General features: G+C 40.9%; 9 protein-coding genes and 2 long non-coding RNA genes across 18 annotated transcripts in view; 6 read left to right on the forward strand and 5 right to left on the reverse strand.

Annotated features, from left to right (window-relative positions):
• The window catches only part of slc2a4rg (SLC2A4 regulator), a 44389-nt gene extending 24745 nt beyond the window's left edge, over window positions 1-19644 (reverse strand). The window contains exons 1-2 of one of the 2 annotated variants that reach the window (XM_074681281.1): window positions 19163-19644; window positions 17641-17876 (exon numbers count right to left, since the gene is read on the reverse strand). In XM_074681281.1, the coding sequence (XP_074537382.1) occupies window positions 17641-17876; window positions 19163-19432 (506 nt within the window). In that variant the 5' untranslated portion in view covers window positions 19433-19644. The remainder of the gene's footprint in view (window positions 1-17640; window positions 17877-19162) is intronic. The other variant, XM_074681280.1, reaches the window with a different exon arrangement.
• A 2209-nt stretch (window positions 19645-21853) lies between these two features.
• LOC141799639 (uncharacterized) lies at window positions 21854-77457 on the reverse strand. Of its 3 annotated transcripts, none has more exons than XM_074681937.1 (10): window positions 77327-77457; window positions 76207-76571; window positions 35045-35247; window positions 33339-33393; window positions 33150-33237; window positions 32599-33044; window positions 30401-30565; window positions 29607-29768; window positions 27529-27663; window positions 21854-24465 (listed from the first exon to the last, which is right to left on the reverse strand). In XM_074681937.1, exons 3-10 carry the CDS (start codon window positions 35194-35196, stop codon window positions 23956-23958), a joined length of 1713 nt encoding a protein of 570 aa, XP_074538038.1. In that variant the 5' UTR covers window positions 35197-35247; window positions 76207-76571; window positions 77327-77457; the 3' UTR covers window positions 21854-23955. The 3 variants fall into 3 exon arrangements, with proteins under 3 accessions (XP_074538038.1, XP_074538037.1, XP_074538036.1); XM_074681936.1 differs by having other exon boundaries at window positions 33150-33240; window positions 76207-76350; window positions 77327-77456; XM_074681935.1 differs by having other exon boundaries at window positions 33150-33240; window positions 77327-77456.
• Window positions 77458-81510: 4053 nt separating this feature from the next.
• nkain4 (sodium/potassium transporting ATPase interacting 4) lies at window positions 81511-146996 on the forward strand. Of its 2 annotated transcripts, XM_074682097.1 has the most exons (7): window positions 81511-82044; window positions 103134-103271; window positions 104537-104617; window positions 113425-113625; window positions 126765-126825; window positions 140698-140782; window positions 143996-146996. In XM_074682097.1, the coding sequence occupies exons 1-7, from the start codon at window positions 81991-81993 to the stop codon at window positions 144003-144005; spliced, it is 630 nt and encodes a 209-aa protein (XP_074538198.1). In that variant the 5' UTR covers window positions 81511-81990; the 3' UTR covers window positions 144006-146996. The 2 variants fall into 2 exon arrangements, with proteins under 2 accessions (XP_074538198.1, XP_074538199.1); XM_074682098.1 differs by lacking the exon at window positions 140698-140782 and having other exon boundaries at window positions 81514-82044.
• Window positions 146997-147198: 202 nt separating this feature from the next.
• On the reverse strand, window positions 147199-151577 carry birc7 (baculoviral IAP repeat containing 7). Its single transcript, XM_074682243.1, has 6 exons — window positions 151133-151577; window positions 149743-149842; window positions 149593-149663; window positions 148836-148882; window positions 147636-147641; window positions 147199-147393 (listed from the first exon to the last, which is right to left on the reverse strand). Exons 1-6 carry the CDS (start codon window positions 151575-151577, stop codon window positions 147199-147201), a joined length of 864 nt encoding a protein of 287 aa, XP_074538344.1.
• A 1785-nt stretch (window positions 151578-153362) lies between these two features.
• On the forward strand, window positions 153363-162677 carry LOC141799434 (YTH domain-containing family protein 1-like). Its single transcript, XM_074681678.1, has 6 exons — window positions 153363-153882; window positions 154731-154755; window positions 156067-156146; window positions 158138-159784; window positions 159910-159954; window positions 160211-162677. Exons 1-6 carry the CDS (start codon window positions 153856-153858, stop codon window positions 160235-160237), a joined length of 1851 nt encoding a protein of 616 aa, XP_074537779.1. The 5' UTR covers window positions 153363-153855; the 3' UTR covers window positions 160238-162677.
• Window positions 162678-169897: 7220 nt separating this feature from the next.
• Window positions 169898-173014, forward strand: LOC141798700 (uncharacterized). Its single transcript, XR_012599185.1, has 3 exons — window positions 169898-169983; window positions 171919-171950; window positions 172916-173014. It is a non-coding gene; the product is annotated as an uncharacterized LOC141798700 (long non-coding RNA).
• Window positions 173015-206689: 33675 nt separating this feature from the next.
• LOC141799991 (uncharacterized) lies at window positions 206690-258192 on the forward strand. 3 transcript variants are annotated; one of them, XR_012599280.1, is made up of 3 exons: window positions 206690-206935; window positions 230107-230204; window positions 258070-258192. It is a non-coding gene; the product is annotated as an uncharacterized LOC141799991 (long non-coding RNA). The 3 variants fall into 3 exon arrangements; XR_012599278.1 differs by lacking the exon at window positions 258070-258192 and adding an exon at window positions 239402-239546; XR_012599279.1 differs by lacking the exon at window positions 258070-258192 and adding an exon at window positions 239402-239546 and having other exon boundaries at window positions 230110-230204.
• Window positions 234820-236573, forward strand: bhlhe23 (basic helix-loop-helix family, member e23). Its single transcript, XM_074681807.1, has one exon. The coding sequence runs from the start codon at window positions 235204-235206 to the stop codon at window positions 235885-235887; it is 684 nt and encodes a 227-aa protein (XP_074537908.1). The 5' UTR covers window positions 234820-235203; the 3' UTR covers window positions 235888-236573.
• Window positions 258193-267913: 9721 nt separating the features above from the next.
• On the reverse strand, window positions 267914-281232 carry slc17a9b (solute carrier family 17 member 9b). The gene is made up of 13 exons (XM_074682081.1): window positions 280419-281232; window positions 277780-277977; window positions 277286-277425; window positions 275703-275802; window positions 275244-275374; window positions 275046-275139; window positions 273670-273766; window positions 272638-272725; window positions 272519-272553; window positions 272269-272384; window positions 269891-269946; window positions 269699-269728; window positions 267914-269351 (listed from the first exon to the last, which is right to left on the reverse strand). Exons 1-13 carry the CDS (start codon window positions 280550-280552, stop codon window positions 269173-269175), a joined length of 1398 nt encoding a protein of 465 aa, XP_074538182.1. The 5' UTR covers window positions 280553-281232; the 3' UTR covers window positions 267914-269172.
• A 2666-nt stretch (window positions 281233-283898) lies between these two features.
• The window catches only part of LOC141798976 (glucose-induced degradation protein 8-B homolog), a 4802-nt gene continuing 342 nt past the window's right edge, over window positions 283899-288358 (reverse strand). Inside the window, exons 1-5 of one of the 2 annotated variants that reach the window (XM_074680985.1) lie at window positions 286563-286658; window positions 286060-286189; window positions 285671-285867; window positions 285188-285385; window positions 283900-284999 (exon numbers count right to left, since the gene is read on the reverse strand). In XM_074680985.1, coding sequence (XP_074537086.1) covers window positions 284826-284999; window positions 285188-285385; window positions 285671-285867; window positions 286060-286177 — 687 coding nt within the window. In that variant the 5' untranslated portion in view covers window positions 286178-286189; window positions 286563-286658 and the 3' untranslated portion in view covers window positions 283900-284825. Of the gene's footprint in view, window positions 285000-285187; window positions 285386-285670; window positions 285868-286059; window positions 286190-286562; window positions 286659-288358 lie in introns of those variants that run through there. The other variant, XM_074680986.1, reaches the window with a different exon arrangement.
• Window positions 288355-288358, forward strand: part of dnah12 (dynein, axonemal, heavy chain 12) — a 25599-nt gene continuing 25595 nt past the window's right edge. The window contains exon 1 of the mRNA XM_074680987.1: window positions 288355-288358. This exon is cut by the window's right edge and continues 113 nt beyond it. The gene's annotated coding sequence lies outside the window, so the exon portion shown is untranslated.

Genomic DNA, 288358 nt, shown 5'->3' on the forward strand with positions numbered 1-288358 from the left:
AATTAACAAAGTTGTTTTTTTCTGAAACAGATGCCATATGAATTGGTTACACTGGTCGCTAAATTCAGATTAGGATTGACACTTGATCAGAGGAGCACATTTGTCAAATGTTGGACAGCACTCACGAAAATACCAAAGTTGGGTTCTGCTGATGCTTAATTGGACGCAGACAGTAAGTAGTTGTATCTAAAATTGCCTGGTAGCATAATCGACAACGACAAGTATAATGAGTCAAACAGCTGTTTGTTACAGTTGCTGGGTTGTTTGCATTCTTGATGCAAATCAACAGTTTTCTCTGTGATCCCGGCTCACTTTGTTTTGATCCTCATCAGAGTGTGATAGCTGTGCTCACATGAGTCCAAACCATCCCAGCTAGGAGAGAAAACGCCTTTCAAAACGATCTTGGCATCTTAAATCCTCCACACCTCTGCATGTGAATCCCACCTGTTTGGTACAAGAAAGACTCAGTTGAGCAGAACACAACTCTTACACACAACTCTTTCTGTTTGTAGAGAAACAAACTATGAACATGCTGCAGTAATCCCACAAGTCGACATAGATACAGGGAGGGGATTGTTTCATTCTCAAGAAAAAGGCACTCTTAGTTCTGGACAACACACAAGCAGTCTATCTTGTTTACCAGGAAAAAAAAAAAATCAGGGTGCTTGGAAGAAACCAATTTTGAAAGGTCAGGAGGAAGCCACTGTGGAAGGGGCAGGGCAGGAGCAGCAGATTTCATTGTTTTTAGAGGAGCTGACCACAAAGCTTATCAATTCTGAATCAGGGTGACTAGGGGTAGAGTTCAGTGTGGTGGGTTTTCTCTGCTGGTTTACAAAGCCAACAACACTCTGTGACCTCTCTTTAAGGCCCAATGGAGACTGCTTTAAATAGCATCTATTGACTCGATCATGTGATTTCCATGATCCCTAAAACAGGCATCAGGGTGTATTTATTTGGCTCTGTATGTACTGTATGCATATGCTGCCTTCTCTATATCCAGCAGCTGCGTGAGCCTCAGATTAGCCTAGTGACTGGTGTGTGACCTTGGCAGTTGAAGAGCCAAAAAGCTGCCACACAAACACATGGAAACATATTTAATTTCCAAACACCGCTCTGGTTGATAGGAAACACATTAAGTGCACACTAACATTGTTGTTTTATTCCCCTTTTTTGTCGCAGATGCTTTCACATCAAAAAAAAACAAGACTTGTGTTTCCAGTTATAAAATAGACTTTTCCCAAGGCAAAGCTTTTCATTTATTCATTTCAAAAACATATGTCTGAACCGCTCATCCTCACACACACTCAGGAGGGAAGAAGGGGGGGAGATTGCGAGGGAGGCTGACAGAGAAACTGATGATGGTAGCCACAAAACCACAGGAGCATTGTTAACCGCTCTGTCACGTGTTCTGATATGCATCTATCTCTCCTTTCACCCTTCAAGCTTGTTTAAGGCTCAAGCGATCCTGATTGGCTCTGAAGGGATTTTGAACTGAGCACTGTTTATGTAGATAAGCCTATGTGTGCTATCTTAAAGCACGAGCCACTGTAGATGAAAATGTGGATGTATACTTTGAAAAATGTGAATAATCCGTGCAAAAATATAAAGAAAAGAAAGTAGCAGGGCTGGTAGGAGGAAGTTAAACTGGTATATCCTGTAGAATGAGATGACAACAACTGACCAGGCTTGTTGCTGATTGTGTTCCTAATGTGCAGCTGCCCCGACCCTATACAATCTATAAATAGAACAGCAACGCTCTCCATCCTGCAATCCCTCAGTCCCTCATCATCCCGCCTCAACTCGACTCGACTCGACTGAATTACGTAATCCCAGCCATCTCACTCTCCCTCTTTGTGTCTCACTCCCGTGCTCGCTCTGTGGAGATACAGTCATGATTGGCAGTAAACTGTTTATTCCTCCAACCCAAGGCAAGCTCATGTCCTCTTGTTTACAGCTGTCACCCTCCTGCTCCTGTTCGCATTATTTTCTCTTGTTTTGAAACAAGCTATATGGATGTAAATACACATAAAAAACATGTATCTGTATAAATATGTGGCAAACTATCTTCTTAATTCAGCCATGATAGAGCAGTCCGCACACATGTTGCCCCTTACGTAAGTCCCCAGGCTCTGAACCCCCCGGAGAGGGAGAGGCTGTTAGGCAGGAGCCGTGTCTCTTTAATGTGGGCTGTGAATGTAATGGCTATTCAGCGCCGGGACAAAAAGCCCTCTCTTTCTGTCTCTTGATCCTCGAATGCAATCTGTAGCCTTAGGCCAAAAGCACAAACAATGGAATGCTCTGTCCGGGCAAAATAATAGAGGATAGACACAGAGCAAAAGGCATGATTCCCTCTGTAGTGTCTGACGACACGATGTAATGAAGATCGGGATCATACACACAGCTCGGAGGAGTGCTTTTGATGTGTGGCAAACCTGTGTGAACATCCTCCCTCAAGATCAGAGCTGTGTGAGCAACACACGATCCTCGGAGAGAAAATGTTGACACAGCACTAGCAATTAACCGGCTGACGACAGAGTGGATCTTGACGCACCACATGCCATGCCAACATCTTGTGGAAAGAGCACGATTGAGATATTGTGGCTCATTATTTCTGGTGTGAGCTTCACACAAGTTAAGGTGACGTCAAAACACAGCTTGATCAAAGCAGACAGGTGTGTCCACACTTCATAGGTTAAATTCTTACACTGTTTTCAGTCTCAATCTATTCAGGTCTTAATAAAAAGATTCCCTCTGTAGCAGGAGCACACATGACAATGTTAAAAATATGTTATAGTTCATCTGCAGAGTGCAGTAACTGCTCAGTGTATACCTGTAAAATATGTAATTACACAGCAGATCTGATGTTTCAGTCTCTGAGGAAACCACTGCTATCCATTAACTGAACCATACTTTATTGCCCCAGTGTCGCTTCAGGCCACACAACAAGATTAACTCGTAGCTATAGCAACTTCCCTCACAACTTCTGTCAGTCCCCTCCAATAACAATGTTGTTGCTAGGGGAAAGCTGGGTAGTCTCTCCTGTGCAGTGGCCTTTTTTTACCCTCTTCTGCAAGAAGGAGCACACAAGATAAACTCTTCTCCCTTAACACACTGCCTCCTTATCAAACCGCTTGTCGTTTTTCATTTGAGTCATGAGTTGAAGTATTGTGTGCCACCAGAGACAGCCCAAAGTTGTTGTTTTTTTCCCACTCCCTCTCTGAAAAACACTCTTATTCCCGTCCGACATCCGTTTAAACTGTATTTTCATAGATCTAAATAATCCAAACCACTCCGGGCTAGACTGAACTTTTGCTTCTCCAGGATCATAAAAGACAAGTCTTCTCCTGAGCCTCAAGAACAATTGGGCTGCCTCGCTGTTTGTTCTGTTGATGTAAAGGGAAACCAGAACAAATCAACTAAGAGGAGTTCAATCTGTGTGTAACCAAGTGGATCTGTTTCCCTCCAACTTGAACAAGAGATGAGACAAGAGGCTGGGGACCGAGTCACAAACCAGCTTTGGTTTGAAATTTGAAATGAAAAACACGCAGAGAAACACATTCTGGAGCCCGAGTAAACAAAACAGAAGCATGCCCTGAAACTTGTGACAAAAAATGAAAATGGCGGGAAGCCCTGAAGAGCGGTCAGTCTTCTTTTTTTTTTTACAGCGTTCATGCTCTTAGTTTGTTCCTCATTCTTCACTTCCCACTCCCTTTCTCTCCTCCTGCTCTCCAGATTTACCCTTCTGCCATCACAAGCCAGAGCAGGCCGCTGCCTGGTTTCCTGTGTTTTGCAAAAGCAAACTAGTGCTCTTTCAAAGCCACTCTGCTCTCCTTACTCCCATAAAGCCAAATATCTGCAGGGCAGCTAGAGGCAGACAAAGACCTCAACCAGTAAAATAAACTGATCAGTATCTTTTTCTAGAAAGAGAAAGTGAGGGAACTGGATCTGATAACAAGAAAGAGCTTAAAGTAAAAAAATATTAGTTAACTGTTATTGGCTGCAGATTTTTAGAGTGTGTGATACGACCAGTAAGCCAATGCGTCGTATACTTATGCCTGAGTGGCATGATGAAAGCTACAAACAAAACTGATTTATCCATTATCGATTTATCTGGATGCTTTGGCTCCTCTTAAAAAAATATCTGTTTAATCTTCATTGTGTTTTTGTTTTGAAAAAATGAAGAGCATTTGGCCAATGTGCTGAGACAGAACTGCACAGCTGGGTGTCGTCTGCATAAAAATGTGTCAGAGGGGGAGACAGTAGAAGGAATATGAAGCAGGCCCAAGAATGGTTCCTTGAGGAATGCCATGGTTAAGAAGAGTTTTAAAACAATTTGAACAAAAATATTTCCTAAAAACTGTTAACTTTGTTATGTGGTTATGTAATACTCAATATACAGAGTTCAACAAATTTATTAGATCACTACCCAGTGTAAGGTGTTTACCACTACTGCCCTAAATTAACAGTACATATTTGACCACAAAATCACTTTATATGTTTCTGTAATGATTAATCCATTAGGATGTGCAAGCTCTTCAATCAAAATGACATATTTGATGCTAAAATAAAACGATTGCTGTTATTCATGAAATCTCAAACTTACTGTTTTATAAAAAAAAGGAATACTATTACTATCACTATATATTTCCCTCTTTTCATCACCTCTCAACTTCGGCAGCTATTTGCATATTTTCTACACTCAGCTTACATGTTGAAGTTATTGTTGTATTTATTTCTCATTTCAAAACCAACAGTTATGTTAACTTAATCCTGGTGTATATATATTGTATTACGATCTTACTTGTTTTTATTTGGAGTACTTATGTTTATGTATGTATTTTATTGTTCAATTGGTAACACCATCATTTCCCTGTTTGGGATCAATAAAGTTACTCTATTCTATTCTATTCTATTCCATTCTATTAATTTAAGTTCTCTGGTTCAAATTTGGATACAAAAGCATTAAATCTGTTTTTAACTCCTCATTCCCATTCAAAACGGTGAAGTGAAGGAAAATCTCAGAAGACCCATTTTTACAACAGGTGGTCTAATAGTTTTGTTAAAGGGGCTGTGGGGACTATCAGGTAAAGCTAATGTTTTACCAGGATAAAGACTCTGTTTCCCAAGGGCACTTGCACCTGCTGTGATGAGGACGCATCTCCTGCCAAGGTGTGTGTCTGCTTTGAAGCAAATGAATGGAGAGCAGATCTTTTTAACTTGTGCAAGACAACTTTTGGTTCATGTAGTATTATTGTTCCAAATGTGACAACATGCATTTTTTTAAAACTTTGTTTGTCCCGTAGTTTAGTACCAGACCATATTTAGCATAACTCACAGCATGTCCTACCAGTGATCATCTACCAAGCAGAGCTAACGTAACCTCACTCTTCATTTTATTGACAGGCTCTCAAGTTTGAACAGACCACTGCAGAATAACTGCTGACTGTGGGCTGAAATGAACATTTTCTCAAACATCTTAACCCGTGTTTTAGCCTTTAGCCCCTGCTGTGTCACTCTCCAGTTTAGCTTTCTTCTGCTCTTCTGTCACTTTTCTGTCAGACAGTTCAGCTACAGTGTCTATCATAACTATAAAATAAAAACAAGAAATTCTTTTCAGTGGACAAAAAGAAAAGATCCTTCTCCTTACTGCTAAACTTTGTCAGCAGAGAACTGGTTCACCTGAAATGCGCTTGTTTCTTTAAACTTATTTTACATTTTCAACATGTAATCAGTCTGAAGAGTTTCAAACTTGTAGTGTATGTGTAGCATAGTCAAAATACACACAGATACAGCACTAAAGTTATATAACAGCTCCTTTTTGCGTGTTTCACATTCTCCTGGTGGTGGTGAGTCTGCCCTCATGATTTTTGATTTCATAATGTGGCCTCCGTCCCTCAGTATCTGAACAGTGTACCACCCCATCCATGCCCCCTGCTCCCCCCTCCACTGGCCACGTCAGGCTCTATTCTGACTATACTACAGCAAAAATGTTTTAAAGCACAGGTCTCCCTGAGGATCCCTCTGGCTCTGTGCCTGTAAAAGCAGTTCACCGTACTTCTTTCTATCTGATCAGCATCCTACAGGGGGAGGCTGCGACACTCTTGGGGATAAGAAGGCCGAGGACGGGAAAATGGCTCCTCTATCACCTTGCAATGCCAGCAGCGAGATACTTAGCAAGATGAATGGAAGCAATTAATGCACATCATGGAGACACTAGAGAGATCATGATGATAAAATTGACTGTCTACCCAAAGACAGCTGTTGATGACAGAGATCTGCTCATCCATGACGCATCTGAGAGGATGTTAAGCTCTGACTCTGTCCAAGACTATTTAGGATTTACTAACATGTTGAAATATGGTGGCTGTGTTTGATAAAAAAAGGGATGAAAATATTTGCCAGTTGGATGCAACTGGTGGGTCTCCCTGTGTGAGTTGAGCGTTTTCGAACAGGGGCCAAACCCGGGCAGTGGTCAGATGAGGGCAGACTCTTTCTCCTGAACAGACAAACAGACAGATGGGAGCGCATGCCAGACACAGCTAGCAGCCCTGGCTTAGGGAAAGTCGTGCCTTGTGAGACTCGAGTGTTTTTCTGTTGAACAGTCAGGCTTTTCCACGGCCAACACTCTTTACTTGCAGAGACGAGGACACACACAATCACTGAGACACACAGATGGGTTTACTTTGTGTTGCAAAATCTAAAAAACTGCTGACTTGTGAAGGTTATAAATGCAACAGACATACATGAATAAATGTCAGATATTCAATTTAACAGTTTCATCTTCATGCCTTGTCAGTAAATTAAATCTGCTAATGTGGGCCATGTGATTTGATCAAAAGCCTTAAAACTAGAAGAAGTTGATTTCCAACACTGCTGTTCTTAAAGTTCTTAACACGTTATGCAATAACTTTCTGGATAGCTTAGCTACCTCATTAGCCACATTAATCTTTGATCTTTGAAAACCTTCCCATCAGCAGATGAAAGTATCTTGTCACAGCAGTTTCAGTCGAGGTTTTTAAAAGCAGTGTTCCTCTGACAGGAGCATTGTGTTAACATGTGCAGCTCCAGAGGCTAAAAACACATCCAGTGTCAGATATGCAAACACAACCGCCACCCCTCATTCATACACACGCCTTCACAGGAACAAAGCACGAATCCTTAAGTCCCCTTTAGTTTACATTCTTTAAGAAATCTGGCCCAGTGTAAAGCAGCAGTTATGGCTCTCCCATTAAAGGAGAGCTGAAGTGAAACCAGAGACAGACACAGCTGCTCAACAGGCCTATAAATGTATGTAACACTGCATGGTTCTGCTAAAGTCACAGAGGTACAGCGATCCCTGGCTAACCTCCTCCTTTCTTCTCCCTGACTTAATCTGACAGTTTTAGAGGACAATATTGTTGTCACTCATTTAAAGCCTCTTTACTACAACCAACATCTTGCTCCGGATTGAGTGTCAGGTATTTTAATGATGGACTTTCACTGAAACATTTAACAAGTACACAGTTAAATGCAACTTGTTGTTTCAATGGGCTGCCTCAAAATTTTATGCTAGGTCAAAAACAACATTTAGTTGTTCTAACACCAACAGAAGTTATCTTGATTAAATAAGACATTTAGTGCCAACCCTTGTCTTAGTTTTGTTGATTTAGACTTGTCAGGTAACTATGGAGGCATCGATATGAAAATTTTGGCTGATACTGATATCCAATATTAACATTGCAACAACCGATATTTACCAATATCAATACTGGTAAAAAATTAAAAAAGCAATCTGAGATAATGTGTCAAACTAGTTCAGAGAGAAAGAGCGGCGCAATCGTGAGAAAAGACGACCATGGAGAGGATCAAAGGATTTATCGTCTGAGATGAACGCAATCAAAAAGTTATTTTATCTGTTTTTCGGATCAAAAGCAGGAAGAGAGACATAATAGATGATGATCCACACTTCTTAGGTAGTTTTGGTGTTTGCATAGTCATAAAAACAATATTATTTGGGTCTTGAAAGATCAGTCAAGATGCTATATCGGCCCCCTTTTACACATCGACCGATACCAATATTGATACCGATATATCGTGCATCTCTAATGTTAACCTCTCATTTTTGTTTAAATATAAATTATATGTGTTAGTTACTTTGACTTCTTCAGGTTGTTGTTGGGAATTATAAATCGATTTCAAAGACAAATGGTCTGTATCATGGGGTTCAAAAGTCAGGTTTGTGCCATGAGGCACAGACACCTGTTTTTTAATATGGAAAGTAGGCAATACACCACACTACTTGTCTCAGACAGTCTGAAATCAGCTGTAAAGCTTTACATTGTAATAGAGTTTCACATCCATACTATGCCCTCCTTACTAACAGTGGCAAAAACTTTAAACCCCAAAGGAATGCCCGGTATTAACTTGAAGGTTGAAGCTTCACAAAACAATTTGAGGCTCTCATTTCCCCCCTCACTCAGGTTGACAATAGCTTTTAGATCACAATTCACAAAAGCATTCTGGGTAATAACTTTTAAATCCCACACCCACCTGAATTCCTTCACTGTTTTATTTGGACATAGATTTTTAAGTTGAAATGTATTTTGGAGTTGAGATGATGCCAACTGCTAACCCTATTATTATTTAGAGTTATCACAGCAGCTTCAGCAATCTTTTTTTCATATTGACACAGAATAATATGCTAGAACAGGGGTAGGCAACCTAAGGCATGGGTGTTATAGCTGGCACATGAGGGCAGAGGGGAAAAAAATAAAGTTAATAAAAATTAAAACTATTGTGTTGTATTTTATTTAACACTTCACAAAAAATGAGCACAATACAAATGTTCTTTGATAAGAAATTTAATAAATAAAGTTAAATAATGTGTATGCGAATGTGTCTTGCAAGTGTGTCACTGCAAATCTCTTGGGGGGCCAGTTTGTTAACTCACAATTGCAACCATTCAGCAAAGTTATCGAGGCAAACAAACAAAGTTCTAGTCGTTCTTTCCAACATAGCTAGACAAGGGTGTATGGATTTATTGTCAGAGATGGAGATCAAGCGACACACACCCTTTGCTGTGAAAGTGCGGTATCTTTGGGCATCGAGTGTGCAGCGTCTTTTTGAGACCAAACACGAAAACAGTGTTAGCAGAGTATGAAAAACAGAGGAACACATTCAAAACTTTTTGTACTGCTAAAAAACAGGCAACAGAAGGAAGTTACACCATTTCTCACTGCATAGCGAAGCATGACAAACCGTTCAAGGAGACTTTCCAATCGACTGTTGATGATAATGAGAAAAAAAAAAAAAGCAGTAAGTATTGGCACTTTGGGCATGAGTGTATTTTAAAGTGGCTTGAGTCATGGAAAAGGTTGCCCTCCCCTTGGGCTAGAATAACAAATAGGCAAAATCACATTTTAGTGTATGGTATATATCAGGTAGGAAAATGCCATCTCCTGATATATTCACAGAGTTAAGACTAGAAGGAGGTGAAAGGAATGTGAAATGCTCTCTCTGTCTCTCTTCTCTTTCTTCTTCTTTCCCTGTTGTCCCACATTTTCCTCATGCTATAATTATAGTGAACAAAACACAAAATAAACAAGAGGTAGTATAAATATATTATGACCATAGTGTTGATTCTTGGTCAAACTGGATCCAGGCCGTTTGGATGAGAAAGAGGAAAAGCGAATGCTTTCAGTGAAGGGACTGGAGATTAGCCTTGCCCTCAGCATAAATTACAGCAGCAGAAACCTCACGAAATATGTCTGGATCGACGGGACAGCACCAGAGCGTATTGTATATCAACCAAACAACAAGGGGAAAAAAAATGTGCCCGCTTCCTTCTTTGGATGAAAACAAATGTGGGTGGATGTGCAGCTGATCAGACAAGAGCAAGAATAACTCCATTGTGGAATTATCACGGTATCCACATGGCCTGGAACAGCTTTGGAGAGTTTCTGGGGCAGTGGTCGGTGCCCTGGTCTCCAGCAGCCTCTCGGACACTCGGTGCTTTGTGCAGCGGCTTGTTGGTGCTGGAAGCAGCCACCACTAACTTTAAGCAGGGATACTTTCTCACTTCCCCCAAGGCCGGAAATCTCCACGTTATCTTGGCAGCTGTCAAAAGGGAGTCCAGGGGTGTGTTTTTGCTCCTGTTGAAAGAGACTAAAAAGCTGAAAAAACTCTCTGAGCCTACACACACCTTTAAATACCTGCTCATGACTACATTTAAACTTACTCCACAATCTATAAAGGCTCAGTGAATACTTTGCGTTGGTATAAAACATGAGGATCTGTGAGCTTTAGCTTGTTAAAAGAGAAAAGCTGTGTTAAAAATCTTGCTTACAGGGTGCCGGCTTGGCCTACTACCCCACTCTCTGCCCACTGTGTTTTTTCTCTGCAGGTAAAGGTAAGGAAGCAGTTGAATTCAGCCACAGACTTACACTTTAGTGCATGACGTAATAGCCAGGAGGTAACTGGAGAAACGCATCATTAGCCACAAATATGCTCACTTGCAGAGCTACTTGGCCAGCTGCCTTGCCACCAGCACCGTTTGTCTGAGGTCATGAGGATAAGGCAGTATCCCCACCCACGCAGCTCTATAGTTAACTAAGGACACACATGTTAACACACACACACACACACACACACACATACACAGTGAAGGGGGTTTCTGAGAGTCTGTGCTGAACTGGGCCCACTGGTTTGATGAGCCTGGGTGTGTCCTGCTATCTTAAATTTGTTTATTGAAGCTAGATCTTTGAAATTAACTTTAAATGACATTGCTAGCTGCTGTTAGCAATTCAATCCATGCAGTGCTCCTGGCTTTTTTTTTTTATTATTCAGGCTTTGGATCACTCAATCCCTCCCAGGCACGGGCATTTTGAAAGGTCAATGCTCACATTACTTAACTGTGTGAACATAAAATCAATTGGAATGCCAGAAATTTAGAGCAACGGAGCGGGGCTGTCGATAGAAACTGTAGATTCACGAATAGCGTGAGGCTCCTTTTGAGGCGCTAAGATTTCTTTGGTTTATAATGATGCAAAATGAGAAAAAACGAAACTATTTTTAGCTTTTTAGAAATAAAAACTGAGGATTACTGATTGCTTGTTTTATTCGGGAAAAAAAGCAGTGTGGGATTTATTACTGGTGTTATTTCTGTAAGTATACCTTCTAGCAGCGAAGGAAACTGAAATAAGACTGCCAACAAAATAAAAGTGCTGAAATTTTCCACTACATGCTGAGCGCTAATTAAAAGTCAAAAACAATCAAACAGATGTAAACCATTCAGCTCTGCTCTGTTCGAAGCGTTAGGCTTTTCTCAGACTCATCTCTGTTTGCAGTCTGGACTGAATTTCACTGCTTGTCATCAGCGGCCTGGGATGACTTATGAAAGGGTTGCGCAAGACTGTATGTGAGTGTGTGTTGTTTGTGTGTGTATGTGAGGATATTTATAAGTAATTGAGATCAGGAGGAAGCAAAAAGCCATGAAACTACAGGCTTACAGAACATTCTGAAAACAGTTAGTTTAGACTTAAAGTGGCTTATTCTCAGCCGCCAAGGATCGGGTTTCATGGGAGTATTAGGGAGAACATTCAGTTTTTCTTCCTCGGCTGTTGTGTTGATAAATCTATCAAAGAGAGAGCTTCTGAAACTGGAGAGATTAGTTTTATTGTTGTAATCTACAGTTTAATGCATAATAACACAATCAGATTGTGTGAGTTGGTCCGAGTAAAGCTTTGAACCTGTTAAACTATGAAGATTAGAGGAAATTTCAAAGTTTCAAGAGCGTGCTAAAAGAAACGTGACTTTCAAAATAAATGTAAATGGAAAATAGGCCTGAACAATTAATCAATTTGAAATCAACATTGCAATGTAAAATGATTGTGGCTGGCAGAGCCATACCCATTGTTCACTTTATTCTGTATGGTTTGTTACTTTTTCTGACAAGTGAAGGTCACTAAGATTTCAGTGTTCCTTTTTCTTTTTCAATTAGAAAGTGCAGAAAAGACTTGTCTAAATGTTTACAGAATCCTTTGTCATGTCGGTCATACTATTAATTGACCTATAGCTTAGCTTAGCCTATAGGTTGTGTTAAGTATACAATGCAGGAGAAAAAAAACAAAAAAACTGCATGCTTAATAGCAATTGCAATATTGGTCTAAAAAAATTAGCAATTAGATTATTTTCCGAAATTATTCAGCACTAATAGAAAAGAATGATAATGTAACAGTATGTTCCAAGCAAGGTTATAATAACTAAAACGAAACTAAAAACGAAAACTGAAATTTAAAATACATTGCAGTTAACTCAAACTAATAAAAACTAGAAAAGAAAACAAAAACGATAAGTAAACTATAACTGTATCTTGTGTTCATAAAACTAACTCAAACTAACTAAAATTATAGACAAAATTCCCTTAGTTATAGTTTCTGACAATACTAATAGCCTTTAGAATTTAAATCAATCCGACACATTTTCCCAACCAATTTTAAGACAGTTTTCGGCAGTTATCAGTGCCGTACGGCACCATCATTGTGACGTTCTGGGACGTGCGTGTTTACTGCACTGACTGGCTGTGTTGCGACAAAACGTAGGAGAGCAATGAATCAGAGCATCTGTAATAGTTTAATTGCATGTGAATCTGACTTTATTGTTACAGAGTCCAAGTTTCTAATTATTAAAGCTCATATTTTATTGTTTTACATAATTCATGTTTATACTTGTGTATTTAAGTTTATATTATTTTTTGTGTTTAAGGCAGTAGCCAACAGTTCAGTATCAGCATTGACTGAGCAGTGAGCACTATGATGGACCTGAAAATAAACAGTATTACAAAATATTTACTGTGACTTTTTTGAATGCTACACCTGACAAATAAGGTATGAAAAAACTAAAACTAAGCCGAAACTAAAATAAAACTAAACTAAAACTAAGCCTTGTTGCAAAAATTAAAACTAAATAAAAACTAGAATGCCTGCTCTAAAACTAATTTAAACTAAACTGTAATGGAAAAAAAATGTCAAAACTAACTAAAACTAAACTATAATGACAAATCCAAAACTATTTTAACCTTGGTTCCAAGGAAGTGTGGAGGTAAAAAAAAACACTTGACATATAATCTAGATCTGACATTATTCAGCATAGGAGTGCGGGATAATCTGTCCCAGCAAAGAGAGGCTCTGCATTGTTCAGAGGGCTTCATCTCATCTGGATCTGAATAGGACTTAGCCGGTCATCCCTCAAACAAAAGGTCAGAGGGCAAAGGGCCAAGAGAAACGGAAACTAGGATGCATGGAAGAAATAAAAGGCATTAAAACACGGGGGGTTGGGGTGTTTTACAAAGCGAAAAAGTTTGAACAAATCAGGCAGAACAGTTTACATCTCATACTGTAAACTCTGACTTAACTCTTCACCTTTAAGAGAACTTCACACCACTGACTCGAAACAGAAGGTGAATACTATTAAATGAAGTTACCCGAAGATGAAGAGGCATGGGAGGGATCTGATGAAAGCTGAGAAAGGTGGACAGAGGGGAACGCCTCAGAGCAGCTGTTGGCACACATGAAGAGTGGGGCAGAGACAGAAGGACTGGCTGAGGGGAGAGGAAAGACCGTTGACTGAGGCATCTCTCAAAGCTACTGAGGCAGAACAAGAGGCCTTATGTAAGTGCCTATTGGTGTGGGTGAGCAAGCGATAAAGCATTTTACTGCAGCCATGCCAGAGCCGTGCAACAAGTTTGTCTCCCTGTTCAGAAGTGTTTCTTTCTCTCTGTGTCCTGAGGCATCCCGCCTGAGGACAGTCTACAGCAGACACACACAGTTAGGTTTTTAAAAAGGTTTTTAAGTTCTCTCAAAATCTTGGAGAGATTTAAAACTTTACTTTTGCAACAGACTGTTTGCTGAAAACATTCCTCATTCCTCCTACTCTCCTCCTCACTTATGCAATTGATTTTGCTCTTGTCTTCACTCCATAACAGGAGATGATTAATGACTCATTAGGGCATTGTACACAGAGAAACACACAGCAAATATTTCACCCATTAGGCAGAGCGTCATCCAGAGGCCCTCATTAGCGTTAAAGACGGAGTGATTCAGAGCCAGCCGCGGCGCTGCACCCTTAAAGAGCAGATAAGATAGCTTCTTTTTTTTTTTTTTAATTCTCAACAAAAACCCTCAAAGTCAGGATGCAGCGAAGCCTCACAGTAAGAAAATAAGCAGTCGGTCACATTCTTCTGTGGAAATTGTCTATGCAGCACATAACCAGATCCTGAAGCTGAACAAGCGGACATGCCAGATGCCTGCTCGTGTCCTGATATGACTCGCTCCTCTCCCATGACTCCATTCATTGAGGGTGACCTTTCACCCCTGCCTGTGTCAGTGCTGCAGCTTTAACCTCTTGTGGTCTGGAAGCAGGAAGGGGGCAACGGACGGAATTTTGCAACTGGTGATAATCCCGACGTGCTAAGCGCATTTTACAGACGAACAAAAGTCTGTGTTGAAATGTACGTAACACCTGAAGAGAGGTTGGTTCCTCCACACAGCACGCAGTGTCAGCAGTTGAGATGTGGGTTAGACAGCCCAGACATGACTAGGGTGGGGGGTGGGTAGCTGTTCCTATGACTCTGACCTTCAGCAACCAGCTGTAATGTCTCCTTTGGGAGAAGTGGACTGGAGGTGGGGTGGTTGGAGGGGGATAAAGAGCTGGAGAACTCTGCTTCTGTCTGCCTGCATGGCTGGTTTTAAGCTTCTTGGTGTGTCTTAAACTTGATTTATACAAACGCAGCAGATTCACATAGCTCCGTACTTACGCATAAGTCTTCATGCATTGTCTCAAAAATTTTGCTGAGTCAAAAAAATGCAGGCCACAAGGGTTATTGGTCGGCTGAGTGGGTATCATATTTCTGAATTTACAGCATTTCCGGTATCAGCTCTGCTCTGATTTAGCGTCTCATCTCGTCCAGAGTCTTCCAGTACAAAGGCCTCACAACAACGCTATGGTGTAGCTACGGCGTAGACTTAACCAGGCTTTATCAGATTGAGCCAAAGACTGGTCAGTAATTATGTTAACCTCCCCCACTCAGTGCAGCTGGGTGCTCTGGTGTCTTGTTTATGCGGACTCAGAGTTTTCTATTCATGTAAATCTACAGTGGTGATAGTGTACCTGACCAAGGACAGATAAGAAAGAAAAGCCTTTCACATCAACACAAAATGCCCCCTCTCTTTATTTTCTATGACCTTCTATTTGATCATTCAAGCTGCTCTTTGTCCTGTTATCTGTGGGATGGATCCAATACGGCTGAGTATTGACATGTAGAAAAAGCTCTGAGAAACTAAACCAGAGGCAACACATGAAAACAAGAGGAGAACATGTTCACACTGAGGCAAAATCAACAAGACGAGTGGGAGCATTAACTTGTACAGTGAAGGTTTGAATGTGTTTGAGTTGAATATTAACTTGTGTGAGCTAGTGAATGTATCGGTTCCTCCTCTTTCTTCCTGCAAAATCTATGCCCAGGCTTGTCTGAAGCATTGTGACCTACTTTGCAGCTTTTTACAAACTGACAAGACAAGGTGTGAAAGCATGAAACAGAGTGTGTGAGAAACAATACAGAGCCGATATGGAGGTTTAAGACAAACTCACAAAACACTTTTAAAAGTAAAGGTCTCCTTTATGTATGAAATCCCACAACACAATGGTAGTTTTACCTCAGTTCGTTGGGAACAGATGAAAATAAATGGTTTGTTGACACAATCCGAAGTATGTCACAGCGAGCGGCAAAAGCACAACGGGTCACACCCTCATACGCTGAGCTGCACAAACATACTTGGATGTCTAGTGTAACCTTGCTATTGTTACCTTTACTCTGAGAAAAACAGCTGCCTCACAGTAAAGTAGGAAAGTGTTTGATCCAGATTTAAGCTGGTTTAAGTAGTAACCACTTGTCCGTTTTCTAAAATGCTCCAAGAAGATTTGTGTTGATGCTTGCATGATCTTAACAAAGTTTGTGCAACGGATGAATTCTTCAAACATATTAACATGATTCAGATTAAGATCTGAGCAAGAGCTTTAAAAATCTGGGTGTTTAATGGTCAGAGAGGAGTGGAAAGCCTCTCTTCACCATCTGCAAAACAAATGCCAATTTAAGCGAAGTAAAGACAGGGATTAATCTGTAAGGTCAATGGAACAAAAGAGAGGCCCGGCTAATAGGCGCACGCTGTTATATAATGTTATGCAACTCATTCAGAGCATGCAGCGTCAAATCAGAGTGAGTTACAAATAAAAAAAGAGATGTTTCAAATGCGATTGAAGACCTGGACAAAGAGGTGAGAGCAGTCACACACTTTGTCTACACACTTCAACAAGCACTCAGAAAGACGCAGGCACAAAAACATCATTCAGGTTTTAAAAGCATGCTCAGTCTTGCACAATCCCTGGAGACACACCCTCACATCATACATGACCAGCAGCACGTGAAGTTCACGTGATGATGAACGAGGAAAAGAAGGGGAAAAGGTGGCTTTTTAAACTCCCCCCTTGACCTCTGCACACAACTGTCAGACACAGCAGTCTACACCCGCTCTCAGATGACGATTAGTTTATGATCAATGTTTAAAAATGAATATCCCAGCATTGCTGACATTTTTTGAACAGTGGCTGAAAAAACACACAGCACAAGTCCTTGCAGGATTAATGAGGAGCTGCTCAGTGTAAGAATGTACTGTACTATAAAGCCAGCAGGCATGTTAATGTGTAAACGCCGTCTCATAGACAGACAATGTCTTCACACAGGCAGTAACCAATCAGCTGTGTTGTAATAATAAAAAAAAAACTTAGGCACCACCTACAGCCTCTCCCAGTCGTCTTTACTGTTACATAATCACTTATCAGTGCACTGCGCTTGTCCCTGGATGCATTTTCTGCTCCTTCTGTGGGAAACGGTCTGTTTGCACAAGCAGGATTGCCAAAGGACAATCAAAGAATGTCATGGGATAAATGTGAATGTATTTGTGTTTGACAATAATGTGTTTTAATGTCAGCAAACACTCACTGAAGACCACATTTTATAAGAGAAAGCTGCTGTCTGACACACAGAGAGTCACATCATGCACTGAGCAGAGTGCACAGCTTTTAACAGTCAGGCTGCTTCGAAGTGTATTCAACTGTTATACAAATAAACAACGAAAAAAGTCAGAAACACCGCCTCATTCCCTCTCTGTTCATCCATCCATCAAGCAATTGGGTAATCCTGGCCCTCATCTCTGGCTCTCTTAGAGCAGATTTCAAAACTGTTCTGGATGGAACACCAAACATGTGGTCAGTTGACCAGTACGCCCCCACACCATTCATGCCCAAACCGCTGTACAGCTGTAGCCAGAGGGTAAATTCCTCCTATAGTCAAGACTTTGTTTGGAGTAGAGTATGAAAACGCCTATGATGATTGTTTCATGAACACAAATTAGCTATAGTAAAGGCATACACAAAAATAAGTTAGGCTATGTGCTGCGGAATCAAACTGAGCTATTTTATATCCACCTAATTTAATGTTTGGATCTTTTTAAATGTATGTATAAGATGTTTTTTTTTATCTTTTACTGAACATTTGCAAAAAAAAGAGTAAAATGAAGAGACAGTAGGTGACTCTTAAGCTCTTCGTACCTGTTTCTGGGTACAGGGATGTGGTTGGAGGAGAGCGGCTGCCTCTCTGTCAGAGGAACACTCCGCCCTTGTGCAGCCCTGACATTGCTGGCCAGCTCTGCTTGTTTCCCTGGGTTCCTGATGTCCAAGTGCATGAAGCCGCCTGGCAGCTGCCCGTTTGTGCCTGGGCAGTGAGTAGGACTGGCCCTCTTCAGGATACTAGTGGAACCAGTGTCTCTTTGGTCCCCCAGGCTGGTCTAGAGAATAAAGAAGTGATACATCAAGACCAGTGTATACTTTAGATGCAAAAAATAGCATGCATATAGAGATTGATGTGTTTGTTTATGCTGAAAGGGACACTCCTGCATGGCCTCTGGTTGCATGACACTGATATCATAATCCCAATGTCTTGTCATTATAGGAACTAGGTACTTCTGTTAATCCTAGGTAAGAATACCTGTTTTTCTTCTGCTGCTTTTATAATTTATTTTACCCCAAAGGTCCTAAAAGGTTAAAAAAAAAAAAAAAACAGGTGCTGGGGGCACACCCCCCTATAATTTAAGACACCTCAGAAGTTGGTGTGACATGCAGGAGTAGTGCTTGGTGAAGACATTCCTAAATACATTTCTAAATACCTGACTGATTTATGTTGTATCTCATTATCTTTAATATACTTGAATATAAAAATGAGTATTAAAAATTATTATTTGCCAATTATCTTAAAAACACAAATAAATAAAGCTGAGGCTCAAACTCAACTATGTTATCATAAACAGACCAACTTTACTTATTTGAATAAATGTGATCTGATCCATTCAAAGTACAGGAGTGTCAACAAGTCATCCATGCATATTTTATACAGCAGGGTCAATTATTAACCATAAGACATAATTAAATTCCTGACCCTGAAAAGATAAACAGGTAGCGGTCAGAGCAGATGAAATTTCAATGCAAAACCATAAGAAATCCAAGGTGCTCTACCATGAAATATTAAGCAAGAAAAATACAAAAAATGTACTGCATGTGGACCGACAAGTTAGGTTTTTATAAAGTATGTGAAAAGCCGGGTCGTATCGTACAGCCCAGGAAGCCCTCCCTAAAGCTCCACCCTGAAGTAATGGGGGAGGGGGTCTGTCGAGTAGTTTGAAGTCCCTGCCCCCCTTTTTGGTAAACTTTGCACACAAAACGAGCCGCCATTTAAAACGGTTTTGATACGACGTAATACTGGCGAACAAGCGTTGACAGCATGGTTAAATAACCGACACAAATAAAGTGTGAGAGGAGTTAAACGGCGGAAACGCTGCTCGACACACAGGCAACATAACTGTTACAGTAGTTGTGTTTACAGTTGCTTGATACAGCCGTTGAATTTAACAGCTACCGTTAGTAATAGCAAGAAAAAGAAGTGTTAGCAGTCTAACGTTTAATATGGCAGTGTAATAACAGGTTAGCGTCATATTTGAATGTAATATTGAGTGCATAGATGTCTCTACCGGCTAATGACGTCGTGCGTTCACACTGAACAGGGTCCAACAACACTTACTTTTTCCACCTCGAACAATATTCGTCCGCCGGGAGTATGTCCGTTCACTTTTGAGGAGCTTCTCTCGCTTTTAACCTCCGTCACTGAGCCGCCATCCATTACAAATTTGCAGAGGACGGCCCCGTTTGTGTACGCCGGCATGGGACCGTTTCTCTCCACCGTGGGGACCCGGCTGTCGCGAAGCACAGAGCGTCCTGCCCGGCAGTTAAAATCTGCACCGCCGACCCTCGTCCCGACCGACGACTTCTCAACTATATATCTTGAATCCATGTTCAGACAGGGCGAGGGAAGACTAAAGAAAGAAAACCAGCTTTCTATAGATTTTAGTGCAAATTGCTGGACTTGGATACATTTATCAGGATTGTCGAGAGTTGATAAGTGTCTGACTGTGTTATATCTAGTCTACATGTAGAGTTTTCCACCACCGCCGCCACCACCACCACTACCACTACCACCACCCAGGATATCCAAAAAGCCGCCCGGTCAGAAGGATAAAAGATTGTTTTGCCTCTTTCCTCCAAAAGAATGCCACGCCCCCTCCACTTCATTCCTATTGGTCCGCTGCGTACATAAACATTACACTTTGGCACGCGTCCATGCTGTAACGGCCTCTGATTGGCTAAATTTGCTGTGTCAATCACTTTTTTTGTACTCCTAGTGATGTGGGTGGAAGAGGGGGTGGGGGCGTGTCTTACAGTTTACCGGCCGGTGTCTGTCGACGTAGATGAGCCGGCGAGGCAAGCGAGGCAGGGTGAAGAAAAACAGCTTGCAGGCCTCAGCCACAAACTGCGCATTTATATTTTTGGCTGATCAAACGGTGCACGATCGCTCTTTAAGGGTGGGTTTTGATCAAGGAAATTATTTTTTGTGATTCTAATCCCCCCCTCAAGATCATGAATCCCTCTGTACTATGTGTTTATGCGTTACTTATTCACATTCAGAAGATCCTTTTAAGCAGACTGCGCTGAGCACAATTGCATAATCTCCTGTAAAAATAAGGAAATCATAGAAAAAAAAAGACTGCCACAAAAACTTAGGGCTGATAAAGCAAAGTTTGGTTCTGAAAGACGACCTCAAAGATGTTTTGATGAAAATATCAAATACTATTAGGGTAATATTTGTTAGTTCATTGAATTGGTTATGTTACAGGGAGGTCACACCAGAGGCTCCTTGCTTTTGTAGTGCATTAAAACTGTATATCACTGCATAATTATGCGCCTGATTGAACAACACCAAATCCACTAATAGTCTTATACATCCAGTACATTTTCTGTACCATTTTGCAAAATTTCTTCAAATTTAGCATTGAATTGCTTGTGAGGAACATGATTTTTTAAAACAGCTATCATAAGTTGCTATTTAAAAGTAACACAGATTGTATTCTGTTTCCTTCAAATGTTGAGGACTCCATTGCCTCTTTACCCAACCTTTTCAAAATGCCTCCACAACCCAGAATGCCATCCTTGTTATATTTTACACACTCATTTTTATTGGAAGCTGCATATATTGCCTGATCCAGTTATTACTCCAAGGCTGCTGTGCTACCTAGTTTGTTACCCTGTGCAGAGCAATAAGATGACAGCCCAATGACAAACATGTTGTAATGTGCCACTTTATTAGAAAAGTAAAAACTCACTTTAATATTTTATGAAGGTTAATATAAAACATTACAATCTTTTGCATATCTGCACTGTCACACTATATGTTAAATATTTTTTTAACTAAACCCTGTGCTTTAGAACATACAACATTGGCTACAGCTGTCACAGCAGATTTGGCCCATAATTATATCTGATAAGACAATCAACAAACAGCATCTGTATCTGCATGGAAAGCATGGAACATTTTGCATCCACAAAGTACAATGTGTCTGTGATAACCATCTTTTTTTCAACAAATATACTGTATACTGTATGTTACATTGGAACAACATCAGAACAGCAACAGAGTATTTTACACATTTACATCATCATACTGTATTTGTTTGTGCAATGAACATCTGCCTCAATCAGTGTATGACAGTGTTCAACAAAATATATATCAGATCAGTGCTTTCTCTCAGGATAAACAAAATGTGACACGTAAAGTGACAGCCAGAGAAAAAGGATTACGTGTGATAGCGATTTTGCAGCCAGCATTGTCTACGGGAAGCCTCAGCAGAGCTTGTTAAGCGTCTCAGCTGTTCGCCATTTCTCATATCAGGCAGTTGTTGAGCCGTTGGTGCATTGTTGATATCAGACAGGGGCTGGCTTGACCCACTGCCTCTGCCCCTCCCCTAACCCCCTTCCTCCCCTCACCCCTCATATAACTCCCTGAGTCCCTCAGAACTGGACATCAAAGCCCCCTCCCCATGCACAGTGAAGGAGAGAGGTGAGGCAGAGAAGAGAAGGAGCGAAAGAGAGGTCTGTGTTGGTTATTGGAGGATGAACACAGCTGGGGGAGGGAGTATCTGCAAGAGCTGACCAAGTGGAAGCAAAGTGTGCTTCCCTCCCTAAACTGGAAACACACATGGCTCAATGTAGCGGTGTGTATGTGTGCCTGCAGGTGTGTATGTGTGTGTGCGTGTGTGTGCAAGCACGCAAACATATACTGGAGGGAGGAGTTTGTGTCCATTTGCAGTGATCTTCATCCAGCTTTCTACTAGCTGTTCCTTCCCCCCTCCACACCTCCATCCCTCCTTTTTCTTTACTCCCTAAAGAGCAGAGGATAAACAAAGCTCTGCCCTAAACCTCTGTTGGCTTCTCTCTCTAACTTTCTATTTTCCCCTTTCCTCCTCCAAGTTATAGCTTTAAAAAAAGGACTGAATGCTGCTCTTGCGTCACATAAAAAAGTACAGCAGAAAAGATTAACAAACAAGAGATCAGTTAAGTACCACAATATTCTGTTTTCACCTCCATATATCAAAGCATGCACTTTTTTGATCAAGCAGGAAAAAGTTGCACCAACAACATAAACATTGTTTTCATGGCAGTGGCATGAGCTATTCAACCAATGGTACTGTCAGTAGGTAAGAAAAATTAAACAGTGCATTAAAACACAGAGTGCATTTTGTTTTTACATACTCTCTGACACAGTAGCATTTATATATTTATGTTACTAACCTTTCTAAACCCGTCTTCTCCTTGCATGGTTGCCTCACAGTGAGATCTTATAAATCTCTCAACCCATGAGCAGTGTATCCCTTCCCCCCTCTTCTCTTTAGTATCTTTATCAAGCTTCTAATATTTTGTTTCCTTCCTTGGTTTTATCTTTTTGTAATGTTCCCCTAAGCCAGACGGAAAAGCCACTGTTTATAATGGAAGTGAACTGAGTGCAGAGGCTGGAGACAAAGATGGGGAACGGGTAAGGGGCAGACTTCCAAGGGACACTCACTGGCTTTTATGCCCAGCTCCTTATTTTTTCTGGAGTCTTAACCTTGTGCTTCTATTTCAACCACCAGAGTTACGTCTGCTGAGCTGCAGGGAGGTCTGGCTCTTACTTTAGACCCAGAGAGCGAATCCGAACTGTGCTGGGAAACGCCCTGTACAACATCTTAATGCACAATTGAGCAAGTCCTGCAGCTGTCCGGTGCAAAATAACAATGGTCATAAAATCAGATGTTTACAGCACCCAAAGGAAACCAAATATTAACTGTACAGGGTGCATACCCAGATACTCTTTCACTTCCTTAATTTCTAAAATATTCTTCTCTTATTTGAATAGTTTTATTATGCTTTCATATTGTTATACTCTTAAGTTCTCTTATTGTGAAATCTTAAACCCACATCTCTCTGGGGAAATTCTTACACAACCTTCATGCCCCTGACCTGGTCACTTTACCCTGAATGACTTTTCTGAATATAAGTGTGTTTGTGTGTCTGTGCGAGGGAGTGCTGGGGTGTGTCATCATGCCTCTGGCTACAGATGTTTGCCAAATATTAGCTAGGATTGTCGATTAATCTCATAATTTATGAGAAGTTACAGCATTGACTAGAACGAACATTTCAGTAGTTTTCATGAGAACTTTCGTTAATAACCGCTGATAAGTTGAGGGCACAATGATTGTAATTTGTGAAATGAGGACTACAGCCTTTAATCACTTCTGAGTTTAGACAAGCCTTGGTGTATGAGGCCCTGTTTGAACACAGTGGCACAATGCTGTCTGCCAGGCAACAGGCGGGTGCGCACTGAGAACCTGTTTCAGATGTTTGCTCAGGGAGAGTTAAGCACCGCAAATCTCTGTGACATCCATCTGCTTATATTACATAAGTCCCCAAAAGATGAAGCATATATGTGTGCAAGTGTGACTGTAAATGGGTGACAATAGCTTACTGTGTGCCTCATACTCTTAACATACCCAGGTTCCTTGCTACTTAGGTTTTTTTAGGAGTGTGTAAGCACAATGCATGCACATTTATTTTTTTATAATATATAATAAAGATTGTGAGTTACACCACATACTCTACAAAGAGTACAGTGTTCATATAAAAATAAAGATATTATGGAAAATGATGCACAAACAGGTGAGTATTGTCAGTGACACAGTAGGTTGAAGATGTATATTCCAGTTTTCTTCTTTTTTTATTTAAAACACATTTGGTCCATATTTGGGCTGGACTAGGCTTAGGCTGGTTCTGAAGTACAGACCAATCAAGGGAAGTCTGAACCTGGATTAAGACCCTGTTTGTACCATCACAAAGTGGATCCTCATGTTGTTTGTCTATTGAGGGTCTGGTATCTATGTACAACAGCCTGTTGGCAGGTGAACAGGAGGTCCCTTTCATGACTCTGTACCAGCAGGTCCTCTGAGCCAGCTACAGGCCGGTGACGTACATCTCCATCCCGTCATTGAAGGTGAAGATGGTGGTGGTGCTGGAGCTGTTGGCCCCTTGTTTCACGTCGCTGATGGTCTCATAGAAGTTTTCACCTGGGAGGCCTTTGGCAGGCAGGGCGGCGGGTCCTGAGCCCTGAGCTGCCGCTGGTGCTGCCTGCTGCTGCTGTTGCTGAGGTTGTGTCTGCTTCTTCCTCTTCAGTGTGGCGTTACCCCCAGCTGTGCTGTTATTGGTTCCTGCCTGCTCACGTTTCCGTTGGGGGTCGATGGTGGCATAAGCAGGGTCGGATTCATACATCACACATGTGGACCAGGACCTGTCCCCCACCGGTTCATAGCAGGGCTCCTCCTGGGAGCGCGCCTGTGCCTGGACTCCTCGGCCCCGGCCACGGGAACCTCCACCAAAGGAGCGGGGGAGGGTCTTTGCCATGTTGTTTTCCATGGGAGGTTTCTTCTTCTGGGATTTACAGACGATGGAGTAGGTGTCTGCAATCTGAGAGCACACACAGAGGAGAGTTTGGTGTCAGTTAATGACACTGAACTACTGTAAAACTCTACCCTACAGCGTATGTGTTACAGCCTTTTAAATGGAAGGTGTTTCTGCCTCATTCTTGGCCTTTTTTGGTTCTTCATGTGAAGTCTGAAAGCACAGCTCACACTTGAGATACACATGCTGCACTGCACTGGGATTCACCAGAGACTCTTATCACTTTACCCACCTGCCAACTGTGACACAGAAATATGCAGTGAGCATGTTGAGCCCATATTTGTGCATGAATATATCACCTTCTGCATGCCAAACATAAAGTTACATTATGTGAACACGAAATTAAACCTCTAATGCTGCAAATATGATGTGTGCAAACCAACGTGTGAGCATAAAATGCGTGGGTGCGCGCGCTGTACTTTGCAAATGTGTTGACAGAGCCGGCTCTGTGCTGTAACCTGACCTATTTCGACGGGGGTAGGATAAGACAGAGTAAACTGTGTTATCAGTCTGCTGAGGTCTAGGCTGAGTGACAGAGTTAGCTTTGCAGTGGATGGACCTGTTAAAATTTCACCACAACTGCTTTGGCAACAGAGCAGCAGGGTATGGTGTGAAAGATCTGGATGACAGCCAACACACTTCAGAAAAAAGCTGCTAAGTGGAGTTAACTGATGGACTTTGCTCACTTCTCATTTGCAAATGAGATGCATGGGACAGTGTTTTCTGTAAGTGCATACGTGTGTCTGCAAATCTAAAAAAATGTAAAGTATCTGCTTTTTTACTGTTTATGTTTTGATACCATAAATCACATCAGTGATGATATCATGGCTAACAGGCATGATTGAGGTCTTATGGGGAATTTGGACAAACCAGTGTTGTGACCTTTGGCATTTCTGTGACAAAATTCCTGAAGAGGAGTGCAAGACAAGAGCATTGTGGGACATGGTAATGTTTACCTTCCGTGTTCACACCCAGACCGGCAGCTCTGCTCCAGTGGCCCTGAGAAACACTGGCTGTGCAAACTCTATCTCTCTTCTGCACACACACTCACAGATTGGCCTTGTTTTTGTTCAGCTCCCAAAAAACTGAAACTTGAGAATACTTAAGAAACTTGAGAAAAGTGCACTTTTTGGTGCATCCAGGCCTATTTTTCATGCTAACTTCAAGGATTAATAAAAATAGCTGTCTTTAAAGTGGGTAACGTAAATCAAAGTAAAAAGAAAAACCTTTAAGTGCGTTTCTTTTTCAATCTCTGTCACACTTCAAGCGACATGCGCACCCCACCCCCCAACAAATCTCTTGTGTGACCTTTTTGGATAAACAAAGACCCCAGCGTATGCTACAAGTGTGCACACACAGTGCAGTTTTTGTGTGTGTGTGTGTGTGTGTGCATTTGTGCACACATACTCTGCAGCTCTGTGCAGCAGAGGAAGGAAGTCACAAGATGATGGGGATTTCAAAACTGGGCTGCAGCTGTTGAGGAAGCTTGTGCATTGTATGTTTTCTTTCTCCTCCCCTCTGCCTGTGCTCCTCACTTGTGTCTCCTCTGGTTCTGCTGTGGCTCTCTGCACAAACAGAGGCTTTGAGAAGTGACATTTAATTTCAACATCTACCGGTTATTCGCGCAACACACAACAGTATGCATGACCGACATCGGCATCTGTGCGTGATCAACTTTGTGAATAGCAAATATGGCCTATATTTCTCAGCAGTCTGCAAGCAGTCAGTATTCATCTGGTAAAGACATGCTTTGTGCAACGTGATTGGTTGAAGAAGGCAGCGCCTCCTTGTAGCCACAGAGGGAGTGGAGCAGAAGGAGAGAGTGCCAGAGCAGAGGAGGAGATTTAGGTGGGAGTGGAAACTCAACACCTCCTGACGGCTGCAACTGACAAACTCCAGAGGATACAAAGTATAGGGGCATGTCAGGGCAACAACATATTCTGGAATGGAAAAACACATCAGCTCAGGGAGAGAAGTTTGGAAAAAACAGGACAGAAAGTTTGAAGAAAGAACGAGAAATTTGACAGGGAGAGATTGCAGCAGGCGTTCAAGGCCAGTTGCACTGTGTGCCAGTTTGATTTGCAGAGGAGGAGTTTAAGTCATGAGCCAAACAGCAGAGACTTAACCCTTTAATCTCTGTATACAACATTCAAACTCTTGGCTCAACACTGGCTTAGACAAAGATCTTACCACTGGATTAAACCTTGTCAGAGCTTCTAGTTCACTCTTACAATGCCTAACAGAATAAATAAACCATCCATTCAGCTTGTCCTGGATCTGGATTATCCTCTGTTTCAGACTGGGAACAAAATGTTAATTCTCTAATTTAGTCAACACAAGCTGCATGAGGTTATTTTTCTCAGCTCAAATTCAGATGTACTCTTCAGTCATACATTCAAAACAGGGAAAAAGACATTTAAAAGGAGTTGACTGATTATAGGCAGTGGTCTTTTTTCAGGGGCACACCTCCATCTCAGATTAACTTCCTCAAGCCCCAAAGGCAGGATATAAGTTCCCTAACTGTTCAGTATGCACTGCATCCAGTGGAGAGCAACAGAGGGACTGAGGGGAAGAGGTGGGGGTGGAGCTGGTGCCTGTGGAAGCACATGTAGTGGGGTGTATGATATCACCGGTGAGCGTGGACTTTAACCCCTTTAACCAAGAGACAGTTAACCAAACATCTTCATGAATGCAAAGCGATACTTAATTATTCTGCAGCAGGTGATGCTGGAGACCGATGTCTGCTCATGTGAGCGTTGGAGACAGACGGAGGGATCGGGGGGGCAGGGGGATGTGGGTCAGGGTTCAGGCAGGGGGTTGGGGGTGCTGCGTCCGTGTAACGTAACCTCTGGCTGTAAGCAGAAACCTCGTATGACAGGCGGGTCACAGGGCAGCGGTGTTATGACGGTGCACCCAATCAAACGGGCGCCCCGATGAGTAAACACAGCAGTCACAAATCAGGGAGCTGTCCGTCTGTCTGCCCGGAGCCTCCCCCACTCCTCAAACCACCAGCACCACAAACACAAACACAAAGACACACAAAGACACTCCAATATATGTGAATACAACCTCCTTTGCAGTTGGAGGCGATGGGTGCCCCTGTCCATTCTCTCCTCGGAGCGGAGGTGGGTGCAGGGTGATGATGTCATCCTCCTCCGGAGGCTTCCAGATGTACTGCTCCCCATTGCCAATGAACACTGCCTCCTGACAAAACAAACAACACAGACGGTCAGACAACTATTGACCAACTGTTTCAGCGAAGAATCAAATCGTGAAACAAGAAGGGTCAAAAAAGTGATTTTACTTTAGTGAGAACAAAGTTCAGCAAAGACCAGAGCTTCAAACGATTCATTTTGACAAGGCCCCAGCCAGGGGAGAATTTTCACTGTTAAGAAACAGCACTAACCGCTGCAGCCTCTCAATGTAATCTGCTTTTTTCCATTTTTGGCCGGTACATCTTAAGATTCTTTTTTCCCTTCTCATTTTCCAAAATACCCACTCATGTTAAATGATCTGGACTAAACCTTTTCTTCAAATCAACAAACAAATCAGCCCGCGGTACAGTCACGGAGAGAAAAAAGGTGTTTGTAGGTGATTTTTTCAGCTGAGTTTTTTTAGACACAGCTGTGCTTTAAAAAAAAACAGCCTGCCCTGTCTTTGAATGTTTAGCAGAATTTAATCAGTTCCCCTTTCCTCTCTGACAGACTTTTCCACAAGTTTCCATCTATGCAAATGTTTCTGGTTAAAAATATCTACATGACAGACTGACAAACTACTCCAGTGACACACAGACAACACTGCCAAGCACAAAAAAAGCTTCAACTTGTGCAGAGATCTAATGAAAAACATAAAGTCTCTTTTTATAAGTCCATAGATGACAAAAACACTAAAGGGTAGAAACAGTTTGCTTCATGTTAGGCAAACAAACAAAAGACCTTAATATTTAGCACCCCTGGTGATCAAACCAATTAGAAACCATTTGAAAACCAATTAGAAAGACTGTAGTTGTGTGTGCACATACGGCCCAAGGATGATTAAACTTTTATATGGTCTCCCTGTGCAGGGGGAGTGAGTAATAGAAGCCGGGGCAGAGTAAATGGCTTCAATATGGGAACATTATTTATCCCCACTCTGGCTGCTGGCTACCTGTTAGCTCTTTCTACATAGACTTGCTGATAGATTGTATGGGAACAGAGACCCGCACATACACACACACACACACACACACATAAACACACACACACACACAAACAGACATACACACAGGCAGCTTGGCAGCCAGCCAAGCTCTTACATAATCCAATCCTTCCACTCTTTACCCTGGCCGCTCTAATACTGCGCGGCACAGCACAGCACAGAGGGGCGGAAAGAGCACACACACACACACACACACACACACACACACACACACACACACACACACACACACACACACACACACACACACACACAAGCACACCCACACACACACACACACACACACACACACACACACACACACACACACACACACACACACACACACACGCACCATCAAGGATTTAGCTGCAAAAGATTAAAAGTGCAGTTCAACAACTGGGCAGACGTCCACAGTCAAGACAAAACTGTTCAAACGGCTTAATCAGTCTGCTGAATCTCATACACAAAGGACAGTCACCTTTTTAAAACACTGCCAAACACACAAACACACTCACAACAGCGAAAGCTAATACAATGCATAAGAAATAGATATGTGTGCCAAGGGAAAGGCTGACCACCATCCGATCATTGTGTGTCTGTTTCCCTCACAGAACGCTCCTAAACTGTGGCCTTGACTGTTGGAAACACCTCCCAACTGGCACCATATCTGTTTTATGTAATTAGCACACTCTGACACAAGAGCATCTTAAGAACAAAAAACTTTATAGGTATAAAATTTGTAAATGCATCACTTTGAAGCTCCATTAAAAAAATAAAATAAAAGACTCTTATATTCTAAAAGATAACTATCTCTAATAACGAAAATCTCAAAAGTAGAGTTAAAAATCCTGAACTTTGAGAGTCTTTAGGCCAGTTTGTTTGTGGACAGTGCCCTCTGGTGGCAAACAGACAGACTTACACCTTCGCCAGGGTTAACCCAAAGCATATTGATCCGATGACTCTCATACCTTTGGGAAGGAGTGAAGGTGAAACGGCTCCAGAGGTTTCCGTGGAAACTCCTGACTGCGATGTAGCGGAGGAGGAGCCGCGGAGGGTGAATCACTCACACTCGATTGGCTGTCTGACTGGCTGTCGGCCCCGTTATTCTCCTTCCTGTTTGTCTTCTCAACCTTGAGGGATTGAGTCAGCCAAGAAAACATTACCAAGAGCTCTTTTAGTCACAGAAGAAGAAAAAAGTCTGCATGAACACATTTAGCTCCAGTCTTCATGCATGCCAGGATAGTATGTGACAGGCATTAAAAGTTATCTGCGTGAGCTAAAAGTAAGAAAGCTGTTTCATAACTTAGGGTATCTTTGTACAGTGCACCAAATAGCTGCATTTATGTTTGTTTCATGCATGTATGTGCAAGACAATCTGATGAATGCTAGCTGAATGCTAATGCTTATTACACTATCATTTTGTTAATGCAGCAGCTTTATGTTTTTAGCTAGTTTCCTCCCTTTCATCCCCTGAATTAAAAAAAATAATTCTATACTAACCAGTTTTTCTTCAGACGTCAGATGAAGGCCTATTTATCTTTTTATAAATGCCATCACATGATGTGAAAGATAAGCCATCCACCTCAGCCCATACAGAAATAAACCTGCACTCCTCTAGGTCCCATCATTACCTGTTTTTGCATCTGGCTCGACAACAAACCCAGGAAGTCTTTTGATACAAGTCTGACTCAGTGAAAAACAAGAACCATGAAAGAGCATCTCTGTGCTAAAATCTTTGATTACAACGTCTTTGTATTTTCACCTTTCTGAACTTGCGTATGGAGGCGTATTCAGCTGCAGTGGGATCGTGGCTGGCCAGGGAGTTGACAGATGACAGAGGAGACCTGTTGACTGCACTGGTGCCATTAGTTCTTCCTGTCAGTGGTCCGTTTATGGTGCCATTGCCTCGGCCGTTCCCTCTGCCCCCCTTAAGGAAGGAAAAATACAGAAACACATGCTTTTGTAGAATACGAGAAGAGTTGGTAACAAATTAATAAAAAAATCCCAAATTAACAATGAACTTAATGTAAAGTGCATCTGCTTGAGGCAAACAAAGTAAGAACTGTTGACAACTTCTTGCAGACAATTGCTGAACTTCCTTTTTTTTAATGTCTACCTCTGCTGGTTTAAACACCGTAATCAGAGTCTTTAAGGGCAAAATTGACCATTCATCAGATACGTCTGCAGTGCTACTCCATTGCGCTGCATCTTGATTGCGTTCGTCAACTTACACCAGCTGCGTGTTCAGTCTGACAAGCTGCGTGATTGACAGACAGCTGGAGTCACACACTGAGGAGTTCCCATGCTTCCCACTCTATTGATAAGTCTCTCTTCATTCATGTTGGACTGTAAAACCTCAAACCTGTTGACTCCTGATCTGGCTCTGCCCATTGTGTCCGTTTATCCTTGTAGTCAAGCTAAATACGAACTGATTATGACACGATCTGTTTTATTTTGAAAGTCACTGGGTGTTTTTAGGTAGTTTCCGGTCACAACTAGAGCCCAACTGATATGGGATTTTTGGGCCGATGCCGATACCGATACTGGGGCAAAAAAAGCCGATATCCAATATATCGGCCGATGTCCGATATATTGGCCGATGTCCGATATATCGGCTGATATGTATAATAAATTCATTGATATACACAGGACATATACTGTATATGAACACAAATTATTATAATACCCATATGATTCAAGACAGAGACAGAGACACTATTAAGACACTATTAAATTAAAACAAGGAACTTAAATCATAAAACTGTCAACATAAGAACTGTAGTGTTGACCAATAATAAATAAGAACAAGCTGTAAACACAGTAAGTGGAAAAAAAAGTCAAACTGTAAACACACAATGAGCAACTTACACAACGTTAAAACGCCATTCTATAGTCTTACAGTAGATAATGGTGGACGGAGGGGGCGGGCACTCGGGCAGTGTGCAGCCCAACACACAGACACACGGAACAGGAGGGACAGAATCTCCGCAGAACAAATTTTTTATGATCAGCTACATTTTGGCCGATGTTCATTAATCGGTGACAGGCATAATCGGCCAGATTAATCAGCCCGAACAATTAATCGGTCGGGCTAAGGTCACAACTTCCTGTCCTCTTTCCTACGCTAAGGACGCGGTCACACTGGCCATCCGAAACGTTCCGTGCTTGAGCACAATTGCCCCCCCGCAGCGCCGATTCCCAGCTGGAGAGTACGGCCAGCGGTCACACTACCCCTACGTGAACCAGACTTTAGTGGGTATCACAAGCATGCACGGCCCGCCTACGTCATCGTGAAGCGTCTGTTTACAAGAAGCGCGATCTCATCAGAGTCAGCACAATGAGACACAGAGAGTACTGCTACAACTTTAGAGACTTTTGGACTTATATTAAGTCGTTTTCGCCCGACACATGCCTCTAACACCCCGCTTCGTTTAAATTGATCATCGAGGGATGCGCTCGCGGTGATCATACGTCAAGGATCACACGCGCTGTCCGCGTGCTTGTGCTCATGCATGAAGTAAACTGTGCCGAAGCGTGCCAAAGCACGGAAGGGAATCGTGCTCGAGCACGGCACAGTTGCGGTCACACTGGCCTTTCCAAACGTGCTTTAGGGCTGAATCGTGCTTAGGCAAGGCACGGTTGGCCAGTGTGACCGCGTCCTTAATTTATGAGTCACAGCCCCATGTCTGTCAAAAATAAGTTGGCTGCGTGTTACCTGCAACACGACAGACCAGCCACACAGTTGTACTGCATCAGAACGGATCCAGTTTAAGTTGACACAGTGATTTGAATAAAACCTTTTTGATCCGTTTGCCGTAACGAAATGAAGACGCACTGCAGACGCATCCGGTGCATTTTAGCCGATACTCCCTCATTTTACAAAATTTCAAGCAGATAAACACAAATCATTGGGTAACAGATCGGTCCATCTGCTCACAGTCTCTGCTTGTGTAAACTTACATTCCCATGCCCGTTTCCACTGCGAGCTCCATTGGTCTGAGCTGGGGGGCTCTGTGCAGCTCTGACTGAAGCTGGGGTGCTGTTGGATGACGTGGATGGCGGTGCAGAGGGAACCTTTGGGCCCGTGTCCCCCTCCCTGACACCAACACTTTCATACAAGCCGTCATCCAGGCAGTGGGTGGGTGTGGGGTTGTTCCGTATCCCCACCTCTGTGTAGGTGTGGTCTCTAGCCTCCCCTCCTCCTCCTCCTCCGCCTCCCCCTCCCCCTCCTCCTCCGTTTCCCCCTCCATCACTCCCTACTTCCCCTCCTCCCCCCTGGTTTGACCCCTGGGGACTGGTGGGGATCTGGGGAAGCTGGCGCCCATGGGAGGGCCTCAGGTCTGTTTGGGAGCGCCGACTGTGGAGGAGCAGGAGGTCCATGCTGGCTGGACGGCTTTTGCTAACAGCTGCTCAGAGACGAAGGGGAAGACAGAAAAGTGGGACTTAATTGAGTGACAGCTTAGGGTTGTGTAACCTTAAAATCTCACAAACAAGCGTTGCTAAGCACTTACAATTCCCATTGCAGGGAAAGCGATTGATTTCATGTAGCCTGGTGTCAGATTTGCTCATGGAGTTCAGTTTCGGGTGTCGAAGGGTGCCCTGCTGTCAGACACATCAGTGCAGGTTAATATGAGGAGAAAACATGCAAACAGATGTATCTGATTCTGTATCTGAAAGAGTCATTTAGAAGCATGTCTCACCATATTTACAGAGGTCCCTTTTTCTCCTGCTGGGGGGTGCTTGCTCTTGCTTTTTCTGACACAACATCAAAGAGAGGAAGGTCAACATAAGCCGGTGGACAGAGAAAGAAACATACACACACTCGGAGCAGGGAGATGCTATCTGCGTCCAACTCTAGTCGGGGCATGAAAGTCCTTGGTTAGTAACAAAAGCCCAGTCAAACAGTGAGTGCAGCGTGACTCAGGTTTTCTTTCCTGCTAAAGCCAAGCTTGTCCTTCACTGAGAATCTTTGTTTTTCTACTTCTTTTCACAATAAATACCAAGTATTCTTATTCCCTTAATGCCAATTCCCTCTGCCATCTCACATTACCACCCTCTGGTGTTAATCTTGTGCAACAAATGCTTAAAGAGTGGTGTTATGCATCCCTGTGGATCCCTGGAGGTTGTAGCTATAGGAGACTGTTGATATGGGAAAGTGAGGAGATGAAATAAGAAGACAAAAGCTCCTGGGTGCAGGTGTGAATGTGAGAGCTCTTCTACCCCCATCTCTTTTTTTTCTCACTTTGAAGGATGAGGATCTGCATCTCATATAATGTGAGATCTTACTGCTGTGCTTCGATACACAAAGAAGTAGTGCGTTGCTTTTTCTGGCTTGCAAACTGGAGCAGGAATCCTCATCTTATTTTTACAAAGTGCTCGTAATATGACAGGGAAAAGTACAACAATCAGTCGTGTTACTGGAGAAGCTTATTGCCTCCTTCAGTGAGCTGGAACTCAGTGCTATTCTTACAAACATATGGCCATCACACCCCTAGGGGACTACGAGAAGGTGAAGAAAGCTCCCCTTGGAGTTGTCGTCATAACATGGAACAGGAGGGCTGAAGTGTAGAAATGTCAAGGAGGAATGAAGACGTAAGAAGAATAGCAACAATTATTCTGCAGGGGTTTTTTTTAGTTGATAAAGACCTTACAAGGTATCTACCGTAATCCTTAGAATAGAGGGGCAGCAGAGAAGGATTGATTTGTCTTCGAGTCAATAGGAGAAAATCAATAACAGTAAATTCTCTCCTTTCAGGGCCTTGTTGTATTTGTATGAGACAAAGTGATTTTGAGCAAGAGCACATGTTTCATCATTACATCTTCACAACGGTTTTATTTCCATGACATGAGCTGCTTTGACATTTCTCTACAACCCTCTCTGTGTATCCCATGGCAACAAAGCCACAGAGCAGCCTCTGATTGGTCCCTCAGGGTTAAAAAAAAAATTTAAAGGAAAGAAAGACAGAAAAGGCTGCTCCATTGCTCCTGCCTGGCTCAGAGTCTGATCCTCTTTAAAACCGCAGGGTGCTCCATTGCTTTTCCTGAGCGGGGAGGAATGGCGTGAGGCTGCTCTGACTCTGCCCCGTCCTCCTCAGCGCTCCGTAAACATCATTTCATCTGATGTGACACTCACAGCCATTAACATTCATTACTGCCACTCTGCTCGGAGCAAGGGATAAAAGAGACGGAGAGGATGGACGGAGGGACGGAGGGTGGGAGGAGAAGAGTTCAGAAGAAGTAGGGGCGGATAAAAGAAGGAGTGGATGATGAGAGTGATGTGGGAGGGCACAAAGGGCCTGCAGCAGAGATGATACAACTCTGTCTGTTTTATCTTTTTGGTTTTTTGTCCACCCCCTTCTTTTTTTTTTTTTTTTTTTTAATTAAAGTCATGTGACTATCCTCTTACCTTTGGCAGCCAACACAGACGAGGACGATCAGGATGGTGACCACGAAGGCGGATGCTGCTGCAATGGCTCCCAGGAGCAGCAGGTTTTGGTAAGGGGGGTTCTCCAGATCTGTCCCCTGACCGTCATCCATGACACCCGCTCGTTCACTCATTCTCTTCCACTTGGGCTCAAACTCTGCCACAGACTGTCTGCACAGGAAAACCTGCAAACGGAGAAAGAACGAAACATATGAGTGACATGAGAGATTAAACAAAGTGAAGAAACGCAGCAGAGAGGGAGACAGTGTGTGTTTGTGCGTGCACGCGTGTGTGTTTGCCGCCGGCTTTTTGTCGCTGTCTCTTTCTGACATATCAGTTTCTATTTTTGACTCATTAGAAGCCGAATAATGCACAGAAAATAGAACACCTTACAAGGAAGCAAGTGCGAGCGTGCCAAAAAAGGTTTCATCACACTCTTTCTTTCTGTTGTTTAAAAAAAGATCAAACAACAGCGGAACATTCGTTTGACTAGCCAGAGAGAGTCTTGTGTTAGTTTAACTGGAAAAACCAACTGAGCTCCCCAGAGTAGTGTCTCAGTGACGAAGAGACCAGACCAGCTGCTGTCACACTTCATTTCCTGGCAGAGCACGTTGGTTTTTCTCTCTGATCAACAGGGGCTCAAACACTCACAACAAGAGTTTCAAGTTTCTGAACAGCAGCACACACTGTGGTGATTTTTGTTCTACAAACAAGGTAACGCTTCTACCGTTCTCATGCCTCGAGTTCTGCTCCGTCTCTGAGACAGAGGGAGGTAAATCATCCTTGAATTATCGCCCACTCCACATGCACACGCAGACCATGACTTATCTCTCAGGAGATTGTTCCTGCACCGGTTGCTATTGTTTAAGTTAAAACTGCCCAAGGTCCCAAATGAGAATTCACACTTTTCACTTCACAGGTTGAATAATCAGATCATTTTACTTAGCTGTACAAACAACAAAGAGAAGACAAACTAAGGTTTTATGTGCAGCAGATGCCGTTTTCTTAAATGATTTAGCTACTAAGGGAAGGTTTAAATTCTTAAAACTGACGGCACGTAAGGTTTTAAAAGGGTGGAAAATTTCCAGTGAATTTGAGGAAAGTTTAGTGAAAATTTCAGAGGGAGTTTTAGCTCGGGAATATTGAAAATTTTCAAGGTTTTTCTGCCATCAGCTTAAATTAATTTTTTATAATTTCCCTTCTTTGTGTTTTTTTAATGTTATCAACTTGAATAAAGTTTTCAAAAAATAAATCTTGACTGAATAACATGATTGAATGCAAATTCAACTGTGTACCGTGAATCACATGTGCAAACAATTCCAAGATGATCACAAGCAATCACTATTTCACTCGCCTACATTTCTGCTCCACAATCCAGATTACGTTTCTGGATTTTGAGTCTAGAAATGTGATGGGAATTCCAGCTCTTTTTAGAGAGCCGGCTCTTTTTGCTCCTTAGCGGCTCTTCAACTATTTTTATTGCTTAAATTAATTTACTACCAATAATAGTGTAAAATTGTATGCAAAATTAATTATTGATGTCAAAAAATGCTTTTTTTTGTTTTTTAGATTTCTATACTTGTCTTTATATACTCACTCTACAGTGTGCTAAAAAAATTATCATACAATGCAAACCTGTAAGTATTTACAATTTAACTTCTAACTTTATTCTATTAAAGAATTTAAGTGAAACAACACAGGTTCAGTGGCTCGATAAGAGATTTTAATCCTGCAGACTTTACTCCTTTTCCTGCTGTCACTCATTTTCTTAACTTTGCCCTTACAGTGCATTTGTGTTGTCTCCATCTCTCTGGTCTCTTTTTTCTTCACCTGCTTGTTTTTTACTTTCGAAAACAAATTGAGCCGCCTTTGTGTTTAAAAAAATTCAACCAGCTGCTCTTAATGTCAGCCCTATCAGCTGATGCCACTGAGGCGTCCAATTGGCAAATAGCTAAACAGGCTTTCTTGCTTTAGCTTGTCTGTTGTTTTGCTGCTTCCCCTGCAAACCACTCTACAACCCACTTCCACCCCAGCACCTGCTTATGCTGTGTCATACTCATTGTCACTGATGCTCACTAAGTTCTGTGCTGTATCTACAGACTGGAATATATGGGCGTAGTCTCCATGACGTCACCCGCCTGTTCATGATGCAGAGTAATGAAGCAGACGGGGGCCATACTGGCTTTGAGCCTCCTTACTGACAGCTATATGGTGCCAGACTTGTCAGTCACATGAGCTGCCTCTCTGATTGGACAAACTTGTGATCTTATTATCTTCTAAAATGCTGAGTTAAAAAAAAAAAAAAATCATCCCCCTGACAGTGTGTACACAGTGTGTAGTGAAATAAGCTTTTTTTAACCAGTGTGTGAACACGGTTTAATGTCATAAAAGTCTGTTTCTTGGTGGCTTGGTGTGTTTGGGGTTTTTCTTTTTGCAGCCAGCCTCAAGTGGAATCTTAAAGAACTGCAACTTTTAGCACTTGTGCATTGGCTTAATTTTTTTTAAACCTGATGTTTCCCCCTGGGCTTTATCCAAAGGTCTTTGCTGCTGCTCTGCCTGCCTTGACTTTTTATGTATGCACATAAAAAACGGAGTAATGACGCTGATTTACCCCAAATCTGAATGGAAATTGAAATTCAAAGTCACTGACTTGTCTTAAAGCCAGAACACACAGAACAGTCAAAAGTAAACACAAATGTGGCACTGGGAGCTAAGCGGTTCATAGCCCCGCAATGAGCCTGTAGTTCCTATCATAACTTGCATTTTGGGCTTTTATTTATAAAATTCTAGTTCCTTATTAAAAAAAATCTGGTGTCTAGGGTGTTTTTTTTGCATATATTTTGTAGACACATTTTTAGTAGACCAGAGGTGTGAGTATGGGTGTGTGACTGTTTGTGTTCGGGATGTAATGATATGCTCAAGTCACGATTCGATGTGATTTCTGATACAGGGTAAACAATGTAATTTTCTCCAGAAGGGCTTACAGACAAAATATGACTGAAAAAGATTCTTTTGATTATTTCTACAACTGCAAAATACAAACCATACAATGACTGCAAAATTTAAAACACACACACTCACACACATACATACATTTAAATTTATAAAAACTACAAATATATTTTTTCTTATTTTTAACAAATCAAAGAGAATCCCCTTTTTAATTGGTAGTGAGGTAGTGTCACTTCTCTTAAAAGTGAAAGTGAAATTTTAGTTTCTCTTACATAAATTCAAAAATTTACTTTATAGACAAATCTATCATCAAAATAGCTGAATGAATAATACAAATAAACAAAATCTCTTCAAATAAACAATCTCAGGCTTGCATGTGTTCCTAAAATCTTCACACATTTGTATCAGTTGATAACTGTGATGTGATGAATCGTCACATCCCTGGTTTGTGTCACTCTAAAGGTCAGTCTTGTCTTGTGATTGACAGGTGACCTGTACAGGATGTAGCTCTGTGACAGCTGATATCAGCTCCAGCTTTCTTAAACACCATCTAAGATAAGCGGAGTAGTTAATGGATAACCTAATAAAGAATATTTTATTATTTTTAACCCTTCTGTGAAATGTAAGCCTTGTAACAAGTTTCTCAGACGGCTAACATAAGTAAAGTTGATGAGCTAACTTCAGCTCGATGGAGTTTGACCAGGCAGCCACTAGGTGTAAATATTTAATTAGAGACACACTCTGTGTGAGCTGTGTGCTGCAACCTCTTTCAACGTAGTGATGCAAAAATCTCGTCATACAGTATTCAAACACACACCTACGTTAAAATTAGACTGAGTCAGTGCAATAGAAAGCTGGTCAATCAGAGCCACTCTAAGAGTAAATATTTCCTCTGTTACGAACTTATCAGTGCAAGACATTTGGAATCTAGAACAGAAGTCAAGACTTTGCACATTGCTCAGGCACACAACGACACACTATGTTTGCCGTACATTCCTCCACAAACAGAGACAATGGCAGCAATGTGGTTAAAGTATTCGATTTGACAGAAAGCTGAACATCACGGATCCAAATGACAACGCAAGCAGCGAGCAGAAGGAGGTCACAGCGAGCTCTTGTGTATGTCGTGTGTGCGTGAGGGACGGAGATTGTGGAAAACACCACCACAGGATCTGGCTCTGGCTTTCTGTTTCTTGGAGATAAAACTGCGTCTTTTTTTTCTTCTCCATGTCCTCTTTTCTTGGTCCCTCTCTCTTCCTCCAGATCTCCCGTCCTCCTCCTCCTCCTCCTCCTCCTCTCTCCTCTTCTTCCTCTCTATTTTCCTCGCTGTCTGTCTGCCTGACCCTGCAGATATGTGAGGCGATGCACAGCGAATGAATTAACAGAGCTGAGGCCTCAGACAGCCCTTTATGGAATAGACAGACAGGCAGGCAGGGAGGCAGGCAGACGGGGAGAACAGAGGAGGGGAAAAAAGGGATGGAGCAGGAGAGAATGAATGAAGAGAGACAGGGAAAGGTATGAGGCGCAGGAGCAAATGAGTGGGATGAAAGGACAGACAGGTGGGTGGAAGATGCAAGAAACCTGAGGGGGAAAAGGAGAAAACAGAAAGGGTGCACACTTGTAATATGAAGGGGGGAATGAGGAGGAGAGGGTGTAATAAACAGTGGGGGAGGGAAAGCGAGAAGAGAGTGATGAGACGAGGAAGATGAAGACGGTGAGAGAAATAGCGGGGAAGCCTGGGAGAATGTGCGATGAGCGCAGGGAGGAGGGGAACAGAGACACAGAGAGGGAGAGGAGGAAGAGGAGGAGGCGATGAGAAGGAGGTCATCAGCGGTCTGTTTCTGTCTACATTTTGTCAGCCCCCCCTTCTGAAATATTCAGAGGAGAAACACATACGAGGAGGCGCGTTTGCGAGCGAGCACAATGAGCACATGTCTCACAGCGTACTTAACAGCGAAGTGCACAAGTGGCAAACGAGACTCAGGAGGAGGAGGAGAGGCAGTTTCTGTGCGACGCCCCTGCAGCACGCTCACCAACGATGCACAGTTAGGGCACGAAAAAAAACACGCTCCAGCATCTGTCTTCATTTCAGGAGTAAAACTGATGACAGTGATAATAATAGCTGCATAGTGAGAATGATAACAGTGGTGGTGATAGCCCTATTCATGCCTGCTGCTGCTGCTGCTGCTGGTGGTGATGATTATTCTTAAGATGTTGCGCGATGATGATGATGATGATGATGAAGGGTGCAGCTACTAATACCGATGGTAATGATGTTGATAATGAGGTCAAATTAGGAGCTGCGAAGATGTGTCGAGGGGCGGATGCAGGCAGCAGCAGCAGCAGAGCTGGCAGAGGAGCGAGCAGGATGCAGCGGTGCAGCGCAACCACAGGGTGGAAGGTTTCATCTGTGTCTCTGAGATCACACACACACACACACACTCACAGAGGAAACAAAACACACACATACACACAGAAGACTTGAGATTGTTGTGCTGCAAATCTAACTTCAATCTCTTTGCAAGAAGAAGTCAAATGCAACGCTCTGCATAACCTTTAGAAGCAGAAGTTCTGCAGCCTCTTTGTTATGCAATACCGAGCCAACAAAGGCTAATTGCACTTTCCACTTCAAGTTGTGCTTAAAATAGACTGTGGCGAAGAAAATCAGCTAAATTTTCATGTGCCCTAAAAACTGTTTTTCCAGCCACTAAGAGGTTTATGTGCTTAATTTCAAGCTCTTGGCTTAAACAGACCCCGATTCATATTAATTCTGCGTGCCTCAGACTGTTGAGGGGAGTATCTGTCATTCAAAAAATAAAAGAATAGCAGTAACAATCGCCTGGTGACAGGATTCATCAGAGCCTGATAACATAATGCTGCTTGTCTTGTGCAAATGAATGAATATTACAGCGTTTGTAACGTGTCATCTGTTTAATTAGATATTTAAATCAGATTAATTACCACAAGGCTTCTTTTGTGAACGCTGCTCCTCTTACTTTCCTCTTCTGGATCGTAGCTCAAAAAGTGGGGCATTTTTCTTCAGTTTAAAAATAAGCCTCTCCTCATTTTCAGTGATAATTTAGGGCTGACATTTACATTTACAGTTACAATCTGAATTACATCATGAGTCCTCATAAATTGGTAATATTGCCTTCAGTCGTCAGGAGATGTTGGTTCAGCTTTCTGTGTGTGTGTGTGTGTGTGTGTGTGTGTGTGTAGGGTAGATTTTATAGAGAGAGCAGAAAGACTCAATAGAACTGACTTCAATAACAATGGAGCCAAGAGCCGTACACAGCACAGACGAGGCAGCTCCAGGGAGGCTGAGTGTATATAAAGCATATTAAGGTTAACCTCAGCATTTCTCAGGTGATTCCCTACAGTCATCTAAAATGAAAGAAATTTGTCCAGCTCATATGTTCGGCTGCTGTTCTTGTTCTCATAAGACTTTGCTTTTACATCTCTCACTTCTGACTGACAAGCGGGATACAGTCAGACTTTAAGGATATTGAGTGGAAAGCTTTTACGAAAGAAACAGAGGTAGTCAGGCAAGTTAGTGACTGCTGACTGATTTATGACTTGATGTTAGCATAGGGCAAACTGTCACTACTGGAAACAGCTCGTTGGTGTCACAGAAACAACTGTTCTAGTATTGGCACTACGATTACAATACACAATAAAAATATCCCCAACGTATCATCTATGCAAAGCTTTATGAAGGGAAAGTAGGTCAGTACAGTTTTCTTCAAGTATCAAAGCAATAGTAAATATACCCACTCAAGAGAGCGCTTTCCGGTAACCCAGCAGAAAAGTCCACTTTTTATGAATCATGGAAAACAGACCTGTTTCACACACAACAATATATTTTGAAACATTTTTTCCAAATGAAATGTATTATTTTTAGAGTTCAAATTTAAATAAATCCAGACAATTTTTTTATCCCTTTTTTAGGAAAATCTTGGTGTCTGTTTAAAATAAGCTATGAAATTTGATGCATTTAAACAGCAGCTAGTACTTCCTCTTTCAGAGCCATACAGCTGATCTTCCTCAGAGACCATGAAACGGATCAGAGCGACTTTTTCTCTGAATCTGCGGTTATGTAGAATAGGTTATCAGCATATCACTGAATCAACACAGCTGATAATCACTGTCTACTGACATCAGTGCATGCCACACTATTTGCTGATAAGCTGATGTCACAGTCAGCAGTGCAAATACAAATCTCCGTCATACGCACTGCTACGTCCCTGGCTTATTTGGCTCAGGAAGTCAGATCATTTCTTTGGGTCATTCGTTTGGCTAAGTCTTCTGCCCTCATGTACAGAGACCACAGTCTTTGAGCGGGCAGCCAAGGTTCGACACCAACCTGTGGTCTTTTTACTGCATTTCATTTCCAAGTAGCAACATCCAACTGTAAAACATAAAACCTGCGCCAAAGTGTTGAAAACTGCAGCTCATCAGACACACCAGAAACCATACACAGCCTCTAAAGAGAATAGAAAATTCCCTGAAACATTATTTATAATGTCATTAAAAAATATCACAGTGGACTTGTTTGCAAAAAAGTTTGTTTGTAAATGTATATCACCAGGTAAATGTAGTTAAAATAAATTCCTGAAATTTCTTGTAAAATTCTGAAAATTCTTGTGCAAAGTTTCCAACTTAGAAAAGTCACAGAATTTTGCATACCTCAAAGTGAATGAGTTATTATAGCTCACAATGTCGAGGCATAAATCAGCTTTGGGACCTGCTCCCTATACATAGCCCCCTTCACATCACCCTTCAGTAGGAAAGTTTTCAGCCCCGTTTACACAACATTTCATCCAAAAACACTAAAATGCAAAGAAAAAAACCTGCTTTTACACAGAAACGCTGTAGTAAGCATGCCAGGCCTGTAGTTGGCGCTATAACTGTCTTGCCCAGAAGCGGCTTTAGGTAGATCTCTACTGATGTAGAGTTTTGCCAATCATCTGGTGTACTGGGGAATGCCAAGTGCAGAAGTGGGGCAACAGATGCACATTGTGATGAAAGACAGTTAGCAGATTCAGCAGATTCAGCAGTTGAAGCACAACACGGTAGTCCGTGACGATGATAACAACAGTAGTGCTGTATTGTTGTATGCGCTTGCATGAAGTGGAGCTTGATGCCACTGAAAATGCCAGTTTACTGTTAACACGGAAACGGTGGCAGCAGCGTTTCAGGCCATTTTCAAAAGTTTGCGTTTTTGGTCGGCTAAAAACGCCATTTCCATGTAATTGCGAGGCCGAAACGCAACAATACTTTTGCGTTTTACACAAAAACCATTGTCATATAAACGGCCCTTTTAACTGACTTTCCTTTTACTGTCTTACAGTTTGGTAGTACTAAAGAAAATCCTTCTGAATCTCTCTCTGTCTCTCTATAAAGGGAGTACTATGCTGCATGCCAACACCTCTTATATTTAGACATTTCTGCTGTCAGATAATGATCCGTTTGGCCTCTTTTTCTTCTTCACCTGAAACAGAAAACTCTCTCTCATTCAGCTTCACACTCCACTGGTCCTTATTTCTTCTCTCTTCTCCCACCCAAAGCTGTGTGCACTTATTACATAAAGATCTCGTTCCCAAAAATGTCCTTTGCCCTTCTGTTTCACACACAGATTAATAGAGCCAGCATCCATGCAATTTTCCTAATTGAAGAAAGAGACTCACATAACGCTGATACATTCACGTCATGCTCCTGAACGCTGTTTCCAGCCTTTGACATCACATCAGGACAAACCCAGCTGAGTAATTATTACCAAATGCAACAACAGAGAGAACCTCATGATGCTTATGTTTAGGAGTGTGTGAGAGGGAATAAAGCACTACTCCTGCTTGAATTAGATTAACTAAACACATGGTACTTCACAGGATTAATCCGGCACATACAGCAGGCTAACAATCCTCATCAAGCAGTGTGAAATCTTTCTAATGACATCACCTCTTCAGCACTAACCTGTTACTGCATATTAAACCTGCAAAAGCAGCCTGCACCCTACATGCCCCACCTCCAAATCAATCTATCACGCCATCTGAAGATCAGGCAGCAGTGCGGGCATAATCTGTGATTGACAGAAAAATGGCGAAGGGAGACGGGAAGGAAAGGGAGCAAACAGAGGACAACATGACTTCCAAAACACTGGCAAGTTCATCATGGGCCTCGGACTACAGCATATTACATCTGAGAGGAGACGAGAAATCACATCATGTCCACGGCAATCTGCAGCCCCGCGGGACACCGCTGTACTGTGCATAAAAACACGGAATGATGGGGAGACAGAGAGGGGGGAAAAACGCGAGGGAGGCAGGCGGAAAGACAGCGAGGCAGCAGTGGAGGGAGGGGTGTGGATTAACCCGCTGACTTTTTTTGCCATCAGCTCCAATGGCTATCTCTAAGCCTCACACACACATATATCCGGCAAGGACTTGGGGCTTGAAACCGCTCTTGGAAATTCAGACAGCAGTTTTAGAGCCTATTGCAAAGTGACCTGTTATAGTGATGAAAAAAAAAGATAAAACAGAAAAAGGAAATGACCTGCTGAGCTTTTTGTCCTGCACTTACACCCTAATCTCATAAGCAAAACAAATATGATTTGGAGTGCGCGTAAAGCTTCCAGCTACATCCATCCCTTAATGAGCAACAATATAAAAGAGGGTGTATTGCACTCTTTTTTAAGGTATCATACGATCCCTCTAGCGCCGCTGTTGCAGCCTTATAAGATTTAAAGTTTTAAAAAAAGAAAACAGATTTTTCTCACACTGGTGTTTTAGAAAACTTTTGTTTCAGCTGTTTATCTGAAAAACTTTGTTTTCAGCTACTGCCTCTTTAAGGCTTCCTGCTCCAGAAACCCGCTTCCTTCTGATTGGCCCGCCCTCTGCAGGTGTGTCAGGAGAAAAACTAAGATAGATGAGTTTTGAGATCTAATATTCTTTTGTTTTTGTTTTTTAGACAGATTCAGGGACTTTTACAAAATGTGAATTTGTAGCAATTTGAAAACCTGCACACGTTTAGTACGGACATCCAGTATTGTTACTTTATACCCATGTTTAAAATGTGGAAAGCATGATACCCCCTCTTTAAATGGCAACAGCACTTGTGGCCTCTCATTCTTTTTTATATGGACATTTTTCAAAGGATATTCCTCGGTGACAGGCCCAAATTTTTACACAGCATGACATACACATTTTTTTAACAAACACTGCAGGTTATTCTGTATCTACCCCACTGACACCATCCTGCTGCATTTTAAACTATGCTGTTTGGAGCGCTGACAGAGTAACAATATGCATAGATATCATCTCTCTGACCTATGTGATACAATTATTAGCAGGTCAGTGTTAAATTTCAGTATTAAAATCCAAAACTACTGCGACTGAAACAGGTTTCTTTGTCAAATTGACCCATCACGTCACTTCACAACTCCTCACAATGGTGCCGATGACATCAAGGTGAGTAATGTGAATGGAGGTTAATTTGACTAAGGTGAGGATGGCGGCAGCATAATAGAAGAAGAAAACAGTAGGATAATGTCTGATAGAAATAAAAGAAGAGAAAAGAAAGGCGAGCCACCTTTAAATCCAGAAAGAAATAGAAAAGATTTTTTTTTCAGCTCTTTATACCCAAAAAATAGAGTATGCATCACCTGCAATGGGTGGACTTCATGTATAATGGAGTTCTTTATAACAGTTAATGCACATTTATTCTTTAGGTTATAAGAAATAGTGATTGACCATTATGAGGCTGTTTTGCAACAAACTAGGTATTGGAGAATAACTGCAGAGTGTTATCATTAGTGTGGGACATGTGTTGTGCATCATATTGTATCATGCCTCAGTACTGTGGACTATATATAAACTATACTAACTATATTTAAACATAACACATCAAATCATTTTACCGGTTTTATCATTTTGTACAGAATGTGTCAGATTTTATCATATCATATCCTTCAGTTTTATTTAATATGATATTGTACCATATCATATCATATCATATCATATCATATCATATCATATCATATCATATCATATCATATCATATCATATCATATCATAATATTTCATATCATATCATATCATATCATAGCCCTGTACTGCTGCAATACCTAAATTTCCCCTCTGGGGATCAATAAAGGATTATCTTATCTTATCTTATCTTATCTTATATCATATCCTATATCATATCACATTATATAATATTATATCATATCATTCTATATCCTACAGTATCATAGCATATCATATAATATCATATCATATTATATATCATATCATATCATATCATATCATATTATATTATATATATCATATCCTACAGTTTTATATCATATCATATCATATCATATCATATCATATCATATCATATCATATCATATCATATCAGTTAGTGACATTTACCAAGGGGATGAAACTGGTGTAGCTGATATAGTCTTTGATCATTCACTAAAAGTTTTCATGTCCAGCACTGATGCTGTGTGTCAAGTGGGAACAATTTTGTTGAAAATATCTTTTTTTTCACTGTTTTTGTATTTTGTTCCTCATTTGATGGGAAACTGTTTAATTTGCGAAATGAATATGAATTATAATTTGAAACAAAGATCTGATGTTGTTTTCCTCTTAGTTTTTCCTTTTTGGGTTTGTGGGTCTCTTTTGTTCTACCTGTTGTTGTTTTTAACATGCTTGAGAAAGGTAATCAAAAATAAAATTATTTTAAAAATAATAAAAACAAGCTTGTTTCAACCTTCTTGACCTTTTGGAAGTTTTTTCCTGTGATTAGAGGAGTTTTATTTTTGAAGTTTATTTTGGGGCTTTTATTGAAGGATAGGTCAGAGGATGGAGAGTTAAGATAGGAGAGTGAGTCGGAGAGTACACGCTGTAAAAGACTGCAGGACTACAGCCTCAAAGTCAGACATATTCTTGGAGGTTTTAATGGCAATGCATAACCATTATGTCACATGTATATAAATAATTGACAGGCTGTATATGTGACTGCACATTGACCTGCTTTGTGATCACAGTGCTATTTTTAACCAAAGCAAAACCGCCTGTTGTTCTTCCACCATGAGGATAAGAGAGGTAAAATCACATTTCTGATCTTAAAATGTTAAACACACAAACGTTTGTAAAAACCCACTCTTTTCTCCTCTCAGCAGAGGACAGTTGGCAGCTCCGCTCTGGTTGCTGTTGGGTAAAAAAGAACTGTTTGTATTTATCTGTTCCACACCCGATCCTGTGCCTCTGATGTCCTCAAATGGCAACCCTTGTGTTGTGTTATTTTTAGAGTTACACAGGATTTTGACATTTCACTCGTTTGCCTCATCCTGTGTCGCATGGCGAAATCTTTCCACCATAAAAAAACAACAAAGAAAATCCCAAAGGTTGCTCGACAGATTTCTTTGTTGCTCTGGGCGTGTTTAACCGCCAAGTGCAGGATGTGCAAAAAATAAAAAAAATAAAACAGCAACTGCCCTGACTGGGGGCTAAAAGATCTCTGTGTGTGTACTTCCCCTGCAGTACAAAGCTGAATGGAAGCTGATTCTCGGTGTATGTGTGTGTATGTAAATTTAAACGTACAAGACGTTCCATGTGCAGAGAGGCTGCACGGGTCAAGCTAATAAAAATAGGAGGACTGGACTGGATACAGTTTGTTCTGTCTGTGCTGAGCGAGTGCACAGAGGACAGTTCCAGTGAGAGACTTCATAAGCTGCAAATACAGTGTAGTGCTGATCCTATACACTCAGCCAAGGCAAGACCCCATTTTCCTCTCACTTGACTCGACTTAATTAACCAGAATGAGTCAGAAGCAACATTCAGGATTTAAGATTTATCCTTATGGGATTGAGGATCTCTCTCCCTCTCCCTCTCCCTCTTCCTCCTCTTCCCTGCTGTCTCTCCCTCTATTTCTCTGTTTATGGTTGACTTCAGCGCTAACTTTCCGCTCATTACTTTAATGATGGTGCTACTGCGGAGCTTATGCTCACGAGTGCAGTTTGCTTTTCAACGCAGCAGTTTGGGAATAGCGAGAAACAGCGAGACTCGCACGCATGCACAAACTCACGCAAACAGCGACAGAGAATCAAATGGAATCAAAATCCCACGCATGCATTATGTATGTGTGTCGTCGCAAAATAAAAAAAATAACACAACAACCAGCAGCCTGTTTGAAAAACTTCCAGATTCAAGGATGTTGCACAGCCGTGTAAGTGGCATGACACCCGTGGAGCTCTGTGACCATGCGTGCACCCAATCACAGGCAATGAGTGTTAATGACAGAGAGGAGAGCAAATTGGAAGCTGCAAGAATACGCGATAAACATCTTTTTTTTTTTTTACCTCAGAAGTATCAGCCTAACTCCCAACATAACTGTAATACAGAGAAAGAGTCTGACAGACAGATATATCCAACCCCAGCTCTCTGCTTTTGCTTTAGATGCATTATTCATCTGTGTGCCAATTTGGAGGAACCCTCCCCAATCCCCCAGCAAGCACCAAAAAAAGAGGAGAAGCGCGCGCACAAGAGAGAAAGAGACACAGGCAGACAAGACAAAGTCACAGCTAAGAATGTCAGAAAAGGAGAAAGACGAAGAAAAGGAAGGAGGAGAGGGAGAGGAAAACACAAGAACAAAGGAAGAAGAGAGACAGAGGAGGAAAAATGGGAGCAGGATCAGCTCAATCTCTCAAGCTTGCAATGTGGTGAAACATCCAAACAGGATTTCAAATGATCCAGGGAGACTTCTCCCTATATGTGTTTTGATATTCCCAACTCTGCCTGGCTTGTCTGCGCACAGGAGATTAATGGCGACTTCCATGTTAAAGACTCTTAACCCCGCTGAAAACACAGAGGAAGTCTAAGACCTCAGGCCTGAACCTCAGCGCTGCTTCACGCCTGAAACTGAAACCGTGCACTTTTGCTACATCTCCCTGGCTGCAGTGTCAGTGCAAGTGCAAGAGTGCTGTCAAACATATGCAAACTCTTAGATAACTGCAAGAAGAGGGGGTGAACTTTGAATTTATTTCATTGCATGCGCTGTCGCTATTCCAACCACCCTATTCCGACCCCGCAAGGGTCTCAATAACATTAGTACAACACCAGCATCCCTGTGGCAGCTGTTGCTCGTGTCCATCCTGGGACAGCCTGCCCCAGATTTAACCCCTCACATTCAGCCCCCGTCTCCTCCTTGCCCCCTGCTTTTGCAGTTTCAGTTCCTCTTTTGGCACCAGGCTGTCACACATAGAGGCCAGAGACTCTTTAGCTTCATGGCCCAGCAGTAGATAAAGTGGTTACTCACAGACAGCAGCACCTCTTTACCATGATGGATGTGTACATGTGTGTGTGTTTGGGTGGGGAGGGAGGGAGGGGAGAGTGTGTGGGCTGGATCAGTCAGATTGCTGTTTAATCTGCAGCCGTCCCCTCATAACAGAGCTTTTAGACCAAACAGCTGGTTGCCACCCCCCCGCCTCCTGGCCTGAGTTACAACATCACACAGCAGGCTACCTTTCCCTCCAGTCCTCACATTAACCTCCCTTTGCTCTGCTGCTGGACTCTGGTTTCTTTCTGATTCATATCTGACATGTGACGCTGCGTTCATTATTTCACGCTGCCTTGCTGCTGTGGGACCATCCTTACTGTAGTGTTATGAAATAGCATTAATGAATGGTGCTGCTGCTGCTGCTGTGCAGGGCGTTGGCTCCCGCGCTTCTCTGCTGAAGGATCTGTCAAACTGCAGAGCTGCTCTGAGGATTCGCCTGTCAGATTTGGCCTTATTTGTCAGTTTGCTGTGATTCTGCTCCCTCAGCTTTGTCGTGTCACCGTACGGATTGCTTCAGAGGGCTCCCGGGAGCCGTGCACATGGAGAGTATATGCCAGGCCTCTGAGCTGATTTACATCAGGTCAGTCTTTTTTAGAGACGGTCTGAATTGCTAAAGCTTCCACCAATAGCACTAGTTATGAGGATTTAGGCAGCTATGATAATCTCAGGAGGCGCTGTCATCACAGTCAAAGCGTGCTGTAAAAATAGGTCTTACCCTCAAATATCATTGACTACTCAGTGCTGAGGATGCACTGCACATTTGCTGAAAATGTGTCTGCTTGCACCACAGAAGAAATGTCTAAGAGATGTTCTGGTACTAACTTCTCATCCTCAATATAGATTTATATCTAAGCTGCTGCAATGAATGATTCAGAGATCTCCTCTGAAAGGAGTGTGATTGAAAATATTCTACAGCAGTATTATAACATCTGGTCAGGAATATTCAAAAGTAACAGCACAGATCTGTTCATTATTTGCATTCTGATTCCCTGATACTACCTTTTAGGTAATGAAGACTAACACAGATTTGTATTCAAAACCATGGGCTTGAAATAAAGAGGGACAACACAACCACTTCCCAAAAGTGAAGCCAAAATGTTCAAAGCTCCTTCTCTCGACTGCACTGTACATAGAATCGACAGCGTGGCTCCAATCTCTACCACTGAACATTCGAAGCCTAAACACCAAGGGGCAACATCCAAAAAATGAAACCTATGCAGAAGTGCCAAAAGTTACGGTTCATCAAAATTCTGCTAAAAGCTAGCCACAAAAAGACCAGAAACCAAGTTCAAAACAAGCCAAAAAAATGAACTTTTACAGGATTACAAAAATCCTAATTAAAGACTTGGGTCTGAAACACTAATTTCAGTTTAGGCACTAATGTACAGGGGATGACTTTTTTTTTTTTTTTAATAAACTGTTCTTTTCTAACACCTCTATAAATCTGATGTTTAGTGGTAATTCATTATCTGAAAATGAGGGAGGGGAAGTGACATCATGATTGACAAATCTGTTTACAAATGCAGCTTCTGCAGCGTCCTTTATTAGATTAAAATAGGAGAGAAGGAACAGAGAGAGAAAAAAGTTAATAAATAAATGCTAACTAGTGCCGCACAATCAATCAAACTGCAGTCGCAATTTAATAACATGTAATTTTGTAACCGCACAGAAGGCTGCCACTTGTAGTTTAAATGGCTAAATGTGCACAGGTGTATTTAAAACCTCTCAGACGCTCATTAGCTGCTCTGCTCTTAGTGAGCAGCACCACTATTATGGTAAATGGGAACTTGTGAAAGAACATGAATGTCATTAAAATGTTCTTGTTTTTTTATACACGAGCACCCTGATGGACACAGGTTCTTCATGGTCCATATCAACAGCGCAAAGATTTTGACTGAAACTGAACATCTTATCAGTGAAAAATTAATCCCCTTTCCTTTAATAATCTGTTTTCTGTCTGGCATTTTCAGGAGTTTTTTTTACATCTTTTCCTGAAACTTATAGGAAGTTGAGATACATTTTATTCACCCACAGAAAAAAACAATATTGCACATAAAACATACTGCTCTTCAAAGATAACACTCCAGTCAATTTTTACTTTAGATGGTCAAGGTACATACATCAGTTCGTCTCAGGACACCTCGACCATACAGGAGAAATTCCCCCTTTTTTGGTGATATAAATGATATTTTGTTTGTTTTTGTGGAAGAAGTCTCTGGGTTTTTTTTTTTTGTATAACTTTGTTTGATTATGCTACTATTTCAAACTTTATTTAATTGTGTTATCGTTTTTGTGACTTTATATAATTGTTTTCCTTTCCTTTTCCTATTTTCCTTAACAGCCACTATAGGTTGCTAGGCGCCACCCTGTTGGCTATGGCTGCCTGTGAACTCAGCTGTTAGCAGCCTGTAGCATGTCAATGCTAACTGGTGTAAGGCCTGATGTCTTCCCACAAGGTGAGGAAAAGGAGGTGAGGACGACATGCTGGTTCTCAGGTGTAAGCTAAGAAGTGACGACATGGACCTGTCCTTCCATCCATCGTTATTGGGAACATAAGATCTGTCTCCAATAAGATGGACGAGCTAGCTGTGCTAACCCAACAACAGAGGGATTACTAGAGGGGAGTGTAGCATCATGCTATTTACAGACATGGCTAACGGAGCTAACACCAGACACCAACGCCACATTGGAAGAGCTTCACCTGCTGTGAGCAGACAGGATCCAGGAGACAGAGATCCAGGAGCATGACTGAAGAAGCTCAGTCCTGGACCCTGTGGAGGTGGAGGCTGGCTGAACTGGAGAATGACGGACAAGCTGTCATCATCTATTTTCTTATGGACCTTTTTGCACTTTCTCTACACTTTCTTACTTTTGTTTTCTTGATTGCTGCTGTGACTTCAATTTCGTTGTACTTGTTACAATGACCATAAAGTTCTATTCTATTCTAATTGTTTTTCTTATTTTTGTTTCAATGTGTGAAGCCCAGGAAACCACTTTTGTTAATCTAATGGAGAATTTGAACAAAAACAAAAAAACAGCTTTAAGATGAACACTATAAACACTGTCTTATGGCTATATCATATTACAGCTAGGTATTAGTCACATGAACCATTTAATTTTTTAGCATTAAACAGTTATTACAACAAAACCTTCTATTAAAGTGATAAATCTGCTTGTGTCTTGTGATAACCTGACTTCCTGAAAGGCATTAAAAATCATCCATATAAACTCCACTGAACTAACGAGCATTTTAAAAGTGGTATGCTTCTTTTTTTGAGGGTGGATTTAACCAACAAATCTTACATTTATTTCTCTTAAACAGTCACATATAAAATTGGGAGTTTTCTTGCTGTCAAAAAAAGCTCAGTCCTGGACCCTGTGGAGGTGGAGCCTGACTGGGCTGGAGAGTGGTGGACGGGATGTCGTCATCTATTTTCTTGAGGACCTTTTTGCACTTTGCACCTTTTTGACCTTATATACTTTCTTACTTTTGTTTTCTTAAATCCTGCTGTGACTCCTGAATTTCCCCCTCGGGGATAAATAAAATATTTTCTATTCAGTTGTATTCTATTCTTAATATATGGTCTGACACGTTTCACCTTACAACACTCAAGGTCTTGTTTGGTTTTGTAGATCATGGATCATTTCTGTTTAACAAACAGGTAAACTCCTCACAAGTGGTTAAACTGCAAGTAAACCAGAAAAAAAGGATTTCTTTGGTTTCATACTGCCGTTGTTAGTCAAGTAGAGTCAGAGGCAGGTATTGTCATCAGCAGACGGCTGATGTGTTCTGAGTTGATGGCAGAAGTGGAACATATAAGCAAGGTACAAGTGGCATGAATATGATTTTTTTATTTCACACATCTGTGTACTGGACACAGTCAGAGGGCCAGGCATCAGAAACAGCAGCAGAGTCTTCTGTACCACTTGTTCCCTTTTTCTATTTCAGTTAACTGGCTCTCAATGTGTTCGAGTTGGGCCATGATGGAGCTCTGGGCCTCCTCCCGCTCCTTTTGTTTCTCCTGCAGTTGCTGTTTGGTTTCCTCTACAGCCTGAACGAGTGACGACTTCTCCTCCTGCCACTGCGCTCCAAGTGTTTTGAGCTGCTCCTTGGCCTCCTTCAGAGCAGCTTTCATTTTTATGTTCTCCAGCTTCTGCCCCTTCAGCTCAGCTTGGAAGGAGGCTCTGGACTTCTCAGCTTCATTGAGAATGGCGCTTTTCTCCAGCTGCAGGCGTAGGCGCTCGTTCTTCAGGAGGTCCTCTGACTTTTCCAGGGCAGTAGTAAGCATTTGGGCCTCCTGTAAAGCTTCCTCCAGCTTACATTTCTCTAAAACAATATCATTTTGAGCTTTTTTAAGCTTCTCGTTCATGACCCTGAGCTGTGAGTCCCTCTCAAGGATGTCTTCTCTGTGTTCTTTGAGGCGATAGAGATGGTTAGCCAGAGCCTCTTCGTTGATCTCAAGGAGGACTTCTCCTTCAGTTGTGCTCTTGGTGAGCCTGGCCTCACAGTCTCCAAGCAAGGACCTGATCTGTCTCTCCATTGATCTCAGGTAGAAGTTGTACGACGGATCATACTCAGTGGAGGTGTCCTGCATGTTCTCAGTCCTCTGTGGGACGTTGGAGTTGTTTCTTCTTTGCCTCCTTTGTCGTCTTCTTCTTTTTGAAGCTTTCATTGTGAGACGCAGTTGTTTGTCTGAACCAACGACTGGAAATGAGGATTTCTGTTTGTGCATGTCACAGAATGTTTTCATTCGAATTCTGATCCATGGTAACTCAGGGTAAAATATTCAACTCCTGCCAGTCTAGTACTTAAAATGCTGGAGAATCCTACACATATTTATTTTGTTACAATGACACTCTAACTACCTGATGAGAATTAAGACAGTGTTTTCTTCCTGAGACTTCCCTTTAACGGGGTTACTCAACTTGTTCAACATAAGAGTCATGGAAATGTCTCTAACAATGAGAGTCAGCTTTAAAAAAGCACAAAATTAAAAAAAAAAAAACAGCATAAATATGGCTTCCTGGATTCAAAAAGGGTTTATGTTTGAGATGCTCTTTGGATCAGGATACACGGCCAAAAAAAATCCAAGGTACTCTTTTTTGAATAGTTTAATGCTCAGGAGTGTGTCTTAATGTGTCTTTATGACACACTTCTTAGCATTTCTGCATCAAGTTTCACCAGGTAGTCAAAAATTGATTTCAAAAAGTTTTTGACTCCTTAACACCAACAAGTGTGTTTTCAGGGTCAACACTACCGTGCCATTACAATTAAGACGGGACACAGGAATCTGTTTTGTGTGGACTGTTCTGGTCCCTGAAACATCTCCAGCAACATTTTGGGCAGTTTGTCCAAGTAGAGTTACCGTCTTACGCATGCTAACCCCATGTGTGCGCAAATCCCCAGTTGATCCGGTAGTGACAGGCAGCAGAACCAACTCCATAGGGAAGATGCTAAACAGCAAGTTGGCCCTCTCGATGGGATAATTGAGTCCGGGGCCCCCTGTGGCAAGATTTTGGCTTCACTTTTTAGTAACAGGAAAGATGGGAGCACATCATCCACGCTTAAACACGGTCTCTGAATCAAACACATAAGCATTCTAGCCATGGACAAAAAATCCCCTGTCACCAACTCTACATCTTCCCAAAAAACGGCAACATCCAGCATTTTCAAAAAGTACATTTTAAGTAAACAGCAATTGAATTCTACAGATACAGTCCTGCTGTAACACTGCATTAGATTGTTTAGCTTTGCACAATACACAGACTTAATTTATGTTAAACATGTTCTCTGTGCTGGAGGCCTTGTGCACATCTTTTTTATGGGTGAGAGTTAATATATTTTCCTGGCTCAGGATGGACTCATAAACACTGCAGATGCAAATTATTAACATCAACACACAATCACATCTCAACTCAGAAAGAAAGATGTCAGACTGATAGGGAAATCTGTCGTGCTGCGTCCTTGTTTGTAAATGTTTATACTTTTTCAGGTTTCTTTTTTTGCACAGTGAGCTTGTTAGGTTTTCATTTTGGAGCTCAGATCCAAAAATTCCCAAAATGTCACAAACTCGGTGCAACGTCAACTGCAGGATTACAGTGTTCACATAAATTGTAAACACAGAAGTCAGACAAGCATCAACGCGAACAGAAACACACACATACACACACACACACACACACACACACACACACATGTAGACCCACATGGCAGCACTCATTCCCAGGTCTCGGGTGGCAAGTGATGTTTTCACACTTGTGCAGAGAGATTGCTATTTCTGCGCGGAGCCAGATAACTCAATTATTCATCGCGGATGCTGGTGCACTCACTTTACCTCGATGAGGGAGGGCGGAGGGTGAGTGTGTCTTGCTTAGATTGTGCGTTCTCCGCGCGCGCGTCTATGCGGGCATCAGAGTGTGTGCATGTGTGCGAGAGGACCTCCAACGGCAGATGAACCGCTGACATGCAACACCACACAGTAAGAGAGGAAAAAGGCAAGAGCAGAAAAAAAGGCAAAGGAGCTGTCATAAACATGGCAATCAAAGAGATATGAAGCGGGAGGTGAGGATCAAAGAGCAGAAGCAGAGGAGGGAAGGAATTAGTTCCCTTATCTTCTCCCTAAGCCAACTGTGCACCCTCCAATCCTCTCTAGCTCAATAAACGGTTACAAAGAAAAAGACTTTTTGAATTAGCGGCAAAAGTGAAACTCAGCTAACCTTTCTGCACAAGAGGGGGTTTTAAGCACCTTGTACAGTCTTGCTCCTGTGGTCTGAAACCAAAGCAGAACATTCTGAGTCAGATATTAAAGCCTTGTACTTATTACTATTCCCACACATTATTTTATTCATTACCTTTTTGCAAGTCATTGCTTAAACAGGACAAAGGACAGGAGAGGGGTATTACTCCAGGTGGATCTGAACCAACTACATAGGGAGGGCATTGTGCTGTATGCGGGGTTTTTTTTTGTTTTTTTTTGAGTATCCACCCACTTGGCTGCAGCCCTTTAGACATTAGAGTGCACAGGCCAGGCTCGGTGTGTTCCTCCATGAGTCCATAAACAGCTGCTGAGTGCTGCCCCCAGAGCACATTTATCACCCCTGACACCATATGGAGTCCCAGGAAGTCTTGAATAAACACAGTGTGCACACAAAGCCCACAGACACAAAAAAACACACTGTGTGCATGTAAACGAAGACAAATACACATAGACACCTAGTTATGTGCACGTCAAATTTATTTGCATGTTGTATATCTGTGTGAAGCTATGTATGCTCTCTGAAATTCACTATGTTTATCATTGATTTAATTTAAGCTGATCATCACATAATTTGTATTTTTTTAACATCATTCTCTCCTTTTTAGTGTCTTTGTACACAAACATGACAAGATTAGATAACAGAAGTCTGTATAAGAGATGCAGGATATATACTGTACATCAATCCAATTACCAAATAAACTGATGTCTTTCTGCATTATGCAATCCATCACCATCCTACATTTATTCATTCATTCATTCATCCATAACATGAGCGACACAAGTTTTACCACAGACATGGACCTCTGAGGTTAGCCCAGTGAGTGTGCAGACTGGCTCGCTGGAGATTTGAACATTAAAAAGATTTTACAACATGAATAGGAGCAAAACATTCCGAGACGATCAAAGAGTATGTTGGCTGTATTTTGGCTGATAAGGAGGGATTTCAGTTAAAACCTGTATGTATGGCAGTAAATGTGTGTATCTTTGTTAAAGGTCCCATATTATGCTCTTTTTCTCCAGTTTAATATGGATCGTTGAGGTTTTCATGAGATGTTAGTAACAAGTTTTGGTCCAAAAAGTCAATAAATCAAGCACAGCAGCATTGTTTCCAGGCTCTCATCGCCCCTCTGTCCAGGACGGTCTGATTTAGTGGGCGTGACCTTTATATGTAAATGAGCCACTGCTGATACCGCGCCGGTCTTCTGTGTCACTGAGAGTGACGCCACAAGGTCCGAGTGCACAATGTTTAGAAAACAGCGGAGCTCATTTATTGTAACATCACAGGCTAAAACAACAGGCTACACTCACGCTCACATTTCCAGGGTCCCAGGTTTGTTGGTGGATGGTTGGTAATGAGCCTAGATTCAGGACCAGTCTATTCGCTAGCCCTCTGTTGTACTGTCCAAAGTTGGAAAAGCAGTCAGCCATGAAGTGACTAGCACACACATGCACAGTTACATTGAGTGTAGCTGGCACATTTCCTTGATAAATGGGCAGGGGGGGGGGGGTTTGTGGGTATCTGCTCCGGTGGACCAATCAGGTCAGACTTGCTCCTGATTGGTCAAAAAAGGCAATTGCTGATGTCGGCAAATCCCCAAAATCCAAACAGCTCATTTTAGATCAGGATTTTACATTCACAAGCGCTACTAAGTACAGGTTTTGTCATTAAATATCACATTTTGTGGGCTGGGAGGAAAGCCAAAGACCCACAAATTTCACTTAAAGACTTAATAAAGTGATTTTAGCATAACAGGGGACCTTTAAGGATGCTCCAATCTGATACACTGATCAGAATTGGTGCCCGGTCCAGCTATTTTTGGAGTTCTGGATAGCATCGCATTTTCGTTACGTGGTCAGGATCGATCCAGTTTTCACTTTTTCAGCACCTCCACGCTAAACGCTTGCTGTAAATCAAACCACATTGCAAACGTGTGGGACTACTTCTCTTTGGCAAGCAATGATAGTAAAACAGGGTCTTGCAAAATTTGTAAATTGAGTGTTCCTTGACCCCCAACAGAGATTGGGATTTATCAGAGAAAGGTATTGTATCAGATCGATATCGGATCAGTATTGGATCGGTATCAGCAAAACATATCATGAATAAATCAGATCAGAATTCAAAAAATCTTTATTGGGACATCCCTAATCTTTGCTAACTATCTTACTCTCATGTGGGCATAAACTACAAATTTTATCATACTATAATGCATCTGGATCAGTTTATAAGAAAATAGATAACAAAAAAAGACTTCTTTCTGGCACTGGACTGCAACACCTACGACCAAACCATTCCCTGACTTGAATTCAATTCTTGAATCAAGTTGCTTGAATCGTCTCACTGTCCATTTCTTTTTGTTCTCTTTGACACAGTATCTCAGCCATAAAAAAATTGTTTTCATGATTTTTTTCTGATTCTACAAATTTTTCTGGCTTGTTTCAGCTGGATGTCCATCTTTGATTTGAAACGAGCGAGAACCTGCACGTAAAGGACACACTTATAACTCTTTGTCCATGGCCGTCTATCTCTGCTTGTGCTGCTGCTCTTATTTCCCTGAGGACAACTCCGCAGAGCCAATTGGAGCAGTTACACATGTCGACACTTTCATGCAACCATTTACCACCACACACCCACCCAGTGGCTCTTTTCATTAGCTTTACAGTCTCTCAGACACACACACACACAGTACACAAACGATGTCACTTCACACAAAAGGACTCACACACTCACAGGAAAACTTAGCGGTCTCATTTTACACACATACACACACTCCCCTCTACTTTAATCTTTACGGCAGGCAGAATCTATGAGTGATTTATTTTCAACCATTCCCGGGGGTTTCTACAGGACTGAGCCCGTACTCAATCTGATCACAGTGTTCGCTCTCTATGTCAGCACTTTATGAATCCTCCCCTTCATCCCCGGTTTGTCTGTGTGTGCATGTGTGTTTGCAAGCAAGCTAATGAGGGATGTGGAGAGAGCGATAGGGAGGAGAGATGTGGTGAGGAGGGAGGTGGGGGGGCAGAAGAGGATGAACTGGCGCTGTGATGAGTGCATACTGTAAGTTAGCAGACTTTCTGAAGCACACGCCCCCGTGGTTTTGGGTGAGTCACTCTCTGCACTTGCAAGCTTGCATCCCATCTCACATGCTTCAATATGCAGCACAGTCTATCTGTGTGTGTGTGTGTGTGTGTGTGTGTGTATTGGTGTGTGTGATTTTTTTTTTTTTGTGCGAAGCCAGAAGAAAGCACAACATGAAACTCATTTGCCCGTTAAAAGCTAAGCTCCGGCACAACAAAGCCGAAAGCACGACACACCCCTAAACCGCTACGCTAGCATCCCCCATTCACATCCCAGTATAATTTCGATGACTGTGTCTAATTTGCACTGGATATTCCATTTCCATTTGAAAGGTGGTTAGTGCCCATTGAGCAGTGTTATCGTGGCTGTGCAGACACAGAGAGAGGCTTCCCCGCCTCTCCCAGCCTCAGACTAGAAGCCATCGATTTGATTCAGTCTTAAAAGCCGGGTCAGCCTCAACAATGGCGGCTTATGGAAAAACCATTACCTCAGGTGAATTGTGAAATGTTAACCTACATACATGTTTGCCATCACTGCCCGTCTCCTCTCATGTTACCCCGCACGGCACCGCAGATGGCGAGGAAGACAAGACAGGGAGAGAAGGAGAGGGAGAGATCTGTGGGCTGCTTCTCAATGGAGTGTGCAGGCTCCTCTCGGGGTGAGTCATGCTGCCTTTCTTTACACTTTTCGTCCGAGGCCACCTACCTTACACCTCCACTCCAGCACAGCTCCTGCCAAGTTACTACGCCTGCTCATCCATTACACTCCTCACAGCCTCTGACACTGAAGAAAAGTAGCAGATGACTAATTTGATGCGAGAGGAAAGCCTGCTGCAGCACGGAGAATGATGAGCGGTGTTAGGAGCCGAAAGCTATAACTCACACTGAGTGAAAAATTTACCTTATCAGGTTATTTTTTCCCCATAATATACACTAGTTTCCCTCTGAAGTGCTTTCACGTTCACACATTTACAGCACTGTCTAAATAATGTTTATCTGACTGTTTAATGTGGGCTTTGAGTGTGTTCATGTTCATGCCACATGGATGGGCACATATGGGAGCAGTTAAAGCTGAAGAGGAAAAACCTAAAACTAGGTTGTCTCGGGTGTGATTCCACCTGAGCTGATTATGGTGAAGACTAAGCTCACAGTGAGAGATGAGAGGGGGATGTGAAAGAAGCAAGAGGAGAGAGGAAGAGTGAAAATACTGATTGGAACTGGTTGACTTTACAACAAAAATCTTGTCAAAACCTTTTTTTTTTCCAAAGTTAAGCTTTTTGTATATTCAATTCTGCATCAGTGCCATAACAAAAAATCATAACTTACACTTCAATTGAATGTAAAGACATGTGTGAATCCTCTCCCAATCCCAAAGCCCCGTAACATGCTCATCAGATTGACTGGAGACTCTAAATTGACCAAAGATGAGAGTGTGAATAGTTGTCTGTCTCTACCCAGTAACAGCCAGGCTACCTGCTCAAGGTGCATCCGCCTCTTATCCAATGACAGCTGGGATAGGCTCCAAGAACAGAGAGTAGGAAACAAAACACACGTTGGAGCCGTCAACCAGCACAACAAGGACTGCAACCTCCATACACGTGGTGTCAGCTCAACGAACCAATGCATCAGTTTTCAGAGCTTTTCCTTTTTCTTTTTCACCATTTTCAACTGAGCTTTCCTTTGCACTGAATTTAACACCTACTGCCACAGCACTAGCTACATTACCTTGGCCAGAGTGTCATTACCGTAGCTCTGTCATCATTTGTTTAATCAGACAGCACTGGAAACAGAAGAATTTGCACTTTCCAGTTGGACATGGTTCACTTTGGTAACCACAAGTATGTGACGTAACCTTGCTTAGCAAAACAATGGAAATATTGTGAAAATGCTGAAGTGGTGTAACTCCTGGATTTTTTGCCCAAGTCAAAACTATTCTACTTTTTCACTGCTAATACTTCCATATTATGTGCAATAATCATTTACCAGATGTTAAAACTATATTTACCACTGGATAAAGGAGCTAAAGCACTCAAACAAAGGGCATTTTCAGACTTTTTACATTCAGAATAACAAAATATGTCCAGCCATTTCAGCCTCAGTAAGTAAAGGGATAAACAGTACCAGAGGTTAGCTGTTTCTCACCCAAGTATCATACAGTCCACTTGGATTTTTTTGTTGTTTTGGTATGAAAAGAATCAGAGATCATGCCTGGGGGGCTCATCTTCTCTTCTTTCAGGCAGGGTTTGAATTTTTTCGCAAGCTAAGATGGTTGAAAAGTTACAGTAATTTAAAAACACATGTTAAATGGGATCACCAGCGCTTTAAATCATTTTAAGGCCTGTTTTTCTATGACAACTCACTACATTATGAATTCGTAGGTAAGGCCAGGTTCATATAAGCTTTCAGCTTCCTCCTGTCCCTTCTCAAACGTGCAGGTATGTTAATTCTTTTCTTGGTTGTTACTTTCATTATTATTATCAGACATTGGATTATTGTAACACTGTTGTTCTTTAAGCAACAAACTGTGTACTAATTCATTTTTCCACTTTGCAAATGTTTGGGATAAATAAAAATCAAATCAAATCCATTATCAACCATATTGTACACTTAATATCCATGTCAGTGATAACAATAAATGTAAATAAAGCTAACTGCACTAAATTTTGCGAGTGTATGCCCAAATTCAGGGCTGCAACCACCAAATACTGTCTATTTTAATTATCTAGTTACATGAGGATTGACAAGAACAGGCATGGATCACTCTGCAGTGTGCAGGGCCAACAGAACGTGGATATTAGGAATTATACCAGATTTGTTGTTTTGTTTTCATAACTTCTAAATAACAAGAAAAAATTAAGATATCAAGGCTACCCATTAACCCTAAAAACAGCTTAACATCTAACCTAACAGCAGCTATAACCAGCAACACTTTAGAAAATGCTTCTAAAGATATTTTCAAGTTGTTCAAAAATGAATATGAAATTAAATAAATCAGTATAAAGGGCTGGTTGGGGTTAGTCTTCAGCAAAAAAAAGACATAAGGAAGCCTCATTCAGACAAAAAAATACCATCATATTAATATTATGGGCAATATTTGCTCAGCGAGACAGAGGCTCCTCATACCAGTAGAGTTTATACCTGGGGTTTGACCTATGGCCCTGCGTGTTTGATGCCACTAAGAGGCATGTGTGTGTGAGTGTGTGAGACAGGGTGTATTGGTTTAATATCGTGCAGAGGTCCTGCTAATTGGGTTACTCCGCAGCTTGGTTAATTGGGTTAGCAGTGATCCAATGACAGCTACCCCGCTGTCAGATCCTAGCTTGCTACTGATCAGACGGGTGAGTGAAGGGCACAAACACAGCAGGTGCTTTCATTAAACAAGCACAAGCACATGAAAACACAACCAGCTGCACTTCGACATACACCATGTAACGATCATGCTGGAAGTTATCGCATGGTTTAACTCTGACATAGACCTGGCTGATGTGTATGGCTCCTTTAAAAGAAAAAAAAACGTGTGTATAGTGAAGTGGACTTCAAATATCATCCAAAATGTCTCAATAAATGTGGATTTTTTTTCTGGGTGTGCTTGCATGAAAGAAAAGAAAAGTGTGTAAGAGAGAAAAAGACAGTGACCACTTGGGACCTCAGCTCTCTTTCATGTGGAGGTGAATACATAAATAATAAAATTAAATCATCAAAAACAGCCCAAAATAGTCCAAGCTCCTCCACAGATAAAACACACACAGAAAGTATCATATGTTTCACATTCTTCAAAGTTCTGTTAGTCACTGAGCATCAAACTGATAATGCAAATATAAATAAGTCAAGATGATGATGAAAAATATTTATTTTTGGACTGAGTAACACATTGACAAAATCTATCCCATTTACACATTGTTTTTCTATAAAAAGTGACAGAATACTTGTCGAGAGAGTGGATGTATTTCTTTATGCACCTGATGTGCTGCTGCTTCTGTGGCAACCCATTATCTGATGGTAGCTACAAGGTGCAATCTGCAAGGTGTCGAGGGAGCAATGCACTAAATAAAGACGTTTTCAAGGTTTTTCAGGCAAGAGCAAATCTCAACCCCAGTTGTGTCACTTCACTTCCTCGCTTAACACTATCTGCTGCCTCCTGAAATAGCTCAGCGTTTCTCTGAAGCCGCGACTTAATACCGAGATAGACAGATAAGGTGCGTGCAGCGAAAGAGACTGTGTCGATGCACAAACACCCCACAACATCCATGCTGCGACAAGCGCACAAACCCACCGTGAGATCAGGAGATTTGTTTTGTGTGATCCTGCTATGTGCTGTCTGGTAGGTAGTGGAACTTTCTGCTTCCTTCCTTACTGCCATCTTTCCATATAGGAGGATCACACACCTGGGAAAGTGGCTATGGTGCTCGAGTTTATGACCTTTTTATTACTTATCAAAACTTCATATTATTTATTAAAAAAAAAACAGCAATGCGCTGTTTTCTTCCAGAATTACATTGATGACTAGAAATTTGTCCTGTTGGCTAAAGTCGGCCTTGACCATTCACTGCACATCTGTCCCTTCCCTCGGGATGGGAGAAAAAAAATGAAAATTCATATACCTTGATATTGTTTTTGTTTGACAATATCAAAATTGTGATTCTTTGTCTTTTTTTTCTGGAAATTAGTTACCACTTTCTCCAGAAGGGGGTGAAATGTTTCTCTCTGACTCACACGATGTACATTTTGTGGGAAAATATGGCTCCTGTCTGTAGACATCATCATCATCATTTATCTTTTTCCCATAGTCTGGTGTTAAAGAAGCAAACTAAAAATCGCCAAAATAGTAAATATCGAAGAATCGTAATTAAAATCGAATCGCCACTCCGAAAATCATAATAGAGTCGAAATGCCAGAATAGCGTATCGTCCCAGCCCTACCCTTCTCTCAACTCCCCACAATTCCTGTCTCTCTTTACCTTTCCTGTCTAAAAGTAAAAGGCAAAATGCCCAAAAATTATAAAAAAAACCCTCTCCAACACTGAACAAAAGTCACTAAAGAGGAAATCACAGTCCCATAGTCCATCATTGCTGTAAACATAAGTGGCTCACTCAGTGAACTATTAAGTTATATCCTGTGTCTGTAAAAAATAAAGTTAAAGAGAGGTTATCATGCTTTTTTTAAGGTTTTTTTTTCTGTCCCTCTGTTATTCCAGTAGTAACTACACATGATTGGTCATAAAAAGGTTCAGATACAAATTTCCGTCTGTTTTAGAATCAGCTCAAACCTCATCACAAGAGCTTAAAAAGCTTCACAAAATGATAGAAAAAAACTAAACTAGAAAAGCACTCAGAGAGCGCAGACCTCCGCTAAGCATATTGTAATGGTCGGGTAACTCTTTAGTCCTACTTTAATGTTATACTCCCTTTCAGCAGACTGTCTGCTACAATTTGGTGTTAGTTGCAGGTTTGTACAATAATTTGTTACCTGACAGTGTTGAAAATTATGATGACCCAGGACATATTTCATATTCCAGATCTTAGTATACAGAATATTGCCAGGATCTGGATCATACTTTTACACCTGTCAGAAATTATCCTGACCTGGTCTTGAACTGTTTAGCAAAGCAATCCGACCATTTATCATGGAGTTATACACATATGGTGAAAATGTCCCTATCTCACAATGATAAAGAATCCTTTAAAAAAAAAAAGTCCTGGATCCAGACGGTGATCCGGATCACCTCCAAAATTTAATCACTTCTTCCTTATCCCACTTTGAACATTTCCTGAAAATTTCATCAAGATCCATTTGTTAGTTTTTCACTTATGTTGTTCACAGGCAAACAAACAGACAGACAAACTCTCCCAAAAACATAACCTCCTTGGCGAAGGTAACCAGTTCATTATTATCAGTATCAGAGTAGCTATCGGCCACATTGTTATTTTCAACTTCACAACAGCATCAGCCCTGATTATCACCACCAGTACATCTTGAAGAAGAGTCCAGTCACTTATGGAAAAGAAGACTCCAAATTCCTCCAATCGTTTAGTGCTGGAAACCATAATCCAAATGGTTCTCATTGTTTCCGTTGTTTGTTTTGATTCTTAAGCTGCGAACTATTCCTTAAAGGCAAAGGCAGCCTCTGGAGTGGAGTTCAGATGATGTGATCTCTCTTTCCACAAGCAACTCTTATTAAGAAGCACCACTAAAAGCCGGAGGATTCTCTTACTAAACCAATCAATATAGGATCTGCCTCGCCATGGTCCCCAGAGCCCAGGACTCCACCCTTCATTCTTCCTTTCCTCCAGCTCTCACTGTCCCTCCAGTCTCACTCATTCATGGCAGGCAGAAGGGTGGATGCTGCGGCGTGTAAACGTGCTTGCTTGCTCACTCGAGACAGGTCTGATATCAAATGCAGCGCTATCTCAAACCTCAGGAGGTGAAATAGGTGAAAACAGTCCTCGGAGGCACAGCCAAGGAGCAAACCGCCTGTTAATGAATAAATAAACATGACAGTCAGCATGAACGCCCCGCTGTCCTCACAGCTCTCTGAGCGCAGAGGCTGATCCTCCATCGCTAACACCTGTGTGACTGTCAGAGGAATCAATAAACAGCTACTGTTGCAAAGGTGAACCCGTCCACGGGGTGCACACAGCCGGCTGTCTGCGTCTCAAACAGGAAGAGACACTTATGGCACAGTGACACACCTCATCTGCATGGCGATGCTACAACTGTGTTGCCAATTAGCCAGAAAACATACAAATATACACATTCTGTTGATACTCAAACACAGATGGCTGAGGAAGGTGTAGAGACTCACAAATATACTTGCACAAACACACACACACTTGATTACATCCTGTTCAGATAATGTTCCTCAACCAGCCTGCTTCTTTTTCATCAATCCACCAGTTCACAATACTGTGTACTGTAAAAACACATTCATCCAGGAAAAAAACATACATAACTTGCAATGAAAGAGTCCCTTAGAGAACAGTAGAGTAGAGACACAAAGGAAGACTTTTTTAACCAAGATAAAAAAGTAAACTGCGATCCCCTTATCTTCTCGTGTTAGAAATTGAAACTTCTAACGTGTTTGTGCCTCATTGTTCTCTTACAACAGCAACAGGGATTACTCAATTGGAGTTTGTTAAAATTTCAATCTTGGGTAAAGCTGACCTGCCGATATAAGTCTAACTACTGCCAGGGAAAATAAGGATTGTCTATTGCTAATACATTTACTGTAATACTGACCAATAAAGCAGGAAATAAACTTACAGACACAGGGTAGCAAAGGGGTTAGAAATTTCCGGAAAATTTGCTGAAATTTTTCATGAGAATTTCAAATCTGGAATTTTGGAAATTTTCAGGGTTTTGTTGCTGTCAACACAAATAAATTTTCTAAAAATTTGATGGTTAAAATTATTTTAATTTTCACCAATCATGGTTTTTTTGTTGTTCTGTGAAAGAAACCAATGGTGACAGTCATAGGCCATGTCCACACGTTGCCGGGTATCTGGGAAACGGCATGTATTCTTATTCTTACACCTGTCATCCACACAAAACATCACTAAAAACAATGTTTTCTGAAAACTCTGGTTAAAGTGAAGATTTTGAGAAACTCCAGTTTTCATGGTTTTGTGTAGATGCTGGGGAACAGAGTTTTTGGTTGTCAAACTTCACAGCTGAATGACCGGGGCTCAGTCTGATTGGATTGTACATGTCTAATGTCTTAAAGACACTGCCAAATATGGGTTTGGCATGCCTCAGGCCGCACTTACTGACTGATTTGCCTGCTGGGTGTTGACAGAAATATTTTTAAAAACAATTGAGGTGGGGATCTTTTTTTTTTTAAATGCCTGGCTATTTGTGTAAAAGGCCTAAATATTTTGACATCTTTGAAACCGTTAAAGCTCTACAGTTCTAAAAACTGGTCAGTGTCTTTTATGGTTGTATCAGGAATATGTGCTTATGACAGATGTCTATGCCTACATTAATGACAGTTAGACTGAGTTAGGGAAAATCCTCCAAAAATTCATTTATATTGTCATTTGAAATTATTGCGTTTGACATATTTGCATTCCATATACAGGTATATGACCAGGTAAATGCATTTAATATAAATCCCAGAAAATTCACGTTAACCCCCATGGAAAGTTTCCAACTTTGAAAAATTCAAGAATTTTGCAACTATGTGACAGACATATGGCAGTTAAAAACACTTAATAAAAGCATTACAGATAACAGGTGTTGAATGCATATAGATTAATCTAAAAAAAAAAAAAAGTTTGATCTACTCCATGCATTAGGAGTTAGATCCTTTTGTAAGCTAATGGTATATTTTTATATTCATTTCAAATGACAGCTGGGTAAATACTTACTCATACAGTTACTCATCCACAAGTAAAAAGTGACCTTCTCTTTTTGTTTATGTTCCGCTCACAGGCTGGCTATAATTTTAGTTTCTGGACATGTTGGCATCAGAAAATCTATCATCACCTCATGCAGCAGGCTGTGTTTTCTGCCTGATCACATGAGCTTCATAATGACACGCTTCTGCTCTGGTTTGTTGAAAATCTCTGTATTTAGATGAAATGTGACATTAACTTTGTTAAGTAGCAATGTGAGGCAAAGTCTGAGCAAACACACGTTAAACCAGAAAGTCACCTGTTCTGCCGCTCAGCTCAAATCAGAGCATGATTTACCTCATTCCCCCCGCTCCTTAGAGTGAGAGCAGGCAATATTTTTAAGCTTAAGTATCTAAAGACCCAAAGCAGAAGTGGCACAGAGAGGAGCATCCCGTCTCCACTAATGAGACCCAGATGACGCGCTGTGTTTGCACAGATTAAACTGTTGGTATAAGTACTTCTCCACCTATGAAAAGTGACAAACTCCAACTTCAGGAATGAAAACAAAACTGGCTTTTTGTCTTTGTTCAGATTAGTAATGGAGTACCCTGCTGTAGCTGCAGCTGTGAGCCTTTTGTATTGTGGCACTGATGGAGAGTGGGACATTGAGGTCACTGTGTTTTCTATTCACAGAGCTGAAACAGGTCAGGATGCATTAAGCCGAATTTCACAAGGTCAATAAACAGCCAAAGATTGATTTGACGTTACTTAAAACAGTGGCTCTGTGCCGTTATCAGAGTGGTGACTGCCCAAGCAGAAAGGCAGGAAGCACCATGTGCAGGACAGTTCACCCCCACTTTGTCTGCTGTAACTTTCACTTTTTGGACATGGCATCAAAGCTATGCAGCTAAAGTGAATCTGAAGCAACTCCCCTTTGTGCTTTGCCTGATACACAGGGACAAACGTGTTATTTTCTAAACAATACATACCTACTGAGGGGCTTCACCTACGTTTCTCTCTGTTGTTCCACCAAAAACTCTCCTTACCATCTGGATGATAAAATATTGCATCTGTTGCACTTTGAAAATGAATTTTAACCTGCTTTCAAAGCTGTGGCTGTATTTCCTGTTTGAGAGGCACAAAGTGGGGCTTGCACAGACACATACTCATGCTCAGATGATCAAAGAGGAGAGGAACAGGTGACGGGGCAGTGATCAATGATAGTCAAGATGCCAAAAACATAAATACATAAATAAAAGAGGGTTTTATGCATCATCATCATCAGAAGGCTAAAAAATCAAAGTGCGACACCAAATGAGGTCAGCTTAAGGACTTCTACCGCCATAAAAGCTTTGGGTGTGTGTGCGTAAAGACTTTTCAAACCAGTTATTTGAACTAAAGCTCACAAGTTACCCACACATATTCAATACCCGTCCTTTTTCCTTTTTAATCCCTGTATGCTCACCATCCAGGATCAGTGACTCAGATGATCTCAGCCACTCACCTCTTATAACCTGCAGCACCTGCACAGGCTCTACTGAGAGCGATCAAAGAGAGAAAAGTCACAGTATAACTGCATTGACTGAAGTGTGGGTCGTTTACTTTCTCAGAACAGTGTTTTAAAAGTTGTGCACAGCTGGTTGCTTCAAAACCACTGCCGCGTAATGCTACACTAATAACAAGCCTCATACACACAGATCTCCTGTTGTGTTAAAAAAATATAGAAATAATGTTTCAAAAATAGGGACTGTACTATTTAGCCAACTTTATAAAACACATTGCTGATAACCTTGTCAGAAGATTAGAAAAGAGAAACACTAGAAGGTGGGGAGAATTGAACCTTTGACTGGAATCGATATTGCTTTACAGGGATGAAGACTCTGTTTCCCATGAGCACTATCATCCACTGTTGTAAGGACGTGACTTTTTCTAAGGTGTGCGTTTGTTTTGGGATCAAATAAATGGTGATCGAAGATTCTTCTTATCTTTGCAACAAGGTAAAGTAACATTATTGTTAGAAATGTGACAACAAAACCTCTGTATGTCTCAATTTGTATCATAGTTTAGAGTGACATCAAGCAGAGCAAAAATGACCTTACTGTAGTGTCGTCATAGGGACTTTCAGTCTGCTAACAATTAATGTTCTCTTGGGAAAGTTCAGCTGAACCACAGATACTAAGACACGTCATTTTGAAGTAACCGATTATGGGGCTGATGATCTCATTTCAAAACATGGTATATGAACAGGCAAATTCTCCAAAATCACTTGTCAAGTCCTCACAGAGCCTTAAAGGAACCTATGATAACAAAATAGCCATAGACTAGAGGTGTGATAATATATTCATATTTCAACGCTTAGTATCAATTTTTTTGTTAAAATAAAAATTCATATTTTAGGTGAGTTGGATGTACAATACGTCTTCCGCACCTCCACTGTGGTAGATGGCGCTGAAGAGCTACTCCCCTGTATGTTGCTCATAAACTGTATAATAAATATAAACTGAAAGTATATTCACAATATTTTATTCCTAAACTTGATGATGTTGGTTTTGATGTAGTAAAAATCAATGTTTTCTCTCTTTCCTTGGGTCAGTTAGTTTAAAACTATTTAAACTTTAATTTTTACAGTGTAGTAGACTGATAGAATAATAATCAAAGTCATATTTTGTGCAATATTAGATTTTTTACGAGTAACGCTTTTCACACCAAGTGACATTTATCACTTTCACCAACTGACCATGTTTTTCACTAAATAATTTCTTTGCAACATTAGTTTAATGTCACAGTAGTTTAAGTGTCACGCTTTATGTTTTCAGGTTAAGTGTATGTATGAAACACTGCATCTGACTTTCATTTTTTCAAACACAATAAAATAGAAAAGTTGTTTTGATTAGATAACTGTGTAGAATATCACAATATTGATGATATCATGATATTATTGTATCATGACCCAAGTATCGTGATGTTCTTGCCAATACTCACTCCTACCACAGACTGCATCAAACGAGAAAGTGACATCACCTGTTGGTTCCTGGTTCCCAAAGGTGGAAATCAGAATATTCAAAATGTTGAATCAAACTAACAGCTAATTTAGAACCTGCACAGAGCTGGAGTTGAGGCAACAGCCCTGCCACCTGATATACAGCTGCTACACTGCCTGTAGCCAAATAAGCCATACCCCTGCTTAAAAATGTGTAATTGTGCATGGCCTCTGGCCTTAATATAATCAAAATAGGCAAGACACAAAAAAATTAACCCCCAGGAAAGTTGTTACAAATAAGGAAATCAAGTACAGAGACCAACACAGCTGTAATTCAGCTGTAGAAACTGTCATCCTAACAGGGGCACCAACAGCCACCATCTAATGGGCCTAAAGTGATCACTCAGGGAACCGCTTATTTTGTACTCCTGCACTGGCTTGATTTTTCTGCACTAGAGGTTACCGCCTCGAACTATTAGGCTTTTTTACCTCACACCACATGGGATTGTTGTAGATTTTCATTTAATAATGCACAAAAAGCTGGCACAATTTCCAGGGCAGGAGCCTCTCTATTCAGGTTGTTGGCTGCTGAAAGGGAGCAGAAAATGGAGCACATTATCAACATGCAATAATGGACTGTTCAGAGCGCAAACAGAAGCATATAATTGCATGTCCGTGTGATTGTACTAGATTAGACATAATGGGCAGTTGATGGTATTGCTGTTGAAATCACTTCTTTTCTTTGCTTCTTTTATTTATGGTGCTTGTTCTTACATACAGTCGTGTTCAGGGACATTATGCTGTAATGCTGCACAGAGATGAATCAATACTTATGAATTACAGAGCTACCACTCTGATCGCAAGCTACTGCAGTGCTGTACCTAGGAAGAAATGTATTCAGTGTATACAGAGATGATGGACAATAAACTTTGGTTGCTTTTAACAATTAATAACATGGGATGCTGTTCAATTCTATGCCAAGTATATAAGTTAAAAGATATTCCAAAGAATAATTTACACACTGGTTGTGTAGTTTGAAAAGATGAAAGTCTAACAAGTCACTTTTTTCATTCCCGGTTACTATGGTGATCTTTATTTGTGTAAATATGGTATGAAGTGCAAACGTCACTTCTTACTTTTCTATTGGATGACCCTGAATCAAAAAGAGACCATTCAAGAATTTATCTCTACATGCATTCATCTACTCATGCTTATGATTCTTCTTTCATATATTCCCACTCTTTATTTCCATCTCTAGAGCCTATTTCTTGTTCCCGCCCTCTCTTCTCTCCGCCGTGCATTGCCCTATACACAGCATTAATAATTGAGAGTGTTTTATGCAGACAGTGAGTTTTGGTGCCCTGAGCTCTTTGGTCATGGATCCATGGCACTAATGCTGGGTGGCAGGCCAGTTTCAGGCCCCCTGCACTCCAAGTCCAGGCCGGGGCACATCTGTCTGGCTGACTGGCCAATTCATGGGCCCTGGATCCCTGAGCTATTATGCACACAGCTGACATGCACACACAACACACTCGTGTGGGTAGACATACCAGGAGGATTCATGCACCATTTGCTCTCCTATCTGTAAAGCTCACGTCACACTTTTGCACCTTTTAGCAACAACTAAAGGCCAGAGACAATGACTGACATCTTCAAAAGCCCAAATAACAGTTAGCTGCTCTTGTAACACTATAATTCTCACTTACACACTCACATTCTCTCCCAACACAATGCTTATGAAATAGAGTGGTAGTTTGTGTGAGAAGGAATTACAGTATTTAAAAGAAAACTATATGGTGGTGCAAATGATAAACTACTGTTGTGTGACTGGGAAAGGATTTGTGTTTTTAAAAAAGGATACCTGACATTTCTTTAAAAAAAAAAAACCTGCTCACCTACCAAGTTGCTTTTGCAGCAGTGTTCAGGATTGAAGGAGAATTTAAATCAAGCCTCAGAACATTTAAGGACGTCTTCAACATTCACACAGCTTTGTTAAAACAATAGCAAGGTCAACAGCAACTGGATTTTTCAGATTATCTTCTGCATTCAAGCTTTAAAAAGCAGTGAGTTGACTGATATTGCCATACTATTTACATTTCAATCTCAGTTCCTAGAAACACAGTAACATATATCCTCCTATTCATTCTACCTCTTTTTATCCAGGAAAATGTGCCCAATTTGTTCATCCAGTCTCTGTTTACTTGCCAAAACAGCCAGTGTAGCATCTGTAAATTTGCTAACTGGCAACAACCAACCGACTGTGTTCACAGAGAGAGCTAACATGTAAGTTTGTGCGACAACTGAGTGAATCATACTGACCTCAAAAGGTACAAGACACTACAGTCATTCTAATATTTACCACCAGTTTCCTATTATTTCTTCAGAAACATCAATGATGAGATTTTATATGTATTAACATTTAATTCATTTTTTACTGGTCTGGACGTGTGAGTGAGTGAGAGAAATAAGCTCTGTGTGCAGGACACTGTGATGGTGTATGATGTATTATTCTCAATGGTTCACTTTAATACATAAACTCAACAGCTTGGCAAATTCCACTTGCTCTACAAGGTTTAGATTACTCATTATTCCTAGTGCAAAGTTTAAGTTAAATTGAATAAACTTATGGTTTCCATGTGGATCCTTCCTGATTTGTCTTCTCTTTTTTTCTAATCAATACTGTGGTGAAGGAAGTTGGATTGAGTGCAGCCCTTCAGTCCAAAACAAATTTCCAAAAATACAAACATGGTAATGTATCTTGTATATTATGGAATATGCTAATAGAAATGTAAAAATATACTGATATGGCAATATATTGTGATACTCTGACCTGTAATAAAATTTATATAAAATATATATAAATGTATCTAAACTCTTGATATCGATATTTTTATTAAAATTCATACTTTAGGTGAGCTGGAAGGACGCTATGTCTTCCACATCTTCACTGTGGTAATCTCAAAGAATATTCCAACTATTTTATTCCCAAACTTGATGATGTGGGTTTTGATGTAGTAAACATAAATGATTTCTTTCTACTCTTGGGTCAGTTAGTTTAAAACTATTTAAAGTTTAATTTTTACAGTGTAGTAGACTAATTAAATAATAATCACAGTCATGTTGTGCACATTATTTGATTTTTTATGAGTACCATTGTTTAAACCAAGTGACATTAATCACCCCTAGTAAATACTTATATTTTGTCCTTTCATGTTGCAAAGTTTTATTTTGTACCGTCTTGTCTTGTATTGTGCTTTATTGTAAAACACCCTGCAGAATCACATTGTATCATTTCTCCTTAACATAACATATATTAACCTAATCATATTCTATAGTGCATAGTAAAAATTTTACTCCATTTCATCACATAGCAGCACACTACATCACATTCAATACCATCTTTATTTCCAGTTCATGTTCAGTGTTAGATTCATATCATACCCTAACACATACCCTGTACTGTATTATATCATAATGTATCGTAATGTATCAAACTGATGGTAACCTAACGTAACACAAGGTGAAGTTACAAAATATAATGTAATGTAACATGACATAACATTACGTAACCTGATGTAACACAATATTGTATTTTGTGTGTGTGTGTGTTAAGTGGTATAAAATGTATTTTCTTTCATCAAATTGATCATATTGTATGTTTTCCATGTTGTAAAGTTTTATATAGTATCATATCTTATTATATCATATAATATAGTACCCTCTCACTTTATATTGTATTACACTGATTTGCACTGCATAGCTTCACATCTTATCCATTATAAATCACCTGGGAACATGACACATCACAGCAAAACATATTGCAGTACAAAATTTTTTATATGCATCTATTATATATTGGTTTTGTGAGTGATATAATATATTAAGAGGTGTGTCTAAGTTCCATAACTTCACACAGCAACAAATACAAAAGGGGAAGAATATTAGGAATCCACACCTATAATACAAAGCTGTGCATATAACATTTCCAACAACACTACTGCTAGATGAGAGAGACCAATAGAGAGCAGATTCTGACATGCAGGTGTGCTAGTGAACCCGAGAGAGTGTTTATTTCCATGACATGAAGGTAGAGAGGGATGATGGAATTGGGGGGAGGATGAGTCGAGAGGGAGGGAGGAGGAGGAGGCGCTCTGGTCCTGTCGCCTTGGGTGCACCAGCAGCAGGAATTGTTCTGTGCCCTGTGGGCGCCATATGACTGTTCTGTCACCCTCCACAGAAGGCTGACTCTGCCTCAAAGTGCTCGGCCCCGCACATGCAGTTGGACATGCTTGATTTTTGATACATACACAGAGAGAATATTGGGCCATACACAGGCTGTAAAGGGAGACAGTGTTTTTGTGTCCGTTTGTAGAACAACCAAGAATAGAGGAGCTCCTGTACAAAGTATGCGTGGGCAGGCTGTGAACATAATTGCCCAGAATTCGAACCAGCTCCATCGTAAATTCGAAATATACGAGATCCAGGAGTCAAGCATCTCTCAACAACGCACACTTGTCCTGAGTGGTGGACGGTTTAATACTTGTGACTGTGCCAGGATATATACATCACACTCCTGCATGAAGTGAAAGTCAAAATAAGAGCCGTGAACTAAGTTGAAATGTCTCTCCCAATATGCGTCTGTGCATCAAGTATGATGTAATTCGGGGCATCACTTCTAAATAAGGCAAGAGAACGGGCCTCAGGGGTGACCCTCCTGCTTAAGTCAACACAATGAGTGTAATGAGGTGAGATACATACACACACACACACACACACACACACACACACACACACACACACTAGAGGTGGGAACCCTTGCTGCATAGTAAGTGGAATTCATTCATCTACATGCAGCGAGCCTGCTGGAGAAGTTCTACTCACACCCACACATTCAGCAGCACTGCGAGGATCCAACCGCAGCTTAACACAGGTGAGGCATCATTACACACCGATTTAGATACACTGGCAAATACCCACATATTGCGAAATCACACCAATATGATGTTGACACACTTCCAGTGAGCCAACAAGACAAAAGTTGTACATTTGGAGGAAAATAATTCATCCACAGTGTCAATAATGGAAATCAAAGGCAATGCCAACACATGTCGTTTTTTTCCCTCCATGACATGCCTGTGTCTTCTCTCCTGCACCTAACAGTCTCTGAGTTCATCAGATCTGACTCCATAATTAATCAACCCTGCTGTGTAAGTAGGACTGCTGCCTTCTCCTTATCATCACGTACTGTACAGCAACCCACGCCCTCTGGGCCATCAGCAGATTAATGATGAGTGCCTGTGATAGGAGAGCCCCTCACAAAGCCTTTATTAATTAGCATGGCACCGGCACTGTGGCCGCAGTGTGCAACACGTTCCTTCTAATCCAAACTTTAAAGGGGCACGATCAACCTCCCAATCACCCACTGCATGTAATACTCCGCATGATATTAAACCTTGATGCATGCATGCATTAAGTTACATATATGAGCAGGGTGGAGAAGGTGCATTTTCAAATTAGCATGGCAACTTTCATACATCGCTGACCAACCTGTTATGCAGCACTTTACTAGGAAGCCTATGAATGATTGATCAGACAGGTGGGATCGAGAATAATTCACCCGCTATGGAGAGGGGAGGGCATGCTGAACGGTCCAAACCTGTGCAGATGTCACTAAAGTGATAGCAGGAAGACAGAGACAGAGAGCGGATCGTTTGTACTCACAAGCCCCCAGGTGCGTTAGAGGAGCATCCCGGTCTCTCAGGGCCAGCTCTTCGGATGAGTTCTCCCGGGACAGCGCGCCTTGATCCTCACTATCATTCTTTGCAGAGCGCCAGCCTCCTCACAGCCTCACCTTACTCTTCTCATCTGACATCACATGGAAAAAAACAGCTGCATGCCAGATGAAATTCGCCTCTAATTGTTGTTTCAGGGTTGTGGCCGTCCGTCTGTCAGTATGTGGAACACAAGTGACAGCAGCGGATTGCTATTTGAGGAGATGCTGACGTGCAACCGGAGGGGCTCGCCTCCTGCCTTTCTCATCAGGCTCCATCAGCTCTCCGTTAGGCAGCAGCATGTGACTGAATCCACTGTCAAGTCAAACACAACGACAACGCAGTTTTCCGGTTAAAGTTTTCAAAACAAAAGTCACCTTGATTGACGGCTGTTGCACTGGCACCTACTTGCTTGGAGAATCTCTAATCTCTGATACAACAGTGACCAAATTTTACTAGGCTTTCAGCTATACAGTATATGTTAATTTTTTGTGATTAAAATTGATTCTGATACATTTTGGGTAAATAACTACTTAAAATACCTTCAGATATTTAAAGTGCAATCAACAACATCAGTGAGTTGTCTCAGCCACTATGATCCTGGCCAATGAATGGCAAAAGCTAATGCTAATACCACACGCCCGCTTGGTAAAACAGTCAACCAAATAGTAGATATTAAGTCATTTTGTTTGACGACGCCTTAAGAAAAATATCCTTAATAACTGGACCCACATTCAACATTTCCCGAGAAAAGAGCTAAAAGGAATACTCTATTCTTTTCTTTCGCTAATATCGACGTAAATGTTTAAATTGATACGTTAACGTACGCTAGCGTATGCTAGCCCTTAGCTTACAAGCAACGGTCGAAGCCAAGGCCTCCAGTCTGTTTTGATCTTGTACATAACGGAGATTTTTAACAATATACAGTAAATTACAATATTTTATGTTCTTAAACTCATTTTGTATTCTATTTACAGTAATGTGTCATAGAAATAGTACCTCCAGCGCACAAAAAGTAGCGTATTTGTATAATATAAAGAACAAGATAGAAGTTAACTGATATGCTGTACCTGTACTGCTTCACGTTTCCTTCATAAAATGCTGCTTAAAATCTTTGTTCAAACTGGGTGTTTTTCAGTCGACCACTTCAATTACGGATGTTTGTTGCAGTTTTAACAACAGGCGTCATTTCTGGCCTGACGATGTTCAACTAGTTTTGTGCTCTTATTTTGAAGGATATAGACAAGACTTCCGATGAATGCCCAGTTTATTGCTGACTTGACGCACTGAAGGCAATTCAATTACAACCGACCTCATAGAAGAGTGCCTCCAAGCGGCCAGAAGTAAAATAACATCAAAATGAGTCGAGGGACCATTACTTCTACACCAAAGCATAATCCCATGATAAATTATTGACATGCTCCTCATAATAGCCTCTGTATTTGTTCTCTATCAAGTCCAGAACTTTCTTCAGAGCAAAATGGTGAAGAAAAACGTGATGAGACTGTGACTCCTTGGGCACATGCATAATGTTAAAGTTTTATGAGCAGGGGCCTAAATAAAGAAAGCATTCATATGCTTGTCAGCCAGCCAGTGGTGGCTGCAATTCTCTGCTATGTAGGACAGTTTGTGTTGATAAATATCCTGTAGGCTCAACAAAATAAGCTATTTTTTTTCTGATTTAAGGTTTTGCTAGTTATAATGTGTTTTTACTTGGTGCAATATGCATTACCTGCTACATTGTGAAACATTATTATCCGTATCAACTCCCCAGATGACATAAGTTGTTTCAACCTGAATAATGAAATCTTTGAAAGGCTAGAGCAAAAGCATAGCCCATTATTTCACCACAATAAATCAGAGAATTCAAATTATTTCGGCTGCTGTGAGTGTAAGAAAGGATAAACTCCTCTTTGCTCTGTGTTTGAGAACCAAAAATGTGACAGGAGAAACAGAGAGGGGGAAAAAGCAGACAGAGGGGGAAAAAAGCAGGAGCGGGAACCAGCAGTGACAGCCTGAGATGCTTTCAAAGAGAGAAAAAGCCTTGTCCTTTTGAGGTCTCTTTGCCATTGTTGTCCACTATGAGCCAGACTCTCGGGTCTCCTCCACAAAGCAGGTCCCTTCAGAGCAGCGCACCACTGGCTGTCCTGTCACTTCACATTAGCATCCTGGTAGAGAACAGCAGCCCCCGAGGGCTTGGACACACTTGTCATGAAAGAAATGTTCAGGACACGCACACATGAATACACACACATGCACGGAGTGAGTCGATAAGGAGGTGTCTGTTAAAATGGGCAAAATGGGAACACAAGGAGAACTTCCATAAAGGCTCAGAACTGAATTATAACACTGACCCTGTTTCAGATGCAGCTCCCCTCTTTCTGTCTTACTCTCTCCCCTCCACCCACTCACACACACACACACACACACATACACACGCAGGAAGACATTTTTATGGCACACATTCAGGAAACATGTTCTCATAAGAAATGCAGTTGTGAATGAGTGAGCTTCATGCATGGGAGAAGAGCAGGACACTAATGTATTCTACTAGTAGCCCCTTGCACTTACCACCTTGATGTGTAACTATAAAAGATGACAGATGGAATGAACAACTTTGTTAATGCCACTCACTGCACACACCCACAAAAACTGGTTCCTACATTTAGCGACATGTTAGACCACTGCTGCTGGGTCATCTGTAACTAACTCAGGAGTACCCAAGCTTTTTGAGCTTTGTTTGAAGAATGTAAGCTAAGATTTTTCAAAGACCGCTGTAAAATGTGTGTGAACAATGACAAAAAACCTTCCTCATTTTATACTGTTGTCATAAAAAATATATAATTCTGAACACTGACAATAACTCAAGGTCTTCTTTCTAGCTTGTTTATCGAGCTTTTAACCACGTTACACAATCTAAAGTGAGAAGATATGTAATGATTTGGCGCTATACAAATAAAGATTGATTGATTGATTCATTGGTTCATTAATTAAAGTTTTCACTGAAGATATGCACGGTGTTTTGCTACTATGACGTTAATTAGTGCATTCAAAACTCTGTACCTTTGCCATTCTTACAGGTGTCAAGGTGGACTTAAAAAAGACTGTGCAACACAGTTTACCTATATATGCAGTGTGATGCAGTTAAAAGTACAGATTTATCAGGTAAGAGGATATAGTGGTTGGATTGTTGGGAAAATATAGCCAGTTGCATTGTAAACATGTCTAAACTGAAGTATTGCTTCACATAAAGAAGTCTGAGTCAAGAAAATAAAACAAGAGTAAAAGCATTGGAGTGTAATTATCTGTGTGTCATAAACAGAGTTAAACCCAGAGAGCAGACGCAAGTGATATTTGTGACGCACGAATTGCCTCAAACTGATCACGACGTCTGTGCTTTTTTTTTCAAGACGATGAGGGAAAATTTTCATATGTTAAGTAAGTGCAGAAGTCGTGCCTCCTAGCTCACCCCCTTAAATACCCCGAGGTTATTTTTGGCGGTAGGGGAGGCACTCCTCCTGGGCCCCAGGCTGGATGCATGCAGGTGGGCTGGGTAGTGTGGGATGGCAGAGAAGGAAAGCAAGAGGAGAAGAGAGGAACTTTAAAGGAGCAGAGCAGAGGAGGAGTGTGTGTGATGAAATGAGATGTGAAGTGTTCCCTCGCTCAGTCCGCAGACGCTTAAAAGATTCATCAAGCTGGTGGAGGAGAGAGGTGGGACCAGCCTCCATGCAGGAGGGGAGGAGGAAGAGGAGGAGGGGGTGACTGGGAGAGTTGCTTTTAAGATCTTTTCTATTATAAATCATACCAAGCAGTGGCTACCCAGAGGGCAAATGCAGATCCAAACAAAAGGCCTGTGGAGAAAGACAAAGCAGGGCTGGAGGGATTTGGGGAGAGAAGGGGGTCAAATAGTGGTTTGCCTATATAATGTGGACAAGAGTGGGAAATATAAAATGTTATCATTGATAGATAACTGATATTTGTTTTAGGTCATTGTTATAGGTGCCCATACAACCTAAAATGAAAGTCTGCATCAAGCAGATAAATGTCTTACAGCACAGTGGAACTGTTTGTGTGGTTGAGCTTGTATTAACTCACCTGGGATACTTTTTGTGCTTGCTTAAATGTCACTTTTTACAGCTAAGGGAGCAATAAACTCTTCCCAGACTAAAAGTGAAACAAGAAAGTTATACTGGGTTGTGTCATGCATGAGGACTACTGAAAACAAAGACAATAAAACAGAAAAAAAAAAAAAAAAAAAACATACTCTAGAGGAACTACTGACAAGTTTTTTTTTTCATAACCGAAAAAAAAAAACACAACAAGCTTTGCCAGACTGAGAGGTGCCAAACCCCTTTTCCTATCTTTACTGTGATCTCACATTTGTGTGTGTTACTTTCCACCACTGAGATGGGCCAGGGAGGGAAAGGCTATTGATTTGATTTTTTTTTTTTAACCATCAGACTTGTATATTTGTTCTATAAACAGGCTTTGTGAGTGCTTTTGTTTTGAATGTTCTGACTTTGAGTATGTTTGCACTTTTTTTTCCTGTGCCTGACAGTAGTTTAATTATCTCAATCTGGTTTGAATAATTGTCTTGCGTTTCTAAGTTTACAGGGAAAACCTTAAAACAACGTTAAAAAATAAGTAACATTAAGTAAGTTGAGCAACGTGTTTGCTAATTGTAATTTTATTCGATAAACATAACTGGGAAAAAGAAAACAAAGACAGAATGTACATATGGCAAACTCACAAACCTAGCCTTGATAGTTAAACAAGAAAACGGTTGACTTGATTTTTTTTTTTCTCTTAAGGATTTTCTTCCTTCCAGTATTAGCTTACACCTTTACGTTATTTGATTACATATCACACAAAAGTGGAATGTCCTTCAACAGAAGACCGTTTTAACTTGTGAGAAAACTTCTTTTTTGTGCAAAATTTATTTTAAAACATAAACTTCTGCTCCATTTCTGAATAGTGACCCCCTGGTGCAGTGTATTTCCCCTCTCATGCTTGACAAAATGTGCTTCGTCATTGTGTCACAAGATGGCGCCGGTTCTCCATCAGCAGCGTGGCGGCGTTTCAACCTGGTGCCCCTCGTCGACCCAGAAATCCCATAGGCTGATATTAGTTTTCAAACGTCGGTGTGGACTTTAACATCCATGAAATACCAGGTAAAAATTATCAAATACCAGCTTCGTCGTCATACGTGTCAATATTTATGCTTAAGAGACGACCACACTGTGAAAGTAGGATTGGATGAAGTAACTGTGGCAGGAAATTGGTCGTTACTGTTAACGTTTCTAATTAGCACGTGCGCTTTCATTGCCGCCACACCACGAGTTGCTTTTCAAACGCTAGTTCACGCCCTCAGTTAGCCACATCCCAGCCCTCTCAGTGCCCCACCACCAACACCACCACCTACCAGCTCACCCCACCCCCTCCTCCTCTTTACACACCGGCTATCAACCACCCAGCCAGCCAGCCAGCCAGTCAGTCAGTCACCTCAAGTGCTACCACCGGCCAACTGGAGCAGACTCACTCACACGGACCCAGAGCAGCCAAACAGACCCCGTCGCGTGTTTCGGACTCATCGTGGAGACACCGGAGCAGGAGAGGAGAATGGGACTCCAGTGTTTGGATCAGGACTGAGTCTGGTCGGCACGTTTACAGCTCCTCCAGCCCATTCTCAATACCTTTTCTCCCGGCGCAGAGTCACGTTTTCGCCGCTGACACAATGGGCTGCTGTAGCGGACGATGCACTCTCATCTTTATTTGCACTTTACAGCTGGTAAGTTGACCTGTACTTTCTACTTGTTGTGTTTAAAGTCCTAACTGCAAGAAATGAATCAGTGATTCCTTTTATGTTTTACTGGAATATACTTTGAACTGATTGTTTTACCAGGGCTGAGCAGATTTTGAGATAAAGGCTGGTAATCACATGGAAAAAAATGGTGGCAGGGTATATGTGTTTACCAAAAGTTGTGCAACTTACTAAAAGTAGACTTACAGATGCAGACTTGAAACAGGTTTCAGTCTCTTATTTTCACACACTTCTCAATTGTGTTAATGTTGGCTGGAAACACTTTTAACTCAAATTGTGACTAAGATAATATATGATTTGTTTTACTTATTAGGTCTATAGACTTTGTTGTGTTGACAACCGCTGTTCCTGTTAGGAAATTCATTTTGCAACAGGAAACATGGTACTGTTAAGGTTTGGAAGTCTGCACCTGCAGCCAGTGATCAAGTAGAGCTCAACTGATGGACACTGTTTTTATGCATAAGTAATGCAACAGATTTGTTTGAAATGGCACTAGTGCTTGTGAATTGAACTCCGATACAGCGTATTATCATCTGATATTTTTTAGTTCTGCTGTTTGCCCAAGACTCATTTTTCCTTTCATATTATTACCCTGTCACTGACACTCTGATGTCAAAAGTACAACTTCTGCTTATAAATGTCTTCCTCACCTGATCTAAAGAAATTATGAATAAGTGAGCCATCTTGAGACGTTTGCAAACCACAGCAACAGCCGCAAATGCTTGTAGCTTTTTAGAGCGTTTCAGCCTCTGATCAGTGAATTTGACATTTACAGATGGTATCCGCTCTGTCTTAGATGATGCAGACGGGACTTGCCTTTGCCACTATCCCTGAGTAGAGTTTACTTGACAGGGTGTGACGAGGTTATTTATTGCGGCATTAAAAAGTGAGCTTGCTCACACCGAATGCCCGAGAGTAAATGTCGCTTTTAACAGCTAAGGGAGCAATAAAGTCTTACCCGACCAAAAATGACACAGGAAAGTTATGATGGGTTGTATCATGCATGAGGGCAACAAAAACAAAGACAAATTGAACCCATTATAAAAATGAAGCATATGGCAGCGACCAGGAACTGTTTTAACTCTGTTTGAATCTAAGTTTAATACCTCTTGCTATTAAATTCTCACACTGCTTGGTTATTTATGCTGCCTGAGACTCATTTAAACTTCCATTAGAGCTACAGGTTGGTTAGATGTTGAAGTTTTTAATATGGCATGCTTTTACCGCTATTTTCTGACTTGATCACAAAATAAGTAAATGTGTTTGTGGGTTTCACCAGTGTATCTATCAGGATGTAGCTCTGGTAAGACGTTACATAGTAAAGAACATAACATTTGATAGAGTCTGTATGGCTTCAGTAAGTGTTGCGCCCTTGGTAAAACTGGGTCCTGCTCCCTAATAACACTCAAAGACACAAACACAAATGCTATGAACCCACAGGGACACACCTGTTTTCTCTTCCCAGTCTTCGGACCTTTTTTTGCCTCATTAGAGAGGAGGAGGAGGTCAACCATTTGTTAAGAGGTTTATAAAGCTGTCAGCAGGCTGCCTAAAAAGTCCCTGAAGACTCCTGGAAACCGCTTTATTTTCCCCTGGCTCTATTTCTGGAGGACCCGACACTTCCTGTCTGCAGCCGTACACACACCTGCACACTTCTGATGAGTTTAACCCGCAAAGAGGGGTTGCATTAAACTCTGGGAGACCTTCTCCAAAGGTCATCAGGTGGTAGACGTGTGTGTACATGAGTGCTTTTCACATGAATATACATGTGAGCAGAGCAGCACATGGGGCCTCGGCTCTCCCCTTGGATGAAACCTATGCATTGACAATGAGGCAGGTTATTCCCAGTCCATTACATTGTAAAACTAGCATTAAGAAAGCAACCTATCCTGCTCCTCAGATGTAAAAATAACCCCTGTGAACTGCCGTGCGTGCTAATTAGCCCTGTGGAGTGCTTTGATCAAACCTCTTCTGGCATCTCTGCTGTCCCCTTAATTGAATTGTGGTGCGCCTTTCCTCATCAACCGGCCAAGCGGAGGGACTCATCTTCCTGGGACAGAAGGCAGCAGATAATGAGGCTGTATTGATCTGAACGCCTTGGTTCCCTCTTCTCTCTGCAGACTAACCATTCCAGACAGTAGGGTTGGATCGTTGTCAGAACCCCGATCAGCCCCAGAGAATGGCGGACGTTGGCAGGAAGCCCTGTCAGTCTAATGATTTGTTTGTACTCTGAGACACAGACAAGCTCGTTTCGTGTCTCAACGGGTCGGTTGTTTGAGGTGTCGACCTGAAGTTGACCTCGACATGGAAGCGTTTGGATTGGTCCAATGTGGTCAGACATATTGTGAATGTCAGTGACTGGCCATGAGGAGGGAGATTGCTCTGAATAGAGTTGCTGGTTAATGTGCACCAGTGGACAGTGGGTGATTGATGAAAGAGGCCTCTTCGTTCGTCGTGGTGGTTTTTCAGGGAAAGGGCGGATGGGCAGACACGCACATAATCACAGTGAAGAAGGGTAATGAGCTCAGAACTGAACATTGACCCTGAAAATGCCGAGCTGCATGAACTGACGGACGCACCCTCACGAGACACGAACGCTATTTCACGCTCAGACACTCCCACAAACACAGCTGTGCACCCTGAACTATGAGTTAGAGGTTAGTAGGTCTTGTGTTGGGCGAAGATTACAGCCTTTGTATGAAAGTAGGATGGGCAGCAAGATGAGAGAAACGGAGGGAAGAGCTGGAAGGGTTTTTATTTGATCACACGCCAGGAGAAGAAAAATCTGTCCATGTAGTCAAAGTGAATAGCTCCATTTGTTCTCATGTTGAACAAAGTGCTTTTGTAGTAAAGTAATTCACTGAGGCGGCTGAGATCTGCAAGATTTACCTCATCTTCACCCTTAAAAGCTACAGTCAGACTACCCAGCATGACACGTGTGTGTGAGTGGTGTGTGTGTGTGTGTGTGATATCTTGCATCACACTGCCCACTTTTCCTCTACTCTTTTGATGACATAGCCGCAGAAATACTAACTCTGTAGTGCAGGCTTCACAGGAGAAGACCGGGTTCAACCAAAGTGCTTCCAAGAAAGTTTTAGCGAAGAAGCAGCGTGCCTCCTCCTGAGGAGCGTTATCTCTAAAGGCACGACATTATCCCTTGGCAGGCATCACGTCATCTCCCACACATTACAAAGGATTTAGGCTGCTGGGTTTTTTTTCCCACTGCTTACTCATTTGCTTTATGGAAGCACTAACGTTCAGATTTCCTCTTGAATATTTATGAACGTACAGATTGTGTATGTCTATCCAAACACAGCCTCTCTTACACCTCGCAGATGCACACGTGCTGCACAACCAAGGTCTTGGCCTGAAGCTGATGTTCATGCACCAAACAGCTGTAATTAAGAGTAATAACTGCAGCTGGGGCAAATTACATGGTAATAAACCATTCTTCAGTGTCAGGCCAGCAGACCTGGGTGTGAGAGTTGCTTTATAATCCTCTTCTGCTGGCTTCTCCTACGACATGTGATATATCAAATTCTGGTTAGTTCTGAAGCTGAGAATTTTTTAGCTGGAGATGCCACACACGTCTTTTTGTTTGCTGTTTTGAAGGATGTAGTTTGAGTGTGGAGTCCAGTGTGATCAATGATAATGAACTGTATTTCCTTGGCACTGCCAGGTTGATAGAGGGGATAGGCCAGTGGGAACAGTGTAGACGGTTACAGCTCTTTTGTCTTTGTGTTCTCCTTCCTGCTCTTTTTCCGCTTCCCTGGGCTGACTATTAAGTTCTCCAGAAGCCTCCCCTGACTCTGATTCATATCATCGTAAAGAGAGCACAATATTGGTTTCACTGTTAGCTTTGTTTCCACAAATTGCTCTTGTACATGATTGCACCCTGATCAGAATTACCCATGGAGATGCAAACTATACGTATTAAGTCCCATTTCCACCAAGCAGTTCGGTATTAAGCAGTACAGTTTGGTAGGGGATGGATCGGTGAAGCCTTATCCAGAAGAAAATGCGACACGATAAACAAAGAGCAACGATGGAAGACCTCAAGCAATTAGTCTTCTTTGTGACTGGCATGTGGCTCTTTCTTACAAAGCGCAATCCAGCTTTTTTTCAGAGAAGGCTGTGTGATGCAAGGAGAGATACAGCTGCTATCGCATGGTAAGTGACAATTCTTTCGACTGATCAACAGACTGCAGTGTTGTAGCTCCACCTTCTGGGATCAGATCGGTATTTCTGGCACCCTAATAGAAGGGTACCAAAAAGTGGGATGGTATAGGTCAGTAATTTGGGGACCTGTTCCAAGATTAGTCAATGAAAATGCCACAAAATGCACGCGGTACCAAAAACAAACCGAAGTGACCCACTTGGTGGAAACCCGGTATGCGGTCCTTGCAGCAAGTGTCATGAGTGCAACTGGACAGCTAGCTAACGGGGATGCACACTTTTCAAAAGGACACAGGGCTTGCTTTTCCTGTACTTTACTTAGGGTTGAATCCACCACTGTAAAACTGTAACATTACAGAGAATAAACCAAATCGGTATAAGACACTGACCAAGCTAAGTAACATTACCAATAAAAAAAATGAAATTAACTTGTGCTCTTACATGCTCTACTTACAGACGAAGGGTCTCCAAGGCTTAAACGTCAAGAAAAGACGCTCAAATCAGAGCAGAAATATGTGAGGGATAGCTCAACGTTCGTAGAAATAAGCAAAATCAAAACACAAGCTAACGGGCTAACAGATACGTCAGTGATCGTCTACAGAACACAGTGCGTTAAGAGTGCTCACTATGACGCAACTAAAAGAACAATAAATAAAGACAGAGGAGTCGCTCTGGCACACATTTCAAAACTGAACAGAAACTGCTTTTAAAGTCAGCACACAGGGCTTTAGACATTGAGCTCTGTACTCTACTCAAACATGCAAGCAATAAACATTAAGCCCTTGTCTCAGCCTTAACTAGTGTCTCCGATCCCAAGGCAACAAGGCTGATGAGGTGACTTAGTCAAACCAACGATGGTATCTGCTGCAGCAGGTTGATTCAGGAAACACGTTGGCCGTATGCACGCATGGTCTGATTTCTACCAATCAGCTTAATTAAGTATCTTAGAAAGAAGTCTTAGAAGTCTTGGATCGGATATCAGCTTTCAGCTAAAATAGCTGTTCCATGGACCCCCTGCCTTGGGGATACCATTGGCTTAGTCTGGGAGCCCCTGCTCTTGATAATAAAACTCTAAAAGTGATTCAGGAAACACAACTTTCATGTTGCTCTGTTCTCTTTCAAAATCAAACCTGTACTCCCTCCAGTGTGTTGACCTGTGTATCATCAGGCTGTGGTTTGGCTTTTAGATTTATATCATGACTGTGGTACAGAAAATTCTAGCAAAGACTTTGGCCAGAACTCAGGCAATAGGAGGTTCATACAATTTCAGAAATAAAGGTCTTGAACCAGCTTTGCATTCTCAGTCAGTGTTATTTCCTTTTACAGGTTCAGCTCAAGTTTTCATATTCAAGTACAAAAGCTGTGTGAGCAAGTGTGTAAACGCTGTGCTTGTGCCGTTAAATGGAGCCCTGGTGTCAATTGCTGATTGTGGTCTTGACCCCAGACTTTGTTGATTGCAATGCCCGGACACATCCTGCCTGGCTTTAGCTGCAAAATATGAGCCCCATCCAAAAAGAGTAGGTTAAACAACAGTGAAGTGTGTGGTAAAGTGTGCTGTAGGTCAGGAGACAAGGTGACTTCCTAATAAATTCTTACTCACACTCCAGACTTTTGGAGCTCCCTTCTGTGTGCTAACATCTCACCTGAGAGTGAAATGCAAACCTGAGGACTCTAAGGATGAGGAGCATGGCTTGAATGTGTAATCAGTGTTGAAGCTCCGCCTCCTCCTCGTGGGTATCCTTTGTTGAAACACAACAAGGCTTTGTGTCAATTCTTTTCCCCATTTTCTCCCGTGCTGTGAATATGTTTGAATTATTGATCAGCTCGTGATTTATTGGCCTGGCCAGGGTCGCAGGAGATTTCGGAGGGATGCAGATGGAAAGGTGTAGAAAAAAAAGCGAGAGGGGAGTGGGGGATGGGTGGGGCTGATTGTACGACCTCTCACTCTGGGCCAATTAAGTGCATGACCCCTGAGACCTGAGATCTCTATGTTTAGCTTCCACTCCATCCACCATCTCTCTTTCACTGTCTTTCCAGCTCAGTTTCTCACCCGTCTTTCTGGTGCTCTGTTACCATGGAAACCTTTACATACACAACAAGATGCAGAGAGGAGCCTGCAGGAATTAGAAACCAACCTGTCGAGGGAGACTTGGGAATGTATGATGCAAATCTGAGGGAGCGTGTGGAGGAGAGAGACGAGTGCCAGTGGAGGACCTCAGGGGGAAGATGAGGCTTGAAACACATCCTGCTCTCAGGACAACTGTCACGCTAAAGATAGCTCTACTCATATATATAGTCTTAAACCTTACCACAAAGGGACCCACCCAAAATGCTGCTGTGGGCTTTAAACCAGCTGCATCCAAACCGTGTTTTTTTCTTTTCTTGTTTTGTTGGAGTTGCTTGTTAAACACAGAGAAAGCAGCAGTGTTTTTATGCTAATTGGAGGGGGTGCTGACCTTCATCTTGTTTCCCAACCTTCCCTGGAGTTTGGAGTCATTGCCCTTGCTAGCTAGCTGCATGTTGGTTTATGATAATATGTGTCTTCTTGGAAAAACCATCCCCTCTTTGTCCCGGGTGGCCCGTTTTACAACTGTTCACCATTTTAATGTCTTCAATTTACCACATCATTAATTATACGGTCATAGAGGTAACTGTGGGCCGCCGGATGTGAGCGTGCAAGCATGTCCCCATCCACGTGGAGTGTGTATGAGCGTGTCTATGTGGGTTCCACATCACTGACACTGCAATATTAAGCTATAATGGAGATAAAAGTAGAACTATTTGCAAGCCCATTTCTCTCTTTCCATTCCAATGGCTCCAGCGGTGTCATTTGTTATAGTGTGGCATCGAATAAATTGCTTTGGGAGCGCCACAGCTGGGATGACTATCTTGACAGATCACACTCAGCTGAATGGCTGCAAAGCATAATCGTCTCACTCAGATCCCCCCCCCCCCCCCCCCCCCCTCTGTTTGGGGCATTCATCGCTTGTTTTACAAGCAGCTGATGACTTCACGGATGCTTTTGCTCTAATTGTGTTGTGTGATCAAACGGGACAGCAGGGATTCGCATGGCGTCACTTCCTCTGCTGGTGGATGAAAGATTAAGAGTGATGGTAGTATGATGAAAAGAGCAACACCACCGACTCAATTATGGGAGGTATAGCTGGAGGGTACAGACTGCTGACAGCTGTTTGCCGTTCCTGACCGCGTGGACTTGATGAGAATTTCCTCTGTCATAGCTAAATTGCCTACTTGTTAATTGGGGCGAAACCTGAACAGTTTTTGTTGGATCTGGGACATGGGGAGCCAGAAAGGGAGAGGGGATTGGCTGGTTTAAGCTGCTCTCATTTCGTCACTTTCCCCTCCATCTTTCCCATTGTTATTGGGTTTGGGTTTTATCCATTGATGTATTCTTGTCCTCTTTTTTTCCTCCCATTGGTTCCTCTGAGAAATCAAAGTATCTATGTCTGCTGCAGTCTGCTGTCTCATCCCTCATTTTCCATGAGACACCCACACAACAATCAGCAAAATTGGAGGCACAAGAAAAGGAGACAAAACCTTGCAAGTGACATTAATCCTTTGGTTTGAGGCAGGAATCGGAACAACCCGTGCTGCTGCATCCCTCCTCAAGTTGATACAGCAAAGTCTAAATCAGCTTCTAATAATCCAAACATCGCTGCCACCTTTGCAGATAAACCTAAAAGAAATGTTGGCTGGCGGCGAAGGGGAGGAAAAGAGATAAATGGAGGAAGGGGACAGGGAGAGATAAGCGTTTCACAAGAGATACCAGCCATGTGAGGAAGGATGTTTTCTGTCCCTGTGCAAGAATTGGGGTCATTTCTGAGTGCACCTTGTTTCGTTATCAAAACGGCTTGTTGATTTGTGGGTAAAATCAGTCAAATGCTTCCTTGTCAGGTTATTTCAGGAGAAGTATCAGTTCACATCTGAATATTTAGGTTTATTACAAAAAAATGTGTTTTTTGCTGAATATGGCCTATAAAGACATTTTACTGGCTCAAATTTCCCTTTTTTTATTTTTCCTAGATGTAAGCCATTTACCTTCTGATCTTCTTCCTTTGAACACACAGACAAGTCCTGCATGCCTACTGTTTAATCAAGACAAATTTGCATTTATTACCACATAAATACACACAAAAGTATGGAAAATTGGTACCGTTGAGTAAGGTACCATTACCATTGCCAGGTACTAGGCATCGGTAACACATTATTTTAAATTTTAAAATTTTAAAATCACTGCATTAAGTCTTTAAGTGAAATTTGTGGGTTTTTGTCTTTCCTCCCAGCCCACAAAATGTGATACTTAATGACAAAACCTGTACTTAGTAGCGCTTGTGAATGTAAAATCCTGACCTAAAACCAGCTGTTTGGATTTTGGGGACGTCAGCAATTCCTTTTTTTGACCAATCAGGCACAAGTCTGACCTAATTGGTCCACCGAAGGAGATACCCCTGAACCCCCCCCTGCCCACTCCCCTCCTTGCGGCTGCTCCAGCATCCATCACTGCCATCACTGCTCTGTTTATGGCTGTAAACAGCCTTATAGTTTCATGCACAAGCTTCTCAGCTTGGAAGACGACAAGACTAAGTGGCTAGAGTTCATTTATCAAGGAAAAGTGCCAGCTACACACAGTAAAACTGTGCATGTGTGTGCTAGTCACTTCACGGCCAACTGCTTTTCCAACTTTGGACAGTACAACAGAGGGCTAGCGAATAGACTGGTCCTGAATCCAGGCGCATTGCCAACCATCTGCCAACAAACCTTGGACCCTGGAAATATGAGTATTTTAAATGCTGTGTGCTGTGGAGCAGATGTAAGAGCTTTTCCTCAGTGTCCCCCCTGTCTCTGTGTTAGCTTCAGGATGCTAACTGTAGCTGCGGTTAGCCTGTTGTTTTAGCCTGTAATGTTACAGTAAATGAGCTTCACTGTTTTCTAAACATTGCGCACTCGGAGGTCGTGGCGCCGCTCTCAGTGACGCAGAAGAGCAGGGCGGTATCAGCAGTGGCTCATTTACATATGAAGGTCACGCCCACTAAATCAGACCGTTCTGAACAGAGGGGCTATGAGAGCCTAGAAACAATGCTGCTGTGCTTGATTTATTGGCTTTTTGGACTAAAACATGTTACTACCATATCATGAAGACATCAATGATTCGTATTAAACTGCTGAAAAGGAGCATAATATGGAACCTTTAAATGTGAAAGGTACCCATCCCTATACATCCCTGGGGTTTCCTGCTTTACATTGATTCATTAATAAGCACTCAAAGCTTTCACAGATGTATCATAGAGTGTTTAGGGGCATGTTGTAGTTTTTGATTTTTTGTGAGCTTTAATTTTTCTTTATTGAAAATGACAAGTTGACCGGAGGACATATTATCTTTTAAGCTTGACAATATGTCTAAATAGGACACATAGGAAAGAAGGGAGAGCTTCACTGAAGTCAGCTACTTGGATTAAACTTAACTGAAAGTGGTTTTAGTGCAAGACAATTTGTATGCTCGGATAATAACCCAGACTCAAAGTCAGCCAGAGTAACACTTCCAACAGAACAACAAAACAAACCAAAAAACTTCAGAGTTCAAGTAGTTTTCCAAAGTCCTCAGGGAGATTCAGTTCAAAGCGCTGGCTCTTTATCGTGTTCTTTCATTGGGATGGATTTATGTGTTGTGTGTTCCCAATAGCACTAAGAGATTAGCATGTTATTAGCACCAAGAGCGCTGGAGCTTTAACACATTTAATCTTAAATAAAGAGCTCTTTTTATACAACGGCTCTGAATGGTCACTTTCCAAAAAACAGAGCGACAAAGTGTGCTCCAGTCTTCAGTTTCACTACCTAAAACAAGTGGCACTCAGCAAGCTGCAAAGGGACTCACTGCTGTGTTTCGCTGGGCGGCCCATATTTCAAACAGGGAAGAAGAAAGTGGCTTATGGAGGCACCCTACCTCTTAATCCCCGTCCCAGCTCTGTGAGACCAGGCACCACCACGGGCTATCTATCTATCCAAACCTCCATGTACCACATGAAAGCCACACACATACCATCACACACAAACTGAGATTGGCACCATTAGTTACACAAGAGCCAGGCAGGCACCAGAGCATAATGACTTTACCCCGGCGAAAGGGGAAAAATTGGATTGGAGAAAGTTTTTGGGAAGTATTTTACTGCCTGCTGGGAGTCACAGAGTCCAGACAAGCCAGGGCAAAGCATGGCACATAAAAATAAAGAGTCTGACAACCACTGATTCATGGCTTGTGTCAGATACTGTCTTTCTTTTTATGTGGTTGGGAAGACAGCTGTTGTTTTGATTTCTCAGGATAATAACTAATTACTCAAACCAGTTTTGTGAGTTTAAATGTAGTCTTAAAAATGCTTTGTGATGACGGTTAATCCAGCTACACTTTGCATTCTTTACGGAGTGTTGTGATAACATGTTGTGAAAACTGATTTGGAGAAGGACATGTGAACAGAGATGGCTAAAAACAAGAAGGCAACGTCTCCTAAACCTTAGGAAGATTAGGTAAAGCTAGCCCCCCCCTCAAAATGTGGCTAATAGACTTCACAGACTAATAACAGGAATTATTAATACATCCAGCATGCAGAATATATTTTCATAGCTGGTCGAAAGAAAACAATTATGCTCATGCTGATGATTACCATCCCCAAAAGTTGGTATCCAATTGCACAAATCTTTAGGCGGCTAATCCTGCAAATAATTTGTTTGTGCCAGGTGATCAGCACTCTTACAAAGAACTCTCAGATCCGTTTTGGTCCAATCCAGCAACACTACCTGGGATCAGTGGTATTAAATCCTGAGTGACCTGATTACAAAGGTCTGAACTGGCCATCTGACCCAAAAGCTCAGGTCAAATCTAAAGGTGCTTTCATTGCAGGAACTTTCCCCAGGAACTAGAGACCCATTAGGGTCTTATGTGTTTTTAACTGTAAGAACTAGGGTGTAAATACAGTTCTGAGAATTTATCTACCTCTTGAAAGTGGTCCTGCCAGGGGGTACTACTTTCCAGATGTCCAGGTATTATGGAGGCAGTGACCACATGCTGTACGGAAATGTATCTATCCTTTTTGAACAATATTACCGTCACTGCTCACATACTTCCATCTGCTCTTTACGTTGGCATTGCAGTTAACCAATACATCCAATACATCCTCCTTATCTGTATGCAATTAAGTCAGCTCCCAGTGTAGGGATGTGTACCGAATTAGGTACTACCGTAGTTACCGACTGAATTATGTCAAAAGTATTGGGTACTGAGTCTCATAAAACCAAAAGGTACCATGTTTAGGTACTTCAATGCAATCTTAGTGACTGTGAGGGAGTGGAAAAGTAGGCAATTTTCCATGCAGGGCATAAAGACAACATTACAAGGTTATATATTGAAGAAAAAATATGGTAAATTGAAAAAAATATATTCTATTATGAAACAAATTGATATTTTTTAGCACATTTACACAAAAAAAGTACAGAAAATTGGTACCGTTGAGTACCGGCACTGATTGCCAGGTAACGGGCATCGGTATCATATTGTTTTAAATGTGAAAGGTACCCATTCCTATCCCGGTGATACAGTTTAAGTGACCCTGTGAACTGGCGACTTAAAATTGAATGTGTCAGTGGAGATTAAGTTAACAACAGCAGTTAAAACATGGAGGAAGTCCTCGGGAATGCATCCTAGTTTTGTCATGGGTTGATCTCTGATGTCTTCATGCTTTAGACAGCAGAGATCAACCAGTGTCTCGGTGATAAAGGCTGTTTGAGGCTTTATTAAACAACTGACCAACAATGACTCTGGAACCGCCTGTGTCCTTCTGAGTGTTGACATAGTGGAGTTACTTTTATTTTTAGGAGTTTTTATTCGGTAGTACCAGGAGAACTGCTGGTGGAAAGGCACCGTAAGTACCTTAGACTCAGAACCTTTTTGCATCCTCTCTTTTCTTTGAGAGAGCACAAGTTCAACCCACAATTTATTCCCTCCTCCCCTGTTTGTTATCTCATCTTAATTATGTTTACAGCCCTGAAGAGCAAATGATTCAAAGGAAAAGGGCGAAGAAGTTTAAGCAAATTAAGTAATCATGTGTAGCAGGGATGTTTTTTCAGATTTTCTTTTTTTTTATCCCGCTAACCATCTCCTGACCCCTCAGATGTGGGTTTCTTGCCCTTTGGGAGGATCTTTGCCGCCAAATTTAGAACCACTGATTTGCAGGGGATGAAAAACTCATAGAGCTGGAGTTTCTCTTTATTGGTTCCCGTATTCATGAGGGAAAGCCAAACAAGTGTTTCATGTCAACACTATATGAGGAGGCGGGCGATTAAATAGAGGCTTGCTGGCTTTTTATTCATACTGTGCCATGTTTTGCTATGGCAGTCAGTCTCAGTAGCACACAGCAGGCTGTGTGGTGTGTCTGCCAGTTGGAGTACAAACTAGACAATAATTTGGATACTGCACACAAACTGCTCATCTGATGCTTCTTGTTTTATTAGTCTCGACTTTATTGGCTGATGTGTGTTTGTAGAGTGTAAGTAGAAAATAACCCATTAATGAACCCGCTAAGTTAAAAAACAAGAAGAGATAACTTGTTCGGAGGAATCATTGTAATTCACTCTCCTTGATGTCGTCCTCTTTCCTGGCTGTGTGAGTCAGAGTGATATGCTTGAACATGGAGGAGACTGACTCATGCAGCCTGGAGTCATAAGAATGGGCACACACACACACACACACACACGTAAGCACACAGACAGACTGACAGACAGAGGGATTTTCAAAGCCGCAGATCCTGATCTGATGACACATTCAGTAACATGTTATCAGAGGGCATTTCACCGAGGACAAGAGTGAGTGAGAACCACTGATGTGATTTAAAGTATCTTCAGGCTAAGGAGGGAACCAGGAGGTCACCATCAGGTCCTCTCTTTCCTTTCTCACACCTTATCACACACTTGACAAACTACTTCTTACTCATAACTTTTGACCACATATTTCACTATTAATGATTAAAAGCCACCCTGTTACATGTTTTCTCTATCAAAGTCACCATTTTTCACATGTTTGAGCTACGCATGTGTGTTTGAGCATTTATGCTCGCTCTCATTAACCATCAAATGATGCAGATCACACAGTTTTTTTCCCTCTCAGACACGTTCACTTTGATCCTTTATCGCTCCTTCATATGAAGCTCACTAGCATGTTACAAACTGTGGCTTTGATTAAAAATGTTGTGGCACTTTGATATTCTGAATTTTGATGTCGAGAGAAAGAGGGACTTTGACCAGAGATGCTCTCTTTTTCTTGATACAGAATAGGAGTGTCCCAATACAGATTTTTTGACTCACAATCTGTTTTTTTCACGATATGGTTTGCTGATTCTGATCCAATACTGATCTAATACTGATACCTACATTTTCAGACCCTTAAAAATAATGCAACCAGTATTACCTACACATCCATTTTTTACTTTCTTTATAAAATGAACTGTATTGCACCAAACTTGCTCTTTACCAGGTCATAATAAAAAACCTAAATAATGATAAACAACACTAATCCTGAACAGTTCAAAATCAAAAGCCAAAATACAACTGAGTTTTACTAAAGAAATAAAAAATAGTCAATAGATTCAGAAGAAAACCTTCAAAAGCGCTGGTGCTAAACTTTGTACCCAAAAATACTGACGAAGAAAGTGCAGAGAACAGGGCGATAAACATTACTATTTTGACAAACTGTACAACTCTGTCTTACATTCTGTCAGAATTAACAGTATAATATAACTCTTTGTACATTGTGCTGCTGCCTATCTTGGCCAGGACACTCTTGAACAAGAGTGAGAATCTTAATGAGTTTTCTCTTCCTGGTTAAATAAAGGTTAAATAAATAATAAAAAATTAAATTCAATTTTACCTAAAAAATAAAAAAAAATCGTAGCTTAAGACAAAATTCTTCAAAAGTGCTGGTGCTAAACTTTGTACACAAAAATACTGGTGAATACTAATGAATACTGATGCAGAGTACAGGGAGATTTTAAGCCTTAAAGCGTGATGGTGCTGAAAACACGTGGAAACTAGATCGGTCCCGATCACATAACTAAATCTGATGCTATCTGATCCCTAAAAATAGACACATTGGATAGGAATACACTGATCTGATGCTGGGATCGGGTATCTGCACTGATCTAGCCCCTCAAAGCTGGATCGGGTATCGGTGGGAAAGGATTGGTCCAAACTTGACACTGAGGCTAAACTGTGATTTAGTCTACAGGGTATAAAATTTTACAAAGAAATAGTCATTTCTGTAAATTCTGAAGCATTTTTTTAATCAAGCTGCTGTTAAACATTTATAGTTTTGATAAATGTTGACTTCCCACAGTAGAGCATGCAGGATAACATTTAACACTGGTATCGGATCAGGATCGGTATTGGTCGATACCCAAAGCCCAGGTATTGGTGTTGGGACCAGAAAAGCGGAATCAGTGCATCCCTAATATTGGGGATGTACGGATCAGTGTATTGAATCGGGACATCCTTAATACAGATTCTGAGATTACAATGTTAGAGAAAACAAACTCAGTCGCTAGCCAATTTCAACACCAATAAGTGTTGTTTTTATAACTAACTTGTTTTTGTTTTTGTAACTTATTACTCAGCACAGCACTGGGGGCCAGTAGTTTTATTGGTTTTAGAATTACTCTGGTTAAAGCAAATAGTTTCCACTGTCGTGTTTTTTATTTCTCTGAATCTGACAGGATTTACACAAGCTAACATCACCTAAGGGAAGCAGGATTGAGGCATGCGATCCTTGTTAATAATCTGGTATCACACAGGTGAAGAAGGAGGTAATTGATGGTTTCAGTACAATAAAAGAAAAACAACCAGTGTGAGAAAAGGGAGCAGGAGGAATGGAGCGAGGTGAGAGAAGGGGCTTGTTGCATCCTGCTGCCGTACCCACCCCCTAATTGCTCAGTATTTATGGTGGGAGGAGTGGTATGTGTGGGCAACATATACACACCCGAAACCAAAATACACACTAAGAGATCCCGTCACTCTAGAGGGAGTCATTTGTGCTCGCAGGAGGTCGGTGGGAGGCTTTTACAGGCCGTTATGTAGCCGGACTCGCTATTCCTGGAAGAGCGTCGGTATCTTCTGATCAAATTCTGCCCCACTCTCCAGTAACCTGCTTCCTATGAATTGTGGGCTAATTGTGCTATACGGCTTTGTGTGTGTGTGTGTGTTTCTGGGTGGGAAGGGGCCTCTCTACCCTTGATTGATTGTTGTCATCTTGGCGGATTATTGAGTTAGCATGGAACGTGATAGGCTTACAACAGCATCTCAGTGGAGAGAGCCCGTACACGCACACACACTCCCTCATGCCTATACACTCTATACGCTGTTTAATCCAATGACCAGTGGAAATATCTCACTGAAAGGGTTCATGGCCACGTGTGATTAATGCATCTGAGGAGCTAAAGTGTGTGTGCTGAGAGATGCTGGGTCATGTTTATTAGCATCTACTTCTGCAGACGTGTGTCGATGAGCGGTGAGGTCAAAAAATATGGTTAAAACCTTTTTAAAGTATAAACATTAAAGTTTGCATTTTTTGTCCTAACATTGAGAGATGATTTTAATATTCATGACAGATTATTCCAGTTAACAGAAACACTGGAATCAAATTGTATTATGCTGATTAAGGGAAGAAAAGATGTAAATGGGCTTAAAAATGTCCTCATTCATTCAGGCTTTCCATAATTGCAGTAGATAAATGGTACCAAGTACAACCAGATAACATCCCAAGGCTATTTGCATTCATCCAGCCAAATAGAATAAAAGCTGTTTAACAGATTTTGCAGAGCCTTTCGGATCTTTTTTTTTCCTCCATCAGGATTACCAGAGGACATCCTCTCAGCTCAGCTCCACTATCTTCCACATGAAACGATGCTCTGTGCTCCGTTTCTGTCTGATATCAAGTGGAGGGAGCTACACTTTGTCAGATTGGGACATGACAAAGAGTCACAGGAGGTTAAATATGTAAGATGATGCTGTGTTTAGCTTATGCTAACTATGTGGACGTGCCCGACTTTTAAAAAGTTGGCCCTTTTCCTCCCTCCCTGGGGGCAGGCAAGCTTAGGTGTGATGCTACTTAATGTGGTCCTGTTTTATCTTTGCTATAAGAGAGAATTATTGACCTTATACTGTCAGTATCAAAAAGTAAAATGGTATTACTAAACAAGAGAAGACCTTTCACTTTTTTATTCTTCTTCTACTGTGTGTGTTTTGTTGTAGACCCAAAACACCAAGTAAATTTTCATGTCTGGTAAACTTGGGCCTACAAGCTGGATTCTTATCCTGACTTGCGCTTCGTTGTAAAGACATCTGCACCTATAACACTGGATAACTTTTGTAGTTCTTTGATGTTCGTTAAACATTCGTTGATCACGTGCTGTATGCATGGGGTGGGCAGGGTTATCACCACGTGACATGAATCATTAAGTTTCATTTTCGTTGGATTCATCGTCAGATCTGGTATGATGTCAGTGAGCAAGTTTTAGTGTTTTAAGAAGAGATTTGTGTTGCATAGATAAATGTGAATTACTTTCAGTTAATCATTAATTTTGTGTGCGTATGTTTCAGGTTTACAACCTTTTTGTGTAACTATTTGTCCGACAACGTTTGTTGTGTGTGTGTGGCCAATAAATGTGGAAAGACACAGTATCTCTAATGCCTTGCTTACTATAATTGTTCACAGGCTAAGGTTAAGGCTTAACTCATGCCTGTACTGATAGAGTAGGACATTAGGAAGAGAAAAAGGGTTGTGACAATGACATACCAGAAAGACAGAGGATTAAGATCAAACCTAGGCCGCCTGCCTTGGATACATGGGGCGCATGATTGAACCATTGAACCAACGCTCTGAAGTTGTTATTTTCCTCTTTTAGATAGGACAACCAAAAAGAGACAGCAAAAATGGGGAGCAGGAAAGGACAACATAGATTTTGTCATATATGGACATAGTCGCTGTGATGTCACCTGTCTCTTCCTGATACAAAGTAATAAAGACAATCATCAGCAGGGGCCATACTGGAAATGCTAACTCAAGAAGCAGGCTTTGAGCCTCCAAAGCAACAGCTATGGGTCACTAGACCTGCCAGTCACTGAGCTGCGCCTCTGATTAGACTAACTTGTGATCTTGATATCTTCTCGACTGCTGAGTTGGAACAAAATTTACCCCCTGTACAATGTGCTGATCGTAAAACTAGCGATTTGGGCCCAAGCTGTATTTTCACTAGGCTGTAAATGTGTTTTTAATGCCATAAAAGTCTTTTTTTTTTGGGTGTGTAGATGGTTTCCACTCTTTCTACAGCCAGCCTCAAGTGGACAGTCAATGAACTTCAACTTTTGGCACTTCTGCATAGGCTTCATTTTTTAAATTGGAGGTGCAAACAGCTTCTGTCTGACTGCCATGACAAAGACACAGTTTCCAGACAAAGTGTGCCAAATCCAGGCCAGTTGTGCCCCTGCTTTAAAGTTTTTCTTCAGAAAGTTAACCAAACATCATCTATTGTGTCCTCATTAGAGGTGTCCCAGTCCGATATTGATATTGGATATCGGTCCGATATTAGCAAAAAAACAAATATCGGTATCGTATCGGAATGCATCTATAATCTCCGATATAAGCAGTCCATTCCAGACCCCGCTCCTGCTGTTTTTATTTGATTTATTTAGGTTATTTTCTGGGTCTTCTAATTCATTCTTTGTTTTATTCAATTACTAGTATATTCTTATGCTTAATGTTAAAATTTCTGTCAGCCATTGGTTAATGATAAATGGGTCAGTTTTTCCTCATACCTACTGTTGCTGATTACTGTTATTTGTTTGAATAATATCACTTAATCAAGCCTTTTCTAACATGACAGACATACTACAGAATAAGTAATGAAAGTATGCATATTTAATGCTGATATCGTATTGGATTAATATCGGTATTGGCCAATACTCAATGCTGCAGTATCGGTATCGGAAGTGAAAATATAATATCGGGACATCCATAGTCCTCATAGCTGTCTTATCTGATAGAGCCATGATACACCCAAAAAGAAGCAAAATTATGAGAAGGGCTGGGTTAAACATACTATTCAGCTCAGTTTAGTGTTGGCAAGGGTCTCAGAAAATAACATCAGTCATTTCAGATTCAGATTTTCAGATCATGTGATTACTTCATTAAAACGCCAACCCCAGGGAAAAAATCTGGTAAAAACATTTTATTTTTGGTTTTACAGCATTGTTTTTATTGGTAGCACTCGCTATCTTCCTCTGTTGACTGCCTTCTCGCTCACGGCAGCTCTTGGCTCAGGGAGGAAGATACCTAGCCAAACTGTAACATCTACAGGCAGAGCGTTTGTTGTTACTCTGGGAATTTGAAAGACAAAAGAAGAAAAAGAAATCTTTGATCAGTTTATATCACAATGTGATGAAAGAAGAAAATAAAAATACCATGGTAAAAACAAATATTGTAGTTCTCTACTGTATCCATTTACAGCACTGTCCAAAGCTCAAAGTGCCAAATCTCCTTTCTCACAATCATCAGTCTTGAACATCTTTTGTATTCTGCAGTTGTTGAACTATCAAGAGGCTGATGAAAAACACCTCAAGTGTTGTCTGTTCAAAAAGGCTAGTCCTGCATGCCCTCAAATCTATTAAACTGCAGTCAATCTGCTGCTCATCTCTGCTGACGTGACTTTATTGAGCTCTTTAAGCATGACCAGGGGCGGGGCAGGAGATATTTATCTGTTTTGACTTCATTCATTTCCTTCAGCGTCTTGATCCATGGGATAGAAAGAGGTTATTAGAGGGAGGGGGCTCAGTCGCTCCATGTTAGAATATGTGGTGTGTGATATCCTCTGCATTTCCTGTCATCTCTCTGAGAATCTGTTTGGCTATCTCTCCCCCGATCTCTATATTGTTTCCCCGCTTCTGTTCATTCTTTTTCTAAAGATTGTATCTTCTTGTTTCGAAGCTTTTTGTTGATTTTGGTGCAATAATTCGGAGCACAGGTCACAGTTCACTCACCTGGGCTTCCGTCAGTCGTCTGTGGAGTTATTACCTTCCACTTCTATGCGAAGGAGTGTTCATTTTTAATTATCGCGCTGTGTTTGATCATTCCCTTCCCTGCCTGTCACAATGTCTCAATGGGTTGCCGGTAACATTTCCATTACGTTAGGGAGAGCAGCCATGGCTGTGTCTCCAGTGTGTGTGTGTGTGTGTGTGTGTGTGTGTGTGTGATACCTATTTTTTTTGCATGAATGTGCTCGATGGTGCGTTCCTATCATTGCCACAGAGGCGAGATTCCCTCCTCCTTTCCTCATCCATCTTCAAGCGCTTGGCTTGAAATGACATGTCGACACACAAGGAAACACACACACACACACACACACACACACACACACACACACACACACACACACACACACACACAATGCAATTGGATTTGCAATGGAATTCTAATTAAATGGTTCACACTTTCTCCCTGTGTTTCCCCCCTAATGGCATGCTAATTGAGTTGATGCAAATAGTAACTCGCACTCTATCAAGGGGTTAATATTGCTTTGCTTTCTTTGTCGCTGCATATAAAATATAGCATGCACATAGGAATACAAAGTACATCATAAATGAACTAGAAAAGCGCTCAGAGATCCCAGACCTCCGCCAAGCATATTGTGATTGTCACGCAACACTTTAGTCCTACTTTAATGTTATACTCCCTTTCAGCAGACTGTCTGCTACAATTTGGTGTTAGTTGGAGGTTTGTACAATAATTTGTTACCTGACAGTGTTAAAAATGATGATGACCAGGTACATATTTCATATTCCAGATCTCAGTATCCAGAATATTGCCAGGATCTGGATCATACTTTTGCATCTGTCAGAATTTATGGTGACCTTTTCTTGTATTGTTTTGCAAAGCAATCTGACCATTTATTGTGGAGTTATATACAAATATGGTGAAAACAGCCCTATCTCACACTGATAAAGAATCCTTTAAAAGAATCCTGGATCCAGACGGTGATCCGGATCACCTCCAAAATTTAATCACTTCTTCCTTAACCCATTTTGAACATTTCCTGAAAATTTTATCAAGATCTATGGGTTACTTTTTGAGTTATGTTGTTAACAGACAAACAGACAAACTCTCCCAAAAACATAACCTCCTTGGTGGAGGTAGTCAACCTGAAACATCTGCTTTAGAAGGAAAGGAAAGGAAAGGCAAGGAAAGGAAAGGAAAGGAAAGGAAAGGAAAGGAAAGGAAAGGAAAGGAGGAGCTACCTTTGGGAAAACGTTGAAATTCTTCATGTTATTGTAAAGGATTTAGCGCAGCTCCTGCATGTAGATTTGTGAGTTTTTGAGAGCATTCTTTAACAAGCACCTAAGCTCACTGCATTGGTATTGTTATTAAAGGAAGGCTCATGCCTCCCGTAAAGTTCCCAGAGCTTTTCTCCTTCCTGCGGGCCGTTGGCATGCTGGTTGGAAAGAGTGAGCTTGCCTTTACCTCTGCGGGGGTAAAATCGATAAAGCTGTCATTGTTTATTCTATAAAACTGCCAGTGTGTTCACCTCTGGGCGCTCCCACAGTTGGGGGCTAAACACTCAGGCTGTTCATGTTGGTCCAGGTCATTGTGAGATTGTTGGCCGGTTGCTGTGAGGTAAGTGGATGTTGTCCTCGATAAACCGCGACGAGTGCATGATGTCACTGCTGGGATGTATGAAAGCTGACTTTTTTCTGGCTTTCTGAGCTTTTTCAGCCTCACAGTTTTCAAATCATTTTAACCAAACATACATCTCTTTCCTCTCTTTTCCCTGTAGGTCTTGGCTTTAGAGAGGCAAGTCTTTGACTTCCTGGGATACCAATGGGCCCCGATCCTCGCCAACTTCTTCCACATCATCGTCGTCATCCTCGGCCTTTTCGGCACCATCCAGTACCGGCCACGCTACATTATTGTTGTGAGTAGAAAAAAAACACAACTAGTAGTTCACATGAGGCTCTGCACAGCTTGTCCCATAATCCAATTCCTCATGGTTTCTGTTAAGCAGTTTCACATCACTTTGCATTAGATGTCTGCAAAGTGAGCATGCGAGCGGACATGTTTTTGCCTTTCTCGTCTAATTGCAATGTGTGCCTCATTCTCTTGTGCATTGTGCGACACCCTTAAATCACTCTAATCCCAGGGTAATTTGGGCTAATTAAGCAGGGTGGGGGTGTGTTTTGGGGGGAGGACTAAGTAGCTCATCAGATTTATACTCGGCATGGAGTTTCTGGACAGAGAAGGTCATTCTCTGAAACATTATGCAAAGCTTGTGCTGATTTCAATGAACTCCTTCTGCCTCCTAAATGTGTTTTTTTATTTTTTTTTACATTTGAGTTTTCTTAATAAATCACAACACTTATCTCTGATATTAAAAGCCTGTTTTCAGCGTCAGTATTGGAGGAACAGATGGTGGAGTTGATGACAGGAAAAGATTGGGGAGGGGGTGTGTGAGATTGAGATAGAGAGAAAGAGAGTAAATAAAGAGAGACAGGGGGGATGTAGGAGGATAGACAGGAGCCTCACAGGATAAGATGAAGAAACAGAGGAAGCATAAATGAAGGGCGGAGAAGACAGGAAGGACATAGAGTGGAGCTTTTGTCTCACAGCGAGTGGAAAAAGGGAGATAGAGTGAAGGGGTTTCATGATCCAACATGTATGTTTTTCCCAGCCGCTGTTTTTTTTGCTTGCCGCCGACACCTCTGACATTTTCAACCCGCAGTTCATCATGAGTCAGAAGATTTCACAATGACACCTCTCTCTTTCCCCCCTGTCAATGAATGCCTCTCTGTGTCTGTCAACAGGCTGCTGTCTGGATGTGTAATTTTATAAACGGCTGAAGTCGTGAACTTAATTCAGCCTCAGCTGTTCGAAAGCTGCAGCTCCCTCAGGGCTCAGATAGACTTGCTGAACTGAGAAGCACCTTTCTGATTAAGAAAAACGACATCCTCCTTTCCAGTTTTTGTACATATGGTGCCTCGGTGTGTATACAGCATGTAGGTGTGTATTAATTATTGTGAATGATGGGATATGTGTGAGTGGGAGCGGACCCAATAGCGCGGTTTCCACTGACTCCCCCTGAGCTTCTTCGTTGGACCTGTCATGTCATTTTGTAAGCTCTCATATCCTGTTCTGTTCATCTGGTTGCCATGGTGCTAATCTGCCTGTGTCTTTGCCCTCCAGTACACGGTGTGGGCTGCTCTGTGGGTGGCCTGGAACGTCTTCATCATCTGCTTCTACCTGGACGTAGGAGGCCTGTCCAAGGTGAGGCTTTGAAAATGTGATGTGCTGGATTTCTCTGAACATTTTTGTGCGTCTGTCTCTGGTTTGGCTCAGTCTGCGCTGACGAATGCTCTTTTATTTCTGAGGTCATGGTTGTAGACGGAAAGGGGCGTGAAGTCTGATCGTCGTTTCTTTGTCAAAGACCTTAGACACCTACACTACAGGTGTGTTTGTAAGCTGACGCTGAGCAGTTAAAAGTCATAACCACTGAAAATACCTTTCTCTGATTGGCCGGTGAGAAGGATTGTAACCATTCTTTGTAAAAAGTAAAAAATGGGTACACATAAGGGACAAATCAAAACAGTTAGATAAAATTAAATGGGACTCTTTTTGTATCAGCAGAATCGGTAGCAGAAAAGAGATACTGGACATGAACACAGCATTGCAAGATTATATACTGTGAAATAAATATGTTAAACTGAAAAACTTTGGGATTTTATTATGGAACTAACTAATATTCATTACCACATGAACACAAACATAAGAACCAAAAACTGATACAGTTGAGTACTGATACTGATTGCCATGTGACGGACATCTGTTCTGTAATGCCTTCAATGTGAAAGGTACCCTAGTATATGTCCCACAAAAGAATATGCTGGTCTCAGCCTCACTTTGGTTGAGGTAGTGTCAAGACTACTTCTGAACTGAGTCATAAGAAGAGTCACCTCCTGCATATTGTGTACTACCATAAAAATAAGCCTTTTAAACTAAAATCATGTTTTTAAACAAGCTGTAAATAAAAAATTGCAGTAAAGATTGTTTTCCTTAATGGTTGTGTATTTGCTTTGTCAAATCATATTTCTTTCTTGAACCATATCTTATGTTTATTTTTATTTTTTTGAATGCCATCAATTCAGTAGTAGAGATCTTTATACACACCTGTGCTTCATGTAACTGATAACCCTTTACGACAGAAGAGCTGGTGCTAGTGCTAGCTCCAGGATAGCTCCTGACTTAGCACTGATTCTTTGTGTTTCTGCTAACAAAGTACCAGCTCCAGGTTTTAAAAACTACTGCATAGCAAGGACAAACTCTTTGCTGGGCCGGAACAAAGCACCAAGTACGTCAGGGGCCAGGGGTTGGGTTACTGAGTGGAAAACAGCCATTTTTAATAAAGAAAAGTTGCTATTATTTTTTGGCGTTTTCCATTCAAAACTTGAATTGGAGGTAAAATTTAAGCAGCAGTTCATATGTACGATGAGCTCCTCCACTGTTGCTTTGTCTGGCCTCCGTATGGTGTGAGCGTCCTTGGGTAAACGGCCACATATGCAGTGACGTACCCAAGTCTCACAGTGATGCAGTGAAGTGGCTCCAACTTGGCTCCTTGCCAATGAAAAACCAAACCAGAACTAAAGAAGAAAGAGGTCAGAATCAACTAAACACTAGCACTTAATGAGCACCTGGTTCTTTTGACGGAAACAGGGTAAGAGAGAAAAGACACATTGGACAACATTGTACCAGTTTGTTTCTCCTTAATTGGTGTTTTTGTTACTGATTTCACTCACTCTTTAATTTTAAAATGTAGCTGAAATACCCTTTCCCTCTTTAAAATAAAAGTCTGTTTGCTTCCTGAGCAGGATATAAAGTTATCCAGGCATAAAGCGGTAAAAGATAGCATCACCAATAACAATAACAGTTCAGTGAGGCGTCTCTTTAAAGTTGGAAGATTGACTGTCTCACTTACACATATAAAGAAACAACCTAACCTAAGCATTGTGATTTCTGTCGCTGTGGGAATTGAGTGGACTGTTTCACACCTGTTGTCTGGTGTTTTGTTTTTAGTTGATATTTATATTTTGTAAGGCTTTGTCTTAAAGCACACGTGTTAAAACAAACTGTAGGTTGTTCAGGAACAGGAACATTGAACCATTTCTGTGTAAGTGATTCAAATGTACAGTATTAACCTAAACTTCTCAAAAGGATTTGCTGTCAAGGAAGTTTCACCTCTCACTCAACAAAACATCCACCTCGGGTTAAACTGGCATGAAGCAAACTTTAAGAAACAGACGAGGCTCTGAACTCCTTTTTCTGTTTGTTTTAAGTGGCCATGGCACAAGCCTGTTAGTACACACTGAGCCGTCCTGAGACAGAAAATAAACAACCCAACGGAGAAAACTGAATTCTTTCCTCTGCCAGAAAAAAGCCTCAAGTCTGAGCTTGTTTGTTTTGTTTTTTTTCCCTGAAAAAAATCTGATTTATTTTTGACCTTGTGCCAGTGTTTTTTTTCCTTCTTTTTATTACTCCAGGAACTGTTGTTGTGAAATACAAAAGTACATCTCAGCATTTTTGAGTTTTATCAGCACTGAAGATTTACTAAAGCAATAATTAGATAAGATGAACTGCTGGGGGGTGTTTCAGCATATGTTGAGCCTGTTTGCCCGGTCTATGAGTCAAATGCAGCCCCTAAAGTGATCACTTTGTGTGAGTAATGAAGATTAGTCATCAAGTTTGACTCCTACATGAAACTGTAAGTCACTCTTTAAGTATAAGGGCTGTGCAATACATTCATACAGCTGCCACGCCTTCACCCAGATTTGGAGTTGAAGCCCTTCACAGGGAGAGATAATCATGGAAATCCTGCTTCCAAACCACATCATACACTTAAACATAGCTCCTAAATTTGTATGTCGCTTCAGTTTACACAACCTGCAAATTGAACCACGGTTCCTCCTCCTCTCATCTCCTCTTTTACTTAACTCTGTTCGCTGCCCTCTTTGATCTTTTATAATTTATTCTGAATAATTTGCAAGTTTCCTATCTTTCTTTTTCAACAGCCTTTCCTCTCTTATCCTGCCCTCTTTTATCTTTCTTTCTCCTCTCCTCTTTTCCCCTCCTCTCCTCTATTTTCTTTCTCCTCTCCTCATTTTGATAGCTATCTTGCCCAATTGCCCGCCTGACCATCAGGAATAATGAATTCATGTCGGCAACGCTCATCTCACACCAGTTCAGACTGCCAAAAATTAATTTCAGAAACACCTTCCCAAGCTCTGGCGACTTTGTCATTATGTGATAGACCATGGCTCCATCAAGTGTGTGTGTCTGTCACTGTGTGTGTGTGTCTGTGTGTGTGTTTCTCCATGTTTCCTGGAATAATGAGGCTTGTAGGGGCCAGCTGCTTGGGGCTGAGGCTGAGCATTAACCCGACAGATGGAGCCAGCCCGGACTCCCAGCTCTGCATATGGTGGCCAGGAGGAGAGCTGGCTAATGGAGCGCACGCACCACCCGCACCCACACCCTGTGTGTACATGCACGACCAAACATGGCACACTAAGAGGACCTCAATGTGTTTTATCATAAAACAGTCAGCTCATTCTATCTGACCTGTCTTTGGTGCTGTTGACAGGGCTGTTTGACTGTGTGTGTGACTGCACATGGATTCAGGAGTTCGTGGCGTGTGAATGGGTGACAGGACGCTCAAAGTGAGGGGGCAGGTTGGGAGTCATATGCCACATGCTCTGTCACCTCCTATTGATCTCTTATCCCCTCCCCCATGGTGAAAGACAGACTGACAGACAGCCCCCTGCTTCTCTACTCGCACCTCTGTTATAAACAGTCCAAAGTCTTTCACTGACATCACTGGGCCTGCAGACACAGACTCCTACGACATGACTGGATGCCACTGCCTGTTAAGAAAAAAGCTTCCTCCCCTCTTTGGGGGCTGTTTTTGGAAATGTTTCAAATTAATAATCAATAAGGCTCAGTTAGGCTTCAAATCCACCAAATCTGATGCATTTTCTTCCTTCACCTTCAATATCATAGTGCATAACCCTGAGAGCAACTAAGTATCAGTGGATTTTGGGGTCGGATTTTTTAATGCCTGTCTAATTTGTTGAAGTCATCAATAGTACATGTTTGAAAGCAGTTGCTTGATTTCAAAGAGTTGCTAGCATGGCTTTTGAGACCTGTTCTGACATTTTTGTCAAGCTTAGCTTAGACTACATCAATATAAAAAAGAAAGCTATCTAATTTTTATTAGCTTATAATAGGGGTGGGAGAAAAAATCGAAAATAGATTTACCAGGATTTTTTGTTGGACAATATCAAAATCAGGATTCTTTGTCAAAAAGCGTTTTTTTTTTTAATTCGAATTTTTCATTTTAGTCTTTGTTTATTAACTGGATTAGAAAAAAAATAACCACTCCCTCAAGCAGAGGTTGAAATGTTTCTCTATGACTCACGTGATGTAGGTTTTATGGGAAAATATGGTATGATGATATAATATAGTCTGTAGAGATCAGCATCTTCATCATTTAACCTTTTCACATGTTCTGGTGTTAAAAAAAAGCAAACTAGAAATCACAAGATAAATATTGAAGAATCACAGTTTAAATCAAATCAGCTCCCCAAAAATCATAAAATAATTGAATCCTTAGAATAGTGTATCATCCTGGTATATAACGAATATGCTGCTTCAGACTGCAGTTTAGATTCCTGTAAAATTCAATAGAGTACAAAACTACAAGAAATTATGAAATCTATGGGAATACATTTTGTCACACAACTCAGCTGTCACCTGGGTCAGCAGGTATTAGATCAGTTATACTTAAAGCTACTGTGAGTAACCTTTGATTTGCATTGACTTTGGCGCCCCCATTTGGGCATTTTTTTTGAAACATCACATCCAGCGTTTACTGTTTCTGAAGTCAACTATGTGACTAAGCTGGCCACACACTATACTACTTAAAGATATGGTATAAAAACCATGTGAGACCAAACACAAAGACAGTTTTGATTGACTTAAGAGCCTGAGCTAAAAAGATGCCCAGGACCCCAAACTGCATGCCTTCAGTATGCTTCAAATGTCACCCAATTTTGCACAAATTTTTAGTTTTGGCAAAAAACTGAGTGACTACAGTGCTTTTGTGTGTCTTGTACTTCTCCATTGCGCCTCCTAGATAAGAAAAACACAGCCTTTCCATTTACTTTAAGCTACATGCATGATTTTTTTGTGCTTAACTATCATGCCAACACCTATAAAAATGCCTCTTCTTGGAATGGTGAAATCCAAACAGAAAGTTCAAAAACTTAAGTTAAATGTTGGACTTTGACGACTCAAAGAGTATCTATTTGAACGAACCACTGCACATGGGGCGACTGCTACATGATGGGCTGACTAGCACAAAGACAATGGGCTTTTGCAACTTTAACTAGCATTTTAACTAGCACTAGCACAAATCCCACGCACTCTCATGTCTCGTGTCCATTTAGAAGATTTCAGACCTCACTGAAGATTGTGTGACTAAATGTGACCTCAGATGATTAACACATGGAGGGCTATCAGCAGGCTGTCCTGGTGTGTTCTGTTATGCAGAAAAACAGGAGAATATGGTTAAATGAACAAATAAGATGATGATCCCTTTTCTGCCATTAGTTGCCATACAGTGAGTTTTACAAGTATGCAACATTCAGTTGATGATGCTTCTCAGTCTTCTTTGCTTATTCAATTCTGGGGGAATATTACTAGAGGCAGTCCCACCTGGAATCCAGAATTCAAAATGTTTAATATTTAATATCCCAGGTCAGGGAGGCTCTGACTTGGTTGGGATCAGTAAAATAGTCATATTGACACCCATATTATTGTAAACAACAAGCCTGGCATCAGGTCACACATGAAGGTCAATGGTCGGTACACAGCTGCTGTTTAGGAGGAAAAAACAAATGAATTGTATCTGTTTTCTTGTTATGGAGATTTTTAAAACGGCATTAAACCTAAACTGCCTCATTGTAAAAGAAAAGCCTCCACAGGTTCACTATCTTTGTCTCTTTTCCACCCCCACACGCAGTGACTGTAAACTTTTATTGTTGTAATGATGGCAGGCCACTTAAACAGTCTGTCCAGCTCCTGAATCAATATTAGAGTCACAGAACATAAACTCTTGATAATACTTTGAATTCCTCAGGTGAACACGCTAACTATAGCTCTGTTCTTTGTTAGTCTAAAACTATAAATCTCCATGATTGTAATAATTTGACGGTAAGCCTTCCAGAAAGCCTCATGTCTCCAGTGAGTTCAGTAACAGGATTGTCTCTAAATATATATCGACTTTTGTTAAGGAAAATGGTTTCAGCAGTATCAGAGGACTAACCTTGAATCCATGATATTACAGGATTGATTTTGCTCTTTTGGGTGATTGAGAGTATAACAAAAACACTCCCAACAGTGAGTCGCCAGAAGCTTCTTCTATTGACTGCGTGACGTTACTGCAGTCATGAGTGCGGCTGTAGCGTGGATAGAGATGGTTTGCCGAGCTCCCAGGCTCAATCAATGGCATCTGTCAAGTCATTAGAGTGAGCAACCACACATATTGACCTTCAGGAGCCTTGTTTTGTGACGATGTCTACAAAAAAAGGAGATGATGGAGAAGATGGTAGCTTCTTTTTAAACTCTTCATGGATTCTGTTGCACTCTTCAGTAACTGCTTGTATCTCCTGTTGTTTTGTGTTGTTGATGTGTGCGTGTATGTCAGTGTAAGTGGGGGAGGATAGGAATCAGAGATGTTTTCCTGACAGCACTTGGCTCTGTTAATAATGCATGTCTTGTCACTGAGGGGCAGATGCGGGGTAGATTGCTGTATTGGGGTATTGATTGGTGTGAGCGTCTGTGCGTCTGTGTGTGTGGGCTCATACGGCTGTGAGCAAATTGAACATTGCCCGGCTGTAAAAGAGCTGTATGTTAAAAAATGCTGCTGGATCTGAAAGTGTTAAAACTAAATTTAAAAAGTGAACTCCTAAATAGAAAGTATGTTAGCTCTAGCTGGCAAGGATTCAAGTTCTCAAAGTTTGTATCCTCAGAGTTCAAAGACCGGTGAAGTACAGTGTGTAGAGGATATTTAGTGATTTGTAGCGGTCAGATTCTGGGTTGAAACATTCACTTACTTCACCCTCCAGTGGCACCTATGATGACCAAGGGGTCACATCTGGTTTAAAAAAATGAAGCCTATGCAGAGGTGTTAAAAGCCTAAGTTCACTCAGTGCCAGTGTGAGGCTGGCTGCAAAGACTGGAAACCACATACACACCAAGCCAAAAAAAAGAGACTTTTTCAGCATCAAAAAACATATATTTTCAGCTTAGTTCAAAAAACGACTTGGGTCTGAATCACTTGTTTCACAATCGGCACACACTGTACAGGAAGGAGATTTTTTTTCTAACTCTCTTCTAACTAAGATATTAAAATCATGTTTTTGAGTTATCCTAATTTTAAGATGGTTTACAAAGCATAAAAAGAAATAATTGTATATGGTATCACCATATATTTTTCTGCTAAAATAAATATTTTTCTTTTATGCCCTAAGAAGACACATTCTTTTCTATCTCTTCTAAGGTATTTCTGCTAAATGTTGCTAATACCACACACTGCACCTTTAAAGACAAAAACTTGATCAAACCAGCTTCTGAAGAAAATATTGCACATAACATCACTCTTATGAACCATCATGACATCTTACTGTGGATTAAATTTTACCTTAATTTTTTCTTTTCTAAGTTACTTTGAGGCTTTTATGCCTTATTCATAGAGGAGGAGACAGTGGATAGAGCGGGAAACAGGATAAGAGTTGGGAGTGACATGCCCGAAAGAGGCCACAGGCTGGATTCAGACCTGGGCCACAAGCGCGAGCGCAAACCTCATAGTGTGCAACCTAGACGGCTAGGCCATTTGCGCTCGTTATTTGTCCTCTTTTTAAGATATATATTTAAAGATGCATCAGTTATTTTTGGTGTGGAATTGAAAGAGTTGTGTGTCGATTGTAGGGATATTCGTTACCATTTTTTTCAGACCAATACCAGTACAAGTATTCCCTCTTGAGTACTCCCCAATATTGAGTACCGATACTAATAGTACTTTTGATATATTAAATTTTAATTAACAGTGAATGATAAGTGCTAACAAAGACAGTACAGTCACTCTGATATTACGTTCAGAATAAAGCACAAAAAAGTTTCTTTGAGTTTATGATTTGTTTTTAATAAATTAACAAAAGTGCAAAAAAAAAAACTAAAAACTGTCAGAATTTAGTAATTTTTTAAACTAGTGAGCAAAATAAAACAGTTTAACTGTTAACTCTCCCTGGTTCATTCATATTGGACTATTGGAGGAGGACTTACTGGATGTAATAGTACCAATACCTTGAAACAAGGCTGGTATTGGCCGGATACCTGGTTTCAGTACTTGACCATCCCTTGTCAATAGTTACTGTTCTTGTCAACACCGATGCCAGTCAGCTTGGCCCTTTTAATGAGAAACGACCAGTAAACAGCAGTTAAAACATGCACTTTCTGCCCCCCCGAAATGATCCTTTAAACACCTGATACCTTGGATAACCCCCAAAACGCCCTGTTAGCAGCTTTCGGAAGAATTATTTATGTACCAATAGCTCTGGATCTGCTGTTTGAAAAGTCTGTGAATTATTCAGAGGGAAAAGCTGATTCTCGTTTTCAGCTCTTTGAGCTCACGCAGTTTCCTTTACGTCAACTTGGTATGAGTTAATGCAAAGGTTTAAAGGGCAGTTTGTAAAAAAAAAACTGAGACTAGTTTTTTAATTTAATGTCTAGCATTACTCCAGGTATGACCACTTCTGTTCACCCACCAGTTTATCTAACTCCAGGTTTTAATGATCACAAGACTATTCATGAATTCTTACAAATGTGAACAACTATAATTAAATTTATGAAAGAGCTTCTTGCAAATTCCACTATTGTAAAGATCGTAAACATGGCTACCACATTCAGGTTGTTATAAAAACTCAAGTCAGAGCACAAAGGCAGCTAATGATTTCTTCTCCTTTCAGGATAGCGACCTGCTGACATTTAACATCTCAGCCCATCACTCTTGGTGGAGCGAACACGGGCCAGGCTGTGTGAGAAGAGAGATGCCACAGGCTCCAGGGGTCCGCACCACAGAGAGCCACTCCTACATCACGGTCATGGGTTGCCTCATGGACTACCAGTACATCGAGGTGGTGCATAGCAGCATGCAGATTCTTGTTGCTGTAAGTACAAGTTGCTACATTGACATATGATGTACTTAACATGAGCAGCATCCTCCCCCGCTCACTGTGGGAGTCTCAGACAGGAGATACAAACATGAAAACAAAAGGAAGGTGATGTTTTTGTTTCCTATTTAAACATGTTTCTTAATATAATCCCATGGCTGGCTTTTATTTTGTCTGACACAGCTCCTCTTCCTCTTTCCTGGTCGCTGAATGAAAAATTGATCCGTTGTTTTGTCTGGAGGAGACACGGTCCTTCCAGCTGCCAACAGGTTCCTCAAACACTGGAAGGACTGTTATTGTCCTCTTTATACAGCTCTGAATGAATAGTCACATCCTGCCAGCATGCACACACTCATGTTCGACTCACTAACCTCTCATTGGACGGGGGCCAGGACACTCCTTGAGCTGCCAGCACAGCCGGTACTTGGGTTCGGACATGCACATTACACAGCTAGTCACAGCAGCGTTACAAGCTTCAAGCATCATTTTGACTCTGTTGCACTGCAGGGAAAGAGCGACTTGTTTGACTCAGTCACTTCAGTACATGTGTTGTGAATTTCATATTAGCAGCAGCTCCATCTTCATCTTTCTGTGGTTTTAGAGTCATGTGGGTTTTCATATTTTTATACTAATCTTTGATTCATTTATTTTGAAAAAGTGCTGATATTTTAACCACCAGACAGATTAGAAAAAGTATCACAAGCTGTTTAGATGGTATCAGTCCTTATGTTGCCCATTAGTTCCTCACTTCTGTAGCTGACACCTCTACCACAGCCTTTGGATGTCACAGAGATGGTTTTCTAGAGCTAGACGTAACCAAATTTGAGGAGGAGAACCAGAGAGGTGCAAAAAGGTTTAAAAGAGTCAACAATACCTGCACAAAAATACTACGGCTGGGATGATATGCTATTCTCGCAATTCAATTCTTTTACGATTTTTGGGGTGCCAACTCGTTTTAAATTGTGGTTCTTTGGTATTTATAATTTTTGAAATTTTTAGTTTGCTTTTTAACACCAGACCATATGAGAAAAGTTAAATAATGATGATAATGTCTACAGACTATATCAGGGGCCATATTTTCCCATAAAATTCACATCACATGAGTCAGAGAGAAACATTTTACCCTCTGCTGGAGAAAAGTGGAAACATTTCCCAATCCAGTTTATAAACAAGGACTGAAAAGTCTGTGTACCTCCAGGAGAAATGCAGCCGCTGTCACATGGTAAGTGACGATTCTTTTGACCAATCAACGGTCTGCAGTGTTGTAGCTCCACCTGCCGAGAGCTGATTGGTTCAGTTTGGCACCGATACCGAAAATATGTCAGAAAAGGTGATTTTGCAAGTAGCCTACAGCGTCTCTGAATAGTCAAACTAACTTGGAAACGAGTTTGGGCGGATGCAAAAAAAAAAAAAAAAAAAGCATCAAATCAAACCTGTTCCAAAAAAAATAATGACAGACGAAAGTTTTGAGGTGAGTGTGCAAAAATGATTGACATAACATGGGATCCAATTTATTTTTCAGCGTACGTACATTTCGGATGAAAAAACAGACTCGGTGTGCAAAGACCTTAACACTGGGTTTATCTAGTTGAGGTCAATTGAATTGAGTCAGCACTTCCAACGTCGCGATTGACTTCGTAGGGCTTCACTGTCTCTTGAGAAACCAATGAGTGACATTGCTTTAAAACTTGAAGTCTTATTTTTGTACCAGGATGTGAAATTGTTTACTTCTGCCATAAAATGGGCACTATTAACTGAGTTTTTAAGCTTCCTGCAAATGTGTACTTGAGGAACTGCAGTTTTTCCATATCCCTTTGGCTTCATGTATCCACACCAGAGGTTGCCTTTTGCCTGAGAGGCTCTGAATCACAGATTCATCCCCTCACCCCCTAGGAGGAAGGTAATAAAATGGCTGACCTCACTTAATAGCCTCGACTCTTCCTGAACCTTATTAGCCTCTTCACTATGGGCAGTGAATTTGTGTAATACTCACCACAAATGGACTTTCACTCCTTCGACTGAGATGGAAACACTTTTTTTGTATTATTAACATGGTGTTGTCCACCCAAGCATTAAACAGCATCTTCTTGGAAACAGTCGGGAAATTGGTCTTGAAATCCCAGTGGCACGAGTTTCCTCATATCCTGGCTAAAAAGCAGATCACCGCGTAGGAAAATGCGGTCCTTTGGGAAGCCCACTGTTGGTTTTCTGTGGGCTATTTTCTCTCTGCTAGCAAGAAAAGAGGAAGTTGAAAGGATTAATCAAAGGGAAAGAAAGAAAGTGAGTCCCTTTGTCTTTGTTAAAGAGGTTTCAAGGTCGCCATGAGAGGCCATTAAATATTTAGTTTGGGCTTCAAGAAGCGTGTTTCATTAAAATGAAAAATGTGGATCCATTGGCCAGGCATCATTGTCATCTATCTTCCATTCATCATAAGCCGAAGCTTTGGGTTTCGTAATGTCGGCCCTTTGTTGTTGATTCTGCTGCTACAGGCAACATCCAGTCAAAAAAGTAACTTCAAGGTTTAACAGATGAGCATGACATGGCTCAACCTTTTCAAACCGGGGTCATGTATTATTCAGCGATCCATCACTGAAAGGGAATATGTTGCTCAAAGTCGGTCCTAATCCCATTCTTTTCTGCCTTAACTGAAACCCAACCAAGCCATCCCTCCAAAAATACATATTGCTTCTGAGTGGCTTTGGTTTTTGGCTGCTGTCATAAAAATAACTGATTCCTCCGTCAGTGGAGTCGGCAGAAAATCCACACATACTTTTTCCTCCTCTTTTCATCCTCCTATCATCATTCTGTCTTCTTTCTTTTTCCTCCTGCGCGCCGCCTTGGCTGTTAAATAAAACAGTGAAGTCTGAGAAAACATCTCCTGTGAGACGTAGGGTAGTTAGATAGAAAGGTACGAGAGAGAGGAAGAGAAGCAGAGCAATATGTGATATTCACTTTACATCTGTAGACATAAGTCTGACACGTTAACGGGAGCAGTGAGAGATGTCAAAGGGTTGTCAGAGCTTCCCATAAAACAGCTGAAGATAGTTCAGTTTCCCTCTCACGCACGCAGAGGCACAGGTATCGTATCATTTAATGGAGGTTATTGCTGCCACAGGCAAAGCTTTCTCCTGTTGTCTCTCTGTTCTCTGGAAACCTGCATTATGAGGGGATCATGTAGTTTGGTTATGGGAGGGGGAAAAAAAAACTCATATCATTCGTCCATCTCTCATTTCCTCCTTTTTTCACTCAAACTCGGCCCTTCAAAATCTCTCATCTGAAGTCCTCTTCCTGTGACCATTCTCCTGCCCACATCTCATCTTAGTTGACCTCAGAGTTAAAAAACTTTTAGATCTATGTCCTTCTCTTTCCTTCAGCCTCTCCTTTTTTCACTTTCTCCAACTCTGTCCTTCTCTACCTCTCGCCCTCTGTCTCTCTTGCGTTCATTCTTCTTATTATTATCCTTTCCATATCTCTCCTAGCCTACGAGAGTGGGCTGAAAAGTTTGTAGCCTGACTAGTGAAGAGTTATGCCATAGTGACAAAACTTGGCATGCATTAAAATCAACATTTTTTAGATAAACTGACGCTGATGTAGTGTTTGAGGACTTTGAAAAGACATTTTGTGAATATGGATCAAATCTGGCACCATGGTGTTATCAAATATCTGCAGGAGGAAGGGTTAACACCCAAGGACATTTACACATACATGCACATAAAGGGTAGGAGAAAAAATCAGTGTATCAGGATTTTTTGGGATTCTTTGTCAAAAAGTAGATTTTTTTTTATTATTCAAATTCTTCACTTAGGTTTTTATTTTTTTACTGGATTGAAAAAACTCACTCACGCGATGTGCATTCTATGGGAAAATATGGCTCCTGACGTAGTCTTCAGACATCATCATCATCACTTAACCTTTTCCCATGATTTGGTGTAAAAAAAAAGCAAACTAAAAATACTATACAAGAATCGCAATTTGAATCGAATCGGCACCCCAAAAATCATAATAGAATCAAAACTGCGAGGATAGCAAATCGTCCCAGCCCTAACCGACATGGTTGCTACATTATGAGATAATGCTTCAGCTTTATCAACTGTGAAAATGTGGGCAGCTGAATTAAAGAGGGGCAGGGAGAGTCTTGAAGACGACCCAAGGTCTGGACATCCTGCCACAGCAACAACCCAAGAAAACATCATTCATGTTGAAAAATAAACCATGCCGTAAGTGTCAGAAAATGTTGAATTTAATGGATGCCATGTTTTATCACTATGGCTGAACTCCTTCCTAGTCAGGCTACGAACTCTTCAGCCCTCCCTTGTATGTCCTGCTCCTCTCACTTTTCTCTTTCTTTTTAACTAGCTTCTCTTCCTCTTTTTCTCTTTTTCTCTCTTCTGTTTCTTACCATCTCATCCTCTATTACTTTCTTCTCTATTTCTCACTTCTGTCTTTCCTTTTAACCATCTTCCTCTTTCTCCTCTTAAACTTCTCTCTTTATCACCCACATTCTGTCTCTTTTTCACTCTTTCTTCATTCTTCTCTCCTCTTTCTTACCTTCTCACACTTTTTTCTTGCATTTTTGCTCTCTATTTCTACCTCCACTTTCTTTACCTTTGTCTCTTTCTCTCTATCCTTGTAGCTTTCGCCCATTTATTTCTTCCGTTTTCTCTTTATTTCTCTTATCTTCATTTTTTCTCTTGCTCCTTTTTCCTTACCTCTTTCCAGAGGTGCCAAAAGTATTCACACTCATTACTCAAGTAGATGTATAGATACTAGGGTTTAAAAAGACTTTTGTAGAAGTTGATGTATCAACTCAAGCTTTTTCAAGCTTTCTCAAGCTTACTTAATTAAAAGTGCTGGTTTCAAACTACTTAAGGTATAAAATTAAAAAGTAACTTAAAGGGGGGAAAATGCCATTAAGGTCAAAAGCTTAGGCTGTGACTCAGAGGCCTAAAGTTCAAATAGTTCATCTCCCCTCCTGAGTCTCTGCCACACTCTTTTGGAATGATATTGTGTCTATACATCTCATCTATCCGCAATTAAACTAACTTTTTCCGGATGACACAATTTCAGCAATTTTAGGATAAGTTTTTACTTTTTTTGGTGGGTGTCTTTTTGAATGATGACAAGCTGGAATGAAACAGGGATAGCAAGGCTGTTTTTGAAACCTGTGGAGTAGAAAGTACAGATATTTGTCTAAGAACGCAAACAATAGAAAAAAAAAGTCGACTGAAAAATAATTACTCAGGTAAAGTATAGATACCCCAAATTTTTACATAAGGAACTTGAGACTTCGGCCATTTTCCTCCTGCTTTTTCTCACTGTCTCTCCTTTTTCTTTTTTTTACTCATTCATATTTTCTTCTCACTAATTCTGTCTTTCTCCCACTTTCTCTTGAGCTCTTCCATTCTGTTCCTCTTTCTTTTTCTTTTCCCTGTATCTTTTCTTCAATTCGCTTACTTTCTTCCTCTCTGTCCTTCTCTTTCTCTGCCTCTTTGGATCACTCACTCACTGTCACTTTAGCTTCTTTCGTTCTTTTCTCTGGAGGTAAGATGGCTTATGCCTTCTTTCTGTACATCAGCATCAGACTGCGTCAAACTTCGTCCTCTTTACCGCCAGGGGCCCTGATGGTGTGTGGGACATGTAACAGCCCCTGCTTGGTGCTTTGGGTTGAGGGCAGACCTCCACAGCTGGAGGCTCACTGTAGGTTTTGAGGCTGTTTTTGGTTCCTCAGTTCAGCTGTATGAAAACATCATGGACTCACATATCCGCCCACCCTTTCCTTGATCTTGAAGGTCAGTGTGCTGGCTTTGATAAGTCCATTAGTCTGTGCTGTCCCCATGCTGAAAACCAGAACCAGTTATGTGTATGCTGCATGAGGAGCCAAACAGAGGGATGCTGCTTTGTAACCGCACTGTAAGTTTTAAAACATCTGCCTCAACAGATTATAAAGATCCCTGGATTAAAAGACTTATGCTGCCGTTGTGAGCAGTTATTAAGTCTGCTGGTCCCTGCCAAAGAAAAAAAAAAGAGCATAAGGAGGAGAAGAAAAAGCCCCGAGTCCAGAGGAGGGAATTAGTCTGCAGCAGGCCACTGACTGCTCTGTCAGGCTACCCACCGAACATCGGGAAAAAATGACCGCCCTGACAATTCACTTCAAAGGATGTCTCCGCCAAGAGCTTTAATTGTTAATATGTTTTCCAGAGAAATGGATTTTTCTCAGATTAATTTTACTCTAATGTTTGGTTAAAAACATCTGAGGGTGGGCATGAAGAGGAAGGGGATACCAAGTCAAACTGGAATATTAAGAGAGTAAACCTTCTTTATAAACATACTTTCTTGGGAAGTGTCCACTTTTTTTTTTCTCTACTTCCCATTTTCCACCATGTGTTTTGTTTGTTTCTTGTCAAGTGAGCTTTGATTCCCTTTCATAAATTCCAACCTTCTTGTAAACCTCTCTGTTTGTAAGAAACAAGCAGTTTTTTTAGTCTTCACATGGCTTTAATTTCTGTATGAGTGGTCTCCAGTGTGTGTGTGTGTGTCAGGTTTTTGGACATCAGCATGCTGTAATTTGACACGGAGGATGCAAATCAGCACCAAAGATACTGAACAGCTCCATGTAGAGCTGTGCAAGCTGTATAGATGTGTGTGTGTGCTCACATCTAAAGAGGGGGGTTTGGAAAAGCACAGGTGGATGCAGTCTCCGCGGTCCCTATCTCATCATGTTTTGTCATTAAACATGCAGATGCCCCACACACACACACAAACACACGTCTAATTTTGTGCAGAGAAGCCCATGCCATGTTGTCAGGCAGAGCGTCCCGTGTAATTAACCTACAAGACACCTGCAGGACCCCCACTCCTCCTCTCCCTCTCAGTTTCTGCTTTTCCTCTGCCTTTAGCCGACAGATTCCTTTCATTATTCTACACTTAGTAAATTTTCTCCTGACACTGAACCCCAATCAATGCTGCGGTAATTAGCTTGTAAATCGACTCAGTTATCCGTCACTGCACACATGTGTGAACCATGGTGGACAGGTAGTGTCATTAACATCACATGGATACAAGAAAATACAGAGATGTTGAATTACCTCTAACAGATATTGGATTATGAAGAAATCTCTAATTTCACGACTTGCAGCTAATTTTTTTTTTAAAACTCTTAAAGCCAGCCAAAAAATCCCTGAGCCAAAGTTTCTAATTGCTTGATTTATCCAAACAACCAACCAAAATTTTAAAAAAGAAGATAAAACGAGCACATTTAGTACATATTGGCTCAATGAAGGACAATTTCGGTCTGGTTGGGTCAGTCGCCACTTTGTCCAGATGGAAGAATTTGAAATATCTCTTCGTACTGCTGTTGGCTTTATTACAGACTAACATCTTGTCCAGGCTTCACTCAAATCTGGCATTTCCTCATGAGCAAAAAAGTTCTTGTAGCTCAAGATCTACTTCATTGATGGGCCTGTTTCATATACAGTTAATGGGCAGTAGTAATTAATGGGGATGTCCCAATCTGATACACTGATCAGTATCGGCACCCAATATGGCAGTTTTTTGGAGGATCAGATAGCATCAGATTTCATTACGTGATCAGGGCCGATACAGTTTTCATGTGTTTTCAGCACCATCACGCTTTACAGCTGCTGTAAATCTAACCATGTTGCAGACATGTCTGATGTGTGGGACCACTTCTCCTTGGAAAGCAATGATTGTAAAAAAGGATCTTGCTATATTTGTTAAGTGAGTTTTCCTAGAGGAGGGACCAACAGGGCTTACTTTAATACAACAAATATGATAGGATAGAATAGGAAATACTTTATTTATCCTTGAGGGGAAATTCAGGAGGAGTTACAGCAGCAAACAAGAAAACAAAAGTTAAAAAGTGTATAGAAAGTGCAAAAAGGTTCGTAACAAGATAGATGATGACAGCTTGTCCATTATTCTCCAGTTCAGCCAGCCTCCACCTCCACAGGGTCCAGGACTGAGCTTCTTTAGCAGTCTGTTCAGTCTCTGTCTCCTGTATCCTGTCTGCTCACAGCTGGTGAAGTTCTTCCAATGTGCCGTTGGTGTCTGGTGTTAGCTCTGTTAGCCATGTCTGTGCATAGCATGATGCTACTCTGCCCTCTGGTATTCCCTCTGTTGCTGGGTTAGCATGGCTAGCTCGTCCATCTTATTTGAGATAGATCTTAAGTTCCCAGTAACGATGGATGGAAAGACAGGTCCATGTCGTCACTTCTTTGCTCAGTACCAGCACGTTGTCCTCACCTCCTTCTCCTCACCTTGTGGGAAGACATCAGGCCTTGCACCAGTTAGCACTGGCATGCTAAAGGCTGCTAACAGCTGATTTCACGGAAGACATAACCAAAAATAACCAGTTTGGTGTCCATGACTAACAAATGAACCATACAAAGTAATGATCCACTCCAAATGCAAAAATGATGAAAAAGAGATGAAAAAATTACAAGAAACAGACAAGGAGGTGTAACAGACAGCCACAACGGGCTGGGGCCTAGCAGCAATATTAATTATTAATGATAAATGATTTGCCATATACATCTGAATCATCTGACTGAGTACTGGATTTATCAGAGAAAAGTATTGGATAGATATCGGATCGGTATCGGCAAAACATATCATGAAAAAACCTGTATCAGGACATCCCTAGCCATTAACTGGTGCTACAGTCTCTGGCTAGAGGCTAATGGCTATGCTACAACCTTAGGCACAGCATGTAGCCAGGATTCTGGTTTAACAATTACAAAAACATCAAAACTTCATTTCATTAACAAGTAAATCTGGTTTCTGACCAGAGAGATGTTTAGTCACCTTCAAATGCATGTAACAAATCTTCTAGTATCAGGATAACAATGAATGATTAGTTGATTTTATACTGAAGATTGAACAGAAACAAAATTAGACTTAATGGCCTCTGGGATGTAGGTGTTTTAACTCATTGTTCTTTAGATAATCATCCCAAAAACCATCTGAGGGTGATGCTAGCCTTTAATCATGAGAGGAAGTCATGTTTAATGGACTGCTGCTTGTGAGTGAGTGCGCTTTGTCAAAGGTGTTTGTGTGTCTTTTTGGACCGACACATTCAGTATTAACCTGACCTTCATTAGCCTATGCAAATTCAAGTAACCTTCTTTCCTAGCTCTGCAGCTGGCCTCCTTCACACACACACACACAAACACGCTGAGCCTTGAACTTCTGCACATGCTCATTATCTGAGAGAGGAAAAAAAAGTGCAGATAATGCTGAACTATCACAAATAGCCCCTTTTAGTTTCCTCTACATCAGAGTAAATAGTAAATGAAGGCCCAGTGGAGCACAGCGTTGCTTTTGATGTTTTTCCTGCATCCAGCTCTGGACTTTTTGTGCATGGCTTCCTTCCTTTCTGCTTCCTCCTGTCGGTTTTCTGGATTATTGTTTACTGCGCAACAGTCTGAAGAAGAAGACAACCAGCAGAAAGCGAGTAGGGCGGCACATACTAGGAGACTGGCAAAAAAAATGGTCATGTAGAAAAGAAAGTGAGAAAAGTGCAGAGTGCAAGAGAAAAAAATGACTGGCAGCCAAATGAGTTCGCTTAAGTGTGGCACGTCCTCACAGACAGTCTGAGATCAAGCCTCGGAGGACAGGCGGGGCTTTATGAGCTTAATTAATTTGACACTAGTCTCTGAAATGATCCCTGAACTCTTGAAGTGACAGGGGGAAGTCAGAAAAGAAAGCAGGGTGACTGGGTGTGTATAAGTGTGTGTGTGAGGATTAATGAACGTGATTTAAGAGCATTTAATATGCAAGGATGTATATAAGTAGGACTGCCACTTCTTATTGAGGACACTGACCTATATTGGCTCAGGGCAGCATGCCTGAAGCAAGAGGGCCAGCAAGTGCTCACTTCTTAACTCTTTGTTCAACACAGTGAATTTTCTGATGCCACAGAAAAGAAACTGAAGGACAAATCGGTATAAGATCAAACTGAGGCGCACACAGAAGAACTCACAGGTGGTGGGAGTGCTTTTTACCACCTCAGTGACTTCCTCCATCCTGAATTGATTCCCTGAGTGCATCATCTTTGCCTCTGCTGTGACATGTTTAACTCCTTCTCAGGTGAATATCAGACAAAACCTGCCCTTATACTTCAATATTGACACATGCACACACTGTAGTTGCAAGCAGCATGTGCCCCCTGCTGTTAACACCACCTTGTGTTTGACACTGGCTTTTTACATATGCTAATTCACCTCCATTTCATCGCCACCATAATGGACAGGGCGAGGCCGGCAATTAAATACTGGAGAGAGAAAATCTGAACCAGAACAAAGCAAAAAAAAAGGGTTTTGTGTCTCATCTAGCCCTCACAGACTCAGTTATATCCTTTTCTACTAGACACCTGGGTTTCCTTTATGAATACAACATTTGATCTACATCTGGAGGACCATATGTGAGCTGGAATATACATATTACACATAAAAATACAACAAAACCTAAATAAAAAAAACCTGCACACAGCAGGTTCTCTCTGTTGCTTTGGTTGCATGAGCCAAGAGTTCAGTTACAGGTTGAGTGTATATTGTAGAAATCGTGACCATCACACACTACGAGTTCCCCTTTGGGTTGTGTGTTTTTTTTATATCCAGTGTGTGAGGAGGGCAGCGGGGCCTGTCGCTGCTTTAATTGGCATGGCGAAGTGCCAGCTCATGGATGGATGGGTGGCTGGGTGGAGAGAGACACTGTCTCTCAGTGTCTGTGTGAGTTGATGACAGCCATCTGCCTCTTCCACGGTCTATTCTCAGTACTGGGTGTCACTTGTGTGTTCATTCTGTTAGTGGTGTGCTCTTCTCTGTGTGTATGAGACACTATATGTGCACTCCAGGAATCTTGTCAATTCGGGAAACATCACCGCCCAACAGTGCAGCCAGTACTTATGAGAAGAGGGGTGTGGAAACTTTTATAGTTGATGAGACTAACTTTTCAGCTTACAGTCAGCATCTTTGCTACTTCGGAACACCTGACATATAGAAGTCCAATATTACACCTTTTTTAACCCCTAACACCTGAGCCTCATAGTGTGTTCTTGGATTGTCAGAAGATGTCCTATAAGCAAGTCCCTTGTCCCATTTTTCTGAAATTCTCATAACTAAAATATGGGAGTTATTTACAATTTATCGCATGTTAATGAGAGTAAAACAGTTTGAAATGAAGAAAACACAAAAATGGACTAATGAGGTTTAGTGAACACTGCAATGAAACATAAATAAATACTACAGGATCAACTTAAAATGTAAGCAGCATAAAGCATATAAATAACATTTATCTTTGTCTCTTGTTTTGTAATTTAAAAAAAGGTTTCTAACAGCATTACCAGAACTTCTAGTATCCTTCAGGCCTCACTGTCTCCTAGCACACACAAACTACTTGAGGATGGCTGCTCCCCATCATTAAAAAAAACTGAAAGTATTGCAGAGAAATTTTCAACTGGCATACACAAGAAGTCAAATAAGACTTGGTACACTGTTCTAAAAAATCACCACATAATAAAGGTTTCTACATTCACAATAGGGGTGGGAGAAAAAATAAAATATAAAAAAATATGATCTATGGAAATTTTTTGTTTTACAGTATCAAAATCAGGATTCTTTGTCAAAAATTCATTTTTTTAATTAAAATTCTTCATTTCAGTCTTTGTTTATAAACAGGAAGGGATGGGTACCAAATTAAGTATTTTTATAGAAACTGACTGAATTCTATCAAAAGTACCGGGTACCGATTCACATAAAATCAATAGGTACCATGTTTAGGTACCTGAACACATCCTTGTGACTGTGAGGGAGTTGAAGAGTTGGTGATTTTTCATGCTGGACATAAACACAGCATTACAAGGTTATATATTGAAAAATAAATATGTTAAATTCATTTTTAAAAAGCTATATTTTATTTTATTTTTAATCAAATTGATATTTTGTTACTACATAAACACAAAAAAAGTACCAAAAATTGGTGCCATTGAGTACCGATACCGATTGCCTTGTACCAGCCATCAGTACCGTATCTTTTCAAATGTGAAAGATACCCATCCCTATAAACTGGATTGGAAAACGTTACTTTTCTTCTGCAGAGGGTGAAATGTTTCTCTTTGACTCGTGTGATGTGCATTTTATGGGAAAATATGGCTCCTGATATAGTCTGTGGACATTATCATCATTTAACTTTTTCACATAGTCTGGTGTTAAAGAAGGAAACTAAAAGTTGCAAAAACCGTAACTATTGAATAATCGCAATGTCAATCGAATCACCACCCCAAAAATCATAAAAGAATCGAATCGTGAGAATAGCATATCGTCCCAGCACTGATATACAATAACACCTTTTTTTTATTTAGGTTTTATAACCCTGGATCTTCTTTTAGGCATTTTTGGACAGACTCTGCTCCGTTTTTCTGTTTTCATTTTATCCACCTACACTGGATTTTGTGTGTATTTGTGGGCTACAATAAATGCTGTAGTGTAATTACCGTAATAACCACATATGAGCTGATAGAGCAACATTTCTGCTTTCACAAACCACTGGAATTTTTCAACTGTGTAAACCATTTAAGAATAATGATCATTCAAAGTGTGCAAATGTGTCTTATGAGTGGAATGTTGATTCTGACTAGTTTTACTTGTTTCATCCATGATTTTGTAAAAATATGTAAATGGATCATAACTGCTTTAACGACTGCTTTTTTTATCGACTGGTGAATGATTATATGTTTACCTTGTAGCAAATTGGAAAAACTGCTCATTTAAGATCTTCTTTAAAAAAAAAAAAAACAAACAAACATGCATTTTGATAGATTGGATAACAAAACAGAAAAACCTGCAGAAATTCACATTCCGAAAGCAAATATCCACATTTTGAGTTGTTGGGTTTGGTTTGTTGGAAGCAGATTTAGTTCATTTAAAAGCCAATCTTTCCACCTTTCCATGTTTTTTTCCAGTGTCTCAGCCACTAGCATCCAGATATCAAGCTGGTGGCTCTTTTCCAGATGTTCTCTGATCTGTCTCTCCATCAAAGCGAACACACAGCTGTTTATCAAACCCCACGCTGATGGCTCTGTGGAGTCTAACCTCTCCTGTTTGCTTGTGTGTTCACAGCTCCTGGGCTTCGTGTACGCCTGTTATGTTGTCAGCGCTATCACTGAAGAGGAGGACAGCTGTGAGTCATTTAACCTCACCCTTATACACAAACACAAAGAAAAAAAAAACACACTCAAACTATCAATGAAGCTCACTCTGAGCCTTTCACACAGATGGAAACTCTCCCAGGTTTGAGAAAACAGTGCTACGTCTTACTTCATCTCCCTCTTTTCATCTCCCACCCCTCACTTTCATTACCCCAGCTTTCCCTTGTCCCCCCTCTGCTCTCCTCCCCCTCACCAGCTGGGTCCCCTCACTCTCCCTCCTGAACCAAAGGAGCCATGTGGTCTCTCTCTACAGACCTCCTTCAGCCCATTCTTTCCTTTCTCTTAACACACACCCATTGCTTCGTCTCCCCTCCTCCTCTCATCTGTGTGTCCCTCCTCAGTGTTGTTGTAAACCTGTTGTTTGCCTCCTTTAATGTACTCTGGCTTTCACTCTCCTCTCTCAGTTTGTTGCTCCAGCTGTCTGTTTCTTGGCTGGAGAGAGTGTGTGTGTCTGTGTGTGTCCGTGTATTTGTTTTGAGCAGAAAACCTGAACCTTCCCCACTTTCTTCTATGCTATAAGACGCACTTTCCCACAAAGTTCATGTGCCTCCTTTTTCTGGAGTAGCTCCTTTGTGTTAAATCTCAGTCCATTAGCTACTGTTTAATAGCTACAGTTAAACCTTTGACACAGAGTCAGACGAGGGCAGGAGTTAGCCTTGAAAGTTAATCCTTTTAAAAGGCAGACAGAGAACGATTTGAGAGTGTGAGAAAACTTGAAGGGGGACTGTGAAATGAGTCATAAGAGAAGAGGGACAGACTTTTGATAAATGACTCAGCTGCTGTGACCTCATAAGCTGCAGTTCAGAGGTCGTGCTCGGGGTTGGCCAACCAAAGGGCAGGAAGCATTTGATCTAAGGGGTCAGTGGGAGTCATAAATATCTGATTGGCAGTGTCGTAACTCTCTAGCATGCACTGCAATGTTCACATGTGTGAGAATTTACCATGTTCTCAAGGTGGTCATTAAATCAGAGATTGCATAAAGGGTGGGAGACTCAAATACAGACATAATTTTTCACTGCTTTGTTCTTGATTTTGATTCGTAAAATCAGGGTTTTTTACTCATTGGCATTTCTAGATTGCTAAAATGTGAAGGAAGTCAATGTCTTTCAAAATGAGCTTGTTAAACAACCTATTTTGCTACTTTTAATGTCTAATAACAGCAGCTTTGACAACTTGTCAGCTTACATTACAAAAACTATGAGGATAACATTTTAGCTAAGAAGGAATTTTTGAGCTTACATGGTTTGAATTTGTCATATTTTTTAAATTGCAGTGTGTTGAATACCACCAGTGAATGTGCTGTGGTGCATAAGCTAACATGCTGTTTAGTAGCTGAAAGGTGCTATTATCTGTCAATTGTCTGTAGCTGGTGTCAGCATTTTCACTTTAACAGAAAGCCATAATTCAAGTTGTCACAAGTCTATTCAAACAACCTATTTGCTAATGTTGAATAACAGCTAGCATTAGCCTTCAGCTGCTAGCATAACATTAGCTAGGGGGCTAATATTGTATTAGCGGAAAGAAAATCACCCATCTAGTATGACTATTTGACAGCCAAGTTTTCAAAAATGATTCTTTTCTTTTCACGTCTAGCTGTGGTTCTAGCTAACAAGCGGCAAAATGCTAATCATTGCTTTTATCTGATTTCAGGCTACAAGTTAGGAAGTATGTTTTTAAATGTGGAATAAAGTCTCATTGTCAAATGTAAGACATAAAACTATGACTGTAAAGTTTAGCTAGCTTTCTTATAGTTTTTGATTAATGATGAGGAGATACAATAGATATTAAAAAAACAGAATGCACGAACATAACATAATTATAGCGTTTTAGGTTCCCAACATAAGAGCCACTTAGCAACATGCCTATCCCACTTTAGCATTGTAAATTCAAGCTCAATGAACAAGCTCCCTCTGTGAGGATAAATAAGATTAGAAAAATATTTGCTGCTAGCATAACATTAGCAGGGAGGCTAAAACTTTATTAGCAAGAAGAAAATTATCAGGTTCGTATGACAATTTGTAGGATTATGTCCTCTATACTTTAATGAGTGAGACAGATAAATGTTAATGAAAAATTCATCCACTTCCTTTCTGACTGTGGTTCAAGCTAACAAGCGGATAAATGCTAGCATTGGCTCTCGTCTGAAAATGTTGATCTTCTCTCTCAGGTTTTTGATGACTGTCAAACATTGATGACTCAAAGGGAACTGCAAGAGATATTATTGTCAGTTATTCTCAAACGAGGAGTATGACAATACTGCAGCATTTTTGTTTCCCACCCTGAGCTTTACATATGAACATAAATGGCCACTTAGCGAATATGGCCCATTCGGCTTTTATACAATTTGGCCTTGTAAATTCAAGCTTAATGAACAGGCTCTGTCTGTGAGGATTAGCTAAGATTAAAGGAAGTTTCTCAGGCATTCATACACGCTGTATGTGCTTGTTAAAATGCTAATTATGGAACCAAGGTGCAATCATTTCAGTCCCTTTTGTACTGAACCGAGACTCTAATTCGATATGAAAACACAGTAGTTAACAAAGCACTACATGCACTAATTCCATTTTGAACAGAACCCTCTTATAATTCAGGTGATGTGGTTTCCGTGGGTGTTCCTGCTATAGAAGCCAAAGCTGATCACATACCAGAGATTCACTGGCTGTGAGTGGTCACAATCGCCACCCATGTCATGTGACCACTCTGAGTTCTGGCAGCATCACTTAATAAGCAGTTTCCTCTCAGAAATCCCAAGAGAGATCCGTATTGAGAGCTTGATTAAAGAAAATTTGGTGTGAAAGCAGGACATGGTGTTATTTTTTATTGGTTTTAATTATGTTGTGGTTGTTTTCTGATCCATGCTGTGCAGGGGGAAAAAGCGCTGCTACATCCCTTCCAACGGCTTCCTCTTTGTTATTATAATCAGCCCTTTGCCTTCACACACACACATACACGTGTCTGTGGTCATGAAGACACAGGTGCATAGGAACACACACACACACACACACAAGTAGCAACACAAAAACCAGCCAAGGCTTTTTGCTGCTCTCATTTCCCGCTCCCATTTGATGTGTAGATTAAAGGCAGTTTCTGAATCAGGCTCCCTGGCTGCCTCAGCATCTCTCCTCCCACCCAGAACTTTTTCCTCTGCTCTCACAGCCTTTATTTCTGTTCCCATTTCTTCACATAGATGGAATAATCATGTATCAGAATCCAATTTCTGTGTGTTCAAGAAATCTTTCTGTCCCCTCTCCCAGCTCCGCTTTTAATGGGGTGTGCTTGTAAAAAGTTAGAGGTCTCTGGTCACTCATTGCATTGGGCTCATTAAGCGCCATGCAGGTCAATAATTTCCACAGCTGATTGCACCTCGCTAAGAGAAGAAAGATGAGATGAATCCTCAGGGGAGGCAGAAAGATGGGAAAAAAGGAAACTATGAGGGGAGCAAAAGGCTGTGTTTGGTGAGGAGGGAAAAAAGAAGATTGTGCAAAAAATTTAATAGCAAATAACACAAGACAAGATGGGTTTCTTTACAAATAAGGAGATAAGACAGAACACTCTTACTCGTGTGCTCAATCTTACATGAAGAAAAATGGAATGAAAGATGCAAGAAGCAAAGAAGACAAAATGGTCAGAATAACAAGCATCATATACTATCAGCTCAGGGTTGGACATGGCTCTCAGGCTTTGTGTGTGTGTGTGTGTGTGTGTGTGTGTGTGTGTGTGTGTGTGTGTGTGTGTGTGTGTGTGTGTGTGTGTGTGTGTGTGTGTGTGTGTGTGTGTGTGCATGTGTGTGTGTGTGTGTCTGAGATCTCCCTCCCTCATCCCTCTGTCACTCAAGTGTACCACTCTGTATATGTACATGCGCTCCTCTACCCATAAACCTCCTGTATTTGTGTTTCTGTGTAGTAGTGTGTGTGCGTTTGTGTACACTTGGATGTGTGTAAATTTGTTCCACAGTTATCGGTGGCGAGCAGACACACCGACAGAGTGAGTGGTGGGGAAAATCCTCTTTGTAAAGTAGGTCATGGAGTTAGAAGCCTAGTGCCGGGATAAGCTCGCTTTAGCATGTCTGCTAATTATGCTGCCGCCCCTCTGTGCTGAGTCACATCCCCAGAAAATCCTCCGCCGCAGACACAGGAACCAGAGGGCTGGATGGGTGTCTGGGTGGCACTGTGTCCCCAGGTTGTAAGAAAAGACAGGAGAAGGTCAAAAACTCACACCTGACATGTGTTCTCATGTTAAAGTGCTGTTTGAAATGATGTCAGACTAGTACAGTGTGAAGAAGTCTTTTTTGGGAGATGCAGCTGCATGAAGAGCACAGGTGTGAATAATGGAATGAATGGTGGCTGAAATCCATTTAGCTGCTTAGGGTCCCCTTGCGGTGCATGCTGGCTCACTGTCACACCGACTGCGTCTCAATTGAGCAGCTGCATTTTTCATTATGTGCTTTTAAAGACAGATTTGGAGAAGGCTGTCCTGCTTTATAGGCTGCGTTCAATAATTGACATGTTACCTCATATTTTTAGAGCCTACCGAATGATATGATGCATTATATCATGCTATACTGTACTAAACTGCAGCAATAGTTTTGATTCATTGTAACAAGAGGCTAAATTATTTATGATACAACACCACATGATGCATTTCTAAACTAGAAAAGCACTCAGAGAGCACAGACCTCCGCCAAGCATATTGTGATTGTCACACAACACTGTAGTCCTACTTTAATGTTATACTCCCTTTCAGCAGACTGTCTGCTACAATTTGGTGTTAGCTGCAGGTTTGTACAATAATTTGTTACCTGACAGTGTTGAAAATTATGATGACCCAGGACATATTTCATATTCCTGATCTTAGCATCCAGAATATTGCCAGGATCTGGATCGTACTTTTACATCTGTCAGAAACTTGTCTTGTATTGTTTTGCAAAGCAATCCGACCATTTATCATGTAGTTATATACACATATGGTGAAAACGGCCCTATCTCACAATGATAAAGAATACTTTAAAAAAAATCCTGGATCCAGACGGTGATCCGGATCACCTCCAACATTTAATCACTTCTTTCTTATCCAATTTTGAACATTTCCTGAAAATTTGATCAAGATCCAGTTGTTACTTTTTGAGTCATGTTGTTCTCAGACAAACAAACAGACCATCGCTCCCAAAAACAATACAACAAGATACATTATGACTCAATATGGTACGATACTATTATATACAATACAGACAGTACGGTACAAAATTATAAAACAAGACTCACCATAATGTAATACCCTAACTTATAATACAGTGCAGTGCATTACTGTTATACGACATGACAGCAAGATAAGATGGTTAAAACATAATGTGAAACCATGCGAAATGGCACGTTATGTTATGTTAGGGTGCGTTACATTACGTTATGTTGCGTTACATCCAACTAACCAACTAACTTTATTTATAAAGCACTTTAAAAAAAACACAACTGTAAACAAAGTGCTGTACAGATAGCTAAAATAGAAAGATAAAAACTGATAAGAAAAACAGACACACATGAAAGAGAACACATTGACAACAATTTTAAGCAATGAAGTTAGACAAAGAAACTAAGCCTCACTGTAGTTAAAAGCCGAGGAATAAAAATGTTGTGTAACGTTGCTTTGCGTTTGGTGACGTTGCTTTTGGATAGATTGCATTAAGTCACAATTAGACATGCACCGATCAATTGGTGTCAATTTCCTTAATTTTGGGAGATCGGTGATCGGCCCATCCTTGCATATGAAACTGATCTTATATACCTCTGGGAAGGTCTGACAGCCAGCCATTGTTGCTTTTTACTCTGAGACCTAAAACTCAGGACACTTTATTGGTTGTTTAAGTCAAAACATAAAGATTTTATTGTTTCACAGGTATTGTACAATGATTTTCAATTAGATAAGATTGGAAAATTGAAGGTATATGCTGTCAGTTATACAAAATAAAAATCGGTATTGGGCCAAATCAGTATTGGCCAGCCAGGCTTTTTAAAGACCAGTGATCGGCCAGAAAATTGTGATTGGTGCACCCCTAGTCACAATGTTACATTACGTTGGGCCAAGATGTGCTGTGTTAAGTTACGCTCTTACTTTGCATTAGATAAGAGATATATGTCAAGAAAATAAGTTGGCTTAAGTGACATTATGATAAAATTTATTACGTGGTGCTATGATGTTGTTAACTCACTCTAGAACAGACCTGGGCAAACTACGGCCCGCGGGCCACATCCGGCCCTTTGTACGTCCCTGTCCGGCCCGCGTGACGCCAATCATAAACAAAAACATAAAACTCGTGCGGGTGCATATGCCTTAATACTCCATCTATCACAGGCACTGAACAAGACATTGTGGATTGAATTCTCCCTCTCCTTCATTGGCACAGTCTGTCTCCTCCTCCTGAACTCTCTACTGTTCTGAAGACAGAGTGCCGTCGCATACACGCGCAGCGCGTATGCGCATCACACACCAGAGACGGACAGAACTTTACCATACGCGTTTCACTATTTTAGAGTCAGCCTCCTCACTATAAAATTCACGCTGCTCTAAACTTTCCTGATTGGAGAGGATGCAGAGCAGAGCTACGTTAGTTTAACTCACGACATGTCATGTCAACTCCAAAAAAGAAAGAAAGGAAACAGCTAAGGCTCTGATCAACTCTTCATCAATAAGTGCTGCACCGTTATCTGTCTCCGTCTCTGAGGTGTCCTGCAGCGTCTCTGGATCAAACCAACTAAGAGAGAGGGGGTGGATGGTTTTTGAGTTTTCGATATAACGCCCAAGTACGGGACTTGATTTGACTTAGTAAAATATTAGAGCTCGCAGAAGCATACTTAAATTTTGGGGACTATCAGGAGAAATCACAAGCCGGGAGAACAGCGGGAGAAAGAGTTTAAAAAAATGGGAGATTCCCTCCATGTTCAGGAGTGTTGGCAGTCTGCCAGCACTCTCGATCGGTAAAAGTGAGTTCATGTATGACACATATTGACAAAGACGAAAACTTAAGACATTTTCTCTTTCATTTTAGGATTCAAGAATTGTTTTTTTTTTCTACTTGACCTATACACCACAATTTTACATAACTTAATATAAACATTTACAGAGTGCTTTATTATTCTGATAATCAGTTCCAGCTACTGAAAATATTTAATTTAGAGCATTTTACGATGGAAGAAAGTTGGTGGCCCTCTGACACAATTCAGGTTCCTCATGTGGCCCCTGGTAAAAATTAATTGCCCACCCCTGCTCTAGAACATGATGTGGTAACATACAATATTATGCGGTGTTGTATGATACAATATTACACAAAACAACATGATACGATGGATAAAACACACTGGAAAACCGCCTTTAACTTACATTAAACTGTCTGCAGTGGTATTGGTAAACTTGAAAAATGATAAAAAATAATCAATTGGAACATGAAAGTGCTCCAATAAATCAGGGAGCACATGCAGATAAATCACCGGCAACCCAACCTATTTAATGTCAATCAGCCGTTATCCCTTAATCAATCAATCAATCAATATTTATTTATTTAATGACATAAAATCAATTCAAATATGAATCATGTGCAAATCAAAGTAGGACTGTAAGAGGCTAATTCAACAGGACATAATATTAATGAAGTGAAGGATTCTAATATCACCTGCACAGGTGTTTTCACTTCTGCTGCCTGGTTAGAGCCACACTGTACAGACTGGATGACTGTCAATGCTCTTTCTCTTCCCTGCTCATGTTGGACCTGGTTGACTTGCATCTTGAACTGAAATCCTTTTAATGAACATGAGGCTTTATTTTGTGTAAATTTGGTCATAACTTTACACAAAGTGACAAGAAAGAGATAAAAGCTTTGTGTTTTTCATCACATGAATTATAGATTAAGGACATTATGACTGGGTCAGTGCGCACATGAATATAAATGACAGAGAACAGAAAAACAGGCTGCTTTTGGTGAATGAGAAATGAGAAATTTGCAATTTCTCTGACACAAAACTGATGTCCAAGAAGTAGATATTTGCATTTTCTGTGTCTTGAATGTGATATTATTTCGCAAACTTTCCAGGGTCTCCTGGTGTAGTCTTACCTGAAAACCCTTCTCTACTTTGAACGGATGATTAACTTTCAATATCCTCTCAGTCAAACACATCTGAAGTTTTCATATGCAAAATAACCGAGCGTTAAAACAGCTGAACTAACCCAGCAGCCCAGAAAGCAATGATAGCTGTGTAATGGTGTGTGAGGACAGAGATGCAGTGCTGCAGAGTGGAGCCAAGTCTGAAGAGCTCGCTTACATCTGGAGCGTGTGTGTGTCTGCGAGGGAGAGAAAGGGACTGTAGTGATGTATTGTAACTCACCACTTGCAGCTTGTCAAGGCTCTGAAGTCTTGAACTGTCTGCCCTTTATCTCTCCCTCTTTGTCTCTGCCCTGTCTCTCCTTGTTTTCCTCCATCTTCCTCACACTGTGCCCTTTTATTCCCACCCTGTCTTCTCCTCCTGGCTTTTCTCCTTTTATCTCTGTGCCTGTTTCATTTCACTGTCCACACAAACACACACATGAAAGAAAATGCATCAGTAAACTGCAGATTGACTTTAAGTTTTGTCTCCTGATTTCAGCCAGTTTCAGCTTGAACTGAAACATTATCATCTTAAGTTACTCCCTCTTTTGTTTGGGGGTTTCTACACTGATGCCTTAAGTATTGACCTACATACTTTTCATGTCTGCAAGTGTCCACACAAGTAAAAATCTGCTTGTCTGTTCTGCCTGGAAGAAATTGAGCTCACCGTTTTTTCAGCGTTTCAGGATCACACACACAATATGTGTTTCAAAGAAAGGACACGCTTAAAACACCGTTCAGCTTTGCTTTCACTTTCCACTTAGTATTTCGATCATCTTTTTAGAAAAAGCACCATCCACCATGAAAAGGCCAAACATTAGAGGAGCGCTTGGGCTGTCTTTTCAAAATGAAAAGGCTGTTTGAGCTTTACAGCATTTCATCTTTGCAGCTTTAACACTGACTCTGTCTGAACTGAATATTTTTAAGTAGAAAGCCTCGAACTTCCCAAAGTTTGGCTTTTGCAACATTATATCAACCAGCATTTAATACTTAAATGTAGGGGTGAATATTTGCAAGAACCTCACGATACGACACGCATTTCGATATTTGGGTCAGGATACAATGATATTGTGATATATTGCAATATTCTACACAGTTAACTTTTTGATTGAAACAACTTGCCTTTTTTATTATGTTTGAAATAATAAAAGTCAGATGCAGTGTTTCATTCAGACACTTACGCCTGAAGTACGTCTGCAGTGCAACTCTGTTTCGTTACGTCTTGACTGTGTTTGTGAACTTACACCAGCTGCATGTTCAGTCCGACAAGTTGCATGACTGACAGACTGCTGGAGTCATGAGACAGAGGAATTCCTGCGCTGATTACTCCATTGATAAGTCTCTCTTCATTCATGTTGGGCTGTAAAACCTCAAACCTGTTGACTCCTGGTCTGGCTCCGCTCATTGGCCCTCATTTATCAATCTTGTGTGGGAATTGGCGCAGATCTGGGTGTAAAAATGAGCTTACGGCAACGTTCGTGTGTGATTTATGAAGCGTGCGTAGCATAGCCAATCAGGGTGTACGCCTGATCGGCCGTTGATAAATGCGACAGCTGAAAACAATTGTAATTTACATAACACACCCCTTAATATTCAAGGTTCAGCTGGCCGAACCCTAGGATTTCACGACATGGAGGGACGCATTACGGGAAAAAGGGAACTTCTCCATGCTGGTAATCGACAACGCCATTTCAACAGAGGTGGAGAGGAAATGACACCACGTTGTTTGGCAGCTGGAAAAAGTGGCAATTAAAGCTAGGTAGAAAATACTCACCTGCAAGGAAATCTCTGCAGTGATTCACCAGCGTGGATGTGACAAACTAAAATACAGCTGAGTTTTCAATATTTGATTCACACAGCCTTCGTCCATACATTGATTAATTAATACGTGATATTTGGCTATTAGAAGCCACAATGTTATTAAATGTTTCCATTCAGGTCCAGAAACGTGGAAAATTGGCTTTAAAAGGTGTTTAAGCTCTGAAAGAAGCTGCAGACTCCAGCCTGAACCTGTCACAGACTGAGGAGGGAGCGGAGCTGAAGTGTGTCGATCGTGTGGAATTACGCATGGATAGTCCGGAGTTTTATGATTATTTGTACCACGAAACGATCCCCTTTGTGATCCCGTGTAACTGAACGTCTTTTGTAATGAAATAGTCACTTTTTCACACACAGTTCACGTTTATATGATAATATTGTGAGGAGTGAAATAATCATCTTCACAGTAAATCCTGTCATCAATACAGTTTCCTTAAAATATCCAGGCTAAAAGTTTGATCCAGCGTCGTCTGAATGTTCTCTGCAGAGACTTTATAATGGACATGGGAGTGTGTTTGTGTGTCTTGATGTCGTGTCTAATTCAACGATATAAATATTAATCTAAGAACATCCGTTTTTCTGTCTGAAAATGTTTTGCGCTCATATGATCTAATAATTCTCCTCCACAGACGAATTTCCCTCGCTGCACCGCGCTGCCCACTGACATGAAACTTGCGTACACTAACTCAGACCTGGCGTGGGATTTGAGCGTACCCGACGCCCACGTTCAGATTGATAAATGCAGATCTGTGAGTGGAAAGGAACGTACACCCATTTTTTGGGTGTTCGCACTTTTGATAAATGAGGGCCATTATGTCCATTTATCATCGTAGTCAAGCTAAATACAAACTGATTTTGGCACAGACTGTTTTATTTTGAAAGTCACTGGGTAGTTTTAGGTAGCTTCCAGTCACGACTACCTGTCCCGTTCAATGTTTCCTACGCTGAATTTTTGCATCACAGCTCCGTGCCCATCAAAAACAGGATGGCTGTGTATTACCTGCAACATGACGGACCAGCCAAGCAGACGTACTGCAACAGAACGGATCCTGTGCAAGTTCACACATTGATTTGAATGAAACCTATTTGCTCCATTTAACGTAACAGAGGCACTGCAGACAGATCCCTTGTATTTTAGCCTTTAACTTTAAGATATAAAGTGTGTCAAGGTTGCCACTTAAACTACAGTAACTTTTAACTAATATTGCAAAAAAAACTATTGGTTGAAGGACATGGTCAGTTGTTGAAACTGATAAATGTCACTTGGTGTAACCAATGTTACTTATACAAAATCTAATATTGCACAAAACATGACTATGACTACTACTTTATCAGTCTACCACACTGTAAAAATTAACCCTGGACTGGCAACCAGTCCAGGGTGTACCCCGTCTCTGGCCCAATGACAACTGGGATAGCCTCCAGCCACCCATGACCCTGAACAGGATAAGCGTTTCAGAAAATGAATAAATGAATGAATGATTTTAAACTAACTGACCCAACAATAGGGTAATGATTTTCAAATATTCAACATAAAAAAAATGTAATAGCTCATGTGAAGATCACTTTGTCCTGTGTGCAGCAGATCGCAGTTTTATGCAGAATGCCGGAGCTGTTACGCGTCAATTTCACAAAAAGCAGGTCAGGTGGGGCCGGAAGTTGTTTGCGGAAACCATCTAAAAGAACCAATGACTTTCAAAATAAAACAAACTGTGTCCAAACCAGGTCGTAATTAACTTGACCACGGCAACAAACTGACATAACGAATGGAGCCAGACCAGAAGCGAACAGGTTGCAGGATTTACAGCCAAAAGAGGAATAAGGAGATATTTAAAAATGGAATGGGAAGCGTGGGAAATCCCTTAGAAAAAAAAGAACAAAAATAAGGTACAGTTTAAACTCTGCAAGGTTAGGCTAGTATATCACAAGTCGTCAACAACTGCACAGCCATGTGAGAGCGAGGCATGCAGCGGAAAGTATGGTGCTGTCTGCAGATCAACAATCAGTGGTAGTTAGTTTGATGATTGACGTGCAGAGCACAACAGCCCTCTCCCTCTTTGTGTGGGCGGTGGCGGGAAGTTTAGGAATAAATTAGGAATAAAAATATATTGAATATACCTCACCTCTACTTAAATGCTCTGTGTTCATTTATTTGTCTTTGAGTTGCACAGGGGACTGATGTCAGCAACGCTTGCAGAGATTAATGAGGAAAAGGTTTTATAAATGGAGATGCAATTAACACGCTGACATAGACTGAACTGTGTGTAGGAGTGTGAGTTTAATAAGGTGCAGCAGTGAATGTTTTTAAAAGCAGGATGTCTTCATTAGAGTGAGAGCACTTCGCAGCACACAGGGTCACCTGTTGAGCCTCAGATTCAGAGCTTTGAGACCGAAGATGCGCTGCAGCCGCCTCAGAAATTGCTTTTCCATTCAGCGCCGCACAAGAGGCACAAGAGGCATAAGACGCACAAGGAGGGAAGGAATCTAGCGATTAAGTTTCAAAGATATCCTTTCACAAATGGAAATTTTGACCTATTTTTGGAGCTTGATAAAACCACTAAAGTCATTAGAAGTCCTCCTCCAGAGACTCTGAAGATCTGTGCCACATTTCCTCATCAATCCTTCAAATATTTGTCATGATATTTCTCCCCCCTGAAACCGAAGTGTGTGGATTGACAGGCTGACGGATGGGCCGACCCACCAGACACTGCTATCCCCAGAGCTGCCAGTGTGTCTAAAAATGGCAGCTGTCATTATCATCAGGCTGTATTCCTGTGCACAGTTTGTCATGGTAAAGGGGAGGGGGAGTAGTCCCCACCTGCTTCTAATGAGAAAATCACTGGAACAGAAAAGATCAGGGAAGAGGTGTGTGTGTGTGTGTGTGTGTAGAGATGGGATAGAGAATCCACCAGGACAGGGTCAAACACACACACACACACACACACAAACACCCTGTGGCTCTCCTCCCTCATCCTGTCTGCATATCAGTGTTGTGCAGACCACCCTGGCCTCCTCTTATCAGGATGGAGCCGATCTGGCCTTACAGTAGCCTCCATGCCTGGCATCTGTCTGTTTTTCCCCCTCAGCTCTTTAAACTTCCCGATCTGCCCAGTTTTCCTTTTTCCGGCTTCCCTGAATGTTTTTTAGTCTCTTTTTCCACTGAATCAGCTTCAATCTCCATCTCACATGATGTTTTCAGAGAGCACCCGGACACATTGGCCTCTTTCACATGCACCCCTCAGGCCTAATCTCGCTGCCCCCCTGTCAGTCAGACCGCCAAGCGCAGCACGCCCCATCCTCCCCTTTCTCTTTTCCCCTTTAGCTTTTGTGTTTTCTCAAGAGCCCTCTTCACCTCAAAAAAAAAAATGTCTGAACCTCTCAGAAAAACACGCAGCACTTTGGTCACCAGCTTTCCTCTCACTTTGCTTTGACACTTCTGCTCACATGAAGAGTCTGAACTCTGAAGTGAGAAAGTAAACACGGAGAAAGCCGAGCGCTCTGTCTGTGTGGAAGGTCACCTCTGTTCCTAAGCGATAAAAAAAGGCTTTGGCTATTTTGACAGCTGGCCAGCTTTCACCTGTTCCTGCGTTTTTCTCCCTCCAGCTGCAGGCAGATACACAGAGAGCGAAAAAGTTACAGCAGAGATGTTTTTTATTTATTTATTATTTCTTCTGTTGTTGTTTTCTCTTCAAAGCTGAAACTTTGAAACACTTTCTCTCATCTTTGTGAGCCTGATACTTCTCAACCGCCTGCATTTCCCTCTGCATCTTTGTTTCCATTTCACATCTTATTTTAGCTCATGTTTTTTTGTCATTTTATCCCCCTCACAGCATATTCTGTTGTTGTCTGTCCTTTGATTTACTCCATGTTTATGTGTTTCATCCTTTTTTGTTTTCAGTTGATTTTATTGGTGGATTTGACCCATTCCCACTCTACCATGTCAATGAGAAACAAACTCATCTCCTCTTAAAGCCCATGTACCTGTAAGTATGAATGTGCTGCCACACCATCACATGTGTACATGTTCCTGCATGTGATCTGCATTTCACAACACCCAGCGAGCGCTCTTTTGTTGAAAGAATGTTCAGGAGACACCCAAAGTCACACAAAGACACTGAAAACAGAGTTAAAAGACAAAATTTGTTTACAGGTCTGTGTTTGAAGCAGATTTCAAACAGAAATCTGCTTCATCACAAGGTGTCACAACTTCATCACTTTCAACGATCACATTGTGTAGCATATAATACACAGCAAAAACTAAAATCAAGTGTCAACATCTCATTTTCAGTAAAAATAAAATGTCTTATTTGACTTAATATGAGTGACATTCGCCAGAAAGGCCCAAAAAATGTTACGATTTCAAGATTTTCAGAGATAAAAATACTGCCTGAATTGATTAAAATGAACAAAAATAATTTTCCAATGGGTAATGAAACATTAATTGTTAAGTGTCTTGAACTGAGACATTTCTTTTGTCTCAAGAAACTTGACAAGCAACTTGTCAGGTGAACATGTCTTTTATTTAGTCTCATATGACAGTTTTTTATTAGACCTGGGACGATATGCTTTTCCCCTGATTCGATTTTTCTATGATTTTTGGGGTGGCAATTTGATTCCAATTGAAATTCTTTGATATTCTTGATTTTTGTAATTTTTTGTTCACTTTTTACCACCAGGCCAAGTAAAAAAGTTAAACGATGATGATAATGATCTAAACAGACAATAGCTGGAGCCATATTTTCCCAATACATGAACATCACATGTGAATCAGTTTTTAAGATTTCTTCAGGGCATCTGATATCCCAACTTTTTTTTCAATCCAGCAAATAAACAGAATAAAATGAAGACTAAAAAAAATTTTAACAAAAAAAAATAAACGATTTAAAATTGTGCAACAAAAAAAACCTGATACTACGATACAGCATTTTTTTCTCCCACTCCTAGTTTTTACTAAAAATTAAGACATGAACACCTGCCTAGGTTTAATTTCTTGCAGTACACATTGCAATACAGTTATAGAGCAATAAAGTATTAAAGAAGAGAACATCGTAAACATTGTTTTGGCAGTTTTGTTGTCGAGTCACTAAAGCTCAAGTGAGAGTTGAGTCTTAAGACTTCAGTGTACAAGTCTGAGACGAGTCTGAGTAATCAAAAAAAAACAAAAAACAAATAACACCCACAATGTTTTTTTCTAGCTAACATATTGCTCTGCATTTACTGGTGTTATCTGTAAAATCTTTAAAAGCAGAACACACAACCTGGGGCGACATGCATGCAAGTAAACAAATACACGTACCAGCCATAGCCGGAAAACTGATCTTTTAGGACCTTATACCACAAGAAACAGTCAGTTAAAATGAATGAAGCATTCATTTATAAATGAGCCTGAGTCCTTCGACTCCTAATGTAGCTAGAGTCCGAGTCCATGTGATCGCACGAGTCACAAGACCTTCATCAAGTCCTGGATTCAAGTGCTAAAACACCGTGCCCCGGTAAATATTAAGCTGTGTTTCCACCAAGCAGACTCGTTTGGTTTGTCTCATTACTGCGCGCATTTTGTGGCGTTTCCCCTGACTTATCCCGGAACAGATCCCCAAAAACCGAGACAAGCCGTCCCACTTTTTAGGACACTTTTGTATGGGTGCCATATAAACCGATCCGATCTTGGAAGGTGGAGCAACACACTGCAGACCCTTCATTGGTCAAAAGAATCGTCACTTACCGTGTGACAGCGGCACACAGCCTTCTCTGAAACAAAGTTTGATTGCACTTTGTATCAAAGAGCTACATGTCAATCACAGAGCGGACAAAATGCTGGATGCCTTCCATCTTTGTTTACTGTGTCGCGTTTTTCTTCTTCGTTGGATTTATTAGCGGGGTAAACTGTGTCGCGCTGCCACAAGAGGGCACAGTTTGCTGTGGAAATGCAAACAGGATCAGGCTTAACTATACCAAACCGTGCCAAACCGTACTGAACCGAACTGGACTGCTTGGTGGAAACCCAGCTACATCAGCACTCAGAGATCTCCGTTTTTCTTCCCAAAAAGAATCAAAAACTCCTTTCTCTGTGATGCCTTACCTGAACATTGCAGCACCCAATCTGAAACATTTTTGATTTTGTATAAAAAGGACAAAGAAATTGTGTCTGAAATCAATCTTTCACTAAAAAAATAGCTTTTTAGAAATATTGTTTCAATAATCATCCCATCCTCATTTCATTCATACCATAAACAACCTGTCAGTTTAGTGTCAGTGGCCTTTGAGGCATCAAACTTCCTGTGATGTTTGAACAGTATGAGCCTCTATCTGCCAAGTTTTTGTCATCAAACATGTCGATCAATACAAATCTTTTGTGAGACAAGAAACCGCTGTCTTCTTCTTACAACCAACTTATTTTCAACTTGTCTGTTGTTTTCTCTGAACGACTTTATCTAAGACAACAAAACAATCCTTTCAAATGAGGTAATTCAAACATAGTTTTAATTCAATTTCACTTAAAGTTGTGGCTAGACTCACTGATTTGGAGGAAATCTTTTTGTTTACTGTTATTATCACAACTTTTTTCCTGGAACCGCTCATTAAACAAAACAAAAGCTTTTTTTTTACCGTGTAATTAATTTTTACTGCCTTGTTTTTGAGGTTTTGGTTTCTGATTAGTTTCCAGGTGGTTCCAAAAACAACTCAGCCTGTTCGTAGTTCAGCTGTCAGGCTCTGTATGTAAGTAGGTTGGCAGGTTTGACTCAGTGTAAACTTCTCTCTTCAACATGCTACATCCTGTCAGAAAGCTTCAGGGAGAATATAAAAGCTGCTCATAGCTCACTTTGTGTTTGTGTGCATGTCTAAAGTGCATGTGTGCTCCAAATCACCGCGGGCTGTTACTGGTGGAACCACATGGAGGAAAACAAACAGAGATCTGTCTCAAAATGGGATTAATCTGTTAGGTGATGCTGAGGACTTAATAACAATAAGCCCAGGAAGTTCTGTTATAATTCTCTGCCAACATGGCATGAATATTTTATTAGCTCCTTGACAGTTTAATCAGCTCCGTCTCTAATGGGAGGAAGTTTTCGTCTTCCCAATCTAGGGGGAGTTATATCCTGGAGAAATTTATCCACTGTAGTGAGTGTGTGTGTATAAATGTGTGTCTGGATTGTGCAGACAAACCTCCAACTCTCTCTGCTCTCTGTTCTCGGCAGGTCTACGTAAATAGAAGACAGAGCGTCCAGCGGGGAGGTGACACAGCAAGTTCCCACGGAGACAAAATGGCTGTTTTGACACAAACATCCCGGTGCACGGGGGAGCACGCCAGACATTCCTCCTCCTCTTGATTTCAGTCCTTTAAACATGTCATTTACTGGTGTGCTGCCCTGGAAAAACACACTCCTGACTCCAGTAAAGGTTCATTGTTTCCCAGAATGGGTTCAGGAATGAGGGGATTACAGGGAAACAAAGGATCATATTTTGTAAGTAGGGAAGTATCCATCATTTTCTTTGTGTTGAGTTCTCTGCTGAGGTCTCGCTGCTGTGACCAGCCCAGATTGGTCGACCCAAGAACATGACTGTATAGAACATGTACAGTATATAAATACATAGTGGATGTAATCAGGGACTGCCCTGCATTCCCAGGCTGCGGTGCCGTGTCTTAGAGGACTCAGTGATTTAGCATGTTGTTGCTGGTTTGGCTCAGATCTTGTCCGGAGGGCTGAATTACAGTGCAGTCTGCGGAATGAGCCATTGTGCGCTGCCTGTTTACTTTAGGCCAGGATCTGTGTGAATAAATACACGAGCAAGGCAGGATAAGGCCAGGGAGTGGAGAGGTAGAGAGGGGGAAATGATGGAGGGGAGGGACAAAAGCACCAAACCTACAGGGGAATGCATCAAAAATAGAAAATGTAAATAATGAAAGAAGAAGAGGGGGAGGAATTTTAGATGTAGAGTTTGTGAACTATCATGAATGCAAGAGCGCATTAGAAGTGTTTCAAAACCCAAGAGCAGCATGTGAGTCTTAACTTTTATTTCTGGAGTCTTATTCATGTGACTATTTTCACCAACAGCCGAGTCAGTGTGCGTCTGTAAACTGTCAGATGTTTTTGTTAAAAGAGGAGCTTTGAATTCACTGCGGCTCTTCTTCTCTAACTACTGACACGCCGCGCTGCTGACAGAGGTGATCATTACACACTCACAAGCAAAAGATGACACAGCGTATTTTTAACTTCAAGAAAGCGATAGAAGTTTTGTTTTCTTTTTCCTGTTATCGCTGCACAGAACAGCGTTGAGTCGTCCAGGCCTGGTCTCCTGTGTAGAAGTAGCATGGCTGAGCCTGAGCTGTGTCTCCTGTCGGTTTAGATCCTCAGTGGTGATAGTTTGTGATTGTTTCATAGCATGTTTTTTTTACAGGGTTTGTATTGTAATTATGTGTATAACATAAAAAAACTGATGTCTGTGTGTGTGTGAGGTGGTGAAACAGTAGCTGGAAGTTGCTTCCTCAGATTTCTTATGTATGACTCAGCAACAAAAAACACGTCTGTATTAGGGGTAAAGTTTACACATGTAGGTCATGTCTCTTTTACTGATTGATTTTGTAGCACTTTTATTGTTTATGTGAGAGCTGTCAGACCTGAACGTCCATGTCGCCTTACTGCTTGTGTGACTCATCGCTGCCCTCTGGTGTTCAAAGTGCTCATGTACAAGTTGTAAGGCTTATTCAGGTCCTCTGTTTCTTAAGGTGGCTCAATAGGCAACGCATGATCATTTTGACTATATTTTTTTAGACAGTTCAACACTCAATAAGTCCTTGCTGAAATTTAAGTTTCATACCCTTTGATGGCTTCAAATTATGAATTATAGATGAATACCTTTAATTCCTGAGGAAAGACACTTGGAATACTGACCACACTCACTTTGAGGTGATTCAGAACCAGGTTTATGCTAAAGGAGAAATCTCAAGAAAGAGAAATGCAACATCCTTCAAATTTTGCTTGAAGAACAATAATATCCAGAGCTGTGCAACCTTCCACTCTCAAATTATTACTTCACATTTTTCAGTTTTTATCCTTTTACAAATTATTTACCCCAAAATATGTATGAGTTTAAAAAAAAACCTCGTAACTCTTCAGTTATTTCTCTGAATCTTACCAAAGTAGCAGGTTTTACAGCTCTGTCAATGTCAAAAATACCCCAAAAGTCCCAGCCTGCTCTCTATTATAGTTTAAAAAAAAAAATCACAGTTCATAGTGCATTAAACTGTTAAAATGCAGAATTTCAGAAGAGAAGGTTTAGATCTTCTTTAGTCAGTTCAGAAAGCTCCCAGATTAAACAAAGGACCTTCTCCGTCTTCCATAATTTTTCTACAAAAAAATATTTTTTGTATTTTTTTTTCCACCATCAGGCCACCTTAGTTTTTCATGAATTAAAAACACTTCATTTTTTTCAACCTAAAATTAACCGTTGTTTATCGTTTATTTGCTAATAATGCTGGATGACTCAGCACTTTGCCATGATTGTTTCAGTGTTGTGACTCTGTCTTTGTTTTGTATCTTTAAGACAACACAAAAAGAAGGTCCAAGTTGAAATTGTCTTAACATTTTTTTCACTATCAAAAGTCTGAAATACTTTTTTGCTCATTTTGTTCCTGTTTGTCCCCAAAAGTAATCAAATGATTCTTACTTTTTGAGATATTCAAAGTTCTTCACTGCCACAGAAACAGCTGTTTGCAAAATGCAATAACTTAGACACCATTATTGTCAGTTTTTTAATATACTTTAAATTTTACCTACCCTTGAAGGCCCTGCTGGTGTGTGTGTGTTTGTATTTAAAAAAAACACAAAGCACCTCATATTGTATCATAATCAGTATTAGTAGAAATTGCTACTAAAAATGTCATGTATAAACTAGTCTTCCTCTCAGTGCAATACAGCCTCTTCCTAAAGCCTGGTGACTGGAGTTGGTTAAATTGTTAGGGTTTTGTGTGTGTGTGCGTATGCGTGCCTGTGTGTGTGTGTGCGTGTGTGCTAGTTCCACTAAAAAAAAACCACCTGTTTATAGATAACTTCTTCCTTTGTGTAGAAAGTAAACAAAAAACACATTTTTCTCCTCTCTTTTGTGTTTGTGTTGCCCCAGCTCCATGTGACCTGATTGTGTAATGCTATTTATCCAGAACTGTGCTTCGTGCTCATGTAAATAGGTGTTTGTTAATAAAAAAGAATGTGATCTTTTACTGATTTTTTGCATCATTCAATAAAATTCTCTAGCTACAAAAATACACATTTTGGAAAGATAAAGTAACAAAAACAAGCTATTGGCAGTCATCTTGCTCCATTTTATTGGTACATGGGGAAACAAAGTCCAGAGGAGGGCTTGATGCCACTTGAACAACACCTGTCTCCTACTGTCCTCTCTCTCAGGACATGAAAGCTCGCACGCTGCCTCTGATCACAGCTCTGCAGATGGGGCAGTGGCGCAGGCTGGCGGCGCAGTCCCCACACACCACCAGATGTCCACAGGGGATGAAGACAATGGACACCAGTTTGTCCATGCACACCTTGCATGTCCTCTCCTCCTGCAGCTGCCTCAGGAGCTCCTCTGGGCTCGGGTCCTTCACTGGTGGAAAAACCACACACACATACACACATACACAACCATGAGCACACTGGCATCAAAACAAGCCGGCTGTGTGACAAGATGACAAAGTTCCATGATCTTTCTAAGTTGGAAATTTTCCATGGGAATTTTTGGATTTCTTCTTTTTATTTCCACATATTTTTATCAAAGCAGGTTCCCAATATACAGTACAGCCATATAGCATATTTAATTAACAACCTTTCCACATCAACAAACAGACCTCTAATTTTTAAAACAAACATCAAATGCAAAAGTGGAAAACTCACAAAAAATATATAAATAAATAAATTTTAAAAATGAATACTTGAATCTGAATAAATAAATATATAAAAATAAATTTTAAAAAAATGGAAATTAAAGGGAATTTTTGATGGATATTCCACCGACAGCATTTACCTGGTCATATATATTAATAAATATTTAAAATTTTGTTCATTTTTTATAAGCCAGCATGCATGCAAACGTCTCAAATGCAATATTTTTAAATGACATTTTAAAAGAATTTTTCAGATAATTTCCCGAACTCTATCATAAACATATGTATGAATATTTGTTGTAGCTAGCCTCTAAAAATTACACACATTCTGATGATTTTTTGTTAATTTAACTAACGTGTCCATCACTTAAAGTTATACCATTCCATCAGTTATATTTACATCAGAATAATCATCGAAATTTATCCTGAGAGGACTTCTAGACTCCAACTCCAGAAATGTGGTCTCAATAAAATGTTATTGGCTCGTGAAATAGTTACTGATGATGATCAAATGTGCTTGGATTTGTTTGCACATGTGGTTCATGGTACACAGTTGAATTGCCATTCAATTATGTAGCTTTCATTTTTGAAAGCCTCATTCAAGTTGAAAATAATTTAAAAAACAGTTTCTGAGCCAAAATTTCACAGGAATTTTTAGGAAAATTCCTTTAAACTGACGACAACGAAACCCTAAAAACTTTCAGTGTACCTGAGCTAAAATTCCCAAGGAAATTTCCCAACCCTTTGCAACCCTAGTCAAGTGTGATCACTGCAGGAAAACTTAAGACAAAATGTCAGCAGCTCTGAGTGTTTGCATTAAGGTGTTGATCTCTGACCTCTGTCTCTGATGGTTGTTCGGGTCACATCTCCTGCACTTGGACCCTGCCGCGTTCCAGACTCTAAAGGAAACAGAAAGAAAAGCAATCCATAAATTGAATAATCTGAAAATAAAAACCCTAAACTGACGGCTCCCAAGTGTGGAAAATGTCAACGTTGCCTCTGCTCTGTGGGCCCCTCTGTCTGTCCTCCTGCTCCGCCTGCAGCACGTCAGTGACCAAGTCAGACACAGAGGTGTAGTGCTGGCCTGTCAAGAGGTACTTAGTCTGAACCAGACTCTCTACCAGACTGGTTTCAAAGCCCATCTGCAGCACCGTCTGCACCACAGGAGACAGCATGGCCGAGGAAGCTGCCAGACCTCCCACCATATCTGGGAGAGAAGAGACGAATGCCCGTAGGCAGATTAAAGAGAAAAAAACACACTATTTAACAAATGGAGACATTAATGACAAAGCTTTCCTTTGTTAGCCAGCACATTATCATTTCAAACCTCACCACTTCTGCTCATCTTCCTTCATAGTATGGAATACTTGCTTTTTCATGAGTTCAATGAAAGCTCGAGCAGGTGAATTAATTTATCCTTATAGCAAACATCAGATTAGATGAAGCATGCTGATGTTTCATCTTCTGCAGAGTCACAAAGAAAAGTATCAAACCCACTTCATTCAGAGCTTCAGTGCTGTTATCCACAACGTTTAACTCAGGGTGATGTTAGAATAACTAAATCAACAGGCTGCAGCGTTTGTTTTCTCATTCTCAGTCTTTCATCTGATGTGTAAACGTAAAGAGTGGGAGTCAGTTCTCCTGCATTGCTGAATAAACCAGAGAAATATCAAGATTAAAGCAGACTGATATCTTGTTATGTTGTCTGCTTGGTGGTAGATGTATTTTCATCGCCTTGTTTCACTTCTGTATGACTTACCATTTCTGGATCCAATGTCTCTGCCCATGGTGCCCTGTGATCCACCCTGAAATCACATATCCACAGTGAAAGTCATGAACAGTTTTACGTGCAACAAAGTTTCAGAACCATCATTCTTAGCAAAGAAGAGGAATAAAAGGCTCTCACCACAGTCTCACCCAGGTGGAAGTGCGCATCCTGTATGTTGCTGATGTACTCCTGCCCTCTTGACTGGATCAAGAACTCACATCTGGGAAACAGAAAGATGCTGGTTTACACGGAACACACAATATAACGACACATATTGTCATGTCTTCATCCATGCCTACCGTGGAAACCACTTGGCATGCTCCTGCCAGGGGTCGTCCCCCGGCTCCCAGTTCCTCAGCCCTCCATCACAGTAGAAGCACTTGACGTTGTCACCGTGACCTGTGAGAATATAGAGCGCCACTGTGAGACAACAAAGTACATTTGCTTCACAACGACATCACAAATGATCATGGGAGGAAGAGAAACTTTTGGGAAACAGGATGTAAAGTTCATCTTTTACATGGACTCCAACACAAACACAAAGCTCTTTGTGAGGGGGTCTTGGTTTGTGTTGGTTTTGTTTTCCCCTGTGGACAAAGCATCACCTTGTCTCTTTGTTTTTCTCCCCCTCTACATGTGTAGGTCATGTTTTCTAACAAAAAGTCTCATCCTCCTGTCTTTTAACAGCCGTACCTCTCACTTTGACTCTTTGAAACATTTTAGAGACAGGTTGTTGTTTTTGAGCTTGTGGTAATTTGTTTCCTCCGACAACCACCCTGTAACAGTCACAGATAATCAGAGATATAGAAATAGTCCGTTTTGGATGCTAATTATGGAGACCAATCTTGTTTAAAAACAGACTTCTTCACCCTGAAAAGTCTTTTCGCTGCTGACCTGAGTCTTTTTTGTTTTGGAGGTTATGTTTTTGGGAGAGTTTGTTTGTTTGTCTGTGAACAACGTAACTCAGAAACTAACGAAAGGATCTTGATGAAATTTTCAGAAAATGTTCAAAATGGGATAAGGAAGAAGTGATTGAATTCTGGAGGTGATCCAAATCACCATTATCATTGTGATATAGGGACGCTTTCACCATATGTGTATATAACTCCATGGTAAATGGTTGGATTGCTTTGCAAAACAAAACAAGGCAAAGCCACGATAATTTCTGACAGATGTAAAAGTACGATCCAGATCCTGGCAATATTCTGGATACTAAGATCCAGAATATGAAATATGTACTGGGTCATCATAATTTTCAACACTTTCAGGTATCAAACTATCATACAAACCTGCAACGAACACCAAATTGTAGCAGACAGTCTGCTGAAAGGGAGTATAACATTAAAGTAGGACTAAAGTGTTGCGTGACAATCACAGTATGCTTGGCGGAGGTCTGCGCCCTCTGAGTGTTTTCCTACTTAGTCTATGTTTTTGTCTTGCTTTTCATTATATTGTTCACATAATCTCTGTGTTTCCTGAAGCTGGTGCTCCACACTCCTTTAGCAGCCCTAGCTTTGTCCAGGTCATTCTGTTCACAACATCATGAGTCAGCAGCACAATTGTACCCTGAACCCTCACAAAGAGGTCACTCTAGCAGTGACTGGGTCAGCGCTGAATGTTTCACCGAAATATCCTCAAATGTATCAAAAGATGAAAATGATTCAGATTCACATGTGAGAAAGGCAGCACCTGTGTAGAAAAATCCAGCTCTGGCGAGAACATCTGGCTGGACTGAGGCCTCAGTGGGCCAGTTGTGGAAAGTGGTGAGGCGGGTGTCCTCCGCGTCCATCTCTGGGTAGACAGCTTGTCCAGCTGTCCCCTGATCATCCATGGTCATCCTTTGGATCTGGCTCAGCAGCTGGCCATCCACAGAGTCAGAGGATCCTGCTTGAATCGGAATATTTCCCACAGCTCTTCCCTGGATGAAACCACAAGTGGGAAAATGCCTCTTGTGCTCATCTGCTGGGTTGTCCCCATGTACCCAACATCTTAAAATCCCTCCACAGCAGAAACACTGGACTTTATCCCCAGATCCAAGAAAAAAGAAGCCCGCTTTGGCCAGCTCTCCAGATGTCACAGGAGCATCTGCTGGCCAGTTTTGAAAAGTTCGGATCCTCTCTCCTTCCCTCCTCATCAGTGGCTCCTCCAGGATGTGCAGCATAGTGCTCCTGTCATCCATCATTCTCTGGCACATCGGTCTTCCTCTCCCTTCTCGTCCTCTGCCAGTCATCCCTTTTGCCGTCCATAGTGGAGCGCACTGGAGGTGAGTCCAGCACGCCAACTGAAATAATGTGCTCAGCGCTGGGGGCCTGCACGGCGGCCTGCAGGAGACTGCTTTCCAGAAAAACCAACAAATACCAGAATGTAGGCTCATTGATGCTTGAATGAATGAGAGCCTGAACATGCCATGTAACCCCGCCTCTTTAACGGTGAAAAGCATTTCAGAAGCATAGTTCAGCCTATTAACAAAGAAGACTACCATAAGGATATTACACATTTTTAAAGCACACATTTGGCTCAATTTGGCACTTTCTTCCTAGTGTAAGTACTAATTCTTATCATTTTTGTCTTTAAAGTGTTGTGGCTTATAAGCCCATCCTCTCAAATAAAGTGAAGGTTGAACCAAAACCACAGCATATCTGTCTGATTTGATTTTAATTTAAAAAATCAGTGAAGTCAGTCCATGGATGGAGGTTGACCTTTGACAGTGTTTTGGACGAGGATCGTCAATGCATCTCTGCTGCCATCTTGTGGTGAGAGATCAAATAACCTGTTCATGTTGGGTGAAAAAAAATCTCCATATAAATTCTGCAGTTATACATTCCTACAACATACATATTACACAGTTGCTCTAGACAGTGTTACCAAGGCCAGTTTATAAAAGGAAATACTTTCCAACAGTTATTCTTAATTTAATCAATACTGAAATATATAAAGATATCAATAAAAGAATAGCAGCCTATGTATATATTTTTCATTTTTACGTCTGTAGGCATCACACAAGCACTGCTTTAGATAATCCGTCACATTTTCTGGGTCAAAATAAAATCCATTTACAGTTTGTTGATATCCACTGGTGTTGTTTACGCCCAGAGAAAAATTCAAGGACAATACAACCAGTGTTTTTAAAAGTTGCTAGACTTTTTTTCCCCACATAAGTAGGCCTATCATTGTTTATGTATAGGACCCCGTTTACACCAGGTGGAAAAATTAATAAATTGATTAAAAAGATAAATAAGAGAAACAAGTTTTTTCAATGGCGTATTAGGTCCACTTAAAGATATTTTTAAAAATTGAATTTTTGAGAAGGTAAATGTCCAACTTTGTAACCAAATTTACAAATTGTTCATATTCTTCTAGTGACGTAATTCTGAGCTAAAATCAGTAAAATCTCCTTATAGCTAGGTCAAAGTAGGAAGTAGACCTACAACTTAATATGGTTGTGAAGTGGGTCCATGTTGCAGCAAAATGGGAAAAGAGCAGCTTGTAAACAATCTTATAATTCAAAGTTTTCTTGTAAATGTATGACTGTAAAGACTTACACATTCAAAAAAAAAAAAAAAAAAGAAAAAAAAAGAAAACACTCGAGATTGTAAATTATTTTCCCGAAAATCTATGACTACTTAATCCTAGAAATTATGAGTTTGTTTTTTTTTAACAAAAATTGAAACTAGAAAATTTTGAGTGCAATTTCCCATTTATTTATGACTTTTTATAAACTCATGTTTATATATATATATATATATATATATAATTTTTATTTATTTATTTATTTATTTATTTTTGTTTTACTATATTTCATTTTGAATCGTACAGGTTTTGTAATACGCTGTCGTATACTGCTTTTACCTGAAGGAAACGGACTTCCATATCCGTACAGACAGTAGTTCTGTTCACTTTGTGAACTGCAACCTGAGCACAACCGATGCTCCAAAACTTTTGCCACCCCGCGGGGAGGGAGGTGAACTGCAGCGGTGGCTCAAAGCCCGGATGGAGCAGCCATTGGGGAAGTGTACAGGGCTTTAACGTAACTGAGGAGGTCTCTCTCTTGCTCCCTCTCACTCTGGAATAATTAAGACAAAGTAAAAGGCGATCAAGGATAGAAACATCAAGAAACGAAACATCCACTTGGCGACATATAACGTTTACTTGAAAAGCTGTACCAGGACTTGACTCGTTTCAGGCACAGTATCCGAGACGACAGACTTGAACTGTGGAAGTTGGGATACGTGCACACAGCGGAAAATATACAGCTGAGCCTGCGCTACAACTACTAGCCTCACACGCTAAGCGGCACAACTAGCCACAAAGCTAACTGTAACTGAGCTGTGAACTTGCTTTCAAATCACGGGGCTTGAAATCCAGTCACAAGCCCAGGCTCTGTGAGAATCCAGGGACTTACTTAATGAATTATGTCTGCCACAAGCATTGACCCTCAGGTAGGAAGGCCGGTGTACCTTGACTGTAGCGCTTGAAAGCTAGCTACCTGCTAATGTTAACGATTCACTGGGCTATGGCTATTCCTCGGAAGTGCTAACTAGCCACTAATGTTGGCCGGTGCATGTAGCTAGCTAGTAAGTTAGCTACATTCCGTTAAACGGTTGAATGTTTATGATTTACATTTTGGCAAAGATGACATCTGTATTGTAGCAATCTGAACGTTGTCAGACTCATCTTTTACTGAGACCACACGTTTTTGCCTCCAACGTAGCAAGAAAAACTCTTCACCTATGGCTGAATACGATTTACCCAATGCTAATGTTTAAAGATTGAAACTGAGACTAAAGCTAACGCAAGTCATTCAGTGAACCTTAACTCTTCATTCTAGATGTCAAAATATATCACTGGTGTCTAGACTGACCGAAATGTATGCAGATGATCTTCACAAATTAAGTTTAAAGCTACATTAGCACCAGTGGCGTGTATAAAAGCCATTTTGAGTAAGCTACGTTAGCTTGCGAAGTTGTGCGTGCACTAAAATGAACGTAAACTGGTTGATTAATCATCTCCTGTTGCTCTTATTATAGTAGAAGCCAAATTGAGGAACAGGCATTTAAATTAGCTACTAGCATCCAAAGCTTTGACTGTATATTAAGGTTAGATAACTGTTATGTATTGCCTCTCTTCAGGAACTAGTCTGTTGTGTCAGTTTCTGAGCCTCACACTGGTAAATTTGGAGGCTTTTCTCAGCTTAGTCTCATGTGTGATAAATGATACAGCAAACTTAAAGTAACCATTATGTCTTCTTTTTCTCTCCCTTTCTCTTTATGACCCACAATGGAAGCAGAGATCAAAGGGACAAGCATCTAAAGGTGAGCCCTAGCATCAGAGAAAACGATATTGGGATATTATGATAGGAAATCTGTTCAGTTCTGGCCCTCATTTTACACCAGCAGAGTGATGCAGCATCACATCCATCTGCTCTTCAAAGAGTCCCAACCGATCTGTGATACACTTCACTGTCATGCAATAGATGATTTTGCAGACACATTACACAAGATGCACACAATCTCTAGAAGGGAAGAAAGATAAAGTTAGAATCTGCTTTGAATCGCCATAAGTTTGAAGTGACATTTAACACTCTGGTATGAGTAACTTGAAATATATCTAGCTGTTTTATGGTAATGTTATGAGGAAGTGTACCATAAACAAAACCAGTGGTTGGGGTCTAATGACTGAATAGGGCACTACTGAAAATATTAGAAAACATATTTTATCATAGACTACCCAGAATTCCATTGAAATTACAGTTCACCAAGGCTTCTCTGTCCACATTGGCTATTTGATGATACAAAGATGTAACTCCCGACATAGATGAGTTCACCTCCTTTTTACTTGGTGACTCAAAGTAGTCAGTAAAGTGAAAGATGATTTCTCCTGAACACAGAAGAGTGGCAGATAGGTTCCTTAAATGTGCTATTTGAAACTGGAGCAAAGTCTTGTAAGCCTGTGATGGCCCAAGAAAATATGTCTGCTTGGTTTCAGTCATAAGTACATTTTAATCATAAAGCACTGTTTTGGAACCCAGGAAACCATTACAAGTCGGACTGGTGGCACACAAGAGCAGACAGAATCAAACTGCCATTACCCATTCTTAGTTTCCCACAAATGCTAGTGTTGTCATCTGTCTTATTAAGACCTTGTAATTGTTCTTGAGGACATTCAAGTCATCTTTGATTTACTGCACTTACTGGAAGAGACTAAGTGACACCTAGGGCTTGACTCACTTTAACCTACAGGCCTGGCTGGCAGAGAGCCAAAGGCTGATTCACTTCTAGGAGAGAAGAGAGCCCTCGATTTATGTATGATCATGCCTTTGATAAATATAAGCCTTAATGGAGCACCAATATAATGGTGAGACAAACAACATCTGTATTGACAGGTGGCTATTGTGGTTAAAATAACTGCTTGGCTATATTTTCTTTCCTGCTGTTTGTGTGCAGCAACTGACAAAAATGAAATATGTTTTTCAGTTTGTACTATAAATATTTAAGCTTAGGCAATTTGAAATGCTACAAACTTTAAAGAGATATATAATTGCAGTCTTTGAAGCTTCCGAAAGAAGAACAAAGAAACATACATATTCCTTAAATGTACACTGATGCTATTTTGTTTCCTCACAGTGCAAAATGGTTCTTTACATCAGAAGGAGACTGTCCATGACAATGACTTTGAGCCATACCTCACTGGTCAATCAACTCAGGTAAAGCTGCATATCTTTATCTACAGAATTTAGTCTTTGAAATGTGTTTTTTTTCTGCACTACCTCAATTTAAGAAAAAAGTAGGAAATCTGTCAAATGTTGATAACACATATTGTGATGGTTTGCAAATCATTTCAACTCCTATCTCATTGAAACCATTGCAAAGACGACAAATGAAATTTTTAGAAGAATACTTTTCTTTTCAGAAACATGCTTCTTTCACATTGGTCAGGGAAAACAATGCACTCAAGTCATTTGGGTAATGCTAGAACAAACATCTGAAGGCACATCCACCAAGGTAGTATGTTACTTTGAAAAAAAGGTTATCAACATGACTAGGTGAAAAAAGTAAAGGCAGGAGGAAGCTCACCACTCTGTTATAGATTAGAGATCGTATGCACATCCAGCCATTGGTGGTAAAAAAGGAACTGTTTCTACTAATTGTAAAAAAATTTACATACATCAGTTAGCGCCCCAACAAAGCATTAAATTTGATTGTGTTGGACCCCACCATTAGCCCCACCACAGCAAGATTACTGCACTTATTTGGCTACTAAAAGGATGACGGATGCTGTGCTCATGTGTTATTGTTTAAGACAAACAATGCAAAGAGAATGGGTATTAAGGGATTGAAAGAATTCTTTGAAAAATAAAAAGTAGGATATGTTGTAATATACAGAAATTTTAGATTGAGGTGACAACATTTTTATCGCTGCTTGTACTGAGTACTCATCTGTTGGATAGCGTTAGACCCGTAAACTGTATAATCAATGAACGTAGTCTCCCCAACATCACCTATCAATGAAAAATGAAGCAAATCTACTATCCTGGCCATATTGGAAGTGGCAAGGGCTTTGCGTACAGCTATAGGGCATCAGTCACGTGACCTGAGCTGTGCCTCTGATTGGGCGAGCTTGCGATCTTAATATCCTCTGAACTGCCAAGTGAGGAAAAATGTTCATATTCTTAGACCAAAGGTTGCCACTTGGTTTGACCAGGAAGTTCCTGGACATATGACGTTCTGCACCTGCATTGCTTTCATGGTGCAATCAGTTAATTGGCCAATATCTAGACAGTCGTTCATGGGGCTAATGCTAGTAGGCTTAATGCCAAATTAGCCGTTCCATAATGGTTTGTTATGAATAACGGTCTCGTTTGTGTAAGGACTGGACATGCATGCGGGTCGAGGTTAGCAAATGGTTCAACAAACTTTGGACTCAAGTGTAAAGCTGCCAAAAAAAGGGGATTTCATCTTTTGCAGAATGTATGTTCATCAAAAGATTTGAAAAATTCGAAATTAGTAATTGAAGGCAGAGATGTGTACTTGTTATCTTCAAGCTGGCCATTAAAACTGAGCAAAACATACTAAAATGCTGCCATTCAGACAGTATCTTTCTCAGGGAAGACCGTGCATCCTTCAGCCAGGAAGTGCCCTTCCACATTGTGCATTATTAACAACAGTATAGCTCTGTAGTATTAGAGTCCAGGTGCTAAGCTGGTCTACCTGCAGGCCTAGCTCCTAAACCTTTGGGGTCTTATTTATCGTCTTATTTGTCGTTACATTAGCATCAAACTGTTGAGGAGCTGAAATTGTATGTCAGGCAAGAATGGGACATTTCAATGTCACAACAGTCCTCTTTATGCCCAATATTTTGCAATAATTTATTTCAGCAGTTTACACTGAGACAACTTTTTTGAAATCAGAATATTTATGACAACATCACTGTTAACAATGAGTTGTAAAAATAATAACACAGGTTATAAAGAAATGTACATATGCTCCAAAGTTAAACGTTAATACAGTTTTTAAATAAAGAATAATGTGTTATCCTTTCATCACTATTGTCAGTTAATGTTAAAACAAAGTTGGTGAAAGTAAATTTCAGTGACCTTAAAGTACCAGATCACTTCCATGTTGATTCTTTTTGATTGATGGATGTAAATCATATGAAACTGTTGATCAGTTGCTAATATATCTGCTCTGCTGACAGAACAACAGCTACCAGTCCATCACAGACCCCTACCTGTCCAGCTACTACGCCCCCTCCATTGGATTTCCGTATCCACTCAGTGAGGCTCCCTGGTCTACAGGGGGGGATCCCCCAATTCCATACCTGACCCCCTATGGACCCTTGAGTAATGGAGATCATCACTTCATGCCGGACACAGTGTTTGGCCAGCCGGGGGGCCTGGGCAGCAGCATCTACCCCCACAGGTTTAACTTTTTCCCTGAAAACCCTGCCTTCTCTGCTTGGGGCACCAGTGGCTCCCAGGGCCAGCAGACTCAGAGTTCAGCCTATGGAGGCAGCTACAGCTACCCTCCCAGCTCCCTTGGGGGCACCCTGGTGCCTGATGGTCAGACGGGTTTTCACAGTGACACCCTCAACAAAGCCCCTGGTATGAACAGCCTGGAGCAGGGGATGGTTGGTTTGAAGATAGGAGGTGATGTCACTGGTCAGGGGTCGGGAGTGAAGGCTGTGGGGTCTGTTATTGGTGGACCTGCTGTGCCACCCACAGGGAACGGAGCCACACCTATCGGAATGCCTCCACCCAAACCCACCTCCTGGGCTGCTATCGCCAGTAAGCCCGCCAAGCCGCAGCAGTTGAAAGCCAAGGTGAAACCAGGGATGCCCAATCCGGGGGGAGCCCTTCCCCCTCCACCCATCAAACACAACATGAACATTGGGACTTGGGACAAGGGCCCGGTGACGAAAGTAGCCACAGCTCCACTGCAGCAGCAACAGCTCGGTCTGCCTCATGGATTGCCACCTCAACCCCCCATGCAGCAAGGACCCATGCAGCCCCCCCCTCCTCAGTCTTTGGTGCAGCCTCAGATGCAGCCTATGGCCTTACAGCCCCAGCCCCCCCATCACCAGCACCATCAGCCACCACCTCAAGCCTACCAGAACCAAACTCAGCCCCCACAACCCCAGACCCGCTGGGTTGCCCCTCGCAACCGTAACCAAGGCTACGGGCAGGGGGGCCCTGGCCAGGACGGTAGTGGTATGATGGGTATGGTTGGTGGTGGGAGCAGTGGCCCCCAAACTTGTGGAAACCAGGGACCTGGTGTAGAGTCCCACCCAGTGCTAGACAAGCTGCGTGCCTCCCATAGCTACAACCCCAAGGACTTTGAGTGGAACCTGAAGAACGGACGTGTTTTCATCATTAAGAGCTACTCTGAGGACGATATCCATCGCTCCATCAAGTACTCCATCTGGTGTAGCACGGAGCATGGAAACAAGCGGCTGGACTCAGCCTTCCGGGCCATGAGCGGTAAGGGCCCTGTGTACCTGCTGTTCAGCGTCAACGGCAGCGGCCATTTCTGCGGCGTGGCGGAGATGCGTTCGCCTGTGGACTATGGTACCAGTGCGGGTGTTTGGGCGCAGGACAAGTGGAAGGGCAAGTTCGATGTTGACTGGTTGTTTGTTAAGGACGTGCCTAATAGCCAGCTGCGCCACATCCGCCTGGAGAACAACGACAACAAACCAGTGACCAACTCCCGCGACACCCAGGAGGTTCCTCTGGAAAAGGCCAAGCAGGTTCTCAAGATCATCGCCACCTACAAACACACCACCTCCATCTTTGATGACTTCTCCCATTACGAGAAGAGGCAGGAAGAAGAGGAGGAGGTGCGAAAGGTGGGCTTGGTCTTCTGATTGTGTGACTTTAAGTTCATCAAAAATATGTACTCTTCATGTTTTCTTGCTCATGGTTCCAAATATCTCAACCTTTTTTGTTTCCTCATGTTTGCTGCTTTTGACAGACCTTTGAACCTCCGCAAATACAGAGCCGCTCTCGATTGGATCAGGTAAAAACAAACATCATATTCTTTGTCTCATTCACTGTCCCATGAGGATTTCAGGTTTTTTTTCTGCCAGCTGTAGATGATTGATCTTGATTGTGTTGTTCTTACAGTGAAGCTGAGGTTTGAGATAGTCCTGTATTTGATCACTGCTTTAAATAGATCAGTGCAGATCTGTGTTCATCAAAACGTTCTGCAGTTTATCTATCTGTTTCATAAAGCTTGTGTATTTAATGTGATTTTTTTCTTCTCTTTTTAACAGGAGCGTCAAAACAGAAATAAACAATAGAAGACATTTATCCTTGGCTTGATCAACAGTTACACTAGGACTTTTGATTTAAGAGACAGAAGAATATGAAAATGCAACCAAGCCCTTCATTTTTTTTTCTATTTAATCCTGGTGAATTTCTGCCATTGTCGAGACTTGTGCTTTTTTTGCCCCATGTACCACCCACTTCTTGTGCAGGGATAACAAGCTGATTTAATGTATTACCCAGACGCCACCACACTCTTCAGTTCGGGGTCTTTTTTTAAAGAAATATTTTTCTTCCCGTTCCATCTCGTACTCTTCTCTCACCAGACTGGTTTCCTCTCTCCTGCTCCCCACCTCTACTTATTTCCAATCGAATCAGGGTTTGACTGCACCATGGAGAAAAATCTGCCACTTTATATTTCAGTACAATCAGGAACGGATGTGTCCTGCCCCTGTTTGTCCATTTGGGGGCAACATTGCCATGCTTCAGAGGTTTAACTGTGCCAACAGGGTTTGGAGGATCCCAAAGGCAATGTCGGACTGGGAGCTGTGCGATAATAAAACTTCACTGGTTTATCTATTTTTCATTCAGATCTACAAAATCTCTATTTTTTGGCTTACTACTGACAATTTTCATTTCAGAAACCTGTTTTCTGGAGCCTTAATGTTTTTTTTTCTAATTATTGGTGACTCAAAAGAACTGCTCAAACAGTGACACTGCTGGAGAAATCAGGGATAGTGTGAAGCCACACAGGACTCGAGACATTTCTGAGGAGGAAATGCAAAGGCCTCTGGGAAAGAAATAACAGATGTGTCCTCCACAGCCAGAACTCTCACCATTTTAAGTCAAAAATTGTACTATTGATATCCTTCACACCCCTCTGCTTTTTCGTTCTTTTTGATGTCTGTCTTGACGGGTTCTTTTGTATGTCTCATCAGGAGATTCTGCTTGTGTACGCAACCCAGTCTGAGAGAATTGTCGCATCCATCATTTTTAAATTGTTTTATAATCAAAAAAATGTAATGATGTAACTACTACATTGAATGAATTGCCGCTTTTGCTTTTTTTTGTTCCACAGAAACGGGGGGGAGGGTACACATTTTTGTCTATTCACCATCATTCTGTCTTAATCCTTGTTTATTTTTGTTTTCCTTGGATTTGGTTTCGCAAAGTCTGTCATGTTGGTCGTAATGCTAAGCTTTAACGTAGGAGCCTATATATTCATGGAGAAAGCCTAAAAATGTATAACCTAAAAATTAATGTAACTGATTTACTATCGAGTAAGAAAAAAATGAGAATGAAATGTGGTTTCTGTGTGTTTTTTGGTTGTTGTTGCAAAAATAGTTTGATATTAGACTGAAACATTGATGATTCAGTGACGTACTTTCAGGTATGTGAAGAGAAAAAAAAAGATTGGATATTAAAAACACAGTCACTCACAGGTGTGTGTGTGCCCGTGCATGACCAGATACAGTATAGAGAGTCTGCTGGGAATTTTCTCCTGTTCTCCTTCCTGCAGCGTGTGTTTTGTCCATGAGCATTTGGGCTAAGCAGGTTCTCTCTCCTTGTGACGAGTGTGAAGCTGTTTGAATATTCTGTGCAGTGTGAGGTTACCATGATGTCAAGAGTTGCTGTAAAGCTGCTAACAGACATGGCTGTCAATGTGAAGCAATGGTTTCTTTTCTTTCCTTTTTTTTCTTTTTCATTTTTGTGTTTCAATGTTACGTTCCCGAACAATTAGATCCTAATTTACATTTCTGTTTGAAACAACTCAACTGAAAGAAATTGAAAGTTGCAAATGTAGAGATATAATGAGGCCCAATCCCTTTTGTCCTTAAGCTGTTTTCAGATTATGTTATTGCCTTGTATGATTTGATTTTTCAAAACTTTACCCCGCTGAGACAGCAGAAGTACTGCACTTTGCTGAGGTCACTTAGTGAGTGATCGAATGCTTCACAATCATGTTTCCTTGTGTGTGAAGCTACATTATATCTTTTTCTGTCACAGCCGGTGTACCCCCTGTAATCCAGAGAGCAACTTCTAACAGTTTCCTTTTCTCTCCATCTCTCTTTTTTTGTTCACCTGCACTAATCAATAGCTAGGTTGATCCAAGCAATGTGTTGAAGGCCCTTCACGTGGTTGCCTTCGCTGGTGCTGCTCACTCAGACTAGTGCAGAGTCGGGAGGGTGAGGACGCCACAGAAGACGAGCTGTCTTTGCCTTAGGAAGCATGAGCTGGTTGGGCTCACAGAACAGGGCTTGATGTGCACGTTAATAACCGTCAGATGATGTATGTTGCAATAGAGCGATGTCAGGTTAGCCATCAAAGTATATGTATGTACTCTTCAAAAGAAAGGATTAATGACATGATATATTAGACATTGATTATCTTTTAGACTGCAGTTGTAGTGGGCTTAACATGTTCAGAAAAATAATCTGGGTTATTCTTTATAGAAGACATCAAGCCTTAATAAACTACCCATTCAGAAATTACTTTGTCTTGATCTCATGTATTTTCTCGTACTGAGTAAATCATGTCATCTGGTGACCTTACTCAAAGAGGAAAAAATGTGCAGGGCAGCCTTTAATCTAGCTGTGTTTTCTGTTGTATTTTTTTAACTAAAAGCAGGTATCTGTTTCTACAGGAGCCAGTGGCCTACAGCTGAATTTGAATGCTTAAATGGTAGTAAGAGATCAAGATGTCCTCTACAGACATTTCACTTTATAATATTACATATTGTCACATTTTAAAGTATTGATTTAGTCAAAATCACATTAACTAGTACAGATCTTTGTCCTGAGATACCTCGAGCACATGCTGTTCCAGTCAGATCTTTTTTCTATCCTTGACAGGAGCTCTCCGTGGTGCTGATGTCCTGATTAGGAGAAACTGCTAGTATGATGTTGAAGCCATATAGTGACCTGAAGAACGATGTAAGTAGGAAATGATGTCGGAGCCTCTTTGAGATGTAAACCTAAAGATGTTGCTGCATTTTACCTTGTGTGTTAATTTCCAAACTCTACATAATCTGTCTCCATGAGATCAGCGAGGGCAGTTTATATCTGGTCCAAATCCTTCTGAGAAAGCTTTTAAATTAACCAGCTTTCCCCTTTTTCATTTTGTATTTTAACATCAGATGTAGGTCTGAGATTATGGGTGCAAAGTCGACACAAGTGCAATGCGCATTTCTACATGAAAAAAAAATCACAAGAAAAAGCAGGAAAACTCAGTGCAACACAGGCTTTATTTTCAGTAACATTTCAAAGAATCCATCAAACACGCTGAAACAGGATGAGAACACAGTGTAAGGTTCCTCTCTAAAGACTTGGGAAATTAAAAAAAAGCTGCTTTTTTTAGTTTTTAAATCATTTTAGATAAAAGCTGAAGGCTGTTTTAAATTATTTGCATTTAAAAATATCATATTTAAACCTGCATGTCAGTGTACAAGCTAAGTTTATTTAAAATCCCTTATTTGAGGTTTGTTTGATTATAGTATTCTTCCTTTAAATCAAACGTCTTAATATTCATCGATATGTTGAAGACCTTAAGTTTGCATTTTAAATCATACATAACTTGTCAGGATTTAAGTACATTAATGATGCCTTTAATGTCTGGTTTATAAAAACAGTTTGTGGTTCACTGAATTACAAAGGCTAAGTTTGTAGTCTCGTGGCCTTCACTGAGCTCCAGTTCCAGCCATGCGTTGTCATAAAGAAGCCTGTAGGTGGCATTGAATCATTTCAATCTCTATACGTTGACTCCATCAGACTAAACACTGCAGCCGCCGTCAGTTTGTGTCCCTTTAGGCAGCCCAGCCTCTGCTGTAGGCCTGAGCTCTGACACACACACACACACACACACACACACACACACACACACACACACACACACACTGAAGGTGTGGTGGGCTGGAACTGTTGGCCTACTTCTGCTTGTGAAATAATTCATTACAGACTTATTTGAAATGAATCTGAGACAGCAGTCCAAAGAGCCTCTGGAACATTTTGTGAAAACCGTTGGACTGTCATATTTGGACAGTCACGTCATAAAAAGGCATCCACAAAAGCTCCCGTAGATGAAAAATACAGCATGAATGCACCGACAGCGGTGAATGATCCCATCATCTGACACACCTTTTGGCTTTTTTAAGGTGTAGACAGGCTGTACGGCCCTTGCATCAGAAGCTGCTTTGAACTGTTTCCAAGTTCAGTCAACAATTATATTTAAAAAATCGACAGTTTTACACGTTTATAACGGTCAGTACCTCCGTTTTTAAAATGATTGACATATTTCCTGTCAATAAACGAGGTTTTGGTTTGAAGGGATAACAATGCACCCTGAAAGGAAGCAAGCCTCCCTCCAGGTCCTTCGCTAGGAGTAGATTTAGCAAATAAAAGCATCAATTTTCATTATTCCTGGGGATATTTTTGGTTATACTTGGAGATAAGGCATTGACCTCACTTGGCGAAAGTCCAATTGTTTCCTGCGTCGTTTTGTGCGCCAGGCATTGAACAGTATTTTAGAGAAGCCAAACAAAAACAGTAATTTGAACCATCATCCAGTGGTGGGTTTGAAGCCATCATTTTGGATTCTTAAATAAATGTTTTAACAGTTTCGCAGTAACAACATTTCGTGCTGTAATTGCAAATTAAAGTACGCATTGCGCTGTCAAAGCGTTACACAGGCACACGGCATGCGTTCACATCCCTGCGCGTGCGCACCCACACACACACTCGCGCGCACACTCACACAACCATGCACAGTTGAGTGACAGTACAGCAGCCAGCTTCAGCCAGGGCCTGTTTCAGTCACATTTAGGGTCAAAGCAGTAAAATCTGAGGCACGCGACCTGATGAAACAATGAGGAGATCAAAAAATGTGAAGCATGATGCTAGGCAGATTCCTCTCTTGGCATTCACCGCGTGCCTTAATTGTATGGACATTAAATCAAGGTCCGCTGTGAACACGCAGAGTGACAACCCCTTCAAGAAAGTCTCCCTCTCACCCTGCTGATGGATGCACAATGAAGCCAAGCCAGGAGCCTCTCACCCTGACTGACTCCCACGCGCTCAAACCTCCAGCAGCTGCCGCCAAGGAGGATGCAAGACTGCATGACTGCGATTTAAGTACAGCTCCCGTTTCCGTGCGCGCGCTCGGCCGTACACGCACGAACACAATCACACACATGCACACATCTAAAGCCGATTTTGCAACAGTCATCCACACACAGTCACACGCACACGCAGACACTCAAAATCTAAAGCCGATTTATAGCCTACAGCAGCAATAACGCGCGCGGCCACATTCCTACCCTGCGCCTCTTTGGATTCCACGCATAGAAATATTGATATCACTGCGCCACAGCTCGGCTTCAAACCGAGTCAGCACAGTAGCCACAGTCAAAGGATGTAAAGCAAAAGCTCGCACCTCCAAACATTTACAATTACAAACACTTCTCTATTCTATTCCTGTGCGTCTTTACGCAGCTCCTGGCAGGTTACCCCGCACAGAATGACAGCAGAGGCAACACAAGCTCTCGCTTTGTCCTTTCTCCAAAACCCTCTCAGTTTACAGTAACAGCCTACCCAAAAGCACAAAGACAACAGTAGAAATCAGAAGAAAGCAACGATGGCAGCACGTCACACGGCTATTTGTTTGAAGTCATACATTCCACTGCGAAGTGCTGTATTCTCCATTTAACTTGGCTTGAATGCAGTTCCCCGACTCGTCCACGATCAACGCCCTCGGACAAAACGCGCGATGCTTCCTCTCTCTTCTCATGCAGCACAGAAACTACAGATGGCTACTTTACATAAGGCTACTGTATAATTGGAGGGAAGCGGTTCTCCTATGCGCCACGGAGCTCTCTAGCATATCCCTACAGCTGGTGCAGACGGAAGGCTAATTCACTCGTTTTTAGGGTGAAATCACGGCTTCTTCGTCTTCAGAAAAGGTCCCCTCTCCACCAAGAGTCAGCCGGTTCCTTTTGCTTCGTGTCTTTTTAATCTGACCCATTTCAGGCACAATCCAGCCGTGGATGCATGCCCCCCCGCCCCCCCTCTCTTGCTCGCTCTCTCTCTCCCGGGCTGTGTGATCCACTGTCTCCCGGATTAGAGCGCCCCTCTCTTCCCATCCTAGACAATTGCGAGTCTCTGCTGATTGGGCTTCGGCGCAAGAGGATTACATGGGCGCACAATGACGTCATGGCCCGGGGCCCAAACCCCCCTCCCTCTTCTCTCTTCCTCACCTCCCCCCATTAAAACCAAATCCTCATCAGCCCCAAATGTCCTTGAAACCACCGGTCTGACTTTCTGCAGCGCGTCATACATGCATACATCGGAGCAGACGTACAGTTAGCGCTTTGCTGAAAGTAGTCCTAGCCGCTTGACAGTTAGCCATGGTGTAATGAAAAACCAAAACAACACACTGTACATCCAATAGCAGCACCTTGACGGATTTTCCCCCTCCTAGCAGGTGCATGTCTTCTCACCAGAGCCACAACACAACCTTCAGGCCTGCTGTAAGAAGGTGGATAGCTTCAACAGTTAGCTTCACTGTTTGACATTTTAAGAGTCTGAAAGGCGTAAATTAAGTTCTGCACATGTCTAAAACAATTCACACGACCTTTTTGGCCTTTATATCCACATCACTACATTTTAAGATGTGATGGCAGCCAATAGGAGGGTAAATTCTGCTTCTCAAAGTGAACTCAGGTTTTTCAGATTAGCATCTTAAAACGCTTTCCTGCACGTGCCAATGTGCAGTTTTGTTCCGTATAGTTTGATGACATATCCACTCTGGACTTTCTTCCTCTAACGTTTTATATGCATCCCATAGACTGAGATAACGGTGGCTCTGCTGAGGCCTGCAGCCTGTGCTTCCACACGATGCTGCAGCGTGTAACATCAACTATTTTGCGCGAAAACTTTGGATGAAAATCAGACAGCCGTTTATAAGTGGTGCACATAGAAGATGGGTCAACAAGGCACATTTGCAGGTTGGGTATAGTTTACTCGGTTGTTTTACAGACTTCAAAGTGATTGTCAGTTTTTTTTTTAAAAAAAATAGATTAAATTAAAAAATAATAGTCCTCTTCTGAGCTTTGACTGTGGACTAAAAACGTTACAGACGTGTGGTTGTTGACCTACATCAGAAAAATGATACCCACCAGCTCTTCAAAAAGCAACCCTCTTTTTTTTTTTTTTTTTTTTTTTTGAAAACTGACAAAATATTTTAGTTTTGCTTCATGTCAAGGTTAAAATGACCACGACCTGTTTCAAGATTAATTTCAGTAAAAATTAATCTTGTTTTGACTAAAAAGTGGACCTAGACGCGTGGACCCATTTATTTATGATTTGTATTTTGTTCAGCTCGTTGACCCGCATCAAGGCCTGCAGTGTGCGCTCATTATCAAATTGTGCCATTTAACCTCATACTTTTATCTCACCACAATAGCCCTGATACCAGTAGCCTACTACAAATACACGTAGGTTTATTTTTACGTTTCAGCGGCGTTTTAATGAAGCCCTGTAGAATACACTGATTTCTGTCCCGGAAGAAAATGTCATTGGGTTTTCAAATGTTTCTCCCTCCTTCCGTAGCTTGTGTCTACCTCCCACTGTTGGCTGAACAAAGAGAAGGAGAGGAGGACCCGTCAGCACTGTTTAGGATGAAACCGCTTCTCTTTTTTCCCCTCTCCATAACTGAGGCTATACAATCGCAAATGTGCTCTTTTTTTCAAACAAATGCAATTATTAACTATTTTACCATGCGTGCCTTTGTCTCACCCCAGCCCCCGTCGCAATCTACATCTCAAAAACGAGCATCCTGCATTTACATTAACGCAGGTCAACTCACTAATGCAAGTCATCGTTAGGCTTACAGGTTCCCTGATGCCAAAAAGAGGAAAATGTAATAACCCAGCCAGCAGGAGCGGGAGCGTCCTCTGTCCACACTGCGCCTATACTGATAAATCCACGCGGGCTTGGAGTCACAATCCTTTGTTCAGCGTTTTCGATGATTCTTCCATGCACCATACTGAGGCTCCATTGCATCCCCTCTCCATTTTGTTGCAACCGCAGGCCTTCATGTGTGCAGATAACACACGCAAACGCAGCAGCGGTAACGCCTGCAACACTGAGTGTAAAACAGCCCCCGTCTCTCCTCCACATGCACGAGGAAGCAAAGAGAGATTCCGGATCGTGAATTGAATCACAGCAGCTTTTTCTCCCCACATCTCTCCCCGTGCAGAGCTGAGCGGCCTCCACATCTTAAGCTGAATGAAGGGGGAGTTGTCCCTGTGCATTACAATGACATTCAGGCCCCATTCATTCAGCCACTGTCTAACGGTCTTTGGACAGCAAATGCACCCCCATCGGGGGGTCGCAGCCCCCTCATTACACCCCCCCAATCCCAACACGCAGCCCCCCACAATAGCCCCAACAAAAGAGAGAGGAGAGCCGGCCCCAGTTGTGCGGGCTGCGGCCCCTGGACTTTTGAGGTACGCTGGGAAAATATTCCTGTGCGTTTGAATTACATTAGAGAACGTGCCGCGGTGGAGTTTCCTGCGGAGTCGTCAACAATAAGGAGTTCAAAATAAATACGTGCGGTATTTAGAAAAGCAGGTGCAGCTTTCTCCACTTATAGGTACAGATAAGGCGATGCAGCAGTGTTTATATTCTGTCCAGCAAGCCAAAAAACGCGCCACAATCGCGCAAAGTTGGCGCAAAAAGCTGCGCAAAATATGGAGACGCTGCACATAAAGAAGCAGGTTGTTGAACCACGCGTTTTCTCTTGTGTTTTTTCAGCACTCCTACCCGTTTGATACAAAATTAACCCACCCATCTGTTGTTTTTTGTAAAATCAGTCCAAATGTAAGAATGTGGAAGACAAGTGCGCATTTAAATATTGCACAATATGCAGCATTTATGATCCAAAATGCAAAAAACTTTAAGACATGGCCTCAGAAAGTACCAAGAAGAATTTAAACGACTGTTAGAAAAATACATTCTGAATCTGTTTTGTGAGAGTGATGCTGCTCTGTGCACCTGTTATGTTTTCTGAACCTGTTTGACTCCGTGCGTCATGTCTGTGCGTAAATGCAACTTTCCGAATTTATGATTCATAACTGATCACACCAGCCAACTCAAAGTCCACCACTAATGTTGCAACAGTTTGTTTTAATAATTCATAATATTATATAATATTATAGAATTTTAAAAAAACTGAGTCAAAGTGATAATAACTGCAATACACTCCTTGTAAACGGAGAAGAGGACCGTGTTGGAGACATTGCAACTTTCCCAGGGAAATCATACCGATTTCCGAAATGCTGTTGAAGGCCCGAATAGGCACAGCTGGGCTTCTGCTTATGGGCCTATTCATGAGGAGGAGAAGGAGGAGGGGAGGAGAGGTCAGCGCTGCGGCCCGCTGCAGCTCTGAACTATCAGTTCGTTCTGCAGATACACTTTTTAGATAATAACATATTCCACCTCCAACAAAACTAAGGGAGTAAATAAATCGCCTTCATTTGGTGATCAGGGTGTTCTGACGGTAATAAAAGGTTAATTTTGAATTTTAAAACTTATAGTTGCTTATTCTACTTTGATATTAATTTTTAAGGCACTGTTTTTCAATGTTTGTTTTTTATTCTTTATTATAAAACATCTTTACCTAACATGTGCTCATTTTCTTAATTTTCAGTTGTGTTCAAAACCATGAAGACGCCAATATTTCCAATAAGTGACGGGCTCGAGGAGGAAAAAAAAACACAAACATGTTGGTAAGCTATTCTTAGACACAGGAAATTTCCTCTGAAACACTGGCCAAAGTTTATCAAAGAGAAAATAAACGAACCTTCGGTGCATTTTCTCCCTAAAACCTCCCACACTTTTATACTGGCAGTGCTACTTGTTTGGAGAGGCATATAAAGAGGTGTAATTTTGCAAACATTTCTTAAGTGCAGAGAGCCAGAAGGACCCTCCAGTATTGTCCAGGGAGAGAAAGAGAAACACGTTGACAAAGGAATCCATTGTTCCCGGTGAACAATTCAAGGGGCCTAGTAAGCTGTCCTCTACGATCAGGCAGCCGGCCGCTGATTTGAATGCAAGGGGCCCCTCCAAGGAGGAATGGTAATATATGGCCAGATATCACAAATAGTCAGCCTACATTAAACTTTGCTATCAACAGCTCCTGTGCACACGTAGGCAGAGGGGTGGAGAAGTTGGATGTTGTGGAAAACTTTACTGTACTTTGGATACTTAGTGTTACACCTGCTCTCAGGACTGATTTTGTTTTTCTAGAGCTACAGTTAAGATAATGTGGTCCACGTGGGCACAGGTAAGATTGCACCCATGAAGAAATATGAAATCAAATAATATTTTTTTTAATTTTAAAATAGTTTTCCACTCATTTTTAACTGTTTTCCTAAATTAAAATGTAATTTTAAAATATAGAGGAGTTATGCTCTCGTCCTATAACTTAAACTAATAACACACCTGCTTCAAAGGAGGATATCAGCTAAAAACAGCCTATAAAAATAAGGCTTTGCTTTCTCTGATGTATAGATATGTCAGTCTTATCACAGTATTTATGGAAAACAAATTATTATTTTTTTAAAGATTAATTTAAATCAGTTTTCATTCACTATTTGAAATTATAATTATATTTCTTTTATTTAGTTTAGACATTCTTTTTTTAATTCCAGTTTTTAATTTAAATTTATTTTCTACTCATTACGGCCAGCTTTTTTTATGCACAGACATAAATTTATGAAATGCAAAAAAGCAAAGTGTTTGTGTGTTACATGGCTTCACATTGTTACAGTCTCCGTCGGGTCAATTTTGGCCACAAAGAGTAAAAAGACCCGGCGATCCCAACTGTTACCGTTCATCACTTGACCACAAGAAAAATTGATCTGACATGGTCAAGAGATGAAGAGATGAACCGTCACTTGTGTGTGTCTCAACCACGGCTTGTACACACAGACAAACACACAGAAGCACATTTTTTGAAATAATTATTTCACACGCACAATCCCCCTCGCTTGTTGGTGTTGGTGTTGATAGGTGACTGAATAACAGTTGTCCTTTGCTTTGTGGACTCCATATCAATAATGTTGAGCTACTTGAGCAGCGAGGTGAGTGTCAGTGCTAACGTGGAGGTCCTTGAATCTGTCTGATAAATGTCATGAGCTGTTTGCATTGATCTGCTTGTGACACAGACAGTAGAGAGGCATCATTATCTCCTCTTTTTCCTCCAGATTTATTATTTCAAGAGGTTTCTGAATACATGATCCCCTTTGGACTTAACCTTACCTGTTTGTTGTGTTTACATATTTAAATATGCATCTTAGAATGAGTGTTGACTGATCAATATTACCTGGAGGGTTGATTCTTGCTGTATGATTGAGCTGGAGTGATGTTACTTGCACATCTTATCATGTAAAGAGTGACACAGACTGGTGTATAAGTGGTGCTAACCTCACCTGTAAAAGTGAACGCTCACAGAGTGAGGGAAGTGTTTTATTCCTGTTATCATTAGTCTGTACATTACAGGATCTGCTCCTCAGTCATGTTCTCCAGTGTGTGCAGTCAGAGGACACTGAATAAGCAGCCTCCATAGTTATTCATTACTGTACTTCTGCAAAACAAGTCAAATTCCAATGAGTTTAACACGTTGGCAGCAAAGACTGTTTTTTCTTCTCTCTATTCCACAGAGACAGAGAGCAGAGGTGACACCACAGCTGAGGTGAGTTTTACACAAATCCTGCATGTCAGCCGTTCACATGAAAACAAAGGCGCACGTTTAACCTCCCTTCAAAGCGTTGCTCTTACTGATGCTCATTCATGCCCAGCTGATGCTGTTTTTATGAGTGCATGTGGAGGAGCACAATGACACACAAGTCCCCCTTCTTTCTCCTTCCTGGCTCCGTCACACACACATAGACACACACACACAAACCTGCAAGAAATTTCATCAAACTCATGCACAGCTTTCCTCATCCACACAGTATGACTAGACGTGGCTTTCGTCTCATGCTCGCCGCACACTGCTCCCCGACGCCATCAGTTAACCCCGCAATTAACCCGCACCTCAGCCAAACATCATTAAGGGAGGAAGAGACACAGGGAGAGGAAGATGGAGGAAGACAGTGAAGTGAAAGAAAAGTGCAAAATCTTGTCAGGCATGTGCAGAAAATTAACAAAAAGGTTTTTTATGAGAACATTTTTGTTTGTTGTGGTATAAAACTCTGACATTTTCCTCGACTGACATAAATTTTCTGCTCTGCTTGATTTACGACGTCACATACATCTTCTTTAAAAAATGAATTGGATGTGATTAAGCTGCACCAACCATATAGCTTCAACCCCATGACCTCTCCCATCCCCCATACTTCTCTGCAGATTGGGTAGGCCCCAGTCGAGAGGGTTTTTTTGGGGCGTTGGAGCATCAGGGAGGTTTTGCATACAGCTGTATGCTAGTCTCTCCTGACAGGCTGGAGTGTTTTGGAAAACCAGGGGAGTGTGACGAAAGCAACAACAATTTTATATCATTTAATAAAGTGTTTATTTGTGTAGTTTAATGTAGGTCACAGCAAGGAAAAAAATGGCTGGAGCAGAGGAAATCAGAGGGTTGCGCTTGGGTGGGGCGGTGGAAGTGAAATGCTAAAAGACAACGATGCTGACCTTTAATCATCTCTGTTGTGTTTTTAGGGGGAAAGAGCAGAGTGGAGTCCTGGAGATGAGCGTGTTTCTTTCCATCCTCGCTCATCAGAGTAACCCAGTGCAGCAATGTGAGAGGATGTGGAAAGCAGGGTAACTCATGGTTATCAAGTCTCAGTTTTACTCACCTCTTTAGTTTGCTTCAAGCACTTTTTAAAGAAATAAAACCTTCATCATGCTCCTGCCAATATTAAACATGGCTCTTTAATAAATCTCATAAACTCTATTCTGCATTTGAAAGACTTTGTATGTTTAGGGAATAATTACACAGGAGGAGATAAGGTTGATGATGCCGTGCACTGAGGTTACGGTCCAGATATTGTTTCCCTCCCTGTTGCTACCATCTGTATATTGGTACAGTGTGGGTTGCACATTGTGTCTAGTGGGCATTGTGGAGTATCTAGGGGAACTGTTTAGTCCCCCATAAGAAGATTAGAGATGATTGGTTTTATTGACCGGCCTGTGCTGCGGTTATCAGGGCCGTCTCTCGGAGCACGGGAGCCACGCTTTTGTCTCTGGCCCTCATTGTTCCACCCAGCCCAGGACCCTGCTCTGATATGAATTTGATATGACAGTAAAGTGCCAATTATGTACATACATACAAGGCCCTGCTCCCTTTCAGCTCGGGCGTGGAGTGAAAAGACAGGGAGGTGAGGAGAGATAAGGTGACAGAATATCTTGACGCTTTGGCGAGCGGGGCTCGAGGATAATTTGCTGGAAGAAACTGGAGTCTGTTATTTTCCTGATGGTTATATTGTCAATAAAACACAGCCTTTGAAACATTGATTAGTGATAAAGAGGCTATGTGGGTGTGTTTTTTTCCTACTGGCTTGCCTGTCACATCTTATCAGCATCATCTGGGATAGTCTGATGACTGTCATCAGCTGAAGGGTTACCAAAACACACAAAGTACGAATCGTACACCGCTTCCTCTGTGGATTATTTTATTTCCTTTGCAGCAAACGCTTTATTTCCTAACACTGTGTGATCACACCTGTAAATGAGGTGTAGTTGACTTAACACTCAGGATACAAGCAATGTAAATCTACAACTACTTACACTAACATGTGTGTGTGTGTTTTTACAGCTGTATTCAAGCTGTGTATTTGTGTGTGTGTGTGGAGTCAATGAAGCTAGCATTTGAAGTCAGAGTCAGAAACAGTGTGTAAGTCCATTTCTAATTCCCCTTTCTTCCTCTTTCTCCCTCTTTTATGCACTCGTCTTGGAAAAAAGGTGTTAAATCATCTAAATCATTCCCTGGCTATTATATCCAATTAATGCCTCCTCATGGTGTTTTATTGTGTTATAAACTGCTATTGCTTGTGGTTCAGTAGACAAACACAATGTGTGTCTGTGCCGCCTGCCACCGGGGCTGGCTGTGGCTGTGCTGGGGAGGGACAGAGGGGGAACTTGGCCACTGCCCACGGGGGCCCTGGCCACTCTAAATCAGTTAGTTTTGGAGGAGATCCTAGTCGGCTTTTTAAGAGGGTCCATTATAGGCTTGTTAATGCCTCAGCCGAGGGGGAAACACTACTAACTGCACTCAATTCTCTATGCACTCAGTCTCCTTTTTTCGCACAAACACACACACACACACACACCTAAGGACACCAAACTCCCATTTTCTTCTCCCTCTCGTGTGTTTCTCTTGAGATGTGTGTTGTCTCCTCCGTGCACCCAGTGTGTTTTGCGTGCACATCTCTGCTTTGGTCTCCTCTTGGTGAATTTCATGGGTTCGGCCTTCACTGAAAGCATCATGATATCACAGAGTCGACCCGTTTCTTGCATTGATCTGTGCTCTGGGTCTGAATGTGGGCTTTTGTGCATGCTTCAGTGTATATGTGTGCGTGCGTGTGTGTGTGTAAAATGTGTTAAGCAGATTGAGGGTTTCTTTGAAGATGTATTTTGGAGCCTTGAGGGGTTTTCAGGAGTTTGATATTGCATATTTAGGACAGTGTGAGGGTCTTTTGAGGGAGTATGTGTGTGTGAAATTTTAATTCACACTATAAATGTGAAGCAGCTTAGTTCATTTATCACAGAGAGGAGATACCCAGAGTGCTGTTTCCTCTCCCAGTGGGTCCTCTGTCGCAGCGGGCTCTGGAGGATCCCAACTAGCTGCGAAACCAGAGCGCGCTAAGTTCTCCTAGGAACAATTGTTTCTCACTTATGTCAGTTCTCACATCATCCACCATCCTCCAACACGTGAGCTGTAATGTCCTTTTTACTCTGTTGTGTTTCCTCGTTGCTTTTTATCAATTTCTCTGTCTCCTTTCTGCTGAAGCGCTCACCGACGCTTTTGTTCTGCTCCTGGTCGAGCTATAGGCGCCAATATTTGCCACACCTGAGGTGCAAGCTAATGTCCTCCCATTGCCGCGTTGTGAACCGTCGTCAAGGAAAAGGTGCCTCTCGGTTGCCCTGGAAACCATGCCTCCCAGCATGCTTTGTGTGAGTGACAGGAGGAAGGTGTGACAGAGTGAGAGCTTTGTGTGAATGGACATCTTGCGAGCTGGACAAGCTCAAACGCATTTTCTGTTCATCAAGTTAATTCAGCGCTCTTCATCTCTCACAGGCTGACACAACCTGAGCTGCATCAACCATCAACCAACACAGATACACACATACATACAAGTACATACTGAAAGACTTCAATTATTACACTTTATTCACAAATTCTTCTTCTAGGGAAAGAAACATGAGAATTCAACAAGCATAGCAGCAGCGTAATTGTGCTGTGAGCAGGACAAGCGGCTTCCATGATGGTTTACAGCAGTGGCAGCCTGTGTTCATCGCGCTCCCCTCTGTGCGCACTCATGCGAGAAGCTCTGAGAGTGTGTCCTCTTTGGAGGAGACATGCGTGTCCCCCATGAATACATCCAGACAACCTAAGCCGACATTCACCCTCTAATATGTACACAACTTAAGGTAGTATTGTTCTATACCTTTGTGTCCCAGTTTCTCAGTTTAAAGATATGACGTGAAATTTTGATCCAAGTGTAAAAGGTAGAATCACCTCATTTAATTTAAGGACAGTTTGCTTTGAAGTGTGTGTATCGTTTTTTTGGATAAATACATCTGTTCTTACACCTGTACAAGCAACTTCTTAAATTCAGATCTTGGTGTGTGCGTGAGTGTGTGAGTGTGTGTATATATCTATCTGTGCAGGGCTCAATCTCAGAAGCAGCCAGAGATAGTGTGGAACCAATAACTGATAAAGTATCAGTCAGCAGGCAGCGCTGTCCAGCGGTGAACCTGGAAACGGACCTCTTCCTGAACACTCTTCAGATAAGCAAAATCAGAAATAACTGACTCCGGGGAGCACCTGTCAGGTCAGACTGATATGTAGTTTAACTTTCAGGACAGTTTGAGTTTCAGCGAGCGCTGGGTTTGTGGTCTTTTTTTTTAAACTGTAGTTTATTGTCTATTTTATATTTATGTTGCTCTTGTCTGCACTCAGAAGTTATAAGTTGACAGGAAAACAGCAGCATCTGTGATCACATGTTAGACATGATGTTTGGTAAATGGGTAGTTTTCCTGCCTGTTTATGTGGGACCCTGATGAGACGTTATGAGCCAGTTAATAACTAAAGACTTAAACAAGTTGATTAAAATATTGGTCTAAAGATGATTTTTAGGATTTAGATGAAAAACAGTGTCTCTGGTTCCTTGGTCACTGTGTTTCCATGATGAAGTTCAAGCCTCCTCATTTGATAATTATTATATCAGACTGTTCATTTCCATTTACGTCACCTTAAACAAGGTGAGCAGGACTTCTGCAGTCCTTCTACAAAACTTACCTCTCTATCCTCACTCAGCTCTCCCTCTCTCTGGGCTTTGCACACTAATGATCAAGGTCAGAACCAACATTGTTATTATCTCTACTGCGATTATTATGCTTTCAAATTTTTATTTGTTCAACCTTTTTTACCAGGTTGATCCTGTTAAAATCTATTTTTCCAGTTAGACCTGGCAAAGTCAAAACATTTAGCAGGGAAAGCACAAAACAGACACTGGGAACAAACATGAAGTCAGGTGTGTAACCAGGTGAACTAAAAACAATCTGTAAAAAATCTGCTGCAAGGTCTTATTTTGGATTTCAAAATATGAGGTGACACCGGAGTTTTAAGTTACTTTGCTATAAATACCAGGCCAAGGGGAACGAATACCCTAAAGTCCTTTTCCCTAATTTCTGTTCTGGCTTTTGACTTTTCTGTGTGATTAGTTAACAGGCCAAGAGTCGCTTTCTAAATGAGGGTGAACGAATGTATGGGCTGAGATTTGTGGCACTAGAAGCTGGATCCTCTTCATGTTTGTAAAATCTCAAGTTTCAGGCATTTTTTCAAGCAAACCTGATTATTCAGCCTCTGGTCTTCGGATGTTATAAAATCCCACTATTTCAGCTCGGTCTGGTCAGTTGAGGAGGACAGCCTCAGACTGTAAAGGAGTTTTGGTGGAGTTTAGGGAATATAAGGAGTTGAACTTTAAAGTTTGTTAAATACAACATCAGAGCAAATAAATTAAATTTCAGATTGTGCTTTTAAAATTCAATCAAATTTAAATCCAGTGGCACAAATCTCAGCGCGTACCACTCATCAGAAGGGATGGGTACCGTTCACATTTGAAACGATATGGTGCTGATGCACGGTACCTGGCAATTGGTATCGGTACTCTACAGTACCAATATTTAGTATGCTTTTGTGTTTGTGTATTAAAAAACTTTTTTTAAAATAATAAAATCTCACATTTCTTCAATTTAACATATTTATTTTTCAGTATATAATCTTGAAATGCTGTGTTTATGTCCAGCATGGAAAATCTCCTACTCTTCCACTCCCTCACAGTCACAAGGATGTGTTTAAGTACCTAAACATGGTACTTTTTGATTTTACGTGAAACGGTACCAGGTACTTTTGACAGAATTTGGTGCCTATAAAAGTACCTAATTTGGTACCCATCCCTAATTATTAACACATTTTATTACTTTGTAGCAACTCAAGACTTAAAGCAGCTCTCACCAGCTCTGCTGTCTTTGCCTGGATTGCAGGACAGGATCTTGTTCCACTGTTCCCTATCAGAGACAGGGTCCAAAAGGTCCTCTAACTGCTCTTACTTGTTCTCCCAGCTACAATTACTCTACTACTATTACTTTTTGAAAGCCCAGGGAAAAATCTCATTGGAAGACATTCAAAGACAAAAATTAAACATTCATTGTTTGCAGAGAAAAAATACCTGAATGGTAAAACAAATGGCTCGTTAAGTGTCTTGACACAGAAATAATGATATATTTTTTACTCTTTATAAACAATTCAGACGTCATTGTTGTCTTTTATTATCTTTAAAATATTTTATTCTCTTAGATAAATACCGCTTGAAATAGGACTTAAACATTTTCAGTTTTTGCAGTGTGGGATTTTTGCTACAGTGTCAACAGGCAGAGGTGGATGTTGGACTCCTTCATAGGGATGGGTACCGAATTAGGTACTTTTATAGGTACCGACCGAATTCTGTCAAAAGTTCCGGTTATCGATTCACATAAAACCAAAAGGTACTATGTTTAGGTACCTAAATGCATCCTTGTGACCGTGAGGGAGTGGAAGAGCGGGTGATTTTCCATGCTGGACATGAACGCAGCATTGCAAGGTTATATATTGAAGAATCAATTTGTTAAATTAATTTTTTTTTATATTTCATTATTAAACAAATTGATATTTTTTACCAGATAAACACAAAAAAGTACCTAAATTTGGTACCGTTGAGTACCGGTACCGATTGCAAGGTACCGGTCATAGGTACCGTATCGTTTCAAATGTGAAAGGTACCCATCCCTACTCCTTCATGTTGATCAGTGTGGTGTAAAGTGTTTGGTGAGGTCTGTTAACCTTTGTTACAGCGTTCTGACCAATCAGGCTGAAGTATTAAGCACAGCCAGGTGATAAACAGAGCCCATATCATGCTCTGACTTTAATTGGGATAACGACACTGGAGAGGCAGTAAGGCCAATTTTTCACTCCTTGTTTCATCACCCTTCTGTCACCTCCCCTCCTGATTATATCGTTATAATCTCACCTTTCTCCCACTGTCACCCCACTGTCTCCCACAACTGTTGATTTCCCTCAACTGCAAAGTTTAACACCAAACACGACCACATCTGAGACTTTTTGCCTGAACTCGCCCCATTACACACACACGATGATGTGGCTGTGAAATCCCCCCCAATCCTGACGCCCACACGCTTTCCCAGCCCATTATCATTATCACCGTGTTATCACCACGCCGTCATTAGCTGCGTCGAACTGTCATGGTGTCTGCCTTGTTTTCTTGGGATCTGGTCTGTGTTGTGCCTTTTAGTTTTGATCAGTCAGGGTTTGACTGCAGCTGTAGGTGAAATGTCAGAGTGTGAGAAACAGGAGAGAAGTGTGTGATGTTTGATGAAGGGAAAAATAATCTTTGCATTAACAAATCCTGGACTTTATGAATTTTTTTTAAACGATAAATTCCTGAACAAATCCCAGCTTTTCTCTCTCTTTCTGTTTTCTTTTGTCACAGTTTTTAACCAAAGTCTTTTCCAGCTTTTCCTTTTTCCTCGTCGTCTTTTTTCCATCAGTCTTTTTTTACTCCTTCTCATTCCATCTATCTCTCCTTTTCCTCAGTTTTCCTTTCTTCCTCCTCTATTTCTTTTTCCCTCCTCTTTTTCTTCATGTTGTCTCCACTTTTTTCTTTTTCACTCCTCCCCTTCTCCTTCTCTCTCCTTCACTTCTCCTCTTTTTTCTTACCTTACTATCCTCTCATCCCCATTCTCTGATGAGATCATCTCCTTTTTTCTTTTCTTTCTCTCCTTTCCCCTTCACACCTCTTTCCTTTCATCTCATCCATGTCCCCATTTTCCTCTCTTCCTAGTCTTTCATCTCCTTTTTCTTCTCCCTTCTTTTGCTTCCTCTCCCTTTTCTTCCTCTTTTTTTCTTTTCCCTTCCTTACTCCTCTCCCTTCTTATCCTTTCCTCATTCCTCTACTGTCCTCTCTTATTTCTTCTTTTTTCTTCTCCTACTTCCTTTCCGCTGCTTTCCTGCTTTCCTGCTTTCCTGCTTTCTCAGTTTTCATGATGTTTTTTCTTTCTTCTTTCTTGTCTTCTTTTTTCTCTTCTTCCCTCCCTTTTCTCTCTTTTCCTTGCCCTGCTTCCTATCCTTTATTCCCTCTTCCTCCTTCTCTTTCCTCTCTTTTCTGCCCTACCTCCTCTTTCTCTCCTTTCCTCTTTCCTTCTCATCTCCTTGATTCTCTCCCCTCTTCTCGTTTCCTCTCCTTCTCTCTATCCTTCCCTCCTATGTTCTCTTCTCCTTTCCTTAACTGCTTTCATCTCTTCTCTCTATCACCACCTTCTCCTCTCCCATTCTCCTCCTCTCAAGCAATCTTCCCTCTTTTCACCCCTTCCATCCTCTCCTCCCCTTTTTTCCTATCCTTCACTTCTGTTTCCTTTCTTCCTCTCCTCTTATCTTTCCCTCCTCTCCTCCTCTCCTCTCCTTCACTCCTCTCCATCCTGCATGCCTCAGCAGCCTCTCCTTCCTGTCTGTCTGTGTTGGCATGAGCCTCCCTGGCTCTGCCCCCGCCCGGCCCGCACTTTATGCTGATTGGACCAGCTGTTCCACTTAAATTCACCATGGCAACCACAACCTGTCGCCTAGCAACCCTGCTCTTCTCCCTGATTCCTGCCAGTGTTCTCCACAGGCGGACGGAGAGAGAAAGGGAGAAGAAGAGATTGAAAATTCCCTCAGTTTTTTTTCCCTGTGTGTGTGTGAGTGTGTGTGTGTGTGCGTGCGTGTGTGTGCGTGTGTGTGCACATGTGGACGTGGGTATGTTTGGCTGCCTCTCTGTGAGTCAGAAGGAAGTGTGTCGAGTGTGCTGATGAGATGGTTAAATGCAGACTGTGTTTGCATGTAGGCCAGAGGGACCTTCAGTTAGCACAGAGTAGGCTGGCAGGCAGGGACGTATGCGCCAGGAGAAGATTTGTGCATGTGTGTGTCTCTGTGTGTGTGTCTGAGTGTGTATATGTGTCTTCTCGTCTCCTGTTCACTGGACTTGTCTTCTCAGGCGTGATGAGAGCGAGGATACATGCTAGCTCATGCTAAAGAATTCATGGCACTGCTGCTCTCAGAGGCCCCACTGTCAGAGTAGCCTCATGGCCCAGGCATACTGATGAGAGACACTGGAAAGATGGACACACACACACACACACACACACATATTATAAACACCAAAACAAGCTAAGTAGGCAGTCTTTCCCGGCATGTTTTTCTCTTCACCTGAAACGATTACCACATTGCTAATGGACTTTCCCTCCAGCCTGGGATCTGGTCCCATGGCCAGGTAATCCACAGCTCATCCCCACTGATGAACTCTTATCCCGGGAAGAGCAGCAGGAAGCTCCCCTCCACCTCTCATAATTGGATCTCACTCGAGTCCAGGGCTGTTGTCCGGCTCACCCTCACTTCACCTCTGCATCAAAGAAATGTTAAACACTTGTTACAGCCTCAGGTGTGCTGCTCCTGTGCTACCTGGAACAAGTGTTGCAGCTCCCTGTACAATCCCGGTGTGTGTTTGTTTTTAGTGGTGAAACACACATAATTAATTACAAGTTTGTTTTGGATGTGTGTTCAGCTGACCTCGTACTCTCTATGGAGAGTTTAGCCTGGCTGGCTAATTGGTGTGTAACATAGGGGGAACATACATCATGATAATAAAGGAAAAGACAAAAAGCAGCTTTGTTTTCCAGTGATGGAGCCAGGTCAGGATACGCACCAGTGAGTCTAGATTTAAACCAGGATGTGTATTGTGTAGCTTTCAGATGATTCGCAGCAAGAAGAGTTAAGGTTTAAAGTAGGGTGTACTGCAGGTTGGTTTACATTTAAACCAGAGCACATGATAAATTTCAGATTACAATTTAGATCCTAGTAGTTTGTTGATCAGGTTGTGAAGTAGTTATAGATTTAACTCACTTAGAGAAAAGGTTTTCAAAAATACCTTTCAAGGTGGAGATTTATGAAGATTAAGTTTAGTTATGTTTGGTGTGAACATCAACACTGAAAGCTATGGGAAATAGTGATGTACTTGCATGTGACAATTATTACATGCATGCACCCAAAAAGAAAGCTAGATTGTATTGCATGTGAAGACAGGAACCTTGCTGTTCTCAATCAATTGCCGCTGTGAAAAGGCAAATACAAAAGTTTTAACTCACCACATACAAACGCTGTTTCAGGTTACCCCTTGCTCTGAAAGATGTTCACTGCACATGCCCAGAACGGTCATGTATAGCTGTAGTTCCCAAAAAACCCTTTTTAACAGAATGGCCCCAGGTGTTCAAATCTGGTGCTTAGCAAGCACTAAGGGGCAGTTTACACAACAACACGAGGCTGAAACGCAAAAGTTTTGTTGCGTTTCAGCCTTGTGTTTACATGGTAACAGTGTTTCAGCCGACCTAAAGCGCAAACTTTTGAAAACAGCCTCCAGAGTGGGATTTTTCTGAAACACTGCCGACATTGTCGCCGTGTAAACAGTAAGCTAGCGTTTTCAGTGCAAACTCTTATGTCACACTCCGCTTCGTGTTAGTGCATACAACAGCACAACAGTACCGTTGTCACGATTGTCTGGAACTACATGTTGTGCTTGTGCTGCTCAATCTGCTGTATCTGCTGACTGTCTCCATACAAAATGTGCATCTGTTGCACCACTTTTGCACTTAGTGTTCCCCAATACACCAGATGATCAGCTCAACTCTACTTCGGTAGAGATCTCCTGAAAGCTGCTTCTGGACAAGACAGTTATAGCGCCACCTACTTGCCTGGCATGCTTGCTACAGCATTTTCAGTCCCTCTGTGTTTCTGTGTAAATGCAGATTTTTTTCACTGTGTTTTCATACGAAACGTGGTGTAAATGGGGCCTAACTCTGTACTGCACCAGAGCTAAGCAATGACCTCCCCTGGGGCTGTGGGCGGGGTTACCATGACCAACAATCAGCACTGGAAAACAGCCATTTTGAAAAAGAAAAGTTGCAGAGCAACTTGTTATTTTGTTGGAGTTTCTTAATCATAACTTGAAATGGAGGTGAAATTGAAGCACTAGAAAATGCATATGATGAGCTCTTTTATTGCTGCTTTATGGGCTTTCATACGGTGCAGGTATCACTTGGTACACAGCTACCTATGTAGTTGTGCAAAGATGTACTGAGGTTGTACGGGGAAGTAATGACATGGCTCCAACTTTGCTCCTTGCTGATGGAAAACCAAACCAGCTCTTGAGAAGAACATAATAAGAACCATCCAAACCCTTCTTTGGATGGAAAAGGGGTAAGAGTGGGCTAAGGACCCCCAGGGGGGTTCATGAAACACTGGTAGAGGGTCTCAAAATACCTTCTGAATTCATAACATACAGTTGCCATGTGTATTTTAAAATGTAAACAAAAATGGGGTCAGCAGAAAATGTTTACACATTTCTGTATTGTTGGGTCGCTGGTAACCAGAAGAGACATTATTGGAGTCTTGGCCGGGAAAGTTTTTCTGATTTAACCACTGATGGCTGGAAACATGTTCTCATTACTGCCTTGGGCATGCTTATTCAGGGGTTTATAAATATTCCAGCATTGTTGTGTTAAAATAATTGTATTATCATCGGTATGCCTGTGAGTGTAGCTTAAGTCCCCGATACAACCCCTCTGTGTGGAATTTAAGATTCAGGGTGCAGAACAGGAAGCGCTTGGCAAAGATCAATTTCAGATTTATGTAAATGTCAGTGAACAGCAGGTGGATTCTGGACAGCGCATAGGGTACATTTAAGAGTTAGACTGTAACAACTAACCCCCTTTTTGGGACGGGAAGCACCAGTTTTTTACTCACCTTCAGCATCTTTAGCGTTAAGCATCTTTGATGTGTACATTTTTATAGCATCAGCTGTTTTTTTTGTGTCACTGCACGGCAGAAAACAGTTTACATTTTGGAAAACTGCCACACTCTTCAAGGTCACTTCTCCTTCGAAGACAAATCATATTCAAGCAGGGGCGAGACTTCTAATTCTAACTTTGTTTGCAACAATGACAGGCGCCTGTACAGAGGAGAAACTAACCACTCTTTTTTTTTAAAGGTACACTTTCAAGGTCAAGAGCTGCTGCCAGCACTAGGACACAGTTTCTATATTTTATTGACTTTTTTTAAAAAATTGGATTAAATGAAAGCATCCATCCTCTAACCTGATTTCAAATGTAACATTTTATTCTAAACTTTGGTTTTACGATGGAAAAAAACACATACACTCAAGATTTCTGAGTTAACGGCTAACAAGCTAATGTTAGCATGGTTACAGACTTAACTACACTCATAAAAGACATACATTTTGACTCAAAAAGGGCAATATTAATGTTATCTCCTCATTTAAAATGTCACATTACATTCCCAAATAAATATCTTCATGTACTCTCTTACATTCTACCACAAGCCCTGTGAAAAAAAGGAAAAAATGAAGACTAGTTTTACCTTTTCTACTGCTGCTTTTTATAGAAGCACTGTTAAAGTCTGCCAGAACAGTTTATCAGAAGGAACAAGCTGTTATGAAACATAGGGAGGCAGAGTGGAACATCACACTGAGCGATGAGCACACTCACCAAAACCCTCACACCAACGTAATGACATGTGAATCACAACTTTTCCGCTTCTTTGATTGACTTTGTGTTATCATCACTCACCTTCCTCAAAGTTATAACTGGTGGCTGATCTCAGCGTCTAACATTCTCAAATTCTTTAAAAGATATCAGTCCTGTTACCACAGACTGCCCCAGCAATTTAATGTTTCTCATTGTTTTCATTGACTTTCCCCCAAAAAAACTGCAGCCACAGGGTCAGAGAGGTGCCAGAGATAATGGCTGGTATCTTTTATAGTTAATCACACACACCCCAAGACAGGCAGGTACACACACACACACATACACACCAAGTGAACACTCAGAAAAACAACAGCACTAAGAGGAGAAGGACCTTGCTGTAAGTCATTTGCATGAGATGGTACATGCAAAGTCCATTAAAAAATAGGATGAAGGGAAACCAGCCAAGGCTCTTATGGTAATTGAAATAGGTTTCTTGAGAGGCTGCCAGCTGGCCCGCCAAGATTTGAAGCAACACCGGGGCCCCTTGTGTCAAACGGGGCCCCCAACACCAATCTGTCTGATTGGTAACCCTGAGTTGAAAACATGGAGGAAGCGCGCTCACACACAGGGAGCTGGGATCTTAAGGGGTCAGACTTTGACCTCCACAGTGTGCCTGCTCCCTTCTGCCGCACTATGTCTTTGACGTTTTCCTGCAACAACTACGTGAGGCTTCCTGTGTATTCATACACATAAACAACATAACTCAAAAACTTATGAACGGATCTTGATGAAATTTTCAGGAAATGTTCAAAATGGGATAAGAAAGAAGTGATAACATTTTGGGGGTGATCCGAATCACCGTATGGATCCAGGACTTTTTTAAAGGGTTCTTCATCATTGTGAGATAGTGCTGTTTTCACCATATGTGTATAGAACTCCATAATAAATGGTCAGATTGCTTTGCTAAACAATACAAGACAAGGTCACCATCATTTCTGACAGATGTAAAAGTACGTAGTAGTAAAAGATCCAGATCCTGGCAATATTCTGGATACTAAGATCCGGAATATGAAATATGTACTGGGTCATTATAATTTTCAACAATGTCAGGTAACAAATTATCGTACAAACCTGCAACTAACTCCAAATTGTAGCAGACAGTCTGCTGAAAGGGAGTATAACATTGAAGTAGGACTCAAGTGTTGTGTCATAATTACAATATGCTTGGTGGAGGTCTTCGCTATCTGAGCGCTTTTCTAGTTATTTATGTTATCATATTTGACATAATATGATACCAGGTGAAATGCATTCATTTTCTTTTTGGGGGGTCAGTAATGGCACTCTGACTCAAACAGCGACATGAAGCCCTCAAAATCTAATTAAAAACAATGCCTGATAACCTGATAGTCTACAGAGGCAAGGCAAAGCAGTAAAACTTAAACAATGGTACACAAATTCAAAGAGAGAGGTAATTCTAGGGTTTGCCATTTCTAAAGTTCCTGTGAACAACATTGTATGCAAGCTTATTTCAGAGACCTGTAGTTAAAGCCACTGTGAGGACTTTATAAGTAGTCTTGAAATATTCTCACTTTTATACATTTGCCGCTCTACTACCCACTTTAAAAAATGGTTTTCAGTGCCAAAATTAGTTATTAGTAAATGCTATTTCTTTTTTCCTGGGAGAACACAAATGAATTTACAATGCATGGACCCAAATGTCCACTAATGACAGCAGTTGGAGCAAGATCTGTGCCTTCTCTTGAAGAAAAAGATTCCTGGAACTTTTTGTAGTAATGGTGGACACTGGAGCTGGACTGCCAAAAAGACAAAGTACCTCAGGGCAGAAGAAAGCTAAACAGAGGAGTGATAGAGCACAGGCTAAAACATAGGCTAAGCTGTTTGTGCTAATGTCCATTTCAACCCACAGTCAGCAGTTATTCTGCAGTGGTCTGTTCAAACTTGAGAGTCTATCAATAAAATTAAGAGTGAGGTTACGTTAGCTCTGCTTGGTGAGGTTGGAGTTAGTAGATGAGCACTGGTAGGACGTAAACAGGATTCACTAACGTTATAAGTTGGTGTGAGTAGCGATAAACATAGCATCGTGCAAAAGTGTGTGTTGAAAGAGGAAAAAAAAACTAGAGTCAAAAAAATGACAGTGTCTTTATTCCAGGAAAACACTACCAACTCTGGCCAGTGGTGTCACCACAATTAACATCAAACAAATATTCCTCATGGTGCCTTTAAACCAGAATCTTTTTGTCGACCTTTCCTATAAATGAATGACTCTTTATCAATACTATTACCTTTTTTTCTTTTAAGCACATCACTCATTAGGGATGTTCTGATGTAAATAGAATCTGTTTTGGCAGTTGCCTATTCCTCCCCTGTTATTAGTGCTAGCAGTTACTGACATTAAAACGACTTATTATTTGAAAACTCCTCAAAGGAGCTTTAAATGGGCAACACTGGTGCTGCAAACCTGATTCCCAGCAGCACACAGCACAGCTTCTGTGTCCAAACGACCCCTTTAACTCCTCCGTTGTTTATTTTCTTGTCACAGGCTGTCAAGCGTTTCATAATAACCCCCCCAAAAAATCCTGACTTTTCCCTGCTGTTCTGCTCCCGCCTCTCTCTGCTGCACTCGTGTCTATTTTACTGTATTAAGAGCTGATTTGCAAGGCCATTGGACCTTCGTGCCGGGGCAGCTTCCACAGCGAGGAACACAGAGATTACACAGGGATTAGGTGGTGTAATCTCACATGTTGCTCTGTGATGCTGTCCAAAAAAAGGAAGAAGGGCTGCTTTTTTTTTTCCTCTCCCCAGTATTTCACAAAAACACGGACAGAATCGCGGACATCATTTGCATACTTGTCTGTACACTGATGAGACAGTTTCCTTGAAAATAAATTGACATTGGCTTCTCTAGCAAGTGAGTTGAGACACAAAGACGTCTGACAGCACCTAATCTTCCTGTTTTCCTTTCAGAGCGAAATTTCAAAAAACCTGCAAAGTTCTTTAGATTCCTCCATCGATCGCTTCTTTCGTCCATCTGTCTTTATCTACTGTTGACAGATCGTTGACCTTCCTCATCTTTGCTTTTTTTCTTTGCTCTGAGGGAACGATAGAGGAAGAGATGGGACTCTCTGAGGGTCGGAGGTGTTTGGTGGATTGAGGTTGATTATTTTGGGGAGGGGGAGGAGGTTTCTGGATGAAAACAGAAGTCCTTGCTCTGCTCTAGATAGCCCTTAGTGATGCTTTGATTGCAGTGACAGTTGATCTTTATTATGAAATTCCATAATGGAAAAAATCGACCCAGACTACTAAGCCCGGGACCTTATCTGTGGAAGTCTGCAGTGGATAAAAGTGTGTGTGTGTGCACATAGGTGTGTGTGTGAATTGGAGGAGTCATTCTGGAGATAAAAAGGGCAAAGACAGGTGTTGAAATCAGGGACAAAAAAACAACTCAACAAAAAAATATTTTCTTTTTTCTTAATGAGCAACTGAAAAAAAATCACATGTTTTCTGAACTGCTGAATTCAGAAATCTGATTTTCCCCTTGGTCCCTCGGGTGGGCATACGCTGTGAACAATGCTGCTGTTAGCGGGGTGCATCACACAGCAGGGCCTGATGATAAGGGGGCCCTGCGTTCACCCACACGCCTAGAGGACAATAGCAGGCTGAAGCCTCACTACCGCCTCGGCGGCCCGGCTCTCTTTTGTCTGTGTGAAGCTCCTGTGACAGATGGCAGAGACACACTGCCATATCTGTTACCTTTCCGAGTGACGTGCAATATGTACTCTTTCCTACAGACGACTGCGGAGAGCCGGCAGCTGTCCATCCCACCTCCGCTCTGCATGCACTGAAAAACCAACAGCTTGATCCAAAACCAGCTCAAAATTACCATAAAAAAATAATCAGGCCACGGCACCATCAGATAATGCGACCTTCAATCTAAATATATTAAATTCTCAGCGTCGACACTGAGGATATGAGATCAAATCATGATGAGAAATAGATTTTGAGCTTATTTTTTGCAAATTACAGTGGTCTATTTGCAGCCAGTGTTATTTTTGGGTTCAGTTGAACTAATTCTTTGTTGCTTGAGAAAAAAGAGAGGCTGCATGCTTTCATATTTACATCAAATCAGTCCCCAGGGCTGCACTGTGCAGAATAATAATCTGAAATTGCATAACCTATGTCATCTTTATTCTGCAAGTATCCCCTCCTCTCCTCTACTTTAACATGGCTACAAGTAACCTTAATTTCTTTCAGCCTCTAGACAGAATCAAATCTGTAATAAGCAGCTATGATGAAAATATGTATGAATCACCCAGGGCATGCCCGAGGAATTTAATTCTTTTAGCTTATATGGCTCACTGTAAAACACTACCAATAAAAGTGTCTGCATGCTGCCTTCTGTATCTACGTTTGTGTGTGTGTGTGTGGGTGTGGGTGTGGGTGTGGGTGTGGGGGTCTCCTCCTCCTCCCGGTATGTGATTTATAACGGTGGAGTCCAAGCGAGGGCCTTTGGAGGCAGATCGAGGGGAATTGGTCTAATTTGCGTGAACTGCTGTTGATTTACGGCGCAGCCAGAGGTTAATGATGGTGTCGCTCATTGCCGCTTGTTCTTTCCACTGTAATGTCATTATAAGGAGGCAATGCCAGGACCCTGTGGCATTGTATCCATCGTTCCTCTCCACCACGGTGACCTCTAAGCTCCTCCCCCTCTTTGCCACTCACCTCTGACACCTCAGCACGCTGGATCATGGGTCACTCACTGACGGTAGACTGAAAAAGACTGACTTCATTGGACCCTTCAATAGGGATCTTTTTTTATTATTAGCCACAGAGACATAATTGGAAAAAGTGATCAGATTTATCTCGTATGCAAAGGAAGCAGTGCACCAGTGCACATCCATTCAAATTCAGGTAAAGCTTTGTTGGGTCATGGCTACAAAATATTGTAATAATGTAATCCAATTTTATTTTGTTTTTACTGCCCCTGTAGAAATAACTACTACTTAAGTCCTCGCCAACATGCAGTGTTCCAGCTTTGAGAGTAAGGTACGTTAGTTCAGCTCAGTGTGCTGATACTCACTGTAAAATTAGGTGTATGAGACGGTCTCAGTGATTAACCCAAAAGGTGGCGCTACAAAAGCCAAGAAACCCATTCAGTGTGCAAAGCTTGCTGGACACACAATGCATACTAGCTCAATTGCACAACTTAAAAAAAAGTTTTCTTTCTATGTAAGGTGGCATTGACAGATGGTACAAGACAGAAATACACAGCTGCACGAAACTGCACATTGCTGAATTCAATGGAAGTCTTCACACAATATAACTATGATTATTTATCAACAGAAAAGTTTCCCACATTGGGGCTAAATTAAGAGTATTCTATTCTATTCTTTTCTATTTTATTCTATTGTACTCTATCTAGGAATGTAGATTAACTTCTACTCACTCCTTTTCGGATATATGATTTATTTGGTCATTTGATATGTTTTATTGCTTATTTTTCATGTGTTTGGCTTCTGTAGGGTATTTTTTGTTTGTTTGTTTATTATTATCATCATTATTATCATTATTATTATCATTATTATCATTATTATTTATATATTTTTAGTGCTATTTTTGTTATTGTCGTTATTTTGTTTGAAATAAACTTTACTACTGCTACTACTACTAATGTAAATATACTAAGGATTAGTATATTGTCGCATAATTTTGGCTTAAACAACCAAATTAAATGCAAATTTACTTGACAGCAAAGCAGCACTTTGCAGACTGCAGGGATATTGAGGCCACACTCTGTATTGAAACGGTAAGTTTGATCAAACAAATCTGAATATTTCTACATTTCTCGAGCTTAACTCCACATGTAAAGTTTCTGAAAAGTATCTGGAAATTTGGGGTCTGTAATCGTTAACATTGTTCTTTGCACTGACAGCACCCACAACCTTAGGTTCAGAGTTTTATGTGTGTTTTATGTAAGGGCATTTTGAAAATAGAAAGTTAAAAAAAGAAATTATCTAAGTTTTGTTTTAGCATCAGCAGCAGGTCAGAAACCCAGAAATTGGAAAGAAAGAGATGGAGCTCAGTCAAGCCCTCAGCCTCCTGGCTAACAGCTACAGCTAACCTGACTAGTCAAGTCAAGTCAACCCTGGCCCCGATTTTGCAAAACTGGTCATCTTAAAATCATCAAATATATATATATATTTAACCCTTACTACAGTGTGTGCAGCTGGAGGAATGAGCTGTTTAATTGTCTTCCTACAAGGCTGTAAACACGTCTATTTTTAGGCTTTTGTGAATGGATGTGTATGTGGCCTCAGGCGCCTCTTGAGCCAGACTCAAGGGGACTCTTGAAACTTAAGTTTTTAACCCCTTCACATGTGCTTCACATTTCAAGAGAGGTGGTTGCTGCTTGGGGCCAAGTTCCTTCTTTTGGCCTTGTCTTTGTAAGACTGGTTGTATGTTTCTCACCTGAGACCTGGCAAGACGGCTTCTCAGTTATCAGGTGAAAAAACAGCACACTGAGAAGAAACAGAGAGACGTTACTCCAAGGTTAGAAACATAAATGATGAGGCATTAGCTACACTTAGTTAACAGCTAGCTTCTTTGTAGGTCTTGATAACTTTCACACATCACTGTTTGAGATTCTCACATTATCTGTCTGTACAACAAAACTTTGTTGCTAACTGTTTAGTTAGCTAGGTAACTGTACTTTTAGACTTCTAGCTAAAACTCTTAGCTGGAGTGATGTTAAACTGCTAACAACAGTTAGCTAGCTACTGATTTTGTTTTGCTAGTAGCTGGTGTATGCCAAAGCTAGCTGTGGTAAATACCAGCCTGATGTTCCTCTGTACTTACACAACATTTTTTATTAGCTGATCAATTCTGAAACTATGAGATGATAAAAGCTAGCTGGTGAAATGCTAGCATTCATTGCTATGTTTTTTTTTTTATTGAAATTTTCAAGATGAATAATAATAACAATAATTGTGCTTGTGAATTTATATATAGGAAACATGATATACATTGAAAGTAAAACAAAAAAAAAAGATAGCAAACACTCATAGCTGGAGTAATGTTAACTTGCTAACAACAATTAGCTAGCTACTGATTTTGTTTTGCTAGGAGCTGCTGTATGCCAAAGCTAGCTGTAATAAAATTACAGCCTGATGTTCCTCTGTTCTTACACATTATTTTTTATTAGCTGATCAATTCTGAAACTATGAGACAATAAAAGCTTTAAAATAGTGAAATACTAGCATTCATTGCTATTTCTTTTTTAAATGAGATTTTCAAGATGCATAATAATAACAATAATTGCTTGTGTGGATTTTCATATAGGAAACATGATATATATTGAAAGTAAAAGAAAAAATAATAATTAAATAGATAAACTAATTAAAAATGGGGAGGGGGGAGATTACAAATAACTAAATAACTTAATAAATTATACACACGACCAATAACAGGTCAACCCGATTCAGAAAAAAAAAAGAAAGCAGTCTGTAGGACTTCAAGTGCCACGTGTACCTCAAATCCTGCCTCCTGTACAGGCAGGGGCAAGGCCATCTGACAAGAGAGGACATTTAAGAGGACATATAAGAGGACATTTACCGTGATGTTGATTGTAATTTGTTAAATAATCTATGAAATGTCTCGTTAATTTAAAAAACTGAATACATTTCTTCACCTCTTAAAACAACAGTACAAAGTGCTTCACTCAGGAATGTGGCTTTAGATACATAAAATTGTACAACTTAAATGTATTAAGTTACTTGAAGCCACTGGAATAAGGACAATGGACACACACACGGACAGAAAAACACACACCCAGGCTATGACATTGACCAAGACACTCAGTGACTGCTGCTTCCAGACTGAGCTTATCTGTGCGTGTCTCCAGGAGAAGGCGAGTGTTGCTACCGTGAACCCAGGAGAGGTTGTGTCTGTCTAGGCATGGACGCTGCCCTGTCACCCACCCCGCTGCTCCCTCCACCAGCCCACCTCTGCATCCCTGAGCACCAGCAGCAGCAGCACGGCATGAGAAACCCTGAGACAAAGTCTGCATACAGAACAGCAAGAGAGGCTCGCAACTAAAATCACATCCACTGAGATGTGAGCGGGTTCACACGCCTGCTCGTCTTCACACTACCTTTGTGTCTTATTGCTTGATTCACTGAAAATATTAATTTTCTGATGCATCCAGCATTTGTCAATGAATGTGAAATTAATCCGCCCACGTTAGACCCTGAAAATGTTTTCTGCTTGACCTGTGAAAGGAGTGCTTTTGGAGTATTTGTCACAGCAGCAGCACGCTGACATGAGGCAGCCATACTTAAATGTTGGGGGAGGAAAATATCCACAGTATTTACAAAACACCCATGACACGTGTCAAATCAGTGTTGCTGTGCTGTTTGTAGTCGGCTCTTGATGGTACCAAAGCGTTGCCAAAGAGAATTCTGTAGCGCCTGCGCCTCGTCAGCTGGGTATTTCATTTTCTGCTTTCATGAAATGAAATCTACGCGCACGTCTTTCCCAAGAAACACCCATGAATTCCAAACTACTTTGACAGATTTTCAGAGGCGTGAACTGGTCTCTCTTGCACACTCCCCCCATCAATGCCCTCGTTCCCTTTTTGTCATTTCAATCACATTTTTCAATGAATCCACAAAGTTTTCAGAGATAACTTTGAAGCCCAATCTGTTCTGGATTAGCGGTGAAATGTGATCCTCAGGGGTAAAATGTAATGTTTCTTCCTTTCGTAGTCATTACTCCCTTTTCTTTCTATCTTTCTATCCATCTACCTATCTATCCATCTATCATACACCAGCTTCTCTCTCCTCTTTCTCTTTCTGTCCCCATGGACTCTGTGAAAAATTATCTCTAAAATGTCAAACCCCTTGTGTTGTCATTCTTACCAGCCCAGTTAGGACAGTTATTAAATATCACTGAACAAGTGCAACAAAGGATCAGGTAATATTATTCTCCATGTCATTACACATTGAGCTGCAGAATCGCTGACACTGACAGGTTTTGTGTCTTTAGAAATATGATATGATCACTGAATGTTTATCTGTAGTCTGTTGGGAGCACTTCACAAGGAATCATGTAACTCAATTTATTTTTCTGTGAAGATATGATAGAGGGATTTTAAAAAAAAGCTTGAGTGTGTTTTAGAAAAAGAAGACAGTGACTGTAGCATTGAAATAAATGTCATGCAAGAGTTGAAATAAAACTGTTTTAAGTTAATTTGTCTTTTTTTGCCAGACCACAAAACCTACATGCTACACTTTACATTGTGTTGCAATCGAACTGACGACAGTTGTATTTTCGTGATGTGAAGCAGATATATGCGTGAGACAAAAATTCAGACATGTAAGGCTGAATTGAAGGTGCTCTGTGGTTGGCACGAAACGCCAAAGAGCGGCAAGGTGCTTCTGCCAGATTTTGTAGGGCACACACACTCACACACACACACACACCATCACCATCTGTTACAGACACACAGACAGTTCAGGGGCCAGACATGTACTTCACATGACTCAGGGACAAAGTAAACCCAATATAGCCAATAAGCACGGCATTGCTACATACCTTACATGTGAAATGAATGAACTTTGGCACTGAGCTGAACCAGGTGGCCTTTTGGCACACTATTTTTATGTATGTATTAAATTCTTTGAGAATAAATTTAAAAATTGAAACTAGTTCAATCCAAAGATGAACTAACAAATGTTCAATATTTGTAAAGATTCATCACTTTTGATTATTTGTTGACATTTTGAATGAGTTTGCCTACTTTTGTTTCTTTAAAGGGGGCATATCATGCTTATTTCTCCTTTTCACTATGCCAGACTAGGATGCCTGTAAAGCATTTCTGCCCTCAGTACAAGTCATTTAGTTCCTTCATTGCCCCACTATAGCGTTCTCAATATCCTCATTTTAGGCCATTCTGAAGATCTTGTTGAAACGCTCTGTTTCGAGAATGACCTCCAGTAACCTCGCAATGTCATAGCCATTTGTGCTCTGATTGGTCAGTTCTATCAGAGGGGCGGAGGGGGTAGAGCCAGGGGGCGGTTTTTGCAGCATGGCAGTATTTACAAAATCGCCGTATTAAATGGAGCAGACCAAGCGAGTTTGCTGTTTGCCAAAACTTCACCGTAAGGCATTGATAGCACTAATAAAATGGCAGAGTGTAGGATACGTCCTTTTGTATTGGACCCTGAGTCAGACCTGGGCGGTTCTGCAGCTCAGTAGGAAGAAAATCCACCTTGACACAGATCATCTCAGGACGCTCCAGTGTGGTGAGTCAAACCGGTACTGTAACATGTATAGTTTATACGTTTATACTCGGCTCTTGGTGGGTGTATCCCTCGGTGGCGGTTGTGTGACTAACTGACATCACAGAGGAGGAGCTGCTTTATCAGATTACTCCAATAAAAAGAAAGGATCCTCGTGTCGTCACGAAGGTCGAAATCTCGCAGCCAACTGGCAATGACCTATTTTCAGAGGCATCAAATCTCTTTATAGGATATCAGAAAAATAACAATATCTCATTTTTTGAAAATTCAGGGGGTGTAAGGTCTTGTTTTCAAATTTATTATATTATATGTAAGTATTAAATCAGGCATCAGCATGATATGTCCCCTTTAAGACCCCGTTTTCAGGACAACGTGTCATCTCAAAACGCTGAAACGCTTTGGTAAAAAAACAGCGTTTACACGGAAACACAGGACTGAAAACGCTGTAGTAAGCATTCCAGGCCTGCAGGTGGTGCTATAACTGTCTTGTCCAGAAGCAGCTTTTGGTAGATCTCCACCGAAGTAGAGTTGAGCCAGTCATCTGGTGTATTTGGGAATACTAAGTTAAAAAGTGAACAGATGCACATTTTGTATGAAGACAGTCAGCAGATACAGCAGATCGAACAGCACAAGCACAACGCGGTAGTTTGCGACGATTGTAACAACAGTAGTGTTGTCCTGTTGTGTGCACTCGCGAGGCGGGATGTGGCGTCAGCCTTTCAACTGAAAACACCGACTGTTTACACGGCAGCGTTCCAGAAAAATCCCACTCTGGAGGCCGTTGTCAAAGTTTGCGTTTTACCCTATAACCGTTGTCAAAGTAAACGGCCCCTAAGTCTCCTTGACATTTTAACAAAAACAACTGAGACAGGGTTTTTTTTAAAAAGTAACAAATAATTTATTAAAAAAAAAACAAAAAACAGAAAACTAAACTGTACCAAAAAGTATGGGGTGTGTGAAATCAGTAATGTCAGTAGTGTACGTGTGTGTGTGTGTGTGTGTGTGTGTGTGTGTGTGTGTGTGTGTGTGTGTGTGTGTGTGTGTGTGTGTGTGTGTGTGTGTGTGACAGCATTATGTGTTTGCGGTGTTGAAGAGTGTGTTAATATAATCCAAACTAAAACAATGGGTAACTCCAGCTCTCGGCCCGGGCAGAACAGATGAGCAAAAAGGAAGGGGAGAAGAACAAGAAATTTATGCTGGGTAGAGCAATGAGCCCAGGTGCTCCAAATTACCTCAGCACCTTGAAAGACACAGAAACAACTGTTTGTCAAAAACGACCAGCAACAGAGGTCGTCATAGTCTCATACTTACACCTTCTTTCCACTTATACACCTGAGTGGCAACTGAAGCTCTGAACACATGATGACCTCTTCGATTTTCAGTTCAGAAGTTAAAATTCATTATTGATGGATACATTATTTAGTCTTTTGTCTTTTTTTAATAATAATTGCAAAAAATGATGTTACTCACATTCACTGGGTAAAGGTTATTTTTAATAACACAGTCACTTTACGTCAACACAGGCAACTGAGATGAAGAAAATAGCCTCTTGTTAGGATATCAGTCTGTTAGCTCAGCTAGCACAAGGTCTCTCCTGAACCCACAGCAAAATATTTCAGAGGACTTTCAGAAGCATCAGTTCTACATTCTGAAATAATTTAAGGTCACATTCATTTGACAAATAGAAAACAGCTGATGAAAGATGTTATTGATCTCACTTTAACAGTAAAAGCCAGGAAAAAGTCTGAACCTCAATAAAACATAAATTTTACCAAAGTTACCATATTTCTTTAAAGCTAATATCATTAGAAATGTGTTTGAGACTGACAGTGGAGATCCTGGAGTTTTTTGTCTTTCTTTTTTTGTTTTTATTTTTGTTTTGTTTGTTTTATTTTAACTTGCAGCTTCATAAAAGCGTTTGCACTTTTTGAACTTTTTGACTTCATTCCTGTTCTGGGTGTTTGATATTTTTTGTTGCAGACAACCCACAAAAAGTGCTTCCTAACTGTTTCCATTTCATAGTCACCATTTGTTTTTCAGCCTCTATCATACACACTATACATATGCAAATAATTTAATTTTTCAAAACCAGATGCCACATTTACAGAAAGAAAATAAAGCAAAAGTGGGCAATCTTGACTCCTTATCTATGTTAGGACATACTAATTTTATACTTTCTACATTTACCAGAATTATATCTACTAAGGGCCATATGTATCACCAAACTGCACGTCTGTTAATAGCATTTCCTTCATTTACATTTTGAGTTAATATGATGATGTGATTTTATGCAAACTCAGCAAATTACTTTGCATTTTTTTAATCTAAAACTGAAAGACAGAAAAATTAAAATGTCTGATTTCAGCCTGTAAATAATGAGCAAACCCAGCTAATTAGCATAATAATAATGGATTCACTTGCATATGTATGTTATTTGATGATATTGGTTTCAGCTGCTTTGATGGATGACTGCTGTTTTTCCCGCTTCATTGTCTAAATGTGCACACGTGTGTCGTTGACAGTGCGGGTTGTGCTCGGCGTATTTTGGGGTTAAGCACTAGAGGGTTGGGGGTCAGAGTTGAGCACCCGTTTTAGGCTCTGCTGTGTCAACTGTCTTTGTTGGGTAAATCAGTTGCCTTCTGCCAGGGTCAAGGTTTTTGTTAAGGTCAAAGGTCCCCAACAACAGCAGCGGGTGTTTGATGAGGCAAGGTGCTGCGTGCGTCTGTTACGTCTGCTGCGTCAGACACACAAAGACGCTCGCGCAGACACACACAAAGCTTTGAGGGGCCTTGTCTGGATGATGCAAGCTGAGGTGACAGCCGGACGTCTTCTCCTGATGCAGTGCTCATGTTTAAACTGCTGCTTATTATGTCCGATCTCCATATCTAATTGACTACCACCCCACACATACACACTCTCTGACCTGTATTTTCACTTAACACACACACATTCAACCATTTTCCTCCTCTATCACTTCTCTTTTTTATATTCTCTTGTGCTGATCCACATATGTGGGGAAAAATATATCTAAGGCTGTTCACTAAATCCCCCCTCCAACCCCATCCATCCTTCTATACGTTCATGCATCACTCCATCTCCCATGCTCACCCACCTCCTCCTCCTCAGCCACCAGCTGAGCTGGCTTTGTGGGGGTTGAGGTTGTGATTGTGGGTGAGGGGAAGAAGCAGAAGGGTTTTGGGGGGTTGCTGGGGATGAATGAGGTCGTCTGAATGTGCGACACGTGCCGGGGCGAATGCGGCGGCTGCTGATTCATCAACCCCCCAACCCCCTGTTTTAAAAAACAACAAGCTGGCACACTCACACACACACACACACACACACACACACACACACACACACACACACACGCATGTAGACATTATAAAACCTCAAGGCATTGCCCTTTTATCTGACTTAATCCATCTCTTACTGCGTTTACACTCGAGACAAACACCGTGCACAAACATAGCCGTCTGCATGCAGAGATGTATTCACATACATGCTTATCACACACCTGATCGTGATTGGCTGAGCTCTGCAGAAGCAGGCAGGGGGGAATTAAGGTCACATGGTTTTCACTGCTGTAATCCTTTACTGCAACCAAGGACGGTTTGGCCTCCATCCGCCGCAGCAGCAGCAGAAGTCACCTCATGTTATTAGGAAGGTGATTCGTTCTGGTGCCTCTTTGTGATCATGTTTTAAAATGAGGATTAGATCATTTTCATATGAATATGCACAGTTGTAGCTGTGCCTGTCTTAAGCAACAGCAAAAAAGATGCGTGTGCATGCGTAGCCAGGAGTACACGCGTGTATTTGTGCAAATTGAAGCGATGAATGCAAAGAGAGAGTACAGTAGTACAGTATCATGTGTTGTTTCTCTTGGGAGGCTGAGGTGACAGACCGGTACGCCTCTCACTTCAGTGATTTTGCCTGCTGCCTGCTGCTTCATATACACACAGCTCTATGGTCAGTTGCCATGGCAACAAGGGGGTAGGGTTTATATTTTGGTGAAATGTACATTGGCGTGTCGTGGAGGACAGAGCTGGGGGAAGGGGAGTTGCACTTAATTGTTTGATTTATTAGTTTGTCTGTGCATAAGAACATGCACTAATAGCTTTGTGTGTGTGTGTGTGTTTATGTGTGTGTGTGTGCATGGGAACGTGTGAGTGTGTGTGTGTATGTGTATGTGTGTGAACTGGTTCTATGTTATCTGGTTTCCACTTGACGTTCTTCTTTTCCCGTCAGTTCACCTAAGGGATGCAGGATTAGGTGATTAGCGTGAGATTATCGGGGAGGTGAATCCCTCAGTTCTGTTAACAGTGGCTCTCACACACACACACACACACACACACACACACACACACACACACACACACACACACACACACACACACACACACACACACACACACACACACACACACACACACACACACAGAGTATCCTGCTCTCATTTCCCAGCTCCATCAGCACCTTTTGTTCTGTCACACTCTCCAGCAAATTGAGAGGCCCAGTTTAGCTTTGATGTTGTGAACGCGTGCAGGAAGGCGCATGCATGTGCCGTACTTTTCAACACACGTGCCCATTAATGTTTGAATTAGTGTGTGTTTGTATGCATGCATGCATGTGTGATGGAGGCATTTGTTCGCTGAATTCCTGCACTTTGCTGTTTGTGTGTCATTTCCTCTAAATCAGCAGACTCAGGGTAAACAGAAGCACGACTAGTTTTAATTACAATGTTAATTGATAGGAAACAAAAGGGGCTTAATTAGGTGCAATGAGGCAATGGGCACAGTGGCACTGTGGACTTAATGATTCAATGCTCTCAGCCTGACGATACACACACACACACACACACACACACAAACACACACACACACAGAGTCAGGAAATAGAGGGCACACTGAGAGCAATGCATTGGGGAAACCCTGAGCAGGGAGGCAGAAATTTTATGTTGTCATCCTCATTTTTTCTCGTTAACAGTTGTACTGATTTGCTGTTGTTCCACATACTAATGTTGTGGAATCACCAGAGAGCAGAGGAGGTACGCGCAGAAAAAGAAATCAGTGGGGCTGCAGTGGAACATGTTGCACAATCCAATCAATATTTTCTAGTCACAGCCGGCATCAGTCTCAGAAATAAACCAAGCTTGATAAACAGTGTGGAAAAATCCCGACCAAACTCAAATACCTCTGAAGATTCCTCCTATTCAGATGTTTGTTTCATATTCTGGTGATAGGATGTCACTCTTTATGCTTATGCATACACGTCTGATGAGTCTGATAATTGAGCTATTTTTTTTAACTCCTCCCTCCCTCTTCTCTCCTCCTTCCCAGCGTCTCCTCCCTGGTTGCTGTTATTGCTGTGATATTTTTTTCTCCTCCATCCCAGAAGTAATTTGGCTTGTGAAATTGCACCTTTTTCCTCGACCCCCCACTCCGAGTGCTCCTCTTCGATTTCCTGTCTGGGTGGCTGCAATCACTCCCGCCTCGTCCTTGGTCCGCGACCTTGGCGGCCAACACCCCCTTTGCGATGATCCATCCTTGGCGAGATGACCCCCACATCTATCACCATGGAGACAACCTTTGCACAGCCACGCCCATCCTCAAGACTCAGCAGAATCCCTGGTACCTAAACACACATGCATCACAGCCATCTGGGAGATATTGCTTGTTTTCATTGTTCAGTATTCCTGTCTCGTTTCAAGAAGTCTAAAAGTCAGGCGAGAAACAAATTCATGGAAATCAAATAAAACTTTCTCACAAAGTGAACAGCACGCAAATAGATCCCTTAGATGTATCAGTCACATTGATATGCTGTGATTAAAGAAGGGCGAGATAAGGCGAATGAAAGAGATGGAGATAGGAGAAATGTAGAGTGAGATAGGCACATAAAAGGACGGAGCAGTGGCCCTCCAGGCTGCATGATTAACTCCTCTGAATGCAGCACTCCTTCTATTTTCAGATGTTAACATTGACAATAAAAGCCCAAACAGAAATAAGCTTCACCATGATTGTCTCCTTCTTCTTCACCTTTATCAGCAGCACTGTCCTAAACTGTATCACCGTGCCTGTTGACACAACAGTTACCTGTAATGCTGGACATCTGATGTGGATGCTGCACATGAACTGTAATCCTAGGCCATGTCCACATGTAGCCGGGTATTTGGGAAACCACATATATTTTTATACGTTTACGTCTGTCATCCACACGAAACAGAACTCTGACCAAAGTGAAGATTTTGGAAAACTCTGGTTTCATGGTTTCGTGTAGACGCCAGTAAACTGAGTTTTCGGTTCTTAAACGTCACAGCTAAATGATGATGGCTCATTCTGATTGGCTGGTACAGGTTTTACGTCTGGAAAACACTGACAAATAGGGGTTTAAAATGCCTCGAGACACATTTATTGGCTGATTTGTGTGTGGACGAAAGTTTTTTTTTTTAAACGAAAAGGGGCAAATACTCGTTTTTGAAAATACCTAACTACATGTGGACATGCCCTTAGAGACTTCATCCATTAGTTTCTTTTTACGAGTTGTTATGGAACCCAAAAATAGTGGTGTCTTACGAGTTTAATTAGTTCCATGATGGAGCTCATAACTCAAATGACTCATATGTTATCTTATCTTAAAATCTGTTTTTAAAATCTGTTTTAACATTTTTTTAATCTTATTTTGTTTTATTGTATCTCATTAATTTTAATCTGCTTTTTAATTAAATTTCAATTGTTTTCTTATGATTTATTCTCTCTGCAAAGCACTTTGAATTGCCTTCTTGAAATGTACTGTATAAATAAACTAGCCTTGCCCATATGTTAATTCAATTTCCCCCAGTGAAATGAATTGAAATGCCATTAATTCACTTGGGACCCCTGAAAACACCACATTTTTTTGTTATATGTTTTAAATACAAAAAGTGTCCCAATAAATAACTAATATTATATAAAATCACAATACATTAGAATGAAATGCAATAAACTGGTTTTATGTGGTGCAATGTACTTTTTTTTTTTTTTTTTTTTTCATCTCAGAGATCAGACGACTTGCAGATCTCCCATTCAGAATATTTCCAAAGTGAGTGTCATTAAATGGCACGGTCGCATGCCAAGCTGTAACTTTTTCTGACAGTTTCTTTTGAATAAAGTCTAAAAGTTTTGCAAAAAACTGCAAGAACAAATGTGAGCACAACACTAATACTGCCCCTATCAGCTAACTGCTTAAAGCAAGTGTGTGAGACACAGGATGCTGGGAAGATGTTGCAGTGTTGACCGTGGGGTTTGCTGCGCCAACGGTGGGGTATCTGAAGCTGGCTCATGTCCCGAATTTTAGCACTCAACTCAGAACAAAAAATAGTCCTGGAGATGGCACACTGGTTAGTTGCAACACTGATAAGTCCACTGTATTTGAATCAGGCAAGGTGTTGCAGTCGAGGCTTTAGACTTGTTGCCTGGCAAAAGGATGTTTACACCTGCTGCTAAAATAATCCATGCCCCTAACTGAGCACGACTCTTAGCCTTATTAAACAAACACTGGTTGGTTTTGGTACCAAATAAATCCAGTGTACAATTAATGATTAAAAAAAGGATCATTTTCATGGCAACCAAAAGCATTTTTATACCTGACTGTAAATGTGATGTAGAATTGCACATTCTAACAGGAAGTCAGTTGTTGTTTTCTTAACTGTCCCATTGGTTTCACTTGTGACACCAAAACCACAAGTGCAGAGGTCCCATTGTTTGACAAGGTTAAAAATCTACAAACATTTTAGTGGTTGTATCAGCTGAGATGGTTCCTCTGTAGGCATAGGGTCCAGTGCTTGCTCTTTGTAGGAATGAGTTCCTTGATAAAATACTAGCTGTGATAGCACAGCATTTTAAAGATGGGATAGTTTTGGGGTGGGAGTGGTTTTACCAGCTGCATCAACAGTGTTTTCCGCATAAGACTGCATCCTTTAGAAATAAATGACAACTTGCAAAAAGGTGACTTTCAACTGTGATCTGTATGATTCCTGTAAACGTAATAAAAAACATCCCAAAACTTGGATCAAATATATTGACTTCCAGTTTGGGTGAATGACTGTTTACACAGTGTAAACACCATGTGTCTCTCAGTTTTGTGCAGAAAAATGCAATCCCAATCCTGGGGAAGACAGCTGACCTGACAGTTGTCCGGATGACCATCATCAACACTGTCCACAGTGAGAGTAAACCACAGAAGGTCAGTCCTGAAAAAGCTGGGGTGCTGTATCAAAGCATTTTAATGGAGAGTTGACTGGAAGATAAAACTGTGAGGGAAAGGTGCACAAGACACAGAGATGACCACAGCACTGAAAGGATTGTTGAGAAAACTTTGTTAAAAAACTTGTGAAGCCTCACATAGGGGACTAATGCTGTGCTGGTGCAACAAGGGACACAACATTTCCACAACACCAATCCAATCGTGCAGCAAGGACGACATCAAGAATCACCTTACATGGGCTAAGGAGACAAACAAATGGACTGTGGCTCCTCTTTTCAGGTTTTCAATCCAAAGTCAACACAGTAGTCTATTAGCAGATATTTTAGAGCACTTCATACTTCTATACAACAACCACATCATAGACTTGTGATTATAATGTCACTGTGCTTGATTGGCAACTGAACTCACCTGATGCAAACATAACATGTAATACTCTTAAAACATATAAAAGTATACTTTTTTGGATTAAAGAAATGAAAGCCCAAGTTTCACAGTATTTCACATGTTGAGATAATTTAATCTTCATGGTTATAGACTATCAACAACGGCACTGCTCCCTACCACTGTGGATATCTTACACTGGCTGTAGACTATTACCTTATTATTTTAATGTTTTGTTTCGTTTTTTTCTCCATATTTTACCTTTTCAACCCTGTAAGTCGATTGGACAGTTAAGTTATTTTGAGGGGTTATCCTGTATGGAGACATTAAGATTTGTGAGTCAGCGCTGCAACAAATGACGAAAGACGCGTTCAAGTGATTGGCTTTAAAGTAAAAATATCATTTTTGTTACCTTTTTTCCAATGTTTTGGTTAGTGTAAACATCATGCTTTAATAGTTAAGATTACCATGGTGTGTCTTTGGGGTGCTTTCATACAATTAAAATATGTATGTTATGGAAAACGTGTTCAAGCATACGTTTTAGTTAGGATGCACCGATACCAATCAATGGTATCAGTTATCGGTGGTATCGGTGCCCCTCGAGGCTCAATCGGCATCAGTGGGAAGAGATACGTGGTGCTGATCTAGGCAAACAGCTCTTTGCCTTTTTCTTTCTTTCTTGTCTTTTTTTTTTTTTTTTTTAAATTTATTTATTTTTTTTACCAGCGCTCTTTGCCACTTGATTTGAAATGTTGCCTCTAATGCACTTTGTTTTTTGCTGCATTACCAGTCAACAGGGTATAAAAGTTTACATTTGAAAAGAACTTGTTAACATTCTGATGGTGAACACTTAAATATTTCATAGTCAAAATAAATATTAACTTCAGTTATTCCACCTACTCATTTTTTTACTTTTACCCAAAACATTACCAGTCTTATCCTACAGTAGGGCATGCAGGTTATTATTTCACACTGGAATCGGATCTGTGCTGGTATCAGTCGATACCAAAGCCCTGGTACCATTATTACAACCAGAAAAGGTGGATAGGTGTGGACCGTTTTTATTTGTTCTATTTAAGTTTCTTAATAGGAGTAAAGAGCACAGCTGTTTAAAAGCCTTTTATACCTGATTCAAACCCTGTGTTTTTTTTGTTCTGCACCAAAGTACCAAGACAAGTTCCTTGTTTGTGTAAACCCACTGGGTGAAAAAACAAGTATTTCTTTCAGCTCACATGAAGCAATGCTCCTTTTACTCTCTGTATGAGCATTCAGGTGTACAGCAGAAAGGTGGATAGGATTCAGAAGCTGTGCTGATTCTTCAGTGCCACCATTGCCTTGTATTCGTTTAACAGCTCTGCCAAATAGACTTCCTCCATCTCTATTGCTGAAAGCCCAGTCAGTCTCATGGCATGTGTGCATCTTTCATTACTCCCAATCCAACACTAAACCCCAGAGAAAAGACGAGTTGGCAGTCGGAGAGGGGAACAGGAGAGAGAAGAGAACAGGATGAAAGGAGGGAGAAAAGCAGAGAACCAAAAATAACACATCAACCCCCTATTAACAACCCCCCTCCACCACCACCACCCTTATTTATACCCCCCACCTTCTCCCAGAAAGAGAGAGAAAAATATGCAGACCCCTGTTGGAATTGCCGGTCCCACTCAAGCGTTCTCTTATGCAAATTTTTGCTGTGTCCGTGTCAACGGTTGCCGTGTTAACAGGGGGAGCAGTGGTACGCGGGCCCTCCTCGGTGCCACATCATTTGTTTAAGTCATCCAAACAAAAGCCAGGGGAGAGAGCCACATGATTGGTGAAATATGCTTGTGTGGGACCACTGCAGTGGAATAATGATTGCGGCATCACTCCCGCGTGTGCCAGGGGCTGTGTGGCCATTTCATGCCAGCGCTGAGTGAATGTAAGGGATGTTTATTCATGAGAGAGAGAGAAGGAGAGACGTAGAGAAAGAAGGGGTAATAAAGGATGTCAGGGAGGTGGGAAACACTGACTATTACTCCTCTGTGAGCTACTTGTGCCTGTATGTGCTGAGACAGTGGACCAGCAGAGGGAGGAAGTGCAGAGATGCACAGAAAGCATCAATATGTTGCATTCAGCATTTAAACAGAAAGTCATTCTGTTTAATGCAGGTAGATAAAATCATGAGTTTGTGGATAAACAAAATGTCTACACTGTGTTTTCATTTCTTCTCTCAAGGAAGAATGTGAGGCCTTGAGAGCTGAGACTTTATTTTTGAAAGTCTGTGACCCACATGGAGGTAAAAGCTAGTCACACACACTCAGACACACAAACATTTTTAAGATGCTTTTTGATTTGAAATCCAGTTTCTCCATCCAAAGCAGTAAAAAGTGTGTCTGCTGCATGGCAGGTCAACACGGTCATCCTCCTGCAATGATGATGTGATGTGCTTCACTTGTTTTTATGTTTCTGGGGTGATTTATGGGCTAAAGGGCATAAATCCACATAAAACTGTAGTGGCTTAAATTGAATTTTACAGTCAGTTTCGACTTTTCTCCCTTCAGAATCTATGTGTGCGTGTCTTTGCCTCTAAGATTGGCTTGGTTATTTATGTTTTAACTCAAGATAATGGAAAACTCAGACATTTCCAGAATTTCTGCCAAAGATCCTGGATTCATGAGCTCTGGATGGCCCCAGTTTTCAGGTTAAAAGTCATTCTTGTGACAAGTTCTAAGTAGAAATCATGCAGCTACATGTCTGCAATACAAAAACAAAAAACAAAAACAAAAAACAAACAAACAAAAAAAAAAAAACACGTTTTTTTTCCTTATATACTCAGAACCGGATTGAATGCTTTTATTGTGAAATTCCTACCACTCACCTGTTTAGCAGCATCTGCTTGATTGAAACAGAGCTAGCATTAAGAAATCATTGGTTAGCAGCCGAAATGATAAGACTAAGAAAGATATTCACCTACTTCACAGAACAAATGAGCTCTGAGGGAATAATTCACAAGAAAAATGGGTCAACAGACCCAAACATGCGATGAGATGAAACCCCTGCCTGTACCTGGCCGGAAACCTGAAGACCTAACAGGTACATTTATGCTAACGTTAGCATTTACGCACGATGCTACGGCCTGCTTTAAACCGCTGGCCAACTATCTTTCACCGTGTTGGTTTGACTTTATATGTGTGACGTCGTCATATAGAACGTTTGCACTGACGTCACGATTTGGGTCGTTACCCGGATGTGCGGCCACATTCGCGTCACACGAACGTAAACACTGCAGGGACGGAGATAGAAGTGCGCGGTAAAATGGGATTTTAAGATGTCTTATTCGCCAACAAGTACAACAAGTGTGAAAAAACGCACGGAGCACACTTAAACTCTTTGAGAAGGACTCAGCCAGCAAGAAAAAGAGCCTAATTTACAGGAGAGACCCATACGAGGAGTTAGCATCTTTACCATCATCTACTCAAAGGTATGAAAACAGACGTTACTTCTATAAATTTTATGTGAAGGGGGTCCAAGTAATAAATGATGTTCTTTTGGGAGAGGCTCACTTTCCAGCACCATATAAATGCTCCTGAAAGACACTGAGTCTTACTTATGTACTAGTTATTGCTGTGAATTACCTCTTAATCATAGTTATATTCTATTCAAATGTATTTACATTACTGGAGTCTAATTTTAAGATGCTGTGTGGACAGAGAACATGACCTACCTAACAAGAAATACTGTGAACAGACCCGAATGTTGAGATTACTGACAAACTTTTGCCTTGGAAATCCTGATGGAGCTTAGCTAGTCACAATGTTCTCAGTTTTTTGGACAATTGTTACCACTCCTCACCCCAACCTGCCGTCATTTTTTGGTAGTCAAAAGCATTTGAAATGTTTCTTTTTTCTCAACGCGTGGCAATAATTTGCAATTTTGTTTGACATTAAACCTGTATACCTGCAAGCTCAATACCGTTGTGTTGTGAGAGTGCCTCCAACATGGTCGAGCTCAAGTTGATTACGTCTTGTGAAAACACTATTGATGCTGAACTATGGTAATGGCCCACTGATGTCTTTGATGTTAGATAATAAACATTATTTGCACTAGAACATGAAAAAATGGCAAATCTGGCTCTAAAAGTAAGGCTTTTGTAAGTCTAACTTTTAAATAACAAAATTGTATAAACATATCAACATCAGTGGTGGGACTTAATTGAAAAAGTAATTGAATAAAGGGCTTCCTTTTTAAACACATCCCAATAATTGACACCAGAAGCAACCGTTTTTGTAAACTTTCGTGTGGGTTGGCCACTCTGCATGCCCATACTGGGACTAGCTCTAGCTGTAATGGTCGCGCTACCATACACAGTCAGCGTACACTTCATGGCGAGCATTGGGTTTTACCAGAGGCAAGAATTGCATAATTTGCACACAACAATGCTCTTATTAAGACTTCCATTCATTTTTAACATAAATTTTCCATCCTCCAGATTATGGATATATCTACTGACCATATTAGGTAGGTGTCGCCTTGTGCATTGTCATGACTGGTGTGCCAGTATCTCAAGCACTGAGGAAAGTCTGTGTTGTCTGGGGTACAACAGTAACTGCAGTAAAATGCACTGATTATTTTAATGCAACATTTTTTTCGATATTTCATTAATTTTAATAAGCCCTAATTAAAATTTATGCTTATCTTTAGCCTCAGAGTCAGAACAGTTTGTGTCAAAGTCATATCCCAGCAGACTTTATGATGTTGTATGATTGTCCAAAGAATCAATATGATAGTATATCATGATGGAACTGGTGATTTACCCCCCTAATAGCACTTAAACTCCTATTAACAAATTTGCTGTGTGCAAATGGGAAAACTTTTGTACATGGAGGTAATGTTTTCTTTGATCTGCTTAGGTCCGACATAATATGATGTCAGACTGTCGACTTGGTATTCTGGGTGCCAAAACTACTCCAAGCAGCTTCAACTTGAGCCAAAATTCACACTAATTTTTACATTTTTGAGGTTTGTTTTTTCATCATATTTCATAAAGCTGTGAATGTGCAGATAGAATGTGCAACAAGCTATGAAGACCATAGTCAGTCAGCCTTCACTGATTGATGGTTGGTCATACAGTCCGCTGCCGATTGTTAGAGGTGGTGGCTAGTCTGATCTGTCTTAACACTGATCATTAATGGTTTGCTACCCTCTTGTCTCTCACATTTAGCACAAAGCTAATTACTGAAGAACACGGTGAGAACAGTCTCACTCAGATGATCAAAGACACGTTTGTGTGCACGCACAATATTTCAGTCGGAGAATGTAACTCTGAAAGTAAACACGCACACACACGGTGAGCCCTTGTGATTGGCAGCAGAGCTCAATTAGAGGCCCTTCTTGCTCGTGCGTATCAAGAGAAGCTTTCACAGAAAGCTATCAGTCATCCACATGATGACATGCATATTTTAGGCTCTCCACCTCGGTCTCTTGCTCACTCTTCTTCCTTCTCTTTCCCTCTTCTGCATTTTCTTTCCTCACACTTCTCCCTTGCTCATTATCAGTTTGAGATATCACACACTATCAGCCGTAACTATTCCTCAACCCTCAACTCGTTTGCAAAACAGGTCACTGCCACCTGCAATGAAGTGTCCTTTGAAATATAGATAGTGTAACGTGTACGGGTACAATCTGTCACGCCGGTGCTTGCCACAGATACACACTTATTGATGTGTCCGCTCGCATGCGAATGTAAAATGTTTGAAAAGACCCTCATTTTGCCTCCCGCTGGTTTTGCATCTAGCTATACGTTTGGACTTTGGGCGAAATCACAGCGGAAAGCCACATAGCATCAAAGAAATATGACAGCAAGATAAACAAGCCATTGTGGTTTCATCTGACAGAGAGGCAGGAAGATTGCAGATATTAGTCACTGCGGGAGGTAACGTTTCTGCTGCCTGTTTGTACCACATGGTCTGCACAGACGGAGAAAGGTATTTATTTATAGCAACGAGCCTGACTGTTGGCTACTTATTTCAAAGATGCTATTTTCTGATGATCTTACACTGCTATGGTTTGCAAACGAGGCCAAAACTAAAAATGGACTTGACACTGTGAGTCTGTGTGTGTGTGTGTGCGTGTGTGTGTGTGTGTGTGTGTGTGTGTGTGTGTGTGTGTGTGTGTGTGTGTGTGTGTGTGTGTGTGTGTGTGTGTGTGTGCTGGTCACCCCTACTGCAGACCCATCTAAACCCAGTGGCACATTTAACCAGCCAGGTGTGAAACATACAGAAGGCCAGATGAGGGGAAAGCTAACATTCAAGTGGAGCAGAAATAAAGCCGTCACTTCTTTGCATGGTTCTTTTGCGCAGGAACCCGGCGGCATCCCTCAGAACTGCACTCACTGTTTTGCTCACTATTTGCTATTTCTGTAGGTCTGGGGCTTTGATGTCGAAAGGCTTTGTGTGTCTCTTCTTCACTTGGAGAACAAAAGCCAGTGCTGACGACGCAAAGCTTGAATGCATTTTCAGGTTGATGCTGCAGAGTGACTTGGTAATGGCCAACTATTTGACACAAGAGTTTGCAAGACGGCTGTATGTGTAGTCATGCATGTGTATGAAAATAATCACACACGGGGTGTGCCTGTGAATGTGTGTGCATGTATGTATTGTGATTTTTTGTGTGTCTGCATTTGGACTTGAGTGCACGCTCATGTATGTGATTGTGTGTGGACAATACTTGTGAATATGTGTCAGAGGAGTCCACACTAGTTATCAGTATTGAACACACAAAGATGGTGCACGAGCCTTTGTTTGGGGGCTGTGCTGTTTGGTAATGCGAGGGACTCTGTCGCCTCCGTGTGAGCTGTGGAGGGAGAGGAGAAAGACGCAGGAGATACACACACACACATACACACACACACACACTAACACACTCACACCGCCCTCTGTCTCTTTCAAATCATAGACTCAGCTTCCTTAATCGACCTCAGCAGTACATAAATCGTCAGGGACAGATGTAGAGCAGTGGCCTTTGAAAGAGTAAATAGCAGAATGTCTTCATTTTTACACATTACCTTAAACACTTTCAGCCTTTTTTCTTTCTTGGAGATTTTTCACATTAATTATGTACTCTTATAAAAATGAATATAATTAAAAAAACATTTTGACACTTACAGAAAGAGCAGTTTTATCTCTTCTCATTGGGGATGTCCTGATGCAGTTTTATGTGTTCAAAATCTGCCGATATAGAGTCCTGATCGGACACTTGGAATTACAGAAATAAACTTTGCTAAAGAGGTGAGAAAGTGAAGCTGTATCCTTTTTTTGTTTTGCATTTTAACGATGAGGAATTGTAAAAACCAGTCCAGCTAGTTTTGATATTAAAATTCATCTAATCTATTTATCATTTGAATCCAAAGCTGCTCTGAGAGCAACTGTCCTGAGACGGTGAAAGACTACAAACGTAAATATTAGACACTAAAGAGACTATCTCATGTTTTTCTCCTTTCATTAAAATGTTTATTTTGCAACAAACTGGATTACAACTTCAACTAACCTGAATCATCTTAAACTTGACATCAAAGGATCAACCCAGTGTGCTGTGAGGCTCAACAGAAACACAGGTCAAACGTCTGTTGTCAAATTAATCACATCACATTTAAGGCCCCATTTGCAGACAGTGTTTCGCCCAAAAACGCAAAACACACTGTGGAAAAATCTGGTTTTACATGGAAATGCTGAGGGACAAAAAACACTGTAGTATACATGCCAGGCCTGTAGTTGGCGATACAACTGTAGTATACATGCCAGGCCTGTAGTTGGCGATACAACTGTAGAGACACGCCCCTCCTCAGACTAGAAGTCTAGCCATTGGCTCCTAATATAAATAACAGGACAAATACAGAAGTGATGCAAGAGATGCACATTTCGTTAAAAAGCAGTTGTTGATGTCCGTCTGGTTTGTGCATGGCAAGTTGCAACAATGAAAATGTAAGGCGCAAATCAGAGTGTGATGTTAGTGTTTTCACCAAGCGTCAACCTCCGGTCTAAGAATATGAGATAATGCGGAAGTGCTAAAATCTGCTGTTTCTGGGGTGTTCGCTTCAGGCTGGCTCTGGAAGTACCGGAAGTCAGCCAAAAAAAGCCATTTTCAAAGCAGAAATTGACCTATTTACAGCCTGGTTCAAAAAAACGTCTCCTGTCTGAGTCGCTAAATTTACTACCAGCACCCACTGTACGGGGGGTGAATTTTTTTCTAACTCGGCCGTTTCGAGGATATTTAGATCGTGAGCTCCACCAATAAGAGGCACAGCTGAGGGTCACGTGACCGACAGGCGCCCTATGGCTGTAGGCCAAGCCCTTGCCACTACCAATATGGCCGCTATAGCCGATGTGCTTCATTTTCTGTTTCAGAAACAGACGGGTGACGTCAGCGAGACTATGTCCATGTTTTATACGGTCTATAGTTTTCACTAAAAACTACGGCTTATTGTTTACACGGCAACAGCGGCCGCAACGTTTCAGAGGATTTCCACTCTGGAGGCTGTTTTCACAAGTTTCCATTTTAGGTCAGCTAAACTGCTGTTTCAGAGTAAATAAAAGGCAGGAATGCAACTGTATTTTTGTGTTTTATCCTGATACTGTTGTGCTGTTTGGTAATGCAAGGGACCCTAAATCACCTCGCATCGTCCTGGCTGATGTCGAGCTGTGCTGTACAGCTCCAGAGAGGCAGTATAGGAAACTAAGTGTCTTAACAGCAGGGCATGCAGCAGGGGTGGGAGAAAGAATCGAAAAATTGGTATATCAGGATTATTTGTTTGACAATGTCAAACCCGTGATTCCTTGTAAAAAAAAAAAATCTCTCTTTTTTTTCAAATTCAAATTTTTCATTTCAGTCTTTGTTTATAAACTGGATTGGAAAAAAGTTACCACTTTTCTCCAGCAGAGGTTTGAATGTTTCTGACTCAGGTGATGACAGGGAAAATATGGCTCCTGGTAGAGTCTGTAGACATTATCATCATCATTTAACTTTTTCACATGCTCTGGTGTTAAACAAGCAAACTAAAAAATGCAAAAATTATCAAAGAATATTATAAATATAAAAAATATAAATATATTATATAAATATATTGATATAAATATATCAAAGAACATAAATATCAAAGAATCACAATCTCAGCCCTAACATACAGTGGATGACAGAAACAAACTTGCGTTCCACCTTCATTTAACAGCTTACTAAAGTCTAGAAACAGTGGAACAGCCTTTCCTCTGCTAGGGAACTTTGCTTCATGATGTTTTAAAATGTTTTGATCATTCTAAAAAGATCATAGTGCATAAATGTCTTCAGGTGTGGCTGTTGGACTGTTTGCACATTCTAGTTTGATATATCTCCACGCTGCTGACATTGAAGCCACAGTGTTGCTTATGCTAAGGTAACAGACTGTCTCATGTTTGTTTTTGCCTTTTGAACCATATGTCCCTTGAGAGTCACCGTAGGATGCTGTAGAGCAGATGTTATTGCTGTAATGTGTCTGTTTACACTCATGTGGTTACACATCAATGTATCTTATATTATTTAATATTTTCTCGTCTAAAGAGGTTGAGCGAACTCAGAGTGCTCAGACTGATGCATTAGAGTTTGGCGGCAAATTGAGAGGTTAAGTTAAAATACAGATCATCGATCCCCCAACTGTTACCTAAGACCTGCTTATGTATTATCTGTGTAGTCTTTTGTGTTTGTGTCACTGTCACACACTGCTACTGTCACACCTCTGCAGGGTCAGTTTGTCCTCTTCTTTTGCCCTCCCCAGAGTGAACAGGTCTATTATGTATAAGCATACAGCAGTTAAAGGGCACCATTATATACATACAGCACTGTGGCGGTGAGGTTAATGAAAATCCCATCCATGACAGCTAACCTGAGAACATGGGTCAGAGCAAGCAGAGAGGAAATAAAAGCAGAGGAGCATAGGAATGGAAAGACCTGTTGTAGCCAGAGGGAGGGGGCAAAAGGAGATGGGTAGAAAAGCATGAGGGCCGAGGAAAGAGGGAACTTTAAGCCATGTACAGCAGCCATTCAGGGCCGACCTTGTAATCAAAGAGAGTTGAAAAGCAATTAACTGGGACAATTATAGCAGCCAGAGGAGGCTGAATGGTTGGCTAAGTAAAGTAGTGTGTCATTGAATGGAGATTAATTGATGAAGGGAATATTTCAAGGTCTCTATTTGGCCTGTAGAAGTTGAAGTCGCACATGTTTTGTCACTGTCAAAGAAAGCAAGCCCATTCAGGGATTTCCCTGTTCTCATTATCTTGTTGAGGTATCAAAACATTCGAGGTCAGAAATTTTAATCATCTTCCTGTCGAGACACAGTCAAGAGAGTCAGTAGAAATTATGAAGTTATTCTTTGAACGTGGCGTCTGATGTTTGGTCTGCAAGTCACATCAGTGTCTGTCAGTACACAGCCAGCTGATGTTGACGCTGAAAGCAATTTAACTGCAATTTATCGAAAAGAAGTACTTTAACATTTGCAGTAAAATTTTGTTAATAAATAACACTGTTACGTAAGACACAGTTCATCATGTGCAATAAATCTGTCTGGTGCCATCTGTTAACGCTGTGTGGACTAAGCAGTCCTGCTAGCTACAGGTATAGTGTTGAGCTCGACGGTATCATAAGCCGCGTTTCCACTAGTGCTGCACGATTTGGGGAAAAGGTGAGATTGGCGATTAGGTGGACAATATTGCGATTGTGATTGTGCTTGCGGTTTAATAAGAAAAGTTGTGTCATGAGTCTACAGACTTGCTTGGTTATCATGGAGAAAAATCAAGAAAAAAGCAGAGATGGATTACTGAGGATTTTAATTGTGAAATAATTCTCAAAATATCCAAACTTACTGTATACAAACAACAATGTACAGCACAACAGTACTGTTTTGTTTGTATTCAAAATAGCACATTTATGCCACTTTTGCTTTGCATGTTTTGAAAATTACATCTTTTTGCTGTGTCATTCAACCGGTAACCAAAATAACACCAAATAACAGAGGTAGAGTTTCTTTTTGCCTTGAGCGCCTCACTTACTTTTATGTGCTCCATCTTGTCTGATTAAACTGCCGTACCAGGGAGGCAGGTAGTCACATGACCAGTTGAAACAGTGACTGATTAGTCATCTCACGCTCGCTCTCTTACTCAGTCACACACACACAGACACACACACATCACTCACACAAACTTGCTCATTTTTTTTACACTTTTTTAAAATAATTACACAATCGCACCTCTTTTGCGATTACATTATTGCATGTGTTGACATTGCGATTGCGATTGCGATAATCATGCAGCACTAGTTTCCACCAAGCAGACCAGTTTCGGTTCGTCTCGGTAAGGCATGCATTTTGTGGTGTTTCTACTGACTTATCCCGGGACAGATCCCCAAATAACTGAGACAAGCCGTCCCACTTTTCAGGACCCTTTTGTACAGGTGCCAGACTGAACCGATCCGCTCTCAGAAGGTAGAGCTACAACACTGCAGACCGTTGATCGGTTGGTAGAATTGTCACTTACTGTGCAACAGCGGCTGCATTTCTCCTGGCGGCACACAGTCTTCTCTGAAACAAAGCTTGATTGTACTTTGTATGAAAGAGCTACATGCTAATCACAGAGAGGACGAAATGCTGGATGTCTTCCATCTATGCTCTTTGTTTACTGTGTCGCGTTTTATTTCTTTGTTGGTGTATTATTATTATTATTATTATCATTATTATTATTTGTCACGCTGCTGTGACGTCACGCTTCTATTTAACAGCTGCGGCTTTTGACATCAGGCTTACACGCCGCATACCACGAGAGGGCACAGTTTGCTGTGGAAACGCAATGGGGATCAGGCTTAACTGTACCAAACCGTGCCAAACTGTACCGAACCAAACCAGACTGCTTGGTGGAAACACGGCTTTAGATTTTGGCAAGGGACTGGGTCCTATGGGTGAGCATTGGAAAGAACCTCAGGATACGATAATATCAGGATATCACAATATCATGATATATTGCGATATTCACACAGTTTACTATTAGATTAAAAACAAATTTTCTATTTTATTTTGTTTGAAATAAGAGAAGTCAGATGCAGTATTTCATGTATACACAACTTGAAAACATACAGTGCATCAAGTTTGTTACTTAAAGTACTGCAACATTATACTAATGTCGCAAAATAAATTATTAGATGAAGGACATGGTTAGTTGGTAAAACTTTGTCACTTGGTGTAACCAATGTTACTCATAAAAAAAATCTAATAATGCGCAAAACGTGACTGAAATTATTATTTTATCAGTCCACTACACTGTAAAATTTAAACTTAAAATGATTTTAAACTAACTGACTGAAGAATGGAGAGAAAACATTGATTTTCACAGCATCAAAACCCACATTAAGTTTAGGGATAAAATATTTTAAATATACTTTGAGATTACATTTATTGTACAGTTTATAGGCAATAAACAGCGAAGTAGCTCTATGGCGGCATCTACTACAGTGGAGGTGCGGAAGACATATTGCACTTCCAATCGCCCAAAATGTCAACTTTTATTTTAACAAAAATAGCGATATTAAGAGTTGAAATATTGAAATTTTATCATAGGTCAAAGTATCGTGATATATTGACGTAGTAATATTTTTTCACACCTCTATAATGTACACAAAGCCACCCAGAGTTATTAAGTCCATCATTGGTCGATGTCGTATTGAACATTCTTGACTCCACCAGCATTATTTGGGGTAGAATGAGGGAAAGAGTTGGGCCATCAGCCTCTTGACAGAAAGTCACGAGGTGCCCCCCTACTGACCACATTTTTTAAAACTCAGCTGTGAAAATGTTTATTTTCGCTGTAAATTTTTTTGGCATGGTGTGTGGTTCCTGGTGTTTCTGCTGCCAGCCTCAAGGAGACTCTTGAAGAAGCTTTTTTCACATCTCAGCATTTGTCAATCAGTTTTGCCGCATGGTCCCACCCAATTTATCTGGACCCTGTTGCTCACCTCCACAGGTAACTTGATGTCTTAAATTCAGGAGGCTCTTTAACTAAACCAAAACTTTAAAATGTTTAATTACTTGATGGATTATCATGGTTTTCTTTTTTAGTATGATAATGACCTTGCTGGGGAGACAAGCTGATAATACCTAGTCTGTCTCGCTAAGTATCTATTCAACATGTTTTGTCCACCTAAGCGGTTGCTGGCTTCTTTGAGCACCATCTTCTCTGTCTCTCTTCTTTTTCAAATGACAAATAAGGTATAAAAAGTGTGTCTCATACACTGAACTTTGAGATAATTGAAAAAGAAGAGGGACTCCAGGGGTTCTTGGTGACCTCGGCTAAAAGAAGGTAAATATCTCAGCAAAAAGAAAATGCCCATGCCAATTTCTTGACTTAATAAACTCCATCAACAGTTGGGAAGCAGCCAATCTGATGTTATTTTCTATGGTTTTCACCAGGACAAAGCTTATTCAGACTTTGGGAAAAATTCCAATAGATGATGGTGTTTTATTCAAGGAGTGCTGGACTCGTTCAGTAAAAAGGGTCAGCAGGGCAGCGTGCACTGGTTGGGGGAAGAAGTAAAGCATTTGCACCAGGGTTCAGACTGAATAATGAATGCATTCTGCCTTGTGCACTTCAGTTATTTTTCTTTCTCTCTTTTCTTGCTGGAGCATTGTGTACTTGGACAACAAGATACCAGCTGGCTTGTCTGGCACATACAGGTTCTCTGCAGTCACCATGGAGAAACTCCTCCTCACTCTGCTACCAGAATCCACACAGCATGCATCACACATGAATAATCAAATTTTATCACTAACAGTCAAACACCCGGAGCCCAGTGCTTCTTTTTCCTCTTCTCGTTTTCTAGTGCAGTTTGCTCCGTCTATCAATAATTCAACAAGGGACAAGATGGAGGAGAATGATTGAGCTTGTTTTCTCTTTATGCTTGGACGATAGTCAGTCCAATTAAAAGTGGAGACTGTGTTTTTCAATTTCTCTTTCGTTTTGGGATTAATTAATGTGTATGTGTGTATGCATGTGCAAGCGTGCGGGTGTGTTTTGAATAAAAGCGCAGCGCACAGAGCTCCGGCTGTGCCGAGTTATCAGTGAGGGCCAGCCACACTGCCATCTCACTCAGCCTCACATGCAGTCAACAGTGAACAAAATAGTGCAGAGAACCCTACTGTTCTCCCACATGTGCACATGTATGTAGTGTTAAGAAAAGCCCACGAAACGGCATAAATATAACAAGCACATCAAATATGAACAACCTCAGAGACCAGGCACAAAAAAAATCATTGATATCAGATTTTAAAAACTTAGGTATTAATCTTTTGTTTCCAACCATTTGATTTTCGTCACTCATTTGCATCTGAAGCAGAGTTGTGGAGCCATAGCGGACATTTGCCATATTGAAAATTTTGAGTCAATCTATTTTCAATCAATATACCGCTTAAAATTTTAAGAACACCGCAGTTTTTATTGAAAATTATGCTGGCCACTCCATGTTTTCAAGCTTACTATCCAGGTCTTTGTTTTGGGGGCTTTTATACCTTTAATAGGATAGGTGAGGACAGTGGATAGAACAGGAAAGAGGCCACACAGGCTGGATTCAAACCCAGGCCACCCGGGTGAGAGTGAACTTCATGGAGTGCAACCTACACCACCAGGCCATCAGCGCTCCTAGTTCTTTATTTTTAAGGTGTTTCTGGCAAAGCTTGAACTTGTGTATCATTCATTGTCTTGCAAAAGGATGAACCCCTGACCGTCATGGAGCTTCAGAATACCATGGTAGCTGTTTTTGGTTCAGGGTGCCTCTCTTACTGTACAAGTCACAGACCCTTGATCCAGCAAAACAGTCCCAGACCATCATGTTTCTTTCTTCATATACTCAGTAGTCCATTGGCGGTGTTTTGTGGCCCAGTCAAGCCTCTTTTTCTTATTCATATATCTAAGCAATGGCTTTTTTTGCTATAACTGAGACTTACTCACTACATCCTCTTTGAAGCTGTAGGCTTGTAGCTGTTGACCCCCAGCAACTTGTCTTCTGAGTTTGCTACAGCTTTGTGTCTGCCAGACTTCTTCTTGTCAGAGTTTCTGAGTGTCTTTTGATGGTGAAGAAACTGTACTCACTGACACCTTGCCCTTCTTTGCAATTTCTCTGTTGCACAAATCTGTATCTGTAAAAGTAGGGCCTGCAAGAAATTTCTTTACCTGTTAGTAACATAGACTGTATAAAACATGGACGTAGTCTCGCCGACGTCACCCGTCTGTTTCTGAAATGGAAAATGAAGCACATTGGCTATAGCGGCCATATTGGTAGTGGCAAGGGCTTCGTCTACAGCCATAGGGCACCGGCTGTCACGTGACCCTCAGCTGTGCCTCTTATTGGGGGAGCTCGCGATCTTAATATCTTCTGAACGGCCGCATTAGAAAAAAATTCACCCCCCGAACAGTGGGTGCTGGTAGTAATATTAGCGACTCAGACAGGAGACGTTTTTTGAACCAGGCTGTTGTAATAAAATCTACCCAGTTTTTTAGTCGAACAGCTCCCAAAGATCACGAGAAGAGGATCCATTTCTCAGTTCAGCATTTATTCTGGTCACAGGTAAAGTTCACAGCGCTGGTCCCAAAAGAATGAGCCCCGATATCCGGGAGCAATACAATTTTATAACAATAATTGCTACGCCTACAAGAGGTTGAGTTAAACTAAACACCCGAGAGTAATTGGCCAAAAAACATGACTGACACAACTGTCTCAACCCACAGCTGATGTCAGTTTTCAGGGAGGTGTGCGATCAAAGTGTGTGACTGTTGAATCAGAGCATAGAGCTAGGAGACTGGGTGAAAGTTTACACAGGGTCAAAGAGACCTCACAGACACAAGCTGGAGACAGAAGCTATCCTTCTATCTTCCAGATAGACATACATCGACCCTGAACATAGCATGTGACTAGATTAAAATGCTAAATTACGTCAGTTATTCTAAAATTATATAACACTGTAAATAGCTTAATTTCTGCTTTGACAATGGCCTTTTTTTGGCTTGGTGTGTATGTGACTTCCGCTACCTCCAGAGCCAGCCTCAAGCAAACACTCCAGAAACAGCAGATTTTAGCACTTCCGCATTGTCTCATATTCTCAGACCGGAGGCTGCCACTTTTTTAGTAAACACAAATTCAAACAGGGCTTCTCCTCCTTGGATCAGTGCCAGCGGCAGCACACACCCACTGCCTCCGACCGGGACTGCTTGAACACACTCTCTAGCCCAGCAACCACCTGCAGCATTGTGTTTCTACATACGAGAGACTTGGGAGCCATGCACCAGACTTGGCATGTTAGCGCAAGCTAATAACAGGTATCTTTTTTACACATACCTACTTGGTAGAAAGCCAACCTGTGTTGCTCTTTTTCAGGTGCTGCTCTCCAAGTGCCCGAAAGTGAGTGAAAGTTGAGCCAAGCTTCACCCTTGTTTAGTGAAAGGTTTGGCGTTTCATTTCACTTTGGTCGTTTTTCTTGCTCTGTGCGATGTTTACTATCGTAGCTGCTCAGGATACCTTCCTGGGTGCCCTGTGATTGGCTGATGTAACCACACCTACTCTCTGCCCAGAAACGTCTCGATGCAACTAAAACATTAACACACAGGCAGAGGAGGGGGTTTGAGGCAGACACAGACACTGACACACCTGTATAGGGGCCCAGAAGGGACCATTGAGCAGGATTGTTCCTTTAAAAGTTGGCATTTTATTTTTTAGGAAAATTCTGGAGACCCTACCTTTGAGAGTTGTGATGGTTTGTCTTCCATTGTTAATTGCCTTTGCCTTGCCAGCAACACACTACTTTCTGCTGTACAGTATGGTACGATAATACTCATGAGGGTGTGGTACCACAATGTGTTCCAACACAACTTTTATACAGAGGGAGATAAGTTACCAAGAAAAGTTGTGACTCCTGTAGGGATTAGTGGCATCGACTTTTAAGGCTTGATCTATTTCCATTGCTGCTGAAGAACTCTAAGTTTTATTTAACCTCTTGCAGTTCACCTCTAACTTTTGTATACCGTTTCAAGCTACACTGGACTTCAACTGCTTGAATTTTAACAAATAACTGGTGTTCTTTAACATTTAATCGATGGGGTAGTATGAGGTAAAATGGTGGAGTTTAGGTGGGCCTTTAGCCTCCTCTCTTACGAGCACATCGCCTGTCATCACTCAAGTCAGCCGGCTTTACCTTGTTCACATCTCCAGGAATGACTTTGGCTCTTATCTCAGAGCAGCAGGAGTTTCATTTTCTTCACTCTCACAACCTTTGCATGGAAATTCTTTAGAAACCCACATATGACTTGACATTGAGTTGTCGCCTCGATGATCTCTATTAGGCTAATTAAGCCAATTAACCTACTGAAACAATGAATGAGGCCGCTGCAACACCTCGCCAACGCTGAACCGAACCCTGAAGGTACATCGCACGGAGGCGTGTGTGTGACTGATCCCTTCCCAGATACACCAAAAGGACAAACACTGTTTCATATCATTACCATAAACAAATTAGGGCATCGCTCCCTCGTTAGGCCAAATATGTCTCATTAGTGCCACAGCTGAACAAACCTCCTGATTAGGCCTCACTGTCTCCCTTTGAAGCCCGCAAAAGGAGAGTCTATTTTTTAATTAAGCTCATTTGCATTTACAAATGAGAAGCTAATTAATGAGACTCGTTTTCTGGGGCCTTTTTAGGTTGGCAGGAAGCATGTGGAACAGTTTCGACTTACATGCGGATAAGTAAAAAGAGGACGAGAAACTGTGTGTGGCTTGGAGTATCTGAGGAGTGTGGCAGTGTTTCTGCAACCAGATTGATGCACACTGTCGTACCTTATTCCAAGTGCACAAAATGATCTTGTTTGTGTGTTTCTCTGAGTTCACACATGCTGCAGAGCCAGAGGCCAAAACCTCAAATCTCGTGGGAGCCCAAAGGGGGCCAGGAAGGAGCAAGGCAAAGCAGGGGCGGTGTCATGCAAGGACAAGAAAGTGACAGGGCAAATATGGCGTGCGTGCGTGTGTGTGTAAGAGGAAGAAAAGAGGAAGAGAAAACGGGAAAGAGAGGTGTGATATCATCAATTAAATAACCCTCCCACACAGCATCTGGTGCTCTCTCTGAGGCCGTCTGTCTCTCTTCTGATCACCGTACGCTAACTCTCTGCTCCGCAGTTACTTTTCTTTGCATTATCAATCTCTCTGAGTGTGTGCAACAGCAGTCTGCCTGGGTCACAGCTCAAACCCCTGCTTTTCCACGCGTCGCATGAATATTTCTTGGTTAGCTTAAATGCAGAAAGTGATGCGGGAGAAAACATAGACAAAGGGACCAGAGATGATGTTGAAACCCGGTGACCGCACAATAACCAGGCAGATGTGCACATGTTCATTATGTTGCAAATTAATACCTAACTTTCTGTTTAACTGTGATTCAATAAGACAGTTCTCCGTGCTAATGAGAGCACTGTCCTCTCCAGCTCCCTCAGCCTCTCCATCGCTCTATCTTATCCTGGAATAAGGTCAGGCAGTTCATGTGTATCGCAGAAAGGCTAATACTAGATCGAATGATGAGCATGAAGAAAGCTTTTATATTAATAGGCAGAATCCAATTATAAGTTTGTGTGAACTGAGCTAGCTGGGAAAATGAATTTGCATTTTAACATTTGGGTTTGATGTTAGATATCGAAGATGAGAGGGGGAGAGAAAGCTGCAAAATGAGAGAAAAAGAGGGGGTTACAGATGTACGAAGGGATGGACTCATTCCTCGGATCTTGAGAAGAGAAGTGTGAAAAGGTGAAATCTTGCAGATGTTAAGGTGATACAAAGAGCAACGTGTTTTCTTGACTGTCATGTTAGCGTGTCAGCGGAGCGTCATTCATTTACTGCAACTGATTTTGGAATCTAGGTCAGCGTGGTGAATTAGAAACAATCTGCATCCCTCTGCATGGCTACAGTGCAGCCGTCCAATGAGGATCCATGCACATGCGCTTTCACATGCTCGCAACACCCACGCGTGCAAAACACACTCACACTCACACACACATCAAGCATCAGTATCTCACAAATTCTTAAAGATGTGAGCAAGAGAAATATTAAAGGAATTTGTATTAGCCAGGCTGACAGAAAAAAATGATGTGTGCCTTCAACAAATGAGGGCAGTTTTTTTCATGCAGCAGTTCAGTGCAGGAGAACGATGAGTGTGACACCAGTGTGTGGGAATGAGTGGGATTTGATAGTCTGTGCTTTGTTGTAGAAACACTCTTGGTTAATGATATGCCTCTCTCATCCAGCCTTCCCCTCCCAATTCTGCGAGCGACGAGGAGAGATAACGAGGGAGCAGACAGCCTAAAAAACTTCACACAAAGAGGAGAGGAATCAGCACAACGCACCATCTCGAAAACTTTCTCTTCCCCCGTTAATCTTCAGATCCTTGTTCAAACTTGTTCAAATTCGCCCGCTGATCAAGTAGGGGACAGATGCACTTGTGTAGCTCAAACGTAGGGGGGCACTCTGGAAACAAGTCCAATGTGAATGTTGAATATATAAACGTTCGAGTTTAGCTCAAGGCAGGAAAATCAGCGGGGTGACAGAGACACTTAACTATGAGGAGTGTTGGTTTGAGAATGTGCCTCCTGTTACTCTGCACTTGCCTTGCACCCTACTGTGCATGAGTGTGTGTGAGTTTTATGTGCAAGTATTCATGCATGTACTTGCGACTCAGAGGGACACAGACTCGTCCCTCTCTGGAGCACCATGCTCTGATGGATGTTAATGCGGACTGACGCAGGGGTGTCCCCCGAGGGGGAGAACATGGCCAGCGAGGGAGATGGAGGAAGGGTGTGTGTGTGTATGTGTGTGCTGGAGAGTTAGGAGGTGAGGGGAGGGGGGGATCCGTTCCTCTAATCCTCTCCCTTCTTCACAGAGCAGGAGTGGGGAAGAGGCACTGAACCGCCCAATGAATAAATAAAAGCCTCAGCCCCCGCCTCCCCTCTGCTCCAGCCTGAAGCTCTGCACAGGAGCACTTAAAAGCATTTTAACAAGAGAGTCACTTCATTAAATATGGACTTCCTGTCCGCAAAAACCCTAGAAGGAAAACTCTGGGTGACTTTTTGCATTGTGAAATACGTAGAAGAGTGCAGAGGTGGAGGAAAAGGCGTACAAGGAGGAGGCAAAAGTGAAACTATTACGCAGAAAGACAAAAGCAGAGAAATGTAACAGAGCAGGGAAAGGGATAAGCAAGGCAAGATAACAGAAGCATTGAGCTGGAAATGGACCTTTTATAACCCTCCAAGTTTGTGCTGTTTACACATCAGGACAGTTTCGCATCCATATTTTTAACTTTTTATGTATAAATTTGCATAGTCAAAGGTCTGGCAGCAAATAAATGTCATAAAATCTCTACAGAACAGATGACTGAGACAAAATTGAAGACGATAGACGCTTAGGAATAAAATTTAGCTCAATCACATTCAAAAATTCCACATCTTAAAATCCAGCTGGCACAAATCTGTTTTTTCAGAGATTTAGAGATGTACAAAATGTTCAAATCAGATGTCTGATAGCTTTCTTTGAATTTTTTCAGAAGTCTTCGACTGTTGAAGTTCAGCTCACAGTTGCATTATAAATAAAAGATTTGTTATGAGCAGTTGTGTTCAGAAATCAGCTTTGAAAGAGAATCTAACAGCCCCTGAACCATTTCCCCCCCAGAGATGCTTTGGAAAAAGTCACCAAAGTTCAAGTTAAGTGTGTAGTCTCAGTTTGCGTCAGAGTCATGTCTGAAATAACACAACATACTTTTCAAAGACGCTATTTCTAGAAACTTCCTCGCCAAACCTGTGATTTGGATTTACACCTCATTTAAAGAGAGGCCTTACAGAGACAAATTCAGGAAAAGAAAACCGTCACTTACTATAAAATCCAGGATGTAACTTACATTGGTATTTAAGATATAATCAGTTTTGGGGATGTTCTAAAGGGTAAAAGGTCTGAGTTGCCCTCCTTTGAGGTCACATTACTGTCAATGAAATCCACAACATGCAGTGCCTGTGCAACTGTGTAGCTCTTTCTGTTTTTGCAATCCTGCTAGCTTTGGGTACAGCAGTAGAGAGTAGCATTAGCATTTGAACTTGTAGGGTATGGAAAGACTGTGTGAACACATTAGCCTAGCTTGCATGCGCATTAGCCATGGGACAGACCTGACATCAATGACTAATTCACTGGGACCTACCCCCCTCTGTCTGCTACGTGTTGTCTTAAATTGAGGAGTCTTTTAAATTAAACTAGTGCTCCACAGGGCTTATGTACCCAGCATGCTTTGTGCAGTGGAGCTGCTGCTTGCTTCCTTGATTGACATCCTCTGGATAGTATACCACAGCCAGATAAAATACATCTCTCCATATTTGAACAGCGCACTTTAAAATGCAATTCTTGTACACTTACTACTTTAAAGTACAAATGTTTGATTGCATGTTTAAAAAATGTACACTCTTTAGTTCTCGATATCAAGTGCACTTAAATAAATGTAGGTGGTCTTAGAATTTTAAACACTTTCAGCTCACATAAAAGTGAACACTTTAAAGGGCACCCTGAATGAAACAGCTTATGAAAAGTTCTCACTCCTAAATAAACTTGAAATAAACACCTTTAATTCTGTTGAAACAGACTTGGACTTAACACTTTCTATGTACTTGAAAGTAAGCATCATGGTATCTCAAAGTGCACACTTACATATGATTAAGCATACTTGAAAGTAAGTACTTCTCGAAAGTTAACACTTAAAAGTGCACTTGAAATTAAACGTCTCTGAGTGGACTTACTGTGTACTCTACAAAAAGTATTACTTAAAAGTAGAACTTACGAGTTGGAAATGAATTGTTTTTATTGTACTCTTTGATTGAACATTTGTCTATGGATTTATAGGTAAGATCTTTTTGGTGATCTTGAAAGTGAATACTTGTGAGTGTGCACATTAAAATATGCATACTTTAAACACTTAAAAGGTTGCCAAACTGCATGTTTGAAGTGCACTTGAAAAAAACACACTTAAAAGTACTCACTCTTAAGTGGTCTGTTGTTTGAAAATGAAGACTTTTAAAAACACTTTCGGTGTACACTTCATCTTAATCTTTTCAGGGAATTTTATACTTTAAAATCCATTTTTAGTGTTTAGTTTTTCTTGTATAAAAACTAAACCGCAAGCAGTCCAGTCAGCAATTTATGTTTCTAAATGCTGGAATAAAGGAAACCTAAAATCTTTATGTCACATCTGCTCTAGATTTTATCACCTGGCTTCTGAGTACGAATGAAATCTGTCATGTAGCATGTTGTCTTTAGTCCTTCTGTAAGAATACCCATCTGATTCTGTTAAAGGTAAACAATCATCACGTTGCTGATTGCTGATAGAGAAATAAAAGCTTCATCTTGTTCTCTTTGGAAGCATTGCACTGTCTCTAGATTCTCTTCTATTTTTCCCATCATTGTGTCTCAACTGTTCATTTGCTTAGCCCTGTTAGCTCTCACCTGTGCCTGGCTAGTTTCACCCGTGTGATCAGCTCCAGCGTTGTGTGTTTATGTTTCCTGATCATTTTCACACACACAGCTGATAGCTATATGTGATACGAGCTATTTGTAACTTTGACTGCATTTTTTAAAAATCTCATGGCCTCAACACAAAGGTGTTCTCTCTCATACACTCTTACAGTAAAACTATTTTACTATAACCAGCAATAAAATTACTCAGTCATCTGAAAATCACTGAAAACACAGATGAAACAGCCTGTTTCTAAAACTTATACATGCTTGACTGGGGGCTTGATTCACAATGATCAGGGTGTTGAGACTGAGCATGTTAACGATCTAAGAAACATCAGGTCACAGTCCAAACAGTGATTATTCAATCATTGTTTATTCCCTTTTAGAGTGCAATATTTGCTCTGATTCTTGTAAGATTAGATTAGGAAGTCATCAGCATGCAGGGTAACTGGATACATTACCTGCTTCAAAACCCTTTATCCATCATCTGACAGAAATGTTTGTGGATGTCACTACATAGACTAAAAAAATGAAAACACCTAAATATACAACCCTGAAATAACAATAAGCTTACTCTATAGTCTCTCAAAAATAATGTTGAAATTCTTCAATGCAGAATCTTCCTTGTATCAAAACTGACAAAAGCCTTTTCTTTCTTCTGCCCACACCACAGTTCTGTTACCAATTGAACTGCCAGCAATCAGAAGAAGACGAGTTAAAACATTAGAAAATATTAAGAATTGCTTAATTGTTGCGTAAAAAGTTGAATTTGTTTGAAGCAATGTTCTACTTTTTTGTGCTCTCCACACTTTGCACTAGCCCTATGTACACAAAAAAAGCCTCAATGCTAAAAATACTGAGGACATTGTTTAGAGGTGACGAGCTACTTGAGGTTTTCACTGAAAACAAAAAGTGAAATCAGTTTCAGGCTGCGGTTTGATTTAGAGATGTCAAACTAATGGTGCAGATTTTTTTTAATTTTCCTTAATCAAAAAATTCATCTTGAAATAATTTTTATCTCGTCACTGCAAAACATGCACACAAATCAAAATTATGTGTTGAAGTTAGGGATGGGTACTTTTCACATTTCAAAAGATATGGTACCAATACCTGGTACCTGGCAATTGGTACAAATACTCAGGGGTACCAATTTTGGGTACTTTTTGTGTTTATGTGGTAAAAAATATCATTTTTTTAAATAATAAAATATAGTTTTTTCAATTCAACATATTTGTTGTTCCTTATATAACCTTGCAATGCTGTGTTGCTATGTTTTGATTTTACGTAAATCGGTACACTGTACTTATGACAGAGTTTGGTCAGTACCTATAAAAGTACTTAATTTGGTACCCATCCCTAGTTGAAGCACTATAAATAGTCATTTAAAGCATTAACTAACAATGATAGTTAAATAAGAACATTTAAATTTTTGATCTTTTCATTCAGATGTTTATTTTGGAAGGATAACGCGATTTAAACTTTTTAAATTCCCTTTGAACCTGAACGCCCCTTGTTAGCGTGTTTTGCTAACAACTGGCTCATGAGGAGTGCAATGCCTAATAAAAATAGAGAGACTGCAAATTCTATGAATTAAGTTCCAGACAAAAGAAAACATAAGATTAAACATTTTAACCCCTCTGTGCAAAGTTTAGTGTACCCACTCAGTCGTGTTTTAGGCTTTATAGTTTCTGAGCTTGTTCCCCTCTTTTTGTCTTCTTTTCACATCTGGTAACTGGTCAGCTGTTTAATTTCAATCCAAGATTGTGAGCTCTCCAAACAAAATGAGTGAAAATCTCAAAAATATCTCCCACATTGATAACCAGAGTTCTCAGGACGTAATATATCCAGTGAATTGATCTGATGTGTAAGTTTGTTGTAAATTATTTAAGACTGCTAAGTTATAAAATGTTTTTAGAGGATCATTCTGCGTTTAGGAGCACACGTCTCATCTGTGGATTAAACTCGTACACTTGTGCTGTTCACTTAAACATCGTCAGTTGACTTAAAACAGCAGAGGGCTGCTGCACCTTTAAGGGGGGCCAAAGCAACTCCAAAGTGGGTCAGAGTAAAAATATCTTCAACAATTATTCATGTTACCCCGCCTATCTCTACCATACCTCCACCCTGTGAAAAGTCTGCATAGCGCTGCAGTGAGGGGAAACAAAATGGAGAGCAAAAAGATACGAATGGAGGGGAACCATGGCGGAGAGGAAGAGGTTAGAGTTAAAAGAGAAGAGCGTGTGTACATTGTTGACTTATTCCAGCTTGGCTCATGATGACGTGTGGGTGCAATGTGCAGTGCACTGAGTACATTGTGTAACGCGTGCTGTGCAAACACTTACTTTGATGCTTGATGAAATTTTTATTTTGAACGTTTGCTCCTTCTTAGAAAGCAAGCCTCCCACCAAACACCAACACTTGTTCCCATCATTACATGTGACTGCCAAAACCGGCTGAATTAAACATCCACTTCCCCCATCTACATCTATCTCATGTAACTTTTCAGTCTCTTGTAAGATGAAGCAAAGGTTTTCGAAAAGGGGGACTTTGTGGAGTCCCTCTGATTGGACAGAAACAGTGAATGCTTGTCTTGTGATTTATGACAGTGGTGGGATTTCAGACTTCAAGTTGGCCACTTAAGGTTGAATGAGTGCAAGGGAAGGGTTTGTTTTGTTGTTTTGTGAGTGCCTGTGTGAAAAGCATCATGATTGGAGCGATGAATAAGATAAAGGGTTGTGATTGGCTGCAAAGAAAAACTAGATTCCAGTGCAGCAGAGGGGCTGTCATGGCTGCCAGGTCCCTGTAGGTCTGCACTGTAAATCCACACATTAATCAGAGCCGGCAGGGAGAGATCAAAGGAGCCTGTTCCATCTTTACTCAGAGCAGCGCTTTGATGTGTGTGTGTGTATGTGTGTCTCTCTCTCTCTCTATGTGTGTGTGCATGAGACTGTGTGTGTAAGAGACAACAGCAGGGCCTGAAAATGAGGATATAAGAGTGCCCCTAAAGAGAATAACACTCATTTTGAACACTGTTGAGCCAAAAATATGCACAATACTAAAGCCCTTGAATAATTCTGTTTCGTTCCTCTGCATCCACAGAAAAAACTGCAGGTTAACACCTCACCTTGTCATTTCAACAAAGCAAGTGTACATGTGCAGCTACATGTTTGCATGCATGGAGTTACGCACACTTGTGTTCCTATACACATGTATTGTTCCTGTCAAATCTGACAGCCCACTACATCCTCCGCAATACAAAATACTTTTCTGCCCCATCGTGGTCGTCCTCTGTCACTGCAATGCCAGCTTTTCCTCTCAGCACACACACACACACACACACACACACACACACACACACTCACAGCTGAATGCTGTATGCCACCATTGTACAGGCAACCGAGCAGTGCAGTTGCCATGGTGACGTAGAGCTGCAGCACAGGCTTTAAAAGCATCATGTATTATTAGTTGGTGTGTTGACACTTTTGCTTTTTCTTCCATTTCTCTGTGAATCAGAGGCTTTTAGTGCTCGCTCCTCCAGGAAGAAGGTGACGACTCAGTGCAGTGCTGACATATGAACACTAGGGGATGTGATCCCAGAGGACAGCAGACTAAAATTGAACCATTATCACCTGCACTGAGATTTTTTTTCTTCTTCTTCTGTGGATCAATAGTTTACATGATTCAGCTTTTTTTTTTATAGCAGTCTCTCAAACACTGAAGCTTTTTCCTTTTTTATGCACCTGTTTGGAGAATAACTTCAGTTATGGTGCCTTAATAAATGTACATTATTTTTTTTCAATAAAGCTATTAATATTTTAAAAAGTTAACATACAAAAACTCTTATTCATTTACTGATGTAAATTATGCAGGTTGGTAATTTGTTTTACAAGTAGATTTGTAAAATCATGGGCTTCCCCGCCATCTACTGGTCAAAGTATTGCACTTCATCATGAGCCTGTGAAAGTGAAAGTTTTTTTATTTGATAAAAAAATGAACTTGAAGATGTCTTAGGTTGTGTTTCGGAAAAAAAGTTAAACTAATTCTTCTATTGTTTTATGTCACGATTTCATTTAGCAGATGATTTTATGCAGTGACATTCATCTGAGAGACGGTTCAACACCATCAGAGATCTAGAGAAGAGGGAACATGTCAGCTTTTCTACAGCAAGAACAGTAAGTGCGAAGAAAAGTGCTTGATGCTTAATTGGGCAGGTGGGACAAAAGGTAATGTTTGCATCACTTACAGAAACAACAGGATTTTTTTATCATCTGTAACTCTCGTCTGTAACTCTCTCAGATGTAAAGGGACTCTGTGGATCATGTACATCTGTAACTCATTCAGAGGAGAAGCTGAAGTGTGTAGGAGTTCATGAAATAGCTGGGCTTAAGCTTTGTCTTAAAGAAAGAAAGAGGCTCAGTGGATTGAATCGAGTTGGATGATTCATTGCAGACTCTTGGGACTTAACAATCTTGTGACTTATAGACCTGTTGTGCAGTGAGTACCAGTGTCATCTATTGGCAAAGTATACCAGCTGGGAGGGAGTGTAGACCTGGAGGAGGAACTACAGGTTGGCAGGAGCTGTTTCTGTTATTGTTTTGTAAACAGATAGGAGGCTTGTGAATTTGATTAAACCGGTAAATTAAAGCTTGTTTAAAGAAATCAACAGTGAAGTGACATGCAGTTGAGGACTGTTGGTTGATGTGTTGGTGTGGAGGAGGAGTTGCAGTAGTTGATTTGTAATAGTGTAAAGTTGCATGCTCTGTCTAATGCAAGGGTCTTCAACCTGCATCTCTGGAGCCTCATGCGGCTCTTTGACTCCTTTACAGTGGCTCCTTGTAGCTTTGAAAAAATATATATTATTGAAATAGAGAATTTTTATTTTTCTTACAGAGGGTATTGATGAGTAAAGACATTGACACTAAATAAAATCAAGCATTACCATTCTGTTGATCCTCATTTTTTTAATATTTCAAATTTTGAAAAAAAATAAAATAAAATCCGAATTTATGGAGGATTTCACAAAATTTTTGCAAATTATTCTAATTCCAAATTTTAATTTATTTTAAAAGTTAAGCAAATTTTCAAAATAACATATTTTTTAAAACTTTTTTGGAATTTTTTTAAATTATGAAATTTTTGTAATCTTTGCAATTTTTAAAAAAATTTAATCAAAAATATTTTCAAGGTGTTAAAAAAGAATGCAATTTATTGAAATTTATGATATTTAATTTTTTTCTCCTATTTAAAAAAAATTGCAAATTTGATAAAAATATTTTAAAAAATGAATTAGACATCAAGTGTACAACATTATAAACAAAAAAAAATGTTTCAATAACTATTTAATGGATAAAGATTTTTCTTCACTTTTTTTGTCTTTTTTGTGAAGATAAAGTAGATTTTGTGGCTCCCAAATGACCTCAGTCCAGGTGAGCTGAGGCAAAGTGGCTCTCATGAAAGTAAAGGTTGCAGACCCCTGGTCTAATGTATATAAGGTGAACTGCTGTGACTGAGCTATCAAGCCCACATGAACCCAAAATTTTAACTGGTCCCCAGTTATGGCACCCATGTTCCAGATTTATCGGACATACGTTTGGTTGAACCAAGTCAAAAACTGATATGTAGTTGTATTAAGGAACTAACTTAAGGGGTTGTTCCCTTATTCATATGGAGACATGATTAAGGCATTAGGACATTCAGGATGAGACAGTTGTGTCATCTGGTAGAAACAACACGAAGAGCTGGGGTTTGTATGCATAACAATAGTATGAGGAACCACAGGGATGGATGATTGCATCAAGTAAAGTTGTTTTTATCTACAAGAGAAGAGGACCGAGTTGTGGCCCTTGAGGCACCCCAGTTAGAAAGCATCTCAGTTAGGTCACTCAAAAAGAAAACCCTATTAGTTTCAGCTGAGATAGGATATTTAGTTTTGGAGCTAGTTTGAAGTACTCTGTATTTTCAGTGTGAACATTGTGGCAGGTTGCAGGGTTAGTGTAGATAATAAAATCAATCATGGCTGAACTCTGTTTTAGTTTCACAGTCTTGGTTTGTGCTCTGCTAGATCACTGTCATATGGTTATATCTAAGAGGTAAGAGAATCCCATTCATAGTGACGTCTCTCGCTTTGTACTAATGAAACAAAACCTGAGAATGACCTTGCTTTCATTGTTGTCTTGAGATATAAAAGCATGTTTTTCTTCTCTTTAATTTTACCTTGAAAACATCAGCCTCGTTTCCCAACGAGGCCATGTGGTTTTTCACACCTGACTCAGTTTTCTATGTCACTGTCAGGGCTCATTCACAACTGAATTATAACTCAAGACCAGCTTAGTGGGTCAATCAATAATAGATTCTTGATGTGACCTTTTCAGCATGAACACTCCTGTCTGTCTCTCATATGCAATATTTTTTCGTTTAGATGAGTATATTTTCTTTTCATGTGATACAAGTTCTTTTTGAAGTACCTGTTTCAATAAATTGGTTGAAGGTCATTTGAAACATACCTTTTGTAAACACTTGATTTGTTTAAGTGTTGTTTTTGTAACCACCAACTCTCTCAGATATTCAACCCCTTATCCAGTGGCGTGGTAAGACTTTTTTAGGGGGATGGGCAAAAAGAACAATAAGGCACATAAAGTGCATGTTTTTGCCACCCATGAAGGTAGTTTATCATGTTTTAACCAGCCAAGGGGCCAGTTTACGTGTTTTGGCTCCCAAGAAAGCTGGCTCACAAGCAGGCACTTTGGCACATGTTTTCAACAACTGGGCCAAAAGGGGGGAATAACTGCCCCCTCCTTGTATAGAAAATATTGGAATGTGATAAAAATGAATACAAATCATCTTTTTATCAGTACATGAGTCATTAGGGAATCTTCAGCATTAACCATGATTTACAAATCAGTGCAGTGGTCAAGTGTGAATAAGTTCAGGAAATCATGAAATCAAATTTTCACAAAACATTTACTTTCAATTCAAAATAAATCTAATACAGTACGATCATTTGGAGTGAAATATAAATAAGTTATAATGTTAAGTACAGTATTCAGTTTAATTAGGATCCTGTAAAGACTGTAACTGGTTTGATGAGGCAATATGACAATAAGTCAGAGGTGAAAAAGTAAACAACACAGTCAGGATAACAAAAAGGGTCGACAAAAGGGACTCAGTGAAGAAGACACTTGAGACTAAAATATTTTACACAATCTCAAAGACATGAAGATATGCTCATCTAGAAATTAACACATTTGTTTTAAAATAGTTTATAAAGCACAGATTTGGCTATATATAGACATGGATTAGCATACATTGAAACACTGTTTACATACGAGATAAAGTTAAGATAAAAATATATACACTTAGATAAGAAAATATAAAACTTATATACAGAAGTTTTATACAATTTTTTAATGATACATTTATACATTTAAAAAAAAAAGTTAGATTACTTTTTGTCATTGCACATATGCCATACATAAAATGTTAATATACATCACATTTAATTTCAATGGAAGAAGACTTTAACATAGTATGCCTTCCAAAAAATACCAAAAAAACGACAAATTAAATGTCACCTGGTCGTACTGGTAAACTGTCTATTAAGTTAATACATTAATTCTGTTTTTCCACAAGGGGGCGCCATAACCTAAATTTTCCCACGAGTTTTAGAAACGAAAAGTGACTGTGGTATGTCACCACACATCAAGCTTGTTAATGATGTAATGCCCATATTAGACACACGGTGGCAGCCTTGGCTTCAGTATAAAGTTCAACATTGGGACACCTGTTTTTGAGCCTCAGGAAACCTTTTATCTGCAGTAAATGATTTGTTTTCACATTACCTGCTTGGCAGGTAATTTTCTGGATTGTGAAATGGAGTCTTATGAAAACAGGGACTGATTCACTCCCACACTGGCATTCTTGGGTTTACTTAGCAGTGAATTCACTGTGGCTGTTATTTTGACTATTTTTGATAATTCTCACTATGACTGAAGCAAATACTGTTACAACATATCTTACTGTGAAAAGTGTAATAGAAGTAGCAAACAGTGCTTAAAGCTATGTGAAATGATATGTTACCTGCTCAGGTGACATATATCGGGCACCATGCTGATTCTAACACTATGCAGTTGAATGGCATCTCGGGGCATCTCATCTATGACCTTGTCCCGGAACTGCCCAAAGGAGTAAAACTGGAACCAGAGCCTTACTTACACACACACACACACACACACACACACACACACACACACACACACACACACACACACACACACACACACACACACACACACACACACACACACACACAGAGGAAGTCTGTCACTATTATCTTGTGTATCTGTCTGCCACAGATATCCAAAGATAAAAGTAGTTTGGTCAGAAAGAAAGAACCAGACCTTGCAATAGTCCTGCTTCCTTTACTCATCATTTCATCTTTTTGTGTTATAGTGAGACTCCTTTTTATGACAGGTAAGTTCTTCTTTACATATCTGTCTAATGCTGCTGGGCTGATATTTGCTTTGAGCTCTTGTGAATTGCAAACAAAACATCGGGCATCCTCAGTCAAACGTGATCTTGGTTTTTAAAAAAGCTTGAATGTGGTTAAATTTAACAATGGATAGTAGCAGCAGCACGGCCGTGTGTCAGTTTGCGCTGCAATTATCACATTATGATGGAAAGTGGGAGCAGACTTGCGCTCTTCCCGAGTTAATTAAAACGCCCCCCTGATTGGACGGGCTGATAATCCCCGGCGGGCCTCGTGCTCCTACTAACTTGCGAGCAGGGCAGAGCGCGAGTCACAATCTGCCCAAGGCAAGGGAGGGCAAGAAACACGCGCAAGAGGAAAAACCGACCGTGTGAGGGGGGAACACGAACGCTCCGCTTCTCAGCGAGCGCAATTAGACAAGTGCTGTTGAACGTGGGCTATGTACGCAACAAGGGGGGAGCGCAGAGTACAGAGGAGGTGAATGCATGTAGAGGCTCGGCTTCAGACTCACAGCCTCCTTCTTCAAGAGTCACTTCGCTCACAGAGGAAACGAGTGAGGGGGAAGAGGAACTCCTAGAAAACAGCAACTCTTGGAGAGAACTACGTGAGTACCAGCTACAGTTTTCCAAACAAACGATAGGACAGAGAGGGAAGAACTGGAAAGTAGAGTTTTCCTGGAAGAGAAAATGAATGTCAGCGAAGAGAACCTGCTCAAGTCCATCAGCAACGACGCGCTCCTCGACCTGACGCAGCGCTACGGCCAATCAGCCTTCGGGTTCGGCGCTGGCCATGGTGCTGGAAGTCCCGGCCGCTTCCCGCTTACACCAGCCACCGACTTCCTCTCTGGGCAGACCACGAAGTCCAACGAGAGCGGCGGGGAGCACACGAGCGACGACGAGGACGGCTTTGACTCGTTAGAGTCCCGAAAGAGGGGGTCATCGTTTGGGGACGACAAGCCTGGGGGGCCCCTTACTAAAAAGTCCAAGGAGCAGCGCTCCCTGAGGCTCAGCATCAACGCCCGGGAAAGGAGGAGGATGCACGACCTAAACGACGCGCTGGACGGCCTGCGAGCTGTTATCCCGTACGCCCACAGCCCCTCGGTGAGAAAACTCTCCAAAATAGCCACTCTCCTCCTGGCCAAGAACTATATCCTCATGCAGGCTCAGGCTCTGGAGGAGATGAGGCGGCTGGTGGCGTATCTGAACCAGGGACAGACCATAACCTCACCCATCCCCACCGCTCTGGCGCCCTTTGGACAGGCTGCCGTCTACCCGTTCTCGGGCTCTGCGCTCGCCACCTGCGCCGAAAAGTGCAGCACCTACTCCGGGACACCGTCGACCCTCTTCAAACACTGTAACGACAAGCCTTGATCCGGTTTCTTTCTCTTTCCTGAACTTTTGAAACCTTTACTGCACCCATGACGGTCTTTCTCTCTCTTTCCCACTCTAGTTCTTTTTAAATCATTATGTGGAAAATAAGAACAAGTTTAGTCTGATGCATAAACTTTAAGTAAGGTTAAGTAATTCATCTGCAATGTGTCCTCAAGATTTAACTAAAGTCCCATAGAGAAGAAACAGTTTAGGCCTTCTGATAAGTCACTTTGCCGCCCTTGCTCTGCAGGCCATATCCGAATGATCAGTTTTAGTCATCAGCTCTCATCTGTAATCTATGCAACATTCAACAACATGAAAAGTAGAAATGCCAAGTGATGCGAACTAATCTTGACTTTCCGATTAAACTATGAAAGTATCTCCCTTTACGTACTGTACCGATGCTGTGTGGGAAAATAATGTTCTGTTAGGCTGAGTTATTTAGGCTAACGATTTACAAATATGTTGGAAAAGTTTTCAATTATTATTATGATGATTTTGATTTAAGTTACTGCACATCTCACATGATTGTATTGTACAACTGTGAAAACTCCGGCTATACTAACAGTTCTATAACTTACAGCCTATACATTGAAACATTGAAGAAGCGTTCTGGTTGTGTTGCAACATGGATTTCATATATTGTTTATATGTCTTTATAATTAAAACACATATCTATGCTTGGACCCGGGTTGCTTCATTTCAACAAGCAATGCTTCAAACATTGCGCACACATTTTCACTATTTAGGAAACAATTTAACATCGACATTTTCGTATTTAAATTATAAAGTAAATTGAGAGACAATTATTTTGTCGATTATATTTATTTTATAGGATTTAAAGGAAATTATGCAATTGTAATGTAGAACGTACAAAGTTGTGCCTAAAAGGGAGTATGAAATGTCACCAGATATTTTTATTTATTTATTTATTTATTTTACCAGCCGTGAGCAATTAGAGTAAAATCACGCCTCAGAATGCCAGTCACGGTGCAAAAATAGTTTCCATCTCTCACTATCCAAAAAATGAGTTGGCAACTAAGTTCTAAGTTTTGTTGCATGAGAAGCCCGTGACACGCAGAGCCGGCTCTGGACGCGCTCGCAGGGGCTGGTGGGGCCTGTTTGGCACGCAGCAGGGTCGGTGGCGCTGAGGGGAAGGGCGCAAGAGCCGCCCGGGGCACCCAGGACCTGTCTGTGGAGATTTGGGTGATTGCAGGGTTCCTTGGCGGGCTCTTAGACTCTGGACAGCTATTAACACGATTTCAGTTCCTGTCTCACTGCTTCACTTAATTCACAGAGCAGTGCAGGGACAGTTGTGTTTTCAGGTTTTGTTCTGTGGAAAATAAAACAGAGTGTGAAGTGCATGAACAAGGGTGATATTTAAATTCTAGAAAATATTTTTAGAAGTTTGAATACCTTCTGTCAGTGGCCACCTTTTACAGGAAACTTGCTCTACTTCTTCTAGCTCTACATCTGGACTGTCACACTGTTGACTTTGTTGATTAAATTATCTTTTGCATGATCATAAATAAAAAGATTTTCAAAAAGTAAATCTAAACATCTGGCCCCTAAACAGTAACAAATGCTTCTCTCTTTTTTTTAACCATTAAAGGCAGAAACAAGGAGAATGTGATCTATTATCCCCTTCATGGTAATTTAAATTAGGCTGCTTTAACAATGATTTGTCAAACAGGTATGTAAGTATTTACATTTTCTTCATCCAAGCCACACCACCCAGCTTTAATAATAATAATACAAAAACCTGCTTAACTTGAATCAGTTATTTTCAGTCCAACAGGTGCTTTTCCTGTCTCTTCCACCCAACACAAACCCTTCAGATTACAACGCATTTACACCAGACTGGTCTATTTCTGCCAGCCACAGAGTGACTAAGTGATCTACCGCAGTCTCTGTCTCTCTCCCACAATTTAGCTCCTTGTCACAACACCAGGCTACCCCTGGCATCTTAAATTGGCCCTCTGATGACACATGTCTTGTCTGAATGTCCCATGAGACATTCGGGGCAGCAGGGATGAAATGTGACAAATGCCGCTGATGATGTGAGGACTTCGGGGCCTGCGCTCCATCAGTCCTCGTACAGCCTAATTGCCATAAATGAGTGGTTTGCCTTTTTGCAGGGACGGCTGAGTGGTCACTCTCCTTCCTCTGATAGGCCTCTAACATGGAGCTGCTGGACTGTATGTTTGAATATGTCACCTTATTATCTCCATGGTTGTCAGCGGGCATGGTGGCAGTGTGTCACTTTATCTTTGCATTAGGGCAGATTTATAATATTTCTAGTCACATGTTGCTGTTAACTGGCACATTAGCCTGCCAGTGGTTGATACTCTGAACCTTAAACCTCTGATGGTCTTCTTTCTCTGTAGTTGAAGAGTGTGTTAGTTGCTTTTTGATTGTGTTTTTTCCTTTTAAAGTAGAGCCTCTATAGAGTGCTAAGACAACTTCCCTGAAGTGTCACTGTGTGTTTTTTTTATTCTGTGTAACTTGTTGAGTTATTGATGGTTCAAGTCGAATAGAAAATTATATCCTCTCATCTTTATTTGAATAAACAATTAATGCCAGTTTGGTGTTTGTTAAATGCAACTAGTCAGAAGCTTTGGTTGTATCGTATCTTGAATCAAACACACAATGAGAAATACACTAAACAAACATAAAGAGAATGAGATGAAGCGCTGCAGTTAGAATTGAACAAACAGCAAACAGTTCAATGCCTCAGTGTGCCCTGGGCATGCCCCCGCACAAAGTCTGCTGTGTGTGTCAGGGTATAAAACAACAAAACACAACACAATCGAACCTGTCAGGGAAAAAGAAAAAACTTGAAGGGTACAATATTTGAGTGTCTTCAATTTACTTTTAAAAACAATTACACCTAATCTCATTAAGTCATAAATATATAAATGTGTTGTTTTTATGGAGGATATTTTGACAAGCAGTATCACTGTCTGCATCTGACAAACACGACTTTAACAGCACTTAGTGGAAAGATTACAGCAAATTGCACTTAAAACAAGACTAATAAAAAACACGGCACTTAAAACAGCAGGAAAAGTTGTTTTTAAGCCTTCACTCTTTTTGTAGCTTAAAAAGCAGTAAATTTTATCATTTTCTGACTCATCACAGAGAAGTTTAAACACACATTAGCACATCACTAAATGTGACTGATGGAGATTTTTTTTGTCCTACGAGGCATTTTTTTTTGTTAAGTGAATCCTTTTCCAAGTTATTTGCAATCAGACTTGTCTCTTCTACTTAACACGAGTGGGTAATTGCTAATTGGAGAAATAGTCCATGCTTATATCTGTCTTGTTTCATGCGTCATTTATCACATTTAAGAACTTAAACGCCATTATTGGTAGAGTAGAGGGGTTGAAGTGTTACATGATGACTACTAGATTCACTCTCAGTGAGATAATGTGAAATGATTCAGAGGTTGTCATAGAACTTAAATGAATTGACCTCTCACTGCTTCAACTTATCTATTGTCTTCCAACAGTTTTTTACCGCAGCCATGGCACTACGACTCTCCCGACAGCCCAGTGTGGTGCAGCAGTACGGACAGACTGTGTGATGTCTGTAAACATTTGTGTTTGCTCTCAGCGGGATAGAAAGGGAGTGATTTCATTAGCATGGCTCGGAGCTTTGAGGTATGTTTGTGTGCTTTTCTTCCAACCCGATGGTATGGTACTAAAACCATATGCCCTTAAGTGCGTACCTCTGCCTAATGCATGTGACAGCGCTGTTTTCTCTAATTAAGTTCTCTCTATGTGTCTGATGCACATTGCTGCACTCAACCTCACACACACACAAACACACACACACATGTAAAAGCCTGCACACAGACTGTAGCTAACAACAGGGGCCTGGGAGGAAAACGAGCATGCTTCAGCTTTGATTATGCTTACAGTGGAGGACAGAGGGGGTTTAAAAAAACATTAGATCTGTTTTGTATTATTAGCATTTGCGACCAGAAGCTTGGTTTATCTTAAGAGGCCGAGCGGAGGACAAGATTTAGTTGTCACAGTCATGAGAAAATGTGTGCCAAGGTGAGGAAAAGCAAACATTTAAACAAGTGAGTGTCTTGGATGTGTGTGTGGAGGTAGAAAAGGAGCTAAAAGAAGAGCAGCGAGGAAAAAAAAAGGTGCTAGTGCCTCAGTGTTTATGTGCCGGTGGTTGCACTGTAAGCGCCAATCCCCCATGGACCCCCTAACTTCTTAGATCCACCATGACATCACACTCCCTCGTCCCTCCCAGCCCCGCCTTGTCGAAAGCGATGAGCGGGTGAGTCAGTTGGTTCCGAGGAGCCATGTGATTCGGGGCGACGTTGCTGCAAGTGCAGCAGGATGGGCCAGGGCCTTTTTCTTTCGTTAATCAGACGTCCAAAACAGGGGGGCTGAAAGCGGGAGAAGGGGGATGTCTGCTTGTATGTCTGTGTGTGGTTTTTTTTTGCACTCATGTGGCTGCAAAGCCTCGAAATGTGGCAGTCAGGCAAAGCGTTTTGCCTATCGCCACAAGGCACCTGACACCACGCATGGTGGACCCAGACAGTGTGGTAAGGGCCAAATTGGGCCTGGTGGGAGGACGCGGAGGTGGAGGAGGGAGAAGCAGAGCTGGATGACAACAGCCGAGGTTGCTGTTGAACAAGACGTCTTATTCAGTGATTCAGTGGCTCTCCAGCTTTCATAGGTGCTCTTTGGAAGCAGCCTCACTGGAGATTGATCTCATGACGTCTCATTTTTGTTGGAAGACTTCCCCTCCACTTTCTAAAAACCCTTCTTCCCCTCCTCTTTTCTCCTCCTTACACGCCTCCATGTTCCTCCCTCCCCCCTTTTTCCGAACACTGCACTCATCACTCTCACTCTTTCGCTTTTAGCTTGTTGTCTTGACTGAGGATCCGAGCTGACAAACGGGGGCATCCGTTACTGTAGCACTGCCTAATCTCTGTAATGGCCCCCACAGATACAGGACTGGTGGTGAGCAAACGCACACACACAGACAGAGGCACACACAAACACACCTCAACTCACTGGACAAGTGTACATGCAAAGCCCCGAGGTCAACAATCAACTCTGTGTTCAGCCCTCAGTACATACTCCTTCACTCAAAAGTAGGCTGCACTCTGGATCGCTTCCTCACTCGCTGTCTTTCATATACACACACACTAACACACACACACACACACACACACACATGGCCCAGCACCCGTCTCCCTGTTCAGTACCAGCTGAGGAGCACCGTGCTTTTGTGGGGAGCAGGGGGAGCTCGTTATCCTCATTAATTAATGACAAAAGCGATGTAATTGGCCATCCATAATCCTCCATGCGGAGAAGGTGTGACAGGCAGGGCCAGGACGTCGGCTGCGGCGGGGAGCAACTCATAAACACACACAGAGAAAATGAAGACACAGATCATCCTTTTTGTGTGTGTGTGTAGCTAATGATGCACTTAGCGGGCCTGGCTTGTAATGACAAAGTGCTGCTAAAGGTTGTGAGTGTTAAACCGGTCGTATTGAATGCTTTGGATTGACTCCACAGAGACGGAGAACAATTCAAAGTATGTCTCTTGATTTTCTCATTTTTATCCTATTTTGGCATTTGAGCCTGCAACATGCTGTACCCCCCTTTCCAAATGAAAAGACAAGATTAATGGCGCTTCCTGTCGCCGACGATCTCGTGCTAGCCTAATTAAAACCATTGGAACATGCGCCTGGCCAAGGATCAGTGGCTTTTAATGAGGAGCTTGTAGGCTGATTTGGGCCTCATTTTCTGCTTAATAAGGCCGGTTTAAAAAGTAATTTTGGTGGGATGTGACTCCTTTAAACCTGCTCATTATCAATGATAGCGCTTCACTTAAGTACTTCAGGAAACGCTGTGTTTAATTAATATTGTGCCGGGCGCCTGGATTAGCTGACAGGCTGCAATGGTGCGAGCGCAAGCGAGTGAGCAAGGGAGCTAAAATTGATGAAGAACTTTCAAGGGCACTGATTTCATTAAGCAGCTTCATTACGGCCCAAATAACTCTTCATGTCATTTCGATGCTTCAGTCCCTCTCAACACACACACACACACACACACACAGGCACACAAAATAATCCTGTGATGACTGAGGAAGCCGCACCAAGGTTTTTTACATTTTACGTGGAAGTTAAACAATAAAAATTCCAGCTCCAGGTGTTCATCTGATGACACCTCGTCCTCTTCCTGACAACATGTTTTTCTACTTCCTCTTTGTGTGATGCTAATGCAAGCTACATGCATGTTTGTGCAATGTGTTTGCTGTTTCTCATTCTCATCATCTTCCACAGCTTTTTCTTTCATAAACAGAGCTTTTAAGGTCAAGCAGTTTAAAGGCTTGAGAGTGACTGTAACAACTTTCACTGGTCGATCCTGACACTCACACAACAACGAAGCAACAAATGCTCTTACGGCCTCTTCATCCCATTGTGATAATCTTCTTAGCCCCACGTCTCCACTGTTCAATATGTATAGAGCTGGACTTGAGGGGCTTTAAGAGTTCTGCAGTCTTGTTTCTCTCCGGCTTTTCCTCTCTCCAGGACCAATTACCACACAAACAGTTTGAGCACTTTGCTGAATGACACGAGGCTTCTTTGATGCTCCCCGATGAGGTTTAGTGTTTATCAGTCCATCTCGGCCATCCAGCAGGTGATTATTTCCAATCCATTTATGTTACCTTGTCGTATATAATCTGTTTTGGTTATGATGGATTGTGCCATGATGCTTCCCATAGTTCAAAACAACTGAGAGTGTCTTTTAGAGCAAAACAAGACCAGAGGTTTGTTAACGTGTATTGATAATGAACTGTTTTGCATTCACCATGTACAGTTGTGAGTTCAATCCCCAGCCACTCCTGTTCACATGTTTAGACGTCCTTTTTAAAGATGATAAACCCTCAAGTTGCTCCCAACACTGCCTTACGTAACAGCTTGTTGCCACCAGTTTTTTTGTGGGTTAGATATGAATTGAATGGTGCTGTTGATAAAAACCAACCTTTTACCTTTTTTCTACGTCAGTTTTTATCATTTACTGGTGAAGTTTTGTCCCTACTTAAAAAATATAAACAACACTTTTATAATACTAGATATTTCACATTAAACCACAGATGTCATCATTAAATAATCCAAAGGAGAACATTCAAGGATCACATTGTTTTTTGGATTTATCATCCTGAAACCATGAATGTTCAGACAGTATTTTTTGCCTTATTATCTTGTGATGTTTTATTGTATACAAGAAAACTTAAGCCTGCTGTTGAGATAAGATTCAACTTTATTGTCATTACGCATATGCAATGAAAGAGTAAAATCAGGTTTGACATCTCACCAAAAGTGTAATAAGAAGAAGTAATAATAATAATAACAATAATAATACATTTTATGTCAAGGACGCCATTCAAGACACCCAAGGACGCCATACAAAACATAGTTAAAAAGCATTTCAACAGAAGTTAAAACAAGAAAAATGGATAAAAGTTTAAAAAAAAAAGGTTTAAAAGATAAGATGGGTGGAGGACAGTCAGGTGGAATAGATGGGTTTTGAGGCGGGATTTGAAAGAAGTCAATAAGTCAATATTACAAATATCAGGTGGAAGAAGTGCAAGAGTCTATGCTATGTACAAAGTAACTACAGTAATTTATAAATATACAAAAGATGCAAATTATTGGGTGTGTATGGATGGATTAATGGGATGCTATAAATATAGATAATTCTTGAAGATAAAAGTCTACTTAACAATTCTACAACTCTACAGTTTCATTTAGCAGATGCTTTTGTCCGCAACACAAGCAAGAATTTAGACTGGAGCAAGAAACCTTTGCAAGTGTGACAAAGTGCCTCAAGTTTGATTTGCCACAATGTAAACCTATAGGGACTTTGAATGTTCCGGCAACATTTTTAGGGAATCTATTAAATCAATCTCATGATTTTTCGTTGCGTATGAGAAAACTTCAATCCACTGTTGTTCAAAGGGAAACAACAAAACTTCACAAGGACACTTGTTTGGTACATCTTCTGGCGACCATGAATGTCAGTACAAATTCTATCGAGTAACTGTTCTGGTATTTCACTGTGAAACATGGCCTGTCAGTGTTGCTTAGGACAAGACAAGAACATCATTGGAGTCAGTTGGACACATCCTCTGGGAACCGTGAATGTCCTGATAAAAATGTAACCAATCCATCAAATTAATTTTTGGATTTTTAACTCACTGACTGCCAGCTGTTTAGGGGTATTTTAACTGATATTTAAAGACCCACAGAATATTGCTTCTATGACTATGTAAGCACCATTATGACACAAAGAGTAGACTCTTCTTCCCTGGAGAAAAGAAGAGTTTTGGTCCATCCTTTTTCTATTCTTTAGTTATTAGCTGTGGAGTATAGGCTGGTTTCCCCAAAAAACACCAGTTTTTGACAAAAAAAAAAAAAATCAGAGAAAACAAGCTTTGATACGTTTTTAGCGCTTGTCTCTGTACCGCCAACCTTTGATCCTCTCCATGATCTTCTTCGTCTTTTCTCACAATCACGACACATAGTCGACACCGCTGCCACCCACAGGGCTCAGTACACTAGTTTACAAGCCTGGTATAGATGGAAAATTTGAATTTAAGTCTATAGACAAGAAGTTTGTCCTGCTGGTGTAGCCTAGGGCAATGTCAACGAAAAATATTCAGATTTATTATCTGGACACCATGAATGTTCAGGCAACATTTTTTTAAGCAAATCTATCAAAATATTCATAATAATTCATCATATATGCGGAAACTTTAACCTGCTGTTGTTGAGAGGGGGACATCAGAGGGTCAGAGGGACCATGAAAGATTTTGCATATTTATATCAGTAATGGTTGTTATGTTTCACTGAAGTTGTGAACTTTTAAATTTACCTGGTGATGCTAAAAAAATGTACAAGAAGATAATATGAATCAGTAGGATGCATCCTGTGAGAATCATAAATGTATGGATGAAAATTTTCTCCAATATATTAAATTAATGTTAGGATGTTTAATGTTTTCTTATGGAAATGTCAGTGGTTCACCAAAGTCACGAGGACATATTAAAGAAAGACTGTTAAGAAAGACTTTGAAAGCCTGATTAACAGACCTGTGTCTGACATCTCATCTCTAGAGCCTCCTCAAATGTTTGGTTAAAGCTTACAATTGCTTAAAATGTTCAATTAGTGTAAAAAAACAACAACAATACTCCAAAAAGTTGATAAAAATATTATCTTTCTTGGGTGGTGCCTCACATGCTTGAAGAGCTCATAAACCCCTTGTCCTGCATATTTTGTAAATTATTTTTATCTTGTAAGCTGTGGCACAAAGGGAGAAGCTTCCAGAAAAGCTGATCTGGAATCAGAGGAACAGAAAGAAGACTAAGGCGGGAGAAAGAGAGAGGGGGGAAATACAGAGAATAGAGGCGTTACATTTCGGGGAAGAGATAAATTGGGAGAGAGAAATGCTCACTCTAATCTCCACAGCAGGGACCTGCTTCCATTATTTCGGACATGTCTTGTTGATAGTATTCACACAGTACAACATCCTATCAGGTAATATCACAGTCTTTGAAGGATTAGCGGGAATAAGAGGGGTTTTATTCTGTTTTGTGGAAGGGATAATTCCTTTGAAATATTCTAACATTTTCAAACTAATATGAAAATGGATTTGAGCTTTTTGGTTGTTTTGTCATCCGCAGGTTTCCTCAGGACAGCGTGACAGTACAGCAGATAATTTGAGTGATTGAAAAAGAGACAGAACAAACAAAGGCTGGTGCTGCTTGTTGAATTAAAAAAAAAGAGCAAAATGTTGCGCAATAAAGCAGTGTCGTTCATTGATGAGTAAAAAAAAGAGGGTCACAACATTTGACTTTTGCACTCTCTTAATAAGCTACATAAAGGAGTTGGCTTTTGGCAGCTAATGCTAATGCTGCAGTGGTTAATACAAGAGCTGGAGATAAGCCACAGCTCCTCTACCTTGTTATTCCTTTTCATAGGAGGCGAATAAGAGGATAATAAAGTCAGATATGATCCCAGGCAACGGGTTTTGTTCTCCAATTGTTTTTGGTCCTGAGTCAAACAACAGAAAAACACCTCCTGTTTGCAGCACGGTAAACCCCGCTGTTTTGTTTTGCTAAAATGAAATAAGAAAAGGCATGAAGTCACATGTGAGATCTATCAAGCACTGCTATGGAAACATCACCTTGTTAAAAGACAATATTGCTTCATATTAATGAATCAATTAACTTTCAGGCAACTGTGTATGAATCAGTCATTATCAATGCACTGCTAGCCTTACTGTGTTATCTCAGTGGTGCAATAGACGGCCCACAGGTCCTTGTGTCTCAAGGTTGATCTGCACACTGGACAGACACAAGACAGCTGCCCATCAGTCTCCTGCTAGAGAGCGGCCATTAGAGCCTGTGTTTGTGTCGGTGTGTTTGTCATTTACAGCTTTAATTAGACACCGCTGTTAATGGAGGAGATGACTTTGGGGCCGAGGATGAATGACACTCTGCCGTCTCAGGCAGCAGGGCAACAATATGTTTCACTAAGAGTCGAGGAGGAGGAAGCTATGCTGGAAGAGCGGACATGAAGGGTGAAGGGAGGGTCATATTGTTGTTATTTATGAATGGATGGTTTGGTGTGTGTGAAAGTGTGTTCACGCCCGTGTGTGTTTGTTAATGGAGCCTCGTACTGTATCTCTGTTGGTCCAGGTCACCTGCAGCTCCCTCTGTTGTGTTAAGGATTATCCCAGGAAGTGAAGTGGAGCAACAATAATGTGGAGCTTGCCTCTTACTGTAAGCCCGCCCAGGAGACTTTGACACACATACACAGAAAACACACACATGCACCTACATAAAGAAAAAAACAGATATGCATGAACAACCTAAATGATTCAGTGAATAGCTTTTATTTTGATAATTCATGTTATTTTGTGTTATGTATTTTGGGATTTTAATTTGAAATTTCAGACATTACAGCGTCACAAAAATCCAAAACCATTACAGCTGTAATTGACCTAAAAGACATGAATTCTTTAAAAACAGAGAAAAATCTTTCTAACTTTCTTTTCAGTCTTTATTTGACCCTTAGTTTGGCAAAATGATGTGATTTTCTTTATGCTTTCCAAAAACTTGCACAGTTGTATATTTGGATCATATTTCTGGTTTTGGCTTTGCACGTTTGTAGACTTGATCCTTTTATTTGTCAGTATGGATTTTATTTAGTTTGAGGGTAAAGGAAAATGAACCTCTTAGTCACTTAATTCTGAAATATCTGAAAAAAATAAGTGTCACATGAACGTACTGTGAGAATAAATCCTAAATGTCTAAATGCATTAAGGTGAATTTTTTATAATGTTGTTTTGAGTTTCAACTCTTTCACACAGGTGCGTCTCTGCAGCACAATAAAAACATGTTTTCCTCAAAACACACAGCTCATAAAGAAATTAATTTACAATTTTTTTGAGAATTGTAAAAGCCAAACTAATCACTAATCCAATCCCATCAATCGTAATATCTCCTCTATTAATATTGCAAAACAATAACAAGGTTTTGCAATCCAAGCCAGGGAATTACACGGAACACATTTATATTATCCCCTTTTGTCCATGCACACTCTCACACACACACACACACACTCACACAAACACACACACTCTCACACACACACACACACTCTCACACACACACACACACACACACAGACTTCTGATCTTCCTTATAAGGTGAACATGGGATTTCTGGTAATGTCCCGGCTCCATTTTCATTTTAATCACGGCAATGGGATCAGACAAGCTGGCAGGGCGGGCTCGGCCTGGCTCGGTTGATTGTTCTGATTGAGTTTTCTTTGTTTGGCAGATATGTAATACAGCCCGCTTAAGAGGATTTGATGAGGGGAAGGAGGTTATTGTGTGATTTAATCATGTACACTGAGGTGAACCTGCATTTGCCTCCCCCCCTTAACTCAGCCTTAAAGAAGGACAGTTAAACCATACTGTTGGTATTCATGTAGCTCTGGAGTTTACGTCAGGACATGTTGGTGCTATCATTCTGTTCTTGATGGGTGATGTAATAAACTGTATTTTTCCAATAATGGACTTGGATATGTGTGATGTAAGTCAGGAGCAGGGTTTAAAAAAGCTCTAGCTTCTTTAAAAGTAGTGAGTAAAACAGCAAAGCACAGCAGTTTTTCCAGTTGTGATGGACGTTTTTAAGCTTCAGTTTTGGGTTACAACTGAGTATTTGCTAAGAAGTGTGTCATAACTTTAATACAACCCGTGTTCATTGTAGTTACAGCATGTTTCACCGTCAGAACATTTGAGCCTCACTGATGTTTTTTGGAGACAGACAAATCAAATCATCAATGTGCTCAGGCTACGGTTACAACTCATTTTTTGTTTCCTCTTCTTCATCCACGTTTTTCACGTTTAGACTCTATTCTCCAAGCTTTTGCCACCACAGCTGCACAGGTTGAAGTGAAAGTGTTCACTCGGTCAGATGTCTTGATGATCTGTGTTTGATCTGGGTTGAATCGTTAACAGTTTTAACGTGATGTTCCCAAAGATGGATTAGCAGGAGGAACATCCCTAGACAGATAATAGACAGATTAAGGATGACCAAATGTCATGAGGATAAACTGTACGATGAACAATGCACAAAAGGTGACAGAAACCATGTAAGAAGGAGTCAATATGGCGTTAATGTTTGTTTGCAAGTCTTCATCTTTTACTTTTCTGTTTCACAACAGGCATTCAGGCAAATTTATTCTGAATTCTGGATGTTTTGCACTGTAAAATATACAAATATTGTTTTTAAAGTATTTAATTTTCTACCTCAGTAATTTCTCATACTTCCTTTTTTAAAGACTAAATTTTGTTGCCCACAAAGGTGTCACTGTCGAAGCACTGCTCTAAATATGTCCATAAGGATGTCCTGATATCTGACTGGTCTTGCCGTCTGCCACTGGGAGGATTAAGCAGGCCGAGGTGGAGGGGTGACTTCCCCTTCCTCCTGATGTTCACTCTCCCTCTCACATTTTTCAATCTCCATGCCTCATTATCACAATCATCTAAGAATTGATAATCCAATCTGCAGAAATTCATATGCAACTACTTCACAAAGCTAAGAATATCTTTCATGTGATAAAATTTGTTCTAATTTATGTGTGTGAATGAGAGGGAGAAAGAGGGAGAGGGAGAGTGTGTGTTAAGCCTTGCATTAGCTTTGCTCAGTTCGTGGATTTTCCCCCATCAGCAGCAGTATTATTTACATGAGTCTCAGCAGGGGTCTGCTCCCGCTCCAAGCCTTCAGCTGGTTACTGGGCGGTGCTCTGAGGCGACTGTTTAATCAAGACTGTGAGAAACAAGATGCCAAAAAAATTAAAAATTAAAAAACAAAAATCTTATTTACCACGAAATATCTTAAAATCTCTCTTTTTACATCTGACATAGATATGATTTTGAGAAAGGCTGGGCCGTGGGTTTAGATTTCCTGGATGTAGGTGTTATATTTCAAATATACATTTTTTTGACTGTGTACCCTTAATTACTCAATCCTCTTAAGGGCCCCTCAGTGCTCTAAAATCAGGGTCATTGTGTGTGTGTGTGTGTGTGTGTGTGTGTGTGTGTGTGTGTGTGTGTGTGTGTGTGTGTGTGTGTGTGTGTGTGTGTACTGAATATCATGTGAAAATCTCCTGTATGTGCGTGTGTATCTAATATGCCCTGACACGGTGCCTCAGCACCCAAACACACCGCAGATACATGACCTCAACAAACATTACCCATCAGCCCCTCCCTCCTTCTCCTCCTCCTCCTCCACACACAACCATCACATCAAACTCAGATGAAGATTTACTGTACATACATGTGCACACACACAGGGTTCATCTTTTACAGCAACAATAGAGTCTCACTTTTGTTAAATTTGTGCAGAAAGTTTAATGCAAATTTTAAAAAAATGCATTTCTATAACTTTGAATTTATCTACTGTCTTAAATAACATGTTTGTGCAGGTATTCTGTGCAAAAAAATACACGTCTGCATCCTTAAAGGTTCCTGCATATCTGCAAGTTTTCCGTTAAAGTTCCCTCAGATATTTTCTCCATTTGTTTCCCGTGGCGTTTGAGGTCTGTATTGACTGCAGTGAGGCTTTGTGGCTGCCATCCTGGCTGTTTGAGTGTGACTGGTTGGCTTAGCGTCAGCTGTTGGCCCAGCCCTGCTCAGCTCAGATTGCTCCAGATTAGGAGATGGGGCACTCTGAGAGCAACTATGATCCATATTAAAGCTGCATAAAATGAAAATTGCAAAGATTTAGAAGCGGATCATAGGCCACGGAGAATTTAATCACAACCTGGCAGTGTGTGTGTGTGTGTGTGTGTGTGTGTGTGTGTGTGTACGTGTGTATGTGTGTGCATAATACAGAGAGCATAGTGACATGAGGATTATCGATGTGGGCTGTATTTACTTATCAACCCCAGTGTTCAGAGATGTATCACAAATGTTTTATCAGCGCTGCCGTTTTCTCTCAGTCATGGCCACACAAGAGCAGGATGATGCATGAAAACAGTTACTTTTTTTAGTGTTTTAAACTTTGGAGACAAACATGATGTGTTCAAAGACAAAAAAAAAAACATGCATTTGTTCATGTTGGTGTGTGAGTGGGCGAAAGAAAGTGTGTGTGTGTTTATGTGTGAGCACAGCCAGGGATGATACTGTTCCAGTGTCCTCAACACTTGTAATCCCCCTAAAGCTTTAAATACTGTTACTGTGTATTCACAGGGTAGTCTAGTAATAGAGCTGCACAGAGGTCCTCATTTACTGGTCCAAATATTTCATCTGTATTTTTATATGATATATATATTATATATATATTTCAACTATTAATTTAAAAAAAACTGTGCCGATGAAACAGCACAATAATTCAGAAAAATTCTATCAAGTCTTTTCATTGACTTTTGCATAAATAGAATTAAATTATCATTTAAATTCTGATAATATGCAGAAGCAGATTTTTAATTCTACTTTACTCCATTACCAAGGAAAACACGTTAATGTCTGCATTTTAATTTGGCAGCTAAATTTCCCTCACCGATTAAAACATTTAGTCAGATCTTTAAATATGAAATAGTTTGTAGTTCACGACTTTGAGTGTTTTTGAAGTAACACAAAGAGTTAGTCCACTATAACCAACTAAGTTATGAATATCCTAAAATATATGTGCAGGGGTAATTCTAAATTCTGCATCACACTTTTACACAGAGCCTACACTGAGTGAACTCATTTGATCTTCCTGTGGTATTATTTCACAGGTTTACAGATAGAAACAGCTTTGATCTTTAAATCCTTACAGCTGAAGACCTGGTTCCACATTCTTACATACCTACCAAAAGCAATAACATTGAAAGTCAAGTCAAGTTATTCACATCAAATCACTGTTTTTAAACATACTTCAGTTGTCTGATTAAGTTTTCTGGAAAAAATAATAATAATAATAAAGCCACAGACACTATTTCTATCATGACACAGAATTCTGAGGTTAAAAAGGGTGGAGAACTGGAAAAAAGAAATATGGGTAGGGATAGATGATACGTAAATATAATTTAAAAAAAAACAAAACTCAGTGTATGTAGATTATCTTCCTACATAAACATGCAAAGTTGTCTTAGTTTGGCTAGATACATTTTACAAACGCAAATGCTAAAAAGTCGCCAAAACTTTTTTGATTAACGTGGCTGAGTGATGTCTTGCAAAAGGGAGACCACAGCCCCCATGGTAGTAGCTACAATTCTACAACTTCATTTAGTAGACACTTTTGTTGAAGCGATGTACAACACAAGCAAAAATTTAGACTAGAGAGAAAAACCTTGGTAAGTGCCACAAAGAGCTTTTTAAATTGGCCACAGGTGCTGCCATCCCTTGCCAGAAGAAGTGTCAGTTTATTTATTTTATTTTTAAAATGTAGCTGCAACTTATAATACAACATAAAAAATTCCCTCAGCAATTAAGTTCAACCTTGAACAACATTCAATATCCAGCATTGTCGGTGCTTATTTACTAAGAGCTGGGTCTTAGACCTTCTAGTTTATTTTATTCCTGAGTGCCTAAATATTTTCTGACCAGTTGAGTCTTCAGACATCTCTCTAAAGTTGAAAGGACTCAGTGGATGGTATTGAGTTGGGTAATTCATCCCACCATTAGGGACAATAGAGGACAAGAGTCTGGCTAGAGATTTAAAGCCATCAAATTTAACCAAAGTGCACTACTTTCAAAGGTCTTGTGCCGCTGCGGGATGGGCGTCTCTTTCCTACATCCAATGCAGCCTTGGTAAGCCCCAACACCAACTTCATAGCAAGTCACTTTTGTCCAGAATTGTAATCCCCTGTTAAAGTCAGAGATGTTTATCTACATAGTGTCCATTACACCACCCATTCGTTTTTATCATGGAGTTTTGAAGACTATCATTGACGTGTTTATTTTTGCTGTAAATTGGGGATTTAGGGTGTTCGTGGTTTCTGGTGTTTCCATAGACTGTATATAGAGTGGACAGCGTGGCTTCACTATTTACCATTGTACAGTTTTGAAGCCAAAATACTCCCGTCACAGGCGCCGCCATTGGCAACTGTTGTGCAGCCAGAGTCTGCGCAGTGGAGGCTGTGAGGGACTGGGAGAAAATCTGAGTGGAGCCAGCTGACAAAAACAATAATTATATTTTCTTTTGAGAGTCTAATCTCTTTTTTTGCTCTACCTCCCAACATATTTTACAAACCCCCCAAAAAATACACAAAAACAGCAGCTGTCAATCATGGTTAAATGTGACATAAAACCTTGTTTTTAACTTCTTATAACTATTGAAAAGTGAAACTTGAAAAAAAGGAGGACTGAAATAAAAGGCAGCTAAATGTTATTTTCAAATCACCACAACAATTGGATGTGGGAAACATTTCTACGAAGTGTATACATTTTTTAAAGTTTGACCACAGCCCATCTGGAATGGCTTGGGAGATGGATTTTTTGACCCATACTGCAGCCAGCCACCAGGGGGAGCAGTTTTTGTGACAACTTTATTTCGAGCTGAGCAAGATGACGCCCACTTTTTTTTTTACAGTGTATAGGTGTTTCTGGCAATTAGCCTCAAGTGGTCTCTCAAAGAACTGCGGTTTTACATTTTTAGATCTATGTTGCAGCTTGGTTCAAGGACAATTTTCTAGTTAGCTAACCAAACGAGGAAACAAACGGTTGTAATGATGCGTTCAAGGTCGGCTCAGGAAAAACGAGTCCTAGGAAGCTTAAGTGGATCTTTTGCTGTTTGTAGTGACATTTATTTAAATTAAGTCTTTTAGACACAGTCCCTTGTAAAATGATAAAAGTGTTTTGTTAAAATTGTGTTTTTGTTGCGTCCTTCCTCCAAATTCTACGGTTTTGATGCTCATCACAAAAAATTATGTCTCTCACTGGTTTAATCTTATATTTATTTTTACTTTCACCATGGTATATTTTGTGTGTGCGTGTGTTCTTAGATTTGTGCACAGTCCATGTGTGGTTTTACGGCCAAAGGCTACATGTGTTTGAGAGACCTGACAGATCTCATGACTTGTGCCCTACTTGTGCTCACCTGTATCTGCATCTCTGCTGCACCGAAACACACACACATACGCACACACATTTCCTGCAAGGATATCATTTCTCTCCTTCTTTCACTTTCATTGTCTCTTTCTTTAGTTTTGTGCAGGTTTTTTTGTTGCATGTCTCTCTTTCTTCTACCCTCCCTTTTTCTATCATTCCATATTTCCAAATCCCTCTCCAAGCGCACATTGTGTGTGCGTGCGTGTGTTTGTGTGTGTGTGTGTGTGTGTGTGTGTGACAGTCACACACACACACAGAACACAGACTAAGATAGAGCAGATGGTGACCGTATTCATTTTTTCCCCGACTAACATTAACCATTCATTATAGACAGCAGACTAAGCCAATCCCACATCCTCCCCCATGCAACATGTACACACACACACACACACACACTGACACACGCACACATAATGTCCAATAATTTTGCCATTAGCCCAGTGACAGTCCCAAAATCTTGCCCCTCCGTCAGTGTTGATACTCTCTCCTTCCAGACGGTCCCAGCTCTGCTCTGACTCAATCTGTTGACATTTCTGATTCCGTCCCCATGACTCAAAAATTTCTCCTCCTTCACTTCAGCAACCCACAACAGGACTGAGGAGCATCTGACGTCTCCCTCTGCCTCCCCTTCCGTCCAATCCTGCAATTTTTTTTTCGTCTTTGTTCCTTCCACTTTCACTGTCTGGCTTCTTCTGGCAACTTCCCCATAAGTAAGAGACACACTCGCTCTGTTTTTCTTCCTTTGTTTCTCTTTCCCAATCCTTCACCGCCTCGCTTCCTTTCTGATCTAATAGAAAAAAAAAGAATAAAACCTGTTAGGCACTAAATCAGGTTTAATCTCTGGCTTGAAGAAAAGATGAACATTAATCCACATCTGTCCATACAAATGTTTACCGCTCATATTTGAGACCTCATTAGGCCGGGCTGTTAAGCTGCATGCTCAGTGTTCATGCAGGCCGCAAGACAGAGAAAAAAAAAACGAAAAGGGGAAAAAAAGAACAGCTGAGACCATAATGTGTTTCCAAAAATGTTTTTTTTTGTGTGTGTGTGTCAAATTCTCTGTGCTCGCAGACATGCACCTTCACTTTGCATGCCCCCCTGTAGTCAAAGCAGTCTGAGGAGGTTTGGCCCGGTGCCTCTCTGCGTGCTCCAGAGGGTGCAGAGGCAGAGAACTCTCACACACTTAAACTAATGAGAGTTTTAGATGCAGGCAGAGAGCGGTATGAGTTACTGCTCCTCAGCCACCCGCCGGACATCAATCGCACCGCGGCCTGAAGGCTTTACTCAGTTCCTGTTGCTTAACTGCACACATCACTGCCCTTTACTCACACACACATACACACTCCTGCAGAGAGTGACTTGTGCAGACACAGTCAAGGCTTCCAGAGGAAGTTTTTTGGAGGAGATGCTTAAAAGAGTGTCCAGCAAGCAGATTGAGACAAAACACTTGGTTTCATATTTCGTTTTTGAAAGTCTCACCCACACCTGTGTGTTGTGGCTGCAAAAAGAAGAAAGTAGAACAGTTTAAACAACTGTGCAAAAAGATACATTCAATGTCCCCTGCACAGTTTATGACCCAAGTTGTGCTAAGGAGCCATATTTCAAACGAGCAAGCCTTTAATGCATTGCAGAGCTATTATTGAGTTGTGAAAATTAGCAAATACTTATGTAAACATTATGAATATAATAATGACAACTGGTATATGAGAAATAAAGGGCATCCAATAAGCATCTTAGGCACTTAAAATGTAAACACAACATTTGTTTGTTCACAATTTTGTTTCTTTTTAGCTCAATACAGCATAACTGAAAGGCCATAAAGATATTTGCAGTGTTGACTTTTAACAATAAATACCAAAGTTTTTAAAGTCTCTTGGACAAATGACTATAGTTTAGGTTTTTTTTTTCAAAAGCACATATTTAAGTCTTGCTAAGTGTGGTTGAAGACTTTAAGAGCAGGATTTACACTGCAAACAAAACTGAAATCTTATCAAGTTTTTGTGTTATTTTCAGTAGAAAATGCCTTTTCAGACTTAATATGACTAGTCCAGAAAAAATGTCTTATTTCAAGTTATTTAAAGACAAAACAAGGTCTGAATTGCTTGTAACAAGAAAAAAAAACTGCCAATGGAAAAGTTTTAGGCAAATTTTCAAGCAGTTTTCTCTTGTTCTATTGGCAGATATTTTTTTTTACTTTGAAAGCAAATCGGACCTTATTTTTTTCTTTAAATAACTTAAAACAAGACATTTTTCCTGGACTGACCAGTTGAATGTGGCTCATATCAAGTTTAACAAGACAATTTACTTAAAATAAGACAAAAAAACACTTGATACGATTTCAGATTTTTGCAGTGTAGAAGTTCTCTGTAAGAGCCAGAGCACAGTCTGTCCTGTGCATCTCCCTGTCTGTTTGGTTTCCCTCTGCCTCCAAACAAGACAAGACTTTAACGAACAGTCAGATCTGCAGAAAACATTGTCAGAGCCAGCCTGCCCTCTATCCAGGACTTATACCGGTCCAGGACCAGGAAACGAGCTGGTAACATCTCTGCAGACCCTTCACACCCTGGATATACTGTTTAAACTCCTCCCCTCTGGACGTCAAAATAACTTGACACAGGAACAGTTTCTTTCCACAGGCCATCACACTGATGAAGAATTAAACCTGCTGTAAAACTGTAACTCATATATCTTATGTACAACTACAGCCTGTTTGTCTCTTTCTTCTTTGCATATTTTTTTTCCACTGCAAATTTTTCAACATCCTTATTCATTGCACTATTCAACTAAACGTTTATTTATGGGTATAAAAGCTCATTTTTTACTTCTTTAATCTCTGTTTCAGGTTTGATTTTATTACTATTGTTGGCGTGCCGATTAAATTTAAATCACAATTCTTCGATATTCATTTATTTTTGCGATTTTAACACCAAGCCATGTAAAACAGTTAAATGATGATGATAATGTCCACAGACAATGCCAGGAGCTGTATTTGCCCATAAAATGCACATCACGTGAGTCAGAGAGAAACATTTCAACCTCTGCTGGGGAAGAGTGGTAACTTTTTCCAATCCAGTTTATAAACAAAGACTGAAATGAAGAATTTGAATTTATCAAATTTGATATACCGTTAAACGATTTTTTTCTTCCACCCCTGGTCAAATACCTTATATTCTTTTAAAGATACCTGGCGAATTAAGGCTGTTCTGGTTCTGATTCTGCCTGTTATCACATCTCCTGTTGTGTCATAGTGGAGCTACAGACATGACCAAGACAGAAGTTGAAAGATTTCTCTTTTCCCTCTCAACCGTTAAAACGTGAGTAATTCACACTGCAAAACTCAAAATTCAGCAAGTGTATTTGTCTTAAATCTTGTCAAAAAATATGACTTTAGACTCAGTTGAAGCTACATTTATGAGACAAGTCCAGATGAACATGTACATTCCCAGATACAGCAAGCCAAAAAAAGGCCTGGAATGCTTGTAATGAGTGAAAATCTGCCAGTGCAGTTAAAGCTATGTTTATTTGTTATATTTCTTTATTCTCCTGTGTGCATAATAAGCCATAGTTTTTGTAATTCAAGAAACTTGACTAGTACAGTTCATTTCTGCACTGGCAAATGAATTTACTCATCACAGGCTCATCAGACCTCTTCTTTTTGCTGTTTATGTATTGTTGTCAATCTGGACTCGTCACAAGCATGCAGCTTATAATTTTACCTGGAAATAAACATGCACACTTATTTTATTTAACTATATTTTACATTTGTTTTTTCCCAGCTCATGTATGATGATGGTCTCTCCTATGTAAAGTGTCGGCTGTGCTGAGCAGAGTCAGTTTGATCCAAAAGCTCTTTGTAATAATGATAATATAATACTGCCCACTGCACGCAAAGACCGTGTCATGTGTAAGCTGGTGGCTCAGGTTGGAGTCATGTATTTTTAAAGGTTACTTTTTTTTGCAAAAGTGCAGAAAATCACGGAAAAATCATGCCATCATGTTTTTGTTTATGCACTTTTTAATTTCAGGTCAGCATTTTACTGAGAACCCTTTCATGATGCCTGTGTACAGTTTTGCAAAGTACAACCCCTCCCCCAGACACACTGTAAAGACAAACCATGTTAACGCCACCCTGTCTGTCCTTTGTCCCCTCACCATCCCACTCTTCTCCTGTCAGTCACTCCTGTGCCCTAAAACTGTCCTAAATGACTTAATCTACAGGCCAACGGTGCTGCAGTGACGCTGCTGAGCAGGGCCGCTCTGTGTAAGGGGATTGCTGTAATTACTGGGATCTGTGCACCGTATTTATCTTTTCAAGGGACGGGTGATCCTGCCATAAAAAGCCCAACATTTGGCAGTTAACTAATGCACACCATTAGATTGATTGTGCTGGATTTTATGTTTGTGTGTGTGTGTGTGTCCCATATTCCCTGCTGCTGTCATGCTCTGTAATGTGTGTTAAATAATGCTCGGTTGTTCTCTGTAATCCTGATTAAATGGGGGTTAATGTGTGTCTGTTATACTTTTTTCACAGACTCTCCAGCCGTGACCTTCCACGACTAAAGGGCTGGCACAAATGAACCGGCTCATGAGACACGATTAGACGGAGAAAGGGAGATACGAGGAGGCGAAGCAGAGGCGCAGGCTTCAGGTAGCATCAGTGGCGGCTCTGTCTGTGTTTTCCTGAGCCTGTGTTTCATTATGTGAGAGAAAGAAGACAAAAGGCTGATATTTGTAGCAAAATAAATAAAAACCTTTGTCTGATAAGCTCCTTTCTTAAACATAAACCTCAGCAGCTTTAAAAATCTGACATTAGGAGTACAATAAAAGGAGGAAATAATGAAAGAAAATGAAATTATCACTCTTCTTGGATGTGGCAGAGAAACAAACAGATTGACCACGCTCTTCTTTCCAAAAAATCCTCCCCCGTGCAGGCAACATGTTCCTCACGTCCATCTTGGCTGTTTTTTCAGATATTTGGTGTCAGTGTGTGTGTGTACGTGTAAAACGCGTGCATGGCTTTTGTGTGTGTGTGTGCGTGTGTGTGTGTGTGTGTGTGTGTGTTCGGGTTGTGAAGACGGAGGCTGCACCAGGCTGTCCAGCCTACACACAAACCGTCCCGTCGTTAAATCACCTTACTGTTCCATCCAACATCCACTGCCCTGAGCATGTTTTTCATTTGATGTGTGTTTTGGTTGAAATGAAAGACACACGGGGAGAGGAGAGAGGAAAAATAAAAAATGCACGGGGATCGAGAGAGGATGTATCAACATTGGATGTCAAAGTAACTTCAGACTGTGCTCTCTTTGCGTTTATAAAACTAACTTTTCAAACTCTCTCGCACATAGACGCACTCTCTTTCATTTAATCTCTCTTCTCTGCCCTCTTTCTCCCACTTGTTCCTTATTAATTTTTATGTTTCTGACCTCGGAAACGGGCATGAGTACACAGATATATTACAGTAATTATCTAATTTTACAGTGCCATTAAATGTCACAGAAATCCAGAGTTATGGCATTAATACAATAAAGAGGGTTTGGGCTGGAGGGATGATAACTTAATACTAGACCAGTCTGAAATGAACTGTGGGTATTTGCCACTTTTTATCCGTCAGCACCCTCAGAGTCTTTCAAGTGCCTGCATGTGAAATAAATCTAATAATACTGGATGAAAACGTAGGAAAACTTGTAAATGTGTCAGATACAAATATAATTCGTGCATGTCAGACCTGCTTTATATTTAGCAGAGTTTTTCCAGCACGATTACAACCCAAAAGATACATTTCACATCTTCGTTTCTGTTTTCAGACAACCCTGTTTTCCTCTAAAATTCAGAGTTACAACGTATTATATTTAGATTCTCCTCATTTTCCCCGGATTCTGGCCGGCAGTAGTGTTATTTACTGTGGCTCTGACTGAGGCACATTTGGGAGCAGTTCAAATTCAAAGCCGTGCCAATCTCCTTCCTCTTTTTCTGTCTTTTTACAAAAAAAAAAAAAAAAAAAAAAATCACCCCCTCTTCCTCGCCCTCTATTCCTCTCCGTCACTCTCTGCTCGTTTCCCTCTACCTGAGTCCCAGTAGATGGAGATGTGAAATATTTAAACACACTTTGTTGTTTGGGGACAATGCTCTTCAGCAGATGGGCCATCGCCGCACAGACCCCAATGTATGCAAATCTCCATACAAAGCAGCCCAGGATGTTTTCAATATAACACAAGTGCCTCAGGCCCTGTTTTAATCCCTCTTTACCCGCAGCCAATGCACTGTTTCATCCAGTCAAACGCCTTAAGCGCTATGTCAACTTGGACATCTGGCCACATAACTGAACCCAAAAAAAATCGTGTGCATGTGTGTGAGGAAGGAAGCATGTTTATGGAGGGTTAGAAGAGGTGATAGAGGTGATAAAGTGCCAGCTATGGGACTGAAGTATCCAGAGATGAAATGATCAGTGGCGTCATTAGTGGCAGGGGTACGTCAAAGGAGCAGGGAGGGGATCGTTTCTGAGGTGGATTCTTCGGCCTCCTCACCGGAGGGAAACAGGTGCCACTGTTGCTTTCTTCATTGTCTCTTAACTTGTTTTGCTGTTTTCTCGCTTGTTTTTCTCACCCCCATCCTCGAGGAACAAGCAAGTACACGTACACAAATGTGGCACACACACACACATACACACACTCACACAAACAGACACACATGCTGCCTGAAGACTTTCTGGTCAGAGGACTGATTTCTGTCGTGGTGACATCTGAAGGGTGCTACAGCACAGCCAGACACCTGGATACACATGGCATCCTTCACTACACTGTGTCAAAGTCCACCCATGTGTGTGTGTGTGTGCGTGTGTGAGGGTTCATGTGCACAGTAGGTGTCCATTAGGTGTGGGGGGGAAGGTGCCACAGAAGGCGGTGAGCATCTCCTGAGGGTATCTCATCAGCTTTTCCTGGATGGAGCACACGAGTTCAGACGCTCGTGGCGATGTTTCACGTCCTCATTGACCTACATGATGCAGAATACACATGTGCATGTGTGTGCAACATACCTGCACGCAGACATACATATGTATACTGCAAGATTTATGCTTTCACCTGGGAGGACGGGTCAGATATGATCAAGAAAATCCCTTTTTAATGTATACAAGGTCTGGATGGTTTATCATGTCTGATTTCTAATTAAACTTTATGTGAACTCGCGGGTAATTAAGGTTGACGAGGGAGTTGAATGTGCAGAATTGAGAAGCTTATGATATATACGACTAATTAATGTGATTTAAACCAAGATAAAACAGAATTTAAAGGAGTATTCAGTAAGTTTTTACTCACTTTTTTGGTCCAAATGCTTCAAAATGCTACAAATTTACACCAAAAGTAGGAAATCCAATATTAAAAAATGACGACAAATCACCATGCATGTAAAAAAATGTCAATGAGACTTTTTTATGATAACAAAAATAGTTTGGAAAAGACAAATTTAAGCAGAAATTTAACTGCTTTTGCATGTGTTGTCTTAAACTATGTATATTGTGATTTAAATGCCTCACGTCTCAAACAGATGTCTGTTAACTGACACAGCCTTCAGAGAACTTAGATAATTTTAACTTAACGTAGAGCTTTATAAAGTAAACTAAGGCACAATCGAGTGTTAAAGTGAAGAATGTTGATGGAAAACAGTCGAAAGACTGTTTGACTTGGATTTTTCACTATCTCTGCTGATTTTCATCAAATTGTAAAAATGTGTTCAAGTTACGAGTAGCTGCTCTACATCGCAGCTCTGTGAGCATATTCCTTTTGCACTGTGTTTGTAGCTGGCATGAGAGAGACTGCCTGCAGCTTGTGTGATGGTCTGTGGATATGTGTGGATGTGTGGAGAGTGGGGAGGGAGGGGGGGCAGCTTGTGTGTGCATGTGTACTTAAACCTCAGGCCATGGAACTGTGTGTGCCTCATTACGTGTATGTGTTTGTATCATTGTGTGTGTATGTGTGTGTGTGTGTGTGGACGGAGGGGGGGGTAGAAAAGAGTGTAGGTGAGTGCAGAAGACAAACCTGTCAGTTTCACAGCTGGTTTCTCTGGCTGCAGGGCTCAGGCCGGAGCAGGGTGACACTCGGCATCACAGCACCGCAGCAAAGGGCCCGGGGTGAACACACCATCATATACTGTAGGCAGATGCACACACAGATTCACACACGCACACACCTTGGTTGGCTGCCCTCAACTGAAAGACCAAGAGACCAGTGAAACACACCACCTGGGCAAGTCATCATATCTTGTCAAAGATTTTTTTTTCTCGTCTTTTTGGCTGGATGGAGGTGTGAACAACATCACAGAGCAGATTGCCTGGCAATGGACTGACCATCATGTTGTAAGGAAGGGATGGGGGGGAGGTTGAGAGGAACACAGAGTGAGAGAAATAACAAGAGAAAAGTATAATGTAAGAGGAGAATGGCTTTCTTTTTATTATCCGAGCTGGAGTTGGCTTGTCTTCCCGCATCATGAGCCACAGTGGCTTGATCGGGACTATCATGGCCGCTCTCCACGCATTATTGATGATAGAAGTTGATGTGGACGATTAGCCAGGACGGTCCCTTCCTTGCGTCAAGAGGCGATGGCGTTCCCATCCGTCCTTTGGTCTCATTTTGGGACTCGCTTCATAGTGTGTTCCCGAGCGGAGTGGACTCTCTGTGGGGAGAGGAGCCTCAGGCAATAACCCCCCCTCCCCTTCCCCTCCTCCCTTTCCCCTTCTCCACCTCCCAGTCAAAGCCTACCCCCTTCATCCACCACCATCCTTGCACATTTCCATCTCCACAAAGATGGAAGTGATGGCAATTTTCTTCAGGGTATTTAGAGGATGTTGGCCCTTTTTTTTTTTTTTAGATCTCATAACAGTTTACTTGTAAAAAGCACTGAAGCTCGGAGAAGAAGGGGGCAGTTAGGAGACATTTTCATCCTCAGTGAGCACGTTGAAGTGATAATTATTATTCAGAAGAGCAACAGAACGCAGGTATGTCCAAAAAAATAAACAGCCACTTTGTGAATTCTGTTGACATTTTGGGGAGAAAGACCCTAAGTGGTGTCAATTATAAAAATAAAGGCGACATGTTGACAGGAGCTATGAAACTGTTGTTTTGACTGCTGCTGTCAGGGGAGGTTCCCCTGTCTAAAGTTTACATAGCAAATGATTCTGCCTCAGTGACTCTGCCCTGGATATGTGTGTGTGAGTGTGTGTCTGAGCGTGTGCGCACTCAGTGATCAACTTCTGCTAAATACTAATTACTGAATACTTAGTACGGATGCCCTTTCTATTGAGTCCCTTTAGTATAAACATTCATAATAGCTCATTTTCTCCTTTGTAGCTCCATCATCATTATTCCACCGCATCCCCCCGAGGAGCGAGACAGAGCCGAGACCGAGGCCGGACCGGGCTGAGGGGGGAAAACAGTGTAGAACCAGAGCACCAGGACCTGGGAATGCACACAAGTGATATTTGTGTGCAGCAGATCAAAAAGCGTTTACCTTTAGATGTTTCCCTGATATGAATATTCAACATCCTTATTGAAATCTAATTTGGGTCTCCTTGTCTCAGGGGTCTTTTCATCAGTGCCTGTTGCCTCAGGCCACAGCTGATTGACAGCCAAACTTTAGTAAAGAGCAAGCAGGAAAAAAGGGGGAGATCTGGTGGTGTTGGAGATGTGAGCGGTGTGAAGCCGGGGAGAGCTGGAGCAGATGAGTGGAGGGGTGCTGTCGGGGGGTGGACGAGGTGGGGTATTTAACCTCCTTGTATGCATGCACAAACAGAATGCTGCAGATTGATAGGAGCTGTGAGTGTGAATGTGATAAAACAACAGGGCTGTGCAACAACATTTTATCATTTCAGGTGTTCTCCTGCACCAAACACATTCACATTGATTAAACCACATTGTTAAAGTTGTTCTGTTTGCAAATGGGAACAATTCAGGAGCACAGAAAACCATTGTTGTCATTGCACATTATACAACTTAGGTGTAGTGCAACAGTTTTTTAGTCAAATAATGAAAGATCTGCATTCAGATTCAATGGTTAATTCAACACTTGAGTTATTTTAAAGGAAAAATCCCTCAATTTTCACAAATAAGACTTTGTCCAGTCTTAAAATGTACACTATCTTTCTGTGTGGCAAAACTACCGATCAGATATTTAGCTGAAAACCAGAAGCAAAATTTCAAGAAGTGGATGTTTTAAAATTTAGAAGGATATAAAGAAATATATGAAACTGAAAAATATATCAGAAAGACATCCAATAATGCAGATACAATATTGATTTCTACAGCAAATTCTTTCTTTGATATATCTTTAGATATCCAGTAAACCTTTTGCTTTACATCACTTATGTAAAGAATGCACAGTATACATGTATGTATGTGTTTGTATACATATATATTACAGATAATCTACTTGTACTCAAACTAAAACACTTTTTGTGCAGCAGGAGGTTATTTTAGAGAAAGAAAACACTCCAAGTCTTTAGTAATTTTAAAGCATATTTGTCATATTTGCGGTTCAAGCAGCTTGACAAAGTTGTGAAAATGTGCTGCCACTTTTTTGTCTCCTGAGATAGTAAACTGAGTGACAGAAATCCCAATGTTTCCTTTTAACTGACATTTCAAGGACCAAATGACTAATTGAGAAAATACTGAGCAGATTGAGTGGTCATGGAAAATACTGTTTGTTGCATCATCTGAAAAAAAAGAGAAAAAAAAGGGAAAAGAAAATGACGTAAGTGTGAAACAGGTAAGGCAGCTATTCTCTGCAGAAACATTTACATTTAACAGTAATAGATATTTTATGTTTGAGTTGGAGATTTTCTATATTTGCACAGTTGTGAGTGATTTATTTGGTCTCTTCTTGTCTTAAAAATGAGTATGTGACGCTCGCTGCCAAAGGAAGGCACCATATTGTTGTCTAAAATTATATTTCTTAACATTTGTTCAGTTATTTGTCTCCATTTCTGATTAAAGACCCGTGAACCTCGCCACCATCCGTTTGGCAAAGTATAAAAACTATGACTGTACTCTTGTACTCTGCAGGCTGGAATGGTGCACAATGATGGAGTTCAGTTGTGTCTTCTTTTTTCCTGGCTTATATAATAGAGACTACTTGTGCTCCTCCTCAAATGGCGCATTTCTGGACGTTTCTTCATGGTATTTGTAATCTGCATTCAGTTATAAACCTAATGAAGGATTTATTAGTGTTAAAGTTGTTGCTGCTGGTTCGGGATGTGTCTTTGTTTTATAGAGACAAATGTTCCTATTGCTGGTGGGGCTGATTTCAGATCAAGAATAAGCACCATGTGCATCCACACAGACACACACCAGCACTGTCCTCATCTGGCCGGTGGGTTGAGCATGGTTTAATGTTATTATTGCGCAGGTGTGGGTCTCGTCCCTCAGGGTTCCATTAAAACGATGCCCCTCTCAATGGTGGCTCCATTTGCTCTTTAGATTTAACACAGGCCATATGTCTAGCAGGAGGCAAACAGCTGATGGGGTTTAATTGACAGAAATCAACATATTTGGTTGTGTGTGTGTGTGTGCCTGTGTGTGTGCTGCTTTGCTAATGTGCTTGGGCTTCAGGGAATCCCTTTAAAGGGTCAATTATGTATCAGAAGAGAGTTTGGAAAAAAATAAGAAAAGGGAAAAGGGCAGAAGAGAGAGTGAGAAAGACATGTCTGAGACAAAAGGACTTCATAATGGGGACCAAGAAACCAGGCACAGACTCAAAGCACAGTCAGTATCCCCGGACATAACCCGGCTCATCAGTGAGTGCATGCTTCCTTCATTCTGGATCCGACGTTCTTCCTCTCTGTTCCAAGAGCACTGCTGTGTACAGAGTGTTAACTTCATGTTTTATCAGGCTTCACAGAGACGACGCCCTGCGCTGCAGTTAAATCATGTAAAATTACCTGTGTCACAAAGCGGATTCGGGCTCAGGAGGGGACCGCAACAAATGAAAGTGTATCCAGTGCTGGGCCCTCAAAAGCAATCAAACCATACAGGACACTTGAATAATTAGCTTGGACACTGCAGAACAATTTTAAACTCATGTTTCAGAGATATTTCTTGGAGTTCCCTTTGAAAAGTAGGAGAATGGTTAAAAGTAGTTTCAAGTCACGAGGGATAACCCAACATTAGCTTACAGGCGCAACGCAATTAGCACATAAAACCTGTCAATGGCCCTCAATATCACAGCCCTCCAAGGAGTGTAAGACTTATAAAGCTCCTGATCTACTACTACAAAGTGATTAATCCTCCCCACACAATGACCAGTCTTAAACTGGGCCTCTATATCATTAGGTAGCCCTATATGGCACTTTAGCTCTGCGCTAATTAGCATTCAGATCAGGGGCCCACAGAGGCAGCCCCTCCACCACAGAGGAAGGACATAGGATGAGATGGCGACACAGTGAAATGTCATTAACTTGATGTTAATTACTAATTAATGGGGCTATTTCATTTACATGTATCTGTGGCTCTCTGATGGGCCCCTGCCTTTACTGGGTTACTCCAACCAGCCGACAAGTTGGGGGAGGGTTTATTCCCTTCTCCTCTCCTCTGCTCACCCCCTTAGACTGTTTCATCTCTGCTAATTAAATAGTGGGCCACTCATCATGATTATGTCTGCTTTTACAACATCGTTTTCTGCACTCCAATAAGTGACCAACTACCTCTTTAACACCCAGGCGTTTTTTTTTTTTTTTCTCTGCATGAACTCAACTTCAAAACCCAAATCCAGCGCCAACTCTCCTCTGACTTTTATCTGACTTGTTACTTTCAGTCACTTGTGACCCCCCTCCTCCCTTTCTTCTTCTTTACTGCTACAGCAGCAGCAGCCACACGCCGTCCGTCGCTATGGCAACCCGAGCCGCTCGGTCCCAGGAGAAAGAAGGAGTGGGTTGGGTTGACTAGCGTCTGGCCGTTCACACGTGGGCAGTGCCAGCTAGCCAACATGGCACACAGCATCCTGCCATATGGTGCCACCACATACGTCGCGCTAGCCTGGACTCAGGATCCGGGCCTGTAGTGAACGGGACAGACCTGCGCGAGGAGCTGATGCCTGAAACATGACTTTAAACAGTCAAAGTGGTTAAACCTTCATCCTTTACTGGTGCTGTAGGGTCATATGTCGTTATAAAATAATTCTTATTTACAAAATTATGGTTATTTTGTGGTAAAACTTGAAAAAATTCACCAATAAAAACTTCACAACACTTCTGTAATTCCGAAAAAATGAATCTGTAGCTTTACACCAACTGCGCTCCTCATCACTGATGCTCTACTGCCCCTCTGTGGCCGTCCAGAGAAACTACACGCACAAACTGAACCACAGCACACTGAAACCAAACGCAAAAGTTGACAAAATATATTTTATTCAAAATGAATATAGGCTTTTAAATACATCATATCTTAAAAGCATCAGAATACTGCATTTTTTTGCATCAATACACTTTTTTTCCTCATCATACATGTCTTTGAAGTTACCAAATAATATTCAACAGTAACTTTGTCGTCCATTTCTACAGGATGTTAAAGTAAAAAAGAAAAGTGGAAAGGCTAAGATAAAGGCATGGATAACAAACACAAAGAGAGTTAACTTGTTAGGCATGTGTAGCTGCTAAACTTGATAAAGGTTGATTAGGAGATAAATTCTTTGTGTGAAATATCAAGGCGTACAGTTTGTTTTATCGCTATGAAATAAATACAGAATCAAATCAATATTTGGCATACATTTCATTTTAAATAGCACAAATCAGTGACTCTACAGTCAGTAGATTTGAGTGAAAATAAATAATATAATGTTTTTGATGTACCTCTACCCAGTGATAAGGAGTAAACATTTCTAAAGTGTCTTATTTTATGCCCACAGTTGGTTATCATTAGCTGATTTTTCCATCAACTCTGAATTAACCAAATGATATTTTTCCAAGTATTCTTCTAAGTGTTTGCCTGTGACTGAAAACAAATTAGTCAAACTTAACAAGAAAAGGCAGAAAAGTGATTTTGCAATGACAAACAGATAAGACCATCACAATACACACATCCTAGAATTCTCCCACTACTTGAATTAGGCACAAAATAATAAATGCATAGTTCTCAAAATCACATGTCAAGTAAGCTCCTAGAGTGTGAATGAAGTCTCCAAAGTGTTGAATTGTGCTGTGAAGAAGACCGAAGCTAAATTCTATCAACAGTTGTGTGAACATTCAGCTGGAGCTTAGCAGCTAGCTTCATGTGGCTACACACTTTGCTGTCACATCTACACTGAACGTGCTCCCTTAGTTCATCACCTCATGAACTCATGACATCATTTTACATCCTCAGACCTGTTCTGCAGCATTCATCAGGTCAGGGGGAGTCATGGTGAGACAAAGCAGAGAGAAAACATAACAAGGATGTTGTTTGCAGTAGTGAAGAGTGGATACAAAAACACAAAAAGCTGGAAGATTAAAGAGTGGAAAAACATATATCTCCTTTGACAGGTGGAGAGAAAGGAAGAACATAATTATTTATGCTTAATCATAATTTTAATAACTTACTGTGATTTTTTGCCATCTAATTTCATAGTTTTTGTCATCTAATTTAATATATTCTTTTTCTGAAAAATCAACATTTGAAAAAAAAAGCTATATAAATATATAAGTACTCAAAAATAATTAAGTGAGGTATTTTGCACCGCATGCCATCACAGTAAAAGAAATAGAAATGATTAACAACCTTTGGTTCAGTTACTTGGAACACATTTTTCACAGCACCTAGCACACAGGACGCACTCAGTAAAAGCCTCGCCCTCAAGACTTTTTCCCATGACCCCTTCACCTCCTCTAAACTCTTATGATAAGATAAGTGTGTGACCATGGAGACAGGGACTATAGAGAGTAAATGGTACAGGACATTAGTGCTTCACAGAGTAATTAGGGACTGTGTAATGAGCTGTCACTCACACAGTCCTCTCAGTGATGGCGGAGTGGGGCGTACTAATAAAAAGCTTCAGATAACAGAGGATGGACTCTTCCTGCATCATGTGCCTGTGCTGCCTCCCTCCATCTATCCCTGCAGGGTGAGAACACACCACCTTGGTGTGTCACAGCTGTCAGACTAACACATCAATCACTCTTACAGCTCCTCCAGCACACACACACATTCACTCACTCACTCACACAAACTCTGGATTGCGATTAACATGACTTTTCTGGTTCTTAGTGACACATTCTGGAGCAAAAGACGAAGGTAAATAGTATCCAAGCCACTGTTTACCCAGCATGCACTGCACACGCTGGGACCTGGAGGTAGTGTAGACATTTCTTTTCTTCTGTAACCTTTCCTGTTTCACCCTGAACTGCCAGCGCATCTTCTGATGCAGCTGTGTTTTCCTAGGATCAGACGCTCCAGCTTTGGAGGATTTTCCAGTAACAATGTGAAGGCTCTGCTTTGTGCTTTTCAAAGACTGTTGCAGTAATTCCTCATCCAGGCACAGAGCCAGTTTAAGTTTTCCAGGTGTTACACCCAGGATTTATACGTGTGCCACTTCATCCATGGGGCTTGTTTCCCAATGTTCTCCGGGCTGCTCCTTGCCTGAGGTTGTATCTTCTTTGGGATCTCCACCCACAAACGGTTTAGATGTGGATGTTGTGATGGCGCACTTTACTGGTGTCAATGTCCACCCGCCGAGCCTCAGCGAATGCCAGGAAGGTGCAGAGACCGAGCAGGTTCACTGTGGTGATAAGGGCAAACACAGTTGCCCACGAACCTGTGGCCTCAATGAGATATCCAGAGAAATACACCATCAGGACCCCTGCAAAGAAAAACACAAACATCCACATCCATCAACACAAAGCACACAGTATTTTGCATGTGATTGTTGAGTTTTCTGCAGAGAAAAAGTCACAGTCCATTAAACGTCTCACAGGACCACGAACTGTCATCCTCTATCCTCTGTTTTATTCATCTGACGACGCTCCCTTGATGAAATATGCATGGCACATAGGAGCCAGCATGATTGGCAGGAGACACATCAGCTCAAAGTTAGGATTTAAAGAAGAGGATGAATAATTTCACTTTATACAAGTTTAACGTGAAACAAAAAAACTGTATTCTCACCACAGCTGGTGAAAGATTCATTACAGGCTTTTTTTTACTCACCTGAGAAAGCACCACAAGTATTCATTACACCTGTTAAAAGAAAAGCACACCACACACATTTAAATTTTAAAAAACCTGATTAAAATTTCCCCTTTGGCTCAAAAAAATGATTGGTAAGAGGAGAACTGAGAAGTGTTGAATGAAAATTTTATAAAAGTGTTTTAGAAATTCGAGAAATGCGTTTTAACTTACCAAACAGAGCCCCAGCACAGGAAGGGGCCAGATCTTGAACATTTACAGACACGCCGCTGTAGAAGAAACACACACAATGAGACATTTCATTTTGGAGGATACGACAGTGATGATCAGCTTTTGAAAGGTGAGACACAATGTCAGAATCTTTTGAAGAAATAGATAAATATCAGGGGTGGGAGAAAATTTTAAAAATTTATATATCTGGGTTGTTGTTTTTTTTCAAATTCATATTCTTCATTTTAGTCTTTTTTTTAAACTGGATTGTAAAAAAAGTCACCACTTTTCTCCAGCAGAGGGGGAAATGTTTCTTTCATGATGTGTATTTCATGGGAAACTATGGCTCCTGATAAAGTCTGTAAATGTTATGTCATCATTTAAGTGTTTCACATTGTCTGGTGTTAAAGGTCCCGTATTGTGCAAAAATCACTTTATTAAGTCTTTTAGTGAAATTTGTGGGTATTTTGCTTTCCTCCTAGCTCACAAAATGTGATATTTAATGACAAAACCTGTACTTAGTAGTGCTTGTGAATGTAAAATCCTGACCTAAAACGAGCTGTTTGGAATTTCCAGGGATTTGCCGACGTCAGCGAGCCCCTTTTTAGACCAATCAGGAGCAAGTCTGACCTAATTGGTCCACCAGGGCAGATACCCGTGAACCCCCTCCCCGCCCACTCCTCTCCTTGCATCTGGAGAGAAATCTGTCCAGCAGAGCGGAGAGGAGTGTGGCTGTTTTTTGCTGTAAACAACCGCATAGTTCCATGCACAAGCTTCCCATCTCGGAAGAAGACAAGACTAAGTGGCTAGAGTTCATTTATCAAGGAAATGTGCCAGCTACACTCAGTAAAACTGTGCATGTGTGTGCTAGTCACGTCACGGCCGACTGCTTTTCCAGCTTTGGACAGTACAACAGAGGGCTAGCGAATAGACTGGTCCTGAATCCAGGCGCATCACCAACCATCCTCCAACCACCTCGGACCCTGGAAATGTGAGTATATTAAATGCTGTGTGCTGTGGAGCAGATGTAAGAGCTTTTCCTCAGTGTCCCCCCCTGTCTCTGCGTTAGCTTCAGGATGCTAACTTTAGCTGCTGTTAGCCTGTTGTTTTAGCCTGTAATGTTACAGTAAACGAGCTCCGCTGTTTTCTAAACATTGTTCACTCGGAGCTCGTGGCGCCGCTCTCAGTGACACAGAAGAGCAGCGGTGGGTCATTTACATATGAAGGTCACGCCCACGAAATCAGACCATTCTGAACAGAGGGGCTATGAGAGTCTGGAAACAATGCTGCTGTGCTTGATTTATTGGCTTTTTAGACCAAAACATGTTACTACCATTTCATGAAGACATCAATGATCCATATTAAACTGCAGAAAAGGAGCATAATATGGGACCTTTAATACCCTATGATTTACAGAAGCTTTGACTGTTTTCCTACAGATGTGAACAATGTGGCGTGTCGATTGAAGCTTCCACATACTTAAAACATTGTTTCACCATTGTTTGTTTTCATGTCTGTCGGCTCACCCACATTTGTTCAACCGCCCTTTCATGGAATGAAAGCGTGTATTTAATTTGGCGTAAAGTCAAAGACAAACACTCAGAATGTAGACGGACGAGCTCACTGGTATTATACCTTAGCCTACAGATACTGTCAACAAATCCTGCGAGAAGCCAATAATTACCCCTCCCTCCAGCAAAACATGAGGAAACAACATCGTCTATTTGAGAGAGCTGAAGTAAACTACAAACAAATACATTAAAAAAACTGCTACTGTGTTCTATTTTGAGTTTACACCTGACACAATGTCACATAGAAAAACAACATACAGTACAAACATCAAGTAGTGTTTCATAGTGTAGAAACTTGAAATAGTTTGTTGAGCATTCAAGAATTAGCTCCTTTCAAGTATTGTTTGAAAAAGGGGGGAGGGGGTTTAACAATAGTTTACTGTTTTGGTTTTAAACACCATCAAGCTTTAAATCAACTACTTAACCTAGCATGACTTTAAAAAAAAAAAAAAGATGGATAATGTAGTCATTTGTTGTCAATTTTCCTAGTGTGGTTAAAGCGAGAAGCACACAATTTAAAGAATCCAATAAACTCTCTCACTGCTTGACAAAATATGAGCCAAGTTGCTATCAAATCCCTCTCAGTGAAGTTTAGTGGAGCTTGTGCGGCCTTAAAGTAGAGTTCAAGCCAAGTACAAGGATTTTTGGCTGATACTTTTTACTCCAATGTCAAGGATCCTGCCATGCACTATCTTCTTGGGCGGATATGAAAACCAGTAAAATGGTTTCCAATGACACCCACACAAGATGACAAAACTGAAATAATAACCCTGGACAACCACAGTTAAATCTTAAACACTGTGTCAGTACCTGTGGCTGAAGGTGGTGAGGCCCATGGTGGCTGAGACAAACACTACAGCCCAAGTAAAGGTGGGGTTGCCACACAGAAGAAGGGTAAAAACACTGGACACCCCCATGGAGAAAAACTGAGACGGATAAATGAACAGAGAGAAAATATCAAAATCTTACAGTATTTAATACAAGTATAAAGAAAACATGCACACACACACTTTGGACAGAGCATGAACACTCCACAAACCATCACTCTCAAACACTTTACCTGCATCAACTTCCTCACTGAGGCGGTATCGTAACCTGCAGACAGAGAGAGAAATTTCAGGATGTGCAGATGCTTCATCAGTGAAATATTTCTGACATTTGATCCTTAAACGCCCTTACCCTGACTGATGAGGTGGTCAGACAGGCAGCCGCTGAAGAGGGAGGAGGGGATGGCCACCATCCAGGGAATGACATTGAACACCCAGCCCTGGAGGGACAAGACAATGAATGAGTCCATGGTGGACGCCAAGGGACATGCAGCTAATTAAGACAGTAATGGGTTAACATTAAACTGTTCTTAACGTGTTAGGATGCTGGCACTAACATCTAGTATTAAACTCACAATTAGTTATTATCTGCCTGAAAATTATTTAACAGTTTGAAACTTCCAGCACAAACTGTGTGCATAGGAATCTGAGTTAAAACTAAGAGAGTTTTTTTTGTCTTAATTCAAATTAAAAATGTCTTACTAGACTTTCATGCATGCAGCATTTGCTCCACAAGTCCAAAAAAAGTGTATAAGTGTTAGATATTAGAAGCCTGAAATAAGATATGGGTTGCTTGTAATGAGTAAAAAAATCAGCCAGTGGAATAAGTACAACTGACGTGTCAAAATTTTTTGAAATAAGGATATTATCCCATTTCAAGAATCTGAAAAAAGTACATTGTTCTTTTCTGTTGGCATGTTTTTTTTTCATTACATTGAAATGTAATAAGATATTTTCTGTGCATGCCAGGTAATTCCAGTTTAATTGAAGTCTTTTAAGGCAATATTTACCAGAAATAAGACAAAAACACTTTGGATGTTTTGACTTTTTGCAGTGCTAAGCCATAGCTCATTGCGCTTCACCTTGCAGTCTTTTGTTTTCATTTTCTTTTGTCTGTTATTTGTACAGTTGCAAAACCTGCTTTGTGGGAATCATCACTCTAAACAGAATTGATGAATGGCATTAATGTCAAGTTGAATTGAGTGGTTCAAAGTTAAGCTCTGCAAAAGTAAAAACAAACAGAGATGTTTGTATAACGATAGTCTTCTCCTTGTCCCGTAAAGATCCAGCCTCTGTATTTTAACACTGTTTACCTGTAATTATATTTTCTGTGATCTAAACAAGTGATGAATGAACAGGATGAGAAGAAGAGAGAAGAAGACACCTTGGCATCTGGGAAAGTGTCTTTAAAGAAGGTTGGCAGCCACGACAGCAAAGTGAAGAAGGTGCTCGCTGTGCAAAGGTGTGTGACGATCACCGCGCTGAAAGAGAAAAAAAAAACAGAACGTAAGTGTGTTATTTTTTCATTCAGACTGTGATCAGCGCTGTCTCATTCAAACTACCATTTATTATTTTACTCTTGAGGTAAATCTCATAAATTAAATTGAAATTAATCTATCTATAAAATGTGTGTTTATATCGATCTTCTTAGCGATCGATATTAACACCAAATGGAACCACAGCAGTATCTCTCTGTCACTGCAAATAGTGAGTATTGGATGCATAAGTGTGCATATCTACCTATTCAGGTCATTTAGTAATTCTGGGGATACATAAAAGAGGTCAGTGTCTGACAAACCAACAGATGAAGTAACCAGGAAGGGAGCTGGAGAATTAGCTGTTCCAAAAATGCCAAAATGTCGTATTCTATGACAACTGGGCTCTGTTAGGTATAACATCCCTGATCAAACATTTACAGTACTCCTGGAAAAACTTGTGCACTGTTTGAGTTAGATAGATATAATGAGTTTCTGAAGTGTAGACAAGGATTGTGGGCTGACCCCTCTCACCCTCTCACAAACTGAAACACTCCACTCTGGCTGGAGGCTGCACTCCATCAGGACCAAAATCTCAGATCACAAAAACAGGTTCTTCCCATCTACAGCCAGGCCCCCGACCCCACTGACCAATCCTCCAGAGACACTTGGTATTTATTATTCACAGTTACTCATTTGCACTGTCATACACAACACCTACTTAACAGTTATTGTCATATTTTCCTCTCATCTTCTCTTAGTGTATATATTTGTATATATTTAGGTACTTTTTCATTTTTCTTTTTTGTGTGCAAATACTTTTGGGTTTTTTATTTTCATTTTTTTAATATTATTTTATTTATGCCATTTTTTAACTACTGCACCAACAGACCAGGAAGAAATTCCTTGTCATTTAAAAACTACTAAGTATTACTACGTACATGTTCAGAGTCTTGGTCCTTATGGATTGCTTAAATTCACAGTGTTCTCTCAATCAGCTCTGCACTTTGGTTAGCAAACAAAAAGAATCTGATATTTTAGTTTATATATGGCGCAGAGGGGCACATGTCGCAGCAACTGTGTCTTGTGCTTTGTTTTCTCCCACAGTGGAAACCGAAGGTGACTTTTTGGGATGCCAACTGTATGTATCAAAGTGAACAATAAGAAATAAATGTAAATGATCTGAATGAGAAACAACTTTTTGTACACAAAGAAGCTATAAAATCCAGATATAAACATCCTGACAGTCACACACACATGCACACTCCCTTTCCCTTTAATTTACCACACAGCAGGTTGTTTGAGGAGCCGGAGCCAATGTCTCTTGGACAGCTTGGACTGGGGCCCACTTCCCAGGGACTCTAGTGTGATGATAGGCCCTGTAAAGAGATCACAAGGCAGGTCGGCAAACAAGAGACTCCAATTATACAAATAAGCAGCTATGAGAAAAGAGCATGCAGTGACACAGCAGTTACTGTCTCACCTTCTCCTTTGAGCAGATATTTCCACATGCAGTAGGCCCAAAGAACGGAGAGCAGACCAGACACATAGAAAACACTCTCCCAGCCGTACAGGTCCAACATGAGGGAGCCGGCCCCCCCAATCACTAGGGTACTGAAAAACATGGCCACAGCGAGACATGACTCATCACTAACACACCTACTCAATGAGATGTTTCACTAAAAGAAAGAACAGGATGAGACACCTTAATGACCTGAGCTAAACTCTGAACAAGCAGCAACACCCAGCCGATTTAAACAGACTGGATCTTTTAGCACAGTCTGAGTAAATAAAACTATCATCACTTTTTAATAATTACATGACTGATGACAAATGAAAGAAAGCTTTCATTCAGCCCCTCCTTCTTTTCTTTTGCACCTTCCAGCAGAGAAACGCTCTCGTTCCCACTTTTCCCTCCTTCATTGCACAACTCTTGACTCACCCCAGATAGGAGCCGCTTCCCACAGTGCTCATGAGGAAGCCTCTTTCGCTCTCCACCACCTTCTGAGAGCACAGACTTGCCAGAGAGGGGTAATGAACTCCTAAAACCAGGACACAAAACAAGAGAGGGTGTCAGAGAGATAATAAACAGGACAACAGAAGAAGGATTTTACCAATTCATTTTCACACATTGAAGATTTATTTAAAAAAAAAAAGGAAAATAGTTTGAGGATTGTGAATAACACAGATAATGCTTTGGTCAGGTTTGGGTCTGTCTACACTGATGTTTTAAAGTAACAGTGTAATGATTTCAGGGTACAAACAAGTCGCTGAGAGGCTGAGGTTGGGCCTGGCATTGTGCTGCACAGGGGCGGCGTTATGGGTGGGCTCAGGGATCCCAGGCCCACCCTTAACTTTTCTTATCATTTCTTTATTTTTACATCAGCTTTAAAAAAGCATGTTAAAATTTTGTCCCTTCATGTTTGTTTTGTTAGCGTTAGATGCTCTGCCTTTGTAAAATGAGCAATGTTTTTTAGCCTGCCGGAAAAATAAATTAAAAAGTTATGAAACATCAAGCTTCATTTAGGCAGGATCAGAACATTATTTTGGGAATGACTGTAGATTTTATTTATTTTATTTAACTGTGGTTAATGTTCTTGCTCTTCAGCTTACAATGCAAAAATGCAAATTAAAGGTGAAAAAAGCGACCAAACCTGATGTAAAACCACAGATAGTATATATTGTCAGTAATTTTTACTAATCAAATTAATGATATACAAACTTTTGTAACTTAAGGCCCAGCCAAAATTTGTCTGACCCAACCAGATCTGAAGTTCTGGCTTCATTCCTGGTGCTTAACACACTAAATTAAGAAAAAAAAAAGAAATCCCAAGAAAAAAATCCCACTGAGAAAAATGATGACAAGCTAATGGTAATGTGAAAAATTGATGTTTAACAGATGCCTAACAAAAACAGCGGGCAACAAAAAATATGGCAACCCAGCTCACCTTCCGTCTCTTATCCACCTCAAACAAAAAGTAAGAGTTGACTTAAAAAAGGAAATAATATTCAAATCTCCACCTTTATCCATATGTCCTACCACTCACCAATCTGTGTGTGCTAAAATTAAGCTTTATCCTATAAGCAACAACATATTAGAGCTACAAATAATACAAACACTAACCTTACTCAAAACCCTGAAATATAAAAATAAAGTATGAATTTGTTCATGGCTCCTATAAACATCATGCTGCAAGAAGTTTTTTTTTTTTTTGGCAAGAAGTAATTTAAAGACGCTTCCTTGTTTACATGTTTGTTCTCAGAGCAAAAAACAGCAGACAGAAGTCGGCTTTACCTCAGTCATATTTTTCTCTTTGGATGAAATAAAAGTCATAAATCCTGGACTTCTACTTAAATAGTTATAAGTGTGGGCAATACATGGAAGTGTTAAGGATTAAAATGTCCAACAAGGTGATGCACTGAATCAATGGGATATTGAATTATAAAAGCAGTTCATCATCTGTTAAATTACACTCCAGTTGCAATTAGCCCTCTTCACACTCTTTTAAAAGCTTTCAATCTCACCCTGCAATAGGCCCATGAGAAAGCGAGCCAGCGTCATGGAGAGAATTGGCTGAGAGCAGAAGTGGGCCAGTATCGGGGTGAAGGCTGTCATCGACCCCCAGGCCGCTGCAGACAGCAGGAGGACCTTTTCCCCTCCCACCCTGAAAACACAAAAACAAAGGCTTTGAATTAGATTTAACCTCCAAGCTTTTTGTTGATTATATAGTGCTTTCACAACTCTTCAAATTTCCCTTGTCTGTTTTATGACACTGACAGCATATAAAAGTTATCAACATGCAGACATACAGAGCTCACATACACCGCAGAGTCTGACAAGGCTAAGCAAACACAAAAGGCTGCTTGTGTCACTGTCACTAACGTAGATAATTATCCACGAGCAGGAAGCTCTCACAGACGTCAGGCAAATGTCAGCTCTCTTATCACATCTGACATCAGTGAATCAAACACTCCTCACCAAAGTATAACCTCTCTACATGACCTCAAAAGGACCCCACCTGTCACTGACGTAGCCTCCAAACACTTGGGTGAAGCAGTAGCCCCAGAAGAAGCTGCCCAGCACCATCCCGGACTCCCTCTTGCTCCAGCTGAACTGCTCGGCCATGCTGACGGCGCAAATGGGCATGGCCACACGGGCACAGTAGAGAAGGCATGTCCCGAGGAGCAGCACCACCGTCCATACCCTCGCCACCGGCCTGCACAGGAGGACAAGAGGGTGGGTTGGGTGAAGCTGAAAGGAGGCAGCATTTAGGGGAAACTTTGGACTTGGTGGAGGTTATTATGTAACTCTCTTTTGTTGCACTCCAGGAAGAGTAAACATTCAGAGGATCATAGTATGTCATGCTGTGCAGTAGATCACAATTCCATCATTACTGCAACGTGAGCGTTTCAGTTGACACATTGCAACAAAGAAGAAACGTTCACGTGTACAAAGCATTGCCTTCTCAATCAACAAATACGCATTTCACATGTTGGGAAAGGCCTTTCACACTGTTTGCATACAGTCCAATGACGCTAAAGCAAACATTAGCTACTCTGCGGCTGATTTGTCTTTATCGACAAAGAAGTTGTCTCATACTAGCTATAAACTGACAGTTAGTTTGTAGGAAGCATGTCCACATTAACAGAAGAAAGTTCTTGCATACTGGCCAACTTAATGGCGAGGTTTCAGTGGAAACCTCGCAATAAAGTTCTTCTTTCTGGAAGTTGGCTAGTGTGCAGGAACTTTCTTTATTTAAAATGTTAAAAATTTGCTTTTTTGCCAACTCTGTTGTCCCTCCAATTATTTCGCACCTAACCCTTGGCTCATATCAGGCCTCATAACATTCCCCCAATATTAAACAAGGTAATCGTACCTAGCACATTATTCACAACCTTGATTATTTAATGTAACCTTTATTTAACCAGGCTGGTCCCATTGAGACCTGGCCAAGACCGGCAGCAGCAAAAAACAAAGTTACAGACAGATGTTCTAAGAGAGACAAAGGACAGTTTCTAAAGCACAACATCATGGCTTAAAAATAGAGGCGTTAATGAGTCATATCTTGAGAACAATTGTTCAAACAGACGAGCTAAAACATCGTCATCCTATAGAACCTGCTTCTGTGTCTTTAGTTTAAGATTTGAAAACATTTAAGGACATCAGCTCCTTGAGCTTTAAGTAAATCAACAACATACTACAGGTTTAGGGTGCAGAGTACCCAAAAGCCCCTTATCCTAATATCTGTCTGAGTGTTTGGGACAGAGGACATGAAGACATCCTGAGAACACAAAAAATACTGTGTGGTATTTCTCTGCATGACAAAAAACATGTAGATAGTGAGGAAGCATACCAAGAATTGTCCTGTAAATAAAGGTGTACCAGTGTATAAGCTAATGGCCCGCCCAAGTAGGCCAGCCAACCCAAGAGGGCAACTCCCAATGGTAAGTCAGAGCTTTACAATTTGTAATGAACCTGAAGGATGCATAGTTCGCAGTATCAACCATATGTAGAGGAGCGTGTATGTGTCTTTTTTAGAATAATTCTGAAAAGAAAGTTAACTTCTGTAATTAGGGATGGGTACCTGAAACGATACAGTACCGATGCCTGGTACCTGGCAGTTGGTATCAGAACTCAATGGTTTCAATTTTCATTACTTTTGAGTGTTTTTATGTGGTGATAAATATTGAATTGTTTACTAAAAAAATCTCAGATTTTTTCAATTTAACATATTTATTCTTCAACATACAACCTTGCAGTGCTGTGTTCATGTCTAGCATGGAAAATGTGGAAAATGGCCTAGTATTCCACTTTCTCACAGTCACAAGGATGCATTTAGGTACCTAAACACGGTACCTTTTGATTTTACATGAATCAGTACTCGGTACTACAGACAGAATTTGGTCGCTACCTATATAAGTACCTAATTCGGATCCCATTCCTATCTGTAATTGTGCAAAGTGAAATCAGTAACTGTCGGGTGCTAAACCATTCAGTGAAGGCTTAGTTCTGTATTTTTTAATCTTAGGCCACATATCTCTTGGAGCCAAATCTAATGGGAACATTGCTTAAGATCAAGGCGTCAAAAATGCTGCTTCATTAGTGCTGTTTTTCTAAAGGTCAGGCTCAGGTCTACAGACCCAAATTCCTCAAAGAGCATGGGATCAAAACAAAGTTAAGTATTTATTGAAAGTAGCTCTCTCCCAACATCAAATATGGCCTGGAATAGCTCTTTCCTTGGTGTTCTGAGTATAGTTTGAATAACATGTCAGTCATGTTTGATTTGATTTGTTCTCAAAAGTCAGAAGTTCTCTAGTTTAAGGATTTAAAAAGAAAAGGTGAAAAAAGTCCAAGTTATGTTGTTCTGGACCAACTATTTGACCTATGTGGCATGACCTGTGAGAGGCCGAGGATGATACGTGTCATTGTACCAGCTCACACTCAGGCACTCAGCTCACTTAAAGGTCGCATGTTTCCTGTTCAAAGGCAACCCGCTGAAAAGTAATAAAAATAATCTTAAACAGACACAATTTTCTGTTTCTCAGGAGAAGCCCCTCGTTAACTGTTTGAATTGCTTTGATAAAAACAAACAAGAAAAACGAGCAGTGCAGTTGGATGTTAACGCTACGTCTCTGTAAGGGATGAACTAACTGTTACCTGGACCAGCAGGAGTTATGTTCAGGCCACTTCTTGTGAAATCCAGGGGCTCCGATCTTATCAGGCAGGTGGTTTTCCTTGTGACAGACCAAATCTGGACTACAGTTCTTGCCATATTTTTGAATTACTGCCATTCAACGCGAGGAAACTGCAGCCTCCTCTCAACCGCTTCGTCTCTTTCCGGTCGATCAGTCAGAAAAAGTACAAGATCAGGGAAACAAACCTTCTCAGAAAGTAAACGCGCGGTCACGTTCAGGGTTTTCTCTAATGAATTCCATAACCAGTGAGACCGGAATCACGGGAACCGGGCTGATGTGGCTACAATTCAAGGCTGGAGGAGGGAGTCTTGTTTTCCTGATGCCCGAGGAGGAGTAATCCACGTGTCAGTTTTTCTCTCCCAGCCTCCTCCTCCAGCTGGCCAGCCGCGCAGTTCTTCCTCTGATCGGTAGGGTTAATCAGGAAGTGTTTTCTGTCTACTCAACCCAGCTTCACTTCTCTAGTCTGCCGATTCATCCATGGCTGTATCATCGTGAAAACACCGGGGAGACGCCTCTAGCTCCGGCCCCTCTCCCATCGTGACGGTGCGTTATTGAAAATGTACCCTCGGACGGAGCATCAGGACGTCGTCTCCCCCTGACCCGTCCCCGCGCCGGTTGAAGAAGTGATGGAGCCTGTGCTGGAAAGAAGCTGCTGTTGTGAACAGATATGCGCAGTCAGAGCCTACAAGGTGGTTAGTCTATCTGCCCCTGGTTATTTGAGTTTACAGACGTCGTTACATAAGACTCTGCAGTCTGCACAACTTTTAGATGCTCTCAGCGTGATGGTGGAAAGTGCACTCACATCCTTTAGTCAAGTTAAAGTGACACCACAGCTTTTACAAACCACAATGCATGCAGTACTTTGCATTGTTTAACGCTGGTTATTGGAGTTTTTACTTTAAAAGGTTCATCTATGTTTCTTTGAGAGTGATAGGCTGTTCTGCTACATTAATTGGCAGTATTAAATTATAGTCATTAGCATTTATGATGTAAGATGCAAAAACCCATCTGCTTTCAGGACACTACAATGACTATAGTTCACTGTTACCAGTATTTAATAAGTTAATACTTTTACAGCATACATTCATGAGACATCATCCTAAATTATTCCACCATTTTGACACTTGTCTTTTAATGACATTGCTTATGCATGATTTTGAACTGTATTGGAGTATTTCTATGTGCTTTTCCTCCTGTGTACTGCCTTAGAAGTTTATTCTGCTACTCGGCAACAATTTATCAATCAATCAATCAATCAATCAATCTTTATTTATATAGCGCCAAATCATAACAAATGTTATTTCAAGACACTTTACAAAAACATTTACAGGTCTAGACCCGTAAATGTTAGTAAAATTTTATTAGCAGAAACCCAACATCAAGACAAGATAAGGAGTCTTATCTTATCTTAATCCACCATGAGTACAGGACTTTGCAGCATTTAGCAAGTTACAATGGCAAGGAAAAACTTCCCTTTAACGGGCAGAAACCTCGGACAGAACCAGACTCATGTTAGACAGACATCTGTCTCGACTGTGTTGGGGTTAGAGAGAGACAGATAGAGGAGAGAGAGTGGGAGAGAGAGGGGGGGGGGGGGGGGGGGGGAGGAGGGGGGGGGGGGGTAGGGATACACACACACGCACACAGACACACACACATACACACACACACACACACACACACACACACAGAAAGGGAGAGAGAGAGAAACAGACGGAGTCTGAAGTTTGGCGCTGTGGCGACAGTTAAGGTGAAACCAGCAGGCCAAATCCAAAGCTGTAGTAGCTGGTGTCGGACAGGAGCACAGCAGCAGGCCGTCTTCTTCACCGATCCCCAGGAACCTACAAGACAAACTCAGACCCTCCCAGAGAGGTGTATGGTCAGTAACTATAACAGGACAGTAAGACTAGAAGTTAGACTGACAGAAAAAGAGGGAAACAGGAGCCCTGTGTGTCAGTTCCCCCCAGCAGTCTAAACCTATAGCAGCATAACTAAGAGCTGGTTCAGATCTGATCCAGCTCTAACTGTAAGCTTTATCAAAAAGGAAAGTTTTAAGTCTACTCTTAAAGGTTTATTAAATTTAGTTTAAATACTGTACATTGTAATCTCCAGCATCTATTTTCTCTACATGTGATGACTTTGTAAAATACAATACAGTGCACTAAACACCTCTGATTTATGTTTTTGATAGTTTTTTACTCACAGGTGACACTTTTGTTTACAATAAACAGGTCAGATTTATATGTAAAAATATTTTCAGAGTAACACTTTTTTGAACTGAACTGTCTGAGGATTTGGGGTTTGGGTTACATGGTTGTGGACCAACCAGCTAAAACATTTTGTACTCCTGCCCGATCCTGTATTGGCCCTACAGGTCAGGTCTGGGCAAAACAACCCTTATCTGACAAGATGTGGACCCTGACAGATCTCAGACGGTGTGTTCGGGTATCTAGCACGAAGACATATGAGTTGTGAGGTGTGCTCTTCGTGGTTCATCCTTGTTGTCCTGCACATGCCACAGATGCTTCGTCAGATTTATGTAGATTCAACACCTTGAACTTTTTTTGCGTGTCTCTGGCCCTCTTTTTACATTGCTTCATGCTCATTGTTAAGTGCTCAGAACAGTGGACAGGGGTTCAACATGGGCTGCCTGACTGGTGTGCAGCTATGTGTTTCCATACAGAGCAAACTGTGATACACTGTTTCACAGCTTAAGTTGGCTCCTCTGTTTGATCAGACGTCAGGGACCAGGCCCCACTCCCAAGTGCAGCACTGAGCCATGGCCAGCCACCAAACTCTTATAAGTTCACTAGTTTCCCTTCCTTGCACCAATTTTGGCTGGTACTGACTGCTGCATACCAAGACAACCCACAAAAATAGCAGTTTTGGAGAAACGTATGATGATTCATATCGTCAGCATTGTGCATTTTTCCCACTTTTAACAGATCAACCTCAAGGAGACAATGTACTTCTGCTATTGAACATATCTCATCTACTGACAGGTGCTAATGTCACAAACAAGTTGCCTGTGACCCAAAAGCTTTAGCTTTAAGAGAACTGTAAAAAGTGGTTCACTTCAAGTAAACTTCTTAACTGTATAAATGCATGGAGCCATAATGCCATGCAAATGATTTTCTGTTTTTATGTGCGACTTAAGATGGATCATAGATAAGCACATAGTTTTTGACTGTGTATATTGTGTATAGCTGTTCAGTGTATATAGTATTGTATAACAAAGCTTATGGTTTTATTTTGTTTTTTAAAATTTATTATTTCACTACACGGTTTGCATTCAAGAAGTCATCTGAGTTTACACGTCTCAACTTACCAGTCTACACTTTACATGCTGACTTTCAAAGGCATTTGTCACCACACTGAGCTTGAAACTGTTACACCAAAACTTTGAATTTCAACAATAAAAAAAACACAGCTCTCCAGTCTCCAGACCCGTGCTGTTTAAAAATTCACTTTTATTGCAAAATAATATCCCAGCAAAAAAAGCACATCAAATTTGCAAAAAGAGCTACTTATTCCATACATGTAAATAATCCATCTGTAAAAGTATCTCCATGTCTGCTGACATAGATGTAATGTACTCATTCACATCTTGTATAATCAGTGATAGAACAGTATGAATCTGAGGCTGCCTTTACGCTTGCAGTCACAGTACACCTCGATGTCTGAAATCATTCCAGGAATCTTGCTTTGTTCAACTTATCTGCTACTGTAATGTATAACTCAATATTTCTTTTTTGAATCTTTGTTTGCCTCTACGTCAGCATGTATTTGCAACATTTCAAGCAGTAATGCATTATGAATCTAAAGCTGAATTTCACTGTCAGTGTCACAGTAGTTTAAAACATCCCAAGTATCTTGCTCCAGCTATTGCTGTCACACAAAGCACTAACTAATCAACTACCAGCTGAAATATTTATGCTTTTTGTACGCAAAAGTCTGTTTACTTGTGGCAGTGCACACTGCGCTAACAATTTTCCTGAAACATCAAAGTATGCCTGTTCGTAGTGGTCACACACCAAATGTGACAGCCTAATTTAGGCTTTATTCACATCCTCTTATGCAAGCAACTTTCCCTGCCAACAGACAGAAAAACTAGTGAACTAATCTTACATAAACAAGTATGTAAATAATAATACCGAGTAACGTTATGGTCTGCATATTATTTTAACATGAGAATTCATTTTAAAATGCCATCAATCCAGTCTTCACATTCTACGTTATCTAAGTATCAAAAAGCAACCCTTACAAAAAGAAAAGGTTGAACTTTCTATGAGTCAGTTTGTGGGGGTATAAATAGATAAAGGAAATGTGTCCATTTCGTTAGGCTGCAGTATGTTTTCACTCTGGGTCCTTATTTGGGGTCTTCGATGGTTCCCTTGCTGAGGTCTGTCATTTTGGGGTACTTCACTTTTTTCTGGTCAAGTTCATTTTGAGCCCACAGCAACAGCTTCAGGAGCTTGGCCAGCTTGGGTGTCGACTCTCTGTTTTCGTAGTCCAACACACACTGATTCACTTCACTCCATACCTGTACGGCAAACACAAAGACAAGTTAATACTTATATACTTTTTGTATCAAAATTAAAATTAATGAATAAATCCATGTTTTTTTGCAGTTTGAACTGAACAATTCTACACACTTAATCCTAAATGATGTTGAAAAATCATGGAAAAGTGTTGCCTGAAACAAAGGTCTGCTTTTTGCTTCAACCCTACCTTTTGTCTCTGCATCATATTGAGCAAATCTCCAAAAGGCGAGTCCTCTGGGTTGTCAAACGCCAGCAGGGCCAGTGTCCTCTCCATCTCAGTCAGACATTCTCGGCTCTCTTCTCCCTGCTCTGCCAGCTGAGACTGGGCAAATTCAAGGGCTGCTTCAGTCTCCCTCAAACGGATCAGCTCGATTAGATGCTGCTGCTGCAGATGCAAAAAAGGCATGAAATGTACAAGGAAGAAAAATATTAAAAGATGCAAGACACAGCAAAAACCACAGAAAGCCAAAGGGAAACGAGAGATATTTGACACAAATATTGTGCAAAACATGAAAAAAGCACATAGACATAAAATGTGATTTAAAAGTCATATTTACTTTAATTTTGTTGTATTTACTATTCGTAATTTAGTTACAAAAGTGCTGAACAACAAGGAGGCAACATGCAAAGTTTTCTCATATCATGCAAAGCCTTATTCCTGTTTCATTACCTGCAGGTGGAAGTAGAGGTAACGGTTCGTGTCCAGCAATTCTGGATGCAGACTGTTGATCAGTGCGATGGCATCCTGGATCTGTCCCTTTAAGATCATCTCTCTGATCTTGATTCTTTCGTCCAGGGAATCCAAATCCACACTTGGCTCGATCCCAGATTCCATCCTAAACTTCTCCGCTGCCTCCTTGAAGCCCTCTGTTGGAAAGACAGTTTAAATTTTGCACCCTGACAACTGGCAACTATAGAAGTTTGTTTCCACCAGGTAAATATAAAGTTGGAAAAACTGTCAAAAATGTAAGATTTGCTTTTCTTTTTTTTTTTTTTTACCTGGCGGAAACGGGCTACCATAGGGAGCTACGGCTGTTAAAAAAAATGTCGGAAGCTCACCCGTCACAAGGTAGTTCATTATGAGCCTGTTCATATCCGCTCTCTGAATATGGACATTGTTGAGTTTATCCATCCACTCTTCCCTTGTTATGTCCTCCGGCTTCTCTGCATAACTCATTATGATTAAATCCTAAACGGGCACAGAATGGATGCATTGTTAGCTGACAGAAATGCATTTCTTGGATTTTAACAATAATTTAGGAATATTGGAGTGATTGTAATAATTGCATACAGATGTAACGGTTCTGCTAACTCGCTATTCAGTTTGACAACAACACAGCACCGGAAATCCAACATCAAAACAGTTCGGGCCTATGGTTAAAAGCATAACATTAAAGCCTGACTTTCGTCAACACAAATCAAAACAAAGACAACGCCCCCCTTTCGGTTTATTAATAACGGAAAATCCCACCAGGAGTTGGCTAAAGTCTATTTAGTTCTCTAACATCCAGATATGCAATTAAAGTGCAATGCAGAAACAGAGACTGCTGAGTTTATGTTACCTGAAAAATCTGTCGCTACTTTCCAGCAGTAGCTAGCCTGCCAGCGGAAGAAAGCCTCTCCTTCCTCTTCTGTTTCCGGTTTCATGTAGAACACAGCATGCTGCTGCCCCCTAGAGTATATTACTGAGATTGTCTAAATTACTACCAGCGCAGCTAAATATCCATATTTTGTAACACTAAATAGATTTCCTATAATAATTTGAAATAGTTAATTCAAAGTTTACTATGTTAATATTTTATATCAGAGCAAGTAGTCAATAGATCTCCTGACACTTGACTAAGAACATTAGTTTGATACTGTACTCAGCATAAAATTGGGACTTCTGAAATTTTATTTTTTATTTTATTTATTTCATTTTTTTTTTACCTCCACATGAACTGTATGACATAATTTTGTTTATCCTGTTGTGTATTTAAGACGAGGGACAGACACTTCTTTACTGACTATGCAACACATGATTTTTCCCTTGCAAGGAAAGACAAGACAAGACCCCTGAATAGTACATTGTGCTTTACTATAGAGTTAAATATAAATTTAACAATATGAAAAGATTCAAGATTAACTTCATTGTCTCACAAAGTGAGAAATTCATTTTGGGCCAAACACCCATGCTGCAGTCACATCAGACAGCACATCATACACACATAACACAGAATACCTAACAAAACAACCACATAATGCCATTACAGTATGAGGGAATACAGTAGTGAATACATAATAGCAAATAAATACAACCAGTTAAAATAGATGAATAAATAGTAGGGGAGTTAACTGTGCAAAAGAGCTAACTGTGCAAAAGTGCTACTGTGCAAAACGTGCAAAAATCAGAGCACTGGTCTCAACTGTTCTGGCTGACCATTTTAATAGATGCCGGGATAAATGAATTTTTGAATCTGTTTAGTCTACAGTGAGGAACTCTAAATCTTCTTCCAGATGGTAGCAGCTCAAACTCACTATGTAGAATGTGTGATGGATCATTGATTATTTTATATGCCTTTTGCAGAGGGGCCTGATCATAGATAGTCGGAAACTTGCTCTTTGACACCAGTAATTTTTCCAGCACTATGAATTAACCGAGATAGTTTGTTTCTAAGCTGAACAGAAAGGTTCCCAAACCAAGCTGTTATGCTGTATCTGATGAGACTCTCCAAGACAGCCTTATAAAAAAATCAACATAAATTTTTGATCCACACCATGAATTCTCAGAAGTGCAATCGTTGTTGTAATCTGCTTACTGAAAAGTATTGCATTTTACCCCATTATCAAGTCCATTTAAGAATAAAACTGATAAATAAGTTGTTCAGAGTATGGTGAAAACCATCCATTAACATGTGAATATAGTTTGCTGTGATGTTTATTTTAACTTTATTCTTAATGCTTCACCTTAAATATATCACTGTTATTCATTTGGAATAATTTGGCTTTCTGTGAAAACTTCATTTAACTTTAAGAGCTTGATCCAAAAGGCAAATTGGCTGTTTGTTGTTTTGTTTTGTTTTTTTGTTTTTTTTGTTGTTGTTGTTGTTTATTTTGTTTATTTAAAAGGATCCCTATAACTGACGCCAAGACGACAGCTAGTCTTCCTGGGGTCCAGACAAAATATACAACACACAATTTACATTCTCAATTAAATTACAGGATAAAAATGAAAACACTATTCACTGTTCCAGACTGCTAAACTGTGGGCAGAATATGATTCCGCACAATTGAAGACAACAAACATCAAGGTGAGCGACAGGTGGATTTAACTCGGCCCGCCTCCCAGCAATGCCTACCGTTTACTGTATCCATGGTT

Source organism: Halichoeres trimaculatus, unplaced genomic scaffold, assembly GCF_033239565.1.
Source record: "Halichoeres trimaculatus isolate MK-OKI-2021-1 unplaced genomic scaffold, fHalTri1.1 fHalTri1_scaffold_11, whole genome shotgun sequence".
Classification (NCBI taxonomy): Eukaryota; Metazoa; Chordata; class Actinopteri; order Labriformes; family Labridae; genus Halichoeres; species Halichoeres trimaculatus.

Bases quoted from the DNA above. Each gene is read 5' to 3' on its own strand.
- bhlhe23 (XM_074681807.1), top strand. From the start codon at position 235,204: ATGAATGTCAGCGAAGAGAACCTGCTCAAGTCCATCAGCAACGACGCG.
- LOC141799434 (XM_074681678.1), top strand. From the start codon at position 153,856: ATGTCTGCCACAAGCATTGACCCTCAG. The intron at 154,756-156,066 runs GTGAGCCCTAGC...GTTTCCTCACAG, and splicing joins AAAGGGACAAGCATCTAAAG to TGCAAAATGGTTCTTTACAT. The intron at 159,785-159,909 runs GTGGGCTTGGTC...TGCTTTTGACAG, and splicing joins AAGAGGAGGAGGTGCGAAAG to ACCTTTGAACCTCCGCAAAT.
- slc17a9b (XM_074682081.1), bottom strand. From the start codon at position 280,552: ATGGCAGTAATTCAAAAATATGGCAAGAACTGTAGTCCAGATTTGGTC. The intron at 269,729-269,890 runs GTAAGTTAAAAC...TTCTTTTAACAG, and splicing joins CTGTGCTGGGGCTCTGTTTG to GTGTAATGAATACTTGTGGT. The intron at 269,352-269,698 runs GTGAGTAAAAAA...TTTTCTTTGCAG, and splicing joins TACTTGTGGTGCTTTCTCAG to GGGTCCTGATGGTGTATTTC.
- nkain4 (XM_074682097.1), top strand. From the start codon at position 81,991: ATGGGCTGCTGTAGCGGACGATGCACTCTCATCTTTATTTGCACTTTA. The intron at 104,618-113,424 runs GTGAGGCTTTGA...TTCTCCTTTCAG, and splicing joins ACGTAGGAGGCCTGTCCAAG to GATAGCGACCTGCTGACATT. The intron at 113,626-126,764 runs GTAAGTACAAGT...GTGTGTTCACAG, and splicing joins GCATGCAGATTCTTGTTGCT to CTCCTGGGCTTCGTGTACGC.
- LOC141799639 (XM_074681936.1), bottom strand. From the start codon at position 35,196: ATGAGTGAACGAGCGGGTGTCATGGATGACGGTCAGGGGACAGATCTG. The intron at 33,394-35,044 runs GTAAGAGGATAG...ATGTTGTGTCAG, and splicing joins GTCTGTGTTGGCTGCCAAAG to AAAAAGCAAGAGCAAGCACC. The intron at 30,566-32,598 runs GTAAGTTTACAC...TCCTTCCTTAAG, and splicing joins GTGGAAACGGGCATGGGAAT to GGGGGCAGAGGGAACGGCCG.
- birc7 (XM_074682243.1), bottom strand. From the start codon at position 151,577: ATGAGGAGGGAAGGAGAGAGGATCCGAACTTTTCAAAACTGGCCAGCA. The intron at 149,664-149,742 runs GTAGGCATGGAT...TCTGTTTCCCAG, and splicing joins CATGCCAAGTGGTTTCCACG to ATGTGAGTTCTTGATCCAGT. The intron at 148,883-149,592 runs GTGAGACTGTGG...CTTCTCTCCCAG, and splicing joins GGATGCGCACTTCCACCTGG to ATATGGTGGGAGGTCTGGCA.